Source organism: Choloepus didactylus, chromosome 17 (genome assembly GCF_015220235.1).
Source record: "Choloepus didactylus isolate mChoDid1 chromosome 17, mChoDid1.pri, whole genome shotgun sequence".
Lineage (NCBI taxonomy): Eukaryota > Metazoa > Chordata > Mammalia > Pilosa > Megalonychidae > Choloepus > Choloepus didactylus.
Genome location: NC_051323.1, coordinates 59,986,340 through 60,249,209, shown reverse-complemented (window position 1 = coordinate 60,249,209; position 262,870 = coordinate 59,986,340). Strand labels below are relative to the sequence as shown.

The 262,870-nt window shown below is 37.3% G+C and overlaps 3 protein-coding genes and 3 pseudogenes across 9 annotated transcripts; 5 read left to right on the top strand and 1 right to left on the bottom strand.

The window, feature by feature from the left end:
• The first annotated feature begins 15,353 nt into the window (after window positions 1–15,353).
• Window positions 15,354–16,135, top strand: LOC119512706 (annotated as a pseudogene).
• Window positions 16,136–26,542: 10,407 nt separating this feature from the next.
• Window positions 26,543–120,430, top strand: SLC30A6 (solute carrier family 30 member 6). Of its 3 annotated transcripts, XM_037807528.1 has the most exons (14): window positions 26,543–26,596; window positions 36,246–36,332; window positions 73,613–73,697; window positions 74,417–74,459; window positions 81,643–81,708; window positions 98,189–98,269; window positions 98,747–98,782; window positions 99,512–99,606; window positions 103,031–103,079; window positions 103,412–103,531; window positions 109,439–109,541; window positions 110,398–110,445; window positions 112,329–112,397; window positions 116,916–120,430. In XM_037807528.1, the coding sequence occupies exons 1-14, from the start codon at window positions 26,594–26,596 to the stop codon at window positions 117,414–117,416; spliced, it is 1,386 nt and encodes a 461-aa protein (XP_037663456.1). In that variant the 5' UTR covers window positions 26,543–26,593; the 3' UTR covers window positions 117,417–120,430. The 3 variants fall into 3 exon arrangements, with proteins under 3 accessions (XP_037663456.1, XP_037663457.1, XP_037663458.1); XM_037807529.1 differs by lacking the exons at window positions 26,543–26,596; window positions 73,613–73,697; window positions 74,417–74,459 and having other exon boundaries at window positions 36,253–36,332; window positions 116,916–117,416; XM_037807530.1 differs by lacking the exons at window positions 26,543–26,596; window positions 36,246–36,332; window positions 73,613–73,697; window positions 74,417–74,459; window positions 81,643–81,708 and adding an exon at window positions 96,682–96,700 and having other exon boundaries at window positions 116,916–117,416.
• On the bottom strand, window positions 118,937–183,056 carry NLRC4 (NLR family CARD domain containing 4). Of its 5 annotated transcripts, none has more exons than XM_037807519.1 (10): window positions 182,837–183,056; window positions 180,965–181,077; window positions 156,900–157,025; window positions 153,833–154,093; window positions 151,111–153,105; window positions 143,397–143,489; window positions 140,565–140,735; window positions 139,282–139,374; window positions 138,429–138,596; window positions 118,937–121,193 (listed from the first exon to the last, which is right to left on the bottom strand). In XM_037807519.1, coding segments are annotated over exons 3-10 (3,075 nt in total). In that variant the 5' UTR covers window positions 156,901–157,025; window positions 180,965–181,077; window positions 182,837–183,056; the 3' UTR covers window positions 118,937–120,900. The 5 variants fall into 5 exon arrangements, with proteins under 5 accessions (XP_037663447.1, XP_037663451.1, XP_037663448.1 ...); XM_037807520.1 differs by lacking the exon at window positions 118,937–121,193 and adding an exon at window positions 132,231–135,142; XM_037807521.1 differs by lacking the exon at window positions 118,937–121,193 and adding an exon at window positions 134,999–135,417.
• LOC119512777 lies at window positions 136,260–139,447 on the top strand (annotated as a pseudogene).
• Window positions 183,057–197,598: 14,542 nt separating the features above from the next.
• On the top strand, window positions 197,599–198,857 carry LOC119512119 (annotated as a pseudogene).
• Window positions 198,858–233,692: 34,835 nt separating this feature from the next.
• Window positions 233,693–260,505, top strand: YIPF4 (Yip1 domain family member 4). Its single transcript, XM_037806984.1, has 6 exons — window positions 233,693–233,999; window positions 241,405–241,558; window positions 244,242–244,413; window positions 247,143–247,220; window positions 250,178–250,291; window positions 253,258–260,505. The coding sequence occupies exons 1-6, from the start codon at window positions 233,921–233,923 to the stop codon at window positions 253,393–253,395; spliced, it is 735 nt and encodes a 244-aa protein (XP_037662912.1). The 5' UTR covers window positions 233,693–233,920; the 3' UTR covers window positions 253,396–260,505.
• The last annotated feature ends 2,365 nt before the right edge of the window (window positions 260,506–262,870 follow it).

The following is a 262,870-nucleotide window of genomic DNA, read 5'->3' as shown; positions in this document are numbered from 1 at the left end:
TCTTACTGGGCTGAGAAGACATCTGGGGCTTCCAGAACAGCTAGAAATTAGAAGAGAACTCTTGAGAGAGCATCCGAGAAATAAAGCCCAAAATCTGCTGTTTTAGTCCTAGAAATTAGTTGGCTTAAATGATATGAATTTGGTAGCTTACAGTTCAAGGCTGAGAAAATGTCCAAATCAAGGTGATGCTTTCTTCTCAAAGACTGGCTGCATGTGATCCTTGGCTCCTCTGCCACATGGCAAGGCACATGACAGCATCTGCTGGTCTCTCTCTTTTCTTCTGGTTTTTTTTTATTTCAGCTTCTTGCTTCCATGGCTTCCTCTCTCTCTCTGTATTCATTCTGTTTATAAAGGACTCCAATAAGAGGATTAAGACCCGTCCTGAATGAGATGGGTCACACATTTACTGATGTATTCTCCTCAAAATGTCCTACTTACAATACATTACATCCACAGGAACGGACTAGATTTAAGAATCTTAAATACATACAGCTTCACCACACCTGCTTACAAATTCCTGCCAAATCCTTGCTGGAATCAAAAATTGCACATGGGCAACATAATATTTCAAGGAACGCAGCAGAAAGCAGCAGTTGAAGTCAAAGGAACTGAGCTGAGATACAACAGCTGAGGGAAGACAGTTTCAATTCAAGTTTGACTAAGTTAAAGGGTATTAGTAAATATTTGGGGTTTTCCATTGAAACCCAAAAAGGACTGTGCCTGAAGAGAAAGGACAATATCCTAAGAATACAGGACTGTGCTTAAGGACTAAGAGCAAAATGGAAATATGCTTAATGTTAAAAGTTGAAAAATGAAAACTTCATAGGATCAAAGTTATTTGTTACTAATTTAACAGCTAGCCAGAACAAAGCATATTCTTTAGAAGAAAATAATCCAGAGTATTAACAACATTCACAAAATCCAGTACACAATAAAAAAATTAAGTATGGAAAGAAAAATTGTGATCTATAATCAATAGAAAATATATAGAAGCAAATGCAAAGATGACTCAGATGTTGGAATTATCAGAAAAGGATTTTTTTATAGTTTTTAAAAATGTTAATTTGCAGGAAAAGAGACAGATGAACAGCTGGGTTACTGAGCAGAGAAATAGAAACTAAAAACTAAATGGAAAGCCTGGTAATGAAAAATTTGAAAAGAAAGTATCCAAAATTTTTAAATTTTTATGGATGGAGAGGTGGGGCAAGATGGTGGCATAGGAAGATATGGAATTTGGTTAGTCCTCTAGAGCAACTAGTAAATGGCCAAGAACAACTAGTAAATAGTCTGGAACAACTGTTGGGGGAGATCTGTGACTGGACATACATCATACGCCAGTCTGGAAAGGGTGGAACAGCTGAGGTCACAGCGCAGAATTGTAAGTAAAGCTCCCCAAACTGCAGAGCTGGCACCCCTCCCCAACTGGCATGACAAGCTGAGTTGGAACACTTCCTGTGGAAAAAAGTAGTCTAATGGGAGTGAGGGAAAGTAATGCAACCAAGCTCCAGTTGTAGTTTTAATTAACAAATCTGGACTACTGAAAACATGCTGTGAGCACCGATAAACCCAAAGCAAGATGTAAAGGAACCCTGAGGTCTCCCCTGGAAGAGAGGAGGCAGGACTGATGGAAAAATAATAATAAATAAAAACAGGGGCTTTTGGAGATGGCTGAGCTCAGATTCCTGGTAAGTGGCTATGTCCCAAGAAAAGAGGCAAATAGAACTGGATTCCAACTCTGGTCGACTAGCAAAACTGGGGGGCTGGGAACTGATTCTGAAAATAGGATTTCTTTCTTTTTTCTTTTTTTCTGTCATTCTAAGTAGCTTTGTTAGAGAAAGCCTCAGGCATTTTCAATTGTCAGAACTGACGCAGGCAAGGGTGGCAGTAAGAGAGACAAAGGAAGTAGTCAAGTGTAGGAGATAATTCCCTAAAGGGTATATCTTCCCTAAGAAAAGGGGTATAGGGTCCAGCTCAAGTGGCTGCCCTCCCTCAGAGAATTCAGACTCCAGAACCTGGGGTTGGGGGATGGGGGAAGAGAAGCAACTTAAGCTTGGTTTCTGACATCCTTGGCCCCTGGCCAGGACAGGGTCTGCTGAGAATTAAAGGTACCACACCGCTTTACACCAGTGGGGACTGTGGGTTGATAAGCACCACCTACGTGGTCAGGATAGGAAAAGCAGAGTCTAGAGGCCTCACAGGAAAAGTCTGACAACCTGCTGTGTCTCATCCTCAGGAAAACTTGATACTGATTACACTCTTCTCTTGAGATCTGGGCCTATCTGGTCTGGGAAAATCTGATTGGGGTAATTGAGGAAACCAGATGCCTAGACAACAAAAAATTATGAGTCACACTAGGAAAAATGAAGTTACAGCCAGGTCAAAGAACAAACTTACATTTCAAATGAGATACAGGAGTTGAAACAATGAATTAAAGATGTTCAAACAAATCTTCTAAATTGAATGAACTGAAGGAAAATGTGGCAAAAGGGATGAAGGATATAAAGAAGACACTGGGTAACAGTAAAGAAGAATACATAAACTTGACAAAACAAATGGCAGAACTTATGGGAATGAAAGGCACAATAGAAGAGATGAAAAACAATGGAGACATACAACAGCAGATTTGAGAAGGCAGAAGAAAGAATTCATGAAATGAAGGACAGGACATCTGAAATCCTACACACAAAGAAATGGAAAAGAATGGAAAAATATGAGCAGTGTCTCAGGGAATTGAATGACAACATGAAGCAGATGAATATACATGTCATGGGTGTCCCAGAAGGAGAAGATAAGGGAAAGGGGGCAGAAAGAATAATGGAGGAAATAATCAAACAGAAAATTTCCCATCTCTTATGAAAGACATAAGATTACAGATCCAAGAAGCACAGCATACCCCAAACAGAGCAGATCCAAATAGACCTGCTCCAAGACACTTAATAATCAGATTATCAAATATCAAAAACAGAGAATTCTGAAAGTAGCAAGAAAAAACAATCCATCACATACAAGGGAAGCTCAAAAAGACTATGTGCAGATTTCTCAGTAGAAACCATGGTGGCGAGAAGGAAGTGGCATGATACATTTAAGATACTGAGAGAGAAAAACTGCCAACCAAGAATACTATATCTAGCAAAACTGTCCTTTAAAAACAAGGGAGAAAAAAAAGAAAAAAAAAAACGAGAGAGTTTAAAATATTTTCAGACAAACACTCTGAGTTTGTGAACAAGATACCTGCTCTACAAGAAATATTAAAGGGAGCACTACAGACAGATAGAAAAAGACAGGAGAGGGAGGCTCAGAGAAGAGTGTAGAAATGAAGACTATCAGCGAGGGTAAAATCCAAAAGACAAAATGTTAGACAGTAGATATTACGTTGAATGAAATTAGCCAGAAACAAAAGGACAAATGTTATATGGTCTCACTAATGTGAACTAACGTTAATGAGTGAAACTTGAAAGTCAAAGTTGAGAACACAGGAATCAGGAGATAGAAAAAGGGTAGAGATCAGACTTCTGATGCTGAAGGAGTACAGAATGTTCAGCAGGATTGATTGTATGGATCCAGAAATATATAGCACAAAAACTGTGATGGTAGCACACTATTTTAAGTACTCTGAAGAAAGATGAGTGTGAGTATGGGTGAAAGAAGAAGGCTAGGGGTATGTATGTTGCCAGAAAGGAAGATAGAGAATAAAGACTGGAAATGTATAACTCAGTGAAACCTAGAAGTGATTAAGTGTACTAATATAAGAATGTTTTTACGTAAGGGAGAACAAGTGAATGTCAACATGGCAAGCTGTTGAGAACTGCAGGGTATAGGGGAAAAATTATAATCAATGCAAACTAGAGTCTATGGTTAACAGTAACATTGGACTAGGTGTCTATTAACTGTAACAAAGGCAATATGCCAAAGGTAAATGTCTATAAGAGGGGGATATAAGAGAGTGCTATGATATTCTTGGTGTTGTATGAACTTTTCATTTTTTTCTTCTATCCTTTTTATTCATTTTTCTCTCCTCTTTCTCCTTCATTGCAGAAGAAATGGAAATGTCCTCATATAGATTGTAGTGGTAGATGCATAATTATGTGATTACACCAGAAATAATTAATTGTTTACATAGGAAGGATTTTTCTGCAGTGTGAATAAAACTGTTTATAAAATAGAGATACAAGTGCTACAGAAAATATGGAGAGGGATGTACCTATTCGCCATTGGTGGGGAAGTAGAATGGCGCAGCCCATCTGGAGGACAGTGTGGTAGTTCCACAGGAAGCTAAGTATGGGGTTGCCATATGGTCCTGCAACCCCCTAATTGGTTGTATAATTGGAGGAACTGAGAGTAGAGACATGAGTACACATCACACTCTGGTGTTTGTGGTGGCCATATTCACAATTTGCGATGGATGGAGGTGGCCTAAGGGCCCATCAACTGATAAACCAAATGGTGAACTGTGGTGTATACATAACAAAGGAATATTAAGAAGCAGTAAGAAAGTAAATGAACCTTGAGGACAGTATGTTGAGTTAAATAAGGCAGAAATGAAAAGACAAACATTATAACACCTCACCAATATGGACTAATAACAATGTTCAAATTCTGAGAATTGAATCTGGGAGCATGGGTTATCAGGAGAAAGCTTAGGTAAAAGTCCCTAGATTTTAAGCTCTTACAGCAGTCATATCAATTCATGCCTTATAACAGTTATTTTTAAATTTTGAGAGGCTGAGCTGTTTGTGTGTGACCTGGTTGGTCCCTGGAGCTTTGTGTGTCTGTGTGGTGCCTAGAACTCGGAGAAAGAGTTTGGCAGTTGTGAGTGTCAGCATTGCCCCATGCAGCAACTGTTAAAGAGGCTGAAAATGAGATCAGACTTTGGAGATTTGAAAGAAATGGACTTGGTTGAGACTGGGTAGATCACCCTAAGGGGGAGAGGATGATATTCAGTGTGTTTTAAAACTTTGGCTTCTGTGTGGGACCAAAGGAAGAGATGTTTATTTGGTGCAGAATCTATATTTTCTGTAGCACACTATATAATTTAACTTGTAGGTGTGTTTATTCAAACACCATAATTACATGGAACCTTGAATAAAGCGTGAGATATGGGTGGTTTGTACAGCCTAGCATGAAGCCCCGACACATCCCAGAGTAATTTGGGCAGAGAATAAAAAGTATTTGCACAGCCCCCTTGAGGGACTGGGGGAAAATGTGGAAATATGAAATTTCCCCTGGGAATTCCTGATATTCTCAGAAGCATTGGGGACTACCAGTTTTGTAGGTTGAGAACTCAGTATTGGGGCTTGCCCTTATGAAGCTTCTTAGTGCAAAGGAGAGGCTAAGCCTATCTATAATTATGCCTGAGAGTCACTCCCAGAGAATCTCTTTTGTTGCTCAGATGTGGCCTCTCTCTCTAAACCAATTCTGCAGGTAAATTCACAGCCCTCCCTGCAATGTGGGACATGACTCCCAGAGGTGTAAATCTCCCTGACTACATGAGACATGACTCCCAAGGATGAACCTGGACCAAGCATCAAAGAATTGAGAAAGCCTTCTGGACGAAAAGGGAGAAAAATGAAACAAAATAAAGTTTCAGTGACAGAGATTTCAAATGGAGTTGAGAGGTCATTGTGGAGGTAACTCTTATGCATTACACTGATACCCCTTTTTAATTTTTGTTTATTAGAATAACTAGAAGAAAATATCTGAAACTGTTGAACTGCAGTCCAGTATCCTTGATTCTCGAAGGTGATCGGAAAACTATATAGCTTATATGGTGTGACCATGTAATTGTGAAAATCTTACGGCTCACACTCCCTTTACCTAGTGTATGGACAAATGAGTCAAAAAATGGGGACAAAAAGTAAATGAATAATATGGGGGAAGGGGTATCAGATGTTTTGCGTGTTCTTTTTTACTTTTATTTTTATCCTTATTTTTATTTTTTGGGCAATGAAAATGTTCAAAAATTGTTTGTGGTGATGAATGCACAACTATGTGATGATACTGTGAACAACTGATTGTATGCTTTCAATGATGGCATGGTATTCTGGTTTGCTAAAACTGCCATTATGCAAAATATCAGAAATGGATTGGCTTCTATAAAGGGGGTTTATTTGGTTACAAAGTTACGGTCTTAAGGCCATAAAAGTGTCCAAGCCAAGGAGTCAACAATAGGGTACCTTCACAGAAGAATGGCCAATGGCATCTGGAATACTTTTGTCATCTGGGAAGGCACATGGCTGGCATCTTCTTCATTTGCTCCCAGGTTCTGTTTCAGAATGACTTTCTCCCAGAATGTTTCTCTCTCTGTTTTGGGGGGTATTCTCTTAGTTTCTCTCAGGCAAACTCTGGAGTAGCAAAAGTCTACTTTCAGTGGCCATCTTCAGATATCTCTCTCGGCTGCAGCAGCAAGCTCCTTCTGTCTAAGCTCTTACAGGGCTAAGGTAAACTAATCAAGACCTACTCTGAATAGGCGGGGCCACATCTCTATGGAAATAATCTAATCAAAGGTATTACCCACAGTTGAGTGGGTCACAACTCCATGGAAACAACCTAATCCAAAGATTCTAACCTAATCAACACTAAATACACCTGCCTCCACAAGATTGCATTAAAGAACATGGCATTTTGGGGGACATAATACATCCAAACTGGCACACATGGTATGTGAATATACTTCAATAAAATTGCATTTAAAAAACCAAAAATAACAAAACAAAACAAAATTCATTCGACGGTCTTAACCATAAAGTGGGCACAGCAGAGAAAAGACCGAAGTAGAAGATAGGCAAAAAAACAAAAAACAAAAAACAAAAAAAAAACCTATCAACTTATCTCAGAGAGAAGAAAAACAACAGAGGGTTTCAGCTGTGTGGGACAGTATTGGTCTAATATAACTATAATCTGATGTCCAACATGAAAAGAGAGAGAGAATGGGGCTAAATATGTGAAACAATAATACCTACAATTTTCCCAAAATTGTTGAAAGACATCAACTTATAAGTCCAAGAAACTTAGTGAATCCCAAACAAGATAAATAGAACAAGAACAAAATCTTGCTAAATTATATTGCTAAAAAATAAAAAATATAGCAAATATCTTAAAAACAGCTGTGGAAAAATGACATTGCATTCAAATTCACAGTAAGAGTGACAGCCAACTTCTCATCAGAAACTAGAATCCAAAAGATGATGAAATAACATCTTTAAAATGCTAAAATTAAGCAATAACAAAAATTAGCTTAAATTTATATATCCATTGAAAATATCCTTTATAAACTGAAGTAAAATAAAGGCTTTTTTGGATCAACAGAAATGAAGAGAGTTTGTTGTTGGCTTTATAGGAAATGTAAGAAATTATTTATACTAAAGGAAATTTGTCCTTAATGGGAGCCTGTATCTCCAAGAAGGAGTTAACTATTTCAGAAATGATAATCTGTTGGTAAATGCAAAAGACAATTTTGTAGAAATTTATTTACATATCTATTGATGTTTTAAAACAAGAACAATTTATGGTATTGTGTTATTTGAAATATATGGAGATGTAAAATGTAGAACAAAAGGTTGGAGAGAGCAGTAAATGGAACTTTATTGAAATAAGGTTATTACATTGTACACAAAGTGGTGTAGTATTCATGTAAGGTAGACTGATAAGTTTAAATGTGCATATTGTAATCTCTAGTGTAGTCACTGATACCAAAGAGATACACTAAAAAGTCATAAGAAAAGATTAAATGGATGACTAAATATTATGTGATTGATTCCAACAAAATCACAGAAAGAGAAACAAAGGAACAAAGTACAGATGAGACAAATATAAAACAAATGAAAGGCAGAGCTGAAATAATGTCAATAATTACATTGAAATGATTTGCTCTCTTATCTTACTCCTTCCTGAACAATTCAGTTTAAACCCATTAAGTAGTTATGCCAAGGCCCCAAAATACCTCCAGGACAGATGATTCACTAGAAGTACTCTATCTACAGAAGAGAGTGGTGTATTGAAGTCTCCCACTATTGCATTCTATTCATGTCTATTGCTCCCTTCAGTTTAGACAATGTTTGTCTCATGTGTTTTGGAGCACCTTGATTGGGTGTATAAACATTTATGACTGTTATCTCTTCTTGGTGAATTATCCCTTTTATTATATAGTGTCCTTTGTTTTCTCTTGTGATATCTTCACATTTAAAGTCTGTGTTGTCTGTTATTAGTATAGCTACCTCGGCTTTCTTTTGATGGCAGTTTGCATAGAATATTTTTTTCCACGCTTTCATTTTCAGTCTCTTTTTGTTGCAGAGTCTAAGATGAGTCTCTTGTAAACAGCATATCAATGGGTCATAGTTTTTAACCCATTCTATCAGTCTATATATTTTAATTGGAGAGTTTAATCCATTCACATTCTAAGTTATTACTGTGAAGGGAGTTCTCGAACCTGCCATCTTGTCCTTTGGTTTTCGGTTGTTAGATCTATTTCTTTTTCCTTTTCTCTCTTTTTTTCCTTTAAGTTACCCTTACTAACACTCTTCAGTTCTATGCTCTTCTCCAGACATCCCTCTTTTCTTTTTTCCTCAGTAGGTAGAGCTCCCTTTAGTATTTCTTGCAGGACAGGTCTCTTGTTAACAAATTCTTTCAGCATTTGTTTGTGAAAATTTTAAGTTCTCCCACAATTTGAAGGACAGCTTTGCTAGATAAAGAATTCTTGACTGGAAATTTGTCTCATTCAGAATCTTAAATTTCATACCACTGCCTTCTCACATGGTGCCCACTGAGTAGTCAGTACTTAGTCTTATTTTGTTTCCCTTGGGTTCCAGTTTGCTAATGCTGCCAAAATGCAAAACACCAGAAATGGACTGGCTTTAATAAAGGCGGTTTATTTCGTTACACAGTTACAGTCTTAAGGCCATAAAATGTCCAAGATAATGCATCAGCAATCAGGTACCTTCATTGGAGGATGGCCAATGGCATCTAGAAAACCTATGTTAGCTGGGAAGGCACGTGGCTGGTGTCTGCTCCAAGTTCTGGTTTCAAAATGGCTTTCTCCTAAGACATTCCTCTCTAGGCCACAGCTCCTCTTTGAAATGTCACTCTCAGTTGCTCTTGGGGCATTTGTCCTTTCTTAACTTCTCTGGAGCAAGAGTCTGCTTTCAACAGCCGTCTTCAAACTGTCTCTCAACTGCAGCTCCTCTCTCAGCTCCCGGGCATTCTTCAGAGTGTCCCTCTTGGCTGTAGCAAGTTTGCTCCTTCTGTCTGAGCTTATATAGTGCCCCAGTAAACTCATCAAGGCCAATGCTGACTGGGAAGGGCCACACCTCCATGGAAACTATCCAAGCAGAGTCATCACCCACAGTTGGATGGGGCACATTTCCATGGAAACAACCTAATCCAAATGTTCCAACTTAATCCTAACTAATATGTCTGCCCCCACAAGATTGCATCAAAGAACATGGCTTTTTCTGGGGGCATAGTATATACAAACTGGTACACCTTGTATGTGGTGAATCACTTCTCTCTTGCTGCTTTCAGAAGTTTCTCCTTTACAGCATTTGAAAATCTAATCAGTATATGTCTCAGAGTAGGTTTATTTGGATTTATTCTACTTGGAGTTCATTTGGCATCTTTGATTTCCATATTTATGTCATTTAGAAGGTTTGGGAAGTTTTCCTCAACTATATCTTGAAACACTCTTCCTAGCCCTTTATCCCTCTCTTCTCCTTCTGGGACACCAATGATTCTTATATTTATTTGCTTCATGTTGACAATCATTTTTCTGATATCCGTTTCAAATGTTTTTATTTTTTTCCCTTTTGTTCTTTTGTGTGCTCACATTCAATTGGTCTGTCCTCAAGTTCACATCCTTTCTTCTGCATCTTCAAATCTGCTATTGTGTTTCTATAGTATATTTTAAATTTGATCCACAGTGTCTTTTATTTCCTTAAAGTCTGCTATTTTTTATTTCTCTTTCAAAGTCTTCATTATGCTCTTGTAGAGTCTTCTTGGTTTCCTTTGTCTTTAGCCATCTTGTTAAAGTTGTTTTGGAGATTTGTCTGTACTTCTTTAATTAATTGCTCCAAATTTTGTGTCTCTTCTGGCATTTTAATTTGTTCATTTGACTTGTGCATATCTTCTAGATTCTCCAAGTGCTTTGTAATTTTCTGTTGGCTTCAGGTATCTGCTTTTCTTGATAGGGTTATTTGTGGAAATGCAGGATTATTTGAGCACTTACATAATTTGGTAAAGCTATAGCTTGCTGGAGTGTAGTTTCCTAATCCTACCACCAGGTGGTGTGGTTGAGATACTGCTTGCTTAAGTGCAGTTTCCCTAACCTACCAGCAGGTGACACTCTCAAGTAGGTCTTCCTCTAACTTCTCCTGTGTGGTGGGGGGGAGTTCAAAGTGGGTGGTGTACCAGTCAGTGCACCAGATCTCTGTGTGACCTGATATCTGCCCACCCCAGTTCTACAACATGGGCCCTGAGCAGGGAGGCAGGGAGTCCTCTCAAGGGCAATCCACAGATGGAACATGGGCACTGCCTGTCTGCTCTCTATCTGCTCTCTATCTGCTGTGTGACCGCAAATCTCTGGGGTGACCTGATTGTCAATATGGTGCCTCTCCCTTCCCTGCTTTTCCTGCCTTTTCTTGCTACTTCTTGCAGTTGCACCCCCAGACTTCCTTGGGTGGGGAGGAAATGTTGCCTGCTGGGTTCCTTCACAGGAGTCCGTGCTGTCTGGCTGTGGAGGATCACCTCCCCAGCCAACTGTCAAGGTAGGTGCATGGGAGTGGAGAGTCACTGCTCACTCCCTTGCCTGGCAGTGGCCTTGCAGCTGCTGCCTGGGAGGTGATTCATGAACAAACTCACCCTGCCCCTCGAGCCTCTGTTTCTCTTCCATTTGTTTTGGTGTTCCCTCCACATACTGTGGGGAACCCTCTATGCTGTTCACAACCTGAAACCATGCTCCTGGGTGACCTCTGGCCACTATCTAGTTATTTACATGGAGGAGAAACCACTTCTGCCTCACCTACTCTACCATCTTCTCAGAAGTGCCCTACTTCATTCTTTTTTTATGGTCAAATAATATATTAATATATTATCACCACATGTATCATATTTTGTTTATATTTCATTTGTTGATGGGCATTTGCTTGTTCCTTTTACTATTATGAATCATACTGCTATAAGAATTGGTGTACAGTATCTTTTTGAAACCCTGTTTTCATTTTCTTTGGGTATATACCTTTAAGTGGAATTGCTACATTGTATGACAATTCTATATTTAACTTTTTAAAGAATTTTCACTTTGCTTTCCAATGGTTACACCATTTTGCATTGCCACAAACAATGCACTTGAGTTCCAATATATCTGAATCCTCCCTGTGCCAGTTTGGATATATTATGTCCCCCAGAAAGAGTCATGTTCTTTCATGCAATCTGGTGGGGGCAGAGTATTAGTGTTGATTAGGTTGAAACTTTTTGATTGTTTCTATGGAGATGTGACTAGTAACACCTTTGATTAGGGTGTGACCGGTTGATGAGATTGTTTCCATGGAAGTGTGGTCCTGACCATTCAGCTTGGGTCTTGATTTAATAACTGGAGCCTTATAAAAGCTCAGAAACAGGAGAACTTCAGAGGAACTTCAGCTGAGAGACATTTGAAGACAGCCATTGAAAGGTGACATTTTGGAGAATGCTATTTTGAAACACAACCTGGGAGCAAGCAGATGCCAGCCACGTGCCTTCCCAGCTAACAGAGGTTTTCCAGATGCCAATGGCCTTTCTCCAGTGAAGGTGCGCTATTGTTGATGCCTTATCTTGGACCCTTTGTGGCCTTAAGACTGTAACTCTGTAACCAAATAAACCCTGTTTATAAAAGCCAACCCATTTCTGGTATTTTGCATTCCAGCAGCATTAGCAAACCAGAACACTCCTCAATACTTATTTTCCAGTTTTATAATAGCTATCTTTGTGGATGTGAAGTGTTATCTTAGGGTTTTCATTTGCATTTCCCTAATTATGATGAGCATCTTTTCAGGTGCTTATTAGCCATTTTTATATCTTCTTCGGATAAATTTCTATTCAAGTCCTTTGACCATTTTTAAATTGGATTATTCATCTTTTTGTTGATGTATTGTAAAAGTTCTTTATTTTGGATAGTAAGCCATTATCTGTGAAATAATTTACAACTATATTCTCCCATTATGTAGGTTCTCCTTACACTTTCTTAATAGTTTCCTTTGATGTACAAAAGTTTTTAATTGTGATTAGTCAAAGTTATCTATTGTTTCTTTTGTTTTTTGTGCTGTTGGTGTCATATCTAAAAATCCATTGCCAAACCTCAGTTCTTGAAGATTTGCTTCTATGTTATTTTCTTGTACATTTATCATTTTAGCTCTTATATTAGGTCCTTCCTCCATTTTGAGTTGATTTTTGTACATGACAATGAAGTAATGGTCTAACTTCATTGTTTTCATGTGGATTTTCAGGACTCCCGACATTATATATTGAAGAGACTATTCTTTTCCCATTGTATGGACTTAGCACCCTTATCAAAAATCAGTTGGCCATATATATGTGAGTTTACTTCTGCACTCTCAATTCTATTACATTGGTACAATGCTATTTTGATTACTGTAACATTGTAATAACTTTTAACATCAGGAAGTGTGAATCCTCCAACTCCTCTTTTTCAAGATGGTTTTGGCAATTTAAGGCCCCTTGAAGTTCCATATAAATTTCAGGATTGATTTTTCCATTTCTATGAAACGGGCATTTGAATTTTGATAGGTATTGTCTTGAATCTGTAGATCATTTTGGATAATATTGATATCTTAACAATATTAAGTATCCCATAAATGAACATGATATATATTGCCATTTATTTAGACCTTTAATTTCTTTCAGTAGCACACTGTAGTTTTCAGTGTAGAAGTCTTTTGTATCCTTGGTTAAAATTATTTTAGAATTTTATTCTCTTAGATTCTATTGTAAATGGAATTGTTGTCTTAATCCCCTCTTTAATATTCACTGTACTGTATAGGAGTACAATTGATTTTGGGGTCCTGATCTTGTATCCTACCACTTTGCTGAACTTGTTTATTAGCTCTAACAATTTTCTTGTGGATTGTTTTGGATGCAGATCATGTCATCTGCAAATAGAGATAGTTTTATTTCCTTCTTTACAGTTTGGAGATCTTGTATTTCTTTTCCTTGCCTAATTTCTCTGGCTAAAACTTCTAGTATAATATTAAATAGCAATGGTGAAAGCAAGATCCTTGAGTTGTTCCAGATCCTAGCCAGAAAGCTTTAGTCTTTCAAACATTATAAAGACCATTTATGAAAAGCCCACAGTTAACATCATACTCGGTAGTAAAAGTTTCTTTCTATTTCTGGTTTTCTGAGTGTTTTTATCAAAGTGTGCTGGATTTTGTCAAATACATTTTCTGGACTTATGAAGGTAATTATGTGTTTTTCCCCTTCTATTTTTGAACTGTATTAAATTGATTTTCTTATGTTGAACCATGTTTGCATTCCTGGGATAAATTCCATTTGGTCATGATGTATAATCATTTTAATATGCCATTGGATACAGTATGCTAGAATTCTGTTAAGGATTTTTTTTTTGCATTCTTCTCTGTAGCTTTTTTCTTTTAATTTTATTTTATTGAGATTGTTCACATACCATACGATTATCCAAAGATCCAAAGTGCACAATCAGTTGCCCATGGTACCATCATACAGGTGTTCATCCATCACCCCTATTAATTTTTTTCCAATTTTTAGGACATTTTTATTACTTTAGAAGAGAATTAAAGACAAAAAAGAAACTCAAATCCTCCTCTACCCCTAACCACCACCCCCCTCCATTATTGACTCACAGTACTGGTATAGTACATTTGTTATTGTTGATGAAAGAATGTTATAATATTGCTAACTGAAGTCCATAGTTTGTAACAGGTGTATTTTTCCCCTATATATCCCTCTATTATTAGCTTCTAGTTATAGTACCATACATTTGTTCTAGTTCATGAAAGAGATTTCTAATATTTGTACAGTTAATCACAGACATTGTCCACAACAAGATTCACCATTTTATACATTCCCATCTTTTAACCTCCAGCTTTCCTTCTGGTGACATACATGCCTCTAAGCTTCCCCTTTCCACCTCATTCACACACCATTCAGCACTGTTAGTTATTCTCACAATAATGTGCTACCGTCACCTCTGTCCGTTTCCAAACACTTAAGTTCAACCTAGTTAAACATTCTGCTCATAATAAGCAACCACTCCCCATTCTTTAGCCTCATTCTATATCCTGGTAACTTATATTTCATGTTTATGTGTTTACATTTTATAATTAGTTCATATCAGTGATGCCCTGCAATATTTGTCCTTATGTGTCTGACTTATTTCACTCAATGTAGTACCCCCAAGTTTTCTTCATCCACCCATTTTTTTTAAGATGGCTTTGTTCACCCACCATACTTTCCATCCTAAGTAAACTATCAATGGTTCCCTGTATAGTTACATATTTATGTATTCACCACCATTACCACTATCTATATAACAACATCTCCATTTCTTCCACAAAGAAAGAAGAAGAGTCAAAGAAAGTAGAGAGACAAAAGAAAAAGAAATTTTTAAAACATGACAGCTAAAAAGCAATGAAAGGAAAGATAGAATTAAGTTAAAGTAGATTAAAAGAGTCAAGCAGCATCACCAATGCCAAGTGTCCCATTCCCCTCCTTTATGTCCCCCTCTTATAAGCATTTAGCTTTGGTCTATTGCCTTTGTTAAATTAAAGGAAGCATAATACAATGTTTCTGTTAACTGTAGTCTCTAGTTTTCATTGATTTTATTCCCCCCCAATGTTACCCGATTTTTAACACCTTGCAAAGCTGACATTCATTTGTTCTCCTTCGTGGGAAAACATATTTGTACATTGGATCACAGTTATTGAGCACTCTAGGTTTCACTGAGTTATTCAATCCCAGTCTTTATCTTTCCTCTTTCCTTCTGGTGTCCCACAAACTCTTAACCTTTCTCTTTCAACCATACTCACAGTCATCTTTGTTCAGTGTACTTACATTGCTGTGCTACCATCACCCAAAATTGTGTTCCAAACGTCTCACTTGTCTTTTCCTATCTGTCTGTAGTGCTCCCTTTAGTATTTCCTGTAGAGCGGGTATCTTGTTCACAAACTCTGTCATTGTCTGTTTGTCAGAGAATATTTTAAACTCTCCCTCATATTTGAAAGAGAGTTTTGCCAGATATAGGATTCTTGGTTGGCGGTTTTTCTCTTTCAGTATCTTAAATATATCATACACCATTCACTGTGGAGCCAGAGGAGGAGGGGAGAGGCCTGGAAGACACCAACATTAACAAGTTGAACTCATTGCAGAAGGATAAAGTTCATCAGTTTATGATCTTCACACAATCTAGTGAAAAAACAGCAGTAAGTTGTCTGTCTCAAAATGATGGGAAGTTAGTTTGTTGCAACAATTTTTTCCAAAATCCTGAATTTTATATACAAGAGAGTATAAAAGGATAATTGGACAGAAAGAAGTTAGAACAACTATACAATAGATACCAAGATCCTCAAGATGAAAACAAAATTGGAACAGATGGTTTACAGCAGTTCTGTGATGACCTGGCACTCAATCCAGCCAGCATTGTGTGTTGATCATTGCATGGAAGTTCAGTGCAGCAACACAGTGTGAGTTCTCCAAACAGGAGTTCATGGATGACATGACAGAATTAGGATGTGACAGCACAGAAAACTAAAGGCCCAGATACCCAAGATGGAACAAGAATTGAAAGAACTGGGAAAATTTAAGGATTTTACCAGTTTACTTTTAATTTTGCAAAGAAACCAGGAGAAAAAGGATTAGATCTAGAAATGGCCATTGCTACTGGAATTTAGTGCTTAAGGGAAGATTTAAATTCTTAGACTTATGGAATAAATTTTTGTTGGAATCTCATAAATGATCAATACCAAAAGATACTTGGAATCTTCTTTTAGACTTCAGTACAATGATTGCAGATGACATGTCTAATTATGATGAAGAAGGATAATGGCCTGTTCTTATTGATGACTTTATGGAATTTGCATGCCCTCAAATTGCTGGGACAAAAAGTACAACAGTGTAGCACTAAAGGAAGCTTTTAGAATGTACATAGTCTGTACAATAAATACAACAGAAAATTGCACAATTTCTGCTGGTTGGACTGAACTGAAGATCAATCCTCACAATTCAGGCTGAGGGTTGAGACAAAACTTTAAGGATATATCTTGGATCACGTCATATTTCATTCTTCTAATAGTGGTTTGTGCTTGTCTTCTAGTCTGGGCTGCTCTAAATATTTATAATTCCAACATTGTGGAGTTCATCTTATATATGTGGACCATCCTGGTTTATTCTTCCATAAGTCTTAGAAGCTTTATAGTGATTATTTTGAGGTTTCCATTCTCACATAAAGCATAATGCTGTCTTCATCAGAGAACAGTTTGTCATAAGAATTAAACATATGAACATCACAAACAATTTATAAAAACTTCTTAAATATATGCTTTGGGCTAGTTGCAAAGACTATGCTGATAGCACTTCCAATGAGAGTGATGTATTTAAGTGTACCAGATCTAAAATGGTGTTTTGGTTTGGGAGGATTATTTTTTTCTTGGCAAATCACATGTATTGTTGACATGTGTAGAGTATCTGATGAAAATAACTGATGTGAAAATTTTTTAGGATAATTTGGTGCCTACCTGAGAAGTTCATTGTGCTTCAGACCCTTGATTTCAAAAAGGTTCTGCAGAACTAGCCTGCACTTACCTTACCCAGGTTTATATATATATAGATGTTCTACAGGGAGCTTTTATTCAGAAAATGCCTGCATAATGGTAGACTCCATTCTTTTCTACATTTTGCATTACATAATTGGATTTCATTACGATTTTGAAATGCTTAGACGCCTGTCAAATAAGTTAAGCTATTTAATTTGTTTTGAATATTTTTGTAAATTATTTAAGTCTCCTTACTGTTTAAGTCTCTTTACTGTTTTTGTTTCACTCAGATTAACTCAGTTTTCACATCAAAGCAGAATGTCATCTTGTATGTATTTTCTTCATTATAAGGCCCATGAATTACTTTCATGCTGAAAATGCTCATTTCTCTATTCACTTAACATGTGAAGAATGGGTTATTGCTTTCTTAAACATTTCCATAAGTCAAGTTTAAAAAATGTAAAACTTCAAATGTTGCATGACTATGGTCTGGAATAGGAATAGATGTTGCTTGGTATATCCAGGTACACTCTTTTTTTTTTTTATTAAATTCAGTTTTATTGAAATACATTCACACACCATACAATCATCCATGGTATACAATCAACTGTCCACAGTATGATAACATAGTTATGCGTTCATCACCACAGTCTATCTCTGAACATTTTCCTTACATCAGAAAGAACCAGAACAAGAATAAAAAATAAAACTGAAAAAAGAACACCCAAACCATCCCCCCCGTCCCACCCCATTTGTCCTTTAGTTTTTATCCCCATTTTTCTACTCATCCATACACAAGATAAAGGTGTGATCCACAAGGTCTTCACAATCACACTGTCACCCCTTGTAATCTACATTATTATATAGTTGTCTTCAGGAGTCCAGACTGCTGGGTTGGAGTTTGGTAGTTTCAGGTATTTACTTCTAGCTATTCCAATACATTAAAGCCTAAGAGGTGTTATCTATATAGTGCATAAGAATGTCCACCAGAGTGACCTCTTGACTCCATTTGAAATCTCTCAGCCACTGAAACTATTTCGTCTCATTTTGCGTCCCCCTTTTGGTCAAGAAGATACTCTCAGTCCCACGATGCCGGGTCCACATTCATCCCCAGGAGTCATACTCTGCATTGCCAGGGAGATTTACACCCTCCAGGTACACTCTTAACATCTAGTGTTGAAATTAGCAAAGGAATATACTTTAGAATAGCAGTACGTTTTATGCAGATGCAGAAATGATTTTAAGAAACAATGACCTATTAAAACTGCTTTTTACCTGCATGATTTTGAAATTGACTAGAAAGCTATCTCCATAAATATTAATATTCCAACCATACCTTTAATTGAAGAAGAATACAGTTTTACAAAAGAAAAATTTGAACATCTCTATTCAAGTTACTAGAATTTGGTTATTAAAAAAAAATGGAAGAGAAAGAAAAAAAAGTAGAAGAGTCCTGCTGCTTTCAGTATTCCTGATTTCATTTTTGTAATACAAAGAACTTCAATTATGAAAAATTTAAAAAGGTTTGTGTATATATATACATACATATATTTATACAGATAATACTGTTTTGTTTTCTGTCTTGATTTTGAGTTGTAATATAGTTTTCTGAGTGATTAATTCACACATTCTGTGTTTTGAAATGAGATCCCATTAGCTTTTTTTTCCCCAATATAAATTGTTTTTCATAAAAGTTTGTTATTGGTTCATGGCTCAGTGCCTTGGGGTTTTAAAGATTTTTCCTTTTAAATGCAAGACCTTTTCAACAAAATAGTGTTTGTCATCAGTTTGGTACTAAACATTTATAATTACTGTGTAATTATAAACAAAAATACCTAGAGCTTTGAATATAATTATGTAGCATAAGGTTGTTCACTCTATGATGGCATCTTAGAATTAAAACTATTACTAGGGCTGAAAACAAAAGACTGATTTAATGTGATATGATATTCTGAGGGTAAATGCCTGGTTGCAGGGAAAATTTTGTGCTAAAAATGCTTACACATGGCCTTGTGTGAGTATGTGTGTGTGTCAGAGAGAGAAAGAGATAGAGAGAGAGATAGAGATAAATACAACTTGAATTGCTTTAATTCGTAAGTGCTTCAACCTTCATTATGGTAAACTTCCCATGCTGATTTCTTTGTTTTAAACTGAACCACAGGTACAGTTTCTTTTGTCAAATGTCAAAACAGGTACACATTTTTAAATGTAATGCTTTTTTTTAATAGAAAATGTATTAAATTAGAAGTGCCCACATATAAAAATACTTGAGATCAAGATTATCTTTAGTGAATATCATCCGCATATTTCTGTAAGTTAAATTGTGTTTCTTTCAGTCCGTTATATTACCAACAGAGGCAATAAAAGCTTCAGGAAATTGCCATGACTAAAAATAAATGAATGAATGAATGAATGAATGAATAAATAAATAAATAAATAAATAAATAAATCACACAACTTTCTTCTTGGCTCCATGGTTTCTACTGAGAAGTTTGCACATAGTCTTATCAAGCTTCCTTTGTTTGTGATGGATCGCTTTTCTCTTGCTGCTTTCAGTATTCTCTCTTTGCCTTTGACATTTGATAATCTGGTTATTAAGTGTCTTGGCATAGGTCTATTCAGATCTATTCTGTTTGGGGTATGCTGTGCTTCTTGAATCTGTAATTTTGTCTTTCTTAAGAGATGGGAAATTTTCACTGATTATTTCCTCTATTATGGCTCCTGCCCCTTTTCCTTCTCTTCTCCTTCTGGGACACCCGTGATACTCATGACATGTACATTTGTGCGTTTCATTTGTCATTTAATTCCCTGAGACATTGCTCATTTTTCTATTCTTTCCCCTATCTGTTCTTTTTTGTGTAGGATTACAAGTGCTTTGTTCTCCAGTTCATGAGTGCTTTCTTCTGCCTCTTGAGATCTGCTGTTGAATGTCTCCCTGGGAGTCAAGTTAAACTCATTCAGTTTTGAAGGACAGTAATGCCAGATAAAGAATTTGGGGCTGGCAGTTTTTCCTCTGTCAGTACCTTAAATATGTCATGCCATGGATGCCTTCTTACCTCCATGGTTTCCGATGAGAAATAGGCACTTAGTCTTATTAAAGATCCCCTGTATATGATGAATCAGTTTTGCTGCTTTCAGAATTCTCCCTTTATCTTTGGAATTTGACTTTCTCATTAGCACATGGCTCAGTGTAGGTCTATTAGGGTTTATTCTGTTTGGAGTACGTTGTACTTCTTGGACACATATACTAAGTCTTTTATAAAAATTAGGAAATTTTCAGCTATTCTTTCCTTGAATATTCTTCCTGCCCTTTTTCCTTCTGTTCTCCTTCTGGGACACCCAAGATATATATGTTTGAAAGCTTCATGCCTTCACTCAAACACCTGAGACACTCTTCAATTTTTAATATTCTTTTCTGTATCAGTTTTTCTGACTGTATGATTTTGTTTGTCCTGTCTTTGGCCTGTTAAGTCTGCTCTGTGTATTTATGCCTCTAGTAAATTTTTAATCTCTATTGTGCCTTTCATCTCCATAATTTATGTGATGTTCCATTTTAAATTTTTGAATTCTTTTTATGCTCACATATTGTCTTAATATCCCTTAGCTCTGTATCTACCAGTTTATTTCTATCAATAGTTTCCTTAATCTTCTTGAATTAAGAGACTTGTTTGAATATCTTTTATTAGATGTTCCAAATTCTGTATTTCCTCTGAAGTTTTAATTTCTTCTCTTGACTGAGCCATATATTTATGTTTCATATTATGAACTGTAATATTTTGCTTAAGTCTGAGCATCTGAGTATTTTGATATGCTAACTTTAAAGGTCATTTTCTCCCTCTAGCCTAGAGTTTTATGGTCAATTGGCTTTTGGGTAAGGTTCTTCTTTTACATTTGGTTTAACTTATTGTGGACCTTTAAGGTGTGTAGTGTTCAGATTTTCTTCACTCTTCTGCACCTGATTCTTGCCCTGAATAAGCAGTACAATTTTTCACAGTCCCTTTTCTTGGGCAATTATTTCACCTCTAGGAGAAAGCTTCTTTTCTCTGTTCCTTCTTTGGGAATCTTAATCTGTTCTGTTTTAGTACAGAATTTTCTCCCCAGATCCTGTGAATTGTTTAAATTCTCTCCCTCACTCAGTATCCCCTTTTCATTAAACTTTTCAGTTCTGGTACACATCCTGTCTTACAGCTGTTCACTCCACTGCTCCCCTAGTCTTTATTATGTGAGTCCTTTCTACTTCCCATTTCTTTCCTGTTATGGTGTCCTGCCCCAGAGAGCCAGATGCTGTCAATCAAAAAAGGTTCCTTTTGCATTTAGGTGGTTCAGCAGCAACTGGGCTGTGTGTGCACACCTCTTGCTAAGTTTTGCTGCAGTCTCTCTCTTTTATTTTCCTCTCTGGGGGAACTTTTGAATGTGGCACTCCTCAGACACTTGTCTTCTGCTCTGGGTCTCTGTGGACTTGGGTCCTTGTGCCTGGATATGCATGGAACTCTATCTTCCTGCTGTGTGTGTCTGCATCTGCAGTACAATAGACCCAGGACATGCTGTCTCTGTGTAACTCTTACACTGCATGGGATGGAGTGAGGGGGTGGGGTCTGGCCTGGCAGATCCAGGACATAAATCTTCTACCTGGTTTTGATGTTTTCTTTTTGTTTTATTCAATTCAGCATTTGTGGATTCCATCTCCAGTTTCTATCATACTCCAGAGTCCCCAGCAAGTGTGATTTGTCCTAGTAGTTGACTCTGAGGAGAGATTTTTCCAGGGGATATCTTACATCACCTTGTTGATGTCACCTGTCCCTTCATCAGATTTTTGATTCATAGTTGAGTTAATTTAACTGAGAAGTCTTTCTGGGTCTTTGTCACTCAAAGACTTCTTTGAGTCTTATCTTTTACCACTGAGATTCTAAAAGCCACTTGCTATCCATGAGGCAGTGCTCTGTTTTGTGTGGATGACCCTAATGCCCCATTTTAATGTCTGACAAATCAACAAATATATTAGCCCAATGGTGACACAATGTTTTGAAAGTAAAACTGCATGACAAGGAACTTTACAAATCAAGATTTCTTCCTTTTTTACTTTTGCCCAGGCAGTTGCTTCAGTATATGATTCCACAGCTGGTCAGGCTGAAGCTCACAGTCATGTAAGGAGGCTGAAAGCAGCCATCACAGAAACCCCAGCTGGCCATTCCTTCCTGTTTCAGTTCAGGAGGCCAGAAACGGGACAAAAAGGTGGGCACCCTGTGCCTGCACACACAGTGATAGGAGCACAGCACTGGAGCACTCAGTGTTGGAGAAACACCTGTGCCTGTGCCTTTTTTTTTTTTTATTGTTGAGTTGTAGGATTTCTTTATATATACTGGATACCAACCCTTATCAATTATGTGGTTTCCAAATATTTTCTCCCATTGAGTCGGTTGCCATTTCACCCTTTTGAAAAAGTCCTTTGAGGCACTGAAGTATTCAATTTTGAGGAGTTCCCCTTTTTCTATTTTTTTCTTTCATTTCTTGTGCTTTGGGTGTAAAGTCCAAGAAACTATCGCCTATCATTAGATCTTGAAGATATTTCCCTACATTTTCTTCTGGGAGTTTTATGGAATTGATTCTTATATTTTGGTCTTTGATTGATTTTGAGTTAATTTTTGAGTAGAATGTGAGATAGGGGTCCTCTTTCATGCTTTTGGATATGGGTATCCAGTTATCCCAACACCATTTATTGAAGAGACTGTTTTTTCCCAGATGAGTGGGCTTGGGAGCCTTATCAAACATCAATTGACCATAAATCTGTGGGCCTATTTCTGAGCGTTCAATTCAATTCCATTGGTAAATATGTCTATCTTTATGCCAGTACCATGCTGTTTTGACCACTGTGGCTTTATAATATGCTTTGAAGTCAGGAATCATGATATCTCCCAATTCATTCTTCCTTTTCAAAATGTTTTTGGTTATTTGCAGCCCTTTACCCTTCCAAATAAAATTGATAATCAGTTTCTTCGTTTCTGCAAAGTAGTCTGTTGGGATTTTGATTGCTATTGCATTAAATCTGTAGATAAATTTCGGTAGAATTGACATCTTAATGACATTTAGCCTTCCAATCCATGAACATGGAATATCTTTCCAGTTATTCATGTCTCCTTTGATTTCTTTTAGCAATGTTTTGTAGTTCTCTGTGTACAAGTCCTTTACTCCTTGGTTAGGTTTACCCCTAGATATTTGATTATTTTATGTGCTATTGTATTCTGCCACTTTGATGAACTCACTTTTAGCTCGAGTAGCTTTGCTGTCATTTTTTTGTGGATTTTCTAAATATAGGATTATGTCATCTGAGATCCACAATTTGGATCTCTTTTATTTCTTTTTTCTTGCGTAATTGCTCCAGCTAGAACTTTTAGCACAAGGTTGAATAGCAGTAGTGACAGTGGGCATCCTTGTCTTGCTTCTGATCTCAGAGGCAAAGCTTTCAGTCTCTCACCAATGAGTATGATGTAGCTGTAGGTTTTTTACATATGCCCTTTATCATGTTGAGAATGTTTTCTTCAATTCCTTTTTTTTACATGATTTGATCACGAAAGGAGCTGAATTATGTCAAATGCCTTTTCTGCATCGAGATGATCATGTGGTTTTTCCCTTTTAATTTGTTAATGTGGTATATTACATTAATTGATAATCTTGTGTTGAACCACCCTCACCTACCTTGGTCATTGTGCCAGTTTAAATGTATTGTGTCCCCCAACTGCCATTATCTTTGTGGTCTTGTGGGACAGACGTTTTGGTGCTGGTTAGATTTGCTTGCAATGTGCCCCACCCAGCTGTGGGTGGTGACTCTGGTGGGATACTCCCATGGAGGTGTGACCCCATCCATTCAGGGTGGGCCTTGATCAGTGGAGCCATATAAAACATGCTGACTCAAAGAGACAGGACAGAGTGCAGCTGTGAGTGACGTTTTGAAGAAGAGCAAGCTTGCTAGAGAGGAATGTCCTGGGAGAAAGCCATTTTGAAACCAGAACTTTGGAGCAGAAGCCAACCACGTGCCTTCCCAGCTAACAGAGCTTTTCCGGACACCATTTGCCATCCTCCAGTGAAGGTACCTGATTACTGATGTGTTACCTTGGACACTTTATGGCCTTAAGACTGTAACTGTGTAGCCAAATAAACCCCCTTTTTATAAAAGCCTATCCATCTCTGGTGTTTTGCATTCTGCAGCATTAGCAAACTAGAATAGTCATGATGTATAATTCTTTTATTGTGTTGTTGGACTCTATTTGCAGGTATTTTGTTGAGGATTTTTCCATCTATTTTCATTAGAGATTGGTCTGAAGTTTTCTTTTCTTGTAATATCTTTATCTGGCTTTGGTATTAGGGTAATGTTAGCTTCATGGAATGAGTTAGGTGGTGTTCCCTATACACGTGAGGGTTCATTTTTGAACTTTCGATTTCATTCCATTGGTCTTTATGTCTGCCCTTGGGCCAGTATCACACTGTTTTGATTAGTGTAGTTCTCAGTATCACACTTTTGATTAGTGGAGCTTTGTAACATGTTTTGAAATCAGGCAGTGTGTCCTCCAACTTTGTTCTTTTTCAAGATGTTTTTGGCATATTTTTCAAGATGGTTTGTCATGTTTTTGGATATTTGAGCCCCCTTGCTTTAATTTGATGCCTGGTTTGGTCATCAATTTTATGACTGATTTTTCCATATCTGCACAGAAGGCTGTTGGAATTTTGATTGGCATTACATTGGATTTGTAAATTGTTTTGGTAGGATTGACATCTTAATAACATTTAGGCTTCAAATTCATTAACACAGAATTTCTTTCCATTTATTTTGGACTTTAATTTCTTTCAGCAATGTTTTGTAATTTTCTGAGTATAAGTCATTTACATCCTTGGTTAAATTTATTCCTAGATATTTGTTTCTTTTATTGCTACTGTAAATGGAGTTGTTCTCTTGATTTCCTCTTCAGATTGTTCATTACTCATATGTAGAACACCAGTGATTTTTGAGTATTGATCTTGTACCCTGCTACTTTGCTGAACTCATTTATTAGCTTTAATAGCTTTCTTGTTGATTCTTTGGGATTTTCTATATATAGCATCATGTCATCTGTAAATACGGAAAGTTTTTCTTCTTCCTTTCCAATCCAGACACCGTTTCTTTCTTTTTCTTGCCTCATTGCTCTGGTAGAAATTCCAGGACAATGTTGAACAGCAGTGCTATAAGCAGACATCCTTGTCTTGCTTTTTATTTTAATGGAAATGCTTCCATTTTTCATTGTTGAGTATGATGTTAGCTATGGTTTTCACATGTGCCCTTTATTATGTCAATGGAAAAAAGATTTTTTAATTAAGCTATAGGAAAAAATCTCATAATATATCCTTACAGAAACAGGCCAGTCTATTAGCATTATATACTGTTTTTGTTTTCTTTTTATTTTTTTGTTCTATTTTTTCATGTTATATATACTCTTTTATCCAATTTTGTAAAAATAAAAAGACCAAAAGAAACTTCAGATTATCAAGAGTGGTTTGCTCTGAGTGAATGAAACAATAGTGTTCTATATTGTCTTCTTGCTTCCAATGTTGTCCAGGAGTAGTACCAAGTGGCATTTAAGTCTTCAAAGCCAGGTTGCATAGAGTATAGTTCCATTTTTTCCACTGAGTACATGGTTCATATTAAGTGCGTATTAAATGTTTGTTATTATAGTCCATCTACAATCCATTCTTCACACTACAGTCACAGTGATAACTTTACACAAGTAAAGTTCACTTTCTTGATAAAACTCTTCCTGTGGTTTCCTCTCTCGCCTGGGAAAAAATATCCAAGCTCTAATTTAGAAATTTCCCTCTTTATCTGGCCTCTGTTTACCACTCAGTTCTTCTCTTTTCTCCCCTTTACCCCAAAGTTCCAGATATCCTGCCTTCTTTTAGATTCTAAAACACCCTTGGTGGTTTTCAACCTTAGGTACCTATTTGCACTACTTGTTTATTCTGCCTGGGAAAATGTTCACAAAAAGGTTTTCTCGTTCAGAAGTCCATTTAAATTTCACATCCTTAGATAAGCTTTCTCTGACCACCACTCTAGCCAGTCACTCTTTATGGAATTACCCTATTTTCAACAGAACACCACTTGCCTATTATCTTTTTTAAAGTTTACTTTTCCCAACTTGTTTTCTATCTCCTTCCACAAGAATGTAAGTTCCATTAGACTGGTGTGTGGCATCCACCTGTGATCCTTGAATAGCTATTAAATGAATTATTTTAATTCAATGTTTTATTATTTTCCAAGTTTTCTGATTAATATTATTTCTATATAAAATAAATTTCATATTGAATTTAAATGCATTTTAGGAAGCAGACTACAGTACTCTGTAATTAGTCGGTCTGGGTTAAACTTCCGCTACTATGGCAAACTAGATGTATCATTCTGCACAAATTCTTTAACCTTTCTGTTTCCTCATCTGTAAAACGGGAATAATATCTATCTCATAAATTCCCTGCAAAAATTAAACCACACTACATATGTAAAAACTCTTCAACCCTCAAGGAAATTTTCCTAACATTATCTCAACCCTAAAAGCTCCCCGTCATCAGCCTCGGTATTAACCGCCTGCCCCTCGAAGGGGTAAAGACCCGCTCTAGCAGCCGCATTAGACCCCACCGAACGCAAGGGCAGTCGGGAAAGAGAGCCGTACTTGGCCGCTAAGGCAAGCACTTCCTCATCCGCGTCTGTCGCAGCCAATCGGCTGTTGAGGTCCCGCCCTTTCCGCTGTGGGGAATACAAGCCTCCAGAGCGTCTTCTTCCGGCGGGAGCTGTGCGGCTCCTTACCATGGTGAGTTGGCTGGGGTTTGGGGGTTGCTGTGCTGGGAGACTCCTTTTATCGTCTGTTGTTCTGAAGCACCGTTGAAATGCCTCAGCTGCCCAGAGTGGGGTCGTCGGAGTTGCGGCCGGGTCCCCCCGGAGAAGCAGCTGTCGCCCGAAAGTTTCTCTAGAGCCCTGATTTCCCCTTGATCCTTCACCCCCTTCTGCCGCCAGGTATCCCCAGACCTGCTCCAGGGCCAGCTTCCACCTCCTGGCTAATTTATGACTCCCCCCTGCCGAGGCTTCTTTGATGTCGAAATAAAACTCCTAGTTGGTATCAGCTAGTACAATGTAAACAAAAGACCAAGGCAAGTCCATGGTAACAGCCACCCTAATAGTGATACTTAGAGCAGTTATGATGACTCCGGTGGTAATAAAAATGGCTCGGAGTAATATATTAAGGCAGATTTCGCCACCCTGCAACTTGGCTTTAATGAATGCTGATAGCCTGATAGAGCAGCAACTTACAGGACCGTGACTGGAGAAAGTCAAAGTGTTGGGAGAGTAACTTATTGCTGCCTTATTTCTGCGTGTGTAGAAACTGATGACGATTTCATTATATTTTGTGGTGTTTCTGTAAATTTTGTTAAAGGAATTCGTCATTTATAACTTTAGATGTCAAGTGTGTGTATAGTTCTGCATTTTATCAACAGATAAGTAGTTAGTTGTGAGTTCAGGTGTGGTGAGTAGAGTGGAGTGCTTACTGATTGCTTCCATATGTGAAAATGGCTTCTTTTCTGTGCCTAAGCTATTGTCATTAAGTACTAAGTTTTTCCTCCAGTGGATTTGGTTTGGAGAAATGTTTTATTCATACAGTTTGTCTTGGTAAAGTTTTGTGTAATCTCTGTTTACAAGCAGAAAGTGGGTAAAAGTCACTTTTCTGGCAAATGACCAAATAGCCTCCACCTGCACCCTTCTTCAAACCATCTGCCACTGTAGAGCTAGAGGGATATTTCTAAAATTTGATCATGCCACTCCCTTGCTTAAAATCTTTACTTCTTTTTTCCTCTATAGGCCTCGGGATCAAGTCCTAACTGTTTATCATGGCATACGAAGCCATTCATAGTCAAGTTTCATACCTTTTCAGTCTCTTTTTAAACACACAACACACACACACAATCCATATTCCAACTGCCATGAGCGGCTCTCAGATCATGCTTTTAGAATTGGGCCTTGCTCCTAATTTGTACATGCTGTTCCATCTTTCTGAACTGTTCACCCTCCCCCCCCAACCCCCATCCTTTTCAGTTCATTCCTTACATGTCCTTAAGGCTCTTTCTTGAGCCTTTCCCCCATGTTCCAGAATCCAGTTAGGTGCTCCTTCTTTGTGCCCCATGATACCTTGTACTTACCAGTAACATCTATACCCCTTACCAGACTGTTAAAATTGTGTTTAAAATTTTCTTTCTACTTTTAGACTGTAAGCTCTTTGAGAACAGAATCTACGTCGTTCACTCTTGTATTCCCAAGGCTTGTACTGTTCGTGACACAAAAGAAGTTTTCAGTAAATAGGATTTATAAAATCCTGAATTAATATCTATGGTACTAAGTTTTATGTTTGAAACATTAGTAATATTGAGAAATAGTAGTTTATTTTAAAGGATAATGGGAAGAAGATTCTAGTATTCACCCATTATAATTTATTAAGGTCATGCCATATGCAAAGCACAGAGCTATCATAGAAAATGCAAAGAAAATACAGTCCTGGTTATCAATGAAATTACTAAAGAGTTAACATATGTTGCAAGATGACAAGATGAAGACTCTACTGTGGTTAATTGCCAGATAAGTGGCACAGAAAACACTATTATTTGGAATGATCTGAGAAGGCTTCATGTGGGATGTGTTACATGAAACTGAGTACTTTGTGCCTTACTCTTATGCTCGTTTAATACTCATCACTCTCGTTTAGATGAGGAAACACAGGTCAAGTAACTTGGTGTTATGGGGCTTAGTAGAGCTTGTATTAGACAAGTCTGGCCTTTTCACCTCAGAGTGGTAAGTGATCATGAGACCTGGGTGGACCAGTTTAGATGGAGACAGATTCATGTCTGGAGTACATGAGAAGACTGGAAAGAAATTTGGGCTTAGTCATTGCAAGTTTTGAATCCCAGGTTGTAAAATTTGGAGCTTATCTTAATGGCAACCGAGAGCCAATATAATTTGTTAAAATTTTTGTTTTGTTTTCAGCATCAGAATGTCCTTAGAAATGGCACTCTGCCTTTTTTTAAATTTGTTGTTTTGAAATAATTAACTTACAGGACAGTTGCAAAAATAATACAAACCTCATATAGAGAACTCCAATATCCCCAGCCCTCCAGATACCCAGATCCATAAATTTAACATTTTGCCACTTGTGCCATATCATTCTGTCTATTATTTAGCTATCTATATTTGTCTGTTTCCTGAACATTTGAGAACTGGTTGCATACATTATACTCCTTGAATACATAATCCTATATGTATTTCCTATGAAAACAGATATTCATTTATATAATCACCTTCAATGCAGTTATCAATTTCAAGAAATTTAAGATGATATAAAGCTTACATTCTATATTCCAGTTTTTCTTTTGTCCCAATAATATCCTTTTGAGCCTTTTCTCCCCCATTCTTAGATCCCACCTAGTATCATGTATTACATTTAGTTGTCATTATCTCTTTAGTTTTTCTTTCTTCTTACTGCCTTCTTGCTTGCATGGTTCCAAATGAGATACTGTAAGTTAATCTTACTGAGGCTCCCTGTACGTAATACATTGCTTCTGTCTGGCAGCTTATAGACTTCTGTCTTTAGCATTTGACAGTTAGATTATAACATGCACAATTTGAGCCTATTTGGATTTATTCTCTTTGTAGTTTGTTGAGCATCTTGGATGTGTATATTCATATCTTTCATTAAATATGGGAAGTTTTCTGCCATTGTTTCTTTGAGTATTCTCTCTGCCCCTTTCTCTTTTTCTTCTCCTTCAGGGGCTTCCACAATATGGATATCAGCAGCTTGATGGTGTCCCACAAGTTCCTCAGGCTCTGTCCACTTTTCTTCATTCTTTTTTCTGCTCCTCAGACTGGACGATTTCAGTTATCTTACCTTCAAAATTCCCTGATTCATTCATCTACCAGCTTCAATCTGCTGTTGAACCCCTGTAGGGAATTTTTTTGTTACTGTGGACTTGAGCTCTATTTGGTTTCTTTTCCTATTTCCATCTCTCAATTGATAATGCTCTTTGTGTTCATCTATCATTTTTCTGATTTCCTTTAGTTCTTTGTCCATGTTTTCCTTTAGCTCTTTGAGCATATTTAGGAACATTTAAAAAAAATTTGTTGTCTGGTATATCCTACATCTGGTCCTCTTCATTGGTGATTTCTAATGCTTTAATCTTCTCCTTGCATGGGCCATTGCTTCCTGTTTCTTTGTATGTTTTATGATCTTTTTTTTGCAACCTGGACGTTTTGATATTTTCATTTAATTGTCATCTCTATTATGCTATTGTGCTATTGCTAGAATAGAGACTCTGGAACATCTGTTCTTAAGCTTGTATCTAGCTGGTGTATGACAGAGATTTCCTTGAATGCCAAGAGCTAACAAAACAAAACAAAACAAAAACACCTTTTCCGTTCTTTGCAGATTGACCTGTGTGAGTGCTCTCCTTCAGAGGTTGTCCATATAATGAGTTTAGAGAATAGCTCCACGTAAAAGCTTAGAGGCCTTCCTGGTCCTTTCTGTGCATGCCTCTTGTCTTGGGTATGTGCTTTTAGCCCTAGGAATTCCCCCCATTTACCCAGATATGAATGTTCTTTGCTAGGATATAATTTCTTCATGGTCCCAGGCACTGCACTTTAAGTTTTAAAACCAGTAATCCCTTGTACCAGGCAGCTGCTTGGCTTTCTGTAGGAGCTTCATGAGTTACCTTCTGCCTGCTTGGCAAGTTCTGGGATGGCAAGATATAGATTGGCCAGTTATACGTGGTCGCAGTATGTGCATGAAGGTTACTCTGCTCTCTCTAGAACTGGGACCAGGAATCTGCACTGGGAGCATGGGCAAGCTCTGTGCTCAGCTGGTGAGGGGTAGGAGAGTGGCCAGCCAGGGTGCCAGGAGAACCTATTGCTTTTTGTTATTTCAATACTCACTTTGTTAATTGCAATCCTTTAATTGTTTTCTGGAGCTTTGGGAAAGCGGTTTCTGCCAGTTTTTGCTGGTTGTTCAAAACTTCTGTTGGGAATGGAGCCCTGAAGTTTCTTACTATACCGTCTTGATCAGGATGGCCTGGCATTCTGCCTTTTAAGAAACCTTGTTGATTCTCCTAACCTGGAATTTAAGTTAAAGTAACTTAAATAAAAGTGGGCTGAATTTATACAGAATATATCCAAGATTAGCAGTAGTAAGCATAATTTGTGTCTGGGATCAAAACATTCCACACATAAATCTTGAAGAATAGATTATATTCATTAACTTTGCAAATGAAAATAGAATATTGTTAATTCTTTTTAAGCTGGATTTGCTTAGTAGAGCCTTACACACACACTAGTCTTTATTTGGATATTAAAATTAGCTGTACTTTTCCCAACACTCTTTTTAACTTTTAAAAAAATATTTTTTATTTTATCACTTTTGTACTTTTCTAATTGAAAATTTTCAAACATACACAGAAGTGTACACAATATAAGACTGTGAGCACCCACAAATCCCTACCCAGGATCAACATTTATCGACATTCTACTATTCTTGTTTTTTATATGCCATTTTTCAAACACCAGATTACTAGCATTCAGCTCTTTTTTCTGTTTTTCCTGAATCTCAGCATAACACAACTAAAGGCTTGTCTAAGCTTTGAAGAAATGGCGTATACCTTCTTGTAATTAATTGTGCTCCCTAGATATTAACTGTGCAGGAGAATCGTGCCTCTGCTGGTATTATATCTGGAAGTTTTTTGTATTTATAATCTTAATTCCCCAGTTCCGCTGCTTTCTGTGAGGCTTCAGTGTTTGAGTCAAACTGGCCACCTTTAGTGAAGTAGAAATGTGTGGTTGTTATGGTGATTGTGGCCTTTACCAACTAAGTATTTTGTCAAAATTAAAATCCAAATATTTTAATACTTGGCACGTAGCAATCAAATTATTACATATGAGCTACTGAAAATTGTGAAGCACTTTTTCCCTGTAAACAATTGTTCTGGTTTTGGAATAACATAAAATTTTCTCTTTAAAATTAGCCATAGAGTTTTGCTTTTGGAAACCAGTGCCAGAAAAATTACTAGGACCATGCCATATTTTTTTAGCATGTAAAAGGTTAAGCATTTTTGAATGATAACTGAGGCAATTAATAATCACAGATCTTTTTGTCATTATTCCCATTATTACAGTAAACATCATACATTCAATGAATATAGTACACACTTAAAGTTCCCTCTTTGGCCTTCCTAACAGACACATAAATTAAATTTTTGCCTTATTATCTGCACCATATCATAGAAAAATGGCTGGGGTAGATTTCATCAATTTTGGGGTGATCTGATGTTAATTATAGCTAAATAGCAAAGAAGATATGCACTTTGGGGGAGGGTGTGGGAGTATACTGGGAAAGCAGTGGGGAAAGACAGACCTCCTCCAAAATAGCTGAAGCTGAGGATCAACAAGAGATTGGTGTAACTGTACATAGGGAGAGGCATGCTGTCTAATTTTTTTTTTCTTTTTTTTATTAGAACCTAAAAAGGGTTATCTATATTGTGCGTAAAAGTGCCCACCAGAGTGACCTCTTGGCTCCTTTTGGAATCTCTCAGCCACTGAAGCTTATTTCATTTCATTTCACATCCCTCTTTTGGTCAAGAAGATGTTCTCCATTCCATGATACTGGGTCTAGATTCCTTCCCAGGAGTCATATTCCACGTTGACAGGGAGATTTACACCCCTGGGTATCAGATCCCACATAGTGGGGAGGGCAGTAATTCCACCTGCAAGTTGGCTTAGGAAGAGAGAGAGGGCCACATCTGAGCAACAAAGAGGCATTCGGGAGGAGGCTCTTAGGCACAATTACAGGGAGGCCTAGCCTCTCCTTTGCAGCAGCAGTCTTCCCAAGGGCAAGTCCCATGATAGAGGGCTCAGCCCATCAGACCACTGAGCACGTCAACAGCCATCGAAGTGGGGAAGCCCAACACCCCTGCATTCTCCCCCAGCTCCTCAGGGGGACTCTGCATATTTTTTTCATTTTTTTTCTAATCAACTATTAACTGTATTAAAAAAATTAAAAAAAAAAAAAAACATACAATGAAAAAAATTTCAAACAGACCAAAACAAGGGAATAAGAAAAAGACAACTAACCTAAAATAATACTTTACTTCCAACATGTTGTTACTCTACCCTAAGAAAGTAATCTAATATAGCAACTTTTCTGTGAAGTGTTGCTATCATACCCACCAGAAATTAACAAACCATAGTCATTCCTGGGCATTTCAGAATGTTAAATATACCCACTATAGTTTATCTGTTCTTACTGGGTTATCGTTCCCCCTTCACTAATTGCTCTCTATTGCTAGGTCCCCTACATTCTACATTCTAAACCATTTATTTTACATTTTTCAATGTTCACATTAGTGGTAGCATATAATATTTTTCTTTTTTCGCCTGGCTTATTTCACTCAGCATTATGTCTTCAAGGTTCATCCATGCTGTCATGTTTCACAACATCGTTCCTTCTTATTACTGTGTAGTATTCCATCGTGTGTATATACCACATTTTGTTTATCTACTCATCTGTTGAAGGACATTTGGATTGTTTCCATCTCTTGGCAATTGTGAATAATGCTGCTGTGAACATTGGCGTGCAGATAATCTGTTTGTGTCACTGCTTTCCGATCTTCCAGGTATATATCGAGAAGTACAATCGCTGGATCGAAGGGTAATTCTATATCTAGTTTTCTGAGGAACTGCCAGACTGTCTTCCAGTGTGCCTCCACCATTATACAGTCCCACTGACAATGACTAAGAGTTCCAATTTCTCCACATCCTCTCCAGCATTTATAGTTTCCTGTTTGTTTAATGGCAGCCATTCCAATTGATGTGAGATGGTATCTCATTTTGGTCTTAATTTGCATCTCTCTAATAGCTAGTGAAGCTGAACATTTTTTCATGTGTTTCTTGATCACTTGTATTTCCCCTTCAGAGAACTATCTCTTCATATCTTTTGCCCATTTTATAATTGGGCTGTCTGTACTATTGTGATTGAGTTGTAGGATTTCTTTATATATGCAAGGTATCAGTCTTTTGTCAGATACATGGTTTCCAAAAATTTTTTCCCATTCAGTTGGCTGCCTCTTCACCTTTTTGAGAAATTCCTTTGAGGTACAGAAACTTCTAAGTTTGAGGAGTTCCCATTTATCTGTTTTTTCCTTTGCTGCTTGTGCTTTGGGTGTAAGGTCTAGGAAGTGACCTCCTTATACAAGGTCTTGAAGATGTCTCCCTACATTATCTTTTAGGAGTTTTATGGTACTGTCTTTTATATTGAGGTCTTTGATCCACTTTAAGTTAATTTTTGTGTAGGGTGTGAGGTAGAGGTCCTCTTTGTTTAGTGTTTAAAAATATCAACAGAGAAAGCATGATTTCAAATGAGTAATACAAAATCTCAAAAACAAATTTTATGACTAATAAGCAGGTATTGATTTGACCAGCTGTTTAGAGATGTCTAAATTTTTAATTGGGTCATATGTCTTGTTTTTTTTTTTTGTAATTTGTAGAGGCTCTTTGTGTATGGAGGAAATTGGCCTATCTGTCATGAATTAAATTTTTTTCACAGTTTATCTTTACATGCTAGAGGTTTGTTTTGGATTTTTAGGGTTTTCCACTACCCAAAACTATATAGTAAAATTGACCAATTTTTTCCTTTATAGCTTCTTGGTTTTATGTCCTTATTAAGAACGGGTTTTTAAGCTACAAAATTATAAAATTATGTATCCATGCTTTCTTCAGGTACTTAATAGCTTTATTAATTTAATTTTTAATGGTAAAGACATTGCTTAATGAATTAGGACATAATTTAAATACATTTTCTTTTGGGGAGGGGGTAAAACATTTCTACTCAAGAGAAAATCAAAGACCTAACATTTTTACATTCCACAAGTCTTTATTTATTTTTTATACCTCTTATGCCATGAATTCATAGGGAATAGGTTCCAGTAGCTCAGGCTCCTTTCCACTGATTTTCACATAGTGTGCTTCTCTGGGTGGAGTAGGCTGGTGCTACAGTTGAATCCAGGTACCTTTCTCTTTGGCTTCCTTCTTTTTCTGATCATTTTTCCTTCATACCTTTCAGGAAGCTATCTTGGCTTTTAGAGTGCTTCATATGCTCAACACATGCACTAATTACCTCTGCAAGGATCTTACCCATAACTTATTTGTTGACAACGATACCAACAGCATGCTGGGTAACATTCTGACTCTTCTGGTTTTGCCATGGTAACATTTGTGGGGAATTCCATTCCCTTGATGTCTATGATATCGCCTTTCTTGTAGTTTTGCATTTATGTGGCCAAAGGAACAACTCCCTGTTTTCTAAAAGACCTAGAAAATATATAGCGGGTGCCTCTCCTCTTTCCCTTTGTGTTCATGCTTTTGGCGAATTACCGCAAGATGTCGTTTCTGGCCATGAGGAACTATGGCTTTGTTATTTAATTTTTAAAATAATAAAAAAATTAGGATAAGGATCCAACTTTACCTTTCTAAACACCATTTAATGTTTAACTCTATTTCCCCCCATTGATTTGGGATACTGCCTTTATCATAAGCTAATTTCTCTTATGTGCTAGAACTTATACTCTTGGGTGGTTAAATACCATTCTAATAGCCACTTGGTCTCTTTCTCTCATTGTCAACCCCTCTGTTATCCCTTTTCCTGCTAGCCTCGTACATTTACTAGCAGTGGCCACAGAGGCTACCTAGAATGTCAGATACATTAACTGAATGCCTAAAAGAAAGAGCCTGAGAGGTTTTACTATAATAATAATGCCAGACCTTTCAAATATATATATATATATATATATAACTTTGATTAGGTAAATTGTAATATTTTCTTTCCATTAGAGCTATTTGGCAAACTCTTTCCTTTTATGGTTCAAAATTTCCTTAGCCATATACTTTGTGCCATATAAAATAAAGTGTGTGGTCTGTAGCTAAAATGACTCTTCATATACTTTTTGGCCATTTATATATCTTCCCTGGAGAAATTTCTGTTTATATCCTGTGCCCATTTTTTAATTGGATTGTCTTTTTCTTACTGAATTTTAAGAATTTTTAAAATATTTTCTAGATACAAGTCACTTGTCAGATTATGATTTGCAAATATTTTCTCCCATTCTTTGTGTTGTCTTTTCACTTTCTTGACGGTGTCCTTTAAAGCACAAAAGGTTTCATCCATTTACTAGCTTTGTGACCTTGAACAACGTACTAAAAATAGTTTCCACCTCATCAGATTACTGTGAATATTAAATAAATATATATATGTAAAGTGTATAGAATATGTGCTTGACACATATTAAGCACTTAATAAATTTAGTTATTACTGTATTACATCACAGTAACTGAAGAGGATTAGATACAGAAATACTGATTTGTATATTTTGTTTGTTTTAAAGGGGACAATTCATTTCTTTCGAAAACCGCAAAGATCTTTTTTTGGCAAATTATTACAGGAATTTACACTTGTAGCAGCTGACCGAAGGGTAAGTTATTTTTATTCCTTATCTCCAAATTTCAGTGACAACATTAGAACATTAAACGTGTAATTTTTAAGGCAAATGGAAGTCACTCTCAGTTTCATCATGTTGTTTTCCTTTTTCAATGTTTTGGTAAGTAATTTTTTAATGTAAAATTACAGTTTGGCATACAGTTGTTTTGCTTTGATGGGAGCTAGCTAGTCCTCAGTTAAAACAGTTTTTTATTCTAATTATAAAGTGTTTTAAATAAAATTTGTTTTGTGATTGACTTGTATTACTAATTTTTAAAAAGTTGAATGTATGTGGTTTGAAGCCATGTTTTCTCATTTTTAATTTAAGGCAGGAAAAATGTGTCATACTTTGTGATTGTAAATAAGAAGATAGTTATAGTTGGTACTCTTTTTGGTTGCCAGTGTAGAACTTAATTGTACTTTTTTCATTGTTCTCTTTATTGTCTAAATTATACTGTAAACTCCATAAGGATAGAGACTATGTTTATTTTGCTTACTTTTTTATAGAGGTACAAAATAAGCACTTAATAAATAAACAATGAATTTTAAATAAACATAGCTTCAGTGGAACATAATGATAAACAGTACCAATGACATTGGCTATGTATTGTGATCACTAAACTAGAAGCTTCTTTTCTTTGTTTTTTTTTACCACTATAAAAACCTTGGAATGTCATCAAACTCAATAAATGTAGTGTTTGGAAATATTGTCATGCCCTGGATATTAAACTTTTAGTGCCAAGTACTTATCTACTTCATAGGTATCTAGTCTATTTAGGATGATCTATTTTCTTGAGAACAGAATTCAACTGTGATTAGATATACCTCATGTTGATGGAAAGAAACTATATTGCAAAAGTAAAGAGTAAATTCTTCAACAATACTTTTTATTGAAGCACAGGATACCATAGAACTGGTGTAGGAACAAAACTGACATAGAAATACCCAAATGTCACATATTCTGTATCATAATTTGAAAATACACCTGACTCATCTCTCTTTACCACTGCTTCTGTCAGAAATTTTTTTGCTTCACATTTTGTGTAGAAGATCCTTAACTCTCAGTTCATTACTTTCTCACTGCACGTAATCTTGTCCTCTGTCCTACCCCAGCTGTCCACTCCTTTCCTTCACTCCTTGTCTTTGTTTGCCAGGGCTTCTCTGAAAAATACTACAGACTGCTTGGCTTAAACAAAGGATTTATTGTCTCGCAGTCCTGGAGGCTAATTCCAAAATCAGTGTGTTGGCAGGATCATGCTTTCTCTGAAGTGTGTAGTGTTCTAATGGTGGCTTGCCAGCATTGCGTAACTTAGTCCCTACCTCCATCAGATGGCCATCTGTCTCCTTCTGTCTCCCCTTAGTCATCTGTATCTCTGTAGAAATTTCTTCCTTTTATAAGAACTAGTCATATTGAATTAGGGCCCACACCAATGCAGTTTGGTGTTATCTTAACTAATAGCATCTTCAAAACATAGGGAAGCATATTCAGGACCTTGTGTTAGGCAATGGCTCCTTAGACTTTACACCCAAAGCATGAGTAACAAAAGAAAAATTAGATAAATGGGACCTCATCAATATTAAAAACTTTCTTGGTCAGAGGACTTTATCATGAAAAGTAAAAAGATAACCTTCAGAAGGGGAGAAAATATTTGGAAACCACATATCTAATAAGGGTTTACGATCCAGAATATATAAAGAAATCCTATAATTCAACCACAAAAAGACAAACAATCCTTTTAAAAAATGAGCAAAAGACTTGAATAGTCATTTCTCCCAAGAAGCTATACAGATGGCCAATGAACACATAAAAAGATGCTCAATGTCATAGCCATCACGGAAATGCAAATCAAAACCACAAGATTCCATTCCACACCAACTAGATTAAATACTATTTAAAAAAACCCCACAAAAATGGAAAATTACAAATATTGGAGAGTTTGTGGAGAAATATTAGCACTCAGTCGTTGGTGGGAATATAAAATGGTGCAGCCACTGTGGAAGACAGTTTGGCAGTTCCTCAGAAAGTTAAGTACAGATTACCATATGACCCAGCAATCCCACTACTAGGCATATATCCAAAAAACTTGAAAGCAGGGACTTGAGTGGATATTTGCATATCAGTGTCCATAGTGGCATTATTCACAATTGCCAAAAGGTGGAAGCAACTGAAGTGTCGGTAAACCAGTGATGGATAAACAATGTGGTACATACATGCATTGAGGATATTATTCAGCCATAAAAAAGGAGTAAAGTTCTGATAGATGCAACAACCTGGGTGAACCTCGAAGATGTCATATTGAGTTAAATAAGCTGGAAAGAAAAGGACAAATATTAAATGATTTCCTTGATATGAAATAATTAGAATAAGCAAATTGATAAGAGTCAGAAACGAGAATATAGTTTACCAGGGGCCAAGGTGGAGGTAGGGAATGAACAGTTAATGCTTAAATTGTAAAGAGTTTCTATTTGAGGTTATGGGAAAGTTTTGGTAATAGATGGTGGTAATGATAGCACAGCATTGTAAGCATAATTAACAGCACCGAATTATATGTTTGAATGTGGTTAAAAGGGGAAATTTTAGCTTTATGTATATTACTAGAATAAAAATTTTTTAAACAAATATAGGATTCTACAACACAGTGAACCTTATTATAAACCATGGATTATAGTTAATAGTACATTTATAATAATATTCTTTCATTGTGACAAATGAGCCCCATTATTGCAAGGTGCTAAAAATTGTGGGGTATATGGGAATTCTGTATTTTCTGCATGATTTTTCTGTAAACCTACAACTTCTCTAATAAAAAAAGAAAAAGTCTTCAGTAGTCAAAAGAATAATGATCTGCTTGTATGATGAGCTAAAACTGTAATTCAATTTCATGACTTTTCCATTTTTTAAAGTTTTATTGAGATATGCAATTCTCCTATTTAAAGTATTCAGTTCAATTTTTTTTCGCATATTCACAGATATGTGCAATCATCAGCAGACTGAATTTTAGAACATTTTGATCACCTCAAAAAGAAACCCCATACCCTTTCACGATCACTCCCTATCTCCCCAACGTTCTCCCCATCTCCAGCCCTAAATAACTGTGAATCTACTTTTGGACTCTATAGTTTATCCTATATCTGGACTTTCATATGAATGGAGTCTCATGATATTTGGACTTTTGTGACTGGCTTCTTTTACTTAGCATGTTTTCAAGGTTTATCTATGTTATACCACATATCAATACATCATTCCTTTTTATGGCTGAATAATACTTCATTGTATGGATATACTACATTTTGTCTATCTGTTTGTCCATTGATGGACATTTTGGTTAATTCCATGTTTTGGCAATTATGAAGAATGCGACTATGATCATCATTTGTGTACAAGTTTTTATATGGACATATGTTTTCATTTCTCTTGGGTATGTATCTAGGAATGGAATTACTGGGTCATAATGTAACTTTGACAATGTTTAACTTTTGGAGGAGTGCCCATACTGTTTTCCAGAGGGGCAGTGTCATTTTGTATTCCCACCAGCAATATATGAATGCTCCAGTTTCTCCACATCCTCACTAACACTTGTTACTATCTATCTTTTTAATTTAGCTATTCTATTAGGTGAGATGTATCTTGTGGTTTTGATTTGCATTTCCCTGATGATTAGTGATATCAAACATCTGTTCATATACTTTTTGTATCTTCTCTGGGGAAATTTCTATTTATATCCTGTGCCCATTTTTTAATTGGGTTGTCTTTTTCTCATTGAATTTTAAGAATTTTTTAAATATATTCTAGATACAGGTCCCTTGTCAGATTATGATTTGCAGATATTTTCTCCGATTCTTTGTGTTGTCTTTTCACTTTCTTGATGGTGTCCTTCAAAGTACAAAAGGTTTTAATTTTGATGAAGTTCAAATGATCTATTTTTTCTTTTGGTGCCTTATCTAATAACCCTTAGCCAATACCAAGGTTGTGAAGATTTGCCCCTATGTTTTGTTCAAAAACAGTTATAGTTTTAGCTCATACATTTAGGTCTTTGGTCCATTTTGAGTGAATTTTTGTGTATAGTATGAGGTAAGGATCCAAATTCATTTTTTTAATTTGGCTGTCCAGTTGTCCCAGCATTGTTCGTTGAAAAACTGCTCTTTACTCCATTGAATAGTCTCTACACTTTGTTGAAATCAATTGACTGTAGATGTATGGGTTCATTTCTAGACTCTCAATTCTATTCCATTGATATTTCTAACCTTGTGTCAATACTACATTGCTTTGTAGTAAGTTTTGAAATACAGAAATGTGAGTCCTCCAACTTTGTTTCTATTTCAAGATTGTTTTGGGTATTCTGGGTACCTTGGAATTCCATATAAATTGTAGAGTCAGCTTGTTATTTTCTAAAAAAATGTCAGCTGGGATTTTGATAGAGTTTGTGTTGAATCTGTAGATCATTTGGGGGAATATTGTTGTGTTATTAATTTTAAGTCTTCCAGTCCATGAACATGGGATGTTTTTGCAGTTTACATCTTTCACGTTTCTTTCAGCAGTGTTTTGTACTTCTCTGAGTAATGTTTTGCACTATTTTCTTAAATTTATTTCATAAGTATTTTATTCTTTTTTCTTGATTTTTTTAAAAGTAAATTTTATTGAGATCATTCACACTTCATACAGTCATCCAAAGCGCACAATCATTTGCCCCCTGTTCTAGTTTGCTAATGCTGCCGGAATGCAAAACACCAGAAATGGATTGGTTTTTATAAAGGGGGTTTATTTGGTTACACAGTTACAGTCTTAAGGCCATAAAGTGTCCAGAGTAACATATCAGCAATTGGGTACCTTCACTGTAGGGTGGCCAGTGGTGTCCGGAAAACCTCTGTTAGCTGGGAAGGCACGTGGCTGGCGTCTGCTCCAAAGTTCTTGTTTCAAAATGGCTTTCTCCCAGGACATTCCTCTCTACGCTACAGTTCCTCAAAAATGTCACTCTTAGTTGCATTTGAGGTATTTGTCCTCTCTTGGCTTCTCTGGAGCAAGAGTCTGTTTTCAACGGCCGTGTTTAAAATGCCTCTCATCTGCAGCTCCTGTGCTTTCTTCAAGGTGTCCCTCTTAGCTGTAGCTCCTCTTCAAAACGTCACTCACAGCTGCACTGAGTTCCTTCTGTTATGTCAGCTCATTTATATGGCTCCACTGATCTTCTTAGACCCACCCTGAATGGGTGGAGCAACACCTCCATGGAAATTATCCAATCAGAGTCATCACCCACAGCTGGGTGGGGTGCATTCCAAAGAAAACACTCAAAGAATTGCAGTCTAATCAACACTGATAACATCTGCCCACACAAGATTACATCAAAGATAAAGGCATTTGGGGGACATAATACATTCAAACTGGCACACCCCCAGTACCATCATACAGCTGTGCATCCATCACAATTAACTTTTTTTTGAATTTTTAGAACATTTTCATTACTCTACAAAAGAAATAAAAACAAAAAAGAAAACTCAAATCTTCCCATACAAACACCCCGCATCCATTATTGACTCATAGTATTGGTATAGTATATTTGTTACTGTTGAGAAAGAATGCTAAAATACTACTAACTGTAGTAAATAGTTTGCAATAGGTATATTTTTTCCCTATATACCCCTGTATTATTAACTTCTAGTTATAGTGTTTTACATTTGTTCTAGTTCATTAAAGAGATTTCTCATATTGGTACAGTTAATCACAGGTGTTGTTCACAACAAGATTCAGTGTTTTATACATTCCCTTTTTTTAACCTCCAACTTTCCTTTTGGTGACATGCATGATTCTAAACTTCCCCTTTCCACCACATTCACACACCATATGGCACTGTTAGTTATTCTCAAAGTAACATGCTACCGTCACCTCTGTCCATTTCCAGACACTTAAATTCAACCTAGTTAAACATTCTGCTCATAATAAGCAACCGCGCCCCATTCTTTAGCCTTGTTCTATGAGTTTGCATATTATTATTAGTTCCTATCAATGAGGTCATACAATATTTGTCCTTTTGTGTCTGGATTATTTCACTCAATATAGTGCCCTCAAGGTGTCTTCATCAACCCTTTTTTTTTTTCCACAATGGTTTTGTTCACCCACCATACATTCCATCCTAAGTGAGCAATGGATGATTCCCTGTATAATCACGTATTTATGCATTTACCACCATCACCACTGTCTATATAAGGACATCTCCATTTCTTCCACAAAGGAGGAGGAGAGTTGAAGGCAGAGAGACAAAAGAAAAAGAAAAAGAAAGAAAAAAAAAGGACAGCTAGAAAGCAACAAAAGGAAAGATAGAATTGAACTAAAGTACAATAAAAGAGTCAGTATCACCAATGCCAAGAGTCCATACCCCGTCGTTATATCCCCTTCTAATAGGCATTCAGCTTTGGTATATTGTCTTTGTTACATTAAAGAAAACATAATACAATGTTTCTGTTAACTATAGTCTCTAGTTTGCATTGATTGTATTTCCCCCCCCAGTACCACCCTATTTTTAACACTTGGCAAGGTTGACATTCATTTGTTCTCCCTCATGTAAAACGTATTTGTACATTTTATCACAGTTGTTGAGCACTCTAGGTTTCACTGACTTATACAGTCTCAGTCTTTATCTTTCTTCTTTCCTTCTGGTGTCCTACGTGCTCCTAACCTTCCTCTTTCAACTGTACTCACAGTCATCTTTGTTCAGTGTACTTACATTGTTGTGCTACCATCACCCAAAATTGTGTTCCAAACCTCTCACTCCTGTCTTTTCCTATCTGTCTTTAGCGCTCCCTTTAGTATTTCCTGCAGAGCAGGTATCTTGTTCACAAACTCTCTCATTGTCTGTCAGAGAATATTTAAGCTCTCCCTCATATTTGAAGGACAGTTTTGCTGGATATAGGATTTTTGGTTGGCGGTTTTTCTCTTTCAGTATCTTAAATATATCCCCCCATTTCCTTCTTGCCTCCATGGTTTCTACTGAGAAATTTGCACATAGTCTTGTCAAGCTTCTTTTGTGTGTGATGAATCGCTTTTCTCTTGCTGCTTTCAGGATTCTCTTTTTGTCTTTGATGTTTGATAATCTGATTATTAAGTGTCTTGGTGTGGGTCTATTCAGATCTATTCTGTTTGGGGTACGCTGAGCTTCTGGGATCTGTAATCTTATGTCTTTCATAAGAGATGGGAAATTTTCATTGATTGTTTCCTCTATTATGGCTTCTGCCCCTTTTCCTTTCTGTTCTCCTTCTGGGACACCCATGATACGTACATTCACACATGTTGTCATTCAGTTACCTGAGACATCGCTCATATTTTTCCGTTCTTTTCCCTATCTGTTCTTTTGTGTGTAGCATTTCAGGTGTCTTGTTCTCCAGTTCCTAAGGGTTTTCTTCTGCCTCTTGAAATCTGCTGTTGTATGTCTCTGTGCCGGTTTGAATGTATTATGTCCCCCAGAAAAAGCCATATTCTTTGATGTAGTCTTGTGGGGCAGACGTTTTGGTGCTGATTAGATTTGCTTGGAATTTGCCCCACCCAGCTGTGGGTGATGACTCTGATGAGATATTTCCATGGAGGCATAGCCCCACCCATTCAGGGTGGCCCTTGATCAGTGGAGCCATATAAATAAGCTGACATAAGCAGAAGGAACTCAGTGCAGCTGTGAGTGACGTTTTGAAGAGGAGCAAGCTTGCTAGAGAGGAACGTCCTGGGAGAAAGCCATTTTGAAACCAGAACTTTGGAGCAGATGCCAGCCACATGCCTTCCCAGCTAACAGAGGTTTTCCGGACGCCATTCGCCATCCTCCAGTGAAGGTACCCGATTACTGATGTGTTACCTTGGACACTTTATGGCCTTAAGACTAACTGTGTAGCCAAATAAACCCCCTTTTTATAAAAGCCAGTCCGTTTCTGGTGTTTTGCATTCCACAGCATTAGCAAACTAGAAGAGTCTCCATTGGTGTTTTTCATCTCTTGTGTTGTACTTTTCACTTCCATAGATTCTGTCAGTTGTTTTTTCAAACTTTTGATTTCTACCTTATGTTTGCCTAGTGTGTTCTTTATATCCTTCATCTCTTTTGCCATATCTTCCCTGAACTCGTTGACTTGGTTTTTGAATTGATTTAGGATATTTCTTTGAAAAATTTTTAATTGATTGTTTCATTAAGGTGAAACAGTATCTCAGCTGTATCTTAACTGAAGTATAAGTTTATTCCTTGGACTGGGCCATATCTTTGTTTTTCCTAGTGTAATTTATAGTTTTCTGTGTCTAGCCATCTGGTTTCCTTGATTACCCCAATCAGATTTTCCCAGACCAGAACGGGTTCAGGTCTCAGAATGAGGTATAGTCAGTGTCACATTTCCCTGAAGGTGTGTCTTAGAAGATTGACAGACTTTCTTGTGAGGTCTCTAGCCTCCGTGCTTTTCCTAAGCTGCCCACCAGATGGCGCCTGTCAGTCTGTCAATCACGGCTGGTGTAAGGAGGTGTGGCCCCTTTAGTTCTCTGCTTAGGTTGTTTCTGTTTTGACTGTTTTCCCCCAGACCCTGGGGTCTGAGTTTTGAAGGGAGGGCCGACTAGAGCTGGGCCCCACCTCCTTCCTCTTAGGGAAGATACACCCCCTAGGAAGCTATCTTCTGTATTTGAAATACTCCTTTGTCTCTCTGACTCTGTTAACTCCACCCCTGTCTGGGTCAGAACGCTGCGAACTGAAAATGGCTGAGGCTCTCTCCACTGAACCACTCAGGTTGAGAGAGAGAAAAAGGGAAAGAAAGCCCCCTTTCAGAGCCAGTCCATGGCCCCCCTGTTTTGCCTGTTGGTCAGAGAGAGCACCCAGTCTTCTGGGCTCCCTCTCCTGGGGCACAGGCATTTTCTGGCTCTTTAAGATCAGTCATCTCTAAAAGCCTCTGTCTCCTTGTTTTAGGTGTTTGTCTATGTTTGTAACGTGTATTTAGCACTCCACGTTTGTTGATTAAAACCCCAGTTAGAGCTAGGCTGAGCTATATTTGCTTGCTCTGCAAATGCTGCTTTCTCCCACAGCGAGGTCTTGCAGCTCAACCTGCTGTAAGGGGAGAGGGCTCCCGGCATGGTTCCGCAGTTTTTACTTACAGATTTTATGCTGCGATCTCAGCCATTCCACTCAATCCAGGTTGGTGCGTGATGTATGGACGGTCACAGTTGTCCCCCAACAGTTGTTCCAGATTATTTACTAGTTGTTCCTCATTGTTTATTAGTTGCTCCAGGGGACTAACTAAATTCTACACCTCTCTATGCCACCATCTTGCTCCCTCCTCCCATAAGTATTTTATTCTTTTTGATGCTGTTCTAAATGGAATTGTTTTCTTAATTGTATTTTCAGGGTGTTTATTGCAAATAAATGGAAATACAGTCCATTTTTGTATATTGACCTTGTATCCTGTAACCTGGCTGAACTCATTTACTAGTTCTAATAGTTTTTAGTGGATTTTTAAAATTTTCTATTTTAAAAGAATGTTATCTTTTAATAGAGATAGTTTTCCTTGTGTCTTTCCAATTTGAATTCCTTTTATTTTTTTGTTGTGTAATAATTTTATTTAACCTAATATATTCAAAATATTGTTTCAACATATGATCAATAGCAAAAATGTTATTGAAGTACTTAACATTCTTTTGTATTGTTAACTAAGTCTTGGAACCTGGGATGTATTTTATACTTACAAAACAAGTCAATTTGATCAAAAGATTTTCAAAGGTTACAGCAAAACATAATCTTAATAAAACAATGAAGTTGGGTTTAATGGAAAAATATTTTACTCTACTTCATTTTTTGAATTTAAATTACTTAAAATTAAATAAAATTTAAAATTCACTTCCTCACACACAGTAGGGACATTTCAAGTGAACGGTATTCACCTGTGGGTGGTGGGTACTGTATTGAACTATGCAAGTCTATGACCCTGGTATAGTATATCATTGTCTAATTTTTTAAAGAAGTGTTTTTGATCAATTTCCCAAATTCTCCTCAGAGTTTCTAGGTTTTTTAGTCTTTACAGATCTTTGCTTTGATTCACACACTCATACATGTTTCTATGTAATGTATGTAATGTTACATATATAAGAGATTCCTAATTTCCTACCACCCTCAGTCATTTTTTGCTGAAAGAACATGTAGTGAATAACACCATTTTTCTGGTTCTTCTCCCCCCCCCCCTTTTTTTTTGAGCAGTTGAAGATTTACAGAAAAATCATGCAGGAAGAATAGAGTTCCTATATATTCCCATCATAAACAGTTTTCCCTATTATTAACATTTTGTGTTGGTGTGATACCTTTGTTCCAGTTGATGAAGCAATATTATTATAATTACATTATTAACTATAGGCCATAGTTCGCCTTAGGATTCACTCTTTTTGTACCATTCTGTGTTTTAATTTTTCTGTACATATATACAACCTAAAATTTCTCGTTTAACTACTTTGAAGTACACAATTCAATGGTTTTAGTTACATTGTAATGTTGTACTACTGTTACTGCCATCCATTACCAAAACCTTTTCCACTACCCTAAACAGAAACTATCAAGTAAGCATTCATTCCCCATTGCCCACCCCCACCCTATCTCTGGTATCCTGTATTATAATTTCTTACTCTATGGATTTGTGTATTCTTATTATTTCATGTAAGTAAGATCATACAATATTTGTCCTTTTGTGCCTAGCTTATTTCATTCAACATGATGTCTTCAGGGTTCACCCTTGTTGTCGCATGTATCAGAACTTCATTCCTTTTGGTGACTGAGTAACATTCCAGTGTATACATATCACATTTTGTTTATCCATTCATTTGTTGATGGACATTTTGGTTGTTTCTACCTTTTGGCAATTGTGAATAATGCTGCTGTGAACATTGGTGTGTATATATCTGTTCAAGTCACTGTTTTCTCTTCTTTTGGGTACATACCTAGAAGTGAGATTGCTGGGTCTTATGGTAGTTCTGTTTAACTTTTTGGGAAACTGCCAAACTGCTTTTCACAGCAGTTGCACTATTTTATGTTTTCCCAACAATGTATGAGGGTTCCTATTTCTCCACATCCTTGCTAACACTTGTTATTTTCCAGATTTTAATAATAGCCATTTTGGTGGGTGTGAAGTGGTATCTCATGACTTTAATTTGCATTTCCCTAATGGCTAATGATCTTGAGCATCATTTCATGTGCTTATTGGCCTTTTGTATATTTTCTTTGGAGACATTTCTGTTCTTTACCCATTTTTATATTTGATTGTTTTGTCTTTTAGTCATTGAGTTGTAGGAGTTCTTTGTATATTCTAGATTTTAAACCCCTATCAGATATATGGTGAAAATACATTCTCTCATTCTGTACGCTGTCTTTTCTCTTTCTTGGTAATCTCCATTGCACAAACATTTCAAATTTTTAAGAAATCCAGTTTATCTATTTCTTTTTCTTTTGTTGCTCATACTTTTGATATAAAGTCTAAGAACCCATTGCCCAATACAAGGTCCTGAAGGTGATATTCTTCATTTTCTTCTAGGAGTTCTATTGTTTTAATTGCATGTTTGATACATTTCAAGTTAATTTTTGTATATGGTGTCAGGTAGGGATCTACTTTCATTCTTTTGTATGTTAAAATCCAGTTATCCCAACATAATTTGTTGAAGAGATTATTCATTCCCTACTGAGTGGACTACTCTTCCTTGTCAGTAATCAATTGGCTATAGATATGAGGGTTTCTGAACTCTCAGTTCGATTCATTGGTCTGTATGTCTGTCTTTGTGCTAGTATCACACTGTTTTGGTTATTGTAGCTTTATAATATATAATTTTGAAGTCAGGAAGTGTGGATGTTCCAGCTTTGTTCTTCTTTTTCAAGTTGGTTTTGGCTATTTGGGGCCCTTAGCCATTCCGTATGCATTTAATGATTGCCTTTTCCATTCCTATGAAGAAGGCTGTTGGAATTTTGATTGGGATTGTGTTGAATCTGCAAGTCACTGGATGATTTAGCTTATTGACAATATTTAGTCTTCCAGTCTATGAGCATGGATTGGCCTTCCTTTTGTTTAGGTTGTCTTTAACTTCTGTCAGCACTGTTTTGTAGTTTTCTAAGTAGAAATCCTTTACATCCTTGGTTAAATTTATTCCAAGTTATTTGATTCTTTTAGTTGCTGTTACAAATAGAATTTTTTTTTTAATTTCCTTTTCAGATTGTTAATTACTAATGTATAGAAACACCACTGATATTTGTGTGTTCATCTTGTACCCTACCACTTAATGAATTCATTTATTAGCTCTTGTAACTTCGTTGTGTATTTTTTAAAAATTTTCTTTATATAGCATCGGGTAACTACAAATAGGGAAACTTTTACCTCTTCTTTTCCAATTTGGATGCCTTTTATTTCTTTTCCTTGACTAATTGCCCCAGCTAGATCCTCCTCAATAGAGTTGAATGGGAGTGACAAGCATATACTTCCTTGCCTTGTTCTTCATTTTAGGGACAAAAGCCTCCAGTCTTTCACCATTAAATGTGATATTGGCTGTGTGTTTTTTTGTTTTTTGTTTGTTTGTTGTTATTATTTTTTTTTGTAGATGGTAGATATCTTTTATCAGGTTGAGGAAGTTCCGTTCTGTTCCTAATTTGTTGAGTGTTTCATTGTCATGAAAGGTTGTTGGATTTTGTCAGATCCTTTTTTGCGTGTATCAAGATAATCATGTAGTTTTTGTTTTTTATTCTGTTGATATTATATGTTAGATTAATTGATTGTATGTTAAACAATCATTTCCTATACTGGAATAAATCCTAATTTATCCTGGTGAATAAATCTTTTTATATGTTGCTTGATTATGTTTCCTAGTATTTTGTTGATGATTTTCCCATTTATAGTCATAAGAGATATTGGTCTGTAGTTTTCTTTTCTTGTGATGTCCTTGTGTGGTTTTGCTGTACAGGGTAATACTAGCCTTATAAAATGAGTTGGGTGTCATTCTTTTTTTTTAAAGTTTGTGAAGAACTAACATTCATTCTTTTTTAATTGTTTGGTAGAATTCACCAATGAAGCTGTCTGTGCCTTGGCTTCTCTGCATGTGTGTGTGTGTGTGTATCTTTTTAATGCAATTTTATTGAAATATATTCACACACCATATAATCCATCCAAAGTATTCATTCAGTGGCTTACAGTATCATCATGTAGTTGTACATTCATCGCAACAACTTTAGAATTTTCATTACTCTAAAATAAAGAAAAAAAATAATAAAAATTAAAAAGAACACCCTTCATGGGTATATTTTGATTACTAATTCATTCTCTTATTTCAGATCTAGTTAGACTGTCTGTTTCTTCTTTAGTCAATTTTCGTAGTTCTTGTCTTTCTAGGAATTTGACCATTTCATCTAAGTTACCTAATTTGTTGGTGTACAATTATTCCTTTGTAGTCCTGTTTATTTCCATAAGGTTGGTAGTAATGTCCTCTCTTTAATTTTGATTCTAGTAATTTGAATCTTCTCACTTTTTTTTCTTGTTCAGTCTAACTCACTATTTGTAAATTTTGTTGATCTTTTGATAGTACCAGTTTCTGTGTTCATTGGTATTCTCTGCTGTTTTTCTATTCTCTGTTTCATTTATTTCTTCTTTATTATTTCCTTCCTTCTTGTTTAGGTTTAGTTTGTTCTTTTTCTACTGTCTCAAGTTGTAAGGTTAGCCTATTAATCATATCTTTCTTTCCTTTTCCTTAACATAGGTAATCAGCTTTTGTTTATTTCAAAAAATATTTCACCTTCATTTTTTTTTTAACTTTTTTATTTTATTTTATTTTATTTTTCATTTTTATTGAGATTGTTCAGATACCATACAATTATCCAAAGATCTAAAGTGTACAATCACTTGCCCCTGGGTACCCTCATACAGCTGTGCATCCATCACACTTAATTTTTGTTCAATTTTTAGAAACTTCATTACTCCAGACAAGAAATAAAGTGAAAGATGAAGAAAGAAAAAAAGAAAAGGAAACTCTAATCCTCTCCTATCCCTAACCAACCCCCCTCAATTGTTGACTGGTAGTATTGATATAGTACCTTTGTTACTGTTTATGAAAAAATGTTGAAATACTACTAACTGTAGTATATAGTTTGTAATAGGTATATAGTTCTTCCCTATATGCCCCTCTATTATTAACTTCTAATTGTATTGTCATACATTTGTTCTGGTTCATGGAAGTGATTTCTAGTATTTGTACAGTTGATCATGGACATTGCCCACCATAGGATTCAGTTTTATACGTTCCCTTCTTTTGACCTCCAACTTTCCGTCTGGTGCCATATGTGACTCTGAGCTTCCCCTTTCCACCTCATTCACACACCATTCGGCGCTGTTAGTTATTCTCACATCTTGCTACCAACACCCCTGTTCATTTCCAAACATTTAAGTTCATCCTAATTGAACATTCTGCTCATACTAAGCAACCACTCCCCATTCTTAAGCCTCGTCCTATATCTTGGTACCTTATGTTTCATGTCTATGAGTTTACATATTGTAATTAGTTCCTATCAGTGAGACCCTGCAGTAATTGTCCTTAAGTGTCTGGCTTATTTCACTCAGTATATTGCCCTCGAGGTTTTGTCATCAACCCATTTTTTTTTAATATGGTTTTGTTCACTCACCATACATTCCATCCCAAGTACATAATCGATGGTTTTCTGCATGGTCATACATTTATGTGTTCACCACCTTCACCACTATCTATATAAGAGCATCTACATTTCTTCCACAAGGCAGGAGGGAGAGTCAAAGAAGGTAGAGAGGCAAAAGAAAGAGGAAAAAAACATGACAGCTAGGAAGCAGCAAAAGGAAAAATAACCTTAAATCAAAGTAGAATAAAGAATCAGACAATACCACCAATGTCAAGTGTCTAACATGCCTCCCCTATCCCCCCCTCTTATCTGCATTCACCTTGGTATATCACCTTTGTTACATTAAAGGAAGCGTAATACAATGATTCTATTAGTTACAGTCTCTAGTTTATGGTGATTGCATCCCTCCCCCAATGCCTCCCCATTTTTGACACCTTGCAAGGTTGACATTTGCTTGTTCTCCCTCGTAAAAGAACATATTTGTACATTTTATCACAATTGTTGAATACTCTAGATTTCACCACGATGCACATTCCCAGTCATTATCTTTCCTCCTTTCTTGCGGTGTCTCACATGCTCCCCACCTTCCTCTCTCAACCGTATTCATAGTTACCTTTGTTCAGTGTACTTACGTTGTTGTGCTCCCATCTCCCAAAATTGTGTTCCAAACCATGCACTCCTGTTTTCTATCACCCTGTAGTGCTCCCTTTAGTATTTCCTGTAGGACAGGTGTGTTGTTCACAAAGTCTCTCATTGTCTGTTTGTCAGAAAATATTTTGAGCTCTCCCTCATATTCGAAGGACAGCTTTGCTGGATACAGGATTCTTGGTTGGCTGTTTTTCTCTTTCAGTATCTTAAATATATCACACCACTTCCTTCTTGCCTCCATGGTTTCTGCTGAGAGATCCGCACATAGTCTTATGAAGCTTCCTTTGTATGTAATGGATTGCTTTTCTCTTGCTGCTTTCAGGATTCTCTCTTTGTCTTTGACATTTGATAGTCTGATTATTGAGTGTCTTGGCATAGGCCTATTCATCTCTCTTCTGTTTGGAGTATGCTGCGCTTCTTGGATCTGTAATTTTATGTCTTTCATAAGAGATGGGAAATTTTCATTAATTATTTCCTCTATTATTGCTTCTGCCCCCTTTCCCTTCTCTTCTCCTTCTGGGACACCAGTGATACGCACATTATTGTACTTTGTTTCATCCTTGAGTTCCCGGAGACGTTGCTCATATTTTTTCATTCTTTTCTCCATCTGCTCCTTTGCATGTAGGCTTTCAGGTGTTTTGTTCTCCAGTTCCTGAGTGTTTTCTTCTGCCTCTTGAGATCTGTTGTTGTATGTTTCCATTGTGTCTTTCATCTCTTGTGTTGTGCCTTTCATTTCCATAGATTCTACTAGTTGTTTTTTTGAACTTTTGATTTCTGCCGTATACATGCCCAGTGCTTCCTTTACAGCCTCTTATCTCTTTTGCAATATCTTCTCTAAACTTTTTGAGTTGATTTAGCATTAGTTGTTTAAATTCCTGTATCTCAGTTGAAGTGTACGTTTGTTCCTTTGACTGGGCCATAACTTTGTTTTTCTTAGTGTAGGTTGTGATTTTCTGTTGTCTAGGCATGGTTTCCTTGGTTATCCAAATCAGGTTTTCCCAGACCAGAACAGGCTCAGGTCCCAGAGGGAAGAAATATTCAGTATCTGGTTTCCCTGTGGGTGTGTCTTAGAAAATTGCTCCACCCTGTGATGACTCAGGTCACTGTGCTTTTCTGCCCAGCAGGTGACGCCTGTTAGCCTATAATTCTTGACTAGTGTGAGGAGGTATGGCTGTGTTCCCCCAGGCTCTGGGGTCTGGTTCTGAATGGAAAGGGCCCCACCCCTTTCCTCCTAGAGAAGACAGACCCCTCAAGTGGAGGTCATTAGCATTTCAATGGTCTCGCTCTCTGCTTGTGCTGTCTCCATCCTTCCCAGAGTCACAGCCCTGGAAACTGAAAATGACTGGGGCTTTCTCCACTGAGCCGAAAAAGAAACAGTCCCCTTCAGACACAGTCCAAGGCGACCCTCCGGCTCTCCAAGGTCAGTCGTCACCCAAAGCCTCTGTCTGTTTTTTGGGGATGCGTACCTGTAGTGAGCAGTTCACACTCACTACTTAAAACCCCAGTTGGAACTCAGCTGAGCTATATTCACTTGCTGGGAGAGAGCTTCTCTCTGGCACCACGAGGCTTTGCGGCTCAGGCTATGGGGGAGGGGGTCTCACGACTTGGATCCACAGGTTTTACTTACAGATTTTATGCTGTGTTCTCGGGCATTCCTCCCAATTCAGGTTGGTGTATGATGAGTGGATGGTCTCGTTTGTCCCCCCACAGTTATTCTGGATTATTTAGTAGTTGTTTCTGGTTCTTTGTAGTTGTTCCAGGGGGGCTACTTAGCTTCCACTCCTCTCTATGCTGCCATCTTGCCCGAGTCCCTCACCTTCATTTTTGAATGATAGCTTGCTGGATATAGGATTCTTGGTTTTTTTCTTTGAGCACTATAGATATGTTATCCCATAGCCTCCTGGCTTCCATTGTTTCTGCTGAGAAATCAGCCCTTAATCTTATTGGAGTTCCCTTATGACAAGTTGTTTCTCTCTTGCTGCTTTCAAAATTTTCTCCTTCTCTTTGACTTTAAGCATTTTTACTATGTTGTGTCTATTTGTTGATTTCTTTGCATTTATCCTACAGGGAGTTCACTGAGCTTCCGGATTGTGTATATTATTGTCTTTCAATAAATTTGCGGATTTTTCATCCAGTATTTCTTCAAATATTTCCCTTCTCTCTCTCTCTCCTCTCTGCCGGTACTCCTATAATACACGTATCAGTGTGCTTAATGGTGTCCCACATTTCTCTAAGGGTGTGTTCATTATTCTTTTCTTTTTTCAGCTTCTGTAATCTCTATCGATCTATCTTTAGGTTTGCTAATTCTTTTGCTAGTTCAAATCTGCTGAGCTCCATCTAGTAAATTTTTTTTGTACTTTTTGACTACAGATTTCCATTTTTAAAAAATAATTTCTGTTTCCTTATTGCTATTCTATATTTAATGTGACATTGTCATCATACATTTCTTTACTTCTTCACTCATGTTTTCCCTAGTCTGAATATATTTATAGTGGATATAGTGAAGTCTTTTCCTGTTTAATCTGACATCTGGTCATCCTCACAGGCAGTTTCTGTTGCCTGCATTTTTCCCAGTGTATGGGTCATACTTTCCTTTTTCTTTGCTTGCTTTATAATTTTTTGTTGGAAACTGGACATTTTAAATTATTGATTGTGACAACTCTGGGTACTGGTTGTCATCCCCTCTCCCCAGGCTTGTTATTGTTTTTCGAGTATTTGTTTGGGGACAGGCTTGATCATTTTAGTGAAGTCTGTTTACCCCAGACACATACAGTGTGAACCCTGTGTTGTTGCTCCTCAGGGAGGTGCAGCTTTAGGTATACCCTGGAATGACAGATTTTGGTAGGGCTCACCTCTCTTTCTTTGACCATACCCAGCTGTTAAACTCCGCTACTTATGGCTGATTGCGCTATTGTGTTCTGTAATGCCCCGGGGCACAAATTGCTTTTCTGGGCCCTTTGAAGGAATAATATCTGAGATCACTGTTTGATATTTGTTTTGACCCCAGGAGGGCTCCTCCCAGCTATATTATTTCTGGGTTCTCTCCTACAAACTATCCAGTATAGATGATATCTTCCTTAAATCCATGAATCTTCCCAGTTGTCCTTCATTACAACCTCCACTGTTCTTGAGAATGCCCTTAAACTTAAATTTCTCCAAATTCTTGCAAATGAACTTACTTCCTTTGGGATTAGATTAGGACCTATCTATTTTAAAGGCCTGCTTTCCCTTCCAGGCAAAATCTCTGAGCCAGGGTTCTGAAGCTGGGGTGGGGACAATGTCACACTTCTGAGTGGCTGCCCTGCTTTTAAAGCTGAGCTCTTGATGGAGGGTTGTGGCCAGCAGGCTGGATCTTCTCAGCTTGCCTGTCCTTCATGGAACCACCACCTCATGAGCCAAGGCAAGGGTGATTGGGGTCTCAGTGTTCTCAGTGCACCCTGACCAAAGTAGAGCCTCTGTTCCTGGGGTTGGGCAGAAGAAGGGAGCTCCCTTCTCTTGACTGCACTTGCCTGGGACTTAGCTTCAATAACAAATAGATGTGGGCATGGTGAGAAACACTGAAGTCCTCCTTCCAGGATGACATGCCTCCAGCTGAGAGCTGGGAGGAGAAAGAGCTTTGTGTTTTGACTGTAACAGTCAAAAATGGAATATGTACCTTGCTTAGCTGAGAAGAGAGAGGGAGAGAGCAGTCTTCAAATACTACAGACTCATCATTCTTACCCAATTTTCATAGATTTTCTTTTATTTTATTTTTATTACAGAAGTGGGTTTACGCGGCAGTCACGCGTTAACTACCAAATTCCCATTTATCTCCCTGTTATTAACACCTTGCATTGGTTGTGGTACATTTTTTACAGTTGATGTAAGCACATTTTTTTATAATTGTACTAGTAACTGTAGTACATAGTTTAACTTGTGGTTCACTGTGTAGTGCCATTTCATGAATTTTTTTAGAAAGTGTTTATCCTATTTCCATATTGTTCTAGTTTGCTAATGCTGCCAGAATGCAAAACACCAGAGATGGATTGGCTTTTATAAAGGGGGTTTATTTGGTTACACAGTTACAGTCTTAAGGCCATAAAGTGTCCAAGGTAATGCATCAACAATCGGGTACCTTCACTGGAAGATGGCCAGTGGTGTTAGGAAAACCTCTGTTAGCTGGGAAGGCACGTGGCCAGTGTCTGCTCCAAGTTCTGGTTTCAAAATGGCTTTCTCCCAGGATGTTCCTCTGTAGGCTTCAGTTCCTCAAAAATGTCGCTCTTAGTTGCTCTTGGGGAATTTGCCTCTCTTAGCTTCTCTGGAGCAAAAGTCGGCTTTCAAAGGCCATCTCCAAAATGTCTCTATAAGCTGAAGCTCCTCTCTCAGTTCCAGTGCATTCTTCAAAGTGTCCCTTTTGGCTGTAGCTCCTCTTCAAAATGTCACTCTCAGCTGCACTGCATTCCTTCTGTTAGCTCATTTACATGACTCCAGTGATTTAGTTTAGACCCACCCTGAATGGGTAGGGTAACACCTCCATGGAAATTATCCAATCAGAGTCATCACCGACAGTTGGGTGGGGCACATTTCCATGAAACAACCTAATCCAAATATTCCAACTTAATCCTCACTAACATGTCTGCCCCCACAAGATTGCATCAAAGAACATGGCTTTTTCTGGGGGACACCATACACACAAACTGGCACACATATGTATTACCTAACATTCCCCCTTTTATCCACATTCAGATATATATTTCAGTGCTGATAATTAAGTTCACAATGTTATGCTACCATCACCACCATCCATTACCAAAGCATTTCCATCATTCCTGATAGGAACTCTGAACATTTTTAAGCCTTAATTCCCTGTCCCCAACTCATCCCCTGATAATCTGTATTCTAGATTCTGACTCTAGGAGTTTGCATATTCTGATTATTTCATGTAAGTGACATCATACAGTATTTATCCTTTTGTTTCTGGCTTATTTCACTTAACATGATGTCTTCAGGGTTCATCCATGTTGCTGCATATATCAGAACTTCATTCCTTTTGATGGCTGAATAATATTCCATTGTATGTATATACCATATTTTGTGTATCCACTCAGCAGATGATGGACACTTGAATTGCTACCATGTTTCAGCAATTGTGAATAATGCTTCTATGAACATCAGTAAATTTTCTTGGGTAGATATTTCTTCATTAGCTGCTTTCCCTTTAAGACCATTTCATAGAGGCTTTTTGTTGTTGTTATCTAGGAAAATGGATTGTTTTTTCTCATTGCAATACTGGATATTTTCTTTTTCAGTTAAACTATACAATGGTTTCTTTTTTCTCCTACTTGGAATAGTGCTCCACAAACTTTGTCTTCTAGCACCTTTTAAGGAAGAAAACCAATTAAAAATCAAATTGTGTATTTTGCTTATTAATGAAAGGTTATTTAAAACAAAAACTGATTTTATGTTAGTTCAAAATGATGGCCAAGCAAAAAGGAAGCAACTATTTTTTACACTCTGATTTTAAAAAATCTTGGATTAACTGGATAGCATCAGCTTTTTTTTTCCCCATTTATTTCTTATTGTGAAATATAACACGTTTACATGAAGTTGATTACTTTGAAAGTACAATTTAACAAGCAATTATAGAACATATTTCAAAGAATGTTATGGCTTACAGTTCTACCATTTCAGTTATTTCCTTATTGTGACATATAGCATATATACAGAAAGATAACTTACTACTTTCTTTCTTTTTTTGGCTTTTACAATGGGGATTTATTAGACTCATTGCAAATTTACAGTTCTAAGGCCATGAAAATGTCCAAATTAAGGCATCAACAAGAGGATGGATACCTTCTCTGAAGAAAGACTGCCGGCATCTGGGACACCTCTGTCATGTGGGAAGACATATGGCCAGTGTCTGCTGGTCCTTCTCTCTGGGTTCCATTGCTTTCAGCTTCTGGCTTCACTGGCTTCCTCTCAGCTCCTCTGGGGCTTTTCCTCTCTAAGCTCTCTCCAAAGTTCTCTGGGTATTTCTCTGTAAGCTCTTACAGCTTTTTCTGCCCTTGATCCTTCCATAAAGGACTCTGGGAAAAGGATTAAGACCCACACTGAATGGGTTGGGTCACATATCAAATTGAAATAACCTAACCAAAAGGTCCCACCCACAACAGGTCTGCACTCACAGGAATGGCCTTTTCTGGAGTACATAACAGCTTCAAACCAGAACACTTTACTTTTTACTTTAAATACGAGTGGTAGACTTGGGTTTGGAATACAGATAATCTAAGTCCAAGACTGATGCAAAAAATATAATCAATTTCTGTTTTCCTTTTTTTAAATCCTTTATTGTAGAATATAACATATATACATAGAAGTGATAACTTTCCAAGTGCAATTTAACAAATTGCAAATTTAGAAGGTTAGCAAATTTCAAAGAATATTATGGATTACATTTCTGCAATTTCAGTTATTTCCTTATTATGAAATATAATATATATACAAAAAGGTAATATCTTTCAAAGTGTGATTTAACAGGTAGTTATATAGAAAGTTTCCAAAGTTGTTATGAGTTACAGTCCCATAGTTTCAGTTCAGGAAGATAACTTTCAAAATACAACTTAACAAGTAGCTATAGAGCAAATTTCAAAGAATGTTATGGGTTACAGTTCCACCATGTCAATTATTTCCTTCTAGCTGTGCTAATATCCTAAAAATTACAAAAAGAAGAGAAAAATTTATATAAAGATTTAGTGTTTGTAATCCTTTGTATAATCCTATCTTGTCTGTTGCTACCCCTCTCTCTCGTTTGATCATTTTCTCAATCTTCAGGGATATCTGGGCAGTGACCACTGTAACTTATTCATCCTGAAAAGGTGTGTCGACATTATGGGGAAGGGGATACATCTGGTTGATGTTCTTGAAGAGGCTTTTGCCTCTGGGTTTGGGGACTTAGCTGGCATAGGAACACTCTAGAGATTTAAGTTTCTGAAAAATAAGCTTAGTGAGTGAAACTTTTATCCAGTCTTACATAGGAACTAGGTATTCTTTAGTATTTTGGGGACTACTATTGATTAGGGCTTGGCTTTCTGTGGCCATTTGGAATATCTGCCTGGGACTTGTGTAGAGTAACTTCCAGGATAGCCTTTTGACTCTATTTGAAATCTCTTAGTCACTGAAAACTTATTTTGTTACCTTTCTTTTCCCCCTTTTGCTCAAGAAGGCATTCTCAATCCCTCAATGCCAGGGCCAGGCTCATTCATTCCTGGGAGTCATGTCCTGCATAGGGTAGAGGTTAATGAATTTATTTGCAGAGTTGGGCTTAGAAAGAGAAAGGCCGCATCTGAGCAACAAAAGAGGTTCTCTCGAAGTGACATAGGCATAATGATAGGAAGTCATAGCTTCTCCTTTGCAGCCATAAGTTTCACAAGAGCAAGCCTCAAGATCAAGGGCTTGACCCATTAGGGGGTTCCTAATTTCACATAGCATACATTCTGTCCAAGATAAACAATGAATGGCTCACATTATCTTCATTTAGTTGTGCAATCATTATCACCCTCAATTTTAAACAATTATCATAACCCAAAACACCCCAAAGCTCTTATTAGCCCCTAATTTATTTATCCGTAGTATTAGCGTGGTACTAGTAATGAATTCCTATTAAATATGGTCTATAATATGCAATAGGTAGTTTTTCCCATGTACCACTCTGTTGTTAACTCTTTGTACCAGTGTCATACCTTGGAAGTTGATCATGCAAGCACTTATTTATATTTATAGTGCTGATCTGTGGGATACACGCCTTTAAACAACCTCTTTCAGTCATGTTCGCCTTCATTGCAACACAGATATATAATCCCATTAACAAGCTCATCACCTCTGTCCATTTCCATACCTTTAAGTTCACCCTCATTAACATGTCTTTACATATTAGGTATCATTCCCACTTCACTAGCTTCTGTCTATATCTAGGTCCCCTATATTCTACATATAAGACACTGATTTTACATTGTTCACGGACTTCATATTAGTGATAACATACAATATCTTTCCTTTTGCGTCTGACTTATTGCACTCAGCATTGTGTCTTCAAAGTTCATCAGTGTTGTCGTATGTTTCAGGACCTCATTCCTTCTTAGTGCTGCATAGTATTCCATCATTATATATATAACAGTTCCATTTGATGGAATTGCTGTAAACTACAATTTGTTTATCCACTCTTCTCTTGAAGGACACTTGGATTATTTCCATTTCTTGGCAATTGTGAACAATGCCGCTACAGACATCAGTGTGCAAATATCTGTTCCTGTCACTGCTTTCAGATCTTTTGAGTATATACTAAGAAGTGAAATTGCTGGATCGCAGGGTAACTCGATATCTCGTTTTCTGAAGAACTGCAAAACTGTCTTCCAGAGTGGCTGTACCATTATACATTCCCAATAGCAATGAATAAGAGGTCCAGTTCTCCACATCGTCTGCAGCATTTATAGTTTCCTGTTTGTTTAATAGTAGCCATTCTTATTGTTTAGATTTACATTTCCCTACTAGCTAGTGAAGATGAACATTTTTTCATGTATTTTTTAACCATTTGTATTTCTTCTTTGGAAAAATGTCTTTTCGTATCTTTTGCCCATTTTATAATTGGACTGTTTGTACTTTGTTCTTGTTGTAGGATTTCTTTCTATATGCTGGATATCAGCCTCTTATCAGATATATGGTTTCCAAAAATGTTCTCCTATTGCTGTGGCTACCTCTTCACCTTTTTGACAAAGTCCTTTGAGACACAGAGCTTTTGATTTTGAGGAGTTCCCATTTATCTGTTTTTTCTTTCATTGCTTGTGCTTTGGGTATAAGGTCTTAGAAGCTACCTCCTGTTACTAAGTTTTGAAGATGTTTCCTTATAGTATCTTCTAGTAGTTTTCTCTTAACTGTCTCTTATATTGAGGTCTTTGATCCACTTTGAGTTAATTTTTGTATAAGATGTGAGGTAGGGGTCCTCTTTCATTCTTTTGGATATGGATATCCAGTTCTCCCAGCCCCATTTTTTGAAGAGACTCTTCTGTCTCAGTTCAGTGGACTGGGGGGCCTTACCAAAAATCAGTTGACCATATGTCTGGGGGTTTATTTCTGAACTCTTGATTCAATTCCATTGATCAATATTACTGTCTTTGTGCAAGTACCATGCTGTTTTCACCACCGTTGACTTTATAGTAGGCTTTAAATTCTGGAAGCATAGGTCCTTCTACTTTGTTCTTCTTTTTTATAAAGTTTTTGACAATTCAGGATCTCTTTTTCTTCCAAATAAATTTGATGACTAGCTTTTCCAGTTCTGCCAAGTAGGTTGTTGGAATTTTGGTTGGAACTGTGTTGAATCTGTAAATCAGTTTGGGTAGAATTGACATATTGATAACGTGTAGCCTTCCTATCTATGAATACTTAATGTCTTTCTACCCAAATAAGGTCCTATTTGATTTCTTTTAGTAAAGTTTTATAGTTTTCTGTGTAGAAGTCTTTTTTTTTTAATCATTATTTTATTGAGATATATTCACATACCACGCAGTCATACAAAACAAATCGTACTTTCGATTGTTTACAGTACCATTACATAGTTGTACATTCATCACCTAAATCAATCCCTGACACCTTCATTAGCACACACACAAAAATAACAAGAATAATAATTAGAGTAAAAAAGAGCAATTGAAGCAAAAAAGAACACTGGGAACCTTTGTCTGTTTCCTTCCCCTATTTTTCTACTCATCCATCCATAAACTAGACAAAGTGGAGTGTGGTCCTTATGGCTTTCCCAATCCCATTGTCACCCCTCATAAGCTACATTTTTATACAACTGTCTTCGAGATTCATGGGTTCTGGGTTGTAGTTTGATAGTTTCAGGTATCCACCACCAGCTACCCCAATTCTTTAGAACCTAAAAAAGGTTGTCTAAAGTGTGCGTAAGAGTGCCCACCAGAGTGATCTCTCGGCTCGTTTTGGAATCTCTCTGCCACTGAAGCTTATTTCATTTCCTTTCACATCCCCCTTTTGGTCAAGAAGATGTTCTCCGTCCCACGATGCCAGATCTACATTCCTCCCCGGGAGTCATATTCTACGTTGCCAGGGAGATTCACTCCCCTGGGTTCTGATCCCACATAGGGGGGAGGGCAGTGATTTCACCTTTCAAGTTGGCTTAGCCAGAGAGAGAGGGCCACATCTGAGCAACAAAGAGGCATTCGGGAGGAGGCTCTTAGGCACAAATATAGGGAGGCCTAGCCTCTCCTTTGCAGCAACCGTCTTCCCAAGGGTAAAACTTATGGTAGAGGGCTCAACCCATCAAACCACCAGTCCCCTATGTCTGTGGTCAGGTTAGCAACCATGGAGGTGGGTTAGGCGAATACCCCTGCACTCTCCACAGGCTCCTCAAGGGGGCACTACATCTTTTTTTTTTCCTTGTTTTTCTTTCTTTTTTTTTTTTTTAACTTTCCCTTCTTTTTTAAATCAACTGTATGAAAAAAAAAGTTAAAAAGAAAACAAACATACAATAAAAGAACATTTCAAAGAGACCATAACAAGGGAGTAAGAAAAAGACAACTAACCTAAGATAACTGCTTAACTTCCAACATGTTCCTACTTTACCCCAAGAAAGTTACATAATATAGCAACATTTCTGTGAACTTGTTCCTACTATATCCATCAGAATTTAACAGACCATAGTCATTTCTGGGCATCCCCAGAACGTTATATAGCTTATCTTTTCTTCTTGGATTATTGTTCCCCCTTCCTTAATTGCTCTCTACTGCTAGTTCCCCTACATTCTACATTATAAACCATTTGTTTTACATTTTTCAAAGTTCACATTAGTGGTAGCATATAATATTTCTCTTTTTGTGCCTGGCTTATTTCGCTCAGCATTATGTCTTCAAGGTTCATCCATGTTGTCATATGTTTCACGAGATCGTTCCTTCTTACTGCCGCGTAGTATTCCATCGTGTGTATATACCACATTTTATTTATCCACTCATCTGTTGAAGGACATTTGGGTTGTTTCCATCTCTTGGCAATTGTGAATAATGCTGCTATGAACATTGGCGTGCAGATATCTGTTCGTGTCACTGCTTTCCGATCTTCCGGGTATATACCGAGAAGTGCAATCGCTGGATCGAATGGTAGCTCTATATCTAGTTTTCTAAGGAACTGCCAGACTGACTTCCAGAGTGGCTCAACCATTATACAGTCCCACCAACAATGAATAAGAGTTCCAATTTCTCCACATCCCCTCCAGCATTTGTAGTTTCCTGTTTGTTTAATGGCAGCCATTCTAACCGGTGTTAGATGGTATCTCATTGTGGTTTTAATTTGCATCTCTCTAATAGCTAGTGAAGCTGAACATTTTTTCATGTGTTTCTTGGCCATTTGTATTTCCTCTTCAGAGAACTGTCTTTTCATATCTTTTGCCCATTTTATAATTGGGCTGTCTGTACTCTTGTCGTTGAGTTGTAGGATTTCTTTGTATATGCAAGATATCAGTCTTTTGTCAGATACATGGTTTCCAAAAATTTTTTCCCATTGAGTTGGCTGCCTCTTTACCTTTTTGAGAAATTCCTTTGAGGTGCAGAAACTTCTAAGCTTGAGGAGTTCCCATTTATCTATTTTCTCTTTTGTTGCTTGTGCTTTGGGTGTAAAGTCTAGGAAGTGGCCGCCTAATACAAGGTCTTGAAGATGTTTTCCTACATTATCTTCTAGGAGTTTTATGGTACTTTCTTTTATATTGAGATCTTTGGTCCATTTTGAGTTAATTTTTGTGTAGGGGGTGAGGTAGGGGTCCTCTTTCATTCTTTTGGATATGGATATCCAACTCTCCCAGCCCCATTTGTTGAAAAGACCATTATGGCTCAGTTCAGTGACTTTGGGGGCCTTATTAAAGATCAGTCGGCCATAGATCTGAGGGTCTATCTCTGAATTCTCAATTCGATTCCATTGATCTATATGTCTATCTTTGTGCCAGTACCATGCTGTTTTGGCAACTGTGGCTTTATAATAAGCTTCAAAGTCAGGGAGTGTAAGTCCTCCCACTTCGTTTTTCTTTTTTAGAGTGTCTTTAGCAATTCGAGGCATCTTCCCTTTCCAAATAAATTTGATAACTAGCTTTTCCAAGTCTGCAAAGTAGGTTGTTGGAATTTTGATTGGGATTGCATTGAATCTGTAGATGAGTTTGGGTAGAACTGACATCTTAATGACATTTAGCCTTCCTATCCATGAACATAGAATATTTTTCCATTTTTTAAGGTCCCCTTCTATTTCTTTTAGTAGAGTTATGTAGTTTTCTTTGTATAGGTCTTTTACATCTTTGGTTAAGTTTATTCCTAGGTACTTGATTTTTTTAGTTGCTATTGAAAATGGTATCTTTTTCTTGAGTGTCTCTTCAGTTTGTTCATTTCTAGCATATAGAAACATTACTGACTTATGTGCATTAATCTTGTATCCCGCTACTTTGCTAAATTTATTAGCTCTAGTAGCTGTATCGTTGATTTCTCAGGGTTTTCTAGATATAAGATCATATCATCTGCAAACAATGACAGTTTTGCTTCTTCTTTTCCAATTTGGATGCCTTTTATTTCTTTGTCTTGCTGAATTGCCCTGGCTAGCACTTCCAGCACAATGTTGAATAACAGTGGTGACAGCGGGCATCCTTGTCTTGTTCCTGATCTTAGAGGGAAGGCTTTCAGTCTCTCACCATTGAGTACTATGCTGGCTGTGGGTTTTTCATATATGTTCTTTATCATGTTGAGGAAGTTTCCTTCAATTCCTACCTTTTGAAGTGTTTTTATCAAAAAGGGATGTTGGATTTTGTCAAAGCATTTTCAGCATCTATTGAGATGATCAATTGATTTTTCCCTTTTGAGTTTTTAATGTGTTGTAATACATTGATTGTTTTTCTTATGTTGAACCATCCTTGCATGCCTGGAATGAACCCCACTTGGTCATGGTGTATGATTTTTTTAATGTGTCTTTGGATTCGATTTGCAAGTATTTTGTTGAGGATTTTTGCATCTATATTCATTAGGGAGATTGGCCGGTAGTTTTCCTTTTTTGTAGCATCTTTGCCTGGTTTTGGTATTAGATTGATGTTAGCTTCATAAAATGAGTTAGGTAGTGTTCCCTTTTCTTCAATGTTTTGAAAGAGTTTGAGTAAGATTGGTGTCAGTTCTTTCTGGAAAGTTTGGTAGAATTCCCCTGTGAAGCCATCTGGCCCTGGGCATTTATTTGTGGGAAGATTTTTGATGACTGATTGGATCTCTTTGCTTGTGATGGGTTGGTTGAGGTCTTCTATTTCTTCTCTGGTCAGTCTAGGTTGTTCATATGTTTCCAGGAAATTGTCCATTTCTTCTACATTGTCCAGTTTGTTGCCATACAGTTGTTCATAATATCCTCTTATAATTTTTTAAATTTCTTCAGGATCTGCAGTTATGTCACCTTTTTCATTCATTATTTTGTTTATATGGGTCTTCTCTCTTTTTGATTTTGTCAGTCTAGCTAGGGGCTTGTCAATCTTGTTGATCTTCTCAAAGAACCAACTTTGGTGATATTTATCCTCTCTATTGTTTTTTTGTTCTCTATGTCATTTATTTCTGCTTTAATCCTTGTTATTTATTTTCTTCTACTTGGTTTAGGATTGGTTTGCTGTTCATTTTCTAGCTTCTTCAGTTGATCCATTAGTTCTTTGATTTTGGCTCTTTCTTCCTTTTTAATATATGCGTTTAGTGCTATAAATTTCCCCCTTAGCACTGCTTTTGCTGCATCCCATAGATGTTGGTATGTTCTGTTCTCATTTTCATTCGTCTCTATTTATTTAGCAGTTTCTCTTGCTATTTCTTCTTTAACCCACTGATTGTTTAGGAGTGTGTTGTTTAACCTCCAGGTATTTGTGAATTTTGTAAGTCTCTGATGGTTATTGACTTCTAATTGTATTCCATTGTGGTCAGAGAATGTGCTTTGAATAATTTCAATCTTTTTAAATTTATTGAGGCTTGTTTTATGTCCCAGCATATGATCTATTCTGGAGAAAGTTCCGTGAGCACTATAAAAGTATGTGTATCCTGGTGATTTGGGATGTAATGTCCTGTATATGTCTGTTAAATCTAATTCATTTATCAGATTGTTTAGGTTTTCAATTTCCTTATTGGTCTTCTGTCTGGTTGATCTATCTATAGGAGAGAGTGATGTGTTGAAGTCTCCCACAATTATTGTGGAAACATCAATAGCTTCCTTTAGTTTGGCCAGTGTTTCTCTCATGTATTTTGTGGCACCTTGATTGGGTGCATAGACATTTACGATTGTTATTTCTTCTTGCTGAATTGCCCCTTTTATTAGTATGTAGTGGCCTTCTTTGTCTCTCAAAACATCCCTGCATTTGAAGTCTATTTTATCTGAGATTAATATTGCTACACCTGCTTTCTTTTGGCTGTAGCTTGCATGAAATACTTTTTTCCATCCTTTCACTTTCAGTTTCTTTGTGTCCCTGTGTCTAAGATGAGTCTCTTGTATGCAACATATTGATGGTTCATTTTTTTTGATCCATTCTGTGAATCTATATCTTTTAATTCGGGAGTTTAATCCATTTACATTCAATGTTATAACCGTGAAGGCATTTCTTGAATCGGCCATCTTATCCTTTGGTTTATGTTTGCCATATTTTTCCCTCTGTCTATTAATATCCTTTATTGTACCCATACCGAATCTCTTTAGTACTGAACCTTTCTCCAAGTCTCTCTGTCCTGTCTTTGTTTCTCTGTGTGTAGGGCTCCCTTTAGTATCTCCAGTAGGGCAGGTCTCTTGTTAGCAAATTCTCTCAGCATTTGTTTGTCTGTGAAAAATTTAAGCTCTCCCTCAAATTTGAAGGAGAGCTTTGCTGGATAAAGTATTCTTGGCTGGAAATTTTTCTCACTCAGAATTTTAAATATATCGTGCCACTGCCTTCTCGCCTCCATGGTGGCTGCTGAGTAGTCACTACTTAGTCTTATGCTGTTTCCTTTGTATGTGGTGAATTGCTTTTCTCTTGCTGCTTTCAGAACTTGCTCCTTCTCTTCTATGTTTGACAGTGTGATCAGTATATGTCTCGGAGTGGGTTTATTTGGATTTATTCTATTTGGAATTCGCTGAGCATTTATGATTTGTGTATTTATGTTGTTTAGAAGATTTGGGAAGTTTTCCCCAACAATTTCTTTGAATACTCTTCCTAGACCTTTACCCTTTAGTTCCCCTTCTGGGACACCAATGAGTCTTATATTTGGACGTTTCATATTATCTATCATATCCCTGAGGTCCATTTCGATTTTTTCAATTTTTTTCCCCATTCTTTCTTTTATGCTTTCATTTTCCATTCTGTCATCTTCCAGGTCACTGATTCGTTGTTCAACTTCCTCTAGTCTTGTACTATGAGTGTCCAGAGTCATTTTAATTTGGTCAACAGTTTCTTTAATTTCCATAAGATCATCCATTTTTTTATTTAGTCTTGCAATGTCTTCTTTATGCTCTTCTAGAGTCTTCTTGATTTCCTTTATCTCCCGTACTATGGTCTCATTGTTCATCTTTAGTTCTTTGAGTAGCTGCTCTAGGTGCTGTGTCTCTTCTGGTCTTTTGATTTGGGTGCTTGGCTTGGGTTATCCATATCGTCTGGTTTTTTCATATGGTTTATAATTTTCTGTTGTTTTTGGCCTCGTGGCATTTGCTGAACTTGATAGGGTTCTTTTAGGGTTTGTAGACCTATTGAAGTCCTTATCTCTAATTTATCAGATCTACAGCTTCGTGGAGTACACTTTCTCTAACTAACCAGCAGGTGGCGTCCATGAGCCACCTGTTCTCCACAAGCCAGTTCTCCCCTGCTTAGCCTTTTTGGTTAGTGGGGGAGTGAGTCTTGTGGGGCCCAATTGGTGTACCAAGCTTGCGTGTGTAGTTGGTGTTGCCTGCCCTGTATGTGGGGCGTGTTTCTGGGCACTCGGGGAGGGGGGGTGGCCCTAACAATCGAATCTCCCTGGTGATCCTAGAGTTTTAAAGCTGCTGCAATAGTCTAATCCTTCAGTTCAGTCCTGCCACAGTTTGTCTCTGCCACTGACCCACAAGTCTTTGGTATTGGAGTATGGCTCCTGAGACTTGCAAGTGGGCCCCTCTTCCAGGCCGTGCACCCCGGGTCCTCTGTTGAGGGATGACTGTGCTATGTCACAGGTGAGTGCCGTCCCCCCAGGGCAGTTCTGGGCTGCTGGGCTGTGTAGGGAGGCTCCCAGTCTGCTCAAATGATGGCTGAGTGGGGCTTTGTTAATTCACACTGCTCCACCTTCCCAACTCTGGGACAATCAGCTGAAGTTGCAGGGAAGGCTAATGTCCACGCACAGTTTTGTGGTGTGTGCCTGTTATTTGAAGCACTTCCGTCACACTGGGTTGTCTGGGGCAGCTCTGGGCTATGGGGCTGGCTGTGGGCAGGAGTGTTTCCTGTCCACCAGGATGGTGGCTGTGAGCGGACACCCCCCTTTTCTTGGGAAGTTGTGGTGTTTAGTGAATTTTCTCAGCCACTGGATTATTGCCTTTTGTCTCAGAGCTGTCTTAGTTCTCCTCTTGACTTGACGTGCCCAAATTGAAAGTCTTTGAAGCTTTCTGTATTGGGCTTCTTAGAGTAATTGTTTTAGAAAAAGAAAAAAGGATTAAAAAAAAAAAAAAAAAAAGGGCCCTTCTCAGAGATCTAATGGGTTATTGAAATGCTAATAGACAAAGCAACCAGGGCCATTAAGGAAAGGTCCACAGGGCAGAGAGATCAGCTTTTCTTTGGGATTTGCATATGCGCCTCAAGGCCTGAGGTCCGCCCTTCCCCTTTCTGTGTTCACCAGAACTCCAAAAGTCCTCTGCTTTTATTTTGGAGTTTTTCGTGTTGTTTTTTTTTCTCTATGCCTGTCTCCTCTCTGCTGGGCTGGCTGCTCTCAGATTCTCTGGTGTCTGGTCTCAGTCTATCTATGGTTGGAATTTGGATCAGTAGAATGAGTTTCCGATAAGGGCTGCCACTGCAGTTCTCCCTTCTCCTTCCCGGAGCTGACAGCCCCTCCTCCCACGGGACTGAGCCTGGCAGGGAGGGGCGCGGGTCCCCTGGCCGCAAAAACTTACAGATTTCGCTGATCTCAGCAGTTCGACATTTTCATGAGTGTTGTATGAAGTATGCCCAAAGACAGATTGCTCTGTGGTGTCCAGTCCACACAGTTCCTGGGTTTCTACCTACTTTCCTGGAGGAGTAACTAAAACATACAGCTCACCAGTCTGCCATCTTTCCCCGCCTCCTGTGTAGAAGTCTTTTAAGTCCTTGGTTAAGTTTATTCCTAGGTCCTTGATATTTTTAGTTGCTATTGTGAATGGAAATTTTTTCTGGGGTGCCTCTTCAGTTAGGTTATTATTAATGTATAGAAACATTACTGACTTTTATGCATTAATCTGGTATCCTGTCACTTTGCTGAATTTATTTATTAGCTCAAGTAGCTTTGTCATTGATTTCTCAGGATTTTCACAATATAAGATCATATCGTCTACAGATAATGGCAGTTTTACTTCTTCCTTTCCAATTTAGATGCTTTTATATCATTGTGTTGGTGAATTGCTCTGGTTAGATCTTCTAGCACACAATGTTGAATAATGTAACAGTGGGCATCCTTGTCTTGTTCCCAATCTTAGGGAGAAGGCTTTGAGTCCCTCACTGTTGAGTAGTATGCTGGCTGTGGTTTTTTTCATATATACCCTTTATCATATTGAGGAAGTTTCCTCCAATTTATCCTTTTGAAATACTTTTATCAACAGAAAAGATGCTGAGTTTTGTCGAATGCTTTTTTAGCATCTATTCAGATGATCATGAGTTTTCCCTTTCAATTTGTAAACGTGTTCTATTACATTGATTTTATGTTGAACCACTCTTGCATGCCTGGAATGAACCCCTCTTGGTCGTGGTGTGTGATTCTTTTAATGTGTCTTTGGATTCAATTTGCAAGTATTTTGTTGAGAATTTTTGCATCTACAGTATGTTCATTAGGCAGATTGGCCTGTAATTTTTCTTTTTTGTAGTATCTTTATCTGGTTTTGATATTAGACTGATGTTAGCTTCATAAAATGAGCTAGGTAGTGTTCCTTTTTCTTCAGTTTTTTGAAAATTTTGAGGAGCAATGGTGTCACTTCTTTTTGGAAGGTTTGGTAAAATTCCTCTGTGAAGCCATCTGGCTCTGGGCTTTATTATAGGAAGGTTTTTGGTGGCTAATTTGATCTCTTTACTTGCGATTGGTTTGTTGAGGTGTTCTATTTCTTCTTGGTTCAGGTGTTTCCAAGAAATTATCCATTTCCTGCAAGTTGTCTGGTTTGTTAGTGTACAGTTGTTGATAGTATCCTCTTTTGATTTTTAAAATTTTTTCAGCATCCACAGTAATGACCTCCCTCTCATTTCTGATTTTGTTTATTTGGGTCTTCTCTCTTTCGACTTTTTCAGTCTAGCTAAGGGTTTGTCAATCCTGTTAATCTTCTCAAAGAACAAACTTTCGGTTTTCTCTCTATTGTTTTGTTGTTGTTGTTCTCCCAATCATTTATTTCTGCTTTAATCTTTGTTATTTCTTTTCTTCTTCTTTTTAGGGTTAGTTTGCTGATCATTCTGTAGCTTCTTCAGTTGTTAAGTCTTTGGTTTTAGCTCTTTCTTCCTTTTTAATGTGTGCATTTAGAGCTATAAATTTCCCTCTCAGCACCACCTTCATTGCATCCCATAAGTTTTGATATGTTGGGTTCTCATTTTCATTTGTCTCTAGATATTTACCAATTTTTCTTGCAGTTTCCTCTTTGACCCACTGAATGTTTACGAGTGAGTTGTTTTACCATATATTTGTGAAAGATCGGGCTCTTTGGTGGTTATTGATTTCTAATTGCATTCCGTTATGGTCGGAGAATGTGTATTGAGTAATTTCAGTCTTTTTTAACTTACTGAGACTTGTTTGTGCCCCAGCATATAATCTGTCATCTGTCCTGGAGAATATTCCGTGGGCACTAGAGAAGAATGTATATCTGGCTAATTTGGAATGTGTAATGATCTATATATGTCTGTTAATTCTAATTCATTGATCACATTGTTTAGGTTCTCAATGTCCTTATTGATCCTCTGCCTAGTTCTTTCTAAAGAGGAGGGTGGTGTATTGAAGTTTCCCACTATTATTGTAGAAACATCTATTGCTCCCTTCAGTTTTGCCAGTTTGTCTCATTTACTTTGGAGTTCCTTGACTGAGTGCATGAACATTTATGATTACTATTTCTTCTTGGTGAATTGTCCCTTTTATTATTATATAGTGTCCTTCTTTGTCTCTTGTGACCTTTTTGGATTTAAAGTCCATTTTGTCTAATATTAGTGTAGCCACCCCTGCTTTCTTTGGCTGCAATTTGCATGGGATATTTTTTTCCATCCTTTCACTTTCAATCTCTTTGTGTCACTGGGTCTAAGAAGAGTCTCTTGGAAACAGCATATTGATGGATCATACTTTTTAATCCTCTCTGCCAGTCTGTAGGTTTTAATCAGGGAGTTTAATCCCTTCACATTCAAAGTTATTACTGTGAAGGCTGTTCTTGAACCAGCCATGTTATCCTTTGGTTTTTATTTATTGTATCTGCCCCACCCCCCTCTTTTTTTCCTTTAAGTTATCCTTACTAATACTCTTGAGTTTTGTGCCCTTCTCCAGCTCTCTCTCTCCTTTCTTTTTTTCTCAGGTGGTAGAATTCCCTTTATTATTTCTTGCAGGGCAGGTCTCTTGTTAATAGATTGTCTCAGCATTTGTTTTTCTGTGAAAATTTTAAACTCTCCCTCAGTTTTGAAGGAGAGGTTTGCTGAATAAAGAATTCTTGGCTGGCAGTTTTTCTCCTTCAGAATTTAAATATGTCATTTAAATATGCCTTCTCCCCTCCATGGTGCCTACTGAGTGGTCAGTACTTTGTCTTGTGTGGTTTCCCTTGTACTTGGTGAATCTCTTCTCTTTTGCTGCTGTCAGGACTTTCTCCTCTTCAGCATTTGACAGTCTGATTAGTATATGTCTCAGAGTGGGTCTCTTTGTATTTATTCTATTTGGAATTCGTTGGTCTTCTTTGGTTTGCATATTTTTGTCATTTATAAGGGTTGGGAAGTTTTCCCCAACTATGTCCTCAAATACTTGTCCTAGCCCTTTTCTCTTCTCTTCTCCTTCTAGGATACCAGTGATTCTTACATTTTTTGCTTCATGTTACCCATTGTTTCCCTGAGATCCGTTTCAAATTTTTTGATTTTTTCTTTTGTGCATTCACATTTAATTGTCTGTCCTCTACTTCACTTATTTTCCTTCTGCCTCTTCACATCTGTTATGTGTCTCTAGTGCATTTTTAATTTGGTGTACAGTATCTTTTATTTCAATAAGATCTTCTATTTTTTAATTTAGTCTTTCAGATTCTTCTGTATGGTCTTCTCGAGTCTTCTTGATGTCCTTTATGTCTTTAGCCAACCCATTGAAGTTGTTTTAGAGATTTGTGTTTACTTCTTTGATTAATTTAATTGCTCCAAGTTCTTTGTCTCCCCTGCCTTTTTAATTTGGTCATTTGGCTAGTCCTTATCTTCTTGAGTCTTCATGTGCTTTGTGATTTTCTGTTGACTTCAGGTCATTTGCTTATCTTGATTTGGGAAATGACGAACTACATGGACAGTTATTTAATATTTGGCAGAGCCACAGCTTACTGGAGTGCACTTTTCCTTTGTTCCCAGCAGATGGCAGTCTTGAGCTACCCCTCAACCTTCAAGCCAGCTTTTCCTCAACTGTTCCAGCATACTGAGCAGGGTCTAAACCAGGTGGAAATCCAGTCAGCACACCAGTTCTCTGTGTGCACTGGGGACTGCCAGCCTTTGGGTGAGGGGTTCGGTCCTATGCAGTTTTGGCAGGGAGTCTGCTTAAGGGCACAGTAGCTCTGATGATTCCTGGGCCTCTGTGTGGATCACTCTCAGGCTGTGGGACTGCATGTCACACCCTCTAGCTCAAATGTGCCTTGGTCCCTGCCCACCTGTGCCCATAAGCCTCTGGGAGGGGAAGGGTTCCTGGTGCTTCTGTGTGACACCTTCACTTATCCCCTCCTCTTGCCCATGCACACCGTGGACTTCCATGGAGGAAGAGTTAAATGGACTGCTTTTCCTTAGTTCCCTCATGGGTGCTCCCAGCTGCGGGTCTGAGGAGGATTATCTCCCCAGCTAATAGGTGAAATGGGTGCACAGTAGTGGAGAGCTGCTCCTAAGTTCACCAGCTTTACCAGAGAGTGGGTTAGAAAGTTCATTGTCCCGTCAGCTGGAAGTCAGTCTCTCCCTTCTACTTTCAGCATGCATAGGTTTAGGGATTGGGAGCAGAACAAAAATGAAAGTTTTTTGCTTGGTTTCTTCTTCCTGTATTCTTAGAATGCTTTTTCCCTTCCTCTGACTAAATTCTAGCTGTTTTCAAGTCCTATCTCAGGTCCTACCTCTTCTATGAACTTTGTAGTTCTACTCCATATTACCTATTTGGTAAATAATCAAGTACCACTTTTTTCATGAGTGTATGTCTTTTTATTTTGATATAATTGCAAACTTACAGAGAAAGTTACAAAATTGCTATTAGAAACTCCCCCTTTTTTTTCTACTCAGATACCGAAGCTGCTTAACTTTTGCCCTGTTTGCTTTATCATTTTCTCTATATGCATATTTATAGAGACAAAATGATATTTGTATATATTTGTATTTTTTCTCAACCATTCCAAAGTTTCTGAGGGAGAATTTATTTTTTTCTTGAATAATTTTCCTTATGGAATTATTCTTTTAGATTTTTAGATTATAATTGTAACTTGGTTGATGATAATTTTGGTAGATGTAGAGAATTTGACACTTAGACTTTTTGGAGAAAGTTGTGCTTATTCCTTTGAATATTAAAAGTATGAATTACAACCATTTGAACAGAACCAGTGTAATTTATCAGCACTGTAAAAGTAAGAGTGATTTTCTTTTTCGCAGTCCTGGAAGATATTGCTCTTTGGTGCAATAAACTTAATATGTACTGGTTTCCTGCTTATGTGGTGCAGTTCTACTAACAGTATAGGTATGTCACCATTCTTGTGTTTCTGGGTTTAGTTATTAGTTTCACTTTTATATTTTGATTGAATAAAGGTTTATCTTCCTATGCATAGAATATGTTGTCCTGAAAAGTGTATAAGTCAAATGATGTAAGTGAGAGAATGTATTTGAAAAGTGCTTTGTGAACAGTAGTTTGGTTCAGTTGTTGGAGCACTATCATTTTAAAGGAGTTATTATTCCCAAAAACTTTAAATGTATTTGTAAAACATTTCTTTTTAACAAGATAAATTAATACTTTATGTAGTTCATAAATAGGATTTTGAGGTTTATTGGATATTCCTTAACAAAGGACAGCTATAATAATTTTCTTGTGCCTTGACTTCTTAGGGTTTTACATATTTTTATTTTCACCCTGCTTTTCAAAGAATACATTTGAAATAGTACTGATGTGACTGAAGCAGGCAGAAAAAGTGGCCAACATGGCCGAAGCCACAGGGCTTTTGAGAAATTACTGCTATATTCCTCCTGGTGGAGAAACCAGGTTCTTAAGTAAACTTTTGTATAACAAACTTTGACTACATATATTGATCAGATTTACTAGATAATTGCTAGTATATGAGGTTAGTCAGTGAACAATAACTTTTTTTTGTAATGGATATCCCTAGTATAAACAGTTTTAGTGATTTGTTATATTTTGTTAACAATGGATTTGGTATCATTTTATTCAAAAAAATTTTTTTTCAGCTTTAACTGCCTATACTTACCTGACCATTTTTGATCTGTTTAGGTAAGTTTTTACAAATCTCCTTAATGCTTTGAAGTTAATAAGAAAATTGTTGAAATGAATTCATGAAGTTTTCTTTAAATGAAAGTAATCTGCTACAGAAGTAAAATTACTGACATAGAACATATATACAAACAACAATTAGAAGATATGGAGAAAATAACCCATTTTCATATAACAAAAAAAAAAGACAAATAGCCAGGCACAGACTTAAGATATGTACATGTTCTGCATGGAGAAAATTTCAAGGTGCTTCTGAAGGACAAGAGAAGAGCTGAAAAAATATAAAGGCATACCATATACTTAAATAGTGTTCTAGTTTGCTAATGCTGCCGCAATGCAAAACACCAGAAATGGATCGGCTTTTATATAGGGTCTTTATTTGGTTACACAGTTACAGTCTTAAGGCCATAAAGTGTCCAGGGTAACATATCAGCAATTGGGTACCTTCACTGGAGGATGGCCAAAGGCGTCCAGAAAACTTGTGTTAGCTGGGAAGGCACGTGGCTGGCGTCTGCTCCAAAGTTCTGATTTCAAAATGGCTTTCTCCCAGGATGTTCCTCTCTAGGCTGCAGTTCCTCAAAAATATCACTCTTAGTTTCTCTTGGGGTGTTTGTCCTCTCTTAGCTTCTCTGGAGCAAGAGTCTGGTTTCAACAGCCGTCTTCAAACTGTCTCTCATCTGCAGCTACTCTCAGCTTCTGTGCGATCTTCAACATGTCCCTCTTGGCTGTAGCAAGCTTGCTCCTTCTGTCTGAGCTTATATAGTGCTCCAGTAATTTAATTCAGACCCACCTTGAATGGGTGGAGCAACACTTCCATGGAAATTATCCAAACGAAGGTCCTGTCCACAGTTGATTGAATCGCATCTCGATGGAAACACCCAAAGGATTCCAAAATCTAATCAACACTAATATGTCTGCCCACACAAGATTGCTTCAAAGATAATGGCATTTTGGGAGACATAATACATCGAAGTGGCACAGATAGGAATTCTTAAAATTGTAAAATATGTCAGTTCTCTCTAAGTTATTCAAACTAGACAAGCTGATTCTAAAGTTTACATGAAAAAATAAATAAAAAAGAATGTCAATAAATGCAGCCAGCTGACTCATGTATAGAAAGATCAGTGGAACAGGACAGAAAATTAATAATGTGCTGAAACATTTATTAGAATTTAGTATGTGATAAATGTGATAAAGATGACAAAACCTAGAAAACATGAGAGAAAATATCAATAAATTCAATTATATTAAGATTTTAAAATCTGCATAGCAAAAATTACTGTAATCAAAGGTAAAACATCAACAGCCAGGGACGCTATTTGTAATTCTTATCTCAGACAAAGGGCTAGTTTTGGTAGTAAAGAGCCCTACAATTTAAGAAGAAAAGACAAAAAAAATTTTTTTAATAAAAAGGAAAGAAAAAAATGGCAACAGGTATGGAGAGTTCACAGAAAGGAGATGTAAATGGCTCTTATGAAAGTTGCTCAGCCCCGCTAACAATAAGAGAAAAGCAAATTAAAATTACTCTGAGGTGCTATGTCCCAAGTATGAAATTGGCAAAATTGAAAAGTTTATTGAAATATACTTCATACACTGTATGCTTTACTCATTTAAAATTTATAATTCAATGGCTTTTTGTATACTCACTTCCATAGTCATGAACAAATCCCCCTACCAGCCTTTGGAGACTGCTAATCTACTTTCTGTCTCTCTAGATTTGCCTATTCTGGACATTTCATATAAATAGAAACATAAAATATGTGGCCTTTTGTAACTGGCTTCTGTCACTTAACAATGTTTTCAAGGTTTATTCAAGTTGTAGCATGTGTCAGTACTTCATTTCTTGTTATTGCCAAATTATAACACTAATGCTGAATTTTTAAAATCCATTCGTCGGTTGATGGACATTTGGGTTGTTCCTATTTTTTTTAGCTGTTATAGCATTATTATTAGTGTACAGCTTTTTGTGTGCACATATATTTTCATTTCTTTTGGGTGTGTGCCTAGGAGTGTATTTGCTGAATCAAATGGTGACTCTATATTTAACATTTCAGGAACAGCCAAACTGTTTTCCAAAGAGTGTGCACCATTTTACATTCCTGTCAGCAATATTTGAGGGTTCCAAGTTTCCACATCCTCAGCAACACTTATTATCTATCTTTTCCATTCTAACCATCCTAGTGGGTATGACATGATACTCATCGTAGTTTTTATTTGCATTTCCCTACTGATGTTGAGCATCTTTTTGTGTGCTTATTGGACATTTGTGTGTCTCCTTGGGAGAAAATGTTTATTCAAACCCTTTTCCTAGTTTTGGGGGAGTTCTTTTTGTTTTTATTGTTGAGTAATAATAGTTCTTTATATACTGTAGATACAAGTCCCTTATCAGAATACAGGAATTACTACTCCTATTCTGTGTGTTTTTTACTTTCTAGATGGTGTCACCTGAAGCACAAAAGGTCCAAATTATATGTTTTTGGTTATGCTTTTGGCATCATATCTAAGAAACCATTGCCTAATCCAAGGTCATGAAGGTTTATACCTATGTTTTCTTTTAAGAGTTTTATAGTTTTAGCTCTTACATTTAGGCCTTTGATCCATTTTTATTTACTTTTTGTATATGATATGAAGTGTGTGTCCACCTTCATTTTTGGAATGTGACTATCCAGTTGTCCCAGTACCATTTGTTGAAAATACTTTTCTTTCCCCTTTGAGTGGTCTTGGCACTCTTGTTAAAAATCAGCTGGCTCTAGATGTATGGTGTACTGGTTTGTATATATAATGTCCCCCAGAAAAACACCATTATCTTTGATGTAATCTTGTGTGGGCAGACGTATCAGTGTTGATTAGATTGTAATTCTTTGAGTGTTTCCACGGAGATGTGCCCCATCCAACTGTGGGTAATGACTATGGATACTTTCCGTGGAGGTGTGGCCCCACCCATTCAGTATGGGCCTTGTGATGAGTTTACTGGAGCACTGTATAAGCTCAGACAGAAGGAGCGAGCTTGCTACAGCCAAGAGGGACACTTTGAAGAATGCACAGTAGCTGAGAGAGTAGCTGCAGATGAGAGACAGTTTGAAGACGGCCATTGAAAGCAGACTTTTGCTCTGGAGAAGCTAAGAGAGGACAAACACCCCAAGAGTAACTAAGAGTGACATTTTTGAAGAATGGCAGCCTAGAAAGGAACGTCCTGAGAGAAAGCCATTTTGAACCCAGAACTTTGGAGCAGACACCAGCCACGTGCCTTCCCAGCTAACAGAGGTTTTCCGGACGCCATTGGCCATCCTCCAGTGAAGGTACCTGATTGCTGTTGTGTTACCCTGGACACTTTATGGCCTTAAGACTGTAACTGTGTAACCAAATAAACCCCCCTTTTATAAAAGCCAATCCATCTCTGGTATTTTGCATTCCAGAAGCATTAGCAAACTAGAACATATGGGTTTAATCTGGACTTTTAAATTCTGTTCCACTGATCTGTATGTCTATCCTTATGCCAGTAAACACAGGCAAATTACTACAGCTTTGTGGTAGTTTTGAAATTGAGAAATATGAGTCCTCCAATTTTGTTCTTCCTTTTTCAAGATTGTGTAGGCTAAACAGGCACTCTTATATGTTGTTGGCACAACCTCTGTGGAGGGCAGTTTGTCATTATCTACCAAATTTATAAATGCCTGTAACCTTAAACCTAGCAGTTCCTTTTCTAGGAATTTATGCGACAGATATACTCACAAATGAGTTGTATGTAAGGTTGTTTATTATTAGAGATTGGATGCAATCAGTATATGACTGATGAAATAAATTATGGTACATATATTTAAGGTACATATGTACTTTATAATTCTCAAACTTAAGCATTTATCAGAATTACTTGGAAGGCTTGTTAAAATACAGGTTGCTCCATTTCCAGAGTCTCAAATTCAGGAAGTCGAGGGTAGGACCCAAGAATTTGCATTTCTAACATCAGGTGATACTGCTGCTGCTGCTCTAGGGACCACACTTTGAGAACCACTGGTCTATGTAATCAAATATTAGGTAGCCATAAACAATAAGGTAAAAGCTCTTTAAATATTGATACAGAACATTTAGATGTACTATTAAGTGGAAAAAGTAAAATATAAAACAGTGTGAATACGAAATGTGACTCCTGGGGAGGAATCTAGACCTGACATTGTGGGATGAAGAACATCTTCTTGACCAAAAGGAGGATGTAAAATGAAATGAAATAAAGTTTCAGTGGCTGAGAGAGTCCAAATGAAGTCGAGAGGTCACTCTGGTGGGCACTCTTACACACAATATAGATAACCATTTTTAGGTTTTAATGAATTGGAATAGCTAGTGGTAAATACCTGAAACTATCAAACTACAACCCAGTAGCCTTGAAGCTTGCAAACAATTATATAACAGTGTAGCTTATAAGGGTTGACAATGTGATTGTGAAAGCCATATGGATCACACTCCCCTTTATCCAGTGTATGGATGGATGAATAGAAAAATGGGAGCAAAAAACAAAAGGAAAAAGAGGGCAGGGGGAGGTGATTTGGGTGTTCTTTTTTCATTCTTATTTTTTTATTCTTATTTTCACTTTTTTTGGTACAGGGATGATGTTAAAAAAAAATAGATTGGGGTGATGAATTAACAAGTATATGGTGGTAATGTGAACAATTGATTATATTACTTTGGATGATTGTATGGTATGTGAATAAATCTTAATTAAAAAAACATTGTGAATAGTTTGCTACAGTTTATATTTAAGAGAGGTAAAAATAATATACACATACATACATATATGCTAACTACACTCATTTGCTTGTATTTGCATAAAATGTCACTGGAAGAATAAGCAGCAAATTGATTATGATGTTTGCCACAGAGGAGATAGACTCAATCACAGGGGGAAAGGGTTATAATCTTCCCACTTAAATCTTTTTGTACATTTTGAATTTTAAATCATTTTTTAAAAATACAAATTCAAAGATAAATAAATTCACTTAAGGTAAATTACTTAGGGGAAAAATAATGTTACCAACCATATTCAATGTGTCCGAAACGTTAAGTACCTCCCTCATGTCTTAAAACTCTTAAGCAATCTCTTTTCACCTAATTTGAAGAGACGTTCTTTCTTTAGAAGCCAGTAATCTGCCATATGAGTTTAGTACCTATATATAACTGTTCAGAAAAAAGAGAAGTATGATTTAAGTTCACTTAGGGTTTTGCTAGTACAAAGGCACAAAAGAAAATGGATATCTGATTAGAGTTTTAAATGTTAATAAATTCTCTTACTGTTTTACATAGAGGAGATACTATTATTAAAACCAGAAATTCATAAATATAGGTGAAATTTAAGTTATTGAGTGATTTATTAGTGGATGAGTGCTAATGTATTAGATATATAATAATGGGAAGTAAACTAGATCAGTATACCATATTTCATCAAATCTTAGATCCCATCAATTGTATGACAAGTCATTATTTTGTATGTCCCCAAGACAGAGAAAAATCCTGCCATTTCAACTGTGATTCACCAAATATGGTGAGACTCAAACTGATTTCAGGGTTATTAAAATATATATATATAAAAGAAAATGCTTCTTAAAATTGATGAGTTAAAGTAAAAGTTTTAAAGATGTTCATTCATTTTTTAAGCAGTTTCAAAAATTAATTTTCAGACACAGTCAATGCATTTTTCAGGATTCTTATTTATTGAGGGATCTCATCTACATTTGCCAAGAGTACACTTTTAACTATATACATAATTTCAAAGAAATTTTTCATATAATTTAAGATTCAGTTTCTAATTACAAAAACTTACTCATTTGGCAGGCTTTACCTAGCTTAATTTCAGAAATTCATCCATTCATAACCACCGGATTATTAGCATAGCTTCTGTGTAATATCAAATTCCTGCTGTGTAATACCAAATTCCTGCTGCTTACTTGGATTAAAAGTGAAGCCAGCAGGCTATAAGAACTTTGTCTTGATTAATTATGAAGTACACTAAGGGAGTTTGCCAGGGCATTTCTGGTAGCAGCCATCAACTCCCACTCAAACTGTTGGGGAAACTGGGGGTGGAGTATCCTTAATCTACAGGTTCAGCAATATTCCATGAAATCCAAGGGCAGAGATTTAGCTGGCCTCCACGACCAGCTTACTGTAGGAATCCATCTTGTTCTCTGTTTCCATCTCTCATTTCTACTCAACAGTGCTTGGACTCCTTCAGTCTACCTTTCTCCCCAAGGTCAGCTTTTCCTGCTCCCCAGTCCAGGAATAGAAATGAATACTGCTACCAACTTACAAATTGACATTTATACTGTTCAAGAAAGCACCCATATTAAGCCTGGGATGCCTTGGTCCCAATTTCATATTTTCCTAGGGAAGGAATTTGGCCCAGACTTAGGTCAGGTGCTTACATCTGGATAAGTCAGCTGTGGCCAGGGAGCAAGATCAGCTTGTATGAATTTACTAGTACCCACTCGAACCTTGTAGATGGGAAAAGAAATGAGGGATAGTTAACTGAGAAGTGAGGAATTTTGAACTAGAGTTATAAGGGTTGTAAAATACTTAGGCCTTGATGTCTTTTCACTAATCAGGTAAGTAAATCTACTTGATTGGGTCTAAAATAGTCTATTGTTACCTGAATTTTATGCTGTATTAGGTTGTTTTATGGTGAATCTCCATTATACTTGGAAAATAAACTTAATTAAAGCTTATCCACAGTACTGTCGAGATGTATTAACATTTAGTTTAACTTTTAAAAAAGATTAAATAAATTTTATCGAAGTTAAAATTTATTTTATATGCATAGAATAAAATATATTACCATTATTATTACTGTCATTTTTTTAAACATTCTTAAATACAAAATCATTTAGAGTAGATAACTTATAGTTTGAGTAGAGAAAGTAAATTACGGTTTAATTTAGGTTCCATTTAACTGACTCAATGATGCATCATACTTCTTTGAAAACTGATTAGCTCAATTTCTCCACCTTAAACTGTTGTCTTTCAAATAGACCATATATTAGGTTGCTAGTTGTGATTAGATTACAATGTATTAAAAGTATTTACTTTCCTTTAGTCTGCAAACACTGATAACTTTCAGGAACTTAGGAATTCTGTAAAACTAATTTCTCTCTGCATGTTCTCTTCTAGCTAAAGCTAAATTTATTTTCCTTTTTGTTAGTTTAATGACATGTCTAATAAGTTACTGGGTAATGATGAGGAAGCCGAGCCCTGTCTATTCATTTGGGTAAGTTCAAATTATTTTATTTTGTGTTGAAATATTGCTATTAAAATAATAGTTATAGTAGATAGCAAAGAACTAGCTTAGCTGAAGTATTTCTAGAAAGTAAATGCTGCCTGCTTAATGGAATGATTATCAAATAATGAAGATAGGTTAAAAAAAGCATATTCCAAGAGGACTCTAAAAAAGAAACATAAATAATGAAAGTATAAATCATTAACAAAATGTTCACATTAAGTTCTTTAATATTTCAGGCATCTCTTAGTTACAGAAAGTACAGAGACTTTTCATATAAATGTATCTTTCTAGATGTTAAAAATAATGTGATATACTTTAATATTATACAGTGGTAGAAATGAATTTTTATCTTAATTTTGGATTTGTGATAGCAATGGACTAACAAAGAATTTGAGGCTATTTCTGTTTTAGTATTTCTGTAAATTATGCTTAAAAGTTGGAAGATGATCTTTTATATTAGAGATTTTAAAAATTATATGTATATTAGGAAAAAAATAGTTCCTTTCAGATTCAAGGAAACAATTTTAAAGAAGAATTTTACATTGGCAAAGAAACTCTTGGATCAAGCTACCGTTCTTCACCATACCATTCGTTGGAATTATGTGCTTTTGAACAAAATCAGACTTTTACTTAAATGGAGGGGCAAAGTAAACATGACATTTTATATATATATATATATTTTTTTTTTATTGAGATTGTTCACATACCATACAACTATCCAGAGATCCAAAGTGTACAATCAGTTGCCCATGGTACCATTATACAGCTGTGCATCCATCAGCACAATTTTTTTTTTCAATTTTTAGAACATTTTCATTACTCCAGAAAAAAAAGACAAAAAAAAGGAAAGTCAGATCCTTCCATACCCCTAATCATGCCCCTCTCCATTATTGATTCATAGTTTTAGTATAGTACATTTGTTACTATTGAGGAAAGAATGTTAAAGTACTACTAACTGTAGTATATAGTTTGCAATAGGTAATTTTTCCCCTATATGCTTCTCTATTATTAACTTCTAGTTACAGTGTCATGCATTTGTTCTAGTTCATGAGAGACATTTCTAATATTTGTATAGTTAATCATGGACATTGTCCACCACAAGATTCACTGTTTTATACATTCCCATCTTTTAACTTCCAGCTTTCCTTCTGGTGACATGCGTGACTCTGAGCTTACCCTTTTGACCACCTTCACACACCTTTCAGCACTGTTATTTATTCTCACAACATGCTACCATCACCCCTGTCCATTTCCAAATGTTTAGGTCACCCAAGTTGAACATTCTGCTCATAATAAGCAACCGCGTCCCATTTTTTAGCCTCATTCTATATCCTGGTAACATGTTTCGTGTCTCTGAGTTTACATATTATAATTAGTTCATCTCAGTGAGATCCTGTAATATTTGCCTTTATGTGTCTATCTTATTTCACTCAATATCGTGCCCTCCAGGTTTCTTCATCAACTCATTTCTTTTAAGATGGTTTTGTTCACACACCGTATATTCCATCCTAAGTAAACAATCGTTGGTTTTCTGTATAGTCAGGTATTTATGTATTCAGCACCATCACAACTATCTATATAAGGACATCTCCATTTCTTCCACAAAGATGGAGGAAGACTCAAAGAAGGCAGAGAGGCAAAAGAAAAAGAAAACAGAAAGAGAGAAAACAAACAAACAAAACACGAAACTTGATAGCTAGAAAGTGACACAAGGAAAGATAGCATTAACCTGAAGTAGAATAAAGAGTCAGACAACATCACCAATGCTAGGAGTCCCATACCCTTCCCCTATTCCCCACCCCCCCATATGCATTTAGCTTTGGTATATTGCCTTTGTTTTATTGAAGAAGCATAATACAATGTTTCTGTTAATTATAGTCTCTAGTTTTCATTAATTGTATTTTCCCCCCAATCCCATCCTATTTTTAACACCTTGCAATGTTGACATTCATTTGTTCTACCTCATGTAAAAACATATTTGTGTACCTTTTATTACAATCGTTGAGCACCTTAAGTTTCCCTGAGTTACACAGTTCCAGTCTTTATTGTTTGTCTTTTGTTCTGGTGTCCCACATGGTCCCAGCCTTCCTCTTTCAACCATATCTTTGTTCAGTGTACTTACATTGCTATGCTACTATCTCCCAAAATTGTTTTCCAAACCTCTCACTCCTGTCTTTTCCTTTCTGTCTGCAGTGCTTCCTTTAGTGTTTCCTGTAGACCAGGTATCTTGTTCAAAAACTCTGTCATTGTCTTTTTGTCAGAGAATATTTTAAGCTCTCCCTCATACTTGAAGGACAGTTTTGCCAGATATAGGATTCTTGGTTGGTGGTTTTTCTCTTTCAGTATCTTAAATATATCACCCCAGTTCCTTCTTGCCTCCATGGTTTCTATTAAGAAATCTGCACATAGTCCTACCAAGCTTCCTTTGTATGTAATGGGTCGCTTTTCTCTTGCTGCTTTCAGGATTCTCTCTTTATCTTTGATGTTTGATAATCTGATTATTAAGGGTCTTGGCATAGGCCTATTCAGATCTGTTCTGTTTGGGTCACACTGCAATTCTTGGATACGTAATTTTATGTCTTTCATAAGATGGGAAATTTTCATTGATTCTTTCCTCTGTTACTGCTTCTGCCCCTTTTCCCTTCTCTTCTTCTGGGACACCAATGACACGTACATTCTTTTCATTTTGTCCTTAAGTTTCCGGAGACATTGCTCATGTTTTTCCATTCTTTTCTCTGTTCTTTTGTGTGTAGGCTTTCGGGTGCCTTGTTCTGTAGTTCCTGAGTGTTTTCTTCTGCCTCTTGAGATCTGCTGTTGTGTGTTTCCATTGTGTCTTGTCTTTAATCTCTTGTGTTGTGCCTTTCATTTCCCTAGATTCTGCCAGTTGGTTTTTTCAAACTTTCAATTTCTACCTTATGTACGCCCAGTGTTTTCATTATACGGTTCAGCTCTTTTGCCATGTGTTCCTGTACCAGTTTGTATACATTATGTCCCCTACAAAAAGCCATGTTCTTTGATGCAGTCTTGTGGGGGCAGACATAATAGTGGAGATTAAGTTGGAACTTTTGGATTAGGTTGTTTCCATGGAAATGCACCCCACCCAACTGTGGGTGATAACTCTGATTGGATAATTTCCATGGAGATGTGGCCCCACCCATTCAGCATGGGCCTTGATTAGTTTAATGGAGAACTATATAAGCTCAGACAGAAGGAGCGGGCTTGCTACAGCCAAAAGGGACACTTTGAAGAATGCACAGAAGCTGAGGGAGTAGCTGCAGATGAGAGACAGTTTGAAGACGGCCATTGAAAGCAGACTTTTGCTCCAGAGAAGCTAAGAGAGGACAAACACCTCAAGAGTAACTAAGAGTGACATTTTTGAGGAACTGCAGCCTAGAGAGGAACGTCCTGAGAGAAAGCCATTTTGAACCCAGAACTTTGGAGCAGACACCAGCCACGTGCCTTCCCAGCTAACAGAATTTTCCAGACACCATTGGCCATCCTCCAGTGAAGGTACCCAATTGGACATTTTATGGCCTTAAGACTGTAACTGTGTAACCAAATAAACCCCCTTTATAAAAGCCGATCCGTTTCTGGTGTTTTTCATCCCAGCAGCATTAGCAAACTAGAACATTTCCCCAAACTTTTTGAATTGACTTATTATTAGTTGTTTCAATTCCTGTATCTCAGTTGAAGTGTAAGTTTCTTCCTTTGACTGGGCCATAACTTCATTTTTCTGAGTGTAGGTTGTAGTTTTCTGTTGTCGAGGCGTGGTTTCCTTGGTTACCCCAATCAGGTTTTCCCAGACCAGAACAGGCTTAGGTCCCAGAAGTAAGAAATATTCAGTATCCAGTTTCCCTGAGGGTATGTCTTAGAAAATTGGTACACCCTGTGATGCCTCAGGTCACTGTGCTTTTCTGCCCATCAGGTGGCACCTGTCAGCCTGTAATTCCAGACTGGTGTAAGGAGGTGTGGCTGTGACAGTTTTCCCTCAGGCTCTGGGGTCTGGTACTGAATAGATGGCAGGTAGTAGAGCTGGACCCCACCCCTTTCCTCTTAGAGAAGATAGACCCCTTAGGGAGAGGTCATTAGCATTTCAGTGGTCTCTCTCTAGTTTGCTGTCTCCACCCTTGTCTTGGTCAGAGCACTGGGAATTGAGAATGGCTGAGGTTTTGTCCACTGAGCCAAAACGGGGGCAGAAAGTCCCCTTCAGGGCTAGTCCACAGCGACCCTCTGGCTCTCCAAGGTCAGTCATCACCCAGAGCCTCTGTCTGCTTGTTGGGGATTTGTAGCTCGTAGTGAGCAGTTCACACTCGCTAATTAAAACCCCAGTTGGAGCTCAGCTGAGCTCTGTTCACTTGATGGGAGAGAGCTTCTCTCTAGCACCACAAGGCTTTGCAGCTCAGGCTGTGGGGGGAGGGGTCTCCCAGCTTGGATCTGCAGTTTGTACTTACAGATTTTATGCTGTGATCTAGGGCATTCCTCCCAATTCAGGTTGGTGTATGATGAGTGGACAGTCACATTCCCGCCGCCCCCCCCACAGTTATTCTGCATTATTTACTAGTTGTTCTGGTTTTTTATTAGTTGTTCCTGGAGACTAACTAGCTTCCACTCCTCTCTATGCCTCCATGTTAGATCTACCAAATATGAAATTTTAATGCAAAAAAAAATGGTATTTATAAGTGTTTTAGTTTGCTAAGCTGCTCAAAGCAGTTACCATTAAATGCATGGGCTTTAACTATGGGAATAAAGTCGCTAATATTATTAGCTTACAAGCTTAGAATTTTGAAGCCATGAAAATGACCAAATCTGTGCATTATCAAGATGATGCTTTCTTCTTGAAAACTGGCTGCTGGCGATCCTGGATTCCTCTGTCACATAGCAAGGCAAATGGCGGCATCTGCTGGTCTCTCCGGTCTCTTCTAGGTTTCATTGCTTTCACCTTCTTGCATTCCTGGTACTTGAACACACTGTTTCTGTCTAGTTCTCTCTCTCAGTAAAATCTAGGAGCAAATCTAGAAGTAAAATCCTAACTCCTTTCCCTAATTTACAAAGCCCTTAACATGAGCTAGGCTCTACTTATGAATCTTCAACCTATAACTCCCATGTCCTTTATGCTTCAAACTACATTTTCTTTCTTTCTGGTTTTTGAATACAACTAGCTCATACTTGCCTTAGGGTCTTTGTACCAGTTTCTCTGCCTGAAATATTCTTCATCTGATCTTTGCAAGACATGTTGTATCTTATCATTCAGATCTTAATATCATTAAATGCTAATATCATTAAGTGATGGGGTATTTCAATCTAAATAATCACCCTGTCATTCTCTTGTCATGTCAGACTGTAAGTGTCTGTATAGAATTTACCAAATAAATTATTTGTTATTCTCTCTCCCCATTAAAATATACATTTCATGGTAGCAGGGATCTTTTTTCTTTCCTAAATCCTTGGCATCTAGAACTATGTTTGTTATTCTAGCACTCTCTACGTATTTATTCAATGAATGGAAGGAAGAAAGGGAGGAAGGAGGGAAATATTTAAAATATGAATATAAAGAAAAAAATTACCTGTAAGCTGACCAGCTAGGTAGTAGTTATAGATGATGCTTTCCTAGTACAAATCATAAAACCATCATAGAAACAAACCTTTTAGATGGGGAGACTTCAACCATCCATGCATCTGCTTATTGTTTTATTCTGTAAAAAAAGAGTTAACTCATAAATTCCTGGCTTGTTTTCTGAGGCTTGTTTTTAATCACAGCTTATTCACTCAAAAAAAAGAGGAGAGACCACAAGGCAAATTGATATTCTGAACCTGATTGGTTGAATGTGCTGTGGTATAAAAAGAGCAGGTGGTCAAGCTGTCAAACTGCAACCCAGTGACCTTGCTTCTTAAAGACAGTTGTATAACAGTGTAGCTTGCACAGTGTGACTCTGTGATTGTGAAAACCTTGTGGCTCATACTCGCTTTATCCAGTATATGGAGAGATGAGTGGAAAAATGGGGACAAAAGTTGGATGAAGAATAGAATGGGATGGAGGGGATGGAAAGTTTTGAGTGTTCTTTTTTGCTTTTGTTTTTATTTTGGAGTAAGGAAAAGGTTCAAAAGTGGATTCTGGTGATGAACGCACAAATGTATGATGGTGCTGTGAGTAGTTGATTGTACACTGTGGATGACTGCAGGGTGTGTGATTATATCTCAATTAAACTGTATTTTAAAAGAAAGTAAATGAATTGGGGGGAGAAGGGGAATGGGATGTTTTGGATGTTCTTTTTTATTTTAATTTTTATTTTATTTTTTGGAGTAATGAAAATGTTCAAAGTTTGATTGTGGTGATGAAAGCACAACTATATGACAGTACTATGAACAACTGATTGTACATTTTGAATGACTGTATGATATGTGATTATATCTCAATAAAACTGCATTAAAAGAGCAGGTGGGCTTTGGGGTCACACAAACTTGTGTATACATATTTTATATACAACACAAATATTAGAGGGTGTTTTGAATATTGTTGGTGATACAATCAAGTCTCAAAATAATGTAGATAAAGTAGAATGATGAGTTGAAAATCAACAAAAGGAATTAAGAATACAGTCTTGCTTGTAGATTAAAAGAAAATCCCTTATAAAGTCACAGAAAGGGTGAAACCTAGTTTAAGCCCAGTCCATAAAGACAAGTCTGAGCTCCCCAGTCGAACACAAGATCAGTTAAGAACCAACAATAAATATGATTTTATTAACTTAAATAAATAATCATTTTAAAAGTTAATATATAATCTTAAGAGGACATTAATGGGCATATTTCTGAGGATAGTGAGGAGCTGGTACTATCACAGTGCTCTACCTATGTCATATAACGTCTGTCATATTGTGCTGAATTCTGCATGACTCTCTTTAAGAAAGACCTTTATAGGAAAAGTCAAATGTAGGAGATAAACCCCAAAGGGCATATCTTCCCTAAGGGGAGGTGGGGCCCCGTTCAAATGGCTGCCCTCCCTCAGAAAACTCAGACCCTAGAGCCTGGAGGGAGGAAAAAAAAAAGAAAAAGCTTAAGATTGGCTTCTGATTTTCATAGCCCCTTGCAGGGACAGAATCTCCTGATAATTAAGGGCAGCACAATTCTTTACACCAGTGGGGAGCTGTGGGCTGAGAAGTGCCACCTGCTGGGCAGAACAGGAGAAGCACAGCATCTAGAGGCCTCACAGGAAAGTCTGACAACTTGCTGGGTCTCTCATCCTCAGGGAAACCTGATACTGATTATACCCTCTTCCTGAGACCTGGGCCCATCCAGTCCAGGAAAATCTGATTGGGGTAATCAAGGAAACTAGATGCCTAGACAACAAAAAATAATGAATCACACTAGGAAAAGCGAAGATATGGCCCAGTCAAAGGACCACACTTACACTTAAAATGAGATACAGGAGTTGAAACAACTAATTAAAGATCTTCAAACAAATATGCTAAATCAATTCAAAAATCAAATCAACAAGCTGAGGGAAGATATGGAAAAAAAGATGAAGGATATAAAGAACACATTGGAGGAACATAAGGAAGAACTTGAAAGTTTGGAAAAAAAACAGTTTGCCAAACTTATGGAAATGAAAGGCACAATAGAAGAGATGGAAAACACATTGGAGACATGCAACAGCAGATTTGTTAAAGCAGAAAAAAGGATTCAGGAACTAGAGGGCAGAACATCTGAAATCTACACAAAAGAGAATAGATAGGGAAAAGAATGGAAAAAATATGAGCAGGGTCTCGGAATTGAATGACAATATGAAGAGCACAAATATACATGTCATGGGTGTCCCAGAAGGAGAAGAGAAGGGAAAAGGGGCAGAAAGAATAATGGAGGAAATAATCACTGAAAATTTCCCATATCTTATCCAGGACATAAAATTGCAGATCCAAGAAATGCAGCATACCCCAAAAGAGTAGATCCAAATAGACCTACTCCAAGACACATAATTAGATTATCAAATGCCAAAGACAAAGAGAGAATTCTGAAAGTAGCAAGAGAAAAGCATGCTATCACATACAGAGGAAGCTTGATAAGACTATGTGTAGATTTCTCATTAGAAACCATGGAGGCAAGAAGGCAGTGACATGATACATTTAAGATACTGAAAAAGAAACACGGCCAACCAAGAATTCTGTATCCTTCAAAACTGAACTGTGGTATATCCCCTTCAAAAATGATGGAAAGTTTAAAATATTTTCAGACAGACACTGAGAGAGTTTGTGAACAAGAAACCTGCTCGACGAAATAGTAAAGGGAGCACTCAGGCACATAGGAAAAGACAGGAGAGAAAGGTTTGGAGAAGAGAATATATATGAAGACTATCAGTAAGGGTTAAAAGAGAGAGAGAGAAAAAAAAAAGATATGACATATAAAATCCAAAAGACAAAATGGTAGACAGTAGACACTATGGTGAGTGAAATTAGCTGGAAACAAAGGGAGTCATACGGAATTCTTGGTTGGGGTGTTGTTGTCTGACCTTTTCATTGTATTTTATTTTTTTCTTCTATCTTTTATATTTTTATTCTTCATTTTTCCCCTCCTTTTCCTCTTTCTTTGTGGAAGAAATAGAAATGTCCTCATGGATTGTGATGGTGAATGCATAATTATGTGATTATACCAGGAATCATTGTTTGTTTACTTAGAATGGATTGTATGGTGTGTGAATAAAATTGTTTAAAAAATGAAACAGAGGGATACAAGTGCTGGAGAAAATGTGGAGAGAGGGATGTACCTGTTCGCTGTTGGTAGGGAAGTAGAATGGTGTACTCCATCTAGAAGGCAGTGTGGTCCACAGGAAGCTAACTATTGGGTTGCCATATGGTTCTGCAATCCTTGTATTGGGTATATACTTGGAAGAGCTGAGAGCAGGGACATAAATGGACATTGCACACTGGTGTTTATGGTGGCAGTATTCACAATTCACAACGGATGGAGGTGACCTAAGGGTACATCAACCAATAAATGGAATGGTGAACTGTGGTGTACACATATAATGGAATACTGAGTGGCAGCAAGAAGAACTGAAGTTCTGAGGTATGCAACTAGGTGAATGGACCTTAAGGACAATATATTGAGTGACATAAGCCAGAATCGAAAAGACACACATTATAATACCTCACTAATATGGACTAACTAGAATGTGCAAACTCTGAAAATTGAATCTGAGAGCATAGGTTATCAGGGGAAGGCTTATGGTAAAGGTTCCTAGATTGTAAGCTCTTACAGCAGTCACATCTATTCATGAGTTAACGGTTATTTCTAAATTCTGAGATGATGAGCTGTTTGTGTATAACCTCGTCTGTCCCTGGAACTTCGGGTATGTGTGTGACACCTGAGAGTCAGAGCCAAAGTTCAGCAGCTATGAATGTCAGCGTTACTCCATACAACAAATGTTAAAGAAGCTGAAAAAGAGATCAGACTTTAATTAGAGAAACGAACAAAATGGACTTGGTTAGGAGTAAGGTAAACCAGACTGAAGGGAAAAGGATGATATCAATTGTGTTTTAAAACTTCGACTCCTGTGTGAGACCAAAGGAAGAGATGTTTATTTGGTGGAAAATCAATGTTTTCTGTAGCATGCTATATAATGTAACTTGTATGGTCAGTTTACTCAAACGCCATAATTGTGTGGAACCTTGAATAGGGGGTGAGAGCTGGTTGGTTTGTACAAGTCAGCATGAAACCCTGATACATCCCAGAGTAATTTAGGAAGAGAATAAAAAGTATTTGTAAAGGGCCCTTGCGGGACTGGGGAAAAATTGGAAATAAGCTTCCCACCTGTGGAATTCCTGATATTCTTGCAGCTATTGGGGACTATCAAGGTAATAGGCCAATCCATCTTGGGGCTTGCCCTTACGAACCTTGTTACTGCAAAGGAGAGGCTAAACCTACTTAAAATTGTGCCTAAGAGTCACCCCTAGAGAACCTCTTGTTGCTCAGAGACGTCCTCTTTAAGCAAACTCGGTAGGTAAAACTCATTGCCCTCACCCCTACGTGGAACATGACTCCCAGAGGTGTAAACCTCCCTGGCAACATGGGGCATGACTCTCGGGGATGACTCTGGGCCAGCATCGTGGGATTGAGAAAACCTTCTTGACCAAAAGGGGGAAGAGAAATGAAACAAAATAAAGTTTCAGTGTCCTAGAGATTTCAGGTGCATCAAGGGGTCATTCTGGAGGTTATTCTTACACATTATATAGATATCCCTTTGTAGTTTTTAGTGTATTAGAATAGCTAGAAGGAAATACCTGAGACTGTTGAGCTGCAGTTCAGTATCCTTGATTCTTGAAGACGATTGTATAACTATGTAGCTTATACAGGATGTGATGTGAAAACCTTGTGGCCCACACTCCCTTTATCTGATGTATGGACAGATGAGTAGAAAAAAGGGGGACAAAAAGTAAATGAATAATTGGGGGAAGGAGTATGAGATGTTTGGGGTGTTCTTTTTTACCTCTATTTTTTTTTCTTATTTTTTATTTTTATTTCATGGAGTAATGAAAATGTTCAAAAAACTGATTGTGGTGATGAATCCACAACTGTATGATGAAACTGTGAACTGATTGTACACATTGGATGATTTTATGGTATGTGAATATTTCTCAATAAAATTGCATAAAAACCAATGCCCTTTGTAACTTATAATTTATAAATTAGGATTTCTAGTGGGTGACATCCTGGGTTGTAAAGTGGCTGGAAGACAGGTATTATTGGCAGAAAGAACAGATCTTTGATGTGGAAAAGAATACCCTAATAAAATATGTAATTAGTGTCTTCCATATTTGAAGGGTTGCCATCAATTGAGATATTTGTTTTATGGTAGAAGGTACTACTGGGTCTCTTAGAAAAATGACAGATTTCAGTTCAATTACAAGGAAGAGTTTCTTTGGTCCTCATAGTTTTTCTTAAATTGCTTTTTTTCTTATTTACAAGCAGAATAAGTTCATTATGGAAAAAATAGTCACAACACATTCATGTTAATCATCCATAGTTCTTCTGTATATCAGTACATATATATTTTTATATATACCTTACATAGCTGTTTTGTTTGTAAACTTTTTTATTGAAATATAACAAAAAGACTAAAGTACAAGAATTTTAAATATGCAGCATGATGAATTTAACCAAATGAATGCACCTGTATATCTACTGCACAGCTCATGATATAAAACATTTCAAGCCCACCAAAAGCCTTCCTTCATTCCTCTTACAGTCCAATCCTGCCAAAAGTAATCAGTATTTTGACCTGTATCACTGGAGATTAGTTTTGCCTGTTTTAGAATGTCAAATAAATGGGATTACGGTAATTCTCTTATGTAGCAGTAATTTATTCTTATTTATTGCTCTGCTATTCCATTGTATGAATATACTACAGTTTTTACCTTTTCAACTGTTGAAGGACATTGGCAGGGTGTGAAAGTTCCAGTTATTTCACATCCTTGCCCACAGTTGGTATTGTCTTTTTTCTTTTTTTTTTTAAGCTATTCTGAGGTATGTAGTGTTATCTCATTGTAGTTTTAAGTTAAATTGTAGTTTAAGTTTCCTGATGACAAATCGATTACCTTTTCATATAATTATGGATCACCACTTTTGTGAAATGCCTTTTACTTTTTTTTTTTTTAAGTAAAATTTAACAGTGTTTTTTTGTTTTGTTTTGTTTTAATCTATGGTAGGTTTTTTGTTTTGTTTTTTCTCCCTAATTTTTATTCTGGTAACATATATACAACCTAAAATGAATCAGTTAGCCACTTTTTTAGTATAGAATTCAGTGGTGTTAAATATATTAACAGTGTCATGCTACAGTTATCATCATCCATTACCAAAACTTTTCCATTTAAGCATTAACTCCCTAATCCTGGCCCCCACCCCATACCTGATAACCTGTATTTTAACTTCTGACTTCTAAAAACTTGTATATTCTGATTATTTCATATCAGCAAGATTGTACAATATTTATCGTTTTGTGTCTGGCCTGTTTCACTCAGCATGATGTCTTCAAGGTTCATCCATGTTGTTGCGGTAACCAGAACTTCATTCTTTTTTAATGCTGAATAATATTCCATTGTATTTATATACCACATTTTGTTTATCCATTCATCTTTTGATGGACACTTGGGTTGCTTCCAATTTTTGGCAGTTGGCATTTTACACATTTTACAATTTGGCTGCCTGTCTTTTGTTGAATTGTAGCGGTTCATTATGTATTCTGGATATGAGTCTTTATCGCATATAAGTATTATATAAGTATCTTTTCCCACTCCCAGTTGCCTTTTCACTCATAATTGTATCTTCTGAGGAATAAAAGTTTCTAATTTTAATGACATTCTATTTATCATCCTTTCCCTTTATGTTTAGTACTTTCTGTGTGTCTGTTAAGAAATCTTGGTCTACCTCGAGTCTTATTGTCTCACCTTTCACTATTTGGTCTGTAGTCAACTGAAATTGATTTTTGCATATGGTGTGAGTTAGGAGTTGTTCCGGTTTGCTAATGTTGCTGTTATGCAAAAATATCAGAAATTGATTGACTTTTATAAAGGGGGTTTATATGGTTACAAAGTTACAGTCTTAAGGCCATAAGTGTCCAAGCTATGGCAAACAAAATGTGGTATATAAATACAATGGAATATTATTCAGCATTAAAAAAGAATGAAGTTCTGGTTACCGCAACAACATGGATGAACCTTGAAGACATCATGCTGAGTGAAACAGGCCAGACACAAAACGATAAATATTGTACAATCTTGCTGATATGAAATAATCAGAATATACAAGTTTTTAGAAGTCAGAAGTTAAAATACAGGTTATCAGGTATGGGGGTGGGGGCCAGGATTAGGGAGTTAATGCTTAAATGGAAAAGTTTTGGTAATGGATGATGATAACCTTCACCGAAGGAAGGCCAATGGTGTCCGGAAAACGTATGTTAGCTGGGAAGGCACGTGGCTGCTGTCTGCTGATCCCAGGTTGTGTTCCAGCTCTTCTCTCAGCTCCTGTGCATTTTTCAAAGTGTCCCTCTTGACTGTAACACTTCCTTCTGTCTGTGAACACTTTTATAGGACTCCAGTGATTGAATTAAGACCCACCCTGAATGGGTGGGGTAACATCTCCATGGAAATTATCCAATCAAAGGTCTCTCCCACAGTTGATTGAGTCACATCTCCATGAAAACAATCAATAGATTCCAATCTAATCAATGCTAATATGCCTGCCCCCACAAGACTGCATCAGAGAACGTGGGGAGCATAATACATCCAAACCAGCACAGGGGTCAAGGTACATTTTTTCTTCTCTATGATGATATTCAGTTGATACAATACCACTTATTGAAAGAAAAATCGCCTTTCCTTACTGCTTTACCACCTTTTTCGTAGTCGAGTGACTATATATATGTAGGTCTGTTTCTGGATTCTTTTTTCTATTCAATTTGGTGTATTTGTCTATTTTGGGACTAGTTCCACACTATGTTAATTACTGTGGCTTTAAAATAAGTCTTGATGTCTACTAGTCTTTTTTTTCACTTAGAATTTTTATTTTATACTTATTAAAAGAGATATTTTAGATTTCATTAGTCATTGATTTCTATCACAAAATCACTCTTGTGCATAATAAAAGGGGAAACAGAAGTGAAATAAGTTGGCTAAGGTATTTCTAGATGTTTTTCCCATTCTAAATCTGACTCCTCTCACGCAGTCAGTGGTGACCATGTTGTACTTTTTCTGTCATCCCCTGTGGCATCAAGAATGTTCTCAAAAGAATCCATAAAAGAATTTAAAAGACATTGATGCTGGGCTCTTAAACCAGCTTTACAGTTTTGTGGACCTAGCTAACTCTCGACTCCTATACTACAAATGCTGCCAAACATGCCTGATCCAGCACCTCCCCCAAACCACTTGATTCTTATGGTTTAAAAGCATGCCCCATAATTTTACTGGGATTATTTTTTCCCAAGCCATTGACACTTAGTCTGCAGGTTTTGATGCTATCGCTTTTGATGATTGCACATGCGCAGGCAATGACAATCTCATCAAGATTGCCACTTGGCCAACAGTGATTGCAAGATGCATTAATTTAAAATTCATTCCAATTTCAGAGATCTTAAATTGCAGGGGAAAATATGGGTATCATAGAATTGTTGAAAATATGGTTGTAGTTTCTCAATAAATATTTATTTAATGAAGAGATGAATTCCAGTTTCCAGTCTTTGAAAAATGCTTTGACTTCTTTAGCAAAAGGGCTTTAATGACTTTGATAAAGGTAAGGTGACTATTGCAGCTAGGCTGCTTTTGTTTGCATGTAACAGAAAACCTATAAAAATTGCCTAAACAGTAAGGAAAGATTTTGAGCTCACAGAACAAGAAATCCTGAAATATGAAAGCTCCAGCTTTGGTTAATTCAGTGACTCAACAACTCAGTAAGGACCAGCAATCTTGCCATCTTTCAGCTTGGCCATCTTCATCCATCTGCTCAGCTTGGTCCTCAGGCCAGTTCCCCTCATGATCGTGAAATATCCAGTGGAGATAAAGGAACTGCCTCTTCCCTGTGACTCTTTTTTTAAAATTAATTTTTAATACTGTTTTATTGAGATACATTCACATACCCTACAGTCATCCACAGTGTACAATCCAGTAACAGTACCATCATATAGTTGTGCATTTATCACCAGAATCAATTTTTGAACATTTTCCTTACTCCAAAATAATAAATAAATAAATAAATAAATAAATAAATAAATAAATAAATAAAAATTAAAAAGAATACCTAAAACATTCCATACCCCCCATCCCACCCTATTTTTCATTTAGGTTTTGTCCCCATTTTTCTACCCATCTGTCCATACACTGGATAAAGAGAGTGTGAGCCACCAGGTTTTCATAATCACACAGTCACACCATGTAAGCTACGTAGTTATGAAATTGCCTTCAGGAATCAAGGCTGATGGGTTGCAGTTCAACAGTTTCAGGTATTTCCTTCTAGCTATTCCAATACTCTAAAAACTTAAAAGGGATATCTATATAGTACAGAAGAATGCTGTCCGTTTGAAATCTCTCAGCCACTGAAACTTTATTTTGTTTCATTTCGCTTCTCCCTTTTGGTCAGGAAGATTTCCTCAATCCCATGATGCCAGGTCCAGGCTCATCCGTGGAAGTCATGTCCCGTGTTGCAGGGAGATTTCCAACCCTGGGAGTCATGTCCCACATAGGAGGGAGTTCAGTGAGTTTACCTACAGAGTTGGCTTAAAGAGAGAGAGGCCACATCTGAGCAACAGAAGAGGTTCTCTGGGGGAGACTCTTAGGCACAATTCTAAGTAGGCTTAGCCTCTCCTTTGCAGTAACAAGCTTCATAAGGGCTCATCGTACTAAATTGTTAGTCCTCAGTGTTTGTGAGAATATCAGTAATAACCCAGCTGGGGAAGTCCAACATTTCTGCATTTTCTCCCAGTTAGTGTAAGTCTTTAACTATTCTGCAAGATTGTCTTTGCATTCCTTCACCTTTTACATTTCTATATACATTTTCAAATCAGCTTGTCAATTTCCATAAATAACACTGCTTCAATTACATTCTCTTTTTTTCCTAGTTTTATAGCCTACCTTTTTCACTATGTCTTTCCCTGCTGATAAATATTTTTCTATTATATTTTTAATCATGCGGAATATTCTATTTTTGATCCAACATTTTTCCTTAACAAAGAGCACTGTGATGAATATCCTTAATTATTTTATTGGCTTTTATACACCTCCATAATTATTTCCTTGAATAATTTTAAGCATTCATACTTACCACAAATACTGAATGCTTTTAGCGTTCAAGGCGGTAGACTATAAGCCAGGGGAAAATCTAAGATGAATAAGACAGCAGCCCCTGTCTTCTAGATTATAGTCTAGGGATTATAAGGCATACTCATAAATAATGACAATTATGTATAGAAATGAGAGGGAATTTAGTAAGTGGTTAAAATCAAGAACTCTGGAGCCAAGTGCCTGAGTTTGAAATCCTGGCCTCTCTACTTGCTGACTATTTAACTCGGGACTTCTCCTTGTGTCTCAAGTTCCTTATCTGTAAAAAATAAAAAGTGGATAATACTAACCCTCATAATGGGTTGGGAGGTTTAGACGATGTATTTAGCAGTTAGACCAGTGTCTAATACAATGTGCTCAGTTAAGTGTTAGCTATTATTATGTAAAGAATTATTTCTAGAAAGATAAGAATCATAGGTGGGTCCTGAGAATGAATATATGTTGTTCAAATAGGCATACCTTTTTATTTTTAATCTGTGATTTTTATTGTTGGTTATCCTTCTAGAAACTGTAGTCTGTTCTAACATAGTGTTTGCCTCATAGTAGGCACATATGTGTATTGAGTGAGTGGATAAATGAATGTAAATGTTTGTAAAGAGACTGGTTTTGGCACCAAAAGGAATATGCTTATCTATTTAATTTTCTGATTTCAGATTTGAACGATTAGAAGTCCTGGCTGTATTTGCCTCCACAGTTTTGGCACAGTTGGGAGCTCTCTTTATATTAAAAGAAAGGTATGTTTGTATATGATGTTACTGTTCTATATTCCACCTGTGATGCCTTTGGGAACCTGAAAGATCTAGTGACACAAATGCCTGGTTTGATTGGGTCTACAAATTAAGATGAGCAGTGCTGGAGTTTTGACAGTATAGTTTCTTCATGTTTCAGACTTCTCCTTATCTTTCACCCTTCTTTTGTTACCTTCTTTGATGGTACTAAATCCGTCATAGAAGGTTATGAAATGAAAGAAAGCAATTCAGGCAGACATGTTTTGTTGCTTTTTACAAACCCATTTAAACTGGTTATGTTACATATTGAGGATAACTTGTGAGTCTCCATGCCATGTTGCTGCTAATAATCAGTGGTTGATTAACACATTAAAATATTTTTTGAGCTTTATTTAAATTGGATTGATGGCTTATATTTCTTAAAGCTTTTTAAATAATTCATAGGGCTTACTTAATAAAATGTATATTATTTTTTTCTTTTAGTGCAGAGCGCTTTTTGGAACAGCCTGAGATACACACGTAAGATTTTATTTTTCACATAACATATTCTATTCAGTTTGTTTCCCAGTTATTAATTGATGTATTAATAGTTAACAGTTGAATTGGCCAATATCAGAGTCAGAGTGTGGTTGTATACATTTTCATTGATATTTAATAAAAACAAAATTCTTAAATCCCAAGATGACTCCTCTTCACCCTTAAATGTTCCCAAGCCTTAAATAATTGTGCTTCTGCACAGGAAGGTCTTTCTCCTCTGACTTCAGCCTTCTCATTATTTCCAAACTCAGGTTAACACACTCAACTAGCCCCTCTGGTCTACTATAATTTATAATTTTATATCCAAATCTTTTAGTAGGACCTGTAGAAAAGATAGAAATGTTATTATCTACAACATAGTTTCCAACTATATGGACCTTATCAGTTATGATCAGTTTAATACAGAAACCTGACCTCTTCCGTGTATCATAAACCAAACATATTAGCATTTATACAAATTCATAACAGACATTACCTGTAAGAATATACGCTAAGAGTTCTTTTTTTCCTGTGTAAAATGGAACAAGTAAACGTGGTTATAGACATGGGCTGTAGGGCTGGGAATTAAGTTCAGATTCTGGCTCTGCAAATACCAAACCACTGAAGCACACCACTCCACCTTCCCATCTCTTAGTATCGCCAACATGTGAAATTGCATATTGATATTGCCAAGAAAAAAATAAAGGTGAATGTTGTTGTTGTTCTTTTTAGGGGAAGATTATTAGTTGGTACTTTTGTGGCTCTTTCTTTCAACCTGTTTACGAGGCTTTCTATTCGGAATAAACCTTTTGCTTATGTCTCTGAAGGTATGTTTTATTTACCCTTAATAAAAACCCAGTTAATCTCTTATAAAAACAAGGGTTTGATTCTTTTCATTGACTCCTAAAAAGCAGTGATATCTTTGGTGTGAGTCCAAAGGAAGGAGATGTTTGCTATGTCCAAAATTTAAATTTTCTGTAGCATACAATCTAATTTAACCTGTGTAGCCAGTTTATTTAAACAACGTAAACATGGAGCCTAGAACAGGGAATGAGATCATGTAATTCAGTATAGCTTAATGTAATACCCTGATACATTCCATAGTATTTTGGGCAGATAATAAAAAGTATTTGTAAAGTCCTTTGAGGGACTAGAGGAAAAAATATGGAGCTGTTAAACTTCCCCACCTGGGAAATTTCTGATACTTTCTCAAGCATTAGGGACTCCCAAATGAATAAGCCAGGCCCTCAATCTTGAGGCTTGCTCTTATGAAACTTATTTCTGTAATGGGGAAGCTAAGTCTACCTATAGTTATACCTGAAAGTCACTTCCAGAGAATCTATTTTGTTGCTCAGATGTGGCCCCCTTCTCTCTAAGCCCAAACCTGTACATAAGCTCATTACCCTCCCCCCTATGTGGCACATGACTCCCAAGGTTGTAAGTCTCCCTGGCAATGTGGGACATGACTCCCAGGGATGAGCCTGGTCCTGGCATCATGGGAATGAGAAAGCCTTCCTGACCAAAATGGGGAAAAGAAAGGTAACAAAATAAGGTTTCAGTGGCTAAGAGATTTCAAATAGAGTCAAGAGGCTGTTATGGAGGTTACTCTTATGCAAGTTTAAGCTAGATACTGCAAATTGCCACAGTTTATCATGTCCCAAATGACAGTATTCCCGAAAACCCTAAAGAATATGCAGGGCTATATTTGAGACTATAAAAATTTCACTCACTGATTTTATTTTTCAGAAACTTATAACCTCTGGTTTGTTCCTATGCCAGATAAGCCCTGAAACCCAGAGATACCGATCTCTCCAACCAATTTCATTCCTCTACCCCATAACATTAACACCCCTTCACAACATGAAGTAGTTAGAATGATCATTGCCCAAATGTCCTTGAAAATTGAGACAATGATCAAATGTGAGAGGAGATTTAACAGAGAAGATAGGATTTAACAAATGATTATGACTAATGAATCATTCTATGGATTTTTTTTTTAATCTGTGGTGTATTAGCACAGCTAGAAGGAAATAACTGAAATTGGGGAACTGTAAAACCCATACCATACTTGGAAATTTGCTCTATAGCTACTTGTTATATTGTATTTTGAAAGTTGTCACTTTTCTGCCTATATGTTAAATTTTGCAATAAATAATGTTAAAAAAAAAAAAAAAAAAAAAAGCAATGACAAAGTATACTCTGAAGAGAAGAGAGGATGACCCCAGTGGTTCTCAAGTCTTCTCCAAGCACCAAATTACAAAACAAAGTCTCAGTAACTCAAACTTTAAAATAAGAAAGTACACGATTTAAACACAGGCAGAGCTGGCCTATATATTAAGTTGTTTGAGATGAAAAATGCGATTTTAAATGTTTAATCTACCTGAGAAAAGCTGATTGCAAACATTTTAGAAGCATCAGTATAGTTAGAATAGTTGATGTGCTAATTGCAAATAATCATATTCTATTAATTAAGTTCCCAGGGACTTCTTTTGGACAATGATGGGCATATATTTGAAAGTAACAAAACTTTCTTTTGAAATATTCTTTTATTTTCAAGCTTTACATATTCATGCTAAGTTTTTCCCTTCAATGATCTAAATTACTTCCACTTTTCCATAATGTCAGTGTTTGGAATCCCACCAACCCGCAAAGGGTTTACCACTAATTGATGGAGAGGTGAAATAAAAACAGAAGTGTGATGTGTGCATTGACCCAAGCTTTGAAGCCTAGAGAAGCAGACAAGTGAGAGTCTTTTGTAGGTCTCACCGACTGGAACACTAGACCAATCAAGAGAAGAAAGCATTCTGAAATGCTTATTCAAGCTTAAACAACTTCATGAGTGTTATGAAATATGAGTTGTATTTGTATGAATTAAGAATTGCTAGGTGAATTAGAAAATTAAATACTATATTTGACATGACCAGAATTTTTTAAGTAACTTTTTATAAGTTATAAAATTTGTAAAGTATTCATTATAGAGATTTGAATGAAGTGCAAACATTTAGAAACAATCTCTGTAAAGATCAGAAAGATACAAGAATGAAGAATACTGATGATCCCCCTACCTGGCGATAACATTGGTTAACATTTCTATTTTATTCCTTTCACTTTTTTCTCCATACACATAAACATATCTTTTTATGTACTTAGAATTGTATGTATTTACTATTTTGTGTCTGGCTTTTGTCGGTTAACATGTTGAGTATTGCCTCTCACTTAATACTCGGAACAAATGATTTTTTAATGCTTGCATAATATTCTGTCATATGAATACTTTTAAACATGTCTATTACATGTTTCTAAATTTTCCTTTTATAAATAATGCTATAATCAGTTTCTTTGTATCAGATTTCTTATCTGCATTTCTGATTATTTCATTAGGAAACAATACCCAGAGAAGGAATTATAAACCATATCAAAAATAGAACCTAATATAACCTTTTTTAAAGGCTCTGATATATATTGCCAAATTTATTTCCAGAAAACTTATCTAGTTTGTATATTCATTAGCTGGAAATGAAGTTTCCCAGAAACATCAAGATTTGTGACACTAGATGAAATTAGCCAACCTGTGTTGAGCACTTTCTAGATGCCAGGTACTATGCTAAATGCTTTACATAGAATAGCCCATTTAATTATCCCCCAAACCATATGAAGTAAATAATCTTATTCCCACTTTACACAGAGGCACTGAGAGTTTAAATCACTTGCCCAAGGTCAGACATTTGGTTAAAGGCGGAGCTGAGATTTGAGGCATCCTGGCATCAGAGTCTGCTCTAATGTGCTTTTGTGGAGGACTTGCCAGTCTTCTTCAGATCATGGCACATGTAAAAAAAAAAAAAAAAAAGAATATTTCTGTAGCATCCTGGCATAAATGGAAGAGGATACTTAGATCCCCTCCTGGCCTTTCTGAGAGCCAAGGGAATCAATTGGTAGGTGTACCTGTAACCCATTCTCATACAAGTGTTAGGAAGCTCTGAGTTATTGTATAAAGAACCTTTAAAACTTAAGGTTCATAACAGTTTCATGTAAGTTCATTAATTCCTTCAGGTCAACTGTATTTTGCAGTTGAAACTGCTTTCAACGTAGTATCTTAAGGGCATAAAGGAAGAAAAAATTCTAGATTTTTAGGAGTAGGATGTCCTTTTATATTGTTGTATAGTCATGGCCAAACTTATTTTTTAAATTAAAGAAATCAAGTATTTCATTCTTCTTTATAAATTACTTAATTTAATTATTTTCTTTTTAAAGCTGCCAGTACAAGTTGGCTTCAAGAGCATGTTGCAGATCTTAGTCGAAGGTAAGGTATTATGGAGTTTCATGATATGCCTAATTTTAAAGGAATGCACAGGAAATGTATCTATCATAGGAACTTATATTATTCATTGCTGAGGTTACTACACGAATCGCCCAGATCAGATTCTTACTCTCACTTTACTTTTTTCTTGTTTTTTAAGTGATGATACAAAAGAGTTCTTTATTAGTGAGGGAATTTAAACTCCTCCTTACTTTCTTTAAAAGGTGTATTATGTGATTCTAAAATACAAGCTGTCTTTTACAAGGTTTTCAGTGGTATTACATGAGTCCTGCTAATGGATACTCTTTTTTGTTTGCTTGTTTCTTTTTTCATAGCTTATGTGGAATTATTCCAGGACTTAGCAGTATCTTCCTTCCTCGAATGAATCCATTCGTTTTGATTGATCTTGCTGGAGCATTTGCTCTTTGTATTACATATATGCTAATTGAAATTAAGTAAGTATTATTCGTTGCTGTTGAATGGATTATCAATTCCTGAGACCTGTCTTTTAAGGGCATTGGTGGGATGGATAGGGGTCAAGTTATTCTAGCGGTTTGTTTTTTTTTTTTGTTTTTTTTTTTTTTTTGCTGATGACCTGTGTTACCTTGGTGAAATCTTGTCCTTTGTTTATCGTCATCTGAAAAATCAAGGGGGTTGAATTCAATAGGTATTTCTCACCACAGTCTGTAATGCAAACCAGAAAACTGTCTATATTTCCTACTGTTGACCTGATGAATAAAACAGATGAAAACAGGAAGAGAGAGATCTAAGTCACAGTCACTATTGCTGAGCGAGAGGGAGAAGTGGGTGAAAAGCAATTGGAAAAAAAAAAAAAACCTTGTAAGAAATAGACCTTACAGTTGCTTTAAGCTTAACATTTTATGACATTTGAGTCTTTGACTGCTCACCCTTTAAATCTGGGAGCAAAGTGAAAAAAGAGTCTGTCCTTAATTATTTTTCCTATTTTGTGTAGTCTCTTGGGAGGTCACATACAATTATTATTTTTTTTATTTTTTATTTTTTATTAATAATAAATTTTATTTTGAAATAAGTTCAATCTTATAGGAACAGTTGTAAAAACAGTACAAACCCCCTACATAGAATTCCATCATACCCTGACCCCCCTCCCCTGATACCCTGATCCATCATCACCTTTAAGATCCTGTCACACCACTCTTTATTTCCCTCCCTCTCTCCCTCCCTCCCTCCCTGCCTAACACCCATCATCTATTGCTCTGTCTTCTGAACATATGGGAGCAAGCTGCACATATCTTTGAACAGGCAATGTAATTCACATATACCTTTCCCATGGACAAGGACATTATTTTATGCAATCTCATTAAATGCAGCCAAGACGTTCAAGAAATTCAACATTGATATAAAGCTTACATTGTGTATTTCCTTTTTTTTTTTTTTCCTTGTGTCCCAGCTGTGTCCCTTTGAGCCTCCTCTCCTCCGGCCTCAGATTCATCCAGGTTCATCCTTGGCATTTAATTGTCATCTATTTAGACTGTCTTATTTTTTTTTTTCAATTTTGGAAAGACATATATAGCCTAAATCTTCCTATTCCACCCCTCCCTAGCATTCCCATAGTGGGATTAATCACATTTAGAATGTTGCAGTGCTATCACCTTCCGACCATCCATTTCTAGAAGTTTCCCTTCACCCCAAACCAAAACCCCTACTCTCGTTTCTTAACTCCCCATTGCCCCTTCCCCCACTTCTTGGAACCCCTGCTCTACTTTTCATCTCTTTGGTCATATTCTTTGATACTTTCTTTGTGTTTACCATGGGGCTTAAATTTAACCTCTTAAATCTATAACAATCTTGTTTTTCTTTGAAACCAACTTAACTTCAATAGGACATGTAAACTATGTTCCTATACTCCTCCATTCCCCCACCTTTATGTAGTTCTTGTCAAGAATTACATATTTTACATTGAGTCCAAAACCACCGATTTATCATTACAGTTTATGTATTTTAGATCCTGTAGGAAGTAAATAGTGGAGTTATAAATTAACCATACAGTAGTATTGGTCTTTATATCTACCGTGTGATCTTTACTGGAAATCTTTATTTCTTCATGTGGTTTCAGTCAATTGTTTAGTATCCCTTCCTTTCAGCCTGCTTAGGACTGATCTACTGGTGATGAAATTCCTCAGCTTTTGATTGTCCAGGAATGTTTTCATCTCCCCCTCATTTTTATCTTTCAGGTGTTTGTGAATTCTCCAAGTCTCTGATGGTTATTGACTTCTATTTGTATTCCATTGTGGGCAGAGAATGTTCTTTGAACAAATTCATTTTTATATTTTTTTATTTTATTGAGGCTTGTTTTTATGTCCCTGCATACAGTCCATTCTGGAGAAAGATCCGTGGTCACTAGTGAAGAACGTGTGTCCCAGTGACCTGGGATGTAGTATTCTATATATGTCTGTTAAAAGTCTCTATATCTCTCTTTCATTTCTTTGTTTCTCTGTCGGTAGGGCTCGCTTTAGTATCTGAAGTAGGGCAGGTCTTTTATTAGCAAACTCTGTCAGCATTTGTTTGTCTGTGAAAAATTTAAGCTCTCCCTCAAATTTGAAGGAGAGTTTTGCTGGATAAAGTATTCTTGGTTGGAAATTTTCCTCTCTCAGAGTTGTAAATATGTCATGCCACTGCCTTCTCACCTCCATGGTGGCCGCTGAGTAGTCATTACTTAGTCTTATGCTGTTTCCTTTTTATGTGGTGAATTGCTTTTCTCTTGCTGCTTTCAGAACTTGCTCCTTCTCTTCAGTATTTGACAGTCTGATCAGAATATGTCTTGGAGTGGGTTTGTTTGAATTTATTCTATTTGGAGTTCGCTGGGCATTTATGCTTTGTGTATTTATATTGTGTAGAAGGTTTGGGAAGTTTTCCCCAACAATTTCTTTGAATACTATTTCTAGACCTTTACCCTTCTCTTCCCCTTCTGGGACACCGACGAGTCTTAAATTTGGACGTTTTATTTTATCTCTCATCTCCCTGAGATCCATTTCGATTTTTTCAATTTTTTTCTCCATTCTGTCTTTTGTTCTTTCATTTTCTGTTCTGTGCTCCTCGAGGAGGTTGAGTTGTTGTTCAACTTCCTCTAATCTTGTATTATGAGTATCCAGAATCTTTTTAATTTGGCCTGCAGTTTCTTTAATTTCCATAAGATCTTCTGTTTTTTTTATTTACTCTTGCAATATCTTCTTTATGCTCTTCTAGGGTCTTTTTTGTCTTTCATATTCTGTGCCATGCTCTTCTTCAAGTCTTTTATATCCCATGCCATGCTTTCTTTGCCTGTCTGTAGTTCTTTGATTAATTCTGCCAGGAACTGTGTGTCTTCAGATCTTTTGATTTGAGTGTTTGGGTTCGAGTTCTCCATGTTGTCTGGTTTTATCATATGCTTTAAGATTTTCTGTTGTTTTTGGCCTCTTGGCATTTGCTTTACTTGATCTTTAATTTGTTAGAATTGCAGCTTGGTGACATACACTTTCTCTAACTAACCAGCAGATGGCGTCCGTGAGTCACTTATTCCCCTCAAGTCAGTTCTCCCCAACTTTGTGTTATGTGGGGATCTGATTCTTTTGGGGTCCAATTGGTGCACTTAATTTGGGTGTGTTGTCAGTGCTGTTTGCCCTCAATGAGGGGCATGTGCCTGAGTGGTTAGGGAGGAAGGGCAGGTTTAACAATCAAACCTCCCAGGTGTTCCCAGAGATTTAAGGCTGTTCTCTGCCGCTGACACAAAAGTCCTTGGTATTGGCGTAGGTTCCCTGGGATTTCTGAGCAGTTCCCCCCTCCCTGCTGTGCTTTTCCAGGACCTCTGTTGCGGGGAGGGGGGGGCCGTGCCACGTCACAAGTGAGCGCCGGCCTCCAGGGAAGCCCTGGGCCGCCGGGCTGTGTAGGGGCGTTCCCAGCCCGCTTCAAAGATGGTTGAATGGGACGCGTTAACTTCCCCCTTTCTGCACAGCTCTGCTCTCCCAGCTCCGGGACAATCAGCCATGGGTGTATTCAAGGCTACTGTCCACGGCCGATATTGTGTCATGTTAGCGGTGCTGCAGGAAAGACTCCCTGTCAGGCTGGGTTTCTTGTCTCAGTTCTGTGCTGTGTGTTCGGCCCTGGGCAGGAAAAGCCTCGCCCGCTGGGAAGACGGCCGCAAGACTGGGCCTCTCTGCTCGGCTCTGTGCTGCTCGCTCGGCCCCGGGCAGGAGCAGCCCCGCCCACTGGAGTGAACGCCGCGAGGCTGGGCCTCTCGGCTCGGCTCTGTGCTGTGCGCTCGGCCCCGGGCAGGAGCAGCCCCGCCCACTGGGGTGAACGCCGGCGAGGCTGGGCCTCTCGGCTCGGCTCTGCGCTGCGCGCTCGGCCCCGGGCAGGAGCAGCCCCGCCCACTGGGGTGAACGTCGCGAGGCTGGGCCTCTCGGCTCGGTTCTGTGCTGCGCGCTTGGCCCCGGGCAGGAGCAGCCCCACCTGCTGGGGTGAGGGCCGCGAGGCTGCGTTTCTCCCCTTTGTTTCCCTGCACCTGAGACAATCTGCAGTGGGTGTGGGAAGGGGTATCCTCCACCCCAGACACCGAGGCGTTAGTCCAGACCACTCCCGTCTTACTTGCAGCTGCTCCCGGGCTTCTCTGTTTTTAAAAAAAAAAAAAACCACCAGCCCAGCGTCTCCCTCCTCTCCCTCCCCCGCAGCGTGGCCGACGGATCGGCCTACTCACTCACTCATTTCAGAATGCAGACTCCTGGTTTCACCAAACGCACATTCCCTGTGGCTTTAGCAGAACTTGTCCGGCTGGTGCTACTTTGGAAGTGGTGTTCTGGGTCCTTTCTGGTTTTTTATCTAGTGTTTTCCACGGAGGTGTTTTTTTGTGTGTCTCACCTAGTCGCCATCTTAGGTTCCTCTCCCCAATTATTTATTTTTATTTGTACCTTTGTGATTCCCAAGTCTGCATTTCCTGTCCAGATCTCTATTGGATTCCAAAAAACAATACCTTAATGCCTTTTTTTGACGTCTACCTCAACTGAACTTATTTTCCCCTGTCCTCAAAACTGTTTTTCTTGTATTTCCCATCTCAGTGATTGATACTACCATTTATTCCAATGCATTCCTAAATTCCTACTTCTCCTCCCTCCTCCCTTCTAATTGGTCACCAAGTCTTGCTTAATCTTTCTTTAATATTTATTTATTTGTTCCCTCCCTCCCATTCTCATTGCTGCTGCCCCACTGAGGCCTTTATTTTCATTTCCTTGACTTGTTGGCATAGTCGTCTGGTCTTCTAATTCTCGCATGCATGCGTCTCTGGTTATCTCCTTTGTTGCTATTAATGTGATCATTCACATTGCAAGTCTGAACATAATATTTTTCTCTTTCACAACCCTCCCCATTAGATAATTTTAAAAACTAAAAGTTATTGACACAGAGTCAGTCTTGTGCAGTCAAGCCTCTACCAGCCTGGTCAGTATAGCCTCTGCTCCATCTATATGTTTGTAGTTTCCTTACTGCATCAGGTTTTTCATGAAACTACAAACATATAGACTTTCGCTACATGGAATATCTTCCTCCCATTATTTCTCTCATCTCTGAAGGCAGAGCTCAAATATCATGTCTTTTCATGATATTTAATATGTAGGTTAGTGCACCTATGGTACCTGTAGAGACTGCTACTTTAGTAACCAAAGTGCCTCATTATGTTTTTTACACATGTATCTCATGTTACACAGGAGTAGGGACTGTTTTACTTATGTTTCTATTCCCAGCATCTGGGAGCAAAATGAAAAAAGAGTGTATGATCAGCTTGTACCATTGGCATTTTTGTTCTGTCTTGTTACTAGAACTTCAACACAGTATGAAATGCTGATAAGATGTTGCATTTCAACCACAATGTTGCTATAGCACATCTCTGGGGAATTTTACCTTGTGAAATTCCTGGGGAATTTTGAAAAAATTTAGTAGTGATCATCGGAAAGTTACTAATTACAGGAAAGTTGATAGAATCACTGACGAAATCCGTTAGTCTCTCTGCATCAGAAGTCTGTCTCAATGAAGCAAATGAATATATTTTGAATCTTAAATTGTCAAGGAGATTGAAAACTATGTAGTAGGGAAACGTTAACAGTATTTTTTTTCTTCATCACTCCTCTTCAGACTAATTATCATAATTATTATTTTTTGACTAAACTTTGACAGGTAAAGATTCTAAAAACTGATATTTGTTTGTTGTTTTTATTTTGAGATGCTCCTATTGCCAGTAGTAGCCAATTATGATAAAATGGTCCTTTTGCTGAAGATAATTAATGTTCACAAGATTGAATTGTAAGATGCCCAGTAAGGCATGCCTTTAAGATTTAAGAATTGTTTTTTCCTTTTAGTAATTATTTTGCTGTAGACACTGCCTCTGCCATAGCCATTGCTCTGATGACATTTGGCACTATGTATCCCATGAGTGTGTACAGTGGGAAAGTATTACTCCAGGTAAGATTCTTCTTTCAACACACGTGATTAATATTAGTCATGTTCTTCTACCAGATTGTGAAATTTTTAGCTACTGGAGGGTCCTTTTAGAAATGAAGTCAAGCATTAATCCCTGAAATTTATTTCATAAGAACCGGATGAAATCCAGTTGGCCTATAAAGTAGGCACAAATTCTGTATTTGTAATGTAAGAAAAATTCATGTATTTAAAACTCTTTGTAATAATGTTTCAAGTGAAAACAATGTTACTTTGAAAAATTTTAGATATTTACTTTTCCCCCCAATAAATGTTCGTTGGTTATTATATAATTTGGTTATGGATTGTTTTCTTATTCCTATCATTGAATCAGTGAGACTTTAAATTTCAAACTTAAAAGTGATAGATTACTACTCATGGAAACAATAGGAACACCTACAAAACAAGCACTTAGAATGGTAGTTGACCTGGGGCTGGATGTGCACATAAGCACTGCTTTTCTTTTTCTTACACTCATGCCTTTCCTAAATCTTAGGGGCTATAGCAATATCTCCAGAAACAGTAACAACAATAATAGTTGTATAGTGCTATCCCTATATAAAATGTTACTTTTCTAATGCCTTCTTCAAGATTTTGTTGATCGGTTGGTTCTTTAAGCTTTATTTGGTTCTGGAGATAGCAGTTATTTGTCAGATGAAAAACAAGCATTATGTCTGCCCCACTAGTGGGGCCAGTTGAAACCTCTTACCCCAAATCATGATAAGGCACATGTCAAAGGAGAGACTGGCATTAAACCCACTTATTTTGGTGTCAGGCCCACTGTTGCAAAAAAAAATTTTTCTCCCAAGGTTATTCATATTTTATTTTATTTTTCCCTCAGACAACACCACCTCATGTTATTGGTCAGTTGGATAAACTTATCAGAGAGGTAAGATGGAATGGCAAATAAAATGACTTTCACTAATTTATACTTAGGGAACTGAAAGGGTGGGTACAAATAGTACTTTATTCAACCCTACCTAGGGTTTTATTTTAGGGGAGTTAATGTTTTTTTACAATAACACAGTAAGAGGCACAACAAAGTGGTATAAGAAAATTTTGGGAATTCATCCATTTGGAAGCAAAATTCACTTGAAATATGTGGATGGTCTAAAGACCATCTTATCAGCTATATAAGTACCATGAATTTTATGACTATGTTCAAACCTAGAATTTTGATAAAGTCAAAAGCCACTTTTACATGTTGATTGCTTCACTACCTAACATCTTGATCTGTAAGTTGGCTTTCTATTATTGTTATTTTAAGTTTCTACCTGCTAACTAATGAAGGAATAAGATGATTGAATTGAATTTGGATGTTGAGAATATATTAAGCTTTTGGTTAATGGTTTCAGAAAGGTCACTTTTTTTTTAGGTTGTCTTTTTTCACTTTTTTTTCCTTAATAATTTTATTTTTGTTAGAGAAGTTGTAGGTTTACAGAAATATACCTAAAGTATATAAAATATAGTGTTCCCATATACCACCCTAGTATTAACCCCTTGCATTAGTGTGGTACGTTTGTTGTAATTCACGAAATACCATTTTTATAATTGCACTATTAACCTGTAGTCCATCATTTGCACTAGGGTTCACTGTGTTGTACATTCCTATGTTTTTTCTTTTAATTTTTGTTCTAGTAACATATATACCCCCCAAAATTTCACTTTTTAACCATATTCACATATATATTTCAGTGTTGTTAATTATATTCACAATGTTGTGCTACCATTACCACCATCCCTTTATCAAAGCTTTACAATCATCTTAAATAGAAATTTTGTACAGTTTAAGCCTTAATTATCCATTCCCTACCCCAACCCGGCCTCTGGAAACCTATATTGTAGAATTTGACTCTATGGTTTGCTTTTTCTGATTATTTCACATCAGTGAGATCATACAATATTTGTCCTTTTGTGTCTGGCTTATTTCACTCAACATAATATATTCAGGGTTCATCCATGTTGTTACATAATCAGAACTTCATTCCTTTTTAATGCTGAATAATATCCCATTGTAGCATATACCACATTTTGTTTATCCATTATCAGTTGATGGACACTTGGGTTGCTTCCATCTTTTGGCAGTTGTGATTAATGCCACCGTGAACATTGGTGTGTAAATATCTCTTTGAGTCCCTGCTTTTAGTTCTTTTGGGTATATACCTAGTAGTGGGATTGACAGGTCATGAGGTAATTCTATACTTAGTTTTCTGAGGAACTGAACAAAGGCCACTTGTATCAATATGACTGGCTACTTGTCTCAGCTAGTGAAGCCTGGCCATCTACGTTTTTTCTGTATATCTGGCTTTCTTGAAATTTTCTGTTGATCCACATCCAAATAACATCTTGTGTTGCACAGAGATTTATTATAAGGGAATCCAAAGAATGAAATGATCAAAAACAAGCCCCTCCACCCCCCAAAACAACAATCTGATACCACAAGTGTCGGATATAAATATATGCCATGTTAATATGTGAAAAGAACCATACAGTTGAACAAGAGGTAAGGAAGAATGAAGAGTGAGCAGACAGGACCTGCCTGATTCTAGAAGGACTGAGGCAAACAAACTGGAAAAATAAGGCTTCAGGTCAGTACTGAACAAGCAAGAATGGTATCTTGAGTGGTCTGGGACTTCTTTTGGCTAATGAGCATCCAAGCAGGGTTTGGCACTGGCATTGCCAGGCTTAGAGTAAGTCTATAATGTGACTTAACTGTGTTGGAAATGTCAAGTACAGATAATTCTGATAATCTGTTTCTATGTTTTTGATTAGGTATCTACCTTGGATGGAGTTTTGGAAGTCCGAAATGAGCATTTTTGGACTCTAGGTTTCGGTTCATTGGTATGTTTTCACATATTACTTTAGTTATAATTTAAAACATAATTTTCAATTTTTAAGCACCATCTGCCTTGACATGCGTTTTCTGGGATGTGCACTTCTGATATGTTTCATTAAGAGGGACTCTCCCTGTGTTGAGAAGGGAGCAGGATGCATTTGAGGGAAAAGAAAGGTAGCCGGTGAGGCTGTCATCTGTGGAGGGGAGCAGGATCTGAGATGAGTCCAGGCAGGTGGGTGGGTGGGGGCAGGTCATGCAGAGCATTATGGGTAAAAAACAACCCTTGTAAAATAAAAGGGAGTTTTCCGGTGAGGGGGTTGGGGGGAGAACTAAACTAAAGTATTTTTCTGTAATTTTCAAGCCTCTCATTCCCATTTCTGTTCAAAAGAGTCAAAATGCAGATGTACTTAGCGACATAATTGGAATTAAGGGATTTTCTTCCTTTTTTTCCCCTTCTTTCAAACTGCAGTTTTTGATCTTAATACTGGACTATCCTGATAAGACAAACCCATAGTTAGTGAAATTCCTAAATATAAAATTGTGGCAAAATAAAAGATACTATTATTTTCATTTTAATTGCAGTTGTAATTTTGGAAATTCTACTAAATATATTAAAGGGTTTAAGAACACAGCTTGCTTCAAAATAAGATTAAGTATGCTCTAATCAACTTTGGACCTTAATACCAGAGGGACTTTATTAGTGCTTGGTTTTATTCATATGTGAAGAATGATGAGAAAAATACAGAGACCACTCAGAAAAAAAATTTGTCACCATAATCTCCCCATCTAGAGAAAACTGTTGATATTTTGGTATTTAATTTTTTATACATATATTCTCCTTAGAAAATGAGATCATGCTGTTTCATAATTAACTTTTTTCATTTAATAATATGTCATGAATGGTTTTCTGTGTCATTAAAAATTCTTGAATGGTATTTTTTAAAAAACCAAATAGGGTTTTATTTTCCTAGCATAACACAAATTTCAGAGGTAGGCAGTCCAGGGCTGATGGAGCTCAGTGATGTCATCCACATGGAGTGTCTAGCTTCAGGCTCATGCTCTTAGTGGAAAGGTGACTGCCTTACCTCTACCTTCCTCCACTCTTTACATTGATGTCACTGTAGTAATTTTGGATGTCTAAAGCTCATTCTCTAGTAATCATCAAAAAGGACCCTTGGGAACACTATACTCTAAATTATTGAATGTTGAAAACAGTTGTGGACTTCATGTTTGAATACCAGTTTGGCTAGATATCAAATCCTTAGCACACATTTCGTTTCCTTGAGTTTCTTTGATATATTAATCCATTTACCTCTGGCATAAAACAGTGCTGTGATAAAGTCTGATAATCTGATTTTTTAATTTTTTCTCAAACCCTTATTATTTCTACATGTCCTTTTCATTTTTAAAAATTTCCCTGTTTTTACATTTTATTTCTGTTACGGCATATGTTTTGCTTATTTGCTCTTGTAATTTCTTCTAGTTTAGTCTTCATTTCTGAAGTGATTTTTTTTTTTAATTTCTAATTTGTTTTGGCTGTCTGTCATCTTACATTCATATTTCATGTCTTTTAGCTTCTTTTGAAAAAGTAGGTTAAAGTTTTCTTACATTTTACAAGTGTATTTGTTTCATATACTCTTCTTTTCCATATAACAACCTTGTATGGGATTTGGACTCAATCTTTTTCTATTGTTCACTTTTACGTGAAATTAGTTTTCCTAAACTTTAAAAAATAAAGTGGTTTAGGAGAGTGTGTCAAATTCATGACTGTAGAGCTCCCCCTTCAGATGATTTTGTGAAGTTGAAGTTTTTTCTTCCTCCTTGATCTCTCTGTTCCTCTCCCACATTTTTTATCTGAACCTTCTCTATCCTCAGTGTCTACTACGCTGCTTAATTTGAATTCAGTTCCAAGTTGTTTCTTCTCAGCGTGGGACTTTGTCCTATAAGGGAGATTTGCGTGGTTACTTTTGAGGGCTAATTGGACTCAGACTATTTCAGCCCTTCAAAACTTATTGCAGACCTAGTGTAATCACCAATTATTGAAATGTTCAAAACCCTTCCCCGTTTCAGCTGCTATTCTCAAGTACTTATTAGTTGCTTTGGGGTATTCATGTCAGTCACATGCCCTGTTGCTTTCTTCTGCTTCCTCCTGCATAGACATCTGATGCCCTGCAGGTCTTATAGCTTGTATTTGGTGGTTCATGGGGGTATCAGGTTGCCTAATTTTTTATAAATGTTTTCCATAGGTTTTTTATTTTGCTGTCCTAGTTCTTCTGTTTTTATGAGGATGTTTTGATAATTAAAAGCTGCTAGCACAGCTGCATCTTCCAAGCATCCCATCATAATTTTAATGACTGCAGAGTTTTACATGATATGAATATAGTATAATTTATTTAATCAGTTCCCCAGTGAACATTTAGGTTGTTTTCAATTATTTTTATATAAATAGGGCTGAGATGAATATATTTTGTAATAATCTTTGCACATATCTGTGATTATTTCTTTAAGGTTAATTTTTAGAAGTGGTTTATGAGGCAAAGCTATTCATGTTTTTTTGTGGTTTTTAATGCAAATTACCGAATTTCCTTCCAGAGTGATTATACCAACTTACATTTGCCCAGTAGTGAAGTTCATTTTAACCATTCTTTTCATTGTACTGATGATATTCATAAATTAGTAGGCAAGTTTTTATTAAGCTGGGTACCTCATAACCCAAAGGATGTAATCATCTTAACTATTCTGATCTTAGCCATCTAGAAATTAACTTACATAGTACCTAGTAAGACCCAAGAAATTAATAAAACAAGATTTTGAACTAGCAAAAATAGATGTCACAAAAGCCATAGATTAGCACATGCATGACGATTATAGGGGACTGTGTTCAAGCTCATGGAAATAGTTTTCATTTAATTAATTTGATTTCCAAATCAGACTGAAAGAGTATGATACAGAATCTTATAGTTTTGCATAATGACAACTGTGAAAAGGTAGTGGCAAAGAAAAGGGAGAAATCAAAGATGATTTGATTTTTAAACATGTCTTGTCTTCCCTAAAATTTATACACTAGAAGTCAAATTGTAGCATATTGGTATTTTCTCTGTCTCGTGATTGATACTAGCTCTCTTATATACTAATCTGTTTTTAGCCTTCCAAATTGTAGATTCAGGCACATTGTAATAAAACCAACTATTTGCCTAATTTAAATGTAGTTTATGCTTCATTTTGGAAGTCTGAGTTTAGAAATTAACATGAAATGTCTGCCATTTTGCTTAGTTTTGTTTTCCCTACTGTATATTTATGTTTTTATGATGCAAATAGTACCTGATTGTTAGATAAATTAGAACTTACAACTAACAGATAAGGAGAATAAAAATCCTTCATTTACCATCTGGAGATAAGTGCTATCATTCTTAGTATTTTTCTGTGTATGTGTATTTATTTTTAACCCAAACAGGATCATTTCTGTACATAGTATTTTATTGTCTACTTTAAGAGCTTAATATATGGTAAACATCTTTTCAAGTTAGTAAATATACTACTAACTATTATGGTAAAGCTTGGTGGCCCTTTATCCTCCTAGAAACCCAGGCTAGAAACCTTGCAATCATCTTTGAAGAGTACATCTCCCTCATCCATTACATTCGTTATATTCACTCTGCTGCATAAATATCATGAATCCAATTTGTCCCTCTCTCAACCCACTATATTTGCCCTTGCTCAGCCCTCTTCATTTATAACATGAACTGTTATAGTCATTTCCTACCCAATCACCAGTCATCCTTGCCTTTAGTTTTTCTGGAATCTGATTATTTTGCTTCTATTTGACTGTGCTGTTAAAACAAAAGTCCTTATCCTGATATTTGAGACCTTATTAGTTCTCTCTCTGTCTCTGTCCCTCTGTTTGTGTCTGTCTCTGTCTCTCCTCTTTCCTTCTTCCTCCTTTCCTCCTTCTGCCCTCTGAAATATTTGGATTTTTTATGTATTAGTGTTACTTCTTATCCTTGCCCAGACTTGCTATGCATTTTCATTGCTGTTCCCTCAGGTTGGAATGCATTTCCATTTTTTGAAATTCTGTTTAACCATCAACCCTAGATCAAATGCCATCTTTTTTCTTTAATTCTTCCCCAATTGGAATACTTACCTAGTTTTTCTGACATTCCATTGCATTTTTCATATTCTTCATTATTTATCCTGCCTTGTGTTATAACATACCTGTCTTCCTCCTACACTAAGTGTAATCTCTTCATTCTTATTTTTATATTTTTTCAGAGTGCTTAGTCCTTAGTAGGCAGCCAATAAAGGTCTTTTTTTAAATCACATTTTATTCAAAGTTATTTCATGAACTGTTTATGATGATAATCACTAGTGAGTAGTCTTTAAGAGATACCAAGACCTTATGCTTTCTGTTGTTTTAAATACCAAGTACTGTTACAACCAAATCATAAATTAAATGTTCATTTTTAATGAAATTTTCAGTTGTATAATTCTAATCACTCTCTTTCTTATAATTTTGCCCCTTTTAGGCTGGATCGGTGCATGTAAGAATTCGACGAGATGCAAATGAACAAATGGTTCTTGCTCATGTGACCAACAGGCTGTACACTCTAGTGTCTACTTTGACAGTTCAGATTTTCAAGGATGATTGGATTAGGCCTGCCTTACTGTCTGGGCCTGTTGCAGCCAGTGTCCTAAACTTTTCAGATCATCATGTAATCCCAGTGCCTCCTTTAAAGGGTACTGATGATTTGAACCCCATCACATCAACTCCAGCTAAACTTAGTAGTCCACCTCCAGAATTTTCATTTAACACCCCTGGAAAAAACATGAGCCCAGTTATTCTTCTGAACACACAAACTAGACCCTATGGTTTGGGTCTTAATCATGGACACACACCTTATAGCAGCATGCTTAATCAAGGCCTAGGAGTCCTAGGAACTGGAGCAACCCAAGGATTCAGGACTGGTTTTACAAATATGCCAAGTAGGTATGCAACTAATGATAGAATTGGACAACCAAGACCATAAGGTACTCTAATTTAATTTATTTTTATGAGGAATATTAACTTCTTGACTTCCAGTATTTAGTTACTCAACTTTTGCATTGACTGTTCAATCATTTACTCCAAATGTTGGAGAATAGTAATCTCGTTCACATTTCATGAAACCTATGAAACTATATTTTTGTAAAATGTATTTGGGGCAGTGAGAGCCTTGTAAATGCTATAGTCTTTAAATAGAAGTTTGCTGTAGAACACATGTTTCTCCAAATTTGAATTTTGCTATCTGTGGTTTTGTAGTTGACTACTGTGTAAACATGACATTAGCTTTATAAGACAACCACGTGATAAAGTGGATCCTATCAGGTTATTAATATTGCAGTATTTTCTTCAGTGAAATTTATAAACATTCTTCTTGAATAGTGACACACATTTTAGGAACGGAAAAAAATGTCCATTCTGAAAGTAAAAGTCTCTTTTATAGCTCTTCTAAACTCAATTGCTACATTTTTTTTAAGGCTTTCCTGAATTATGTCCTATAAAGTAAGGGCACATTTTAAAATCAAACTTTGGAACACATTCTAATATCTAGCAAAAATTAAAAAAATTTATCAGGTTTTTAAAATAGTTTTCTCATTAAAATTATTTTGTAGCATTTGTAAATAGTCCATGGTTTTCAGTGTTTCATTTTGGTTAAGTAGATTACATTTAATCAAATACTGACAGGATAGCATTTATCTTTTTTGTTAAATTTTTTTAGTTGACCTTTTAATTTTTTATTTTATTAGCAAAATAAATGGACTGTATTGCCAAAAAAAAAAAAAATTCCATACATGATATGAAATTTGATTTCAGAGCTACGCAAACAATTTGAGTTTACATTATATAATTTTACCAAAACATAATGGACCTTAGTGTGTAGTATACAGTATTAAGTCTACAGCAGATAATTTCTAACCTTTTTTTTTTTAACGTTTTAAAAAATAGCGAATTGTTAACTGTGGTGACGTGTGAGAATCATGTAGATAATTTTATTTATTTTGATTGTTTTCCAAATGCAAATTTTAAGGACTTTCCCATGTGGTCAGTATTACTAAAAAAAAAAAAAAAATAACAAGTAGCAGTAACATTATCTATGAGGTTTTTCAGGTTGTCATGAGTTCTACAACTATAGTTTTTAAAAAGGGATTTTTAGAATTGATTCAGCTTTCCTAGTATCCAGTGTCCTGGAAATTTATGGCTTTTCTAGTCACCAGTCAGCTATCCAGAGAATATTCTTGTTTTTGTAGAATTCCCAACAATTTATTCAATCAACTCATCCTTTTTTAAATGTATCAGTACTTCCAAATCCTATTTCTTCACTGTGTAGTAGCCAACACCTAAGCCGCCGCCTCTGTCAAGCAGAATTGTAGTCATCCTGTGGTAATAAGTGACCTTGTCTCAAATAACATTTTCTTGGTGGAGAGTCAATCATTGTCTTTGACATCTGCAACTCTGTTCAAGCATTTTATCTGCTGACACAATAGAGCCCACAGTATTGGATGTGGGAGAAAATGAAACTTCCTAAAATGTAGTAAGGCACTCTACTACTTTTTTTTTTTTTTTTCCCTTTGGTCTTATGTTCTCCATCTATTACTCTACCTATTATTAGTCTACTATTACAGGGTAATTTTTCCTCCATTGACCTCAACAAAATGTGAATTGGGGTCATGCATGAAATCTGAAGAACGGCCATGTACTGAGGGATGTTTAATAGGTATGTGTTACCATCCCATGCTTGTCTTCTACACCTCCATGAGATTTTAAAAGGGTTCTGGTACTGACTACACTTCTGTGTGAGGCCATATGCCTATTTCCTCAACACCCATGCAGAGGCAACACCAGTGCAGCTGTCCCACCAAAGGTTCTTTACTACCACCTACACTATTTGAGAATGGACACTCCATGCATTACTGTATAGAAAAGTCTTATTTGCCAAACTCTGGCCAGCTTCTGGATATGAAAATAAGAAACTTTGCAGCATTGGCCTATAGGCAGCAGCCTTGCTACTAGATGTTGCCACACAATTGGTTAAAATGGACAAAGAAAGAAGTTTGAATTAAATTCTTGGCCTGTGGTTTTTGATTGAGCATGATACATGAAGTGTGATTAGCCCTGTTCTACAAAGACAGTGTATTGTAATTAAAAAAACAAAAAAGCACTGGACTAGGAGGCAAGCAATTTGGATTCCAATCCTGATTCTGCCACTATGTAAGTACTTTTGGGCAAGTCACTGAACTTCTCTAAGTGTTCTCACCTATAAAGTTAGGGAGGAGAATGATCTGGTAGATCTGTAAAATATCATGACCAGCTCCAAAGAATGTATACCCACTTGCAAAACAGAATATTTTGTCCAGAATTTCTTTGCAGTGACTACCTCAGTATACAGGCCAAGTGTTGCCCACGCCAACACCCAAGCCATTAATATGAGGTGCCGTGAGTAAAAGGTGAACTGTGGGAAGTTATCACTTAGGTTTTTGGTTTTTTTCAGAGTTGTCTTGGTTGACATAAATTCAGATTAACATATTTTTTTAGAACTCTTTCTTTTTGGGGAAGGGATATTTTTGAGGTCTTAGAGGAGAGATCAGGCAGTGTGTATAGGATATGAAAGACTAGGGTACATTTTCCCTTTCTTTAATCTCTGAAGTCACAGTTGGAATTACTTACATGCATCACCTTCTGGAGAGGACCTGAATTTCAAGCTTCTGTTTTAGCTGCTTGTAATTTGCCAGTTTTCTGCTTCATTAAAGAATGCTGATCCTTTTTGGGAGTCTGAACTGGTTCTAATTTAAGAAAGTGATTTTTAAATTCCAAATCTAAATGAATTAAACTGAATTAAAGAACATACATGGAATTTTCCCTCTGATTTTAAATAACTTTGTTTTGTTTCTTTATTCAACAGTTACTTGTTGATAATTTAAGTATCTCATATTCAGCAAACATTTATTGAGAATCTACTATGTGCCAGGCACTGTACTAAGTAAATATGCATACAAAATCTCATTTTGTGTGTGTGTGTGTGTGACCTGCTATCCTTGGGGCCAAGAGGAGTACAAAGATGAGCAGGAATCCCTTCCTTTAAGTAAATAATACGCAATACCCTTTACATGTCTCAGCTTACACTCCCTTCCACTTCCTCCTCTTCTTTAGCCTACATTTAGCATCCTCTTCTTTTCATCCTGGATGAATGTTTGCATTAGCTTTAAACCAAGAAAGTAGATTTCCATGAAGAGGTCAGCTAGGAGATAGCTAATGCTATCACACAACCATCCTGGTATTAGTAAGGAAGAGAAAGTTTGAAAGGGGATGATTTAGACAGACACTGTTGGAAAGATAATTTTTAGATGTAGAGTGGATTGCCATATTCTTGGTGGGCTTTTAGACTTTTGGACTAGATGAACAAAGATATCTAAACCACCATGCTGAAATTAATGGGGCCTCCAGAGCATTCGGTGGCATAAGGTGCCCTTCATTTAAGCAGCTACTAACTTAAAATCACCCTTAATAATACTGAGATCATCATCATCAAATTGCCACCCAATAAGCCTCACTTCTTGTAAAGAAGTTAACTTGGATAACACGTGGCTAAGTTTTCTGACTAATGCTGCATCAGGTAAAAATCCATTAGTACTGAAGTCAAAAAAAACTAATTGCTTAAGGTTCTCAAATATACCCATGAAGGTAAGCCATCCATCACAGCTCACACAATTTCCTGCCAGATCCAACTGCTGGAAGATTTTCAGAGGTTTCTTTTCAAAAAATGCACCTGGGTAAAGAAATAAAAATGTTAGTTGGAAACAAAATGATTTTTTTTAGGAGAAACGGGTTCTGTTAACTTTCATCACCTTCATAAGGTCTTGAGTTTAGAAAGTTCTTCAGGTTGTTCTTTAAAGATATCCGAAGTGAATGGGTCCTTCCTAACCATAGTCAAGATGATAGAGGCAAGATTGGGCAAAACCAGGTAAGGAAGATCATTTTTAGGGTTCTGCCTTCCATTTCCTAACCATGGTCTGTGTGCTACATGCCAATAAGCCCATCTTTGAGCCATCTTTTCTCTGCCTTATTTTCTTGCAGAGTGAGGCATACTGCTAGTTATTCCCTAATTCTCTCTCTCCTTACTCCATAGTCATTGAGTTTTAACTGGGCAAATGGCCATTCAGAGACTCATAACCCAGCCTTCCTTGCAACTAGATGTGGCTAAATTTTTGCCAGGGAAATGTGGGCAAAAGTGATGTTGCAACTTAAGTGTCACTTGGGGGGTGGGGTGGGAGGGGATGTCCTCCACTTCCAGTTTTCCTTTTTCTGTCAGGTTGAAATGCTCGTGTGACAGTGACCCAGCTATGACAGAAGACAAGGATAACACCCTAAAGAATGAAGGTGCAAAGAGGTAGAAGGTATTTGGGTCTGTGAAAGGCTGTGCAGGACAAAGCTACCCCACTTGCCTGTACTGTTAAATGAGAGGGAAATAAAATTCTGTCGTCTGAAAGCCATGGTATTGTTGGGTCTCTGTTATGCTAGTTTAGCCTATAGCCTAACTAATCCAGAAGGCCTCACTTTAACCTTCCTACCTCCTTCCCATAAGAAACCTTCTTTGTTCCTGATAGGATAGCTTTCTCCCTGCTCTCTATTATACCTCATCTTCATGTCCTTTCTGCCTTGGCCTCTTCTCCATTTGCTTCCCAGCATGGCATGCACTCTGTCAAAATGTTTGCTAGTTAGTGTGTATTTCCTTTCTCAATTAGCAGAGCAGATTCCACCACCTAAAAAGAACTTAAAAAGGATAATTTAAAACCCATTCCCTCCTCAGAGGGTGGGCTTATATTTAAAGCCTGTCTGCTAATGTATAAATATCTTATCAACTTGATAAAACAGCTTCTCAGATAATTATTAGAATGTGAACAAGCTCAGGAGCCAAGAATGAGTAATATTTCAAGTGATCAGAGCCTTTGGTTCATGTAATCTGCAGCGTTTGTCATCATAAGGAAACTAGATCTGAGGGAAAAAAGCATCCATTACAGAGCTGCATGTGGCCTGTGGAGAGGGCAAATAGCTCAATCCAAATTCCAGGCAAAATCTCAAATGCTCTGGGAAGAAGCATTCTGATCCTTGAAAGGCTCCTGCATCTTAAACAAAAGTAGTATTGTGGGAGACCACTCTGCAGTTCACCTGGGCCAGAGCTCTTATTCATTCTTCAAACATTTTTGAGGGCCTAGTCTGTACCAGGGACTGTGCTAATTGTGCTGAATACTGGGTGTATGGGCAAAGGACTAACATGGTCCTTGTCCCACTGAGTTTACAGTTTAGTGTAAAAAAACATAGAGTATAAAGTAATCGGATGAGTGCTGTGCTCTAGGTAAGGGTACTCAGGGAAGACAAGAAAGCAATAGGCCTGCCGTCCCCATGTATGTTCCTAGAACACTGGCAGTTGTGTATACATGCTCCAGGCTGGAGGATCCTTCTCAGGAGAAATTAAACTGCCTCCCAGAAAAAACCCTACAAAGACAGACATTTTGCTTGCCTGCTAACCCCACTGAAGTTAACCAGGCGAAATGTCCTCTGCCTCAACCCCCTCATGCATACAGTGCTTATTGTCAACTTGTGCCTAACTCTAAAATTTGAAGGGAACAGTCCAGAATTACCAGACATTTGAGAACAGCCTCCAAAGAGGAAGATAGACTAAAAAAAAAAAAACAGAAAAAAGTCATGAGATGAGACAAGATAAGGAAAAAAACTTCAAAAAATGTATTTAATTTTCAGAGACCCTGGAAAACTTAACTGCATCCATACAATGTAAATAAGCAGCTATTTTTGAAAAAAGAACAATTGGGTAACAAGAATTCTTGGAAAATAAAAATATATGATAGCAGAATCCATGTGACAGAATGGACCCAGGATTTATCTAAAAGCTCCTAGAAGGGTCTGTAAGGGCTCTCTCTCTTCTTGAAGACAGGCTGGATAATGGAGTTCAACCTCAAACCTCGTTACAAAGAATGAAATATCCCTGAGTTAGTAAGGATTTCTATCTGGTAGTCACAGATTGTCCATGGGCTAGTAACAAAGTTTTAGAAGTCATAAGCATAAAATGACAAAACTGTATGATTGAATGAAATCTCTGAGGGAGGAGAGAGGGAAAGAATAGAACCAAGCTCTGAGGGAACACTGGGAGCAGTTAATATCTGGATTGAGGAATTTTCACTGCAAAGAAGACTGAGAAATAGCCAAGGTGGCATGGAAGTCAAGAGAATGTTTTGAAGAGGAGGGGGTGTCCGGTGTCAACTCCTGCAGAGAGATCAGGTAAGTTAAACACTTTTGAAAAGTGTCCATTGGATTAAGCCACGTGCAAGTATGTGGAGAAACAGATCAAATGAGTAGGGAACAGTAGAAGATCAGGAAATGGAGAAGTAGTGAGGGTACATAAATTTTTTGATAGCTTTTATCTTGAAGGGGAAGAAAGAGTGTTAACCATAGGAGAAAGATAGGATTCGGGGAGAATTTTATTTGAAATGAGAGAGATTTGAGCATCTTTAAAAACTGATTGCAAGGAACCAGAAATGAGGGAAAGATTGAAGACGCATGGCATAATTGATGACATGATGTCCCTGAACATGAGAGGGGAGCAGGAACTGGGGTCTCAAGAACAGATAGAGCAGAGAGACAGCCCCTAGAAGGAGAAACCTATATTGTAATAGAAGGAAAGAAAAGGAAAAAAAAATCACATCTGTTTTGTGATAGAGGTGGACGAGTGGTAGATTGAGGAGAAAAGAGGAAGTATTAAGTTTATTAGAAGGTGGTCGAGAGTGTTGAGTACAGAGCATAGTAAGATTGTAAGGAAATGTGAGAGGTTGTGTTTGTCATTTTAATGGACCTAGGGTTTGTTAACTCTCCCTCTCTCCTAAACGTATTACTGAACCTGAGCACTGGGATATGGACAAAAACTTGGGATTATTTTGTGATATTCTCCTATTCTACACATCTGCCTTCCTCCTGACCAGAGGTAACTACTATTCTGAATTTGGATTTGTCATTCCTTTGTATTTTTTAAAATATGGTTTTGACAAATTTACTAGTATAAATTTAAAAGTATATCTAAAATATATGCTGTTTAGGATCTGTTTAATTTTAAAATTTAAAAAATTTTTTTGAATTAGCTTCCTTTTAAACATATATATAATTCACATACTATAAAATTCACTCTTTTAAAGTGTACAAGTCAATGATTTTTAGTATATTCACAAAGTTGTACAACTATCACCACTATCTAATTCCAGAATATTTTAATCACTCCCAAAAAAGAGAAACCCTATAATCGTGAACAGTCAAGTCACTCTTCCCTTACCTCCAGTCCCTGGCAACCATTAACCTACTTTCTATTTCTATGAATTTGCCTATTCTGGACATTTCATATACATGGAATCGTATGCTCTGTAACCTTTTGTGTCTCGCTTCTTTCACTTACCATAATGTTTTCAAGGTTTATCCTTGTTGTAGCATGGATCAGTACTTCATTCCTATAAATGGCTGAATAATATTGTATTGTATGGAAAGAATGCATTTTGTTTATCCATTCATCAATTGATGGACATTTGGGTTGTTTCCACTCTTTGTCTATTATGAATAATTCCTTTATGAACATTTTTGTACAAGTTTTTATATGAATGTGTTTTCATTTGGCTTGGGTGTATATCTAGAGATGGAATTGTTGAGTTATATGGTAATTCTATGTTTAACTTTCTAAGAAATTGCCAAACTGCTTTCCACAGCAACTGCACCATTCTGCAGTACTACCAGCAATGTATAAGTTTCCTATTTCTCTGTCTCCTAGGCAACACTTATTATTTTCTGTTTTGTTTTGTTTTGTTTTAGTAATAGCCATCCTAGTGGGTGTAAAATGGTATCTTGTGGTTTTGATTTGTTTTCCCCGATGACCTCAGTGATATGGAGCATCTTTTCATGTGCTTATTGGCCATTTGTATATCTTCTAACTTTAGAGAAATGTCTGTTCAAGTCTTGTCTATTTTTTTTTTTTTTTCATTTTTATTGAGATTGTTCAGATACCATACAATTATCCAAAGAACCAAAGTGTACAATCACTTGCCCCTGGGTACCCTCATACAGCTGTGCATCCATCACACTTAATTTTTGTTCAATTTTTAGAAACTTTTCATTACTCCAGACAAGAAATAAAGTGAAAGATGAAAAAAGAAAAAAAGAAAAGGAAACTCTAATCCTCCCCTATCCCTAACCAACCCCCCTCAATTGTTGACTCCTAGTATTGATATAGTACGTTTGTTACTGTTTATGAAAAAATGTTGAAGTACTACTAACTGTAGTATATAGTTTGTAATAGGTATATAGTTCTTTCCTATATGCTCCTCTATTATTAATTTTTAATTGTATTGTCATACATTTGTTCTGGTTCATGAAGTGATTTCTAGTATCTGTACAGTTGATCATGGACATTACCCACCATAAAGAATCAGACAATACCACCAATGTCAAGTGTCTAACATGCCTCCCCTATCCCCCCCCTCTTATCTGCATTCACCTTGGTATATCACCTTTGTTACATTAAAGGAAGCATAATACAATGATTCTATTAGTTACAGTCTCTAGTTTATGCTGATTGCATCCCTCCCCCAATGCCTCCCCATTTATAACACCTTGCAAGGTTGACATTTGCTTGTTCTCCCTCGTAAAAGAACATATTTGTACATTTTATCACAATTGTTGAATACTCTAGATTTCACCAAGTTACACAGTCCCAGTCATTATCTTTCCTCCTTTCTTGTGGTGTCTCACGTGCTCCCCATCTTCCTCTCTCAACCGTATTCATAGTTACCTTTGTTCAGTGTACTTACATTGTTGTGCTACCATGTCCCAAAATTGTGTTCCAAACCACACACTCCTGTCTTCTATCACCCTGTAGTGCTCCCTTTAGTATTTCCTGTAGGGCAGGTATCTTGTTCACAAAGTCTCTCATTGTCTGTTTGTCAGAAAATATTTTGAGCTCTCCCTCATATTTGAAGGACAGCTTTGCTGGATACAGGATTCTTGGTTGGTGGTTTTTCTCTTTCAGTATCTTAAACATATCACACCACTTCCTTCTTGCCTCCATGGTTTCTACTGAGAGATCCGCACATAGTCTTATTAAGCTTCCTTTGTATGTAATGGATTGCTTTTCTCTTGCTGCTTTCAGGATTCTCTCTTTGTCTTTGACATTTGATAATCTGATTATTAAGTGTCTTGGCGTAGGCCTATTCATATCTCTTCTGTTTGGAGTACGCTGCGCTTCTTGGATCTGTAATTTTATGTCTTTCTTAAGAGATGGGAAATTTTCATGAATTATTTCCTCTATTATTGCTTCTGCCCCCTTTCCCCTCTCTTCTCCTTCTGGGACACCAATGATACGTACATTATTGTACTTTGTTTCATCTTTGAGTTCCCGGAGACGTTGCTCATATTTTTTCATTCTTTTCTCCATCTGCTCCTTTGCGTGTAGGCTTTCAGGTGTTTTGTTCTCCAGTTCCTGAGTGTTTTCTTCTGCCTCTTGAGATCTGTTGTTGTATGTTTCCATTGTGTCTTTCATCTCTTGTGTTGTGCCTTTCATTTCCATAGATTCTACCAGTAGGTTTTTTGAACTTTTGATTTCTGCCGTATACAGGTCCAGTGCTTCCTTTACAGCCTCTATCTCTTTTGCAATATCTTCTCTAAACTTTTTGAATTGATTTAGCATTAGTTGTTTAAATTCCTGTATCTCAGTTGAAGTGTACGTTTGTTCCTTTGACTGGGCCATAACTTTGTTTTTCTTAGTGTAGGTTGTAATTTTCTGTTGTCTAGTCATGTTTTCCTTGTTTATCCAAATCAGGTTTTCCCAGACCAGAACAGAGGGAAGAAATATTCAGTATCTGGTTTCCCTGCGGGTGTGTCTTAGAAAATTGCTCCACCCTTTGATGCCTCGGGTCACTGTGCTTTTCTGCCCAGCAGGTGACGCCTGTTAGCCTATAATTCTTGACTGGTGTGAGGAGGTGTGGCCGTGTTCCCCCAGGCTCTGGGGTCTGGTTCTGAATGGAAAGGGCCCCACCCCTTTCCTCCTAGAGAAGACAGAGCCCCCAGGTGGAGGTCATTAGCATTTCAATGGTCTCACTCTCTGCTTGTGGTGTCTCCGCCCTTCCCCGAGTCACAGCCCTGGAAACTTAAAATGACTGGGGCTTTCTCCACTGAGCCGAAAAAGAAACAGATAGTCCCCTTCAGACCCAGTCAAGGCGACCCTCCGGCTCTCCCAGGTCAGTCGTCACCCAAAGCCTCTGTCTGTTTTTTGGGGCTGCGTACCTGTAGAGAGCAGTTCACACTCGCTACTTAAAACCCCAGTTGGAGCTCAGCTGAGCTGTATTCGCTTGCTGGGAGAGAGCTTCTCTCTGGCACCACGAGGCTCCGCAGCTCGGGCTATAGGGGAGGGGGTCTCACGACCTGGTTCCACAGGTTTTACTTACAGATTTTATGCTGTGTTCTCGGGCATTCCTCCCAATTCAGGTTGGTGTATGATGAGTGGATGGTCTCGTTTGTCCCCCCGCAGTTATTCTGGATTATTTACTAGTTGTTTCTGGTTTTTTGTAGTTGTTCCAGGGGGACTGCTTAGCTTCCACTCCTCTCTATGCCGCCATCTTGCCTCTCCCCAAGTCTTGTCTATTTTTAATTGGGTTTTCTTTTTATTGTCGAATTGTAAGTTGTCTTTGTATATTCCGAATACTACACCCCTAACACATACATGATTTGCAGATATTTTCTCCCATTCTGTGGGTTGTCTGCACTTTCTTGTTAGTGTCCTTTGTTGCTCAAAAGTATATATAATTTTGATGAAGGCCAATTATTCTTTTTTGCTTATGTTTTTGTTTCATATCAAAGAAACCAGACTTGATTAGATTCGTTGCCTGATTCAGTATCACAAAGATTTACATCTATGTTTTCTTCTAAGACTTGTATATTTTCAGCTTTTAAATCTAGGTCTTTGATCAATTTTGAGTTAATTTTTGCATATGCTTTGAGGTTGGGGTCCGACTTCATTCCTTTCTTGCATATCCAGTTATCCCAGCACTATTTGTAGAAAAGACTCTTCTTTCCTCATTGAAAGATCTTCGCATCCTTGTCAAAAATTAATTGGCCATATATGTAAGGGTTTATTTCTGGGCTTTCAATTCTATTTCATGGATCTATATGTCTATCCTTACATCACACTGTCTTGATTACTGTAGCTTTATAGTAAGTTTTGAAATTGGGAAATGTAAGTTCTCCAACTTTGTTTTTCCTTTTCGAGATTATTTTGTCTATTTGGGATCCTTGCAATCCTATTTAGGATCAGTTTGTCCATTTCTGTAAAAGAGGCAGTTGGAATTTTGAGGGGGATTGCATTGAATCTGTAGATCAATTTAGGGAGTATTACAATCTTAACAATATTAAGTCTTCCAATTCATGAATTCAGGATTTTTTTCTTCTTATCTCTTGATTAAGGTTATCTCTACCAGTTTTCACTGTAAAGTTACTATTTCTCTTTGTAACTAATAGATACTTTGGGCAATATATTATTTTCCTGGCTGCTAAAACAAATACTGTGCAATGGGTTGGCTTAAACAATGGGAATTTATTGGTTTTGAGGGTAGAAGTCCAAATTAGTGATTTTGATGGTAGGAGAAGTCCAAATTGGAGGTTTCAGCAAAGGTGATGTTTTTTTCCCTGAAGACTGGTATTCTGGGACTAGCTGCCAGCAATCCTTGGTCTTTGGCTCTTCTGTCGTATGCAATGCACTTGGCTGCATCTTCTTTCTCTTCTGAGTTCTGTTGACTTCCAGCCTCTACTCCCCACAGCTTCTTTCTGTGTCCAGTTTCTTTTGCTTAAAAGGACTTCAGCTGTAGTGGATTGTCTCCCCTCATTTAGTTCGGGCATACCTTAATTAATAACATCTTCAAAAGTAATATTTACAAATGGATTAATACCCATAGGACCAGGGGTTGGGAACTGAACATGCCTTTTGTGGATGGGGACATAATTTAATCCCTAACAGGTGAGATACTTTGATCCTATGATAATATTCTGTTTCTTTTCAGAGTTTCTCCCACTATTCTTTGCGTCCATCTGTTGAGCTTGCCTACAACAATTATTGCTCTGATGTTTGCCTGTTGGTGAAACTTGGCGAAAAATTTCTCAGGTTAGTTGGTTCTTTATGGAAAGAAGTTTAGTTATGACTTTCAAATAACAGTTATAGGGCTATTTAGGTTTTCTTTTCTCTTCCTGCTTGAATCAGTTTGGTAAATTACATTTTTTCCCAAAAAATTACTTTTTAATCTAAATTTTCATATTTATTGATATTATCGTTGATGGATTCTCTTTTAAATTGCTGATTTATCTAGCATATGTCCCCTTTATTTTTTAAAATTGTGATAATATATATAAAACAGAATCTCCCATTTTAACCATTTTTAAGTGTAAAATTCAGTGGTATTAGTTACAGTTGCAATGTTGTGCTACCATCACCACCATCTCCATTACCAAAACTTTTTCATCACCCTAAACGGAAACTCCCTTCCCACCACCCAGCCCCTGGTAACTGTAATCTATTTTCTGTCTCTATGAATTTACTTATCCTAGATGTTTCATATAAACAAGATCATATAATGTTTGTCTTTTTGTGTCTGGTTTTTTTTCTACTCAACATGGTGTCTTCAGGGTTCATCCATGTTGTCGCACATGTCAGAACTGCATTCCTTTTTACAACTGAGTACTATTCCATTGTGTGTATATACACATTTTCTTTATAAATTCATCTGTCAATGGACACTTAGGTTAAGTACACCTTTTAACTATTGTGATAATGCTGATATGAACATCAGCATACAAATATTTGTTTGAGTCCCTCCTTTAACTTCTTTTGTTGATATGCCAAGAAGTGGGATTGCTGGGTTAGGTGGTAATTCTATGTTCGACTTTCTGAGGAACTGCCAAACTGATTTCCACATTGGCTGCACCATTTTACAAATCCCCACCAGTAAATGTATAATGGTTCTGATTCCTCCACGTCCTTGCGAACACTTGTGTTTTTTTGTTTGTTTCTTAAATAATAGCCTAGCCACATCCTAAAGGGTGTGAAGTGGTATCTCATTGCTTTTGATTGTTTTAATAAATTTTATTTTTACAAGTTTTAGTTTTATAGAAAAGTTGTAAACATAGTACATAGAGTTCCCATATATATATACCACACCCAGCTTCCCCTATTATTAACATCTTACATTAGCATGGTACATTTGTCACAGTTAATAAACCAATATGGACTTACTATTTCTAACTAACATCCATATGTTAATTAAGTTTCTTTAGTTTTTGCCTAATTCCATTTTCTGTTCCAGAGTCCCATGTAGATGATCACAGTACATTTATTCATCATGTCTCCTTAGGCTCCTCTTGGCTGTGACTGTTTCTCAGACTTTCCTTGTGTGTGTGTGGTTTCTAAGATAATCTTGATAGTTTTGAAGAGTACTGGTCATGTATTTTGTAGAATGTAGAATACATGTATTTTTCTCATGATTGGATTGGATTTAGGAGCTTTGGGGTGGAGGACCACGGAGGTAAAGTGCCATTTTCATCGCATCATGTCAGGAGTACTGTTCTAGTTTGCTAATGCTGCTGGGATGCAAAACACCAGAAATGGATTGGCTTTTATAAAAGGGGGGTTATTTGGTTACAAAGTTACAGTCTTAAGGGCATAAAGTGTCCAAGGTAACGCATCAGCAATTGGGTACCTTCACTGGAGGATGGCCAGTGGTGTCCAGAAAACCTCTGTTAGCTGGGAAGGCATGTACGTGGCTGGTGTCTGCTCCAAAGTTCTGGTTTCAAAATGGCTTTCTACCAGGACGTTCCTCTCTAGGCTGCAGTTCCTCAAAAATGTCATTCTTAGTTGCACTTGGGATATTTGTCCTCTCTCAGCTTCTCTGGAGCAAGAGTCTGCTTTCAACGGCCATCTTCAAACTGTCTCTCATCTGCAGCTCCTGTGCTTTCTTCAAAGTGTCCCTCTTGGCTGTAGCACCTCTTCAAAACGTCACTCACAGCTGCAGCTGCACTAAGTTCCAGATTCTATTTGCCAGCCCATTTATATGGCTCCATTGATCAAGGCCCACCCTAAATGGGTGGGGCCACGCCTCCATGGAAATAGCTCATCAGAGTTATCACCTGCAGTTGGGTGGGGTGCATTTCCATGCAAATCTAATCAGCACCAAAACGTCTGCCCCACAAGACTGCATCAAAGAATATGGCTTTTTCTGGGGGACATAATACATTCAAACTGGCACAAGTACATACTATCACCATGACTTATCAGTGCTGATGCTGATCTTGATCACCTGGCTGAGTTAGTGTCTGTCAGGTTTCTTAACTTTAAAAGTATACTCCCCCCACCCATTTCTATACTGTTACAAGGGAAGTTGGTATGGGCAGCCCACATTTCAGGGTGGGGAGTTATGCTCTACCTCCTTGAAGTTGGAGTACCTATGTAAATTATTTGGAATTCTCCACAGGAGAATGTGGAATCATTAATCTTTATTTTATACTTGGGTTAAAATCCTGTAGTACTTTATTTGTGTTTTCGCTTAAATATCCCAGCTTTGGCCATTGGTGCCTGTGTCCTTTTAACATACCCCCATCATCCCAACAGTGTTTTCTCTTTTTTATTTTTTAAGTTTTTTAGCCTTTCATTACTTTTTGGTACTATGCAATGCTCCAGGAACATCTTGTTTATTTCCTGCCTCAGCCCTAGAATCAACTGTTTTCCAAGGCATCCTGCTTCCCTTTTTTTTTTTTTTGGAGAATGGTATTAGAAACTAAGATCTGGACATTGTGTTCATTGCTCCCTGGGGTAGCTGGGGTATCATTGCTTCTAGGCCCTGTCAGCTGACAGAGCAAGGAATACATGCATGTATTCTAGCCCATGTATATACACATAACTGTAAGTTTTCCATATTTGTAGCCATGTATTATAGACTTAATAATGGCCCCCAAAGATATCTAGGGCCTAATCCCTGGAATCTCTGAATGTTACTTTTTATAGCAAAAAGAAAACGTGATTAAGGTAAGAATCTTGAGATAGGGAGATTATTTTGGATTATCCAAGTGGACCCTGTAAGTATCCAGGTGTCCTTATAAAAAGGAGGCAGAGGGAGATTTGACTACCGACAGAAAAAGAAGGCAATGTGATGATGGAAGCAGAGACAGATTTGAAATGCTATGCTGTTAGCTTTGAAGATGGAGGAAAGGGCCATGAGTCAAGGAATGCAAGGAATGTGGCTCTAAAGGTTGGAAAAGGCAAGAAAACGGATTCTCCCTTAGAGCCTCCATTGGGAGCACAGCCTTGCCAAAATTTTGATTTTTGCCCAGTGAAACCATTTTGAACCTTGGACCTCCAGAACTGTAAGAGAATAAATCTGGATTGGGCCTTAATCCAGAATACTGGATTATAAAGAGGAGAAACCAGAATCCAGAGTCAGAAAAGGCCACAGGGAGAAGCTGGAAGTCAGCAGGATTCCAGAAGCAAAAGGAGAGGATATTGCCATGAGACAGGAAGGCCAAGGAACCCCAAGGATTGTGGCAAACCAGTACCAGAACACTATCAACCCTGGGAGAAAGCAGGCTTTCTAGCCCTGAAACCATGAGACAATAAATCCCCATTGTTTAAGCCAGCCCATTTTGTGGTATTTGTGATAGCAACTCAGGAAAACAAAGACAAATAATTGTGTATGGTTCCATTTACATAAAGTTCAAAAACAACCAAGGCTAATCTATGATATTAGAAATCAGGATAGTGGTTACCCTTGGGGAGGAGGGCGCTATGGTGCTGGTAATCGAACATTTTCTTGATCTGGGTGTTAGTATATAGGTGTATTCACCTTGTAAAAATTTATCATATATTATACTTCAAAGCAAAACAGTGGGAATGGAAAATAGTACAGCCACTGTGGAAAAGTTTTATGGTTCCTCAAAAAGTTAAACATTGAATTATCATATGATCCAGCAATTCCACTCCCAGGTATATAACCAGAAGAATATAAAACAGCAACTCAAACAGATACTTGTACGCCATTGTTCATGGCAGCATTATTCACCATAGCCAAAAGGGGAAACAACCCAAGTGTCCATCAAATACATGAACAGATAAAATGTGGTACATATGTACAATGGACTACTATTCAGCCGCACAAAGGAATGGAGTTCTGATACTTGCTACAACATGGATGAACCTTGAAAACATTATGCTAAGTGAAATAAACCAGGAGAGGGAAAGGGGGACTTAATGGGTATAGAGTTTATTTTGGGAGAAATGAAAAAGTTTTGGAAATGGATGGTGGTGATGGCAGCACAACATTGTAAATATTAATGTCACTGGATTGTACACTCAAAAAAGGTTAAAAAGGGAAATTATGTTACATATATGTTCCCATAATAAATTTTTTTAAAATACCTGACTTCTGGTTTGTAATTCATATAATGGAAAAATAAATCTGTTCTCTCTGCTGTTTTTAGAGCCAGGTAGTGGAGCAGGAATGGGTGGGACTTGGAACAAAGGAACATTAAAAAGTCTTTGGACTCACTGAAAGGGACAGAGCAGAATTTTGGTTTAGGAGCTAAAGAGATGAATTACTCTTCTTTTTTTTTTTTTTTAATGCTATAGGAATATATCTGTATTTTTGTAAAACTGTGCTAGCCACAGTTCGCACAAAGTCACCAGGCCACATAATTTTTCTTTTTCTGTGGTTGTTCATTTATCATGCTTTTTTTTCTGTTATTTTTCAGCCTACTTCAGTTTTCTTGTCTTTATCCATTCAGTATCTCCCACCAATACCACAGTAATCTAGCACCAGCATTTTTACCACTATTCTCTCTTTGGACTATCAAGACTCCCCCCCGCCGCCCCGCTCCACTCTCCCTTTTTCCTTTCCATTATGTATTTAGTCCACGTGCAGAACCGACTAATCTCAAATTCAAGGTATTGGTTCATGAACATTGACAAGTCACTTTCTCTCTCCAGGTTCTTGTGTCCTCACATTGGCATGGATGACCTCTAGTCCTCTGCAGCTCAAAGGCCACGCTTCTTCAACACGGTATCACTTGACCTGTCTGAACCTTAGTTTTCTTACTTAGAAGAAACCCTTGGTGACTGTGTATGTAAAAACAGAGGGATGGGAATGAATCAGTCTGGAAGGCAACAGATGAGCTGGGAGTTTTCCCAAACTAGTGAGGCCACATGGAGCAGCTAAAGAGCTTTTATTTTAGTAACTCGCCAAGTGCCCTTTCTGAGGTTCCTTCATTGTGTCATCGTGCTTTTCTTTTCTCTCTTCCTCCTAGTGTGGCAAGTATAGCTGGTCAGGAAAGCAAATACTTGCAAAAAGGTTCAAGTTCCTCTTTTTCCTGCCATAGGTGTTAGGCTGGTTCTGTTGCTTTTGGGTCTTGGCTTCTGCGCTGGCTACACTAAACTGTTCCAGGTCTCAGTGGTGGTAAGGTCTTCCTCGGTCTTTACTTTCTTTGTGCTCTTCTCCTAGAATATCCTTCTCCTCTTGCTAAGTCTTGGGGTGATTGGTCCCTCACACCATAGCTCCTTGAACCCACCACTGATAAGACACTTAACTCCTTGTGTTGCCATTTTTGATGATGGAATTGACTTCTTAGCCATATTGTCAGCTCCTTGGAGAGAAGAAACTGTTATTTTTATCTACATATCCCCACCTAATAGGTACTCAAGGCATACCATGGTATCTATGGAATGACTGAGTAAACAGACTGTTTCTTCTGGGATAGTTCCAGTGTTGCTAGGCCACATGGAAGAATTCCCAGAGACTCCAGATCAGTGCTGCCTTCTCTTGCCATCTTGGTCCTGTTCTGGCCTGGTCATCTTCTTTTTGTGTCAGAATTACTCTTCATAATAAAAGGGAAGGAATTACTTTAGAGTTTCTGGGTGACTGTAAGAGATGGAAATGGAAAGAAGACAAAGCTGACTGACAGGCAGCTGGGGCCGGAATTGGCAGAAATGGTTGACAGTCTCTAAAACTGGGGAAATGCCATTATTTAATGGAACTAAATCTCCCATTCAGAACTATATGTAATCCCACCCTTCACAATACATGTGAGAGCACAGTAAATCTGCTACACCCATAAATATATTAAAGTCTTTTTTATAGAAATTAAGGACAAGTTACTGTTCTCTCCCTGTGGATCACTTGGAGAAGAGGGAAGGAAACCACTGCAGAAGGTGAGCTGAACAGATACAGAGCACAGGGGAGCAGAAATTCAGAGCCAGAAGTGACCATGGGAGAGAAAGCCCTGGGTCAGAGCTGACATCCAGGGCAGGATATAGATTAGAGCAGTGTCTTTTGTAAGCTGCAGAGTACCCCACTCCTTTAGAGGAACATGAAATAAATTTAATGGGTGTAATCAGCATTTGTTTTAAGTGATGTAGGATGGAAAAGAACAGAAAATAACAGAGTGCATCACTGAAAGTAAGATAATTTTTGTGAAAAAAATTTTTACATGTATATATGTACTAGATCATGATATAAAATGTATTTTTAACTGTGGGCCACAGTCAAAACAGTTTGAAAGACTCTGGACTAGAGAACTTAGAGCAAACTTCTAGGTTCTGTATGGGGGTACAGAAGAGGAAGCCTAGGGAGAAAATGTCACCAAGGAGGAGATATTTAAGTTGGGTCTTAAAGAGACCAAAAGAGAAGATGAGAAAGGACATTCTAGAAGGAGTGAGTGCATGCACCGGGCATATTTGGAGAAGAGATAGAGGTCTGTGAGCATGGAACCTCTTGTAGGTGGGGAGGTGTAGCAGAGATGAAGGCTGGAGAGGCAGGTGTGTTGAGGCTTGATTGTGAAGGGTCTTACACATCAAAACTGAGAAGTTTATACTTAATTCTGTAGGCAGATTTCTTTTCTTTCTCTTTCTTTTAAGTATGATAACCCTAGCATCTGCTTCCCCTTGAAGCCCATAGAGGATAATGATCACAATACCATTTATTGAGCATACACAGTGGGTCAGTGTTAATCTTACTTTACATGAATGAGCTCAGTTACCAATTAGGACAATAACTGCCACTACATAGGTGTTATAATTACCATCATTTGACAGATAAATGGAGGCTCAGAGCTTAAGTTGCTCGGGTCCCCATCTATCAAGTGGAGACAGCAAACAGGTCTGCCTTAAGCCAAAACCAATATACCTAACCACTTCATAAAGATAGAGCTTCTATGAAAGCTTGGCAGATCATAGTCTCATCACCTTGACTAGAGATCAAAGACAGAGAACGCTCTGGCTCTCACCCTTCAGCTTTTGCCTCAAGCCAAAACAGACTGCTTTTTATTCCTCTGGGATGTGGAGGAAATGGCTGGAGGGGAGCAGTGCCTGAACCTACCCTATCATCACTCCTCATCTTTTGTCTCCAACCTTTTCCCTCTTTTAGTATAACAACCATCTTGTGTCTCAGTTTCTTTATAAAAGAGGATGGTAATAGTAATATCTTATAGAGATATGATAATCTCATGAATTCATTTAAAAATACCTTGAGATTAAAGTAGTTACTGCACTTGAGTTGTTCATATTCACCTATTTTTTTTAACATGACAGCTAAATTTCCAGGAGTCACCAGCCTTCTGTTCTGTTTTTCTCATTTACAAATGAAGGCCATAAGGCACTAGGAAATTAAAGCCAAATGGTGGCTTTCGGCTCGGAGGAGGCCAGGGTGCAACTTTCTTCGGTCGTCCCGCATCCAGATTCATCCGACACCAGCTGCCTCCGCCAAGCCGCCCAAGTTTGACCCAACGAAATCAAAGTCATGTACCTGAGGAGCACTGGTGGGGAAGTCGGTGGCACGTCTGCCCTGGCCCCCAAGATCGGCCCCCTGGGTCTGTCTCCAAAAAAGGCTGGTGATGACATTGCCAAGGCAACCGGTGACTGGAAAGATCTAAGGATTACGGTGAAACTGACCATTCAGAACAGTCAGGCTGAGACTGAAGTGGTACCTTCTGCCTCTGCCCTGATCATCAAAGCCCTTAAGGAAGCACCCCGAGACAGGAAGAAGCAGAAAAACATTAAGCACAGTGGAAATACCACTTTTGATGAGACTGTCAACGTTGCCCGACAGATGGGGCACAGATCTTTGGCTAGAGAACTCTCTGGAACCCTTAAAGAGATTCTGGGGACTGCCCAGTCTGTGGGCTGCAATGTGGATGGCTGCCACCCTCATGCTGTCATAGATGACATCAACAGTGGTGCAGTAGAATGCCCAGCTAGTTAAGAACTTCAAAGGAACAAATTTCAATAAAAGATCATTTGATAACCCCAAAAAAAAAAAGCCAAATGGTGAATTACTGCCTAGCTCAGATTTTGTTCCATTAAACACACCATCTCCTTCTCTGGTCTCAATGAGCAACCTCAGAAGTGGGCAAAGTAGACAACCACCTACTTAAAGATTTGAAAGATGCTAAATGACCTCTACCTAAAAATGCCTCCTTCACATGAAATTCTAATTCTAGATACTGCCAAAGGGCTTCCTTGAAAAGATGCATCCTTTCCAACTCACTTAAAATGTGATATTACCTAAGAAGGATTATTTATTAGCTAGCTAATTATGCTGTCACAGAAACCATCTGCCTCCGATATTATCCAGAATACAGGAAAAGCTTGAAAGAACGACACCAAGGATGATAGGGTTTGATGGGTTGAGGGAATTGGTAGAGGAGATGGAAATGGAGGAGGGATTAAGGGAAGGAAAGATCTAGAACTTGAAGCACCATTAAGGAAGGCAAAACCCTTGGGCAGCCTAAGGACTTAGAGAGGTAAATATCTCCAGGACATGGTTTTAAAAAGAGGAGCAGAGGTATGAGTGAGGGCCAAAAAATAAAATAAAGCTAACTTAAGAATTGTGACAGAGCCAAACCTTTTATCTTGGCTCTTTGTGTGTTTACCCACCTAAAATTCTAATATCTTCATCTGTGAGCCTCCAGTTTTTCAGTCCAAGCTTGACAAGCTGTGGGGCCCCCTCCAGTTGCTCTAACAGTCTGGTCAGGCTGACTCGCACATCACACCCCCAGGGCAGCATAAGTGCTGTTAGCTGCTCCAGGAGGTTCAGCCTGTGAACTTGAAGAACCAGGAAACAGTTCAGGAGTTAGATCCATCCTGAATTGGATGAAGGATGAAAGGATGTGATGGAAAAGAGTAATTTTTATGTTTAGTGAATGCAGCGTACTCAATGTGCAAGAATAATTGAGGAAGCCTCATCTTTCAAATACTCATTTTTTTTTGTTAATGTTTTTATGGAAAATTCCAAACATAGAAATAATATGCAGAATGGTATCATGAACATGTATGTACTAATAAGCCAACTTCAACAAACATTAAATCATGAGCAATCTGGCTTCATTCCTAGAATTATTAATCCCTTTCTGTATTATTTTGAAGGAAATCCCAGACAGTATGTATGTTCTTTTTTGTTTTGAAACAATCACAATATCATTATCATACCTTAAAATCTTAATTCTAATTCTTTAAGCAAATTTGTCTTGAATTTCATTTATTCTCAGACACTGACCCTAGTGAAGGAGATAATCAGCCGAGGGTCTCAAATGCAATAAACCATGTGCAAACAAGTGACTCAAAAGACATGGGCCTGTATTCCTTAAGGGCAGTTTAAGAAAGGGCTAAATGACTTCCTTAAGGTGACCCTATTCAGGCACATGTGGGTAAAAGAGACCTCAGCATTCAGGCTATGACTTTTGATTATACATATTTAAGTATCTGATTTTGGCTGAATTGTCATTCTTACCCAGTTCATGGAGAGCTTCATTTCCATCCGTTTCCAGATAGTTTTCAGATAAATCAAGAATGCGCAGTTTGGCCAAATTGTGAAGATTCTGAGCTGAAAAAAAAAAAAAAAAAGAATTCAAAATAAAACATTTCAGGGAAATATATATGCATTTAAAATACGCTTAGAATAATTCTGACTCCTTGCCTTCATTGCTGATAGTAATGCCAACCATCATTTGACTTGACAAATGTAATTATTTCTAAAGGTACCTGAATAGGTTTAATCCACAACACCCATAACTGTTTCAAATGGGCAGATATTTCCTGGTGCTAGGTCCTGACTAATAAAGTCCAAGTCACATAGAGTCTAAAGAAGCATGAGTTATAGTTTTTATGTCATTATAGGAAAGTTACTCCATCTCTATAAGCCTCAGTGTCTTTTATCTGTAGAGTGAAGGGGTTAGATTACATAAACTATAAGAGTCCTTATCATGCAGGAAAAACAGAACAACAACAGAAAACTGATGAACAAAGTAAAAAACAAAGGAAAATGGCAGCTATAAATCCAGTCATATCAATAATCACATTAAATGTAAACAGACTAACCACTCCAATTAAAAGGCAGAGATAAAGTACTTTTTAAAGACAGCAAGACCCAATTTGGGTTTCCTGAATAATCTTTTCAAACAACAATTTAATAGACTGTTTATAAAGGGGTTATACCATCTTATTTCCAAAATCTAAATTTTAAACATGTGGATTGAACACATCCAGTATATCCAGAAATATGCAAAAGTTTCTTCATGATTGGTATGCATACTCTTTGGGAATTCCAGAGAATCAATTGTTACATTAATGTACATTAACTCCATCTTAATAGGGCAACAAATATGAATTGGAAGGCCTGAGAACATTTAAAGAAATCCTTATCTCCCTGCTTCTCAAACATTCATTTTTCCATTCATCCAAATATTTATTAGGCAGTAATTAAATGACAGGATGTATGTCGTTTCAAGCATCCGCTTCTTATTTTCTTCCTCTTAACCTTTTCTTAACCTTCATTATTCTGCAATTCTCTCCTATCATCTATCTGTAATAAATTTTAATTCCTATAAAGCATCATGGAGAAAAATCATTAAAAACAAACTGAGTATTACCTGGAATACTTTCTTATCTTTTCCATTTTCTCGTAAAATTAAATTTCCATTTGAGAGATTCCCATCCTCCTAAGCATGCATTATATAAAAGCCTCACACATTCTGTTACACTTGTTTTCATTCAGTTAATGTAGACAACAGTTACCTAGGGTTCTCACAGCATTTGCTGATAGGCAGCAAGAGACTAATTGGATTTCTTCAAGGTCACAGGGTTCGCATGACAGAGACTTGACTATGTAATCCATTCCCTTCCCAATGTCAGACAAATGGGTCAAGCGAAGTAAAGACAAATTCTTCAAGTTCGTCAGACCTTCAGCTACAAACAGATTGAAAGGAAATACATTAGGATAACAAAGTTAATTTGATTTAACTGTAGATAAATGGACTAAAAGAAGGCAAAGAACAATTGCACAGGGACCAACCTATGCTTTTTCTGTAGAGACACCAAGTTATAGAGAGACAGAAAGAGTTGTTTTTCTTTCAGCTATCACTTTCCAGTCTCCGGGACCATACAAAGTTTACTTATATGGAAGTTGCTCTCTAAGTATTTGAGAAAAACTGTAGTAAATGTGTATTTAATGGATATTTTAATGGATATCAATGTAGATTCTTAGCATAACTCTTTTCATCAAATGAGTATTTTGGGGAATCCCTCTCTAATTCTCTCAGAAATCATAGAAAGAATGGGGACAAAGTCCAGAGGGGCACCATGGGGACTTAGTATGTTTCCAGAACAACTGCCACAACCTCAACAGAGCCCTGCTTGGTACCTCATGACAAGGGATCCTGTCTAATGCTTTATAATAACCACATCCAGTGCAGCAGGAGTAAATTTGTCTTGTCACCAGTACAATTGAATACATTCTAAAATGTACCTTATTCTTAGGTCTAAAGCTAATGCAGAGTTTAAGATTGATTAGGCAAGTCATTGTGTAATTGGAATATTTCCTTCTCTTGATGGTACTCTATTCTAGAAATAAAAATATTCTAGTTTAATGATACCAACATTACAGAGTTTTGGGATGCTTTCAAATAATGTTTATAATGTATTTAAAACGTTAAAAAATAATGTTAAGGGTTAAGTTTAGCTTTCATATGAAGGCCACATGGAATAGGGAAAATGGAGACTGGGCGGAAGAACTGACTTAAACTGGCCCCGTGGTGAGGGGAAGGAAAGAGAGAGAGCGCCATGACATAAGTCTAGAATCAGTGCTAGCTCCTTATATGGGAAGGATAACCAAGATTACTGGAATGTAAAAGGATGTGGGGGTATGGTCAAAGACAGGGACTCTCAGCGAAAAATTTAACTGGTTAACTCTCTCTAATAGGCTGTACAATTCAAAATCTCAAAGGCAGACTAGTTAACTCACTGATAGGCTGTACAATTCAAGTTTCCAAAGACAGGCTAGTTAGCTCTCTAGGATAGACTGTACCCTCTGGAATATCCAGCCAATGGAGAAACAGGGGAGGGACTTATGTTTTAGGCCTAGAATATAAAACTTTCCTGTGTTCTATTGTTCAGCGCACCTGCCACATTTCTGGCTGTGTGTCAGTTCTTGCAAGATTGTAAATAAATTCTTTCTCCTCCAGAACCGAGTGAGCATTTATTCTCTTACAGGTACCGATTAATTTCCAATAACCTGGAGGCTCATCCAGGATCTGAGGCTTCGGAGGGGGACCCCCATGGTGGACAAAGAGAAGGCGCTCTTGCCGATTGAGCAGTCTCAGACTCCGCCATTGGGGGCCCGCCTCCAGCAGCTGAGTGGGCGAGACCAGACACCGGTTGTGGACAAAACTGGCACATAGTAAGCCCTCAATAAATGTTAATGGTTTTCATGGGAGTAGTAAAGCTTAGAGGTTGGGATCATGAGCTTTGCAGTTAGTTTGATTCTTGGATTCCCTCCTTAATAATTGTGTAAACTTGGGCAAGTTATTCAACTGCTGGCTTTGGCTTTAAGGATAATTATGTATACATAGTAGCACTGTTGTGAGAATTCATTGAGATGAAGTATGTAAAAGTTTCTAGTATACTTTCTAGCATATTGCACAGTAACTCTTTAATAAACAGTAAATTATTATTATTATTGTAACTAGACTGGTATTTTAAAGCTCAGATTTTGATTCCTTAGTAGCAGAACCAGAATTACCTGAAAAGGTATTCTTTAAACTCTTTCTACCAATTGGTGAGACTGTGGGCAGATCAATAAAACTTTCTAGGTTGCAGTAGTATCTTCTGTAATCAGAGCACATCCTACTAGATGTTCTCAGGCTCCCTCTGGCTCTGATATTCTGTGAAACCCACAGGCATCCAATTAATGTTTGTTGAACAACTGAATTAATTTGCTTGTTCTCATGTAGGCCATATAAAGAAAAAGAGGTCAGCCACATTTTAATTAGAGGATACATTGTCTTTGGCCAGGAAGCAGGGAAAAAAAGAAAAGCCCCAGGGACAGAGAGGAGCATTTTTACTGAGTTCAAACAGGAAAAACAGGAGCAGAATAAAAGCAGGGACATGGGGAAAACAGGTTCAATAGGAATCCTCCCTGCCCTGGGGGTCCTAGATCCCTATGATGAGCCATGTGTTCTGCTTGTGTTCCTGAAGTAGTCTTGATCCACATTCTTTCTTATGTCACACTCCATCTGTGAAGTTTTATGTAATTATGAAACCACTGTATAAACTTTTTCATATCATTTCTGTGCTTTAACTGCAAACATAGCCAATCAGTTAGGGAGAGCGAATTTAAAAACATATCGGTCCTCTGCCCCAGAGTGGGGTTACAATATAGTTTTGTACAATTTCTATTAAATGGTGGTGAAGGATTGGAATAGAAGTAGGGGAAAATGTCTAGGGAAAACAATGTAGTCACAAATACATAAAAACATCCTTTTCTTAAGTAGACACAGCCAATGTCAATAATCTTAACAGTTCTTATTATCAAACTTATATTAATGAAGAATTAGAAAACAAATATTTGACCTAGTTTTATAGCATCATCTTCATTCATCTTGATGTTGTTCAGTATGAGCTTCATAATATTCTTTAAATTACCCAAGTTGTCAGTCAGACCACCTGCCAAAAGAAAAAGGATTAGTCGTGTGTATAGCTGTCATTTACTAGATTTCTATTACAAATCAATATATTATAGTTTTCACCATGGGCAAGAAATGCTCACAAAATGGAGCAATTTGTGGGTCAGCAATGGGCATCTTACTTAGCAATAAGCATATTCTCTGAATATAATAGAATTAGACTAGAAACCAATAACAAAAAGATAACAGGAAAATCTCCAAACAACACACTTCTTAATTATCATGGTTCAAAGAGGAAATCTTAAAGGAAATTAGAAAATATTTTGGAGAAAAAAATCCCAAAGCAAGAAGATGGAAGGAAATAATAAAGATAAGGGCAGAAATCAATAAAATTGAAAAAAAAGAACAGAAAAAGTGCAGTGAAACTAAAAGCTGGTTCTTTGAAAAGATCATTAAAATTGATTTTTAAAAAAAAAGACACAAATAACCACTATCAGAAATGAAAGAGAAAACATCACTACACCCACAACAGATGTTAAAAGGATAAATAGGGAATAATATGAACACATCCACACACATAAGTTTGGCAACATAAATGTGATGAAACCACAAACTAGCAAAACTCACCCAAGATGAAACAGATAACCTGAATAATCCTGTAATTATTTCAAGAAATTGAATTTGTAGTGTACAACCTTCCAAAAAAAGAAACCTGAAGTTCAGATTGTTTCACTTAAAATTCTACCAATATTAAAAGACAGAATAACTCTAATTCACATACACTTCCAGAAAATAGAAATAGAGGGGACATTTTCCAATTCATTTTATGAAGCCCCCCGTTAAAGCCAGTCAAAGACAGTACAAGAAAACTTCAGACCAATGTAATTCATGAACATAAACATGAAAATCCTCAACAAAATATTAGCAAATAGAATCCAGTAATATGTGAAAAGAATACTGTACCATGACCAATTAGAATTTATACAGGAAATGAAAGGCTGATCCAATATTTGAAGATCAATCAATGTAATACATGATCTTAACAGTCTAAAGGGGAAAAATTACATGATCATATAAATTGATACAGAAAAAGCATTTGACACAATCCAACATCCATTCACAAAAAAAAATTCTCACAAACTAAGAATAGAAGAAAACTTCCTCAACCTGATGAAAGGTAACTACAAAAAAAATCTAAAGTTGACCTTAAACTTAATGGTGAAATATTTAATGCTTTCTTCCTAAGATCAGGAATAAGACAAGGATGTACAGTCTCACCACTCCCATTTGATATTTAACTACAAGTCCTAGGCAGTGCAATAAAGCCAAAAGAAAAGAAAAAAAAAAAAGAAAAAGAATACACATGGAAAGGAAAAAATAAAGCTATCCTTTTTTGCAGATGAAATGGTTGTCTATATTAAAAATTACAAGAAATCTACAAAAAACAAAACAAAACAACAACAAAAAAACCCACAAAACACCTGGTACTACTAAGTGTGTTTAGCAAAGGTGCAGAATATAAGGTCAACACCCATCCCACCCCCCCAGAAAAAAATCCATTGTTTTCCCATAAAATAGCAATAAACAAATGGGAAACCAAAATTTGAAAAAACATAGCATTAAAATGACTCCCCCCAAATTGAAAAGCTTTGGCATACATATAATAAAACATATATAGGATCCATATGTTGAATACTACAAAACAACGACAAAAAAAATCAAAGAAGATATTTAAAAAAAATAATAGACCATGATCACAGATTGGAAGACTCAACCTAGTATACATGTCAATTCTCCCAAATTTGGATTATAGAGTTAATGTAATTCCAACAAAAATCTCAACAGGAGTTTTAGAAGATAATCTATTTCTAAAAATTATATGGAAAGGCAAAGGAACTAGAATATAAAAAACAGTTTAGAGAAAGAATAAAGTTGGAGGAATAACACTTCCCAATTTAAAACTTAATATATAACTACAGTTAAGATAGTATGGTATTGGCAAGGAATAGGCACATAGATCAACAGGAGAACAGAGTCACAAGTAGATTTCAGTCATGATTTTGAACAAGATGTAAAGTCAATTAAAACGAGGAAGAATAGTCGTTTCAATAAATAGAGCAATTGAATATCCATGTACAAGAAAAATGAACCTTGATCTAAACTTCACACTTTATAAAAATTTTAATTCAAAATGGATCATAGATCTAAATGTAATATAAAACGTAAAAAAAAAAATTATAGGACAAAATATTTGTGACCTGGGCTTAAGCAAAGGGTTCTTAGACAAGACACCAAAAGCATTATGCATAAGGAAAAAATGTGAATTGGACTGCAACAAAATTAAAACTTGCTCTATGAAAGACACCTTAAAAGAATGAAAAGACTAGATACAGACTAGGAAAAAATATTTGCAAACCACATATATGACAACGGACTTTTACCAGAATATATAAAGAATTATCAAAACTTAATGGTAAGAAAACAAACAAACCAATTAAAAAGTGGGCAAAAGATTTGAACCTGCACTTCACCAAGGAGGGTGTATAGTTGGCAAATGAGAACATGAAAAGTTGTTCGACTTTTATTAGCCATTAGGGAAATGCTAATTTAAACCACAATGAGGGTTAAACCACCACTTCACAAAGTTCTAGTTGCTCCATAGCCTCATCAACACTTGTTACGGCCGTTTTTTTTTTTCAATTGTAGAATGGCTAAAATATAAAAATGGACAATATCAAGTGCTAACAAGGATGCAAAGGAACAAGACATTCCCCCACCTCTCTCCCTCTCCTTGGACCTCCTTATTCCCTGGAACACAAAGTATTGAAATTAAGCCAATGAATAACCCTACAATGGCCTCCAAATAATCAATGAAAGGAAGAGTCATATGTCTCTCATTTTAAATCAAAAGCTAGAAATGATTATGCTTAGTGAAGAAGGCAAAATAGTTAGCCAAGTCGTGAATGCAAAGGAAAAGTTCTTGAAGGAAATTAAAAGTGCTACTCCAGTGAACACATGAATGATAAGAAAGTGAAACAGCTTTATTGCTGTTTTAGTGGTGTGGATAGAAGATCAAACCAGCCACAAAATTCCCTTAAGTCAAAGCCTAAACCAGAGCAAGACCCTAACTTTCTTAATTCTGTGGAGGTTGAGAGAGGCAAGGAAGCTGCAGAAGAAAAGTTTGAAGCTAGCAGAGATTAGTTCATGAGGTGTAAGAACAGAAGGCATCTCCATATTTAAAAGTGCAAGGTGAAGCAGCAAGTTATTTAGAAGGTCTAGCTAAGATCATTGATGAAGATGGTTACATTAAACAGGTTTTCTACATAAATCGAACAGCCTTCTATTGGAAGAAGATACTATCAGGGACTATCATAGTTACAGAGGAGAGAAGTCAATGCCTGGCTTCAAAGCTTCAGAGGACAGGCTGACTTTCTCGTAAGGAGATAGTGCAGCTGGTGACTTCAAGTTGAAGCCAATGCTCATTTACCATTCTGAAAATCCTAAGGCCCTTAAGAATTATGCTAAATCTCTGCCTGTGCTCTGTAAATGAACAACAAAGCCTGGATGACAGCACATCTGTTTACAGCATGGTTACTAAACATTCTAAGCCCCATGTTGAGACCTACTGCTCAGAAAAAAAGATTCCTTTCAAAATATGATTGCTCCGGGATTAGGACTTGAACGTGTCTTTGTGGGGGACATTATTCAATCCATAACACCCCTGTTTTCTTTGCTTTCTCTTTTGGGCAATGTAAATTGAAACTCTTATGGAAAGGATTCAATATTTTAGATGCCGTTAAGAACATTTGTGATTCATGTGAGGAGGTCAAAATACCAACATGAACAGGAGTTTGAAAGAAGTTGATTCCAGCCCTCATGGATGACTTTGAGGGATTCAAGACTCCAGTGGAAGAAGTAACTGCAGATGTGGTGGAAATAGCAAGAGAACTAGAATTAGAAGTGGAGCCTGAAGATGGGACTGAAATGCTGTAACCTCACGATAACACTTTAATGGATAAGGAGTTGCTTTTTATAGAGGAGCAAAGAAAGTAGTTTCTTGAGATAGAAACTACTACTGGTAAAGATGCTGTGAACATTGTTGAAATGACAACAAAGGATTTAGAATATTACATAAGCTTAGTTGATAAAGCTGTGGTAAGATTTGAGAGGACTGGCTCCAAGTTTGAAAGAAGTTCTGTGGGTAAAATGCTATCAAACAGCATCATATGCTACAGGGAAATACTTCATAAAAGGAAGAGTCAATCGACGTGGCAGATTTCGTTGTTGTCTTATTTTAAGAAATTGCCACAACCACCCCAACCTTCAGCAACCACCCCCTGATCAGTCAGCAGCCATCAACATTAAGGCAGGACCCTCCACCAGCAAAAAGATTATGACTTGCTAAAGGCTCAGATGATCGTTAGCTTTTTTAGCAATAAGGCATTTTTAATTAAGGTAAGTACATTTTTTAGACATAATGCTATTACACACTTAATAGACTACCGTATAGTGTAAATGAAACTTTTATATGCACTGAGAAATCAGAAAGTTCATGTGACTCGCTTTATTGCAATATTTGCGTTATTGCAGCAGTCTGGGAACTGAACCTGCAATATCTCCAAGGTATGCCTATATAGCAAATATTGAAGAACAACCTTGGAAAGTTAAAGGTATTTTGTGGTTTCCTGGGACTATACCTACTTAGCCTGGCCATTGACCCTTCTTTAACCTAAATCTGTTCAGGGGGAGGGCTCCTGCATGTTACGAATGGTGTATGTCACATCATTCTCAAATTGGCCCTTTCCATAAAGAAATTACGTGCATTTAAAGGAGGATCTGATCCAGAAAACTTAGCACATCAACTGTAAGTAAAATCTGTGATTCTTGCTGTATCCTACCCCAAACCCCAAATTCCAAAGAGAGATATAAGTGCCAAATTCTAGAAATTCAAAGCTCTTAAGCAATATAAAGTCATCACTTAATGTTCTGTAAACAGATTCCTTTCTTGATAACATTTTAGAATAAAAATAAGATTCAAAAGCAATTCTCAAGAAATACATCTTGAAAATAAACAATTTTCTTGAGTAATCCTTAGAAATGAATTAAACTGAATCATTAATGGTAAGTACCAATACTATGTTATATCCTGTATAATGTTAGATTTATATCTATAATCAATTGGATAAGAAGATATTTGATTGTTTCATTTAAATGTTCCCTAAAATTTTATATATTTAAGTTGGCAATAAAAAGCCTTTTAGGGGAAGCATCTTCTCCTTGTGAAAAAAAAAGGAGGGCCATCATGTGTTTGGGCTCACCTTATAATTGACATATATGGCATTAGCCAAGGACAAGAGAAGAAATGGCATAGTGTCGAGGTGAGGAGCATAGGCTCAGGAGCCAGACTATTTAGATTTGAATCTCTGCTCTACTACTTCTAGCTGTGTGATCTTGGAAAAGTGTCTTAATTTCTCTGTGTTTCAGTTTCCTCATCTGGAAAATGGGCATAATTATAGTACCAGTGGAAACAAACAATGGTCCATCATCTGATGAACAGATAAACAAAATGTGGTGTATCCATACAATGAAATTGTATTTATCAATAAAAGGAAGTGAAGTGCTGATAGATGCTGCAACATGGATGAACCTTGAAAACATTGTGCTAAGTGAAAGAAGCCAGATAACAAAAGGTCGCATGTTATATAATTCCATTTATGTGAAATTTCAGAATAGCCAGGCCATAGAGACAGAAAGTAAATTAGTGGTTGCCAGGGGCTGGGGAGAGGGGGGATTGGGGAGTGACTGCTAATGGGTACCTGGTTTTAAAGTAATGAAAATATTCTGGAATTAGATAGTGGCTGTGGTTGCATAACCTTGTAACTTTAATAATAAAAACCACTGAACTGTACACTTTAAAATGACATATTTTATGGTGTGTGAATTATATCTCAATAAAGTTATTTAAAAAATAAAAGTACCCAACCTTATAGGATCATTAAGAGGACTAAATGAGTTAATATATGGGAAGTCCTTAAACGGTACTTGTCATATGTGTTCAATGTTGGCTATTATTACTATTATTACTATCCACCTTTAAAAAATCAACAACTTGAGTGAAGATGGGGTAGCATATTTATCAAGCTTGCAATTAAGTAAAGCTCAGATGAATAGATGAAGGAACTGAGATGCTAGAGGGTGAGTATACATAATCTGAGGGGACTCAGAGGGCAAAATAAGAACCCACCATTGGGTATAAATTACAGGCCATGAGATTTTAGTTGTAAGAAAGACTATAAGTACTGACTACAAATTCAAATCCCAAAAAGGGTCAGGGAGGCAATGCTGTTAGGAGAAGTAGTCAGATGAGGTCTGTCAGTTGGAAATTATGTATATTGCCCAAAGAGCGTGGGAGAAGATCAAGCTGGTGCTAGCCTATTGTTTCCAAGTGATGATGTAGACATGGTTGCCATGTCTAACAATTTTTTAAGAGAAATGAGAAACCTGAATTTTCACATGATATCTTGCAATTTCAAAATACTGGCAGCCCCTAAGGGACAGGGATGGAAGGAGACTTTTCATTTTACATCATTTTATAATTTGCATCATGTGAATATACTACTCAAAAAATAAATTAAATTTTACAAATTAAGAACAAAATATTGGTAATTAATTTTTTTTTGTTTTTTTTTTTTTTTAATTCCAGACACCATGGAGGCCAAATTCATAGATAACAAGTTTGTAATATCAGTGTAAGGGAATAGCCATCAAGAGGTGTGGTTAGCTTCCTGACTCACAGGTAATCTAATAAAATCTGGGTGACTATCCAGAATCTTATAGAAGGCACTCCTGCATTGAGTATGAGGTTGGAAAGATTATTTGTACAAAAGATTCTAGATTCTTAGGATACCTAAATCATTCCTCTGCAAGATGACAAGCAAGGCAGAGCAGGATGAGAAATCACTTGTGAATGAAAACCAACCCTGGTTGCTACAGATAAGTAGAACAGGGGTCCTGCTACCCAAAGCTTCACACCACACACAGCAGCCCCTGCTCTGGGATCAGGGCTGGTCTGCAAAGACAGGGCAGACACACGCCTTTAGTGTTATTTGGAATTTGGGAAGACTCTCCCCTTTACCAAGAAAGTTTGCCGCCACGTGTCTGAATCTGAAGCCTGAAATTTCTTCACATTAGTATCTTTAAAAATGCAGATACTTGGGATGAGGGTGGGGCCAGGTAAATTCTCCAATTTTCCAGATGAGACTTTAGTATAACAATTAGCCACTAGCTCCTACAAGTGATTAATTACAGGTTGAATTTCCTCCAAGACTTGCGGTTGAAGGAATGTACCACTTGGCAGGAAAGCAGTGGGTGTCAGGTGGAGATGAAAGGCTGACGAGGGAGAAGGTTTGCTGAAAACAAACTTAATCTGCTTTACTGCTTTTCAATCAGGATATAGCTCCAGCTCTTGGAAACTTCTTAAGACCTTCCAATCCGGCAGCCTTCCCCTGAAATGGACCCCTCTCCCCAGTCTTCCTACCTTCCAAGTCCTGACACTGACTGGAAACTATTAGAAAACTTAAAACAAAATGATGTGATATCTTATTTTTCCACAGTACCCAACCAGGCTTGATTATAGCTTAAACTGCTGATATTTACCATACCTGCCAGCCGTTGAGTCTGTAGATCGTGAATACTCAAGGTTTTCAGGTTTGTCACCAATGTGATGTGCTGCTCATCTTCTATGGTGAGCGGACTGGCTTCCACCATGAGGGAATGAATGTTCTTACAGGTGCCAAGGACAGAACTAAAGCTTCCAGCCATGCCAGCACATCTTTTAATGTATAATTTGAGGCTTGTGGCAGAGCTGAATATCTTCCCCAGATATTTTATATCCTGCTTATTCAACTTGTCAAAATCCTGCAGTGTGACATCCAGAATCTTGAATTCCTGCTTCCAGTTGAAGAACAAAGACACGGCCCTGCTGGGAATGTAGGTTTCTGAGGACTCTTCTGGGTGGATCCTGCTCGTGTCTTCTGTAGCCATGTCCTGTGAAGCTGTGGCTTCCCTGTGGAAGTCCAGTTTAATGAAGTCCAGAGCACTTGCACAGTTAGGCAAGTGTTCAAAAAAGTCAAATAAGTAATCAGGGATGTTCTCTGAGTTGATATATAAGCTTTTACCACGAAAGAAATCTTCAAATTCTTGGCTCAGAGCAGATCTGGATATACTCTCATGAAATAAATTGATGCCACACTCTGCAAAGGAATTTATATTTATGGCTTTCAGGATTTCTTGCTCAGTGGTGTTTGTCACATTTTGCAGAGACTCCTGCCTCCAGAGAGGCCTCTTGGTGATGGAAAGGTCAAGGAGGCTGCCATGTTGATGGACTGCCGCAAGGTGCTTCATAATGATCCTGGTGGCCTCAGCAGATGACCCACATGTGTACAGGAGTAGGTTACTATACACAGATGTGATATCTGAAATGGAAACCATTTTCTGCAAGTAACTGTTCCCCTTGGTCACCTCCTCTGGCTTACAAGATGTCAACAAACTGCTGAGTCTGCGTCCTGCTGTGTACTCCTGGAATGACTGATGAAAGAATTTATACTTTGGCTTGAACCTTTGAGCAGTATACTTACAGAGGAGTCCAATTGTCAGTAGGACATCCTCATTCGTGCTGGACAAGTCCTCAGGTTTGAAATCAAACCTGCGGGAGAACACACCCCCTAGAGCTAGGTCTCCACAGAGGTCTAGGCTCTGAGTGAAGTCACTCGCAGCTACACCTCTATACTTAGGCTTGTTTTTATGTATCAGCAGGTCATAGAAGGTACAGAACAGCATTGTTTGTGTGTAAGAGTGGAACTCACTTTCCCCCATTTGGATTGCACAAGTGATGACCACAAAGAGAGGGGTCTTCATCAGATTCCTCAAGCATCTGGATTTCTTAATCTGGAGCAACAAGCCTTCAGCGAGCTCCTTTATCAGCACTTCCCTGATAAGAGCCTGGGCACTGTCCTCAGTCATATCCCCCACCTCCACAGTCAGAGCACCAAACTGCCTGATATGCCTCAGACACTCGGTGGTGGTGGTGACAATGACCATATTCTTGAAGCGGTGGTTTTCCTTAATCAGAGCCTCTATTTCTGGGCAGTTCTGGGGTTTGAATTCATTATAGCCATCAAGGAGGAAAAGAACCCTTTGCCGTAGCTTCAGCAGTATGGCCATGAAAGTTTGTTTCCTGATTGTGTCGGGTATATTCAGGAGTTGATCACTCAGGGTTTCAAAGAGTCCACCCTGGGCCCTGCTCAGGCGGAGAAAGAAGACAAATTTGAACTTGGTCAAAGCCTCACACTTCCCGGAGGCCCAGAGCATGGCAATTCTCTGTAGCAGAGTGGACTTCCCTTTGCCTGATTCCCCTTCAATGATGCAGGGGCTCTGAAGAGTCTCCAGGAGACCACTCAGGGTCAGCTGCTCCATGCGGTGATGGTGCTGGTCCTTCTTCCACAGAACAGGTTCTGTGAAGGTGCTTTTCAAATTAAAAATGATGTCGATCTCTTCACCCAGGGGATAGAAGTTCAGAAAAGATGGGGTATGATATAAGCCCTTTAAATCCTGAGCCAGATCATCTAAGGCTTCTTCTGACATCTGATGAAAAAGACCTGGTAGGGAAGAGATGATACTGAAGAGGACCCAAGTGTTGTCTCTCCGAACCTAGAGTTCAGGAGGAGGAAGGGGGAGTGATACTGAGCATCTTCCTCCCCTAGTTCTGAGCTGGTGAAAAGGGTTCTAAGTATCTCCTCATGCTTTCCCTTGTCATTCTTTACCCTCCTTTCCTTTCTGCCTTCTGCTTCCTCCTTTCCACCACCAAATCTTATAGAAGCTGATTGGGAACAGGGTGGGTTTGGGTTAAGGAAAGTGTAAGGTATGGCTGAGAATGATGGTTAGTGGTAACTTTCAGCAGATCAAGCGTTACCTTTGATTAAAATCTCTCATGACATAATTTACTAATTTAAAAGAATAAAAACTTAAATCAATATTTCATGAAAAGCAGAAACATTCTGCTTGAGTCTGACAGGCTCTTTTCTCTGATACTTTGAGCCATGGAGTAATCAACCAGCTGGGCCACTGATAATCCTCATCATCTAAAAAGTAAATTTATTGCCTAGTTTTGTTTTGAAGTGATACCATACTAAACCATTTTTTCCTGGCCTTGGAGTTACTTATATGCAAATAATCTAATGGGAGGTTTTTCCTGTGAGCTTCCGAGTTTTTCATTAGCCTGAATCAAAGTCAACAGCTAAGTGATATGAAGAGGGAACAGGGATTATGGACCTTCTTCATGGTGTATTCTTTTTGTAGAACAGACACAAGTAAATTGATACTTACTTTGTCCATTTAAGTCCTGAAATAGAGGATAGTTCCACTTTTCAAGAGATGTAAGGAAGAGGTTACAGGCCTCTGAACCCTTCTTCAGAATCATGTGAATGATTCCTCTTGCAGCATCCTGCTCAACCTTCTCGCAGCAAATGATGTTTAGTTCTTCATAATTCAGAACATTCAGTGCAAATAGATCATCTGTAATTTGCTTTATAACAGTCATTCCCATCCTTTGAATGAGGGCTTGACTCTTATCCTTTATGAAATTCACTGAGGAGATGGGGAAAATATACTTACTTATTCATTCCTTTGTTCACTCATTCATTTATAAAAAATTTGTATATCAGCATTTGTTGCCAAAGAATTAGGGTCATGCTTTTTTTTCTCTTACCTTTGACACATCTTGAGTTATAGAGATGCCAAATGTTTGAATTCTAGGCCCTCAAGAAAAGCTCTGCAAATCCCCTTACCTCTAACTCCAGAGTCCTGGGTGAGAAAGATGACTTTGCTTTGGTGATGAAGAAAGGTGAGCAATCTTGCCCCCCCAATTGAAAAGGGTCCACAGTGAGATTATAGTGGTTAAGACTATGGGCTTTGGAGTAATGAGACTGGCCTGGGATCTGCCAATTGTAACCTCAGCAAGTTACTAAATCTCTTCAAGCTATTTCAGTGATGTGCTGGTAAAATATTTAACACACTGGTTCTTTAGGGGCAAAGGCCCTAATTTGTATCATTTGCCAGTTTTCATGGTAGAATTATTCCCACCCTGGCTGATTTTAAATTAAAAACAGGATGACAGCTAGCTAAGAAAAATCCTGAATATTCAACAACTGGTTCTCACAAACCAGTAAGACCCAGCTCCAGCACACCACTGGTTCCTCATCTGTAAAATGGGGATAAGAACAGTATTTGACTTACGAAGCTGTTATGAGAATTCATGTATAGTAGCTCATACAAAGTTAGAGTTCAGTATATGTTAATTACTATTTTTAGTCATCATTGTGTTGACACCACTCACGGGAATAACATATTTTATCTTCCACAGTCTTTGGTCTTTTTGAAGAGTATCACTGCAAAACATTTGTCTGTATCCAGTCTAAGCTCTCTCACCTCCCCTGGAACCTGGGGAAACCATGTCAATTTTGAGTCTGGCTATGCAAGGTAACTGTCAAATGGAGCATCCATGGTGGCCTAGCAGCCCATGATGGCCAGGAGGACGTCTCCCTGCTTCCTCACTCTCAGCCATTGTCTGCATTAGTTTTCTTCCTGGGCTGGGCTGCTCCAGGCTTTTAAACCTTTCTTTTCTGATTGCCTCTGGAGAGCAGTTGTGCTCCTCCTGCAGGCCCCGAGGCCTCTCTGGTCTGAGGTGTGCCATCTAGCACTCCAGCCTCCAGGATCCCACCCAGCTTCCCTTTCCCTTCATCACAGATCTCTGCTCCCAAGCTCAGCTGGAACTTTGCCCCAGCCCTGTCTACATGTCCTGTCAGGGAGTAACATCTCTCTCCCTCTGGGCTCTCACCTGTTCTCTTGGCTTCTGCAACCTCCCTATGCGATAATTTCCAAGTCTTTGTTTACTCATGCTCTTCATTTTACAGCTAAAAAAAAAAAAAAAAAGCCTCAGAAGGACTTAGAAACCTGCGCAAGTCACATGACCAGCTCTTCTGAGGCTACATTACTTCAGCTGTGTAAAATGGAGATCATGACACTTTCTCTGACTATAGAATAAATATTGAATAAATATTCAATGAAGTCAGGTAAGTCACATACATGAAAATGTTTTAGAAGTTGGAAAGGGCATTGCTATGTAACTGTAAAGCAAACTTATTATTATCCATGGGATATCTCCATGCATGTGGACCACCATACTGCTCTCTTATCAAGTAGTTAGGTGAAAACAATGCTGCTATTCTTTCAGTATTCATTTTTATCAGAATATCTCTTAGTCTAGACCAGCACTGTGCAACAGAACTTTCTGTGATGATTAACATATTCTGTATCTGCACTATCCAACATGGTAACCTTTAAACTCATGTGGCTACTGAGCACTTGGAATATAGCTAGTGTGACTGCAGAACTAAATTTAAAGTTTTATTTAATTTAAATTAATTTAAATTCAAATTTAAATAGGCACATGTGACTTGTGGTTACCACATTGGATAGCACAGGTCCACACCCAGCCATCAAAGTGGAAATAGCTTACACTTTGGTAGCCACTTAGATCTATACCATGTTTCTTCACAATGAACTTGACAGGTATAGCTCTCTATTGTCTGGCTGGATGGATATGACTGAACAGGTGATGGCCAACCATTTAAAACATAACACCAGACCATTTTCTGTGTGAGTCCTATTCTATCTACGCTTCTGTGACTTCATCACAGGCTGCCATATTTGCAACTGCATTCCCAAAACTATTTTGGGGGGAATTCTTTCATATAAAGGGTAGAGGAAAGCATGAGTTGATTTTTCATTCAATATCGTTAGTGTGCCAGTTTGGATATATTATATTCCTCAAGAAAAAGCCATGATCTTTTAATCCAGTCTCGTGGGATATTGGGATTAGGTTGTTTCCATAAAGATGTGACCCACCCAACTGTGAGTGATACCTTTGATTAGGGTGTGACCTCTGATTGAATGTTTTCATGGAGGTGAGGCCCTGCCCATTCATCATGGGCCTTCATTAGTTCACTGGAGTCTTATAAAGGGGCTCAGAAACAGAAGGCCCTCAGAGCTGCAGCAGAGACAGACATTGTGAAGCCTTTGAAAGCTGATATTCTGGAGAGTACCATTTTGAAATGCATCCTGGGAGCAAACAGACACCAGCCATGTGCCTTCCCAGCTAACAGAGGTTTTCTGGATGCCAATGACCTTTCTCCAGTGAAGGTACCCTATTGTTGATGCCTTACCTTGGACACTTTATGGCCTTAAGATTGTAACTTTGTAACCAAATAAACCCCCTTTATAAAAGCTAATCCATTTCTGGTGTTTTGCAAAATGGCAGCATTAACAAACCGGAACAATTAGTATTTGATAGCACACTATATAATAAGGTAGATGTTATTCCTAGTGTACTTACTTGTTATGAATAAAAGCTTTCCACTGTCTATATGTCAGTAGAAGATACTGTTTCCAAAAGGACAGGTCAAAGCTGATCCCAGTGTTGTCCTCTTGTTTCTGCAAAACTACTCTTCATTCTGTAAAACTACCAAAACACAGCCAGAAACTATCAGAGGGAAGGAACTAGAGAGATTATCCAGTTAATGCCCCTCTTTTTATAGATGAGGAAATGGTTGCTCAAAGCCACTAAATGATTGCTTAAAACCACTGGCTATTTATGGCCAAGCCCTAAAGAGAACCCATGTCTCTGAACTCCTGGTGTAGAGCTCTAATCCATGCTTAACTTGAACTGTACATTTCTCCTTAAGGTTTCCTTACACTGTTACTGTTCAGAGTTTAGAAGGCTACTTGGAAAAAAATAGCAAAAGATGGTATGAATAAAGTGTCAAAATGAATGGTGCAGAAGGTAAATTCTCTCCAGTTGTTCCAGGAAAGGAAAGAAAAAGAGGAACAGGTATCTTCCAGGGTGGGGATGGGGTGAAGTTTTCATGGCACATGAACCAAGTCTTTAAAGATGGGTAAGATGAGGCCATGTACTTGGCTACAGTGATTAGGGAGGTGAGGATGTAAAAAGCCTTCCAGGTGAGAAGAAAATGGGCAAAAGTGTGAAGGACATGAGTATGAGTAATTGAAGATACAGTAAGATGAATTATGTTGCCAGGGTAGAAAGGGAGAAACCAATTGAAAGCCTGGAATGCTGAGATAAGGCATTTGTACTCTATCGTTTAGGCAAGTGGGAGCTATCATGCCCAAGGAGCGTGTTCAAAGTGATGTTTTAAGAAGCACATTTCTACTCCCTAGTATAGTCTTGGCATTTCATCCTCCCAGACAAACCAAAAATAAGTAGTACTGGCTTTTATATTTACCCATGTTGTTACCATCACCAGAGATCTTTATTTCCTCATGCAGCTTCAATCTATTTTCTGTTGTCCTTTTCTTTCAACCTGGAGAACTCTCTTTAGCATTCTTACAGGGTGAGTCTAGCAGTGACCAAGTCCCTCAGCTTTTGGTTATCTAAGAACTTTCTTGTTGGCTCTCATTTTATTGTTTGTTTAATGCAATTTTATTGAGATATTCACACACCATATAATGCATCCAAAGTATACAATCAGTGGTTCACAGTATCATCATACAGCTGTGCATTCATCACCACAATCAATTTTAGAACATTTTCATTACTCCAAAAAAAAAAAGAAACAAAAATAAAAAGGTTATACACTCACCAGTATAGTTAATATAAGAATATTCTCATTTATCCCGAGGAAAAGAATCCCATACCCTGCATATTCCCCTATTGTTGACATTTAGCTTTGGTATACCCTGTATATTACCCTATTGTTGACATTTAACTTTGCTTTTGTTACAGTTAATACAAGAATGTAACAATGTTACTGTTAACTAGAGATCTCAGTTTATATTAATTGATATAATTAATTATCCCATATACCACCTTATTATTAACATCTTGTAATAGTGACAATGTTTGTTGTAGTTCATGTAAGAACTTACTTATATTTATACAATTAACCACCATCATTGTCCACTCTAGGTTTTGCTAAGTTATACAGTCCCAGTTTGTATCCTCTAGCTTGCCTTCTGGTGACAGACACATCTCTAGCCTTCCTCTTTCAACTATACTCATACTCAGCTTTGTTAACTACACTTACAGTATTGTTCTAACCGCACACAGTATTGTGCTATCCATTTCTGAAACTTTACAATCAACCTTATTGAACATTCTGTACTCCTTAAATATTGATTGCCCAATCTCTGCTCTCTTTCTATCTCCTGATAGCCTATGCTTTCGACTTTATCTCTCAGAGTTTGCTCATTATGGTTAGTTCATATTAGTGAGACCATACAATATCTGTCCTTTAGTTTCTGGCTTACTTTGCTCAACATAATGTCCTCAAGTTTCATTCACATCATTGCTCTCACTCATTTTTTTAAATTCATTTTATTGAGATATATTCACATACCATGCAATCATACAAAACAAATTGTACATTTGATTGTTCACAGTACCATTAATAGTTGTGCATTCATCACCAAAATCAATCCCTGACACCTTCATTACCACACACACAAAAATAACAGGAATAGAGAAGCTCAGAGAGAAAACCACAGGAGCTGAGAAAGAAAGCCCTGGGAGCCAGGAGCTGAAAGCAATGAAACCCAAAAGAGAAGAGACAGAACAAGAAACCACATTCCTTGCCATGTGATAGAGGAGCCCAAGATCACCGGCAGCCCATCTTCAGGAACAAGGTATCATCTTGATGATGCCTAGATTTGGACATTTTCATGGACTGAGAACTATAAGGTTGTAAACTAATAAATTCCCATTGTGAAGCCAGCCTGTTTCTGGTATATTGCATTCTGGCAGCTTTAGTGAGCTAACAAATACTTCCATTAGGAAAAAATACTAATACCTCCATCCTGCCTTAGTATGGCAATTTGGTGGTAGTGGTATCTCCAGATGTCTCATTTCACAACTCTAGTGAATTCTTTATCATGTGTTGGTTTGGCGATATAGCCCAGAAAAAAAACATGTTCTTAAACATAATCCACTCCTGTGTGTGTGGACCCATTGCAAATAAGATCTCTTCAGTATGTTACTTCAGTGGAAGTGTGGCCCAAAGGAATCAGGGTGGGCTGTAGTCTGGATTACTGGAGTCCTTTATAAGCAGAGTGAAAGCCAGACACAAAAGCCAGAGGAGAAAGCTACAGAAGAAGCTGAAGGTCAAGGGAAACTGGAAGAGAAAGGAGAAGTCAGGAGAGGATACCATGTGACAGAAAACCCTAGGACCAAGATGACTGGCATCCAGTCCCAGAATGCCACAGTCTGCAGTGAGGAAGCATCACCTTCACGATGGCTTGATTTTGGACTTCCCCTAGCCTCAAAACTGTAAGCCAGTAAATTCTCATTGCTAAGCCAAAAATAAATAAAATAAATAAATAAATAAATAAAATAAATAACAAGAATAATGAAAGTGAGAAAGAGCAATTAAAGTAAAAAAGAACACTGGGTGACTTTGTTTGTTTCTTTCCTTCCCCCGTTTTTCTACTATCCATCCACAAACTAGACAAAGGGGAGTATAGTCCATATGGCTTTCCCAATCCCATTGTCACCCCTCATAAGCTACATTTTTATACAATTGTCTTCAAGATTCATGGGTTCTGGGTTGTAGTTTGATAGTTTCAGGTATCTACCGCCAGCTACCCCAATTCATTAGAACTTAAAAAGGGTTGTCTATATTGTGCGTAAGAGTGCCCACCAAAGTGACCTCAGCTCTTTTTGGAATCTCTCTGCCACTGAAGCTTATTTCATTTCCTTTCACTTCCCCCTTTTGGTCAAGAAGATGTTCTCCATCCCACAATGCCAGGTCTACATTCCTCCCTGGGAGTCATATTCCATGTTGCCAGGGAGATTCACTTCCCTGGGTGTCTGATCCCACGTAGAGGAGAGGGCAGTGATTTCGCCTGCCAAGTTGGCTTAGCTAGAGAGAGAGGGCCACATCTGAGCAACAAAGAGGCATTCAGGAGGAGGCTCTTAGGCACAATTACAGGGAGGCCTAGCCTCTCCTTTGCAGCAACGGTCTTCCCAAGGGCAAGTCCTGTGGTAGAGGGCTGAACCCATCAAACCACCAGTCCCCTATGTCTTTGAGCACATTAGCAACCATCAAGGTGGGGCAGCCCAATATCCCTGCATTCTCCACCAGCTCTTCAAGGGGGCTCTGCATATTTTTTTCCTTGTTTTGGTTTTTTTTTTTTAATTCTTTTTTTTTAATCAACTGTATAAAAAATAAAATTTTAAAAAACATACAATAAAAGAGCATTTCAAACAGACCATAACAAGGGAGTAAGAAAAAGACAACTACCTAAGATAACTACTTTACTTCCAACATGGTCCTACTCTACCCCAAGAAAGTAACCTAATATAGCAACATTTCTGTGAACTTGTGCCTACTATACCCATCAGAAATTAACAGAACATAGTCATTCCTGGGCATTCCCAGAACGTTAAATTTACCCAGGATAGCTTATCTGTTCCTATTGGATTATCGTTCCCCCTTCCTTAATTGCTCTCTATAACTAGTTCCCCTACATTCTACATTATAAATCATTTGTTTTACATTTTTCAATGTTCACATTAGTGGTAGCATATATTTCTCTTTCTGTGCCTGGCTTATTTCGCTCAGCATTATGCCTTCAAGGTTCATCCATGTTGTCATATGTTTCATGGTGTGCCTTCTTACGGCCGCATAGTATTCCATCGTGTGTATATACCAAATTTTATTTATCCACTCATCTGTTGAAGGACATTTGGGTTGTTTCCATCTCTTGGCAATTGGCTTTCACTCATTTTTAAGCCCTCACAATTCTTTCAGCCACTACCCATTATCCAGTTCCAAAGCTGTTTCCACATTTTTAGCACTCCACTTTCTGGTACCAAACTGTTTTTGTTTCCTAGCTGCTAAAACAAATACCATACAATGGGTTGACTTAACAACAGGAATTTATTGGCTCATGGTTTCAGAGTCTATAGGCTTGCTTCTTCATGGGGTCCATATCTTCTGGTGAGCCGACAATGTTTGGGGTTTCCTTGGTTTTTCCAACACATGATAATGCACACGGTGATGTCTTCTCTTTTCTTCTCTGGGTTCCATTGACTTCCAGCTTCTGGCTACTCCCTACAGCTTCTCTCTCTGAGGCTGTTGAATCAGCTGGAATCTGTGGGCACAAAACTGGAGATTTTCACTCTGCTTGAGTCCCTTAAAATCTGGATTAAAGCCCAATCTGATTCAGTTGTGTCACACCTTAGCTGAAGTAACATCTTGAAGAGAATGCAGACCAAGATCAAGAACGTGTACAAACTGGGGTACACAGTGGTCGATACTGATTTTCAGATCTTCCATATCCTCATTGATAATTACTATTTGTTCTATCAATTAGTGAGAAAGGAATGTTAAAGTTGATATTTCTGGATTTGTCTTTTTCTGTCTTTTGTTTTGTAATTTTTGGCTTCATAAATTTTAAAATTCTATTATGTGTATACATATTTGGGATTTTTATGCCTTCCTGATAAATTGTACCTTTTATCATTATGAAATGTTCTTCTATCTTTTTAATACTCCTTTTCTTGAAATCTTTGTCTAATATTAATATAGTCACTCCAGATTTCTTATGCTGATTGTTTATATGTACATCTTTTCCCATCCTTTTATTTTGAGTCTATTGTGTCTTTATATTTAAAGTCCCCCAGGCCTTCATTTTTCGTTAATTATTTTCTTCCTTTCAGAGTGGAATAACTCTATTGGGTCATCTTAAATTCACTTACCCTTTCTTGTGTGTTCTCCAAGCCATCCAGTCAATTTTTCATTTCATTTATTGCACACTTCAGTTCTAGAATTTCTATTTGGTTCTTATTTTATTTCTCTGCTGAGATTTTCTATCTGTTCATTCTTTAAGACCATACACAGTCTTGCCCCATATATTATATAATAAAGTACATTATATAAAGTACATTATGATAATTGCCTAGTATTCCATTATACATTTTTATTATAATTTATGGATATTTAGGTTGTTTTCAATCTTTTGATATTAAAAAATAGATGCTGTGAATTCATCTTCCTTTAATTCCTTGAATATATTTATAATAGGCTGCTTTATATTCTTTGTCTTATCCAATATCTGTTCTGTTTCAAGGCCTATTTCTCTTCACTGCTTTTCTTCTTGACTGTGAGTTGCTCTTCCAGTTTGCTAATGCTGCTGGAATGAAAAATAGCAGAATTGGATTGGCTTTTATAAAAGGGGTTTATTTGGTTACAAATTTACAGTCCTAAGGCCATAAAAGTGTCCAAACTAAGGCATCAATAAGAGGATACCTTCACTGAAAAATGGCTGATGGCGTCCAGAACACCTCTGTCAGCTGGGAAGGCACATGGTTGGTTTCTGCTGGTCCTTTGCTCCCAGGTTCTTGTTTCAAAATTGCTTTCTCCAAACTGTCTCTGGGCCCCATCTCCTTCCACCCCTCTGCAGACTTGCTTGTTCTCCCAGGGCATTCCTCTCTAAGAATCTGGGAATCTTCTCTTAGCTTTGCTGGGGCAAACTCTGGGCTTCATCTCTTAGCTTAGCATCTCAAACATCCTTCAGTCCACAACTCCAAGTATCCCTAAGCATCTCTGTTGGTCCAGCTCCTGTTCCTCTTAAAGGACTCCAGTGATCTAATTAAGACCCACCCTGAATATGCAGGGTAACACCTCCATGGAAATAATCTCATCAAAAGGTCTCACCCACAGTTGGGTGGGGTGAGTTATATCTCCATGGAAATAATCAAAGGTCCACCTAACTACCAAGATATAGGATGAGGCTTAAGAATGGGGGGTGGTTGCTTAGTATGAGTAGAATGTTCAATTAGGATGAACTTAAATGTGTGGAAATGAACAGGGGTGTTGGTAGCAAGATGGAAGAATAACAGCACTGAGTGGTGTGTGAATGAGGTGGAAAGGGGATCAGAGTCATATATGTCACCAGAAGGAAAGTTGGAGGTCAAAAGATGGGAATGTATAAAACTGAATCCTGTGGTGGGCAATGTCCATGATCAACTGTACAAATACTAGAAATCGCTTCCACGAACCAGAACAAATGTATGCAATACAATTAGAAGTTAATAATAGAGGGGCATATAGGGAAGAAATATATACCTATTGCAAACTATATATTACAGTTAGTAGTATTTCAACATTTTTTCATAAACAGTAACAAATGTACTATACCAACACTATGAGTCAACAATTGAGGGGGGTTGGTTAGGGATAGGGGAGGATTAGAGTTTCCTTTTCTTTTTTTCTTTTTTCATCTTTCACTTTATTTCTTGTCTGGAGTAATGAAAAGTTTCTAAAAATTGAACAAAAATTAAGTGTGGTGATGGATGCACAACTGTATGAGGGTACCCAGGGGCAAGTGATTGTACACTTTGGATCGTTGGATAATTGTATGGTATCTGAACAATCTCAATAAAAATGGAAAAAAAATGAGAGTTAAAACATTCTCCAATAAACTAAACCTGAGGGAGTCATCATCTGAAGCTCCATCCTATAAGCAGTACAAAAAGGACTTTTAACATAATAAGAACACTGGACAGGGGATCAATGCAGCATAAAGAAATAAAGAACTACAGTAAACATAATGATATAGTTAATTATAAAAATAAAAATTTGTAAAATCATATTGTACTTTTTTAACCTGTAACTCCACTCTTTTACTCTCTACAGTTTCTTAAATGTTAATATACAAAAAGTAATAAAAAAAACTATGGTTTTGTAAAAAAAAAAAAAAAAAGTTCCACCTAACAAGATAGGGTTAAAAGACCATGGCTGAGAAATTAAGATGGTGGCTAGGTGAGACAGGGCAAAAACACACCTCCATGAAAAACACTAGATAAAAACCAGAAAGTGGCCCAGAATACCGGTTACAGCGATGCGACAGCTGGACGAGATCTGCTAGTTCCACAGGAGCTGTATACTTTGTGAAACTGGGAGTCTGCATTCTGAAATGAGTGAGTAAGCTGGCTGGAAGACCCTCAGCCACATGGTGGTCTGGGGAAGCCAGGGTTCAGCGTTTGGAGACTGGCTGGCTCTTTTAAAAAAAAAAAAAAAAAAAGGAAAAACCCAGGAGCAGCTGCAGCTGCGATAGTGGGAACCACACAGTAAAACACAGCAAGAGGGGCTGGGCCAGCCTCTCAGTGTCTGGCCGGGAAGATAGCCCACTGCAGATACCCTTGGGGCCGGGGAAACAGAGGGGAGAGCCGGAAGCAGAAAGAAACCCCGCGGCTAGCAGCTTGCTCCTCAGCGGGCTGGATAAATTCCTGCCCAGGGCTGTGCCCACAGCCCAGAGCCCCGCCAGTTGTCCCGGAGCTGGGAAGGAGGAACTGTGTGAGGAGGGGGGGGTTGAGATCCCCCGTTCGGCCATCTTTGCATCAGGCTGAAAGCGCCCCGACACAGACCAGCGGCCCGGGGCTTCCCTTGAGGGATGGCACACTGGTGACGTAGCATGGCATTCCCTCAGCAGAGGTCCTGGAGGATCACAGCTGGGTGGGGGACCCGCTCGGAGAACCCAGGGACACTACGCCAGGTCTGGTGGTTTGTGGGACAGCGAGAGAGAGGGTCTGGGGCTGAAATGAAATGAAGGCTTAGACTCTTGCTGTGGCCTTGAATCTCCGGGAACCTGGGGGATTTGAATATTAAAACTGCCCTTCCTCCCTGGCCACCCATACATACACCCCACATTCAGGGCGGATGGCTCCAGCAACACACCCAAATTGAATTCTCCAACTGAACCCCACGAGAATCATTTCCCCACACACCACAGAGACAGAGTTGGGGAGAACTGACTGGAGGTGTATAGGTGACTCGCAGACGCCATCTGCTGGTTAGTTAGAGAAAGTGTACATCACCAAACTGGGTTTCTGAAAAATTAGATTGGTATTTTTTTTTTTTTACAACTTGAAAGAACCCTATCAAGCAAAGCAAATGCCAAGAGGCCAAAAACAACAGAAAATCTTGATGCTTATGATAAAACCAGACAACATGGAGAATCCAACTCCAAACACACAAATCAAGATATCGGAAGAAACACAGTACCTCGCAAAATTAATCAAAGAACTACAATTGAGGAATGAAAACATGGCAAAGGATATAAAGGACATCAAGAAGACCATGGCTCAGGATATAAGTGACATAAAGAAGACCCTAGAAGAGCATAAAGAAGACATTCCAAGAGTAAATAAAAAAAATAGAAGATCTTATGGAAATAAAAGAAACTGTTGGCCAAATTAAAAACACTCTGGATATTCACAATACAAGACTAGAGGAAGCTGAACAACATCTCAGTGTCCTAGAAGTCCACAGAACAGAAAATGAAAGAACAAAAGAAAGAATGGAGAAAAAAAATCAAAAAAATCAAAATGGATCTCAGGGATACGATAGATAAAATAAAACATCCAAACTTAAGACTCATTGGTGTCCCAGAAGGGGAAGAGAAGGGTAAAGGTCTAGAAAGAGTATTCAAAGAAATTGTTGGGGAAAACTTCCCCAACCTTCTACACAATATAAATGCACAAAGCATAAATGCCCAGCGAACTCCAAATAGAATAAATCCAAATAAACCCACTCCGAGACATATTCTGATCAGACTCTCAAATACTGAAGAGAAGGAGCAAGTTCTGAAAGCAGCAAGAGAAAAGCAATTCAACACACACAAAGGAAACAACATAAGACTAAGTTGTGACTACTCAGTGGCCACCATGGAGGAGAGAAGGCAGTGGCATGACATATTTAAAATTCTGAGAGAGAAAACTTTCCAACCAAGAATACTTTATCTAGCAAAACTCTCCTTCAAATTTGAGGGACAGCTTAAATTTTTCACAGACAAACAAATGCTGAGAGACTTGCCAATAAAAGACCTGCCCTACTTCAGATTCTAAAGGGAGTCCTACCAACAGAGAAACAAAGAGGAGAAAGAGATATAGAGAATTTTAACAGACATATATAGTACTTTACATCCCAAATCACCAGGACACTCATTTTTCTCTAGTGATCACAGATCTTTCTCCAGAGGGGACATAAGCTGGGACATAAAACAAGCCTCAAGAAATTTAAAAAAAAAAAATTTGAATATACTCAAAGCACATTCTCCAACCACAATAGAATACAAATGGAAGTCAATAATTTTTGAACTGTAACTCCAGTATTTACTTCCTACATGATACAAAATACACAAACTCTAATGACAAATCAGTGGTTTTGAACTCAATGTAAAATATGTAATTTTAGACAACTATATAAAGGTGGGGGAATGAAGCGGTAAAGGAACATAGTTTATGTGTCCTATTGAAGTGAAGGTGGTATCAAAGAAAAACAAGATTGTTATGGATTTAAGAGGTTAATTTTAAGCCCCACAGTAAACACAAAAGAAATTATCAGAGAATATAACCACAGAGAATGAAAAGTAGAGTTTGGGGTTAAGAGAAATGGGGGAAGGGGCAAGGGGGAGTTAAGAAATGAGTGTAGGGTTGCTGTTTGAGGTGAAGGGAAATTTCTAGTAATGGATGGTGGGAAAGAGCATTACAACATTCTAAATGTGATTAATCCCACTAATGGAAGGCTAGGGAGGGGGTGGAATGGGAAGATGTAGGCTGTATATATGTTTCCACAACTGAAAAAAAAAAAAAGACAGTCTATATAGATGACAATTGAATGCTAAGGATGAACTTGAATGGGATTGGAGGATAGAGGACAGGTGGCTCAAAGGGACACAGTTGAGACATAAGGAAAAGGAAATAAAGAATGTAAGCTTTGTATCATTGTTGAATCTCTTGTACTTCTTAGCTGTGCTTAATGGGACTGCATAAAAGAATGTTCTTGTTCATGGGAAGTGTATACGTGAATTATAGTGTTTGTTCAAGGATGTGTGCAGCTAGCTCTCATGTTCAGAAGACAGAGCAATAGATGATGGATAATAGGGAGGGAGCGAGGGAGGGAAGGAAAGAAATAGCGATGTGACAGCATGTTAAAGTTGGTGGATTGAGCTATCGGGGGAGGAGGGTCAGGGTATGATGGAATTCAGTATATGGGGTTAGTATTGTTTTTGCAACTGTTCCTATAACTTTGAATTTATTTCAAAATTTAAAAAAAAAGACCATGGCTTTTGTGGGGGGCATAATATATCCAAACAAGCACAGTTGCATTTCTCTTTTTCTTTGCAATTTCTGATTTTATACTGCACAGTGTGTGGATAACACATTGAAAAGTCTCTGGATTCTGTTATTTTATTCTGAAGGATCAACTTTTTGTTCTAGTCAGCAGTACAGTTATAGGCTGATAACTTTGTTAGGCTTAGATTTTTCCTTTGGTATGAAAAGATCTGGAAAGCCCAAGGTGTTTCCCAAATTCCTCCAAGTTAATGCAGCTCAGCCCTTAAACTGTGACTCTTCTGCAGATCTCATAAGGGCTTCGTTTTAGGTTTTTAAATATTAAGTTCTAAGTAGATGATACCCTACAGTGTGGTTTTATTCCTAAGGAGGCATGGCTTTTCTGGGCTCCCAGCTGCATACTCTGGGTATTTCAGAGGTCTCTACTCTGGCTGCTCATGCACCAACCATGCTGTGCAGCCTTTAGCATCTCTTTCACACTCAAGCCTATAGCAGTCACATTCAAGGAGGCTTTGAGGAGTCTTGTCCTGCACATATGCAGTCCAGCCTTGAGCCAAGAACTAATGGAGGACCCACACAAAACTTTTGGGAAAACAACCTTTGCACTTCTTCCTCCTCTCCAGTTTTGTGCCCACAGATTCCAGCTGATTCAATAGCCTCAAAACCTGGTTTCTGTCTCCTTAGTAGAACCACCACACTCTATTTGGATTCTAGCTCCCTGCACTGGAATTGAGAAATTGTCCCCAGGCAGAGAGTTGTGGCGATGCCTGACAACCAATAACTGAAAACAGTTGTCTCATGTATCTTGTTTAATTTTACGATAGTTTTTGGTGGGGGAGTTTTCTCATACCAGTTACTTTTTCAGAGCCAGACACAAAATCTTACCTAATATATTACAATGGTTGCATAGCATTCCACTATATGTTTGTACTATAATTTATGGATAGATAATTAAGTTATTTTCAATCTTTTGCTATTATAAACCATTCTACAACAAATATTTTTAGAAGTATATCATTTCATATATGTGCAAGTTTTTCTGTAGGATGAATATATAGAAAGGGACTTAATAAGCCAAAGGATATGTGCATATTAAACTTTGATAGAAACTGCTAAAATGCCTTCCAAAGTTGTATTAATGAACACTCTCACCAGGAGAGTTTTCTCAAAATTCTTATCTTTGCCAATTTAATAGGTGAAAAATGGCATCTTATTGTAGTTTTAATTTGCATTACTTTTATATGAATGAGAATGAAAAACTTTTCACATATTGGAATATGTTTAGTTCCTTTTCTGTGAATTCTAAGCATAAGCATTCATACTCTTTGTCTATTTTTATGGAGGTTCTTGAATGTTTTCTTTTTTTTAATTCAATTTTATTGAGATATGTTCATATACAATGCAGTCATTCAAAGCGTACATTCAGTTCACAGTCCCATTATATAGTTGTGCGTTCATCACCAAAATTAATTTTTGAACATTTTCATTACCACACACACAAAAATAATAAGAATAAAAATTAAAGTGACAAAAGAACAATTAAAGTAAAAAAGAACACTGGGTGTCTTTTTTTCTTTTTTTTGCCCCCGTTTTTCTACTCCTCCATCCATCCATGGGACAAAGGGGAATGTGGTCCATATAGCTTTCACAATCACATTGTCTCCCCTCATAAGCTACATATTTGTACAGTTGTCTTCGAGATTCAAGGGTTCTGGGTTGTAGTTTGATAGTTTCAGGTATTTACTGCTAGCTACTCCAATTCACTAGAACCAAAGAAGGTTGTCTATATTGTGCGTAAGAGTGCCCACCGGAGTGACTGCTTGGCTCCTTTTGGAATCTCTCTGCCACTGAAGATTATTTCGTTTCATTTCACATCCACCCTTTGGTCAAGAAGATGTTCTCAATCCCATGATGCCAGGTCTAGATTCCTCCCCTGGAGTCATATTCCACATTGCCAAGGAGATTTACACCCTGGGTGTCAGATCCCACGTAGAGGGGAGGGCAGTGATGTCATCTGCCAAGTTGGCTTAGCTAGAGAGAGAGGGCCACATCTGAGCAACAAAGAGGCATTCGGGAGGAGATTTTTAGGCATGATTATAGGCAGGCCTAGCCTCTCCTTTGCAGCAACAGTCTTCCCAAGGGCAAGTCCCATGGTAGAGGGCTCAGCCCATCAAACCACCAGTTCCCTGTGTCTGTGAACACATCAGCAACCATCGAGGTGGGGAAGCCCAGCACCCCTGCATTCTCTACCAGCTCCGCAGAAGGGCTCTGCATATTTTTTTGTTTTTTTTTAAATTAACTTTTTTTTAAATAAACAATTATATGCAAAAAAAATTTTTTAAATACAATAAAAAAACATTTCAAACAAACCATAACAAAGAATAAGAAAAAGACAACTAGCCTAAAATAACTACTTTACTTCCAACATGTTCCTACTCTACCCCCAAAAAATAACCTAATATAGCAGCATTCCTGTGAACTTGTTCCTACCATACCCACCAGAAATTAACAAACCATAGTCATTCCTGGGCATTCCCAGAATGTTAAATCTACCCATGATAGCTTATCTCTTCTTATTGGGTTATCATTCCCCTTCATTAATAGCTCTCTATCGCTATTTCCCCTACATTCTTCTTTATAAAACATTTATTTTACATTTTTCAATGTTCACATTAGTGGTAGCATATAATATTTCTCTTTTTTTGCCTGGCTTACTTTGCTCAGCATTATGTCTTCAAGGTTCATCCATGTTGTCATATGTTTCATGACGTGACTTCTTACGGCCGCATAGTATTCCATCGTGTGTATATACCACATTTTATTTATCCACTCATCTGTTGAAGGACATTTGGGATGTTTTCATCTCTTGGCAATTGTGAATAATACAGCTATGAACATTGGCGTGCAGATATCTGTTCATGGCACTGCTTTCAGATCTTCTGGGTATATACTGAGAAATACAATGGCTGGATCAAAGGGTAACTCTATATCTAGTTTTCTAAGGAACTGCCAGACTGACTTCCAGAGTGGCTGAACCATTGTACAGTCCTACCAACAATGAGTAAGAGTTCCAATTTCTCCACATTCCCGCCAACATTTGTAATTTCCTGTTTGTGTAATGGCAGCCATTCTAATCAGTGTGAGATGGTATCTCATTGTGATCTTAATTTGCATCTCTCTAATAGCTAGTGAAACTGAGCGTTTTTTCATGTGTTTCTTGGCCATTTGTATTTCCTCTTCAGAGAACTGTCTTTTCATATCTTTTGCCCATTTTATAATTGGGCTGTCTGTACTATTGTCATTGAGTTGTAGAATTTCTTTATATACGCAAGATATCAGTCTTTTCTCAGAAACATGGTTTCCAAATTTTTTTTCCCATTGAATTGGCTGCCTCTTTACCTTTTTGACAAATTCCTTTGAAATACAGAAACTTCTAAGCTTGAGGAGTTCCCATTTACCTATTTTATCTTTTGTTGCTTGTGCTTTGGGTGTAAGGTCTAGGAAGTGGCCACCTAATACAAGGTCTTGAAGATGTCTCCCTACATTATATCTAGGAGTTTTATGGTACTGTCTTTTATACTGAGGTTTTTGATTCACTTTGAGTGAATTTTTGTGTGGGGTGTGAGGTAGGGGTCCTCTTTCATTCTTTTGGATATGGATATTCAACTCTCCCAGCCCCATTTGTTGAAAAGACTGTTATGTCCCAGTTGAGTGACTTTGGGGCCCTTATACAAGATCAGTCAGCTGTAGATCTTGGGGTCTATCTCTGAATACTCAATTTGATTCCATTGATCAATATGTCTGTCTTTGTGCCAGTACTATGCTGTTTTGACTACTGTGGCTTTATAATAAACTTCAGAGTCAGGGAGTGTAAGTCCTCCCACTTCGTTTTTCTTTTTTAGAGTGTTTTTAGCAATTAGAGGCATCTTCCCTTTCCAAATAAAGTTGATAACTAGCTTTTCCAAGTCTGCAAAGTAGGTTGTTGGAATTTTGATTGGAATTGCATTGAATCTGTAGATGAGTTTTGGTAGGATTGACATCTTGATGACATTTAGCCTTCCTATCCATGAACATGGAATATTAGTCCATCTTTTAAGGTCCCTTTCTATTTCTTTTAATCGAGTTATGTAGTTTTCTTTGTATAGGTCTTTTACATCTTTGGTTAAGTTTATTCCTAGGTACTTGATTTTTTTAGTTGCTATTGAAAATGGTATCTTTTTCTTGAGTGTCTCTTCACTTTGTTCATTTCTAGCATATAGAAACATTACTGACTTATGTGCATTACTCTTGTATCCTGATACTTTGCTAAATTTGTTTATTAGCTCCAGTAGCTGTATCATTGATTTCTCAGGGTTTTCTGGATATAAGATCATATCATCTGCAAATAATGACAATTTCTCTTCTTCCTTTCCAATTTGGATGTGTTTTATTTCTTTGTCTTGATGGATTGCCCTGGCTAGCACTTCTAGCACAATGTTGACTAACAGTGGTGACAGCAGGCATCCTTGTCTCATTCCTGATCTTAGAGGGAAGGCTTTCAGTCTCTCGCGATTGAGTACTATGTTGGCTGTGGGTTTTTCATATATGCTCTTTATCATATTGAATAAGTTTCCTTCAATTCCTATCTTTTGAAGTGTTTTTATCAGAAAAGGGATGTTGGATTTTGTCAAATGCTTTTTCAGCATCTATTGAGATGATCATTTGATTTTTCTCTTTGATTTGTTAATGTGTTGTAATACATTGAATGATTTTCTTGTTGAATCATCCTTGAATGCCTGGAATGAACCCCACTTGTTTGGTGTATGATTTTTTTAATGTGTTTTTGGATTCGATTTGCAAGTATTTTGTTGAGAATTTTTGCATCTATATTCATTAGGGAGATTGACCTGTAGTTTTCCTTTTTTTGTGGCATCTTTGCCTGGTTTTGGTATTTGATGTTAGCTTCTTAAAATATGTTAGATAGTGTTCCATTATCTTCAATGTTTTGAAAGAGTTTAAGTAAGATTGGTGTCAGTTCTTTTTGGAAAGTTTGGTGGAATTCCCCTGTGAAGCCATTTGGCCCTGGGCATTGATTTGTGGGAAGTTTTTTGATGACTGATTGGATCTCTTTGCTTGTGATTGGTTGGTTGAGGTCTTCTATTTCTTCTCTGGTCAGTCTTGGTTGTTCATTTGTTTCCAGGAAATTGTCCATTTCCTGTACATTACCCTGTTTGTTGGCATACAGTTGTTCATAGTATCCTCTTATAATTTTTTAAATTTCTCCAGGATCTGCAGTAATATCACCTTTCTCATTCATTATCTTGTTTATATGGGTCGTCTTTCTTTTTGATTTTGTCAGTCTAGCTAGGGGCTTGTCAATCTTGCTGATCTTCTCAAAGAACCAATTTTTGTTATTTATTCTCTCTATTGTTTCTTTTTTTTTTGTCTATGTCATTCATTTCTGCTTTAATCCTTGTTATTTCTTTCCTTCTACTTGGTTTAGGATTTGTTTGCTGTTCATTTTTTAGCTTCTTCAGTTAATCCATTAGTTCTTTGGTTTTAGCTCTTTCTTCCTTTTTGATGTGTGCATTTAGTGCTATAAGTTTCCCCCTCAGTACTGCTTTTGCTGCATCGCATAGGTTTTGATATGTTGTGTTCTCATTTTCATTCATCTCTATATATTTAGCAATTTCTCTTGCTATTTCTTCTTTAACCCACTGATTGTTTAGGAGTGTGTTGTTTAATCTCCAGGTATTTGTGAATTTTCTAAGTCTCTGGTGGTTATTGACTTATAATTATATTCCATTGTAGTCAGAGAATGTGCATTGAATAATTTAAATTTTTTTTTAATTTATTGATGCTTGTTTTATGTCCCAGAATATGATCTATTCTGGAGAAAGTTCCAAGAGCACTAGAGAAGAATGTGTATCCTGGTGATTTGGGATGTAATGTTCTATAAATATTTATTAAACCAAATTCATTTCTCAGATACTTTAGGTTTTTAATTTCTTTATTTGTCTTCTGTCTAGTTGATCTATCTATAGGAGAGAGTGATGTGTTGAAGTCTCCCACAGTTATTGTGGAAACGTCAGTTGTTTCCTTTAGTTTTGCCAGTGTTTGTCTCATGTATTTTGTGGCACCTTGAATGGGTGCATAAACATTTATGATTGTTATTTCTTCTTGTTGAATTGCCCCTTTTATTAGTATGTAGTGGCCTTCTTTGTCTCTTGTAATATCCTTGCATTTAAAGTATATTTTATCTGAGGTTAATATTGCTACACTGCTTTCTTTTGGCTGTAGCTTGCTTGAAATATTTTTTTCCATCCTTTCGCTTTCAATTTCTTTGTGTCCCTGTGTCTAAGATGAGTCTATTGTGTGCAACATATTGGTGATTCCTATTTTTTGATCCATTCTGCCAATCTATATCTTTTAATTGGGGAGTTTAATCCATTTACATTCAGTGTTATTTCTGGCATTTCTTGAATCAGCCATCCTATACTTTAGTTTATGTTTGTCAGATATATTTTTCCCTCTCTCTCTTAATGTCCTTTACCATACCCATACTGAATTTGTTTAGTACTGAACCTTTCTCCATATCTCTCTCTCCTTCCTTTTTTTCTCTGTCAGTAGGGCTTCCTTCATTATCTCAAGTATGGCAGATCCCTTGTTAGTAAAATCTTTCAGCATTTGTTTGTGAAAAATTTAAGATTTCCCTCAAATTTGAAGGAGAGCTTTGCTGGATAAAGAATTCTTGGTTGGCAGTTTTTCTCTCTCAGAATTTTAATATGTCATGCTACTGCCTTCTCACCTCCATGGTGGCTGCTGAGTAGTTTCTACTTAGTCTTATGCTGTTTCCTTTGTAAGTGGTGAATTGCTTTTCTCTTGCTGCTTTCAGAACTTGCTCCTTCTCTTCAGTGTTTGACAATCTGATCAGAATATGTCTTGGAGTGGGTTTATTTGGATTTATTCTATTTGGAGTTCACTGGGCATTTATGATTTGTGTATTTATGTTGTGTAGAAGGTTTGGGAAGTTTTCCCCAACAATTTCTTTGAATACTCTTCCTAGACCTTTACCCTTCTCTTCCCCTTCTGGAACACCAATGAGTCTTATATTTGGATGTTTTATATTATCTGTCATATCCCTGAGGTCCATTTCGATTTTTCCAATTTTTTACCCATTCTTTTTTTGTTCTTTCGTTTTTCCATTCTGTTATCCTCAAGGTCGCTGATTTGCTGTTCAGCTTCCTCTAGTCTTGTAGTATGAGTATCCAGAATCTTTTTACTTTGGTTGACAGTTTCTTTTATTTCCATAAGATCGGCTTTTTTTAAATTTACTCTTGCAATTTCTTCTTTATGCTCTTCTAGGGTCTTCATGTATTTTATATCCTGTGCCATGCTCTTGTTGTTTGTCTTTATTCTTTTATTAATTGCTCCAAGTAGTGTGTCTCCTCTGATCTTCTGATTTGGGTTTTTCAGTTTGGGTTATCCATATAACCCAAACCCTGGTTTCTTCATATGCTTTAAGATTTTCTGTTGTTTTTGGCCTCTTGGAATTTGCTTAACTTAGTAAGGTTCTTTTAGGGTATGTAGGCTGATTCCAACATTTATCTCTAATTTATCAGATATACAACTTGGTGGAGTACACTTTTTCTAACTAACTAGCAGGTGGTGCCTGTGAGCCACCTATTCCCCTCAAGCCAGTTCTCCCCAACTTTGTCTTTGTGGTGAGTGAGCATCTGAGTCTTGTAGGGGTCCAATTGGTGCATCAAGTTAGCATGTGTAGTTGGTGCTGCCCACCCTGAATGTGGGACATATGTCTGAGTGGTTAGGGAGGGAGGGCAGCTTTAATAATCAAACCTCCCAGGTGTTCCTGGAGATTGAAAGTTCTTGCAAGAGTCTAAACCTTCAGTTCAGTCTCACCACAGATTGTCTGTGCCACTGACCCACAAGTCCTTGGTACTGGCTTATGGTCCCTGAGACTTCTGAGTGCATCCCTCTTCCAAGCTGTGCCCTCCTAGGGCCTCTGCTGATGGAAGACTGCGCTACATCACAGGTGAGCTCCATCCCCCAAGGGAAGTTGTGGGCTACAGGGCCGTTAAAGGGCATTTTCAGCCTGCTGAAAGGATGGCTGAATGGGGCGTGTTAATTTCCCCCTTTTCACACAGCTCCGCCTTCCCAGCTCCAGGACAATTAGCTGCGGGTGCACAAAAAGCTGTTGTCCATGCCAGATATTGTGCTGTGTGCATGTGTTGCTGGAAACACTTCCCGTCACACTGGGTTGTTTGGTGCAGCTCTCGGCTGTGGTGCTGGCCCCGGGCAGGAGCATTCCCAGCCTGCCGGGAAGATGGCTGTAAGGGGACAACCCCCTTTTCTTGGGAAGTTATGGTGTTTAGCAAATTTTCTCAGCCACTAGACTTATCGCTTTGTCCCTCAGAGCTATCTTAGCTCTACTCTTGCCTGGACCCCAATTGCACATCTTTGAGGCTTTCTGTTACGGGCTTCTGTTCTAGTTTGCTAATGCTGCCGGAATGCAAAACACCAGAAATGGATTGGCTTTTATAAAGGGGGTTTATTTGGTTACACAGTTACAGTCTTAAGGCCATGAAGTGTCCAAGGTAACACATCAGCGATTGGGTACCTTCACTGGAGGATGGCCCATGGTGTACGGAAAACCTGTGTTAGCTGGGAAGGTACATGGCTGGCGTCTGCTCCAAAGTTCTGGTTTCAAAATGGCTTTCTCTCAGGACGTTCCTCTCTAGGCTGCAGTTCCTCAAAAATGTCACTCTTAGTTGCACTTGGGATATTTGTCCTCTCTCAGCTTCTCCAGAGCAAGAATCTGCTTTCAACGGCCGTCTTCAAACTGTCTCTCATCTGCAGCTCCTGTGCTTTCTTCAAAGTGTCCCTCTTGGCTGTAGCAAGCTCGCTCCTCTGTCTGATCTTGTATAGTGTGCCAGTATTAAATTCAGACCCACCCAGGTGGGCCAACACCTCCATGGAAATTATCCAATCAGAGTCATCACCCACAGTTGAGTGGGGTGCATCTCCATGGAAAAACTCAAAGAATTACAATCTAATTAACACCGATAGATTACACAAAAGATTACACAAGATAACACACAAGATTACATCAAAGATAATGGCATTTGGGGGGACATAATACATTCAGACTGGCACATTCCACCCCCTGGACCCCTAAATGACATTATCTTTCCATATACAAAATACATTCATCCAACGACATCATAGAAACTTAAATCATTTCAGTAACAATAGTTAAGTACAAGATCTCATCAAAATCAGTTATAGGCATGGTCAGTCCTAAGGCATAATTCTCCTTTAGCTGTGGATCTGTGAACTTAGAACAAGTTATATGCTTCCGATATACAAAGGAGGGACATTCATAGGATAACATTTCCATTGCCATAAGGAGAAAGAGTAAGGAAAACAGGGTTAACAGGACCAAAACAGTTCCTAAAACCCTCAGGACAAATTCCATTAGATTTCAAAGTCTGAGAGTCATTTACAGAACAACATTGCACCCTTGGGGCTTGAGAGAGCGGGAGTCTAATCCCTCCTAAGGGCCTTTGTGGCAGGCCTTTCCTCTCCAAATGCTTGGGTGAGTGCTCCAACATATCCATACATTGGGGAGACCACCTTCTTGGCCCCATCCTCCTCAAACATCAGGGCAGCACCCAGATTCCCTTCCATCTCTGGGGCACACGCTCAACCCCTTCAGAACAGTGTGGTGGCAGCCAGGCTCTCCCCAATTCCCTGGGAATGTGCTCCACCCTCTTTGGGGCTTGGGGTAGCAGAATATTTCCTGAGCATTGAGGCGGAAGGCCCACCCTCTACCTCCAGGGCAAACTCACCTTTTCCATACGTGTGAGCTGCCCTGCTCTCCCAGCCCGAGACCTCTTGACTCCAGACCTCAACCTCCATGGCTCTGTCTTTGAAGAAATTTTTCCATCAGTTTGTTCCTTTGTCTCCTCCAGTCCAGACCGGCAGCATCTCTGTCTATAAAGATCTCGCAAAAATTCTGTTGGCTGTGCATGAAGCAAACAGGGGTCAAAGCCATCAGACAATAGGACCTTCCACAAATCCTTTCTGCTTAACTCTTTCTCCATTCTTGGCTTGTACTGAAATGGCGGCTGGGTTCCATGTTTGCTTACATCCTCATGTTGGGCTGTAGCTTCTGGGGTTTCACCCCCTGGAAGCCCAGAGTTTTTCAGGCCATCAATTTCTGGTTTCTTTGAAACCAAGAGTTCATTTCTCAGCTTATCTCTGTCCTCTCGCATTTTACTATAAGCTGCAAGGAGAAGCCAGGGTACATCCTCCACACATAGTTTGGAGATTTCCTCAGCTAAGTATTTCAGGTTGTCGCTTTCAAAGTCTTCATTCCATCTGACACCAGGACTCAATTTTGCCAAATTCTCTGCCACTTTAAAACAAGGATCACCTCTCTTCCAGTTTGCAACAGCACATTCATCATTGCTGTTCAAGGTCTCATCAGAAGTATCTTTAGAGTGCATATTTCCACAAACAGTCTCTTCAAAGCAGTTTAGGCCTTTTCTATCAAGCGCCTCACAATTCTTCCAGAATCTTCCCCTTATCCATTTAAAAAGCCATTCCAACATGTTTGGTGTTTGCAAACTCAGCAGCAAAAGCACCCCACTTCTCTGGTACCAAAATCTGTTTTAGTTTGCTAATGCCGCTGGAATGCAAAACACCAGAAATGTGTTGGCTTTTATAAAGGGGGTTTATTTGGTTACACAGTTACAGTCTTAAGGCTATAAAGTGTCCAAGGTAACACATCAGCAATCGGGTACCTCCACTGGAGGATGGCCCATGGTGTACGGAAAACCTCTGTTGGCTGGGAAGGCACGTGGCTGGCATCTGCTCCAAAGTTCTGGTTTCAAAATGGCTTTCTCCCAGGACGTTCCTCTCTAGGCTGCAGTTCCTCAAAAATGTCACTCTTAGTTGTACATGGGGTGTTTGTCCTCTCTTAGCTTCTCCGAAGCAAGAGTCTGCTTTCAACAGCCATCTTCAAACTCTCTCATCTGCAGTGCCTGTACTTTCTTCAAAGTGTCCCTCTTGGCTGTAGCAAGCTCACTCCTTCTGTCTGATCTTATATAGTGCTTCAGTGAACTAATCAAGGCCCATGCTGAATGGGTGGGGCTACACCTCCATGTAAATTATCCAGTCAGAGTCATCACCCACAGTTGAGTGGGGTGCATCTCCATGGAAACACTCAAAGAATTACAATCTAATTAATACCAATAGGTCTGCCTACACAAGATTACATCAAAGATAATGGCGTTTAGGGGGAGATAACACATTCAGACTGGCACAGCTTCTTAAGAGTATTTGTTTTAGAAAAAGATAAGGAAAAAAAAGAAAAAGAAAAAGAAGGGCCCTCCTTGCAGATCTAATAGGCTATTATAATGCTAAGAGACAAGGAATTTAGGGCCATTAAGGAACAATCAAGAAATCAGAGAAACCCGCTCTTCAGACAAGGGTCCTTGCCCTCTGGATTTGCGTATGCACCAGATTCTGTTTGAGCCCTGCCCTTCTCCTTATTAGGGTCACCAAAACTCCAAAAAGTCTCTGTTTTTATTTTGGGTTTTTTGTTGTTGTTGTTGTTGTTTTTTTTTGTTTTGTTTTGTTTTTTTTGCTGTTTTTGCTAGCCCTGTCTCCCTTCCACTGGGCTGATTGATCCCAGATTCTCTGGTGTCTGGTCTCAGTCTGTCTATGTTTGGAGTTTTTTATCAGCAGTCTGAGTTTTCAATCAGAGCTGCAACTGTAGTTCTCCCTCCTGATTCCCAGCACCAATGGCCCCTCCTCCCACAAGACTGAGCCTGGCAGGGAGGGGCATGGGTCCCCGGCTACAAGAACTTACAGATTTCGCTGATCTCATCTGTCTCACAGTTCGTGAGTATTGTATGAAGTATGTCCTGAGTCAGATTGCTCTGCGGTGTCCAGTCCACGAGGTTCCTGGCTTTCTACCTACTGCCCTGGAGGAGTAACTAAAACCCACACCTCACCACTCTGCCATCTTGATTCAGATCTTTGAATGTTTTCTTATTGGGAGCTTCTCCAGAGCCATGAGACATAAGTAATTGGCCATTACTGTCAATTTCACTACATGTATTGCTGAAAATAATGTTGTTGTACTGAGGAGAGGGGTGTTGAAAGTGATTTATTCTGGTGTCAAATACAAAGGATACACCCTGCCAAGACTCAAATAGTCACACTCTTAGGGCCAGACTTTTCATCACTGGATAAATAAATGAGACCAAAATGGAGTGTCCATTTGAGATGGCTCAGGGACTGTGTTCAGAATAAGTCTTCCTATGCACCAAAGAGCTAGAGCATCTAAGTGAGGTGCTGCAGGAACCAAAGCTTTCAGAGCTGACAGAGAAGCAGGAAAAGTCAATGAAAGAAAGTGTGTCTCCCAGGGCAGAGTGTTTTGAACTGGGGCCTTCAACTCATTAGTTGGCCATTCTATCTGTTTAAGTGAATCACAATCAGCATTTTTTTAAAAAAATGAAATAGAAGTGAAACTATCAGAATGTACTATGATGGTGTTTTTGTTTTTTCCACGAAAGTTTTTTTCAATTATTTATGTCTTCTGGCTCTGGGTAGTGATGTAAAATGTAGTTCTTACTGTGGGTCGAGGTCAATAAAAGTTTGAAAGTTATTGTTCTGTGGCAACCAGATGTGACTTTGGAGTTGTACTTGAAGGAAAGCAAGATTCTCCAGGCAGTAAAGAACAAAGGCCATTTCTAGGCAGAGAGGAAGCAGCATGGGGAAGAAGCCATGGGAAAAAAGAGGATGGGGGCAGGGCAGGGGCATGCACAAGGGCCTTTGGTTTGGTGTCAGGACTGAGTTCAAATTCCAGCTCTACACTTGATCAAGGGGTAGTGACTGGCACACAGAAAGGACTTAGTAAATGGGAACTACTGTTGTGTCTTCCCTCCAGTTCTAACCCTCAAAAGAGATGAGTCTGGAGTAATAAGACTTTGCTGACTGGGTCAGAGTTTAAATAAGAACATTAAAAGGAGGAAGACGATAGGGGAAGGAACCAAGAAGTTCCCTATATTCACATGTAAGTAGAATAAACTGGCCCCACAGACAGCCATCTAGTCACTTTGTTAGCCAAAATAATAAATTAAAATTGCTGCATGGATCATTAGGCAGTAGAATCTCAGCTGATTTGAAGATGCTAAAAATTTACATTCTCCCTATCCACAGAGAGAAAATCTGTGACCAGAAGAGGTAACCAAATCAGAGCCAATTAACTAGTTAGCAGTTGCTTTCAAGAATAAAATCACCTCATAAACTGGAGCTCGTGTGGCCCACTCTCAGTTACTCATCGGCAGAAAGGTCAGGACTGTGGCCATCTTGGGTCCTGGATCGTGGTCATGGCTCTGTCCCCGACAGCCAGCTGTTCAGTGAATAATTGAATAGAGTAAATGGCCTTTTCCTATATTTGCACTTAGAAAACAATATTTAGAATGGATTCTAAACAAAGGGAATTTTCTTAAACATGGTTACTTGAGCTCCTCAGAGAACTGATGTTCCTGGGGGCCTATGTAACCTCATCTATGGAGTCATCTTACAGCTTAGGGGTGAAAAATGGGGAAGGTTATAATTGAGAGCAGAGAGGCAGCTCATAGAAGCAGAAAACATATGTGGGTTTTGACACTGCAGACCTGAACTCAAATCCTCACTCTGCAGCTAATTAGATGAATGATCCTGGACAAGTTATTTAACCTTTCTGAGTCTTGCTTCCTTTATCTGGAGCACTGACAAGAATAATACCTACTTCTTAGGAATGTTGTGAAGATTAAATGTGAAGGCAGACATTATCAGTGGGTGTTTAGTTGTCTTCCTTTCTAGTAAAAAGGCTCTAGAATAGAAGGTGCTTAAATCTCCAGTAGACACCAGTAATCTCACATATTATTAATAACAGTAGTATTATAGAAGTGTGCTGAGGTGGCAAAAGCACTAAACTAAGTGACAGAAAACCCGAATTCTATGCTAGTTCTGTAAATAATTACCTGTGTGAACTTGCTAAGTCATTTAACTTCTCAGCCACATTTTCCACCTCTCTAAACCAGGTTTGAAAAGATTAACTAACATAAGGCATGTAAAAATCCTGTTGCACCATAGACACACTGAAAACAGTGGTTTCCTTCCCTTCGGTCTCCGGACATCAGGTTCCTCATTTGTAATTCGGGGGGTTGAATGGACTAAGTAGTCTTCCCAGTTCCTTCCAGCTCTGACCTTCTGTGATTCTACCAGTTTTAGCAACAAGAATGAGTTTCCTTTCTGTAAAGCCAAAAAGGATTTTCAAAGTATTTTCCCTCACTTTGTCTCACAGTAAACACAAATGCATCCCTCTGACCTAAGGTCTGTTTAAACGTTAAATGAGAGGAACCTGATGAAGCCATGGCAAACCAGGCTAACCACCCCTAGAGGTTTCCCTGCAGTAAATCCAGTCAGCCCCACAAATACACATTCTTCAGTGTTCAGGCTTTTATACCAACCAGAGACAAATAAGCATTAAATGAATTTAAGCCAAAATTTTAATATCTGGCTCCAAGATCCACTTAAACATCATTCTCTCTCTGCACAGTACCTGGCTAAGCAATCTAGTTTCCCTCTTCTCGGAGGAGCAAAGACAGTTTTTAAAAAAGGTGTTGTTTAAATTGCTTTCCATTTCACAGTGAGGCTTGGTGTTCCTGTAAATATGAGTTTTCTCTATTCTGTATCAGGGGAGTGTAAGAGAAGGGGAAACACTGACCAGTTGTTATTTTTTTTTTCAGAGCATAGTAAGAGTGGTTTGAATGCAAGTACCACCAGTTCAGAAAGAGAAGGTGACTGTTGGCAGAATTAGCATGGGGGAAAAAGTGGGATTTGAGGTGTAAAGATGCAAGACCTAGAAATTCACCTCATCAAAGGAATTATTCATTTGTGTCCTGTTTATTCACAACATATGAATACGATTGCTGTTCATTTATTCACTCCAAAGTTTAAAATGAAACAAAATGCTTTGAACATTTGATATGTATTAATTTTTATGATTAACTACACACACACACACACACACACACACACACACACACACACAGAAAAAGAAATGAAATGAACCAGTTTGGTTAGTTAAAGCATATTGCTACCACAGTCAAGGTCATGCTTACCATCTGCTTCTTGAATCCCAGAACACTTCAAGCAAATGTGTCCTCTCGGTCACCAGGGTCTGGGCATGGTTGGCACAGAGCAAATGAATCAATATATCAGTTCACTCCACTGATGACGCACTGGGGCATCCTTCTGAACACAAAGAGCTACAGGCTCACACTGGAACACACACATTCAACATTTGTTGTCACAAACTCCAGGAAGCCAACTGAAACTCAGCACTGGGATTTCCCTGAACTTCTCTCGCGAATTACATTCTTTTGCAATCTTTCCTCTGTTTGCACATACTACCAGGGACTAGTATTATGTAACTTCTTATTTCAAAAAGAGCATTATGAAGAAATCAAACAGGACCTAAAAAAAATGAAAGAACATACTGTGTTCATGGATTGGAAGATTATAGTTAAGATGTCAATTTTACCTAGAATGATTTATAGATTCAATGCAATACCAATTAAAATCCCAACAACTGACTTTGCAGAAATAGAAAAACCAATAACCAAATTTATTTGGAAGGGCAGGGTTACCCAGAGAAACTTTGGGTATCTGCGTGACACCTGAAATTCAGAGCTAGAACTTGGCAGCTATGAATGACAGTATTACCTCATACAGCAACTGTTAGAAAAGCTGAAAAGGGTTCAGACCTCAATTACAGATATGAATGAAGCAGATCTTGTTAGGTCTAAGGCAAATCAGACCAAAGGGTAAAGGGAGATATTGACTGTGTGCTAAAACTTCAACTTCTGTGTGAGACCAAGGGAAGAGATGTTTATTTGGTGCAGTACCTATATCTTTTGTAGCACACTAAATAATTTAACTTGTACATTGAGTTTATTCAAACACCATAATTACATAGCTGTGAATAGGAAGTGAGACTGGTTTGTACAGGTTAGTGTGAAATCCTGATACATCCCAAAGTAATTTGGGCAGAGAATGAAGATATATTTGCAGGGAACCCTGGGGAACTGGGGAAGAATGCAGAAATGTTGGACTTCCCCATCTGGTGTTCTTGCAAACATTGAGGACTGACAGTTTGGTAGGATGTCATTGATCTTGGGGTGTGCCCTTGTGAAGCTTGTTGCTGCAAAGGAGAGGCTGGAACTACTTCTAATTGTGCTTAAGAGGCTCCCCCAGAGAAACTCTTTGTTGCTCAGCTGTGGCCCTGTCTCTCTGGCTAGGCCAACTTGAGGGGTGGGATCGGGCGCCCGGGGGAGTGAATCTCCCTGGCGGCGTGGAGTGCGACTCCCGGGGCGGGGTGTGGGCCTGGCGTCGTGGGGCGGGGGGCGTCTTCTTGGCCGGGGGGAGGGGGGGGGGTGGGACGTGGAGGGGGGTGAGGTGGGCTTCAGTGGCGGAGAGATTCCGGGGGGGGCCGGGGGGGTCGCTCTGGTGGGCACTCTTGTGCGCGCTTTGGATGGCCCTTTTTGGGTTCTGGAGGGTTGGGGTGGCTGGTGGTGGATGCCTGGGGCTGTCAGGCTGCGGCCCGGAGCCCGTGAATCTCGAAGACAGTTGTGTGAAGGTGTGGCTTATGGGGGGTGACGGTGGGATTGGGGGGGGCCGTGGGGACCGCGCTCCGCTTTGTCTGGTTTGTGGATGGATGGGTGGAGGAGGGGGTGCCCAGTGTTCTTTTTTGCTTCGGTTGCTCTTTTTCACTCTAGTTGTTATTCTTGTTGTTTTTGTGTGTGTGCTGGTGGGGGTGCCGGGGATTGATTTGGGTGGTGGGTGTGCCGCTGTGTGGTGGTGCTGTGGACGGTCGAGAGTGCGGTTTGTTTTGTGTGGCTGCGTGGTGTGTGAGTGTGTCTCAATGGAATGAAGATTAAAAAAGAAAAAAAAAAAGGAAAAAAAAGGGGAAAAAAAAAAAAAAAAAAAAAAAGAGTCTCCCCCAGAGAAACTCTTTGTTGCTCAGATGTGGCCCTCTCTCTCTAAGCCTGTGCCACAGGTGAACTCATTGCCCTCCCCACTGTGTGGGACTTGACTCCCAGGGGTATAAATCTGGCTACGTGGGACATTACTCCTGGGAGTGAACCTGGACATAGCATTGTGGCACTGAGAAAATCTTGACTGAAAGGGGGAAGTGAAATGAAACAAAACATAGTTTCAGTGGCTGAGAGATTTCAAATGGAGTTGAGAGGTCACTCTGGAGGGCATTCTTATGTGCTATACAGATATTCTATTTTAGTTTTTAGAGTATTGGAATAGCTAGAAGGAAATACTTGAAACTGTCAAATTGCAATGCAGTAGCCTTGATTCTTGAAGATGATTGTATAACTATGTAGCTTACATGGTGTGACCATATGATTGTAAAAACCTTGTGGCTCACATTCCCTTTGTCCAGTGTATGGACAGATGAGTAGAAAAACAGGGACATAACTAAATGAAAAACAGGGTGGGATGGGGGGTGGAATGTTTTGGGTGTTCTTTTTTACTTTTATTTTTATTATTATTTTTTGGAGTAAGAAAAATGTTCAAAAGTTGATTCTGGTGATGACTGCACAACTATATGATGGTACCATGAATAGTTGATTGTACACTGTGGATGGTTGTAGGGTATGTGAATATATCTCAATAAAACTGTTGTTTTTTTTTAAAGAGCATTATGACATTAACATGTGTGGCACAAAGGCATATCTACATTTCCTCTAAATAAATTTCAACATTCTGGGTTTTTTTAGGAGTGACAGCAGTGTTTCCCAAATTTTTAGTGAGGCTTCTCTGGAGTGAGATAAAGAGTTGTGCTTATCAGCTGGCTTTTAAAACTTTAATGAGACATATATGTAAATGTATGTACATAGAGAAAAATTGCGAAGATACGGTGCTTGTATTTTGCTTATTCTTGGGGGGTTAAATTATGGGTAATTTTAAGTTTTCTTCTTTTGCTTATCTGTATATTCCAATTTTCTATAACAAACATCCATTACTTTTATAATAACAAATGATGGACTATTGGATAAAGAGAAAATGTAGAAATGTAGATATGTCATGGCAAAATGAGAAAAATTATGTCCACTATTATTCAAGTTCATCCTCCGTGCTGCCTCACCAGTTCCTCCCTTTGTACATGGATTTGCAGACATACATTTTCAGTACATTTAGAATAGAAAATTAACTAGAAATTTCTGGATTCTGAATAGGTTGCAAGAACTCTATCCCTTGTTCCCTGCTCTTCCTCCCAGACTATCCTAATGCCTTATTACCCTGAGAGTGTGGCACAGTGGAAATGCCAAGGGCATTACAAAGTAATTGCAACACACTAATCAAACACAATAATAACACAGTAATCAAAACACACTAGACAATTTATAACACACATCAAATTTACTTACCCAGTTTCCTACTTCCATCCCTGTACCACTTTTATTCATATAATCATAAATTTGAGAGAGACCTTAGAGCTAATTCACCTTCCCACATGAAGCAAATATTAACCTAAAGAACTGATGCCAATCAATTGTTAAAGCAATACTTAATGCACTGCTCTCTCTGTAGGTATTATATGAAGCAGAGTTCTTGGGTGCAAACAACAGAACCCCTTCCAGAGAGTTTACAAAGAAAAGAAATTTATCAAAGATATCAGATAGCTCACAAAATTTTCAGGAAGTTCCAGACAAAGAGATCTGGAGTCACTACAGCAATAATTAGGTCCAAATTATACTATTAGATTGCTCATTTGGAAACCTACTGTCACCATTATTGGGCACAGGCTCTTTAAGACACTATAGCCTGAGCAACTGTGCCACTGCACCCAAGAGCTGGTTGTCCCTCTTCCACCCTAAACAACATGAATTCTACATTGGCACCATCTTGGTTACAAATTGCGTTTCATGCTGGCTTCCACCTGGCAGAACCCTGGGAATGTTGGCATGCTGACTTCAAGGAAGAGGTTTCTGGCTTCTACCTTGGGGATGTGGGTATCATAATTTTGGAAATTCCCAAATATTTAAACAAAAATTTAGGGGAAATAGCAACTAAAAGAATAAAATATCTAGAAATAAATTTAAGCAAGGTGTAAAAGACTTGTACATGGAAAACTACAAATCATTAATGAAAGAAACCAAAGAAGACCTAAATAAGTGGAAAGATATTCTGTGTTCATGGACTAGAAGACTAAATATTGTTAAGATGTCAATTCTATACAAAATGTTTTATAGAGTCAACAAGATCCCAATTTAAAATTCCAACAGACTTCCTTGCAGAAATGGAAATACCAGTCATCAAATTCATGTAGAAGGCTAGGGACACTGAATAGCGAAAACCCTCTTTGAAAAGAAGACCAACAATGGAGGACTCATACTCCCCGATTTTCAAACTTATCACAAAGCGAAAGTAATCAAACAGCATAGTTCAGTGAAAACAGTGTAGCTGCACAAGAACAGACATATTGATCAATGGAATAGGATTGAGAACACAGAAATAAACCCTTACAACTATGGCCAATTGATATTTGACAAAAAGTCCAAGTCCACTCAGTTGGGAAACAACAATCTTTTCAACAAATGGGAAAACTAGATATCCACATGCAGAAGAATGAAGTTATACACCTACCTCATACCATATACAAAAATTAACTCAAAATGGATAAAAGAACTAAATATAAGAACTAAAATATAAAACTCACAGAAGAGAACATAGGGAAGCATCTTCAGGATTTTGTATCAGGCAATGGTTTCTTAGACTTTACACCAAAAGCTTAAGTAGCAAAAGAAGTTAACAAAATGTATTTGAAAACACTAGACATTTGCATCCTCTTTGACCCCAGTTATTCTTCCTTAAATAAACTTTCCTAAGGAAATATTTGGGAATATGTACAAAGGTCCAGCTACATGGTTTTTCATCAGTGTTGTTGATAATTATGAAAATCTGGAAAGAAACCAAATGTCTAAAAGTAAGGAGTTGGTTTTAGTAAATTATGATATATCCATTAAATGAAAAAAGGGCAGTATTAAAAATGTAGAAAAATATATGGTGAAACTGGACAATGTTAGTGTTATAAAACAGTATATATGAAATAATATTTTGATATGAAATGTGTAAGTATTCTTAGAAAACATATTAGAAGGATTTAAACCAAGATATTAGCAGTGGTTACCTCAATGGTAATATAGTAGGGTGCTTTATCTTTTCTTTGCTCTCCAGGAAGTATTTATTAATTTGAAAATAAGAAAAAAATTATATGAAAAGAAAACCATGGATGTCCTGCTTATGTTTACAATACCTTAAGTGAATATCATAATTAAAGCTGCCTAGTTTAAAGATACTATCCCTCTTAATAAATACTTAAAACCTGAAAATCAGATTAGCAAATTAAATATAGCATTTGTACCACTCCTTGAAAATCAACAACTCCATTATTTAAAGAACTAAAATAGGACATAGATTCCTGAAACAAGATTCCAGAACAAGAATCATAGTCTGAAAATATCCTTAGCTCCAAAGTCTGTACAGTTAGAAATGGATGTCTAAAATCCTGAAATCCAAAGAGAAAAAGAATGGGAAAAAGAAACAGACACAGCTGGACAAGCTCTGCTAAATCCACAGGGACCGTGCACTTGGTGAAACCTGGAGTCTGCGTTCTGAAATGACTGAGAGGGCCTGCTGAATATCTGGCAGCCACAGTGTAGTGTGGGGAAACTGTGGGTTGGCGTTTGGAGTCAGACTACTTCTGTTTTAAAAACCCAAAAGCAGCTGTGAATATGGCAGCAAGAACTGTACAGTGAAGCATGGCAAGAAAGGCATCTCTACAACTTGTGAGTACGCCTTAATATCTGGTGTGGATGATAAACTTTCGTGCACCCGCTGCTAATTGTCTCAGAGTGGGGTAGGCAGAGGTTAGCCAAAAGGGGAAAAAACCATGCCCCTTACAGACATCTTCCCAGCAGGCTGGGAGTGCTCCTGCCCGGCACCAGTGCCACAGCCAAGAGCCACAGCCGAGAGCCACACCAAAAAACCCAGTGCAACGGGAAGTGTTTCCAGCAACATGCGCACATGCCACAATATCATGTGTGGACAATAGCCTTTCGCACACTCACAGCTAATTGTCCCAGAGCTAGGAAGGCAGAGCTGTGCAATAAGGGAAATTAACATCCCCCATACAGCCATCTTTTCAGCAGGCTGGGAACGCCCCTACATGGCCCAGCAGCCCAGAACTTCCCTTGAGGGACTGTGTGCACTTGTGACATAGCACAGCCTTCCCTCAGCAGAGGCCCTACGAGGGCATGGCTTGAAAGAGGGACCCATCAGAAATCCCAGGGACCATTCGCCAAAACAAGGACTTGTGGATCAGTGGCAGAGACAATCTGTGGTGAGACTGAACTGAAGGTTTAGACCCTTGCAACAGCCTTAAATCTCCAGGAACACTTGGGAGGATGATTACTAAAGCCACCCTCCTCACTAACCACTGAGACACAGGCCCCACATTCAGAGTGGACAGCACCAAAAACACACACAAACTTGGTGCACCAGTTGGACCCCCACAAGAATCAGACCCCACACACTACAAAGACAAAGTTGGGGAGAACTGGCTTGAGGGGAATAGATGGGGCGCAGACGCCCCCTGCTGGTTAGTTAGAGAAAGTGTATGCCACCAAGCTGTAGATTTGACAAATCAGAGATTAGTCTTTGAATTAGCCTACATATCCTAAAAGAACCCTATTAAGTTAAGCAAATGCCAAGAGGCCAAAAGCAACAGAAAATTTTAAAGCATATGAAAAAAACAGATGATATGGATAACCCAAACCCAAACACCCAAATCAAAAGATCAGAAAGATGCAGTACTTGGGCAATTAATCAAAGAACTAAAGACAAACAACAAGATCATAGCACAGGATATAAAGGACATGAAGAAGATCCTAGAAGAGCATAAAGAAGAAATTGCAAGAGTAAATAAAAAAATAGATGATCTTATGGAAATAAAAGAAACTGTCAACCAAATTAAAAAGATTCTGGATACTCATAGTACAAGACTAGAGGAAGCTGAACAATGAATCAGCAACCTGGAGGATGAAAAATGGAAAATGAAAGAACATAGGAAAGAATGGGGAAAAAAATCAAAAAAATCAAAATGGATCTCAGGGATGATAGATAATGTAAAACGTCCAAATATAAGACTCATTGGTGTTCCAGAAGGAGAAGAGAACGGTAAAGGTCTAGGAAAAGTATTCAAAGAAATTGTTGGGGAAAACTTCCCAAACCTTCTACACAACATAAATACACAAATCATAAATGCCCAGTAAACTCCAAATAGAATAAATCCAAATAAACCAACTCTGAGACATATTATGATCAGATTGTCAAATATTGAAGAGAAGGAGCAAGTTCTGAAAGCAGCAAGAGAAAATCAATTCACCATATACAATAAAAAGAGCATAAGACTAAGTAGTGACTACTCAGCGGCCACCATGCAGATGAGAAGGCAGTGGCATGACATATTTAAAGTTCTGAGAGAGAAAAATTGCCAACCAAGAATTCTTTATCCAGCAAAGCTCTCCTTCAAATTTGAGAGAAAGCTTAAATTTTTCACAGAGAAACAAATGCTGAGAGATTTCGCTAACAAGAGAACTGCCATACTTGAGATACTAAAAGGAGCCCTACTGACAGAGAAACAAAGAAAGGAGAGAGAGGTATGGAGAAAGGTTCAGTACTAAAGAGATGCAGTATTGGTTCATTAAAGCACAATAAGTGAGAGGGGGTAAAAATATATCTGACAAACATAAACCAAAAGATACGATGGCTGATTCAGTAAATGCCTTCACAGTAATAATGTTGAATGTAAATGGATTAAACTCCCCAATTAAAAGATATAGATTGGCAGAATGGATAAAAAAAAAAAAAATCCGCCATCAACATGTTGCATACAAGAGACTCATCTTAGACACAGAGACACAAAGAAATTGAAAGTGAAATGATGGAACAAAATAATTCATGCAAGTTATAGCCAAAAGAAAGCAGCAGTAGCAATATTAATCTCAGATAAAATAGACTTTAAATGCAAGGATGTTATGAGAGACAAGGAAGACCACTACATAGTAATAAAAGGGGCAATTCCACAAGAAGAAATAATCATAAATGTTTATGCACCCAATCAAGGTACCACAAAATACATGAGACAAACACTGGCAAAACTAAAGGAAGCAATTGATGTTTCCACAATAACTGGGAGATTTCAACACATCACTCTCTCCTATAGAAAGATCAGTCAAACAGAAGACCAATAAGGAAATTGAAAACCTAAAGTATCTGATAAATGAATTTGATTTAACAGACATATATAGAACATTACATCCCAAATCACCAGTTTACACGTACTTTTCTAGTGCCCACAGAACTTTCTACAGAATAGACCATATGCTGGGCTATAAAACAAGCCTCAATAAATTAAAAAAAAATGAAATTATTCAAAGCACATTCTCTGACCACAATGGAATACAATTAGAAGTCAATAACCATCAGAGACTTAGAAAATTCACAAATATCTGGAGGTTAAACAACACACTCCTAAACAATCAGTGGGTTAAAGAATAAATAGCAAGAGAAATTGCTAAATATATAGAAATGAATGAAAATGAGAACACAACATATCAAAACCTATGGGATGCAGCAAAAGTGGTAGTGAGGGGGAAGTTTATAGCACTAAACACATACATCAAAAAGGAAGAAAGAGCTAAAATCAAAGAACTAATGGATCAACTGAAGAAGCTAGAAAATGAACAGCAAAGTAATCCTAAACAAAGTAGAAGAAAAGAAACAACAAGGATTAAAGCAGAAATAAATGACATAGAGGAAAAAAAAAAACAATAAGAGAATAAATAACACCAAAAGTTGGTTCTTTGAGAAGATCAACAAGATTGACAAGCCCCTAGCTAGACTGACAAAAGAGAGAAGACCCATATAAACAAAATAATGAATGAGAAAGGTGAGAAAGGTGACATTACTGAGGATCCTGGAGAAATTTTAAAAATTTTAAGAGGATACTATGAATAACTGTATGCCAACAAACTGGGTAATGTAGAGGAAATGGACAATTTCCTGAAAACATATGGACAACCTAGACTGACCAGAGAAGAAATAAAAGACCTCAACCAACCAGTCACAAGCAAAGAGATCCAATCGGTCATCAACAAACTTCCCACAAATAAATGCCCAGGGTCTTATGGCTTCACAGGGGAACTCTACCAAACTTTCCAAAAAGAACTGACACCAATCTTACTTAAACTCTTTCAAAACATTGAAGAAAATGGAACACTATCTAACACATTTTATGAAGTTAACATCAATCTAATACCAAAACCAGGCAAAGATGCCACAAAAAAAGGAAAACCACAGGCCAATCTCCCTAATGAATACAGATACAAAAATTCTCAACAAAATACTTGCAAATCGAATCCAAAGACATATTAAAAAAATCATACACCATGACCAAGTGGGGTTCATTCCAGGCATGCAAGGATGGTTCGACATAAGAAAATCAATCAATGGATTACAACGCATTAACAAATCAAAGAGAAAAATCAAATGATCATCTCAATAGATGGTGAAAAAGCATTCAACAAAATCCAACATCCCTTTTTGGTAAAGCACTTCAAAAAGTAGGAATTGAAGGAAACTTCCTCAGTATGATAAAGAGCATATATAAAAAACACACAGCCAGCATAGAACTCAATGACAAGAGACTGAAAGCCTTCCCTCTAAGATCAGGAATGAGACAAGGATGCCTGCTTTCACCACTGTTATTCAACATTGTGCTAGAAGTGCTAGCCAGGGCAATCCATCAAGACAAAGAAATAAAAGGCATCCAAATTGGAAAGGAAGAAGTAAAACTGTCATTATTTGCAGATGATATGATCTTATATCCAGAAAACCCTGAGAAATCAATGATACAGCTACTGGAGCTAATAAACAAATTTAGCAAAGTAGCAGGATACGAGATTAATGCACATAAGTCAGTAATGTTTCTATATGCTAGAAATGAACAAAGTGAAGAGACACTCAAGAAAAAGATACCATTTTCAATAGCAACTAAAAAAAATCAAGTACCTAGGAATAAACTTAACCAGATGTAAAAGACCCATACATAGAAAACTACATAACTCAATTAAAAGAAATAGGAAACTTAAAAGATGGAAAAATATTCCATGTTCATGGATAGGAAGGCTAAATGTCATTAAGATGTCAATTCTACCCAAAGTCGTCTACAGATTCAATGCAATCCCAAACATACTTCCAACAACCTACCTTGCAGACTTGGAAAAGCTAGTTATCAAATTTATTTGGAAAGGGAAGATGCTTCTAATTGCTAAAAACACTCTAAAAAAGAAAAACAAAGTGGGAGGACTTACACTCCCTGACTCTGAAGTTTATTATAAAGCCACAGTAGTCAAAACAACATGGCACTGGCACAAATATAGATATATTGATCAATGAAATTGAATTTAGAATTTGGAGATAGACCCCCAGATCTATGGCAGACCGATCTTTGATAAGGCCACCAAAGTCATTCTACTGGGACATAACAGTCTTTTCAACAAATGGGGCTGGGAGAGTTGGATATCCATATCCAAAAGAATGAAAGAGGACCCCTACCTCATGCCCCACACAAAAATTAACTCAAAGTGGATCAGAGACCTCAATATAAAAGAAAGTACAATAAAACTCCTAGATATAATGTAGGGAGACATCTTCAAGACCTTGTATTAGGAGGTCAGTTCCTAGACCTTACACCCAAAGCACAAGCAACAAAGGAAAAAACAGATAAATGGGAACTCCTCAAATTTAGAAGTTTCTGTACCTCAAAGGAATTTGTCAAAAAGGTGAAGAGGCAGCCAACTCAATGGGAAAAAATTTTTGTAAACCATGTATCTAACAAAAGACTGATATCTTGCCTATATAAAGAAATCCTACAATTCAATGACAGTAGTACAGATAACCCAATTATAAAATGGGCAAATGGTATAAAGAGACAGTTCTCTGAAGGAGAAATACAAATGGGCAAGAAACACTTTAAAAAATGTTCAGCTTCACTAGCTATTAGGAGATGCAAATTAAGACCACAATGAGATACCATCTCACAGAAATTAGAATGGCTGCCATTAAACAAACAGGAAACTACAAATGCTGGAGAAGATATGGAGAAATTGGGACTCTTATTCATTGTTGGTGGGACTGTATAATGTTTCAGCCACTCTGGAAGACAGTCTGGCAGTTCCTTAGAAAACTAAATATAGCATTACCCTTCGATCCAGCCATTGCACTTCTCGGTATATACCCAGAAGATCTGAAAGTAGTGATGCGAACAGGAATCTGCATGCCAATGTTCATAGCAGCATTATTCACAATTGCCAAGAGATGGAAACAACCCAAATGTTCTTCAGCAGATGAGTGGATAAATAAAATGTGATATATCCACACAATGGAATACCACGCAGCAGTAAGAAGAAACGATGTTGTGAAACCTATGACAATTTGGCTGAACCTTGAAGACATAATGCTGAGTGAAATAAGCCAGGCAAAAAAAGAAAAATACTCTATGCTATCACTAATGTGAACATTGCTGGGGGAGAATGCAGGGGTGTTGTGCTTCCCCACCTCGATGGTTGCTGATGTGCTCACAGACATTGGGGACTGGTGGTTTGATGGGCTGAACCTCAATCATGTTACTGCCAAGGAGAGGCTAGGCCTGCTTATAATCGTGCCTAAGTGTCTCCTCCTGAATGCCTCTTTGTTGCTCAGATGTGGCCCTCTCTCTCTAGCTAAGCCAACTTGGCAGGTGAAATCACTGCCCTCTTCCCTACATGGGATCTGACACCCAGGGGTGTAAATCTCCCTGGCAATGTGGAATATGACTCCAGGGGAGGAATCTAGACCTGGCATCATGGGATGGAGAACAGCTTCTTGACCAAAAGGGGGATGTGAAATGAAATGAAATAAGTTTCAGTGGCTGAGAGATTCCAAAAGGAGCCAAGAGATCACTCTGGTGGGCACTCTTATGCACTGTGTAGGTAACCCTTTTTAAGTTCTGATGACTTGTAACAGCTAGCAGTAAATACCTGGAACTATCAAATTACAACCCAGAACCCTTTAATCTTGAAGATGATTGTATAACAATGTAGCTTATGAGGGGTGACAATGTGATTGGGGAAGCCATGTGGATCACACTTCCCTTTGTCCAGTGTATGGATGGATGAGTAGAAAAACGGGGGCAAAAAGAGAGAAAAAGAAAACAACACCCTGTGTTCTTTTTTACTTTAACAGTTCTTCTTCACTTTAATTTTTATTCTTATTACTTTTGTGTGTGCGGTAATGAAATTGTTCAAGAATTAATTTTGGTAATGGATGCACAACTATATGGTGATACTGTGAACAACTGATTGTACATTTTGTATGACTACATGGTATGTGAATATATCTCAATAAAATCAAATTATTAAAAAAAAAAACAGACAACAACAGGGTGTCCAGAAACTGTGGGATGATTACAAAAGATATTATTTATATTTAAATATATATATATTTAAATATATATATATATATATATATATATATATATATATATATGTATGTATATATGTGATGGTTGGGTTCATGTGTCAACTTGGCTAGGTGGCCTAGCTGTCTGGTCAAGCGGGCACTGGCCTGACGATTCCTGTGAGGCTATTTGAGGCTGGTTGGTTTGTCGGATCATCAGTCAATTGACTGCAGCTGACTGATGACTCATCAAGGGGCGTGCTTCCACAGTGAGAGAATGCAATTGGCTGGATTTGGTCCAGGTGATCAGTTGGAGGCTTATAAGCCAGACGGTTAGAGAACCTTCACTTCTTCTTCAGCTGCTCAGTGAAGCTTTTCCTGGGGAGGTCGTCAAAGTTGCCAGTTCGTTTCTTGAGGAGTTCGTCAAAGTTGCCGGTTCGTTTCCTGAGGAGTTCTTCAAAGTTGCCGGTTCGTTTCCTGAGGAGTTCGTCAAAGTTGTCGGTTCGTTTCCCGAGGAGTTCGTCGGACGTCTTCCTTGGAGTTGACAGCTTGTTGACGGCTCTGCAGAATTTGGACTCGTGCGCTCCCGCAGTTGCGTGAGTCACTTTTACAATTTGATAATAAGAGACATCTCTCATTGATTCTGTTTCCAAGGAGAACCCTAACTAATACAATATATATTTTAGGGATACCAGGAGAAGAAAGACAGGAACAGAATAAATATGTGAAGTAATTAAGGCTGAGAATTTACCAAAGTTAGTGGCAGAATCCAGAACACTGACTCAGGAAGCTCAGAAAACACCAAGTAGGATAAACACCAATATATCTATATGTATGCCTATTGTATTCAAACTGCAGAAAACCAAAGACAAGTAAAACCATGAAAGAAGCCAAAGGAAAAAACACCTTACCTGTAGAGGAACTACAATAAGAAAACATTGGACTTCTCTTCAGAAACCATGCAGGCAAGAGGAGACTGGAGTGAAATATTTAAAGGAAAAAAAAATAAGAAAAATACAACCTAGAATTTTCTACCTTCTTTAAATGCCAAGGGAAAAAAAAAAAAAACTTTCTCAAGCAAGCAAAATTGAGAGAATTTGTTAACAGCAGACTTGCCTTGCAAGAAATGTTAGAGATTCTTCAGAGAGAAGGAAAATAATATAGCTCAGAAAATCTTTTCTACAAGAAAAGGAGGAGTATCAGAGAAGAAATAAAAGGTAAAATAAAAGCTTCTATTTTTCTCATTCCTAAATGATCTAACAGATACTTTTTTGTTCAAAGTAATAATAGCAATGACATTTTGGGTTGATGTAGCATGTGGACAAGGGTAATGAATGGGAGCAATGTTATAAGGGATGGAGGGAGGATTTGGGAATATTCTTCATAAGGTACCTGAAGTACGCATGAAGTAGTATAGTGTTATTTGAAAATGAATTTAGATTAGTTGTTAATGTGTAATGCTAACTCTGGAGCAAACACTAAAAAAATATTTTAAAGCAGTAAAATTTATATACTAAGAGAGAAGAGAAAATGGAATCATATAAAAAGCTCAATTAAAACAAGAGAATGTAGAAAAATGGGGGAAGATTTAAAAACAAATGCAATGAATAGAAAACAGTGACAAACGTGGAAGATATTAATCCAACTCTATCAACAATCACTTTAAATGTGAAATGTCTAAATACACTAATTTAAAGAGACTGTGAGAGTGGATAGAAAAAGAACCAAAAATACATTTTCAATGAGTATTGAATCATGTCCACCACAAAAGGCATGTTTAAGTTCCAACCCGTGGTCCTATGGTGTGAACCCATTTGTAAATAGGACGTTTGAAGAAGTAATCAGTTAAGGTGTGCCCAAACCAAGTGAGGGTGGGTTTGAATCCAATATGACTGAAGTCTTTATAAGCAAAGGAAATTGGACACTAGAGAGGAAGCCATAGGGAGCTGCCAGAATCTGGAAGTCAGTGGGATCTGAAAAAGAAAGGAGAAGACATTGCTTTGTGTCAGAAGAGCCAAGGAACCCTGAAGATCAAAGGCAGCCTGCCCAGAATGCCACAGACTTCATGGAAAAAGCCTTACCTTGTTGACATGTGGATTTTGGATCTCTCCTACCCTCAAAACCATGAGCCAATAAATTCCCATTGTTTAAGCCAACCCATTGCATGGTATTTGTTTTAGCAGCTGGAAAAGTAAAACAGTTGTCTGCAAGTAACTAACTATAAATGTAAAAACACAGCAAGATTAAAAGTAAAGGGATGGAGCTGTATTTCACAATGGGTTTGCCACCAGAACACAGGTGTCATGAAAAACCATTGCTGATTCTTAAGCCAAAATGGGAAAGGAAAAGACTCATATCAACATTGTCATTATCAGACATGTAGATTCGAGCAAAATCCACCATTTGACTGGCCACCTGATCTACAAATGTGGTGGAATTGACAAAAGAACCATCAAAAAATTTGAGAAGGAGGCTGCTGAGATGGGAAAGGGGTCTTTCAAGTATTCCTGAGTCTTGGATAAACTGAAAGCTGAACATGAGCATGGTATCACCATTGATATCTCCCTGTGGAAATTTGAGAACAGAAAGTACTATATGACCATCATTGATGCCCCAGGACACAGAGACTTTATTAAAAACATGATTACAGGCACATCTTAGGCTGACTGTGCTGTCCTGATTGTTGCTGCTGGTGTTGGTGAATTTGAAGCTGGTATCTCCAAGAATGGGCAGACCCGTGAGCATGCCCTTCTGGCTTACACACTGGGTGTGAAACAACTAATTGTTGCTGTTGACAAAATGGATTCCACTGAGCCACCCTACAGCCAGAAGAGATATGAGGAAATTGTTAAGGAAGTCAGCACCTACATTAAGAAAATTGGCTACAACCCTGACACAGTAGCATTTGTGCCAATTTCTGGTTGGAATGGTGACAACATGCTGGAGCCAAGTGCTAACATGCCTTGATTCAAGGGATAGAAAGTCACTCATAAGGATAGCAATGCCAGTGGAACCATGCTGCTTGAAGCTCTGGGTTGCATCCTGCCACCCACTTGTCCAACTGACAAACCCTTGTGTCTGCCTCTTCAGGATGTCTACAAAATTGGTGGTATTGGAACTGTCCCTGTGGGCTGAGTGAAGACTGGTATTCTCAAACTGGGCATGTTGGTCACCTTTGCTCCAGTCAACATTACAACTGAAGTAAAGCCTGTTGAGATGCACCATGAAGCTCTGAGTGAAGCTCTTCCTGGGGACAGTGTGGGCTTCAGTGTCAAGAACGTGTCTGTAAAGGATGTGCATCATGGCAATGTGGCTGGTGACAGCAAAAATGATCCACCAACGGAAGCAGCTGGCTTCACTACTCAGGTGATTGTCCTGAAACATCCAGGCCAAGTCAGTGCTGGCTATGCACCTGTGCTGGATAGTCACACAGCTCACATTGCTTGCAAGTTTGCTGAGCTGAAGGAGAAGATTGATCAACGTTCTGGTAAGAAGCTGGAAGATGGCCCCAAATTTCTGAAATCTGGTGATGCTGCCATCGTGACATGGTTCCTAAAGGAAACTTAATAAGACTATGTGTGAATTTCTCAGCAGAAACCATGAAAGCAAGAAGAAAGTGGTGTGATATATTTAAAATACTGAAAGAGAAAAACTGCCAACCAAGAATCCTTTATCTGGCAAAACTGTCCTTCAAATATGAGGGAGAGTTTAAAATATTGTCTGACAGACAATGAGAGAGTTTGTGAACAAGATACCTGCTCTACAGGAAATACTAAAGGGAGCACTACAGATAGATAGGAAAAGACAGGAGTGAGAGGTTTGGAAGACAATTTTGGGTGATGGTAGCACAACAATGTAAGTACACTGAACAAAGATAACTGTAAATATGGTTGAAAGAGGAAGGATAGGAGCATGTGGGACACCAGAATAAAAGAGGAAAGATAAAGACTGGGACTGTATAACTCAGTGAAACCTAGTGTTCAACAATTGTGATAAAATGTACAAATATGTTTTTTCTTGAGGGAGAACAAATGAATGTCAACCTTGCAAGGTGTTAAAAATAGGGAGGTATTGGAGGAAAAATACAATCAATGTAAAATAGAGACTATAATTAACAGAAACATTGTATTATGTTTCCTTTAATGTAACAAGGGCAATATACCAAGGCTAAATGCATATAAGAGGGGGGCATAAGGAAGGGGTATGGGACTTTTGGCATTGGTAATGTTGTCTGACTATTATACTTTAGTTTAAGGTTATCTTTCCTTTTGCTGGTTCCTAGCTGTCATGTTTTTTTTCTCTTTCTTTGCTCTTTTTCTTTTACCTATCTTCTCTGACTCTTCCTCCTGCATTATGGAAGAAACAGAGATGTCCTTAAATAGTGGTGAGGGTGGTGGACACATAAATGTGTGACTATACAGGGAACTATCAATTGTCTACTTAGGATGGAATGTATGGGGTGTGAACAAAACCATCTAAAAAAAATGGGTTGATGAAGAAACCTTGAGGGCAATATACTGAGTGAAATAAACCAGACACTTAAGGACAAATATTGCAGGGTCTTACTGACAGGAACTAATTATAATATGTAAACTCATAGACATAAAACGTAAGATACCAGGATATAGAAAGAGGCTAAAGAATGGGGAGCAGTTGCTTATTATGAGCAGAATGTTACTAGGTTGAACTTAAATGTTTGGAAATGAACAGTGGTGATGGTGGCATATTGTGAGAATAATTAACAGTGCTGAATGGTGCATGAATGTGGTAGAAAGGGGCAGCTCAGAGCCATGTATGACACCAGAAGAAATTTGGAGATTAAAAGATGGAAATGTATAAAACAGTGAACCTTGTGGTGGGCAATGTCTGTGATTAACTGTACAAACATTAGAAATCTCTTTCATGAACCAGAACAAATGTATGCACTATAACTAGAAGATAATAATAGAGGGCATATGGGAAAAAAATATATGCCTACTGCAAACTACATACTACAGTTAGTAGTATTTCAATGTTCTTTCATAAACAATAACAAATGTATTATACCAATACTATGAGCCAACAATGGGGGGTGTGTGGTTAGGGGTATGGGAAGATTGGAGTCTCCTTTTTTTGTCTTTATTTCTTTTCTGGAGTAATGAAAATGTTCTAAAAATTGAAAAAAAAATTAGATGTGGTGATGAATGCACAGCTGTATGATGGTACTGGGGGCAACTGGTTGTACACTTTGGATCTTTGGATAATTGTATGGTATATGAACAATCATAATTTTTTTAAATGTGATACTAAAAAAAGTAAAGGGATTAAAAGATTTGGTAATGGATAGTGGTAATTGTAGCACCACATTGTGAATGTAATTAATACCAATGAATTGTACACTTGACAGTAATTAAATGGGAAATTTTATGTTGAATATGTGTTGCCATAAAAAATTTTTAAAAATTTAAAGTAAAGGGATGGTGAAAGATATACTATGCTAATACAAATCAAAAGAAAATAGGAGAAGGTATATTAATTTCAGACAAATCAGACTTCAGAACAGGGAAAACTGGCAGAGATAAAATGGATATTATATAATGATAAAGATGTCAATTCTCCAAGAAGACATAAAAATTCTTATTACATGCCCATCTAACAAGAGAGCACCAACATGTATGAGGCAAAACTGATGGACCTGCAATGAAAAAAAGACAAATACACTACTATAGTTGGAGACTTCAACACTTTTGTATCTGTAATTGACAGATACAGCAGACTGAAAATCAGTAAGGATATAGTTGAACTGAATAGCACCATCAATCAACTGTACCTGATTGCATTTATAGGATAATTCATCCAACAATGGCAGAATACAAATCATATTCAGGCCTACATGGAAAATTCACCAAGATAAACCATATCTTTGGCCATAAAACATACAGTAACATATATTAAGTTAACCTTAACCTTATCTTACAATAAAGTGCCATTAATCAAGACAGTGTGATTTTGGCAAAAGAAGAGAAAAATAAATTACTAGAACAGAATAGAGTACCCAGAAATAGACCCACATAAATATGGTCTACTGATCTTTGACAAAAGAGCAAAAGCAAATCAATGCAGAAAGGATGGCATTTTCAAAAAATGGTGCTGGGAAAAGTTGGACACCCATATGCAAAAACAAATGTGTCTAGACAGCTGCCTTACACCTTTCATAAAAATTAAAAACAGCCTTAGGGGGAAAAACATCCTTAGATGAAAATTTACAATACAACTGTAAATACTCTAAAGATAATATAGAAGAAAATCCAGGTGTTATTAGATTTGGTGACGAGTTTTTAGATTCAATATCAACAGCACAATCCATGAAAGAAAAAAAATCAAATGAATTGGGTTTTATTAAAATGAAAAACTTAAAATAGAAGACATAAAATTTTAAATGACTTCACTGTTATGAGAATGAAGAGACAAGCCATGGATTTGGAGAAAAGATTTTCAATACACATATGTGATAAAAGACTTGTATTCAAAATACACCAAAAAAACTCATAAAACTCAACAGTAAACAAACCAATTTAAAAATGGGCAAAATATCTGAACAGACACCTTGCAAAAGAAGATATATAGATGACAAATAACCATACTTAAGGTGAGGAATGAGTAAAGGAAGACCCCTTTCACCTTCTATTCAATATTGTACTAGAAGTTCTTGACAGAACAATTAGGCAAGAAGAAGAAATAAAAGGCATTCAAATTGAAAAGGAAGATACACACACACACACACACACACACACACACACACAAACACTACAAGGGAATCCACAAGAAAACTATTAGAGCTAACAAATGACTTCAGCATAGCAACAGAGTAAAGGATAAACACAAAAAAACAGTGGTGTTCCTATACACTAGCAATGAACAATGTGAAGAGGAAATTAAGACAACAATTCTATTTACAATAACATCTAAAAAATTGTCAAGGAATAAATTTAACCAAGGATACAAAAGACTTGTATACTGAAAACAACAAAACAGCTGAAAGAAATTGAAGAAGCCTTAAAGAAATGGTAAGACATCCCATGTTCACTGAAGAGAAGAGTTAATATTGTTAATATATCAATATTACCCAAAGCAACATCCAACTTCAATGTAATCTCCATCAAAATTCCAGCAGCCTTTTTTTGCAGAAACAGGAAAACTGAAACTCAAATTCATATGGAACTGCAAGGGGCCCCAAATTCACCAAATAATTTTGGAAAAGAGGACTCATACTTCCTGATTTCTAATTGTATTACAAAACTAAAGTCATAGTGACATCATCAACATGGCAACATAAACAGCTACTGAAAACTTCTCTCCAGAGACTAAATGAAATAAAAAGGACAATTCTGAATTTTTGAAACTCTGAAGGAGGATATAGAATGAATAAGGACCCTGCAGATGCCAAATTGAAGAAAGAGAAGAAATTTCAGGCAGGAATTTTCTATCCCAGAGCAGCTGCTCCTCCCTCCTACCCCTCACTCAGTCTCAGTGTGGGGAAAGACACAGAATCAGCAGATAGGAACCCTCCCACCAGGGACACAGATTTTAAAATCTCTCACAGCAATGAGACATACCCTGACTATGCAAAGACCTGATGGACAGGTGAGGATATTTCAAGGTCCAAGTCAGTGAACATCAAAGTGACTGAGAAAACATGGACAGAGAGTGAATTTCCAAAGAAGGGTCTGAAAACCCTTCCCCTATCCTTGAGGGAAGCAACAACTGGCAGCCATTTCCTTACTTTGGGGATGATTGGAGTACTGGGTCAGTGAGAGAGTACTCTGCCACAGGTGTAGCCCGACATTGAGCCAGGTGGTCAGCAAATTGAAGGCATAGGAATCCTGCAGTTTCAGCTCACCTGTGAAGATGCAACCTGTGCTCAGAGGCAAAGGAGCTTCTGAGGTCTATTAAGTTACTGAACAGCACCATCTGCTGGAGAGTTCAGAAAGTGCAGGGGAAAGGAAAACCTTTAAAAAAGATGCTTCAGACCCTTTATTAGGACCACAGGAGCTGTTCTACACACTCTTTATGGAAACCCAGAATGGTTTTGGCTAAGCAACATGGACAACCCAACTATCAAAGCAGGGCTCTAAAACAAACCCAGGTCTTGCTGACCAGTGGAAAACAGAGCACCACTGGAAACAGATGTATATTACCACACACAGTGAATTTGCTGGGGTACCCAGTGCCCACTTCCCATCCCTGTGGCAGGCCACAGTCGGTGCTTGATTTGGGGAAAAACTGGGAGTGGGGGGACAGAGCCAGTGAGAGAAACAAAGAAATATGGAGATCAAAGAAAACCAACAAGAAAACCCAAGGCAAAAGAGAGAAAACAACCTGCAGACTAAAATCAAGAAAATCAGATTCTAAATAGCAAACAATCACAAGCCTCACCAGGAAACACAAAGATATGGCCCAGTGATAGGAACAAACTAACACCTCAACTGAGATTTGAGTTGAAACAACTAATTAAAGATGTTCAAACAAATCTTCTAAATCAAATCAATGAGTTGAAAGAAAATGTGACAAAAGAGATAAGGATATAAAGACACTGAGTGACCACAGGAAGAATTCATAAGCTTGAAAAAGCAAATGACAGAACATATGGGAATGAAAGGCACAATAGAAAAGATGAAAAATTTAATGGAGACATACAACAGTAGACTTTGAGAGGCAGAAGAAAGGATCAGTGAACTGGAGGACAGGACATCTGACATCCTGCATACAAAGGAACAGATATGGAAAAGAATGGAAAAATATGATCAGGGTCTCAGGGAACTGAGTGACAACATGAAGCACATGAATATATGTGTCATGGGTGTTGCAGAGGAGAAGAGAAGGGAAAGGGGGCAGAAAGAATAATAGAAGAAATAATCAATGAAAATTTCCCAATTCTTATGAAAGACCTAAAATTACAGGTCCAAGAAGCACAGCATACCCTAAACAGAATTGATCCAAGCAGACCTACTACAAGACACTTACTAATCAGGTTGTTAAAGGTCAAAGACAAAGAGAGAATTCTGAAGCAGCAAGAGAAAAGCAATCCATCACATGCAAGGGAAGACCAAATGTGGATTTCTCAGTAGAAACCATGGAGGTGAGATGGCAGTGGTATGATATATTCTAGATACTGAAAGAGAAAAACTGCCAACCAAGAATCCTATATCCAGCAAAACTGTCCTGCAAAAATGAGGGAGAGTTTACAATATTTACTGATAAACAGACACAGGGAGTTCATGAACAGGAGACCTCCTTTACAAGAAATACTAAAGGGATGCTACAGACAGACAGGAAAAGACAGGAGAGAGACATTTGGAGAAGAATGTAGAAATGAAGGTACCAGGAGATAGAAAGCGGGTAAAGATCATGAATTTGATGCTGAAGGAGTACAGAATGTTCAACAGGATTGATTGTATAGATCCAAAAATGGATAGCATAATATTGGGTGATGGTAGCACAATATTGTAAGTACACTGAACAAAGATGACTGTGATTACAGTTGAAAAAGGAAGGTTAGGGGCACATAGGACACCAGAAGGAAAGATAGTAGATAAAGACTGGGACAGTATAACTTAGTGAAACCTAGAGTGGTTAATGATTGTGATTAAATGTCCAAGTATAAGAATGTTTTTACAAGAGAGAGAACAAATGAATGTCAACTTTGCAAGCTGTTAGAAGTGGGATGGTGGTGTGAAAAAGTAAAATCAAAGCAAACTAGAGTCTATAGTTAGCAGTAACTTTCTAATATTCCATAAATTGTAACAAAGCCAATGTACTAAACTAAATGTCTATCAGAGGGGTTATAAAAGAGGGGTGTGGGATTCTTAGCATTGGTGTCATTGTCTGACTTTTTTATTGTATTTTATTTTTTATTTTTTTGCTTTTTAGTTGTCATATTTTCCTGACTTTTTCTTTTTTCTTTTTTCACCTCTTCCTCTTTCTTTGTGGAAGAAATGGAAATGTCCTCATAGAGGCAGTGGTGGTGAATGCATAACTGTTTGATTATACAGGGAAACAGATTGTTTACTTAGGATGGAATGTATGGTGTGTGAATAAAACCATCTAAAAATAAATAGTGGGATATAAGGGCTGGAGAAAATGTAGAAAAAGTGATTTATCTAATTACTGTTGGTTGGGAAGTAGAATAGTGGAGCCCAAATGGAGGGCAGTGTGGTGGTTCCATGGGAAGCTAACCATGGGGTTGCCATATGATCCTGCCACCCTGTTATTGGGTATATACTTGGAAGAACTGAGAACAGGGACATGAGTGGACATTTGCAAAGTGGGGTTTATGGTTGCAGTATTCACAATTCATACTGGGTGGAGGTGGCTTAATGGAACATTGACTGATGAATGGAATGGCAAACTGTGGTGTATACATACAATGGAATATTGAACTGCTATAAAAAGGAATGAAGTTGTGAAGTGAATGAACATTGAGGACAGTAGGTTGAGTGAAATAAACCAGAAATGAAAAGACAAATATCATAATGCCTCACTAATATGGACTAACTATAATGAGCAAACTCTGAGAATTAATCTGAGAGCATAGGTTATCAGCAAAAAGGCTTATTTTAAAAGTTCCTAGATTGTAAGCTCTTACAACAATTACATCTATTCCTTAGTTGTAATGGCTATTTCTAAATTCTGAAATGCTGAATTTGTGTATAACCTGGTTGGTCCTTGGAACTTTGGGTATCTGTGTGACACCTGAGACTCAGAGCCAGAGTCTGGCAGCTATGAATGTCAGCATTACCCCATAGAGAAAATATTAAGGAGGCTGAAAAAGAGATCAGAATTCAATTATAGATATGAACAAAATGCACTTTGTTAGGACTAAGGTAAATCAGACTAAAGGGTAAAGGACAATATTAATGTTGTTTTAAAGCTTCAACTTCTTTGTAAGACCAAAGGAAGAGATGTTTATTAGGTGCAAAACCTATATTTTTTGTAACATACTATATAATTTAACTTGTATGGTCAGTTTATTCAAACACCATAATAAGTACATGGAACTTTGAATAGGGAGTGAAATCTGGTTGGTTTGTATAGGTTAGTGTGAGGCCCCAATATATTCCAGAGTAACTTGGGCAGAAAATAAAAATATTTGCAAAGCCCCTTTAAGGGACTGGGGGAAAATGGAAATATTAAACTTCCCCATCTGGGGAATTAATGATATTCCCACAAGCATTGGGGATTACAATTTTAGAAGGCCAAGTCCTCGATCTTCGGGCCTGCCCTTATGAAGTTTGTTACCACAAAGGAAAGGCTAAACCTTAAAATTGTGCTTAAGAGTCACCCCCAGAGAAATTCTTTATTGCTTAGATGTGGCCTCTCTAAGCCAACTCTGCAGGTAACCTCACTGCCCTCCCCTCCTACATGGGACATGGCTCCCAGGAGTGTAAATCTCCCTGGCTATGTGAGACATGACTCATGGGCATGAGCTTGATTCTGATATTGGGGGATTGAGAAAGCCTTCTTGGACCAAAAGCAGGAAGAAAAATGAAACAAAATAGAGTTTCAGTGGCTGATAAACTTCAAATAGAGTTGAGAGGTCATTCTGGAGGTTATTCTTATGCATTATATAGATATCCTTTTTTAGTTTTTAGTATATTGGAATAGCTAGAAGGAAATACCTGAACCTGTTGAATTACAACCCAGTAGCCTTTATTTTTGAAGATGATTGTATAACTATTTAGCTTACACTGTCACCACACGATTGTGAAAACCTTGTGGCTCCCACTCCCTTTTGCAAGTGTATGAACAAATGAGTGTAAAAATGAAGACAAAAAGTAAATGAATAATAACCAGCCTTCTGGTTTATTAACCAGCCACAAATGTCCTTACAGTAACAGGCCAGTGCTTGCTTTACCAAATGCCTGGACATCGTCACCTTGCCAAGTTGACACATGAACCTAACCATCACAGGAGGGATGGGGGTATGGGATTTTTGGGGTGTTCTTTTTTACTTTGATTTTTATTCTCATTCTTCTATATGTGTGGTAATGAAAATGTTCGAAAGTCAATTGTGGTGAATGCACAACTATATAATGGTACTGTGAAAAATTGATTGTACACTGTGAATGATTTTATGGTTTCTGAATATATCTCAATAAAATTGAATTAAAAAAACTAAAGTCACCCAAATAGTATGGTACTGGCATAAATATAGACAAATAAACCAGTGGAATCAAAGTGAGAGTTCAGTAATAAATCCTCATATCAATGATTTTTAACAAGGATGCCAAGTCCACACAATGGGGAACGAATAGTCTTCTCAACAAATGATACTGGAAAAATTGGATATCCATTTGTGAAAGAATGAAGGTGGATCCCTAATTCACACCATATACAAAATTTAACTCAGAATGGATCAAAAGAACCAAAACTATAAAACTCCTAGAAGAAAACATTTAAAAAATTTTCAGTACATTGTGCTAGGCAATGGTTTCTTAGATTTTCCATGAAATGTACAATTAAAAACTTTAGTGCATCAAAGGACTTTGTGCAACAACCTACACAATGGGAGAAAAATATATAGAAACAACATATTTGATAAGGGTTTAATATCCAGAATATATAAAGAAATTCCACAACTCAACAAGAGAAAAACAACCAAAGATATACAAGTGACCAAAAAGCACATGAAAAGATGCTCAACATTGTTAGCCATTAGGAAAATGCAAATCAAAACCATAATGATATATCCCCTCATACACCCTAGAATGGCTGCTATTCTAAAAACAACAACAACAAAAACAAAAACAGAAAATAAGTGTTGAAGAGGATGTGGGAAAATAGGGACACTTGTTCATTATTGGTAGAATGTAAAATGGAGCAGCCACTGTGGAAAAGAGTTTAGTGGTTCTTCAGTAAGTTAAGTATGAATTACCATATGACCTGGCAGTCCCACTTCTGGGTATATACCCAAAGGAATTGAAAACGTGGATTCAAACTATTTGCAAACCAATGTTCATGGTGGCATTAGTCACAATTGCCAAAAGATGGAAGCAACCCAAGTATCCATCAACAGATTAATGGATAAACAAAATGCGGTGTATACATACAATGGAATATTGAGATGTAAAAAGGAGTGATGTTCTGATACATACAACAATACGAATGAAACTTGGAAGACATCATGTTGAGTAAAATATACCACACACAAAAGAAAAAATATTGTATGACCTCACTTATATGAAATAATTAGAATAAGCAAATTTATAGAGTAAGAAACTAGAATACAGGTTATCAGGGGCTGTAGTGAGGGTAGGAATGGAGAGTTAATACTTAACTGATATGTAATTTCTGTTTTGGGTGATGGAAAAAGTTTCAGTGATGTATGATGGTGTTGGTAGCACAATATTGTACATGCAATTAATATCAGTGAATTATACACATGGAAGTGATTAAAATGAGGAAAAAAAGCAATTGCCTAAAACTATATATAATTTCGTTGGCCCTAAAACATACAGTAATATAATATGTTTGATAATAGCACCACAAAAGAGGCAGGTGAGAGCAAAGATGTATTGGAGTAAAGGAGTGACACCAAATGGTAAGTCACATTCATAGAAAGAAATAAAGAGAACCAAAAATGGCAAAAAGGAAGGTTAATATAACAAACTATAAATATCAATATGTACTTACTCTATTTCTTCTCTTATTTTCTTTAAAAGATATAAGATTATATGAAGTAATAAGTGTAATAATATAAGATTAGGTTTGTTACATATATAGGTATAATATGCATAGCATTATTGCACAAAAGAGGGGAAAGGGAATAGAAATATATCAGTGTAATTTCTATATTTCACTGGACCTAGTCCAGTATGAACCTGAAACAGATTCTGAGGATAAAATGAGTGTTGCAAGCAATAGAACAAGTAGGAAAACAATACAAAAATATAATTAAGAGCAATTAGAGGAATTAAAATGTTACTCTAAAAACTATCCATTTAAAATGAAAGATGGAAATTAAAGGAAAAGAGAAACAAAATACATGAGATATATATAAAACAACAAAATACCAGATATAATTCCAACCATAGCAATAACATTATTTGTGAATAGTTTAAAAATATAATCAAATGCAAAGACTGTCAGATGGATAAATAATAAATATCCACCTATAAGCTGTTGATAAGAGAAGTACTTTAGATTCAAAGACAATTGAGTTGAAAGTAAAGACGGAAAATTGTATATCATGCAAATAATCTTAAAAAAGTTGGAGAGGCTACACAAATATAAGACAAAATAGACTTTAAAACAACAGCATTAAAAAAAACTAAAGTTAAAAAGAGACATTTAATAATGATAAAAGAGTCAGTCTATCCGGAAAATATAACAATTAAAAATATAGATGCACCTAACAGAGTCACAAAATATATGAAGCAAAAACTGACATAATCAAAGGTAGAAATAAACAATTGAACAAAAAAAGGTGAAGATTTAAATGCATTACTTTAAAAAATGGGTAGTATAATGAGTCAGAAAATCAGCAAGAAGATAGAAGTCTTGAAAAACACTATAAACCAGCTAGACCTAACAGACAACTATAGAACATGTGACCCAACAGCAGCAGAATATTAATTTTTCTCAAACTCATATGGAATATTTTCTAGGATAGATCATATAGTAGGTCATAAAACAAGTTTCAGTAAATTTAAAAGGATTTAGAGGAAAAAAATATTTCACTGATGATTAAATTGAAGCAACAACAAAAAAAATTCTCTGATCACAATGGAATAAAATAAAAATATTTATTTTTAATAATTCACAAATATATGGAAATTAAACAACACATTCCTAAATAACCAATGAGCCAAAGAAGAAATTAAAAGGGAAATTAAGAGGGAGGGGCAAGATGGCAGCATAGAGAGGAGTGGAATTTAGTTAGTCCCCTGAAACAACTAATAAACAATGAGGAAAAACTAGTAAATAAATTGGAACACCTGCTGGGGAACAACCATTACTGTCCACACATTGTACACCAACCTGGATTGGGTGGAATGGCTAAGATGGCAGCGTAAACTCTGTAAATAAAAACTGTGGAAGCACACTGGGAGTGCCCTTCCTGCACTGAAGGCTGAGCTGCAAGCCCTTGTTGTAGGAGAAATCAGCATTCCCAAAGCCAGCGAATATAGCTCAGCTCCACTCCAACTGGGGTTTTAGTTCACAAATGTGGACTGCTGAATACAAGCTACAAACATAGAGAAAACCCCTAACAAGCAGACAGAGGCTTTTAGAGACAACTGACCTTAAACAGCCAGAAAAACCAGGGGTTCTCTCTGACCAATAGGCGAAAGTGGGGGTGATGGACTGGCTCTGAAAAGGGGCTTTCTTTCCCTTTCTCTTTCTCTCAACCTGAGTAGTTCAGTGAGAAAGCCTCAGCCATTTTCAGTTCCTAGCCCTTTGACCCAAACAGGGGTGGAGATAACAGAAGCACAAATTCAAATGCAGATGATAACTCCCTAGGGGTTGTATCTTTCCTAGGAGGAAGGAGGTTGGGCCCCAGCTCAGGGGCCAGCCCGCCCTGTGGAACTCAGACCCCAGACCCCTGGGGAAAACAGCCAAAACAGAAACTAAAGGGGCCACACCTCCTTACACCAGCTGGGAGTGACAGACTGATGGGCACCACCTGCTGGGCAGGTTAGGAAAAGCACAGCAGCTAGAGGCCCCACAGGAAACTCTGTCATTCTTCTAAGATACACCCTGAATATAACTCCATTCTGAGACCTGAACCTGTTCTGGTCTGGGAAAATCTGATTGGGGTAACCAAAGAAACCAGATGCCTAGACAACAGAAAACTACAAATTATAATAGGAAAAACAAAGATATGGCCCAGTCAAAGGAACAAACTTACACCTCAATTAAGATACAGTTAAGATATTGTTTCACTTTAATGAAAAAATCAGTTAAAGATTTCCAAAGAAATATGCTAAATAAAATGAAAAAGCCAAATCAATGAGTTCAGGGAAGATATGGCAAAAGAGATGAAGGATATAAAGAAAACACTGGGTGAACATAAGGTGGAAATCAAGTTTGAAAAAACTTCTGACAGAATCTATGGAAATGAAAGGTACAACAAAAGAAATGAAAAACACAAGGGAGACACACAACAGCAGGTATCAAGAGGCATAAGACAACACTCAGGAACTGGAGAACAAGATACTGAAATCCTACACACAAAATAACAGATAGGGAAAAGAATGGAAAAATATGAGCAACAGCTCAGAGAATTGAATGACAACATGAAGCTCATGAATGTACATGTCATGGATGTCCCAGAAGCAGAAGAGAAGGGAAAAGGGGCAGAAGAAATAATAGAGGAAATAATCAATGAAAATTTCCCATCTCTAATGAAAGATATAAAATTACAGATCCAAGAAGCACAGCATACCCCAAACAGTATAGATCTGAATAGACCTATGCCAAGACACTCAATAATCAGATTATCAAATGTCAAAGACAAAGAGCGAATCCTGAAAGCAGCATGAGAAAAGCAATCCATCACATACAACAGAAGCTTAATAAGACTATCTGTGGTGTCTCAGTAGAAACCATGGAGGCAAGAAGGAAGCAGTGTGATATATTTAAGACACTGAAAGAGGAAAAACTTCCAACCAAGAATCCTATATCTGGCAAAACTGTCCTTCAAATATGAGGGAGAGTTTAAAATATTCTCTGACAAACAGACAATGAGAGAGTTTGTGAAAAAATTCTACAGGAAATACTAAAGGGAGCACTACAGACTGAAAGGAAAAGACAAGAGTGAGAAGCTTGGAACACAATTTTGGGTGATGGTTACACAACAATGTAAGTACACTGAACAAAGATGAGTGTGAGTGTGGTTGAAAGAGGAAGGTTAGGAGCATGTGGGACACCAGAAGGAAAGAGGAAACATAAAGGCTGGGACTATGTAACTCAGTGAAACCTAGAGTGCTCACCAATTGTGATAAAATGTACAAATATGTTTTCACATGAGGGAGAACAAATGAATGTCAACCTTGCAAGGTGTTAAAAATGGGGCAGAACTTGAAAGGTGAAATCACTGCCCTCCCCTCTACGTGGGATCAGACACCCAGGGGAGTGAATCTCCCTGGCAACGTGGAATATGACTCCCGGGGAGGAATGTAGACCTGGCATCGTGGGACGGAGAACATCTTCTTGACCAAAAGGGGGATGTGAAAGGAAATGAAATAAGCTTCAGTAGCAGAGAGATTCCAAAAGGAGCCGAGAGGTCACTCTGGTGGGCACTCTTACGCACACTTTAGACAACCCTTTTTAGGTTCTAAAGAATTGGGGTAGCTGGTGGTGGATACCTGAAACTATCAAACTACAACCCAGAACCCATGAATCTTGAAGACAGTTGTATAAAAATGTAGCTTATGAGGGGTAACAATGGGATTGGGAAAGCCATAAGGACCACACTCCACTTTGTCTAGTTTATGGATGGATGAGTAGAAAAATAGGGGAAGGAAACAAACAGACAAAAGTACCCAGTGTTCTTTTTTACTTCAATTGCTGTTTTTCACTCTATTATTCTTGATATTTTTGTGTGTGTGCTAATGAAGGTGTCAGGGATTGATTTAGGTGATGAATGTACAACTATGTAATGGTACTGTGAACAATCGAAAGTGCGATTTGTTTTGTATGACTGCGTGGTATGTGAATATATCTCAATAAAATGAAGATTTAAAAAAAATGGGGCAGTATTGGGGGAAAATATATCAATGCAAACTAGAAGCTATAGTCAACAGAAACAAGGTGTTATGCTTCCTTGAATGTAATAAAGGCAATATACCAATGCTAAATGCTTGTAAGTGGGGGACATAAGGGAGGGGTATGGGACTCTTGGCATTGGTGATGTTGTCTGACTCTTTTATTGTACTTTAGTTTAATTCTTTCTTTCCTTTTGTTGCTTTTTACCCATCTTTTTTTTCTCTTTTCTTCCTTTTTCTTTTTCTTTTGTCTCTCTACTTTCCTTGTGGAATAAATGGAGATGCCTTTATAAAGATAGTGGTGATGGTGGTGAATGCATAAATACATGATTATACCGGGAACCATCAATTGCTTACTTAAGATGGAATGTATGGTGGGTGAACAAACCCATCTTAAAAAAAAAAGGGTTGATGAAGAAACCTTTAGGGCATTATATTGAGTGAAATAAGTCAGACACGTAAGGACAAATATTGTATGGTCTCATTGATGTGAACTAATTATAATATGTAAATTCATAGGCATGAAATATAAGTTACCAGGATATAGAATGAGGCTAAAGAATTGGGAATAGTTGTTTATTATGAGCATAATGTTTAACTAGATTGAACTTAAGCATTTGGAAATGGACAGAGGTGATGGTAGCACATTATTGTAAGAATGACTAACAGTGCTGAATGGTATGTGAATGTGGTAGAAAGGGGAAGCTCAGAGTCATGTGTGTCACCAGAAGGAAAGTTGGAGGTTAAAATATGGGAATTTATAAAACAATCTTGTGGTAGAGAATGTCCATGATTAACTGTACAAATATTAGAAATCTCTTTCATGAACTAGAACAAATGTATGACACTATAACTAGAAATTAATAATAGAGGGGTATATAGGGAAAAAATATACCTATTGCAAACTATGTATTACAGTTAGTAGTATTTTAACATTCTTTCATCAACAGTAACAAATGTACTAATCAATACTATGAGTCAATAATGGAGGGGGTGTGGTTTGGGATATGGGAGGATTTGAGTTTACTCTTTTGTCTTTATATCTTTTCTGGAGCAATGAAACTGTTCTAAAAATTAAAAAAAAATTAATTGTAGTGATGGATGCACAGCTGTATGATGGTACCATGGGCAATTGATTGTGCACTTTTGGTCTTTGGATGATTGTATGGTATATGAACAATCTCAATAAATTTTTTTTAAAAAGGGAAATTAAGAAAATACTTGGAGATGAGTGGAAATGAAGACACAGAATACCAAAACTTACAGGATGTAGCTAAAGCAGTGCTTATAGGGTAGTTTGTAGCTGGAAAATGCCTACATTAAAAATTAGTAACCTAACCTACCACCTTAAGAAACTAGAAAACAAAACAAACTAAACTCAAACCAAGCATAAGGAAAGAAATTATAAAGACTAGGGTGGGGGTTGGGGTGAAAGAAATGATAGAAAAGCAATAGAGAAAATCAATGAAATGAAAAGTTAGTTCTGGAAAAGATCACAAAATTGATAAACATGAGAAATCTCGAATTCCAAAATCAGGAATGTAAGAGGGATGTAACTAATCTGCTTGCAGAAATAAAAAGCATTATAAGGGAATACTATAAGCAACTGTATGCCTAGAAGTAAGATAACTTAGATAAAATGGACAAATTCTTAGCAGGGCACAAACTACTGAAACTGACTCAAAAAGAAATTTAAAACCTGAATAGACCTATAACAAGTAAATGGATAGAATTGTTAATCAAATTATTCCCACAAATAAAATCTCACACTAGAATGCCTCACTGGTAAATTTTACCAAATGTTTAAAAGGAATTAATACCAATCCTTCAAAAACTTTCCAGAAAATAGAAGAGGGAAAAAACACTTCCCAACTCATTCAATGAGGCCAGTAGTATGCTGATAATAAAACCAGACATCTGTTCCAGTTTGCTAATGCTGCTAGAATGCAAAATATCAGAAATTGATTGGCTTTTATAGAGAGGGTTTATTTGGTTACAAAGTTACAGTTCTAAGGCCATAAATGGGTCCAAACTGAAGCATCAACAATAGGATACCTTCACTGAAGAACAGCTGATGGTGTCCAGAACACCTCTGTCAGCTGGGAAGGCAAATGGCTGCTGTCTGCTGGTCCTGGCTGCTCTCTCAGCTCCTGTGTGTCCTTAGCTTAGCATCTCCAAACAACCTTCTGCTGCAACTCTAAGCATCTCTGAGCATCTCTGTCATCTCTCAAGCCTCTCTCCAAAAGTCTCTCACTACTCTTGGGGCATTTTGTCCTCTCTTAACTTCTCTAGCGCAAACTCTGGGTTAGCATCTCAAAGCACCAGCAAGCATCTCTCCAAAAGTCTCCCTCAGCTGCTCTGTGTGAGTTCCCTTTAAAGGACTCCAGTAAACTAATCAAGACCTACCCTGAATGGGTGGGGTCAAATACCCATGGAAACATTCAATCAAGAATTCACACCTTAATTGTAAATGTTAATAAATCTGCCCCCCAAGATTGCATTAAAGTATATGGCTTTTGTGGGGCATAATATATCCAAACCAGCACAACATCATAAGAAAACTACAGAAAATATCATGTATGAATATAGATGCAAAATCCACAACAAAATACTAGCAAACCAAATCCACCAACATCTAAAAAGGACTGTACATGATGATTGAGTGGGAATTCAAGGTAGATTCAATATATGAAAGTCAACAATGTAATATACCATCTTAATAGAAAAAAAGGACAAAAACAACATGATCATGTCAGTAGATGCAGGAAAGCATTTGACAGAATCGAACCCCCGTTTTGATTTAAAACATCCAAAAAACTTGGAATAGAAGGTAACTTCTTCAGCCTGATAAATACCTACTACAAAAATCCACAGCTAACATCATAATTAATGGAGAAAGATGAAAAGCTTTCCTCAAAAGATCAGGAGCAAGATAAGGATATCCAATCTCCATTCTAATCAATGTTGTAATGGCTCTTATAGTTAGAGCAACTGGGCAAAAAAAGAAAGAAAAAACATTCAGATTGAAAAGAAGTAAAAAAAGAAAACAAACTATCTCTATGCACAGATGACAATATGTTTACAGAATATTTTAAGAAAACCACTAAAAAACTTGTAGAACTAATAGAGTTTGGCAAGTTAGCAGGGTACAAGATCAATATAAAAAATTATTTGTATCTCTATACACTAGCATTAAATCATCTAAAAATTAAATTAAAAAAACTCCATTTACAATAGCATCAAAAAGGATAAAATACTTAGAAATTAATTTTTAAAAAGAAGTGCATGATGAGTAGAAAAAGGGGGACAAATACTAAATGAAAAATAGGGTGGGGGGATGATTTGGGTGTTCATTTTCACTTTTATTTTTTATTCTTATTTTTACTTTTTCTGGTATAAGGAAAATGTTCAAAAAATAGATTGGGGTGATGAATGTGTCTGATAGTACTGTGAACAGTTGATTGTACACCATGGATGATTGTATGATATGTGAACATATCTCAATAAACTGAATTTTAAAAAAATTTTAAAGAAAAGAAGTGCATGGCATACTCTGAAAACTACAAAATACTGTTGAAATAAGTTAAAGATATAAATAATGGAAAGTTGTCCTATGTTCATGAATTGAAAAAATTAATATTTTTATGATGGTGGCCAGAACCCTACAGAATTCAAAGAAAGCATAGTGCTACTGACATCTTGATTTGAACTTCTAGCTTCCAGAACTGCAAAACAATAAATTTCTGTTGTTTAAGGAAACTAGTCTGTGCTACTGTATTACAGCAACCCTGCCAAATTAACACTCTACTAATTGATCTACAGGTTCAACATAATTTCTATCAAAAATCCTAGTGCACTCTCTCTCTTGATAACATATACAAAACATAAAATTTCCCATTTTAAACACTTTCAAGTATACAATTCAGTGGTATTGATTACATTCACAGTATTATGCTACCTCCACCACCATCCATTACTTAAACTCTTCCATCATCACAAACAAGAACTTTGTACCTGTTAAGAATTAACTCACCATTCTCCACCACCACCATCACCACCCACACCTAGTGACCTGTAATTTACATTGTGTCTATAAATTTTCTTATTCTAGTTATTGTGTAGAAGTAAAATCACATCACATTTGTCCCTTTGTGTCTGATTTATTTCACTCAAATTGATGTCTTCAAGTTTCATCCATGTTGTAGAATATATCATAACTTCATTTCTTTTTATGACTGAATAGTATTCTACTGCATATATATACGTTTTGTTTCTCCAGTCATCTGTTGATGGATAATTGGGTTACTTCCCTCTTGTGGTTTTTGAGATTATTGCTGCTATGAACCTTGGTGGACAAATATCCACCTGAGTCCCTGCTTATGGTTCCTTTGGGTGTATACCTACAGTGGGATTGCCAGGTCATAGGGTTGTTCTGTTGTTTTGGTTTTTTATTTTATTTAGTATATTTCTTTGAAAGTCTTTAATTGATTGTTTCATTAAAGTGAAACTCAACTGTATCTTACCTGAGGTGTAAGCTTATTCCTTTGACTGGACCATATCTTCATTTTTCCAAATGAGGTTTGTAGTTTGCTGTTGTCTAAGCATCTGGTTTCCTTGGTTACCCTGATCAGATTTCCCCACACCAGACCGGAGTCAGGTCTCAGACTGGGGCTATATTCAGAGTCAAGTTTCCCTGAGGGTGTGTCTTAGAAGATTAACAGACTTTCCTGTGAGGCTTCTAGGTGCTATGCTTTTCCTATTCTGCCTAGCAGGTGGCACCTGTCAGCCTGTTGCTCCTGACTGGTGTGAAGAGGAGTGGCCCCTTTCATTCTTAGCTTAGGTTGTTTCCGTTTTGACTGTTTTCTCCCAGGCCCTGGAGTCTGAGTTCTGAGGGGGAGGGCAGGCTCTTCAGCTGGGCCCCACCTCCTCCCTCTTAGGGAAGATACACATCCTAGGGAGTTATCCTCTGCATTGGAATTATTTCTTTGTCTCTCTGACTCTCTTAACTCCACCCCTGTTTGGGTCAGAGCTCTGTGAATTGAAAATGGCTGAGGCTGTCTCCACTGAGCCACTCAGGTTGAGAGATAGAGAACAGGAAAGAAAGCCCCCTTTCAGAGCCAGTCCATGGCCCCCCAGTTTTGCCCATTGGTCACATAGAGCACCTGGTATTCTGGGCTCCCTTTCCTGGGGCACAGTTGTTTTCTGGCTCTCTAAGGTCAGTCTCTAAAAGCCCTGTACTTTCCGTCTTTTTCTTTTTTTAATTATCTTTTTTCCATCAACCCCACCTCCTCTCCACTGGGAGCCTCCTCAGGGTACTTTGCTGCTTGTTAGGGGTTTGTTTATGTTTGTAGCTTGTATTCAGAAGTCCACATTTGTTATTTAAAACCCCAGTTGGAGCTGGGCTGAGTGATATCCACTTGCTTGGAGAATGCTGCTTTCTCCCACAGTGAGGTCCTGCAGCTCAGCCTGCCATGGGGGGAGGGGGCTTCCAACATGTGTCCACAGTTTTTGCTTACAGATGTTATGCTGCAATCTCAGCTATTCCACCCAATCCAGGTTGGTGTATGATGTATGGAGAGTCACGGTTGTCCTCCAGCAGTTGTTCCAGATAATTTACTAGTTGTTTCTGGTTGTTTATTAGTTGTTCCAGGGGACTAACTAAATTCCACTCTTCTCTATGCTGCCATCTTAGCTTCTCCTCTCCCTTTGCTGACTTTTTAATTATGCTGTTTGTTTTTTGTTGTTGAATTATAGGAGTTGTTTATATATTCTGGATATTAAGCCCTTATCAGATATATGGTTTCCAAATATTTTCTCCCACTCTGTAGATTGCCTTCTTACTTTTTTGATGATGTCCTTTGATGCACAAGTGTTTAATTTTGATGAAGTCCAATTTATCTACTTTTTCTTTTGTTGCTCATGGTTTTTGAGTCATATCTAAGAATCCATTGCCTAATACAAGATCCTGAAGATTTTCACCTATGTTTTCTTCTAGGACTTTTAGCTCCTATATTTAGGTCATTGATCCATTTGGAGTTAATTTTTGCATATCATGTGAGGTAGGGGTCTAAACTTCATTGTTTTGTTGGTGGATATCCAGTTTTTCCCAGCACCATTTGTTGAAGAGACTATTCTTTCCCAATTGAGTGGACTTGGCTTCCTTGTGAAAACTCAATTGGCCATAGATGTGAGGGTTTTTTCTGAACTCTCAATTTTATTTTATTAGTCTATATGTCTATTCTTGTGCAAGTGTCACATTTTTTGGCTATTATAGTTCTGTAATAAGTTTTGAAATCTGGAAATTTTGTGTGTCCTCCAACTTTGTGCGTTTTCAAGGTGGTTTTGGCTGGTTGGGGCCCCTTGTAATTCCAGATGAATGTGACAAGCGAGATTTCTATTTCTATAAAGAAGGAAGTTGGAAATTTGATTAGGGTTGCATTGGATTTATAAATTGCTTTGAGTAGTATTGACACCTTAACAATATAATGTCCTCCAATCCATGATCACAGAATATCTTTCCATTTATTTAGGTCTTCCTTAATTACTTTCAGCAAGGTTTTATAGTTTTCCATGTACAAATCATTTACATATACAGTTAAATTTATTCTTAGACTTTTTTTCTTTTAATGGCAATGATAAATGGAATTGTGTTCTTGATTTTGTTTTCAGATTGTTCATTGCTGGTGTATAAAAACACCACTGGTTTTTGCATGTTGAATGTGTTTCCCACCACTTTGCTGAATTTGCTGATTAGTTCTAATAACCTTCTTGTGAACTCTGTGGGATTTTCTATACATAGGATCATGCCATCTGCATTTAAGGAAAGTTTACTTCTTCCTTTCCAATTTGGATGCCATATATTTCTTTTATTTCTTTAATTGCTCTGGCAGAACTTCCAGTACAATGTTAAAGAGCAATGGTGAAAGTGGGCACCCTTGTTTTGTTCCTGATCTTAGGGGGTAAGCTTTCAGTCTTTCAACATTGAGTATAATATTAACTGTGGCTTTTTCATTTATGCCCTTTGTCATGTGAGAAAGTTCCCTTCTATTCCTTTTTCTAGTGTATTTTTCAAGAAAGGATGCTAGATTTTTTCACATGCCTTCTTTGTTGTCAATTGAGTTGACCATGACCAAGTGTTCCTGCTGTCTTCTTTGAAGAAATAGACAAGGTCATCCTAAAATTCATACGGAAATGCAACAGACCCAAAAATATACAAAACAATCTTGAAAAAGAAGATTAAAGTTGGAGGACTCACACTTCTCTATTTCAAAACTCACTAAAATCTACAATAATCAAAACAGTGTGGGAGGTGGAGCAGGCTTCTCCTCCATAAAAGAAACTAGAGAGGGGCCAGAGGATGTATAGGACTGTGGTTTCAGTGTGTGATCAGCCATAAAGGGTCCACTACAGTATGTGGTGGGGATGTGGACAAAAACATGGAGAGACTGTGCCTTGAGGGATGGGATAAGTTTGTTAAGCTGGGACTGCTTCCCAGGATGGGAAGTGGTGACACAGCCACCAGGCAAGGGAGTCTGCAGTGGCTCACTACTCCAATGCACCCACATTGGCAGTTTGCTGGGAAGGTGATCCTCCACAGCTATACAGCCAGGAACTGCCATGAGGAAATGAGGGAGGCAGGATTTACTCTCCCCCAATGGAAGTCCAAGTTGTGCACCAGCAAGAAGCAGGGGTAGGAGAGGGCGCCATATGGAAGTACCATGAGCCCCTCTGAAAAGCCAGAGGCTCATGGGTGCTTGGCAGGCAGAGAGCACGGCACATTTGAGCTGGAGGGTGCCTTTGAGCAGACTGCCAAACTGTACAGGACCCACATCAGACACCCAGGGCAAGCAGTCCCCAGTATACACAGAGAACTGGCACACTGAGTGGATCCTAACCCCATTTTGACTCTGCCCAGCACACAGGAGAAGTTCAGGGAAGGCTAGCTTGAGAGTATAAGGCAGCTCAAGAATGCCATCTGCTGGTAGGATAAGGAAACTGCACTCCAGCAAGCTGTAGCTCTACCAAATTATATATATATATATATATATATATATATATATATATATATATATATATATATATATATATATGCATATGTATATGCTCAAATAATCCTGAATTTCCCAAAATAATTTTATCAAGAAAGCAAAGGCCCCAAAGCCAACTGAAAATCATAAAACACTTGAAGACTCTAGAAGACACAGACAAGTCTAACAAACAAAAAAAGCTGGAGGAGACAGAAAATTTGGAGCAATTATTTAAAGAAGTACACACAAATCTCCAAAACAACTTCAGCAAGATGGATAAAGAAATAAAGGACATCAAGAAGACTTGAGAAGAGCATAAAGTAGAATTTTAAAGAGTAAATAAAAAATAGTAGATCCTATGGTAATAAAAGATAATGTGGATCAAATTAAAAATATATTAGGCAGAAGAAAGAACAGGTGAACTAGAGGACAAAGTAACTGAGTGCAAGTGCACAAATGAATAAATAGTGAAAAAATTGAAAAATTTGAAATGGATCTCAGGGAAATGATGGACAACATAAAGCAAAAAAATACAACAATCATTGGTGTCTAAGAAGAAGAGAAGTGAAAAGGGCTAGGAAGCATGTTTCAAGACATAATTGGGGAAAAGTTCCCTACCTTTCTAAATGACAAAAATATGCAAACCAAAGATGCCTAATGAACTCCAAATAGAATAAATCCAAAAAACCCGCTCCAAGGCATATACTGAATGGACTGTCAAATGCTGAAGAGAAGGAGAAAGTTCTGAAAGCAGCAAGGGAGAAGTCATTCACCACATACAAAGGAAACAACATAAGACTAAGTTCTGGCCACTCAGTGGGCACTATGGAGGTGAGAAGGGAGTGGTATGACACATTTAAGATTCTGAATGAGAAAAATTTCCAGCCAAGAATTCTCTATGTCATTTATTTCTGCTTTAATCCTTGTTATTTCTTTTCTTCTACTTGGTTTAGGATTGGTTTGCTGTTCATTTTCTAGCTTCTTTAGTTGATCCATTAGTTCTTTGATTTTGGCTCTTTCTTCCTTTTTAATATATGCGTTTAGTGCTATAAATTTCCCCCTTAGCACTGCTTTTGCTGCATCCCATAGGTTTTGGTATGTTGTGTTCCCATTTTCATTCGTCTCTATATATTTAGCAATTTCTCTTGCTATTTCTTCTTTAACCCACTGATTGTTTAGGAGTGTGTTGTTTAACCTCCAGGTATTTGTGAATTTTCTAAGTCTCTGATGGTTATTGACTTCTAATTGTATTCCATTGTGGTCAGAGAATGTGCTTTGAATAATTTCAATCTTTTTAAATTTATTGAGGCTTGTTTTATGTCCCAGCATATGATCTATTCTGGAGAAAGTTCCGTGAGCACTAGAAAAGTATGTGTATCCTGGTGATTTGGGATGTAATGTCCTGTATATGTCTGTTAAATCTAATTCATTTATCAGATTGTTTAGGTTTTCAATTTCCTTATTGGTCTTCTGTCTGGTTGATCTATCTATAGGAGAGAGTGATGTGTTGAAGTCTCCCACAATTATTGTGGAAACATCAATTGCTTCCATTAGTTTGGCCAGTGTTTCTCTCATGTATTTTGTGGCACCTTCATTGGGTGCATAGACATTTACGATTGTTATTTCTTCTTGCTGAATTGCCCCTTTTATTAGTATGTAGTGGCCTTCTTTGTCTCTCAAAACATCCCTGCATTTGAAGTCTATTTTATCTGAGATTAATATTGCTACACCTGCTTTCTTTTGGCTGTAGCTTGCATGAAATATTTTTTTCCATCCTTTCACTTTCAGTTTCTTTGTGTCCCTGTGTCTAAGATGAGTCTCTTGTATGCAACATATTGATGGTTCATTTTTTTTGATCCATTCTGCGAATCTATATCTTTTAATTGGGGAGTTTAATCCATTTACATTCAACGTTATAACCGTGAAGGCATTTCTTGAATCGGCCATCTTATCCTTTGGTTTATGTTTGCCATATTTTTCCCTCTCTCTATTAATATCCTTTATTGTACCCATACTGAATCTCTTTAGTACTGAACCTTTCTCCAAGTCTCTCTGTCTTGTCTTTGTTTCTCTGTGTGTAGGGCTCCCTTTAGTATCTCCAGTAGGGTAGGTCTCTTGTTAGCAAATTCTCTCAGCATTTCTTTGTCTGTGAAAAATTTAAGCTCTCCCTCAAATTTGAAGGAGAGCTTTGCTGGATAAAGTATTCTTGGCTGGAAATTCCTCTCACTCAGAATTTTAAATATATCGTGCCACTGCCTTCTTGCCTCCATGGTGGCTGCTGAGTAGTCACTACTTAGTCTTATGCTGTTTCCTTTGTATGTGGTGAATTGCTTTTCTCTTGCTGCTTTCAGAACTTGCTCCTTCTCTTCTATGTTTGACAGTGTGATCAGTATATGTCTCGGAGTGGGTTTATTTGGATTTATTCTATTTGGAGTTCGCTGAGCATTTATGATTTGTGTATTTATGTTGTTTAGAAGATTTGGGAAGTTTTCCCCAACAATTTCTTTGAATACTCTTCCTAGACCTTTACCCTTTTCTTCCCCTTCTGGGACACCAATGAGTCTTATATTCGGACGTTTCATATTATCCATCATATCCCTGAGGTCCATTTCGATTTTTTCAATTTTTTTCCCCATTCTTTCTTTTATGCTTTCATTTTCCATTCTGTCATCTTCCAGGTCACTGATTCGTTGTTCAGCTTCCTCTAGTCTTGTACTATGAGTGTCCAGAATCTTTTTAATTTGGTCAACAGTTTCTTTAATTTCCATAAGATCATCCATTTTTTTATTTAGTCGTGCAATGTCTTCTTTATGCTCTTCTAGAGTCTTCTTGATTTCCTTCATATCCCGTACTATGGTCTCATTGTTCATCTTTAGTTCTTTGAGTAGCTGCTCCAGGTGCTGTGTCTCTTCTGGTCTTTTGATTTGGGTGTTTGGGCTTGGGTTATCCATATCGTCTGGTTTTTTCATATGCTTTATAATTTTCTGTTGTTTTTGGCCTCGTGGCATTTGCTGAACTTGATAGGGTTCTTTTAGGGTTTGTAGACCTATTGAATTCCTTATCTCTAATTTATCAGATCTACAGCTTCGTGGAGTACACTTTCTCTAACTAACCAGCAGGTGGCGTCCACGAGCCACCTGTTCTCCACAAGCCAGTTCTCCCCTGCTTAGCCTTTTTGGTGAGTGGGGGAGTGAGTCTTGTGGGGCCCAATTGGTGTACCAAGCTTGCGTGTGTAGTTGGTGTTGCCTGCCCTGTATGTGGGGCGTGTTTCTGGGCAGTTGGGGAGGGGGGGTGGCCCTAACAATCAAATCTCCCTGATGATCCTAGAGTTTTAAAGCTGCTGCAATAGTCTAATCCTTCAGTTCAGTCCTGCCACAGTTTGTCTCTGCCACTGACCCACAAGTCTTTGGTATTGGCGTATGGCTCCTGAGACTTGCAAGTGGGCCCCTCTTCCAGGCCGTGCACCCCGGGTCCTCTGTTGAGGGATGACTGTGCTATGTCACAGGTGAGTGCCGTCCCCCCAGGGCAGTTCTGGGCTGCTGGGCTGTGTAGGGAGGCTCCCAGTCTGCTCAAATGATGGCTGAATGGGGCTTTGTTAATTCACACTGCTCCACCTTCCCAGCTCTGGGACAATCAGCTGAGGTTGCAGGGAAGGCTAATGTCCACGCCCAGTTTTGTGGTGTGTGCCTGTTATTTGAAGCACTTCCGTCACACTGGGTTGTCTGGGGCAGCTCTGGGCTATGGGGCTGGCGATGGGCAGGAGTGTTTCCTGTCCACCAGGATGGTGGCTGTGAGCGGACACCCCCCTTTTCTTGGGAAGTTGTGTTGTTTAGTGAATTTTCTCAGCCACTGGATTATTGCCTTTTGTCTCAGAGCTCTCTTAGTTCTGCTCTTGACTTGACGTGCCCAAATTGCAATTCTTTGAAGCTTTCTGTATTGGGCTTCTTAGAGTAATTGTTTTAGAAAAAGAAAAAAGGATTAAAAAAAAAAGGGCCCTCCTCAGAGATCTAATGGGTTATTGAAATGCTAATAGACAAAGCAACCAGGGCCATTAAGGAAAGGTCCACAGGGCAGAGAGATCAGCTTTTCTTCAGGATTTGCATATGCGCCTCAAGGCCTGAGCTCCGCCCTTCCCCTTTCTGTGTTCACCAGAACTCCAAAAATCCTCTGCTTTTATTTTGGAGTTTTTCGTGTTGTTTTTTTTCTATGCCTGTCTCCTCTCTGCTGGGCTGGCTGCTCTCAGATTCTCTGGTGTCTGGTCTCAGTCTATCTATGGTTGGAGTTTGAATCAGTAGAATGAGTTTCCGATAAGGGCTACCACTGCAGTTCTCCTTTCTCCTTCCCGGAGCTGACAGCCCCTCCTCCCACGGGACTGAGCCTGGCAGGGAGGGGCGCGGGTCCCCTGGCCGCAAAAACTTACAGATTTCGCTGATCTCAGCAGTTCGACATTTTCATGAGTGTTGTATGAAGTATGCCCAAAGACAGATTGCTCTGTGGTGTCCAGTCCACGCAGTTCCTGGCTTTTTACCTACATTCCTGGAGGAGTAACTAAAACTTACAGCTCACCAGTCTGCCATCTTGCCCTGCCTCCTAAATGATGATATTTTAAAGTAAAAAAATGCAGTCTTCTTCAACAAGTCATTAAGAAAATGGCAAACAATTGGCTAGAAAAGTGGGTAAAAGTGAGAACAGGCAATTCATAGTGAGAAAACCTAAGTGGCTAAAAAAAAATTAAAAATAAACAAACAAAACATGAAAAGTTTAAACACACTGTGTTGGAGATTGAAGCATGTTCCCCATAAAAGCCCAGCCAAGAATTCTTTATCCAACAAAGCTCTTCTTCAAAATTGAGGGAGAGTTTAAAATTTTCACAAACAAATACTGAGATAATTTGTTAACAAGAGAACTGCCCTGCAGGAAATGCTAAAGGGAGCTCTACGAGATTAAAAGGAGAGGCCTGGAGAAGGGCACAGAACTGAAGAGTATTAATAAGGGTAACCTAAAGGAAAAAAGGAGAGGGGGAAAATGATCTGACAAATAAAAACCAAAGGATAAGATGGCTGGTTCAAGAAGTTCCTTCACAGTAATAATTCTGAATGTGAATGGATTAAACTCTCCAAAAAAAGATACAAACTGGTAGAATGGATTAAAAAGAATGACCCATTGGTGTGCTGTTTACAAGAGTGAAAGTGTGGAAAAAAAATATTCTACGCAAGCTGCAACCAAAAGAAAGTAGAGGTAGCTATACTAATAGAAAAAAATGGGCTTTAAATGGAAAGATGTCATAAGAGACAAAGAAGAACACTATATATTAATAAAAGGGACAATTCACCAAGAAGAAATAACAATCATTAATGTTTATGCACCCAATTAAGGAGCTCCAGAGTACATTAGACAAACATTGGCTAAACTGAAAGGATCAATAGACACATCTAAAATAATAATGGAAGACTTCAATACACCACTCTCTTCTATAGATAGAACTAGACAGAGGACCAAAAAGGAAATTGAGAACCTAAATAATACAATAAATTAATTAGACTTAACAGACATATTTAGATCATTACATACCAAAGTACCAGGATATAAATTCTTCTTTAGCACTCATGGAATGTTCTCCAGGATAGATCATATGCTGGGACACAAAACAAGTCTTAATAAATTTTAAAAGATTGAAATTATTCAAAGCACATTCTCTGACCACAATGGAATGCAACTAGAAATCAATAACCACCAAAGAACTAGATCTTTCACAAATATATGGAGGTTAAACAACACACTCTTAAACAACCAGTGGATCAAAGAAGAAAGTGCAAAAGAATAGGTAAATATCTAGAGATGAATGAAAACAAGATCATAACATATCAAAACATGGGATGCAGTGATGGCAAGGCTAAGAGGGAAATTTATAGCTCTCAATGCATGTATAAAAAGCAAGAAAGAGCTAAAACCAAAGACTTAAATGAACAACAGAAGAGGCTAGAAAATGATCTGCAAACTAACCCTAAAGCAAGTAGATGAAAAGAAATAAAAAAGATTAAATAAGAAATAAATGAGCAGAACAAAAAAAAATAGAATAAATAAAACCAAAAGTTGGTTCTTTGAGAAAATCAAAAAGATTGAGATACCCTTAGCTTGACTGACAAAATCAAAAAGAGAAAAGACCCAAATAAGCAGAATCAGAAATGAGAGCAGGATAATTACTATGGATTCCAAAGAATTAAAAAAAAAATCAAAAGAGGATACTATGAACAACTATATTCCAACAGGCTAGACAATTTAGAGGACATGGACAATTTCCTGGAAACACATGAACAACTTAGATTGACCCAAGAAGAAACAGAAGACCTCAACAAAGCAGTGACATGAACAGACATTTTTACACTGATGTTCATAGTAGCATTGTTCACAATTGCCAAGAGACAGAAACAATCCAAGTGTCCTTCAACAGATGCGTGGATAAACAAAATGTGGTATATACATACAGTGGAATACTATGCAGCAGTAAGAAGGAACAAGGTCCTGAAACAATACAATAATTATCAGAGGTCAATGCAGCTGGATTACAGTTCAGAAATTTCAGGTATTTCCCTCTGGTTATTCTAATATACTAGAAAGTAAAAAGAAATAGCTATATAATGATTCAGTAATCATAATCATTTGTTATATCCTAACTTCTTGGTTACAACTTCTCCATCTCATTTGATCATTCCCTCCATCTGGAGTGATATCTGGGCAATGACCATTCTAACTTCTTCATGCTGAAAAAGGGTGTCAATATTATGGGGTAGAGGAATAAAACTGGTTGTCCTTGGAAAGACCTTTATCTCTGGGTTTCAGAACATATCTGGAATAGGAACAACTTGGAGGCATTAAGTCTCTGAAAAATAAACCTAATAAATAAAAATTTTATATAGTCTTAGAGCCTGGGATATTCTGTAGGATTTTCAGGAACACTGTTATTTGGGGCCTGTCATAATGCAGCAGTTTGAAATATCTGGCTGAAACTTGAATAAGAATAACCTTCAGAATCACCTCTTGACTCTATTTTAAACCTTTTAGCCACTGAAACTTTATTTTATTTCTTTTCTCCCTTTTGGTTAAGGAAGCATTGCCAGTCCCACAATGTCAGGGCTCATCCCTGGGAATCATGTCCCATGTTGCCAGGGAGACTTTACACCCCTGAAATTCATGGCCCACACAGGGGGTGGGGAAGGTATTGCATTTATTTGCAGAATTTGGCTTAGAGAGAGACCTCATCTGAGCAACAAAAGAGGTTCTCTGGGAGTGAGTCTTAGGCATTAATTATAAGTAGGCTTAGGTTCATCATTACAAAAATAAGTTTCATAAGGGCAAGCCTCAAGATTGAGAGCTTAACTTATTAAATTGAGAGCCCCTATTGCTTAAGAGAATAGCAGGAATTCCCCAGTTGGGGAAGTTTAATGGTTTCACATTTTTTCTCCAGTCCCCCAAGAGACTTTGAAAATACTTTTTCATTTTCTGCCTAAAATACTCTGAAATGCATCAGGATATTACAGTAACCTGTACAGAATATCAAGATGTCATTCCCTATTCTAGGTTCTATGTCAAATAAAGCTGAATTACATTTTTAAATAAACTGACCAACAGGTTAAATTAGATAGTGTGCTACAGAAAATTTAAATTTTAGACAAAATAAACATCTGTTCATTTGGTCTCACACAGAAGTTAAAGTCTTAAAAAAGAGTCAATAGTATCTTTTACACTGTATTCTGAATAACCTTAGTCTTAGCCAGATCAGCTTCATTCACATCTCTAATTTGAAGTCTGATCTCTTTTTCAGCATCTTTAACAGTTGCAGTATAGACTATAAAATAACTCTGAATCTCATGTGTCACACAGATACCCAAAGTTCCAGAGAACTACCAGGTTATATACAAAGAACAAAGCATCTCAGAACTTAGAAATAACAATTAAAATTCAAATAAATGTGACTGCTGTAACAGCTTACAATCTAGACCCTAATTTTCTTATAAGCATTTATATGACTGTATAACTATATAGCCTTTATCTTGTGATTGTAAAAACCTTGAAACTGCTTGTTTCAAAACCCTGCTTGTACCCCCTTACCCTGTTTTTCAACTTTAGAGTCTTATGATCACTAAAGACAGCCCCTAATGTATATTAATAAAGGGCCTTGAGTCAACCCAGAACTACTCCACCCAATTCCAAAACTACCTTCCTAGACAGAGCAGAATTTAACCTAAATTGGCCTGCCTGACATGCTCAATAACTTAACCTTTAACCTATAAGTGATCTATATCTCATTATAATACTAAAATTCATGCCCATCATCATATTAAGGCTGCCAATTTCTTATATATGTTCTGTGACTAAGCATGTAATCAATCTGCAAAAACTCAATAATTAGATCATCTCCAACCTCATCATCTCTAGTCACTGTTCTCATTACTATAAAGCTATCAGAGTTACTGCAGTTTGGGGAGAGAGATTTTTAGGTCAATAGGCCATCTGATCTCCTGCTTGGCACTTAGCAATAAACTCTTTCTGTCTTTGAAATCCTACTGTCTCAGGAATTGGTCATTTGAGTGCATCTGGCAGAGAGCCCACTGCTTTTGATCGGTATCAATTTGTCCTAAGCATAAATCCAGGAAGACTTTTCCATAGCTCTCAAGGATATTTTCTTTTACTTACTGAAATTTGATGATTAGATCTTATTCATTTACTCCTTTCTCAAGGCTATTTATATTTTAATAATGATTTGTTTACCATGGTTACCACTGCAAAGGTACTAGTGGAAAAAATTATTTTAATTGGGGAATTCTTTCAGAACAAACATGGCCTATTCCACTTTTCTTCTGTGCTACCATTTCTAATCTCCAAGCCTAGTAGAAAGAATTCCAAACAAAGCCCACACCCCACACATCTTTCTGCATCCAACGCTCCCCTATAGCTGCCTTAGATGGTTAGACCCTGAGGGCAGGGTGAGACAGAAAGAATGAGGCCTGGTCTGTTGAACTTGGTTTTAAATGAGAGCAGGAGAATTTAAGACCCATAATCATTTGTTAAATCCTAACTTCTCATTTAGAGGAAAAGGCAGTGTTCTTCATCTCGTGGAGAGGATATGTCTGGACAGGATGCCTTGACTTCCTGCAACCAGCTTCTACCACCCTGAGGTTGAAGTCAACACCAAGCATGGCAGATCACAGAGAGACTGCAAAAACTTGGGGTTCTTGATGACATAAAGAGATGCTGCTAAACCAGCCAAACATGATGTTTGCTCATCACTGGACTTCCTCTTAAATTATTAAATTACCTAAAATATTTCCTTCTTCTTTAAACTAGTTTGAATGGAGTTTTCTGTTTCTTGTAGTGAAAAGCATTCTTACTAATAAAAAGGTGAATTCTTCTTTAGAAGGTCTGCACTTCAGAGTGTCCAATAACTATCTGAAATTGATTAGTGGTGCTTAAGAGTTTCAGTGCTAAAGATAGATTGACCTGCTTTTATGGTCTGTGTAAATTTTGCAAATTTCCTTAATCCACCTATTCTTTCACATTTCTTTAAAATCGGGATAATAATAACACACACTCTGATTTCACCCAGAGTAAGAATCAAAGTCCTTATACTGGCCTGCAAGGTCTTATATGAACTGGCCCCTCACCTGATTTCGTTACTCTCCCTCTCCCACCTTTGCTCTGGTCGAACTAGATCACACAGATCACCTCCTCAACTTGAGATCGTTAGCCCTTGCTCTTTCCAACTCCTGAAACACTGTTTCCCCAGACACCTGCATTTTTATCAGTCAGGGGAGCAAAGGCATTAGGAGTATGAGAAGGAATAAGGGAATTATTATAGGAATCCGACCTTACACAATTGTGGGAGAAGCTGGAGAAGCAAAGGTCTGGAAGGGGGAGTGGGAGGATCAAAGGAGTCATCAGCCAATCAATCTGAGAGGCCTATCGCATCCGGTTCCTGAAGTGGGACTGAGAAGGGAAAGCTGTTGAACTGCGTGGCTACAGACACCATGGGGCTGCAGCCAAGTGTCTGGTGGTGTGCCTGGCACTGCTGTTGTTCAACAGGGGTTGCAGTTGGGAAGAAGAGTTGGATGCAAACCAGAGAAGTATGAGGACAAGCTGGACCCTGCCAGGCACTTCTGTGCCTATTCATCAGGACATCTGACTAAGAAGACGGAGCGTAATCTCTGCTGCTTCGCTTTCACCTTCAAATCTTGTGCAAGTTCTAACCTGAAGCATACAGGAAAGGAATCCTGGGAAACACAGCTCAAGCTTAACTGAGTTGAACCAGTAAAAACCATCACATTCTTGATGTCTTTGCTCAAATTTCACCTCCTCAATTATGCCTACTCTGACCAACCTATTTAAAATTGGAACTCATCTCATCTCCTTTGAAGGCGAGTTCTCCCCAGATTGCCCCTTAACTGCCAGTCTTCATTTCATTCTTGGCACTCTTCTGTTAGTCCACTCTTCCTGGGTAATCTCATGGATGCAATTACTAACAATGTCATGATGACTACCACTATAAACCTCCACTTCAGAACCCTACTCTGAACACCAGTCTTTTTATTAGTCAGAGAATTACTGGACAGCTCCACCTAAATGTCCTTAAATTCCTTATGCCTAAAACTCTTCCCTCTCACCAGAGCAGCTCCTTTTCTTGTATTTCCTCACTTGGTGACTAATACTTTCAAATAGCTAAGCAAGAAATAGTCTTCCTAGGCTCTTTCCTATTCCTCACACCTAACCCATGGGAACCCGGGGCCCAGGGACTTCTCTAAGGGCCTTGAAGACTGTGCACACAGCAGCTTGCATGACCTAGGTCAGTAAGGTTTGACCTCCTTCCTGAAACTCCCTGAGATATTATTATCTACAAAATAACTTCTCACCTTCCCCTCTTCCCTTTTGACTACAATGGATCCTTCCCTATGTCATAAAACCCCCCCACCCCACTCCCTTGCTTATGCTCTCATACCCATTGGACTGTCTTTGTCTCAAGCCCCTATAACCAGTTTGATAAGCCCTCTCCCCTCACAAAGTGCGGAGAACCTACACACTGAGCTCTGGAGGTGCCACCGCTCTGAGCAGCTCCTGACTTCATTTGGAGCAGCATTAACTGACTTCCATTTCCTTGTAAGTAAGCACTGAATAAAAGCTCATGTCTCATACCTTGCTGGTGTCTTCTTTAGTTCTTCAGCTGCAAAAGCCGCTTTGGGCCCTGACAAACCTCTTCCAGTTGAACCCTAAATTGTGTGGATTCTTAACCTTAATATTTTTCATATTGGTTTCTTTTTTCCCATCTCCACTGCTGCAACTCTGGTCCAAGCCTTACTTAGATTTCTGCAAAAGTCTTATAAGTCACTACCTCCATGTCAAAATATCCATTGCAATGGATATATTGTTAAAGTAGTCATTCAAACAGGGATATGTAATTATGTACTTCCTTGCTCTAATTTTTTTAATGGAATAAAATCTAAATTCCTTGGAATATCATATAAGATTTTTCATGATCTCTTATTTACCTACCTGTGCGATCTCATCTGTAACTATTCTTGGTGTTACTGTAACACCAAGTAACCTGATGACTTGTAGTTTCCCAAGGCCACTAAAATGATCTCTTGGCTGTTATGTGATCCAGGTTGACTTTTTGATCAAGTGATCCACTTCTCTTTTGTCTGCAAATTTTTACTCATCCTTTAAGTCATATCATTTAACTTCTGTGAATGAATTTTCCTAATACTCCCTTCACACAGTAAGGGCCATACTTTCCTATTGCTATACTGCTGGTCCATCATGTTTCTTTTCAAGTTTATATACCCAAAACCCCCACTTTCCAAATTGGAAGCTACATCTGTGTAACCCGGACATTACATTTAAGTATATTTATTTAAACATTTAAAAACCTGTGTGAGTTTGTACACTGTGGAAAATTTATCACTAGACAAAATGTATTGCTTCTAGGGAAAGGAGAAATGAACCAGTAGTCGGGAGATTTAGGAACCCGTCCTTGTTCTGTTAATACCTTACCTTCTGCGGGCCTCAGTTACCTCCGTCATCAAGGAATGTGTCTAGACTACAATTCCAGTCTCTAGGTGGCATCTTACATGTCATATGTTATTGTTATTACTAGCTAATCCAGCCTTCTTCAAGTGAAAGAACTGAGGCTCAGGATGATATATAATTTAGTCAAAATAGTTTACAATTAATTAATGACTAAGGGCAACAAAACTTTGCGATCCTAGCCCAGGACTGACCTTTAGAAACTCACCTACTTCTAAAATTCTGCATGTTTCTGTAAACCTAGAACTTCTCTAATAATTTTTTTTTTTGATTATTTAACTGTAAACCCCAGGCACCTCATCCACTCAAGAAAAACGGAGGAAAGAGTGGAAAAAAAAAAAAAAAGGCAGGAAGAGATGGGCCTTGACAGGAACAAAACAGCCAACAGGGTGGGGAAAGCCAGCGTGTTCTATAAATTAGAAGTGAAATTCCTGTCCTGGGTAAATTTCCGGAATCAACAACATGAAGAACCAATCAAAATCTTTCTCCGCGAGCCAATGGGAGAGCACATTACAAACAACCAATCCAAGAGGCTCTATCACTGTTATGGTGCTGTCAGGGCGCCGGCGTCGTGGTGTTTGGGCAGTCGCCACCGAGAGGAGTCTGGTGGGGCTGTCTCGGGGGTAGTCCGGCGGCCGGGTTCGCTCGTCTCGGGTCTCGCCGCCAGCGCTGCATTTCGCCGCCCGCAGTTTGCACCCGGGTGTGCGGCTCGGCGCCGCGGCCGCCTTGGGGCCTGTCCTACCTGCAGCCTCCTTCGCTGCCGCTGGCTCTGAGGGGCTGCGAGATGCAGCCTCCCGGCCCGCCCCCGGCGTACTCCCCCACTAACGGGGACTTCACCTTTGTCTCTTCAGCAGATGCAGAAGGTGAGACTGAGCCCCAGGAGGTTCCGTCACCACGGATGGCGCCGGGGCCCGACGCGATGGGTTCTTTGTAGTGCCGAGGCGGCTGTGGCCGGGTGCGGCGGGCAGGAAGCTACGGGCGCCTCTAGTCCTCGGCGCCGGCTGGGCCTTCCGTGAGGCCCCGAGTGGCCGAGCAGCGTGTTGAGCGCTTTTTTAAAAAGCCCCAAGTTATTCAGCCACATCCTGGCTCTCCCCACTCCGTCTGGTGGCAGGCTTTTCTGGGTGGCTTTGTCACCTCAGGCGTCCCCACGGAACCCTAAGGTTTTATTTGTGGAATTACTGGCTGTTACTCAGAAAAAGGATGATTACATTGGCCAGGATAGGTGTGAGAAAGTGAGAACAAGGTGGGAAAACCGTGTTCCTCTGTTAGTTATCAATAGATGATTTTTTTTTTTTTTTTTTTACTGCGGTTGGATTGGGCACTGGAACTACAAACTTCCCAGAGAAGCTCGTGTTTTTAATTGAATTTGATATCTTGCCTAGGTCCCAGTTTTCCTCCCATTGTATATTGTTTGACCTCAATACGCAGAGAAGTGAACCCGGTGCACTAGCTGAAGACTTCCTTGTACTATTTTGAGGAAGAAACTGTGCTGGAGAGATTTTTCTTACAGCACAGGGAAATCTGTTTTCCTCCTCATCTCAGTTCTTCACCCACTTGTTTGTAACCTGAATCTTTCTCTCCTAGCCTTTTCAAATTGTGCTTTCATTAGACTTTGTACACAAGTTACTTTACAGTGACCAGACTTACTGCCCGATAGGAAAAAATTAATTATACTTAGCGATTGAAATTTCAGCCCAGAGAAAAACCTGGGTTTTCCTCAGAAATCTAATTTCAAAGTGCGTCAATTTCACTTGTTTTCCTTTTTTTCCTCCCTGTTTTGCTTTTTAAGCAGCATTCTTATTTTAAAAGTACGGTAGTTTTGGTTGTAATTTAAATGTAAAATAAATTTTTCTTTCAACAAAGGGCACATATCTAACACATTTCTTTTTAACTTATGAGTATTTGGTGAAATATAGCAACTGAAAAGAGTTGAGTTTGTTTCATCTACATTTGGTAGGATAGTCCATAGGGGAGAGTATCAACTTTAATTTTCCAAATATTTAAAAAAAAGTCTGTTAGTGAAAATCAGAACCTGACATGTGCAGAAACTATCCCTGTTTTTCCTGTTTCATCAACATTCCTACCACTCTGCTGGAACTGCACTTGCTTCCTATCATCTACGGTAGTATCTTCAGCAATATTTCCCGCATGGTAAGTGGTTCCATGTAAAATAAGTTTGGTAAGTAATGGGTTAAGCAAAATTAAACCAGTTTCCTTAATGTAGAATTCTCAGAGCCTTTAATATGCTAGTATTCTGAATATTAAGTGTTGTAGTATGCAGGGTTTTCCAAACTTAGTGCCCATCGAAAACCTTTATGGAAATCATCTCATGGGAACCAGATTCCACAGAACATGCATAAAGAAAACACTTGCTTATAAAATAAAGACAGGTGTTTTTTTCTGCCTGAAATTTACACCTTAACAGTTTGTCCCAACCTAGCTTCTATAACTTGTGGAGGTGAACTCTGTGCATATCTTAGGCCTTAGGTTTCCATGCCTTTTCCTTAGAATGACTTCTCATTCATTCTCTACCCATCCAGCCATTCCTCATGGGATGTTCAGATTCTACCTTTGCATAACCTTCCTGGCTATCTCTCTTCAGGCCTCTTTACTCTTATGGTACCTATGATCAGTCAGCAATATTCATTGTCACTTACCTACAGAAGAGTATATTATGCAGTTCTGGTGGTGTTTTATATTACATATTATCAGTTAGTTTTTTTTAATTGAGATATAATTCACCTACCATAAACGTCACCCTTTTAAAATGTACATTTCAGTAGTTTTTAGTTTATTCACAGAGTTGTACAGTCATCATCACTGTCTAATTCTAGAACATTTTCATCACCCCAAAAAGAAATCCCATATCCATTAATAGTCACTCCCTATTTTACCCTGCTCCCAGCCCTTGGCAACCACTAATCTACTTTCTGTCTGCATGGGTTTGCCTATTCTGGACATCTCATCTAAATGAGGTTATACATTAAGTGGCCTTTGTATCTGGCTTTTTTCATTTAGCATAATGTTTTCAAGGTTCATTCATGTTGTAGTATGAATCAGTATTTCACTCCTTTTTATGGCTGAATAATAGTCCATTGTTTGGATATAGCATCATTTAGATTTTAAACTCCCCAAAGAATCTGACTTCTTTATGTCACTCTTAGGGTGTCATAGAAATAAGCAGTCCACAAACATTTGTTGATAGAGTAATTGATCAGTGTTGAAAATGAGGAAGATAGTAAAATTAAATGCTCTAAGTTTTGTCGTATAGGTTCTATTGCCAAAGGCCAGAAACTTATCTCTGTTCCCTGTCTCACCTACTCACATTCAGTTGGTCATCTGATTGTTTCAGAATACCTCCAGAATAACTGTATAATTTATTTTCCCTTTATTGACACTGCCTCTTATGCAAGTCCATTCCATTATTTCTCATCTATACTCTTTATATTGCCTTCTGAACAGATACCCTGCTCCCATTTCTCCATCTTAAATCATTCCTCTGTAGTTCAGTGAAAAGTGTTTCCAAAATGCAAATCTAATTTTTTTCCAGTTGCTTTATTAAAAGCCTTTAATGTCACATCTTCATTCATTCATTCAACATACATTTATTGATTGCCTACTATGTGCCAGGCACTATCATAAGTACTAGAGATATATATGGTCAAAACAGAATCAAACAACAAAAACATACGGTCCCTCCCTTCGTAGAGCTTACAGATGTTAATTAATCACACAAATGTATCATGATAAACAGTGATAAATGGTATGAAGGAAAAATCCAAGGAACTATGAAAGGACACTGTTTTGTCCGGGAGATCAAAGAAAATTTCCTTAAGTAAAAATATCTGAAAAGTGAAGCATGTATGGCATTAATTTAAGTAGGTTAGAGGAAACAGCCAGTACAGAGGTACTGAGGCAAAAGGGATCCTAGTTCATTCAAAGAACGGGTAGGTTTAGTGTGCCTAGAGAATAGGATCTCCTGTGGGTGGGGAAAGGGCCATAAAATGAATCTGGAGAAGTAGATAGGGCTTGCAGATTATTGGACTTGAGCCAAAAAGCAGTGGGAAACCACTGAAGAATTTTAGATAGGGTGAAAGATTTGTGTTAGAAAAAATTGTTCTGGGCACAGTGAAGTTAAGAGATTGGAAGGAGACAAGAATGACTAGGAGAGAGCAATTAGTGGGCCTTATAATCATGCCAACAAGAGATGATAGCTTAAACTAGCTTGGTGCTTATAGTAGAAAGGAAGAAAAATGGACAGGTCCAAAAAATATTCAGAGTTAAAATTGACAGAATTAGTGGTGGATTGGATGGGGGAGAGAGGGTCATGCAAATGAAGGCAACTGTCAAGGATAATCAGGCTTCTTGTTTATGACATAGCTGAATGGATAGTGATATCAATCACTAAAATAAACTGGAAGAAGACTTTAGATTGCAAAATTTCAGTTTTGGAATATTGAGTTTTGCAAACCTTATAGATGTCTAAGAAGAAGTGTTAGGCTGACAATTGGTTGTAAAAGTCTAGAGAAGGGGACTGGGCTCCCTATATTGCGTTTCGAACTTTACCTTCCTTAATCTTTTTACCCTGGAGGTCTCATGGAACCCCTAAATAAAAATTAGAGTATCTACACCTCACAGTATAATAGTGATCAATAAATTGTAGGTACAATAATCCAATAATTATTTTTAATGCTCTTTTGAGTAAAGGATAATTTTCTGTTTATCTGTTTATCATGACCAAACTTTTCACCTACTCTTTCTATGAGTTTTCCCCACCACAGAAAGTATGTCACCTGTAATACAAGTTAGTAGTCTAGACAGAGGAATAGTTCATTTTTCTTTTTAAAAAATTTCCTACTTGATTTTTAAAATGTATTCATGTAGGTCTTATCACAAATATCTTCTGTATAATATGCTAGTGAAATGTGATATATGGTATGTCATGTGCAAGAAAGCTTTTATCCCCTATTTGAAAGCAAAAATGGCTTTTAACCAGTCTTTGAGGAAAAAAAAAAGATAGTAAAGCAAGGCTTACCTTTTTTTTAAAAAAATTAATCTATTTCTTTTTATAAATTTTAAAACTCAGAAGGCATTACACAGATCTACACATAGGGTAAAATTGCATAGAACTGTATACACAGACAAAAATGAGTGCATGTAAAACTGATGAAGTCTGAATAAGATCTGTGTATTGTACTAATGTCAGTGTCCTGGTTTTGATAGTAATATAAGATGTTAACCATTGGGGGAAACTGGGTGAAGGATACATGCACCTCTCTGTACTATTTTTACAACTTCCTCTGAATCTATAATTATTTAAAAATGAAAAGTTAAAAAAAAGGCTCATAAGGCAAACAAAATTAATTTGTTAAATAATTGGTTTGTTCCAAAATGGGATTTAATTTTTCTAAAGGTAGGCTCCAGAGATTTCATTTAAATATATGTTGTAAATTGATTTTCATTAATATTATTTACAACTTAGAATTTACTGATAGTGCTAAATAGTAAAGCCTCTAAAACCATAAGCCACACTATCTTAATTAAAATAGAACCTAAGACAATTTTATACTACGCTTTGAAAAACATTTTCTTATTTAGTGACATGATCAAGCACCTGTATAGATAGGTCTGACAAACCACAAAATTATTATGCACGTATGCTTGTTTGTTAATATCTTTTATGGGCCTATATATGCATTAAAGTGTTGCTCTTGTGACTAAAATTTACCTTTTCAGTGTGAAAACTACTTTTATTTGTTTTCTGCATATATATCAATTCTGGGTTAGGTTTAAGAAAAAAGCACACAGATTTCATTTTTAACTGAAAGGAGCTGATTTTTGTCCTTGCTCTTGTTGCTTACTGAACAAGGAAAGACTTGCTCATATATGTTAGAAGTTTAAAAGTGTAACACTTTTTAACTGAGGGTCCAGGGTTCATGTCCCTGTTCAGGCGCAAAAAAAAAAAAACAAACAAAATGTTCATTGTTTATTGTAGGATAGTCTTTCTTTCACAGAAATCTAGACCTTGTCTAAAGACTGATCAGTAAATCTCATCCTGAGTGTACTATCAGACTGTATAGACAAAAGTTCTTTCAAAGTGAGGTTCTTAGGACAAGCAAAAGATTTAGAGAAAGGGTCATAAACTTGTTGAAGGGAAAAATGCTGTTAATTTCTGTTCTGCACTTGTTCCAAATGGCTTTCAGTAAGATTGAAACTTAACTGATATTATCCCTTATCTGAGCCCAAATAGCAGGGGCAATATTGCAAAGATTTCCTTTTGAAACATGATTTTTTTTTCAGAGACTCAAATTTCTTTTAAATCCACTTGTTTTTTTTTTTTTGCTATCTTTACTTTGTTTTTATTTAAAAAATAAGAATATTATATGTAGTATATTATATATAGTATAATAAAAAGGAATAATTCAAAATTAGTGTTTTACAATTCTGAATGCCTATCCTAGAGGTAACAACCAAACCAGCTGGTCCTTACTTGGGTTTAATTTAAGTCAGTCTTGCTGCTGGAGCGATTTTGATGCTTTCTCCTATTCTCTGATATTATTCTTTACTTGTTAACTTGCTAACATGCTTCACTAACTACCAGTTTTTTTTTTTTACTTTCCTGTTGCTTTTTTCCACTCACACCTAATTATGTTTTGGGGTGCTGGGGGAGGTGTCAAACTGCTGGTTGCTGGCATTCCTACATTTTCCGTGATATTTTCCTACTTTGCATGGAATGGAAAATGCTACAAAATTTGTAAAATAAGGTGCCTTTTTGAGGTTCTAGCATCCATAATGACAAACTGTTAAACATATGGAATTCTTTAACACTACATTCCTTAGCACTATAATTTATATATTCTTTTTTTATTTAGGTTAAGTATAATTTATGAAGTAACCCCTCAGGATCTTAACTGGCCACTTGAAGAGCAGGCTTTACTAGAGGCCAGGAAACAGTCGTTAAGGTCCTTTCTTGTCTCGCAGTTCCAAGCCTTAAAATGCCACTGCTGTCCTAAAGACTTCCTCATCTTCCTCTTGTTAAATCACGAAAAAGCACCCTTGAACCTGTTGAAATGGAATTTTAGTTAAATTGTAATTCTTTCATTTTCAATTTAGATTAAGACAAAGAAACAGACAATAATTTTGAGAGAATAGTTCAACCACACTTAAGGAAATGTAGCCACAGAATTCTGTGGTGATTACCATCTACAGGGACTGTTTTTAAACTTTAATTCAGGAAGGATAGTGAGATTCTGATGTACTTGTCTTTTATCTCTAGCAGAGTAAGCTTAAACTTGGAAGGAACTTTGAATAGGAAATTGGGGTTTGGAAGGCATGAATGATTTGCTGGATTAATTAGTAGCTAAGCTAGAACTTAACTTCAGAACACAAACTTTAGTATAATTAATTTCAGGAGTTGTCACAGCCAGACCTAGGATGTGAATCATAATTGAGTCATTGAAGTTTAAGCCAAAATTTTAGTGGCAGTTCTTAAAAGCTAATCTAGAATTTAGAGTAATTGCCAATTAAGCTCTCCTTTGTACTGTATATGAAAAACTTACTCTCTTTTCTTTTCATAGGAGGATCTGTGTTAAGAGTGTTCTTGTTTGGTGTTGCCAAAACCATTTTTCTAAATGATATAATTATGAAAAGAGAAGTTAGGTGAAAGAGCAGAGAACGTTTTGCTAGTCAGATTTATCCAGAACTAAGCATTAATATATGAAGCACTTAGCATAGATACTTAATAATTTAATTAAAAGAATACGTGAGAAAGTAGAGAAAAATTATCGAGGTTTCCTTTTGCAAATAAATTATATCTAGTGGTTTATATATATACATAGGTAATGCCTTTAAAAAGCATTTGTACAGTTATTTTGTTCTGAGGTGTTTAATGTGTATAATGAAGAAAAACTAAAATTATATCATATAATGTTTTATATATACCATATACGTATACACTAATATGTATATATTCCATTTAAATTTTAGAGAGTTATTGTTATGTCTAGAGTCTGGTGCCAGTCTAGCCAATTAGCTATGAAACCTTTTATATGCCTTTTTGTCTCTTTCATCTTTTATTTTCTTGTTTGTTTAATCAAAGATGGTTTTTAGATACCTGTCAACTATAAAAATTGAAGATTTTATGAAGTAGCAGATGTTCATAGTGAGAGATCTTCACTAAGATAATTTTCTTAGTTGAATATATGCCCACTTTGGTAAAGATTCACACATTTTACCTTGATTTACAATTTTGTCCTCTTTTCTCCTAAGATCTCAGTGGTTCAATAGCATCCCCAGATGTCAAATTAAACCTTGGTGGAGATTTTATCAAAGAATCTACAGCTACAACATTTCTGAGACAAAGAGGGTATGGCTGGCTTTTGGAAGTTGAAGATGATGACCCTGAAGATAACAAGCCACTCTTGTATGTAAAAATGATAATGTGTATTTTTGGTTATTATAGCTAACTGTAGGATGATTATATTCTTTCATGTTATTTAAAGACAGGTATGGAAAACCTTAAGCTTTTTGGTCAAAGACTATAGCAATTTTCAATTTTACTAATAATGAAAGCCCTAAAATAAGGAGAGAATATTTTTTAACCTATTGAATGGCACAATTTAAAAGAACAGTGATTTTTTGTCACACACACGCATGCACACACACATACCTGCAAGTACACACCAAACTGTTACGGCTTATCTGGTTCTGTCAGCTATCTCAAGTAAACAAGCAATCTAAATTTTAAAACAGGGTGCTTGGGTGCTTGCTGTTCAAACTCAGGCTTAAGACAAATTAAGACTTCTAAGATGATTACCAATCCAAAATCTCTCCTATATAAAAATTTATATAAAAATTCTAAAGCTGCCATTGGGAGTGGGATTATCAGGAGACTTTCAGTTTCTTCATAGTACTTGAAAATTTTAAAGTGATTGTTTATCTTCTGGGAAAAAATGTAAAGAAGTTAACAATTTTGGAAAGAAGAACCTACAGCTTTATAAAATTAAGGCATTACCAAGTGTTCTAGTTTGCTAATGCTGCCGGAATGCAAAACACCAGAGATGGATTGACTTTTATAAAGGGGGTTTATTTGGTTACACCATCACAGTCTTAAGGCCATAAAGTGTCCAAGGTAACACATCAACAATCGGGTATCTTCACCGGAGGATGGCCCGGAAAACCTCTGTTAGCTGGGAAGGCACGTGGCTGGCATCTGCTCCAAAAGTTCTGGTTTCAAAGTAGCTTTCTTGCAGGACATTCCTCTTTAGACTGCAGTTCCTCAAAAAACGTCACTCTCCGTTGCTCTTGGGGCATTTGTCCTTTCTTAGCTTCTCCGTAGCAAGAGTCTGCTTTCAGTAGCAATCTTCAAACTGTCTCTCATCTGCAGCTACTATCTCAGCTTCTGTGCATTCTTCAAAGTGTCCCTCTTGGCTGTAGCAAGCTTGCTCCTTCTGTCTGAGCTTATATACTGCTCCACTAATCAAGCCCCAAGCTGAATGGGTGGGGCCACGCCTCCATTGAAATTATCTCATCAGAGTTATCACTTACAGTTGGGTGGGTCACATCTCCATGGAAACACTCAAAGGATTCCAATCTAATCAGCACTAAAATGTCTGCCCCACAAGATTGCATCAAAGAACATGGCTTTTTCTGGGGGACGTAATACATTCAAACCGGCACACCAAGTTATTCTTTCTAGTAACTGTTGGTAGATCAAATGCTAAAATATCACATCTTTCTTAATGTTAATGTACCCTATTTCACCAAATCTAAGACACCGTGGATTATAAGATGCAGTTATTTTACATATTACTAAGAAAGAAATGGTGCCTAAGCTAGGACGTTAAAGGGCTATATTTTCAATGTAAGGGTAGGTGATAAATAATCCACCACCCAGAATGGGACAGCGAGAAAGTTTGCTTGTTTCATTTGGTGCTGGGTGGGGTGTTGAAAGAAAAAACTGTTTCAAAAAATGTAAACCTGGTTTTCAAGGGTTCTCATAGAGGTTTGAAGTTTGTAAGTCTGCAGCATATAGGTTTGAATTATCAGTATGATCCAAAAAAGTCTCAAGTAGAGAATTTTCTTTTCCAATAGCATTGACTATTCATTCATGTTAAGCCACCTGAAATGATACCTGCTATATTTAAATGCTCATTAATGTAAATGGCTGAACAAATACATTTTGAAGGAAAATCAGTATCCCAGAAAGTCACTACAAAACAGCCTCATGAGAACTCTCACCCACATCAAAACAGTACTTTGTTTTTTGAATCTTGATCCTCATATTTACTCCCATGTTATGGTTGTATCATCTGTCAAGTGTATAAGGTGAAGAAAAAGTTTAGTTAAACAGGGGTTGCACCAGGGAAATAAATTTCTTAATCTCCATATATGTGTTTCAAAACTTGTGTGTCCCAAGTCCATCTTTGAACTCTAGGCCTGCCAGTATCACGGGCAGCATACTAAAGCTATACTGTCTGATTAGCTTATTAATTCTGCATAAATCAAGTCAATCAGTGTATCAACCTGTAACAAATTGTGCAAAATATTCAGTCTTTTGAACTTTACATCATCATTTGATGTCGAACAATGAAGTAAATCCTAACAGTATATAAAAAAAAAACCAGCTTTGTATTTATAAGATTATTTCCCATACTGATTAATCCAGGCAGCTAACTCATTGGTTTATGCAACTTTATTGAATAAAAATAAATTAATTACTAACAGAGCTATTAGTTGATCACTCATCTATGACAACTTGCATCATTTATTCAGTGTCAAGGAGAGAATTTTATTTAAAGTTGTCTCATGTTGGTAATGCCTCCAGAGGTTGGTTAAAGGAAAGGGAGATTTTGGAAGCACTTGGTTTCACTCCAGACTGACCATAATTTTAAGACACTGGTGATTGTGAAATGCAGCTCAACTAGAAATTTGGAAATATTGCAAAAATGTACACCTTGGAAACCGTGAAATATGGTACTTATAATGAAAATATTTTGTGGACCTATAGAAACTTTACTGTCATCTTTAGACTTTTCTTAAATTATTTTGCAACTGTCTCAATACTTAGAAGTATGACTTCTGAGACTTTTATTTTTAAATTATAGGGAGGAACTGGATATTGATCTAAAGGATATTTACTACAAAATCCGCTGTGTTTTGATGCCAATGCCATCGCTTGGTTTTAATAGACAAGTGGTGAGGGACAATCCTGACTTTTGGGGTCCTCTGGCTGTTGTTCTTTTCTTTTCCATGATATCATTGTATGGACAGTTTAGGGTAAGTATATATTATTTTATACAAATTACAAATAAATTTTAAGATGTTTAAAAATTAAATATGGCCCAATAATAGCTGTACTAATACATTTTATGTGAAAAATGTTTTACCTTTACGCAGTATTTCTCACTTGCTCATTTCAGAAGTTGCTCATAATTAAATAAGTAGGGAATATTTTAGAGCTGTACTTTACAAACATTCACAGTGCTTTACAAACATTCACATAGAGAATGTTAATATTTGTATGGCACACTGGGGTAAATGGATGGGTCTACTCCCAGCTGACCAGAAGTGACCAGTCTTGGCTACCCATGCCCTTTCTGAATTCCCTAAGAGATGAAGAGTTTGAAACACAGTACTCATAATCGTGTTGCTACCTCTTATTCATTTTTAATTCTTTTTAAAAATAAATATTTTTAAAAAATGATGACAAAGGTCTCATTATTATTTGTTTTTATACTATTTTGTTTTTATACTATTTCTGATGTTAATAACTTTGTCGTATCTCAGGGCTTTTCTCTTTATCATCAAAATACATATCATTCCCACATTCCTATAAGGAAGAAAAAAGTAACTCTTTACCATGAGTAATTTGGAAATGTATTAGTTTCATGTTGCTGCTGTAACAAATTGCCTCAAATTTCGTGGCTTAAAACAACACAAATTTATTCTCTTATATGGTTCTGGAGGTCAGAGATCCAAAATGAGTCTTAAGGGGCTAAAATCAAAGTGTCAGCAGGGCTGGTTTCTCTGGAAACTCCAGGGCAGAATCTGTTCCTTGCCTCTTCTACTTCTGTAGGCTGCTGGCATTCCTTGGTTGCATCAGTTCAATCTCTGCTTCTGTCATCATATCACCTTCTCCTCTACTGTACTCAAGCCTCCCTTTGTCCTCTCTTTTATAAGAAGAATTGTGATTACATTTAGGGCCTATCTGGATAATTCAGGATAAACTCCCCATCTCAAGATCCTTAATCACATTGGTGAACTCTTTTTGCCATATAAGATAACATATTTCCATGTTCCAGGGATAAGGACATGGACTTCTTGAGGGGGCCTTTATTCAGCCTAATACAGGGAACCTTTGGAGGTATGATTTCTCAGGCTGTATTCATACAGCATCACACTAGTCCTGTTACTGTTTCCCCTAGATTAGAAGTTTATATCAGGTATTCTTTTGGAAGTGTTTTAGGGACTATTAAAGAAGGTGAAGGGGGCTCTGGCCTCCTACCTGCCACCCATGCTCCATCTAGAACTGCTCTCATTTTATCTATTTTGTATCATCTTTCATTTGAACAGAGGGTTTTGTTTGTTTGTGTGTTTGTTTTACTTAACAATTACTTTAAACTTTATTTTTTTAAAATTTATGATCTAATTGTTTTTTAAGTATACAAACAAAATGCAGCAGTGGAGTGTGCCTTTTAGCAGCTGACCAGATCACTGCATTTCTTAGAGATAAGCTATCCAATATTTTAAATCATAGCAACAGTTGATAAAAACAGAAGAAAGTAATCATTTCCATATGAAAAGGCTAAACACAGAAGATTACTGTCCCCATAGAATGTCACTCAATTTGGGTTTATCTGATGTATTCTCATGATTGGATGGAGATTCTGCATTTTTTGGCATGAATACTACAGAAGTAATGTTGTCCCCTTCTTTGTGAATACTATGAGGGAGTACGTGATAGCAGTTTGTCTTATTACTGGTGTTATTAACCTTGATCAGTTAGTTAACCAATGAGGTGGTACTACTCAGTTCCTCTACTGTAAAGTTGCTCTTTTCCCCTTTCTAAATTAGTAAATATATTGTGGAGATACTTTGCAACTATGCCAGTATCCTGATCCTTATCAAACTTTAGCCCACTAATCTTAGCATTCATTGATGGATCTTGCAAGCAGCAGTACTACCACAGTGTTTGCTGAATAGTGATTTTCTATTTCCCTCATTCTTTCCATATTTAATTGGTACTCTTCTCTGAGGGACAGCTATCCCTTCTTTCTCATTATTTAATTATTCAGTTATTTATATCAGAATGGATTCATGGATATTTATTTTATTAACTGGGTTGAAATTCAGTACTCTATTTTATTGTTCACATAGTTCTAGCTCTAGTCTAGAACAAGTTCGTTTTAGAACAAGTCCTAGCTCATTTTATTGGGGAATGTTATTTAGAAAGCAGGTTCTAGCTGATAAGCATGCTTATGTTGCTACTAGGATATAATTGTTTCTAGACCCTCCCAGCAGATAGACCTTGGAAATGTATGTATATAACATTACTTTAAATCTAAGGAATTAAAGTTATCTGCAGTGTCTTCCATATTCTATTACATGGATAAATGTGTAATTAATATAAGTTTTAAAGACCTCTGGAGAAGATTGGTAACATTTCAGTGATTAATTTTTCTTGCAGGATGCTGTAAACCAGAGGGCTGGGAGTAGGCACTTTGTGCTTTATTATTTTTTGTAGTAATCTTTTATCATAGATCTTGAAATACTGAAGTTTCTTGGGCAATTAAGTATTGCTAAATCAATTTTGGATGTAAATTTATATTACACATTATATTCTTATTAAGTTTTGGAAAGATACCTGGAAACCCCCACAACCTCTCTATCACCTGAAATTAAGCATGTTGAGCTATCTTATATAGCAAAAATTGAGTTCCTGGAAAATTATCCGCTTATTTGGAACAAAGACATTGACTGCATAAAATACCTTTTTGTTTTCCCAGGTGGTCTCATGGATTATAACCATTTGGATATTTGGTTCTCTAACAATTTTCTTACTGGCCAGAGTTCTTGGTGGAGAAGTAAGTAGTTAATTTTGAAAGTGGCCTTGCTTTTTATGTTAAGTTTTATTTTTGATACTGCAGATACCATCAGTAGCTATACTCATTTTAACTGTTTCTTGTCCCAGAATTGCTTTTAGTTATGCTAGTTCCTTTAAAATGATCTATTAATCAACGAATTAGTAATTTGCTTACTCAGTAGTATTATCAGAAATGAATAAGAAATCAGAGATTCCATCCCTCCCCTCAAATAATTTATACCTGTTTAGGGAAGCATATAATTTATTCTCTGTTACAGCAGTTCTCAAACTTTCTGATCTCTAGTTCCTAAAGAGCTTTTATTTATGTGGGTTATGCTTATCAATGTTTCCAATGTTAGAAACTAAAACAGAAAATTTAAATATTTATTCACTTTAAAATAACAATAAACCAAGTACATGTTAAAATAAATAATACATTTTTAAGAAAATTAACTGTATTCCAAAACAAAAAACATTAGTGAGAAGAGTGGCATTGTTTTACATATTTGCATATTGCTTTAATGTCTACCTTAATGGAAGATAGCTGGATTCTCATGTCTGCTTTCTACAATTGAGTCTGTCATTATATGTTGTTTTTAATTAAAGTATATGAAAAAAATGTGGCTTCACACAGATATGTAATTGGAAAAAGGAGGTATATATTTTAATAGCCCTTTCAGATCATTGTGGATATTCTTCTCTGATACTGTACGAAAACTTGAGAAGTAGTTTCTTAAAAAGTTTGTTGCAATGTGGAATCTAAGACTATATCAATTAACTTTTCATACTGTTTCATTAAAATTCACTTTGAATGAGTCTTTTTACCCACACGTGATTTTATAACATCATGCATTGTTCATTTGGAAAACACTGGCTCACTTAGCTATGCAGGTCTTCCAGATGTTGACACATAAAGTATCAGAAAGTCACATTCATTAATATCACCACCTATTTCCTCAGAGAAGTCTTTATTGGAAAACTGTCAGGCTACAAATTTTCCAAAAGTCTTATTTTTGCTTAAAAGCTTAGATTTTATCATTTGCTGCAAATACTATCAGTTGTCTTCCTTGAAGCTATAGGCTCACTTTGTTCAAGTCTGAAATAACTGTAGTTTGTAAGTGTTTTTTCAAAAAAAAAAGTGTTCTATGAAAAAGCATCTGATTCAGTTCATCACTCAGTCGCACAAGTGCTTTTCCTCAGGATAACCATTGAAGTTCACTATACAGTAGAAGAGCTTTATTTGGATTTCCCGTTTTCATACAGAATATTTAAAAGACATGTACTCCCTCAGACTCACTGGAATGCCTTTAAAACAAAACAAAACAGAAAATAAGTGTTGGCAAGGATGCAGAGAATCAGGAATGCTTTCTGTTGTTGGTGGAAATGTAAAATGGTACAGCCACTGTGGGAAACAGTTTGGTATTTCCTCAGAAAGTTAAACACAGAACAACCATATGACCCAGCAATCCCATTTCTAAGTGTATACCCCAAAGAATTGAAGCCTGGAACTCAGACAGACATTTGTATACCAGCGTTCATAATAGTATTATCCACAATAACCAAAAGGTGGAGGGAAGCAATCTAGATGTCCATCTACATGTGACAGAATAAATAAAATGTGATATGCACATACAATGGGATATTACTTAGCCTTAAAAAGGAATGAAGTCCTGCTACATGCCACTACATGGTTGAACCTTGAAGACATCATTTTGTGTGAAATAAATCAGACACAAAGGGACAGATACTCTGTGATTCCACTTAAATGAAATGGCTATAATATGCCAATGCATAGAGACAGAAAGTAGAGTATAGGTTTACCAGGAAGGGGGAGAGGGGGAATGGAATGGGGAGTTACTGCATAATGGGTGTAGGGTTTCTGTTTGAGGTGATGGGAAAATTCTGGTGATAGATGATTGACACCTAACTTAGAACTCTTGAATATATTTAGAATAACATTTATCTACCAAACCTTTTCACTCTGCACCTGGAAATTTAGAATAATTTTACCAAAAACTTACAATTACATTTTTTTCATATATATTTCTCATATTCTATACAAACCTGGTTTAATATTTATATAAAAATAGATATCACTAATTTTTTTGGTAATTTTAGGACTGTTGATGTAGGAGTTTAGAGACCTAGATCTTAATTTGAACTCTGTCACCTACCAATTTTGCTTTCCTGAGCAAAATCGCCTTGTCTAAGACTCAGTTTCTTCATCCTGGGAACAGTAATACCTTCTTCATACGGTTATTATGAAGATAAGTGAAGTAACATATGAAGCCCTGTCACAGAACTTGGCACATACTAGCTACTAAAAAATACTTTTCTCTTCAAATCTCCTCCCTCCCCCTTCACCTTCTCTTCTTGTCTGCCTTTGTTACATCTAGCTTCTCTACCTTGATTTTTTAATCTAAGTAAGATGATTGTGGTCCCTTTTAATCCTCCTACAATTTAAGGGAAGTAGTAACAGAGTGTACTGTAGTGATTTACTGAAGGTAATTGGATATATGTCTGAAACTCAAGAGAGCAATAAGGGCTGGAAATGTAGATTAGGGTGTCATGAGAAAATTGATGATAATTGAAGCTGTGCTGGTGGGGTGAGACTGCCCAAAACATGGGAGACTTGATAATTCTGAAGATGTAAAAATTTCTCTAACTAAATTAATCAAAAAATGTAATGCAGTTACAAAATTCCAACAAATATTTTGAGGAATAGAAACAAAATTTTGCTCAAAGTCATCTTGGAAAAATGTATATTTGAGATAATCTAGGAAAGTTCTTGTGAATAGTGTATATATTTTATATGATAATTTGAAATATACTAGGTATGATACTTGTTTCTTTTTAATTCTCTTGTGTATGTATGTACAACAAAGAATATATGATGTTCATTAGTAATTAAATATCTTGATTTCTATGATACTTATTTAAAATTTTGAAAATTCACAGGTTGCATATGGCCAGGTTCTTGGAGTTATAGGATATTCATTACTTCCTCTTATTGTAATAGCCCCTATACTTTTGGTGGTTGGATCATTTGAAGTGGTTTCTACACTTATAAAAGTAAGTAGTGTGTGATATATAAAGTAGTGTACTATTTGCCAGTGACAAAACTATACTAGTTGTCTGACTAAGAATATCGTAATTATAACTGCTTATCAAACAGTTGGTAGTGCTTTGTAACAGTGACCTTCCTCACTGATCTTACCAATTGTATTTCTTTTATTTTCCCATTTTAATCTGCTGGAAATTATAATTTTTGTCTAGGGAAAAAAGAACAAATTAAAAATCAGGATATTAAGAGAGTTTTTTTAATGTTGAAATTTTTTTCCTATGTTTATCATATGAGTTCATCTTTCATTTCACTTGGATTTTGAAGGAGATATTTATTTAAAATTCCACTGGATGTTTATTTAATAGCTGCTACTTCTGTTTGAATAGTAATTTTCTTATCAAATATGACAGTTATAGTTCTAATAAATTGGCTTTTCTGAATTGCAGAGATCAGGACTTCTTTATGCTTTGTTAGATTTACCTTAATATTTGAAAACATTTTAAACATTTACTGGTAATATTAAATACTAATAATACATACTGAGTTTTCAGCATTTATTAATTTTGAACAACTTTAGAAGATAAATGACTGCTTTAACACATGTGTTTATAGTACAGAGTAAATGTAATTTTTTTCTTTATGGGTAATAGAACTACTTTCAAAACTGTCATTATATAGCCTCCAAACTAAAATACTTGTTTTTAAGTAGTCAGAGCCACTTAATTTTTATGAGATTTGATTCTATTTAAAGTTCATTTGCTAATTTGAATATAAAAGAAACAGTGATTCCTTTTAGAATTGGGTAACTACAGGCTAATACATCATATAAGCGTTGGATATTGAAAAGAGCGTGGGTATTAGAACCAGTCAGTTCTGAATTCATATCCTCGTGTTGCCATTTATTTGCTGTCTCATCTTGAAAAGATAGCTTAACTTTTCTAACCCTTAGTTTGCTCATCTGCAAAATGCGAATCTTAAGTACTTTTTAGGGTTTGTTATGAGGATTTTGAAGTAATATGATGTCTAATACAAAGTTCTTGGCACACAATAGGCACTCAAATGATAGCTCTTGCTATTGCAAATATTATAAAAGAATATTTTGAGAACATCTTTTTATGTTTGAACTTTGAACACTTTAGGGACCATGGAGAAAACTAATCTTGCTTTCCTCTACATTTTAACCCTAAAACTTTAAAAAGGAAAAAAAAATGGCAGTCCATCCATTATCGAAACTTAGTTTAAAACTTGTACAGTGCAGCAGCTAGCCCCATGCTGGCCTTTAATTATCCTAGCCTTAGTGTAACATACCACTTTACCAAATCATTCAGGTTCACTTCCTGCTGTGTGTTTTATTTGGGTTAAAGCCTCTTTGAATACTTCTAAGTCTACTCATTGTCTTCTGGTCATTTTTAGTCACATAATTCAAACTGAAATTTGAACTTAATATTCTTTATGCAACGTAAGAATGTATAATTATAAAATGGAAAGATATCTATGTTTTTCATATCATTTCAAATTCAGGATGGAATTATTTTTAAATTTCATATTTTTCTTTACCAGTTTTTTTACCTAATCACTCAAACTGTTTATAGTGAACTATTGGGCATGTTTCTCGTGTCAATCAAAAGTTTGTTGAGAAATGTGATGGAAAACTCTAATCAATTAACTGGCATCAGAATATACTTTAATCTATAAGCTCTAATTTTATTTACCATTAAATCTCTATAATTCTTATTGATTTTTAGCCATTTATTTATAATGAAAAATGTTTTAATCATAATTAACATACCAATGCAATTCGATTATAAATGTTTCATATTTCTCTATATTTTTCTGTTTGAAATTTTTTGTAGTTTTTTTCTTTGTTTCTTTCTTTAAGTGCACAACCACAGTACAAAGCTTCATCATCCCAAATACCTTTTCAATCAGTCTGCCAATATTTATTTTATACTGTACCAGTGGTTCTCAACTGGGGGTGAATATTCCACCCCACCCCCACCCCAGGGGATATTTGACAATGTCTGGAGATATTCTGGGGTGTCACAAAGGGTGGGGGTGGTGAGGGATGTGTTACCAGTATATAGTGGCTAGAGGCCAGGAACAGTGCTGAACATACTGCAGTGCACAGGACAGCCCCCCACAGCAAAGAATTTTCCAGCCCAGAATGTCAGTGTGTGAGGATGAGAAAACCTGCTCTGTGCCAAGATTGTTTTTAATCAGTTTCACTGATTTCTGCCCTTGAAGTTCTTCCTTCATTTTATGCTTTTGTAAAACCCTTTGGGTGACTGCATCATTAAGTACTATATAAGTTTCCTGTGGAAATAATTAAAAATATGTATAATTAGAAAATCACAGTGTATTTTTTTAACTTTTGACCAAAATGTAATATTTTCCTCCTTTCTATTTAACCCTTTACTTGCACCTGTGCCTGGGAAAACATTGTGATACTTAACAAAATAAATACTGTGTACAATTTTCACTTAGTCTGTTTTTAACTTTTTAGACAGGAAAAGAATGAAAATTTTTCTACTTTGCCTGGACCAGTTAGTTTTCTTTCAACAGTCGATTTTCTTTCAGCAAATTGGCCCAATAATAGTTTTCCTAAAAATTGCCTAATCATAAAAATCACCAGGGACATTTGTTATAAAGACTGATACTAGACCCTTCCCTTAGAGATTCTGATTCTGCAGAACTGGAGTGAGTCTTATCTTAATAGTTGATAAGATTTGGTAAGAAAAAAGGTGATAAGATTTAATAAGAAAAAAGCCACATTTACAAAAGCGAAGGAGCAGAGCAGAACAAGGGCCAACATTCTTAATAAGTTGTTAACATTCTTTATAAGTTTTACTATTTAACCATAGTTGGTTGTCAAAAAATATCATAAGTGTTATTTTTACTCTATAGTATCCTAAAAGTTATTTGACTTGCTAATATGCCGCTTTTTGTCTTTTTTTTTTTTTTTTTTTTCTTAAAGCTGTTTGGTGTGTTTTGGGCTGCCTACAGTGCTGCTTCATTGTTAGTGGGTGAAGAATTCAAGACCAAAAAGCCTCTTCTGATTTATCCAATCTTTTTATTATACATTTATTTTTTGTCCTTATATACTGGGGTGTGATCTGAAAAAGTGACACATGAGTAGAAAAGGCAATGTTACATTTGTGTGTAGGCTGGGAATTCTTGCTAAGGAAAGTGGAAAGACCTATTGCTGGTAAAATTTTACACGTTCCAGATCTAAAGGCAGGTTTAAGGTCTTAAGTTTTTTTGTATTTAATTAAGCATTTGCAGTCATCTGGGTTTTTTTGGTCAGAATTCTAGATTCTGTTTAATTCCTTATATTCCAGTGAATAAAATATAAAAGCATTGTGTTTTTAAGATTGTGTCAATATTCACCTAAAAACTTGTGCCAAAAGCAACTGGACTGGTAACTGTATTTCACTTGAAGGGCAAAATATGACAAGATCTTGATAATCTAAAAGTGCAATTTTTTTCTTTGAGGAGCTTTCTCTTTCACTGCCGATCCTGTAGATATATATTTATATTTATACATTTATATTTATGAAATAATTATTATTCACAAAATGTATTTCTGAATAAATTGAAAATTGAGATATTTTAAATCTGATGCTTAGACTTTCTTTAATTTGGCCATTAACCTTTTTTATTTATAAATTTAAATTTGTTTTTTAAATTGTATATAATTTTTAAAATCTCATATATGCTTCAGTACCCCTTTTTAAGAATTCTTAATAACTACTAAAACTAATTTTAATAGTCGCTGATACAGATTTGGTTTGTTTGGATGTGCTCTTAAAAACCATTTTTGAATGTCTAAACATCTGATTTAAAGTTTCTGTTTATCTTTCTGACCAAGGGAGCAGGAGGTATAATGTATATGGCATTCATTAAAACTGTTAATATGTAGAAAAACAGTAATATTTATAGCATCAGTAAATATTTTTAAAGTGGTACTCCTAAATCATAAAAGTTGCTGGAAAGAGTCCCCTAAAATCTTGTGGTCCTGAACAAATGTTACATGAAGTAGAAAAAATAAAATGCTTCCCAGCTGTGTGTTTCGTTTTATAACAACTTGTCCTGTGTTACTTGATATTTTAGCAAGTATCAGGTACTCTCTAGCAAATGCACAATTTTTCTAATGGAATATTAAGAATTTTTAATACTGAAATTTTTGTTGCAAGTAATTCATCGGCTCTAGATGTACCTTTAATTAATATTATTTTGTAAAGTGGATAAAATATTTTGTTTACAACTGCAAAGTAGCAAATGCCTATTAACTAATAGCATATTATTGTTTATCCTGTTGTCTCAGGTGAGAGGGTTAACTGCAGTTCTCAAGATAATATAGCCATCTCTTGGTATATATTCTTTTAGCAACCTTATCCATTAGGAAATACCCAGCAACTCTAAAACAAGCCTATAAATTAGCAAGTTATCAAGTTCATCTCTCTTCCTTTCCCAAAACGAAACAAACAAAAAGATAACTTATCTTGAGCTGCAGGAAAAGTGAGTAAGGATAATGTAGAAAATCACAGATACTGATTTTTTGAAAACAGATTAGAAACACCAGAGAAGGAGAATTTATAGAACTTAAAATAATGTGAAATAGTAAGGAAGGATCTGTGGCAACAGAAGCAGCAGCTGTAAAATAAACAATTTTCACACTTCAGGAGTTCCTGAAGCCATTACTTACTGGAATGGATTATTGTATTTGGTGCTCACATAGTGTTGACCCTGTTATCTTCCCCCACAAACCTGAGGATCAAAACCAAGGGGTGAAATTTTACTCAGTACTAAGTCAAGGTATTTTAGGACACCTCTATTAAAAATGGTTTAATTTTTAAAGCCATCAATGCTTTAAGGGGTAAATGGAAAACTCACTTATATGGATCATATTTATTCCTAATGATATAAGATAAAGTGAGGTATTTTGTTCTAAAAAAGATATTTAATCTTGGGAACTGCCTTGCTCAGGGTATATGTAAGTACATTTTACAATGTTTCAAGTTCAGCCAACATTTTCATGTGCTAATGAGCAAAGCAGCTAAAACAGATTGTCAGTTTGAAAAACATGATTGTAAGTGTGTACATGACACACTGCTACAGTTAATAATGGCATTGCTACAGTTAATAATGGCAAATTGTCAATGTTCTCTCTTTGAATTTTTATAAGATAATATTTTCTGTTATACTGATTTTAAATAATGATTTCCAACATAAATATTAGTTCATTAATATTTTACAAACAGAATTAGCCAGATGTCATGTCCTTTGTTTCTTTTTACTTGTGTGTGTGTGTGTGTGTGTGTGTGTGTGTGTGTATTTTTTTTTAGTAGTACCTTTAGATGTAGTCCTGATGGATAGTGATTCTCTAAAAAAGAAATTATGAGACATGTTTGCTTCTGTTTCAAATTGATTGTAAAATGGTTGAAATTTTGATTAAAAATGAAACTATATCTATATTAATCAAATGTTTTGTTAAGAAGTAGTTTGGAAAGATTTGTAGTTTTATGAACCATTAACCATGAACCATTATTTCTAAGGTTTATAAGACAGTTTTGTGCACAATAATGTGTCAGTTTCAAAAAGTTTCCCAAATATTAAATTTATAGTCTACATTAGTGAAAATTTGCATTGACTTAAAATATGAAGTAGATTTTTTGGTTTAAATATTGGTTAAAATTTAGTCAGTTTCTTTTTTTCAATATCAATAAATGAATAAAATGCCTCAACAACGTAATAAAAACACTGAGAATATTTTTGACATTCAACAAAGTCAATAATTGAATATTTGAAAATGATTGTCATTTATCTTTTACATTTCTACAGTTTTAGGCTTTAGGGAATTGTGACATATTTGTTTTTAAAAATATCTTCCACACAATTCTATCAAATTGTTGGCAGTCTGAAACAAGTCTTAGTGTGCTCAAAATCACCCTCAGCAGTTCCCTACATTAATATTTCAGTTAGGTAAACAAATAATAATGTTTTATCCTTTTTCATAAATGGTTTCTTTAATTGAACCCTTGTGCCTTGTACTACTTTTCAGTTTCCCTTTAGAAATTGAGTCACAAATGCTCAATTGTATAACTTCCTGGCAATAATTTGTGTGTTTGAGAAGCCATTGCCACTTTTTGAGTAAATCTCTAGAGTATGATTTTTTACATCAGTAAATTAATTCACTAAAAGCTAGATATTCTTATATCTTAGAACTTCAAATCATATTTTCTGAAGAAAAAGTCAGTTGTAAATTTATTTTCTTTATAGCAAACTGGTATGAATTTTAGACCCTAACATGACTTTATGGAGTTTCGTAGGTCTGAAAGAAATGGATAAGAGGATATTCCCTTATTAAACATGAACCTTGTGGTTAGGTTTCTCTTGAAATTCTTTTGATATGCTGAGATTGAATTTGGAGGTTAATTTAGGGAAAGAATGTCAGGAGGATTACAATAATAGTAGTAAAGTCATTCCCTACTTTACATTTTATATTAGTGGTAGTCCTGCTTTCAACTTACCTAATATTCAGCAACATATCCACAAGTTTTTACTTTGAAGCTATTTCACTTATAGTTTGCAATTGCTTGAATAAAATTTTTTTTAATTCTTTAAACATCCCTTCTAAATAGCTCAGGGGTATACTGATGCTTTCACTGAGATTATTTTAGGTTAGTTGTTAATATGATAAAGAATATTTTATAAAAATAGTTTGAATTTAACTTGTAATTAGGTTATATAAAGATAGTTAATACTTATGAAAAATGTTAGCATTCCTTCTTGTAATAATTTTGTTAAATTAACACTCAGAATATATGTAAATTAGGTTTATCAAGAATAGAAACGGGTTTTCTACAACTGTTGGCACTGAGCAACTTTTATTAAAAACTATACAAGCCAAAACTGACCCGAGTACTTACATAGCATTAAGTGAAATTACACAGAATGATTGGTTGTGGGGAGAAATTTGTCATTTGGTGATAAAGAGAAAAAGATAATAAAAAGCAGATTGCTGCTATTCACGGTATAAGCAATCATAGTCATAAAATAAAGATTGAAATTTTACATTTTTATTTTGTAGTGATCCTACTCTCTTTTTTGTAACTAATCAGTTCCCTGTAAAGTAGTATGCACCATTTGATAATGAGACAATCCATGTTTTATAATTCTTATCCAGAATTACTTGTTACGATAATAGTCTCTCTAAAGAAAACAGCAAAAATATTGTTCATGATTTGGGCTTAGTTGCTCAGTCCTTTGCCAGATGGAAGTTCACAAAATCTTGTTCTAAGTGCAAATTTATTTTCAAAGGATGGTTCTGGTAGTGGTCCGAAGAATGAAACATTGAGAAGAAATGGCGTTTGGATTGGGCATCCTCAATGTGAAGGGATAATAGAAGAAATTTATCAAGTATTTATTAATTCCTTAAAACATTACATTGTGCCAAGCACTATGCTAGGTGCCAGGTCTACAATGGTATGCAAAAAAGACCAAACGCACCCTGACCTTAATGAGCTTATTTTGTGGGGATGATAGCCAAAAAATTTCACAAATTGTAAAATAATTATAAAACAATTGGAATTGTGACATATTGAGAGTGAGGTCTGTCCTGACAAGAGAGAGTATAATAGAGGAATTAGAGCAGGGAAGGCTTCCCTGAGGCAGTGATGCTTGAGCTGAGATCTTAGAGATAAGTAAAAGCTAACTAGGTAAAGAGAGGAGGAAGAGTCTTCAAGATGGAGGGAGCAGCAGATGAGTAGAAGGAATGGAATGCCAGTTTGGCTAGAGTTAAAATTGAAAAAGTTGGGACCACACTGTATCTCACATTCTAGGCCATGTTTTCTTTGTCAGAGCTTTTGATTAGAAATACAGTATCAGAAAAGTGCTGAAAGTCAAGATACACAATTTCAGCCTTGGTATATATACCCAACAAAAATTCATGCACATATGCCACAAGAGACATGTGCAAGAATATGCATAGATTATTCATAATAGCAAAAAATTGAAACGTTATTCAACATAGAATGGGTAAATAAATGGGTTTATTTATACAATGGAATCTTATGAAGTAATGAAAATAAATGAACTAGAGCCACATGCAACAACATGGAGAATTTCACAAGCATATGGAGTGATGAAAGAAGTCAAATAATAATGTGTACTTTATTACTCCACTTATATGAAGTTCAAACAGGCAGAATTAAGCTGTAGTATTCAGAGATGCATACTGAAGTGGCAAAGTCTTGTAAACAGCTTTATTGAAGTAAAATTTATTCATTATAAGTGTACAGTTTGATGATTTTTAGTAAATTTGCACAGTTGTACAGCTGTCACTACAATCCAGTTAGCAAAGTCATTTTAATAAAAAGCAAGAAAGTGACCACTATGAAAGTCAGGATAGCAATTCCCTTTAGTCAGGGGAGAGGTTTGTATTTGGAAAGGGACATGAGGAGGACTTCTGAGATTGCTGGCAATGTTCTGTTTCTTGACCTGGATGATGAGTTCATGAGTGTTTGGTTTTTAATAATTCATTAGGCTGTATGTTTTATGTACTTTACTGTATGTGTATTACACTACATGATTTTAAATGTTTAAGTGTTTTAGACAAATTATACATTTAAAATAAATTATAACTTTGCATCTCACTTCATATAACATTATATCATAGCCATTTTTTTCATATTATACAAACTTCATAACCACCTCTTTGGAGAGTTCTTGCTTGAAGGACCTAACCATCCAACCATGTGCCCCAGTTAGTCTCTGATACATTATTGCTTATTTCATTTGTAACCGTTATTACTCTGTATCTAGGGCTTGTAAAAAAAAAAATCCCTATACTTTAATGCAAGCTCCCTGAGGCAGGAACATTTTTTGATAATGTTCATCAGTGTATTCCTCGTACTTTTGTTGATTACATGAACCTGGTCATTCAATTATGAATTCAAATCCAGATCCAGTGGGTTTCAGAACCTGTAAATTATGTCTTTCATGAAGGATTAAGGCTAGGCAGAATCTTAGAGATCATGTAATAAGTGTAATCATACCTGACACAGATGAGGAAACTAAGGCCCAAGGAAGGATTGTCCAGAGTTAACACTAGTGATCTCTAAAGTTGGGGCACAACTTTAAGTCTTGAAACTCCTGGTCTAGTGCTTTTTCTATTACAACGTGCAACAGTGGTGGTGCCAATTTGCACCATAATCCATCATATGGGTTATTGGCACATCTTTCCCTTCTCCTTTTTAATCTTTTCTATTTCACTTTTTTTTAAATCCACTATTAATCTTGGACTTACATATACTACACATTAATATCAAATAGTTAAGGCTCATAGGGCTATTGTGAGGACTAAGCAAGCTAATTAATATAAAGCACATAGAATAGTCCAAGCATTCAGTAAGTACTATTTTATTAGCTATTAAAACTGAAGCCATTTAGACAATGAAACAGGAGGGTTTCCAGAAATATATCTGATTATACATGGGAAGTTAGTATGTGATAAAAGTAGTATGCCAAACTGGTCCAGAGAGATGAATTACTAAATGAGTGAGGATACTGTGTCAAATAGTAACACATTTAGCTGCAAACCACACACAAATTAAAAAAAAACAAAACAAAACTAAGGTCAATGGCTTAACGGAACGGGATTTTAATTTTCTCAACAAGAGATCTAAGGGTGCATAATCCAGGATTCAAATCGCAGCTTAAAAATAACTTTAGGGGCTCAGGCTCTTTGTATCTTTCTACTCTGCCATTTGTAGTGAGTGGTTTTCATCCTTTTTGCCTCAAGATAGTGCTTTATTTCCAGGTATTACATGTAAGTTCTAAGCAGGAAGAAAGGTGAAGGTTAGGAGCCAAATGGAGTATCAGTCAAAATTGTCTTGATTTAAAATCTTCTGGAAGCCCCAACCAGTTACTTCCTCCTATACCTCACTGGACCCAACTGAATCATATGGCCTTCCCTGCTGCAAGAGAGTCTGGTAAAGTTCTAATCGGGCATACCGCTGACCTGAGAAAAGTCAGAGGTCTGTTAGTAAGGAAAAATGGACACCAGGTATGTAACCAACAGTGTCTGAAAAAGATACAGTAGGTCATTCAAGAAAATATAAAACTGGATCTATATGTCACTTGTTACACCAAAGTAAAATACAGATGCATCAAATATTAAAAAAAAAAACAGAAAAAGCAGGAATTAATTTTTCATACAATATTTGAGAGGATAGAGCTTTCAAAACATGATGCGAAACACAAAGGCCATAAAGGAAGACATTAAGATACTTGACTATATTTTAAAACAATTGCATAAGAAAAAGATGATTGGGAGAAAATATTTGCAAGACTAACTTCCTTAATATAAAAATAACATTTAAAAATAAATTGTTAAAATGGAAAAATTAAATTTGATATATAATATTTAAAAGTTTTTATAAATCATTAAAAATGGGCAAAGACTATAAATGAGTCATTCAAGTGGAAAAATAATAAAATAGTCAACAAATATATATAAAGATGCACAAATTCATTTGTGATTTGAAGGAAATTAAAACAACAGTTTATTACTTTTTGTGCCTCGCATTGCCAAAAAATGAAAAGATTGATAATACCCAGTGTAGGCTGGGATTATGAGCAGGTCTTATATTTAGTTGATACACACCAGCAGGACTTCCCAATTGTTAAAATATTTCAGTGAGCCAGTACTGTTGGTGAATAGTATTATTGTAACTGCAATAGCACTAAAATTGATAAATTATGTAAATTGTAATGTAAATGCATTAGTTCTATTTTAACAACTATTGATAAATGGGCCTTCTGTTGTAATGATATCTGAGAAACATTTACAAATTAACTGCCAGCTTGGCCTGTATAGTAAGTAATGTGGCTACATTATGCATTACCCATGAAGCATTCTATGTGCCAGCATTGCTACTTCTTCTAAATAGTTTAATTTTTTTATTTGGTTTTACTGTTACTGCATTGTAATTCTTAGGTAAATAGTAAGTACAGTGTTTTCATATTTTAAATTTGAAATTAAAAAAAAATATATTAAAAATGAACATCCCAAACTGTTTGACAGTGTTATCTATCAATGCTGAACATACACATGACCTATACTCCAGGATTTCATATATTAACCAAGATATACCAAGCTGTATAATAGAACTTTCTGCACTAGTGGAAATATTCTATAGTCTGTGCTGTCCATACAATGGCCACTAGCTACATGTGGTTGTTGAGCACTTGAAATGTAGCTATTGCAACTGAGGAGCTGATTTTTTTAATTTGATTTAAATTTAAAGAACTACATGTGGCTAGTGCTTACCGTATTGGACAGCACAGTGAGTGTTTATACCAGCGCTATTTATGACATCCAAAACTGAAAACAACTCAAGTAGACAAATACGGTATATTCACAGAATAGAATACAACAGTAAGATGGAGAGATCTTTAGCTGCATGTAATAATACAGATGAATCTCAGAAAGATAATGCTGAGCAGAAGAAGCCAGATGCAAAAAAAAAGAAAAAGAAAGAAAAAAGCATACTATGAATTTTACTTACATAAAGTACAAAAACAGGCAAAACTAATCCAAGCTACTAGAGCTAATAAATTCAGCCAAATGGAGGTGTACAGGATCAACACACAAAAATCACTGGTATTTCTAGAAACTAGTAATGAACAATCTGAAAAGGAAATTACAATAGAACTGTAAGAGTCAAATATCTAGGAATAAATTTAACCAAGAATATAAAGGACTTATACATGGAAAATACAAAACTTTGCTGAAAGAAATTGAAGATCTAAATAAATAGGACATTCCATTTTCAAGGATTGGAAGACTAAATATTGTTAAGATGTCAGTCTTATCCAAGGCAATATGCAGATTCAATACAATCCCAATAAAAAGTTCCAATAGCCTTCTATTTGATGAATCATCAAATTCATATAGAAGAGTAAGGGGCCCTGAATAGCCACAGCCATCTTGAAAAAGAACAAAATTGGAGGACTCACACTTCCCCATTTTAAAACTTATTACAAAGCTAGAGTAATCAAAACAGTATGGGACTGGCACCAGGACAGACATATAGACCAATGGAATGAAATTGAGAGTTCAGAAGTGAACCCTCACATCTATGGCCAATTGATTTTGATAAGGAAGCCAAAACCACTTAACAGGGAAAGAATAGTCCCTTCAACAAATTTGGATACCTGCATGCAAAAGAATGAAGTTAGACACCTATCACACCATTTACAAAACTTGACTAAAAATGGATTAAAGACAGAATTATAAGAACTAAAATTACATATTTCCTATAAGAAAACAGGCAAATATCTTCACAACCTTGTTTTTGGCAATGGTTTCTTAGATTTTACACCGGAAGCACAAGCTACAAAAGAAAAAATAGATAAATGGAACTTCATCAAAATAACTTTTGTACATCAAAGGACCGTATCAAGAAAGTGAAAAGACAGAATGGGAGAAAATGTTTGGAAACCATAAAGGTTTAATATCCAGAGTATCTAAGGAACACCTCAACAACAAAAAGACAGACAACCCAATTAAAAAGTGCGCATCC

Excerpts from the sequence above, each read along its gene's own strand:
- NLRC4 (XM_037807519.1), bottom strand. Across the intron at positions 143,490-151,110 it reads ACAGACTCAACGGCTGGCAG|GTGGTCTGACTGACAACTTG; the intron begins GTATGGTAAATA and ends TTCTTTTGGCAG. Across the intron at positions 140,736-143,396 it reads AGATGATGCTATAAAACTAG|CTGAAGGTCTGACGAACTTG; the intron begins GTCAAATATTTG and ends ATCTGTTTGTAG.
- YIPF4 (XM_037806984.1), top strand. The coding sequence starts at position 233,921 with ATGCAGCCTCCCGGCCCGCCCCCGGCGTACTCCCCCACTAACGGGGAC. Across the intron at positions 234,000-241,404 it reads CTCTTCAGCAGATGCAGAAG|ATCTCAGTGGTTCAATAGCA; the intron begins GTGAGACTGAGC and ends TTTTCTCCTAAG. Across the intron at positions 247,221-250,177 it reads CCAGAGTTCTTGGTGGAGAA|GTTGCATATGGCCAGGTTCT; the intron begins GTAAGTAGTTAA and ends GAAAATTCACAG.
- SLC30A6 (XM_037807528.1), top strand. Across the intron at positions 73,698-74,416 it reads CAGTTCTACTAACAGTATAG|CTTTAACTGCCTATACTTAC; the intron begins GTATGTCACCAT and ends ATTTTTTTTCAG. Across the intron at positions 103,080-103,411 it reads GTTGCAGATCTTAGTCGAAG|CTTATGTGGAATTATTCCAG; the intron begins GTAAGGTATTAT and ends CTTTTTTCATAG.